This window comes from Rana temporaria, chromosome 3, assembly GCF_905171775.1.
Source record: "Rana temporaria chromosome 3, aRanTem1.1, whole genome shotgun sequence".
NCBI lineage: Eukaryota > Metazoa > Chordata > Amphibia > Anura > Ranidae > Rana > Rana temporaria.
The window spans coordinates 224435070-224723427 of record NC_053491.1 but is presented as its reverse complement, the minus strand read 5'-3'; the positions used below and the strand labels follow the sequence as shown (position 1 = coordinate 224723427).

The 288358-nt window shown below is 43.5% G+C and overlaps 4 protein-coding genes across 10 annotated transcripts; all 4 read left to right on the top strand.

Annotated features, from left to right (window-relative positions):
• The first annotated feature begins 64211 nt into the window (after window positions 1-64211).
• On the top strand, window positions 64212-92637 carry LOC120932161 (C-terminal-binding protein 2). 4 transcript variants are annotated; one of them, XM_040344349.1, is made up of 11 exons: window positions 64212-64313; window positions 64974-65044; window positions 79943-80009; window positions 82808-82962; window positions 84640-84784; window positions 84869-85075; window positions 85224-85438; window positions 87966-88096; window positions 88191-88318; window positions 88429-88549; window positions 91585-92636. In XM_040344349.1, exons 1-11 carry the CDS (start codon window positions 64235-64237, stop codon window positions 91745-91747), a joined length of 1482 nt encoding a protein of 493 aa, XP_040200283.1. In that variant the 5' UTR covers window positions 64212-64234; the 3' UTR covers window positions 91748-92636. The 4 variants fall into 4 exon arrangements, with proteins under 4 accessions (XP_040200283.1, XP_040200284.1, XP_040200286.1 ...); XM_040344350.1 differs by lacking the exon at window positions 64974-65044 and having other exon boundaries at window positions 64233-64313; window positions 79940-80009; window positions 91585-92637; XM_040344352.1 differs by lacking the exon at window positions 64974-65044 and having other exon boundaries at window positions 64250-64313; window positions 91585-92637.
• On the top strand, window positions 64230-74281 carry LOC120932160 (protein BANP-like). 4 transcript variants are annotated; one of them, XM_040344346.1, is made up of 3 exons: window positions 64295-64313; window positions 64974-65044; window positions 72412-74281. In XM_040344346.1, the coding sequence occupies exon 3, from the start codon at window positions 72546-72548 to the stop codon at window positions 74052-74054; it is 1509 nt and encodes a 502-aa protein (XP_040200280.1). In that variant the 5' UTR covers window positions 64295-64313; window positions 64974-65044; window positions 72412-72545; the 3' UTR covers window positions 74055-74281. The 4 variants fall into 4 exon arrangements, with proteins under 4 accessions (XP_040200282.1, XP_040200281.1, XP_040200280.1 ...); XM_040344345.1 differs by having other exon boundaries at window positions 72406-74281; XM_040344348.1 differs by lacking the exon at window positions 64974-65044 and having other exon boundaries at window positions 64230-64313.
• Window positions 92638-116676: 24039 nt separating the features above from the next.
• KDM3B (lysine demethylase 3B) lies at window positions 116677-185609 on the top strand. Its single transcript, XM_040344344.1, has 24 exons — window positions 116677-117034; window positions 121220-121387; window positions 125274-125387; window positions 125472-125580; window positions 127087-127211; window positions 129025-129099; window positions 138805-139347; window positions 143599-144790; window positions 145474-145675; window positions 147084-147298; window positions 148302-148454; window positions 152604-152708; window positions 154160-154287; window positions 157326-157590; window positions 162417-162658; window positions 175383-175646; window positions 175759-175930; window positions 177296-177386; window positions 178259-178389; window positions 180159-180278; window positions 180441-180580; window positions 180749-180925; window positions 181371-181505; window positions 184442-185609. The coding sequence occupies exons 1-24, from the start codon at window positions 116867-116869 to the stop codon at window positions 184520-184522; spliced, it is 5115 nt and encodes a 1704-aa protein (XP_040200278.1). The 5' UTR covers window positions 116677-116866; the 3' UTR covers window positions 184523-185609.
• Window positions 185610-203309: 17700 nt separating this feature from the next.
• Window positions 203310-251515, top strand: REEP2 (receptor accessory protein 2). Its single transcript, XM_040344343.1, has 8 exons — window positions 203310-203464; window positions 227405-227477; window positions 233471-233547; window positions 236036-236156; window positions 239308-239421; window positions 243302-243449; window positions 246426-246586; window positions 248831-251515. The coding sequence occupies exons 1-8, from the start codon at window positions 203433-203435 to the stop codon at window positions 248903-248905; spliced, it is 801 nt and encodes a 266-aa protein (XP_040200277.1). The 5' UTR covers window positions 203310-203432; the 3' UTR covers window positions 248906-251515.
• The last annotated feature ends 36843 nt before the right edge of the window (window positions 251516-288358 follow it).

Here is a 288358-nt window from a genome sequence, read left to right as displayed (position 1 = left end):
GTACACCCCTAAGTGAAAATCTTCAAATTGGGTCAAATTAGCCATTTTCCCTTCCCGGTGTCATGTGACTCGTTAGTGTTACAAGGTCTCCGGTGTGAATGGGGAGCAGGTGTGTTAAATTTTGTGTTTTCGCTCTCACTCTCTCATACTGGTCACTGGTAGTTCAACATGGCAATTCATGGCAAATAACTCTGAGGATCTGAAAAAAATAATTGTTGCTCTACATAAAGATGTCTCAGGCTATAAGAAGATTGCCAAGACCCTGAAACTGAGCTGCAGCACGGTGGACAAAACTCAGAACAGGCCTCGCCATGGTCAACTAAAGAGGTTGAGTGCACAGCGTCATATCCAGAGGTTGTCTTTGGGAAATAGACATATGAGTGCTGCCAGCATTGCAGCAGAGGTTGAAGGGGTGGGGGGGTCAGTACTCAGACCATACACTGCATCAAATTGGTCTGCATGGCTGTCATCCCAGAAGGAAGCCTCTTCTAAAGATGATGCACAAGAAAGCCTGCAGTTTGCTGAAGACAAGCAGACTAAGGACATGGATTACTGCAACCATGTCCTGTGGTCTGATGAGACCAAGATAAACCTATTTGGTTCAGATGGTGTCAAGCTTATGTGGCGGCAACCAGGTGAGAAGTACAAAGACAAGTGTGTCTTGCCTACATTTAAGCAGGTTCTGCTTGTCCTACGCAGCTAATATGTTGTGTTACAAGAGTCTAGAGTGAAATTGAGCAAAAGTGAATGGTTGGGCACCCCCTGGAGCACAAGATCCAAATGTAGGTGTGAAGGGCCAGGAGCTTGTCTGGAGGGAAGGTTGTATCTAAAATCAGGCTGAGATGCTCTAAGCTAGCCATTCTCAACCAGTGTTTTGTGGAACCCTGGGGTTCTCCCAGAGATTGCTTAGGGTTCCTTTAGCTGTGGCTGATTGACCTCCCATCTGATGGTTTCTGCATAGTTCTATGTCCAATGCCACTTGGCAGTGCTAGCAGAAGGACACCATTGATCTTTTAGCTGTCTAGAGTGGCATTCCAACCACCACTGCAAAGAGGGTACTCTTTCCATTGGTCACCAATGTGAGGAGGGCACTCTTCTCACTGACCACTACTGTAAGGGAGGCATTCTGACCACCACTGTAAGGGGTCATTCTTTCCATTGACCACCACTGTAAGGGGTAATTTTTCCCCACTGACGTCTAATTAGTTATTTTTTTACAGGGCTTCCCTGACACATGAAAATAGTTTTAAAGGTTCCTCTGGGGTAAAAAGGTTGAGAAAAGCTGTAAAGGCTGTGGTAGGTCATTATCAGCAATGGCCTCTGGAGAATTAACATCCATCTGAACCTCTGCAGAGTCTGCAAAGTTTGATGGACATTGGCTGGCAAGCCATCAGGGCACAGAACCTTTTAGACACCAGGGTCTAGAATGTTGTTTCTCTGAACTAAAAGAGTTCTGGTCCTTATCTCCATCTGTGCAACAGCACTGGTGAACGGAGTGAACCACAACTGCAGTAGCAAGGACTTCAATGCCCTTCTTTATGTGAGAATTCAGTATTAAGTCCCAGGCGTCACTCCACAGAAACAGGAGTTTGGGGGTTCTCTACATCATCTCTCTCTCTCACATAAAGAAAGGCGTTGAGCTACTAAGGATGGGCGCATTACAGCATGCGACCAGAGCTTGGCGTTTAAAATTATAACATGCAATCTATAGTTTCCAATGCACCTCTATATGCAAGTGATTATCAGTAAGGGACCCCAGGCATCACTCCACGTTAACAGGAGTTTGGGGGTTCTCTACATCATATCACTTAAGCATATAGTGATGCATTAGGCCACTAGGGGAGTTGGTATGGAAATACCATCAAGCCCTAGCATAGAAAAATTAGAGCGAACATGTTCAGCAAGCCAGGGCAAGGCACATAAGCAATTCACACTTATGTCAAGCTCGTAGTAATTTTGAGTTGTAGAGACAACTAATAGTTGCATATGAAAGGCAATTTATAGTTCAGGTACTTTGAGAGTACATGTAGTAAGTAGAAGTTGTAGGAACAACTAAGGCCGCGTACACACGGTCGGTCCAAACCCATGAAAACGGCCTGAAGTCCAGTTTCATCGGTCCAAACCGACCGTGTGTACGGCCCATCGGTCCGTTGTCCTTCGGTCAAAAATTTTAGAACTTGCTTTAAAATCGAACCGATGGACCGCTGCCCGATAGGTCCAAACGATGGTTAGTACACAAAAGCATCGGTTCAAAACCCGCGCATGCTCAGAATCAAGTCGACGCATGCTTGGAAGCATTGAACTTCGTTTTTTTCAGCACGTCGTGTGTTTTACGTCACCGCGTTCTGACACGATCAATTTTTGAACTGATGGTGTGTATGCACATCAGACCATCAGGCCACTTCAGTGGTGAACCGATGAAAACCGTCCGTCGGACCATTCTCATCGGTTTGGATCGACCGTGTGTACGCGGACTAATGGTTGCATATGAGGGGCAAATATAGCTCAGGTAGTTTGAGTGTACATGTAGTAAATAGAAGTTATAGGTACGACTAATAGTTGCATATGAGAGGCAAATATAGCTCAGGTAGTTTGAGTGTAGATGTTCCTTTAAGATATCCCTTAGCAAACAGTCATAAGCACAACAGTCTATCCCAAGTAGTATGTTATTAGCCACAAGTCACAATGAATAATAACAATTGTTTTAGGTGGAAAGTAAGCAGATCTTTCTATAGCACTACAAGTGCCACAATGGCTACTTTTCCGTTTGCAAGGGCTTCAGTGTAGAAAATAGGGATTCCGAGATGTTGGGTGTTCAGCAAGGAAGGCCTCAAAGGTTGTCCCCAGCAATGGCTCTCTGTTGCAGTAGATGTAAACAGCACTAAAATAGTAGTTGCAGGCTGGAGCGGTGTTGCAGCATGGGGAGCAATGACACCAATATGAGTAGCATGGCCGAGCTACGGCTGACAATGATAGAACAGTGTGCAGAAGGCACACCGCTCTGTTTAAAGATAGGGGTCAGGTGCAGTGCATCAGCACTGATTTGCAAAAGGAGCGTTGAATGCTGCGGCGCACTTCCACGCTGGAACGCATGCAGTGCTGGGCGATGAAGTCATTGCGCGGTCGCCGTAATGCGCTCCAGCGGGGAGCGTATAACAAGGAGAAGAGGGCGCCCGTTACAGACAGTACCCCCTATTAAGGGATACCCTCCTGGGGATCTTAGTAGGCAAAGGTTTAAGAGGATATGTAGAATGAAATTGACTACATAATTCGGGTGCATGCACTTCCTCTGAGTCTTCCCAAGAATATTCTTGTATACCATAATCCTTCCATCTAATTAAATATTGTAGACATCCTATTCTTTTTCTAGAGTCTAGAATACGTTCAACCTCATAATGTTCTTCACCCTCAACTAGGATGGGAGGTGCAGGAGGAGGACTCCTTCCATTAAACTGGTTAGGTCGATAGGGTTTGAGAAGAGACACATGAAATGAGGGATGAATCATGAGTTCCGGAGGGAGATAAAGTTGCATGGTATTTTGGTTAATGACTTTAGAAATTGGAAATGGACCAAGAAATTGTTTGGCGAGTTTTCTCGCTAGTAGATGCAAATGTAGGTTTTTTGTAGAGAGCCATAATTGATCGCCAATTTTGTAAGATGGTGCAAGTCTATGCCTAAGATCATTATAGACTTTTTGACGATCTTGTGCACGTTTGAGATTTAGTTTCAAAACTTGTAATACGGATGAAAGAGTAGACCAATAATCATTCGTTGAAGGTACGTTTGTAAGTAATGAAGACTCTGGTAGAATATTAGGATGAAACCCATAGTTTGCATAAAAGGGGGAATAATGAGTAGAAGAACTAGTTGAATTATTGTAAGAGAATTCAGCGAGAGGGAGAAGGGTGGACCAGTTATCTTGAAGATGGGTACAATAACATCTGAGAAATTGTTCAAGACACTGGTTTACTCTTTCTGTCTGTCCATTTGTTTTAGGATGATATCCACTGGAATATCTATGGTCTATTTGGAGAATATGACACAAGGCTTTCCAGAATTTCGATACAAACTGAGAACCTCTGTCAGAAACTAGACTTGAAGGAACACAATGTAATTTAATAACATGATCCAGTAAGGTTTGCGCTGTTTATTTGGGAGAAGGCAGTTTCTTAAGAGGGATGAAAAGAGCCATCTTAGTACGCATATCGACTGTTACCATGATGGTGTTATATTCATTAGAAGGAGGCAATTCAACAATGAAATCCAAAGACAATGCTTCCCAAGGTTTTGTAGGAATAGGTAGAGACATCAACAATCCATAAGGTGGTCTTCTTTCATGTTTAGATCTTATACAGACCTCACAGGTCAAAACGTAATCTTTTATGGTGTTAGTCATGTTAGGCCACCAGAAATAACGTTGGATGAGATCAGTGTTTTTTTCTATTCCAGGATAACCAGCTAGGGGAGCATCATGTAGAACCTTTATTATATGGATAATAATAGAAGGAGGAACAAACAGTTGAGTATGCTTGTAAAAGAACACTTCTTCATCTTGCGTTAGACCATGAGGGATAGTAGTATCTTGCATTTTCAAACTTTGTTTAAGTAACTGTTTTAGATTGAGATTAGCAAGTATACACTTATGAGGAGGTATAAGAAAGGATGGAGGAGAAAGTTCTTCAACAGGTTCTGAAAGTCTAGAGAGAGAATCTGCTTTTGTATTTTTTGCGCCAGGCCTGTAGGTAATCAAAAAGTCAAATCTATCATAGAAGAGACTCCATCGCAGTTGTTTAGAAAAGATGGTTTTGTTGGATTTGAGGTATTGTAGATTTCGATGATCAGTATAAATCATTATGGGATGTAACGATCCTTCTAATAAATGTCGCCAGTTTTCCAAGGCGCATTTAATTGCGAGCAATTCTTTTTCACCAATAGGATAAGTACATTCAGCTGTATTCAAAGTTTTTGGGAGAAAAGCAACAGGATGAAGTGGTGAATCAGGAGCAGAACACTGAGAAAGGATTTCGCCTAAAGCGCATTGTGATGCATCAACTTCCAATACAAAATAATAATTAGGATTGGGAAGTTGCAGGATTGGAGCTGTAGTAAAACGATGTTTTAATTGTTGAAAGGCATTTTGGGCAGCATTTGACCAGGTAAATTTTACCAATGAGCTGGTAAGAAAAGTACCGTATTTATCGGCGTATACCGCGCACTATTTTGCCCTGAAAATCAGGGCAAAATCGTGGGTGCGCGATATACGCCGATACCCGCTTTCCCGCCATGAGTTTGAATACTGCGCCCGCATATAGCGAGCGCAGTACACTCGTGAATCTTCGGCCAGTCTCGGCGCCTCTCGTACTGACGTCCTGACGTCCTGAGCGTACAGGACGTCAGTGCGAGAGGCGCCCGAGCCTGCCCGAAGATTCACGAGTGTACTGCGCTCGCTATATGCGGGCGCAGTATTCAAAGTCGTGGCGGGAAACGAGCGGGAGGACGCCGCCGAAGGACGCCGGACCCGCCGAAGATGGACACCGGACCCGCCGAAGATGGACACCGGACCCGCCGAAGATGGACACCGGACCCGCCGAAGATGGACGCCCGACCCGCCGAAGATGGACGCCCGACCCGCCGAAGACGGACGCCGGACCCGCCGAAGAGGACACCCGACGAGGCCGCAGAAGGACGCCGGACCCGACGAGGCCGCAGATGGACGCCACGCAAGACATCAAAACTGTAAGTACAAAACAACAAAAAATCTTTTTTTCCCACAGGATTGGGGGCCACTTTGGGGGTGCGCGGTATACGCCAGAGCGCGTTATACCGCGATAAATACGGTAAGTGGTTTCCCCAATAAGGAGAATTGTTTTATGAACTTCCTATAGAAGTTAGCGAAACCCAAAAAACTCTGTACAGCCTTTCTACAAGTAGGTGTAGGCCAATCCAAGATGCAAGTCACTTTGGACTGATCCATCTGTATTCCTTTTGGAGAAATTACAAAGCCAAGAAAGGAGATAGTAGCTTGATCAAAGACACATTTCTCAAGTTTGGCGTGTAAGGAATGAGCTCTGAGTCTTCCAAGTACCCATCTGACATGTTTTCGATGTTGCATCAAGTCATTTAGTAAATGAGTAAATGAGTATATCATCCAACTACACATATGTTGAGAAGGTCTCTGAAAATATCATTCACAAAGCTTTAGAAAGTTGCTGGAGCATTACACAATTCAAAAGGCATGACAGTATATTCGAAGAGTCCATAACGTGTGCGGAAAGCGGTCTTCCATTCATCACCTGATTTAATACGAATCAAGTTATAAGCTCCTCTTAGATCAAGTTTGGTAAATATGCTAGAAGCATGTAGTCTTTCGATCAATTCAGGTATAAGTGGAAGAGGATAGCGATTTTTCACTGTGACTTTATTCAAGGCTCGATAGTCTATGATAGGTCTGAGGCTACCATCTTTGTTTGTAACAAAAAACATACCAGCACTGGCAGGAAAAGTAGGTTTAATGAAACCCTTTTTTAAATTATCCTGTAGATATTTCTTTAAATGTTGAAGTTCAGGTTGAGAAAGAGAATAGATTCTACCCGTAGGTATAGGGGTACCTGGCAGTAAATCAATGGGACAGTCATATATCCAATGAGGAGGCAATGTCTCCGCATTCTTCTCACTGAAAACATCAGAAAATTCAAGGTAGTGGAATAGTATCTCTTTAAGGGCTAGATGAAGCAGTGGAGCAACTTAATAACACGTCTTTTCACAATATGGTGAATGTAGAAGTACAGTTGCTTGATCCCAGAGAAAAGTAGGCATATGCTGTTTAAACCAAGGTAAACCCAAAACAACAGGGAATAGTGGAGATGGAATAACATCATAGGTCAAAAATTCAGTATGATTATCTCCGCAAGTAGTCAATAAAGGTTGAGTTTGATACAATATAGGTCCAGAAGCAGAAGTTGTTCCATCAATAAAACTCACAGAAAGAGGGGACGACTTCTTCAAGTGTGGAATTTTTTGTGAAGAAACAAGGGCTCAAAAAAATTAATTTTTTAGGCATAGGGGCAGATGTAATTGGACTTGATTGACGTTCAGCTCATCTCTCTCTTAACCTACAATCTATGGTGATCGAACGTTGCATGATGTCATTAAGAGTAGGAGGGAGATCTGCTCGAGCCAACTCATCCTTAAGTGCTTCGGAAAGGCCAAGGCGAAATTGATTATGCAATGTGACATCATTCCACTCAGTTTCAATAGCCCACCTCTGGAATTCCGCAATGAAATTCTCAACTGGTCGTCCACCTTGTTTGAGATTCCTAATCGCATGTTCAGCAGTGAGTTGTTTATTGAAGTCATCATATAGCAAAGACATAGTTGCTAGAAATTGTTGACAGGAATTTAGGATTGGATCCTCTTTTTCTAGGTAAGTATTTGCCCAAGCACGGGGTTTACTATTTAAATAACATATAAGGGTGAGCACCTGAATCCTATCATTTGGAAAAGTGCGAGGACGGAGTTCAAACATTAATCTACACGCATTAATTAAATCCCAAGTGACATTGGACATAGAACAATGCAGAAACCATCAGATAGAAGGTCAATCAGCCACGGCTAAAGGAACCCCAAGCAATCTCTGGTTGAGAATGGCTAGCTTAGAGCATCTCAGCCTGATTTCAGATACAAACTTCCCTCCAGACAAGCTCCTGGCCCTTTACTCCTACATTTGGATCTTGTGCTCCAGGGGATGCCCAACCATTCCCTTTTTCCAATTTCACTCCAGACTATTGCAAATTAAAGCGGGATTCCACCCGCAATTATTATTTTTTTTAAAGTCAGCAGCTACTAACAGTGTAGCTGCTGACATTTACTAAGGACACTTACCTTGTCCTACGTGCCCGCGCTGATGGCCCCCCCCGATGCCGATCCCACGATCGATGCAGGTCCCGCGCCGCCATTCACACTAGGGGAAACAGGCAGTGAAGCCTTACGGCTTCACTGCCCATTTCCTACTACGCCTGTGTGAGTCTCGTGCCGGCTTGTGAATGGGCGGCTGCTCTCTGAGAACACACACAGTTCCCAGAAAGCAGCGCGCCCCATTCACTAGGAGAAGAAGAAGAAAACATTCCGCGGTGCCGAAGAGGCAGATTACGGACTTCCGCATAGCAACAGGTATTTCGGGTGAGTATAATTTTTTTTTTTTTTCACTTTTATTTTATTTTATTTTTTTAATACTTTTGGCCAAATGTTGTTTTCCTGGGTGGAACTCCGCTTTAACATATTGGCTGTGTAGGACAAGCAGAACCAGGTACCCTAATACAGTGGATTTCCAGTCTTACACTGGAATTGGGGAATTCCTTTCTTCTGGTGTTTTAGAGGTGCTCAGTATGATCATGTACTTGTTGGGCTTGGGAGGAGTCCTGGAGACCCTCTCCTTACAGGGGAATTGGTGACTTGTGGAAGCCCAGCTCTAGATCAGCATCTTGGAAAAAAGTGAAATTCAGTCAGACACGATGGCTGTGGCTTGCATCATCTATCAAGGAATCCACGTAGCTCAAACAGAAGTGGATCTCATTTAAGCTTGGGCGGAAGTCCACATCTCAGCCTTGTCCACAGTGCACATATGAGCCATATAAAAGCTTGGAATTGTTGAAGCCCAAGTCCTAAGGGACAGGACTCTCTAGAACACGGTTGTCAGGAACGAGTATGGAAATCGAGATGCTAAGAGGGCTCCCCTTGCGGCTGAGTGCAGCGCGACCCTGGAGTTGGGAACAGGAAGCGCGGTGCCCACAGAAGCATGGTAGGCCAGGTGGTTGCTTGCAGTCTGATGAGCTCAGCCATTGAGGGATGCTGAGGCAGGCAGAACTGAACTTGTAGTATTTAAATGAACAGAGATACCAGAAGCCAGGCCGGGGGTCAAACACAGGTAGGTCAGTCCAGAGCATATACAGGGGCGAGCCAAGGTCATACACGAGCAGGGTCCAGGTACAAGCCGCGGGTCAAGCCGGGTGGTCAGGAAGCAGAGTCAAGAAGCAGGCCGAGGGTCAAACATAGGAGATCAGGAAGCAAGGTTAAGGCAAGCCGGGTCACAACTGATAAGCACGGATCAGGAGACAAGGTCAAGGTACACAGGAGACTGAAGAGATTATCCAGCAATGAGCAGCTCCAGCAGCAAGCTTAAATAGACCAGGAAGTTGGTCATGTGATCTGTTCAGGTTACAAGGAGGAAGTACCGCCCACCTTAGTCACCATGGCGGCCATGATTGTCTTGGGTGGAATTGCCAGTCCTTCTTCGGCCATTTCCCTGACATTGGTGCTCCTTGCAGTCCTAAAAGCTAGGAAATCAACCTTTTGCAAAGTCTACCATCATACCTGGAATGCCTAGTTTTCCTGCTGTGGGGCTAGGAAATTCTACCCCAGCAAGTGCTCTATTGGTTGAATCATCTATTTCCTGTATCTGGTCTGAAACAGTGTTTGGACATAAGGACCATCAAAGGTCAAATTTCAGCCCAAGAAGCTTTTTTTTCTATAGACCACTTGCACCTCAGTAAAAGTCTTTATGCAGTGCGCCACTCACATTTTTCCCCAGTATGTTTCCCATTGACTCTGTAAGACCCCAAATTGTTTTTATCAGTTCTTAAGAAACATCCGTGCAAACTTGGGGATATCCCACTGTCTTCCCCTGCTCACGAGATTCCCTTTATTGGGACTGTCACCTCTGCGAGACATGTCTCAGTTAGTGGGCTTATCCTGTAAGGAACCTTTCTAGTGTTACACAGGAATGAGATTGTCTTGCCTTGTAAGGCCTCTATTCTTCCCAGGGGTGCTTCCCTCCTTATGTCCTGCTCCAAAGCATTCCAAGTAGATTTTTCTTCACTTTCTTGAAGTGGAACGCACTCTTTGACTTTTCCTCTTACCTATGGTTTCTTTTAAACAATACAATTCGCTGGTCATTCCTGAGTGTCCATAGAGTGGTTTGTCAAGTGGGTTAGACACGTGATCATCCGAGCCTACAGTTTGACGGATAAAGTTCCTCCCTTTTTCAAAATAAAAGCTCACCTTTTCAATAAGATACACTATGCTGTCTTGGGGCTCCAGTGTTTAAAAAAAAAAAAAAAAAAACTCTGGCCAGTTTTTAAATAGTTTCCTAAGTTTTACCACCACCATCACCAAAGCCTGCCTCAAAAACTCTCACTGAAGCAATTAGCCACTTTCTGCCCTGTCTGGGATGCTCCAAAACATTATACTTCTGCATTCCACACTCGAGCATGGCCAGCGCAATCTCTCTTCCCTAAATCAGCAACGTAAGTGTAATGCTGGGAGTGAGCATGTAATGTTTAGAGCATCCTGAAACTTGGGCAGGATGTAGCCAATCACTTCAATTGTGGCAGGCTTTTGGGGTTAGCACTAAAACTAAGGGCCTCTTCACACTAGCTGCCATAGGACTGCATTAGGTGACTATTCCAGCGCAGTCCCACCATAAAACAAGTACTGGCAGCACACAACACCTCCTGCATGCAGCACACAACATCTCCAATGGCCACGCTGCACGCCCCCGCGGGTGCGCACCGGCTTGTTATCCTGCTGGACGTCATATGACGCCCAGTCAGGATAACAGAACCACTATTTACAGTACCATTCCTAGTGCTATATCAGTAATATAAGGGAAGGGGTAGGTATAATGTGAGATCATTGCCCAAATATGGCCACTGATGTCACTGCCATCCCCGCCCCTTTGTTTACGTGGGCAGGGAATCCCAGCAATGTGCTGTAACGTCAGCAATTAATAGGGACCAGTGACAGCAGAAATCTGCCCTTGAATAATACGGTAGGAATACCACTTCCCACTTCTGTATATTAGGCTTGGCTCCCCCAAATAGGCAAAAGTTCATGTGTTTGTCTGAACACCCAAACTGTCAGCTCCCTAATGACTAGTCATTTGCATGCCTTTTTTTGGCAAATATTAGTTTAGTTCCTCTTTAACCTCCACAACAACAGAATTTAACTGGTGATGCTTCATTACCAAAGCACCTTGTTTCTGTAAAGGTTTGTAAATATCCATGTGAGTGCACATTCCATGCATTTTCAAAAAATACTTTAAAACCCCATTTTAATGGGATTCACAATTCACAGAGGATGTATTCAGCACAAAATGAATTGCGCCCCCCCCATTACCCACAAAGTAGATTTTATATAGTATATTGCATTCATTATTTATTATTCCTCAATCAGATGACAAATACTTCTAGAATAACAACTAAGGGTCTACAGGCATCTCTTGCACTCGATTTGTGTTTATGATTCTGCTCTATTAAAAAAAAATAACAAAGATATTTTAATTTGAGGTTACAGTGAAAGAACCTTCGAAGAAAAACCCAATATGGCCTTTTGCAAGCCAGCTGGTCAACACCACTGGAATATAGTGAACTGCCCATGAATGTAAATAGCATTGTTAGGGGGGGGGAGGGGGGATACGACATACCAAAGCCTCAGTCCAGCTTTGAAACATGGTGGGTAGATTTCAAGGGCGTTAGGGTAATTTTCTGCCTCGGGGCATGGACATCTTGCAATACTTATGAGACCAATTCACTTAAAGTTGTATCAGGGAATTTTTCCACTGGGCGTTTTTCTAGGATCTGAAACTTAAAGTGAACCATCATTCCTCAGGACAGACTGAAACAACTGAAGTTTTTGTTCACTGATCGTTGACTTGTGAGTTTTTTTAGTTTAACAGTTCATACTTCAAAATGATTTCTGTAAAATTGGGTAGGGTGGCTCTGGACCTTGGGCGTACAGGGTACACCCAAAAAAAAACTCCAATCCCAAATGAACCCTGTGCTGCCAGTACATAGAAGAGTCAGACTGTGTCTCTCCCACACAAAGCAGCAGCCCAGCTATGCAGCTGTTCGTAAAGAAGTGAAAAGGCTGCGTTATGCCTTTAAATCATACAATTCATAGAAATCTAACTTTTCAAAAGCTCAAGCATATCATACAAAATAAATTTACAAATGCAAATATATAATAGACATAGGGGGAGATTTTCTGGTGTACACAGAATCTGATGCAGCTGTGCATCGTAACCAATCAGCTTCTACTGTAGGTTTTATTGTTAAAGCTTAATTAACAACTTGCCGACAAGCCGCACAGTTTTACTGAGGCAACATGGCTCGGCTGGGTGAAACGACGTTATGTTACGTTGCTTCGCCCTGTTGCCACTAGGGGTGCATGCGCTGCAGGAGGCACGCGAGTGAGCCCGCTGCTCACCCCAGGTGCCGTTGCGAGTGCCCAGCGGGCGCGATTACCATCGGGGGATACGCGATCGCTCGTGACAGAGCGAGAACCAGGAGCTGTGTGTGTAAACTTTGCAAAGTCGCAACATGATCATCGGTACATACATTCACAAAATTATATCAGGTGGATGTAGGTCAGCAAATGGATGCCGCCATTGGGCACATAGATCCTCATGCCTGATGGTGGTTTTTGCTTATTTTTTGTGTCTCCCTCCCCTCAGATGGCATTGCTTTGGGACATCCCATATAGTAATTACTAAAGTGCTCTGTGTCTCATGATGTACGATAAAGAAAATAGGATTTTTATAACAGCTTACCTGTAAAATCCCTTTCTTTGAAGTACATCACGGGACACATAGGTCCCTCCCCTCTTATTGGGATATTTATATTTTGCTGTAGCACTACCCCCGTAGGGGCTGCTGCTTAGATTTGGTCCTGCACGTTACCTCAACACTTGTCGTCTAGGGGAAGAAAGTTTGAAAGAACTCCAAGGTCCACACAAGATGTAAAACCTCTAACTGTCAGGTTTTATTCTTTTGCTCAAAACATGTGAAGAAGGTAGAAGGATGAAGGGGGAAGGAAAGGTTCAGGTACACGGTACAGATCACTGGGGAAAAACCCCTAAACTCCAAAGTGATTCACCACTCCCTCTTGAGTGGGTATTGCTCACCCCTCTCACCTGGCCTAGCAGCCAGAATGATGCACGAACCAGTGCGATAACAGTCTCTGCCCAAGACTGATTGGGAACAAATTGAACAGTCCGGAATCTTCTGCCACAGAATGTAATACCTGAACTTCCAGCCGTACAGTTAAAAAGCCTTTAAGCCGACCCGGCGAACTGTAGGACAACTTGAGTAATGGATCCCTCCTTAATAAGGTCACAAGGCCTATCCCGAGACATAAGCCTTCCGCTTGGTCTCCTCCAGGGCAGGTCCTCCCCTGGTTTCCTTCATTAAGCGTAGCTTCCTCCACTTAGATGGACAGCTTGGGATCCCCCTTGATGCGTAGGTCCCAGTCAGCATAACTGGGCCTACTAGTAGAGATGCAGCCTCAGGCCAACGTGGTCCCGAGGCTGGATATCACACAACACATACCTCGTGGCAGGAGGGCCACGAGGCAAAGGACCCCCAAAATATGGCGTCTGCCCCTTAAGTATACCTTCCCGGCATGCACAGCGGGGCACCACTCCCACTGGGCTGTTCCCGAGGAAAGATACTAAATGATCTATGGCTTGCCCGTGTTCCAATACTGGCCTGCTGGGGTATCGCCACCTACAGGCAACAGTGGGAAAATACTATCAGGCACAGCCACTGCCAGGACAGAGGCTAATTTAGTAAAGATTATCGGCTTAGACACCCACTAAATTTAACATAGCGCCCAGCCATTTGGGAGCAGGGCGCTACATTGCTTCGCTACAAAAACTGAGGTACTCTTGGTATGGGAGGGGTTATATAGTGGGGACTTCCTGTCTTGATTATGCCAGTGTCCATCACCTGAAGGTGGGCGTAATAACCCATATAGTAATTACTATAATGCTCTGTGTCCCGTGATGTACTTTGAAGAAAAGGATTTTACAGGTAAGCTGTTATAAAAATCGTATTATTTAAAGCTCCTATAGTTAAGTCCAAATGTCCCATGAAAAAGGTGCACTGTGTAATTTGAAATAATCCTCCACCGATATCCATTTAAAATCTCCTCCTGTGACTTGTACTTCACCAACCTAATAAATATAAACTCTTACCAGCAGGGCTTTTTTTCAGGGGGAACTTGGTGGAACTCAGTTCCACCACCTTTGGCTCAGACCCTTTGGTGCCTGCTCACCACAATCACTTGTTAACACAGAAGTCTGGTTTCTGTGTTTACAAGTGACAGCTCTGCGCTCTGTGTATAACCCCCCCTGAACTCTGCACTCTGTATGTAATGCAATTCTGGTATTTAATGCCCCTTTAAGACCCTTCTACTGTTTGTGAAATCTGAACGGGGTCGTGGTTGAGTTCCTGCACCTATTTTCTGAGAAAAAAAGCTCTGCTTACCAGAAGTGAACCACACAGAAAACTTAGGTCACTCTGCGTTTTTTAATAGATGAACCATCACATGGGCTGTAAAGGGTATTAGCCGTCCACACATCTACTGTAACTTCTCATAAAGTATATAATATCATGTAACATGCAAAGAGAAGAGCACTCCACATGGTGCAAAATGGAATACAGGCACAATCTCCTCACAGTCCCGTCTTTCCACAGCAGGCGTGGTGACATCAGGGTATTTGATGCAAGCTGTTTCCCATGTTTATGTATTTTTTATTGCTATTGACTGGAGCAGTGTGTGAGGGACGTGTTGGACCACTTGATCTTGGCCACTGCTTTGTGCGAGAGAACTGCAGCACAGGGTATTTTAAAGTTCTTTTTGGATTTTACAAATATTTTTTTTGTGAAAAGGTGAACTAACGTTCACCTTTTCACACAAAAAATATTTGTAAAATCCAAAACAACCCAAAAAAAAAAAAAATTTAAAAGATACTTACCCTTTACTTGTGTTCCAGCTTTCTTTCCTAGGCGTCATCAAAATCAGCTTCCTCAAGGTTTCCCAAGATAGCTTTGGATCCCATATCTTATCAAAATGCACTATTGCCCTTTGTAGGAGTGTTTTCTCATATGATCCGGGATCCTCAGTTTTCCTAGGAGGCAGCAGTAAGAAAATAACCTAAAGTGTATGTAAACTGTAACAACAAACTTCTCATTCTTGCTCCATTTTGGACTGTTTGAAAGTGTTTTGTTATATCTGTTTGATAAGTGCGGAAAAAAACCCAGTTGATTTTTCCAGAAATGAGGGGTTATGGAAATGAGATTGAGGGGGAGAGGTCTGTTATTTTTGTAACCCATCAGAAATGAAATAGGAAGGGTAGACACCATGGGGTTGATTTAATAAACTGGAGAGTGTCAAATCTGGTGCAGCTGTGCATAGTAGCCAATCAGCTTCTAACTTTAGCTTGTTCATTTAAAGCGGTTGTAAACCGCATAAACATTTATTTTTATTTTTTTCAAACCTGCAAGGCAAAAGGCATAATCAGCTAGTATGCACCGCATACTGGCTGATTATGAAATACTTACCTCGGAACGAGGTGAAGAACACTTACCTGGTACAAGCCGAGCGAGATGTCATCTTGCTCCGGCGTGTCTTCCGGGTATCGCCGCTCCATCGCTGTGATTGGCTGGAGCGGTGATGACGTCACTCCCGCGCGTGCGCGGGAGATTTAAATTCGGCAAGGTCCGGCGGCTGCCGGTCCTTTCGCCGTGGATTCCCCCCTGCCCATGCGCCGCTGCAATCAGCGCCGCATTGCGAGGGGAATATCTCCTAAACCGTACAGGTTTAGGATATATTCTTTATACCTACAGGTAAGCCTTATTATAGGCTTACCTGTAGGTAAAAGTGAAAAAAGTGGGTTTACAACCACTTTAAGGTTTGACAAAAAATAAAATAAAATGGAAGCTGATTGGTTTCTATGCAGAGCTGCACCATATTTTTCACTCTCCAATTTTATTAAATCATCCCCATCATGTGTTTGGAATTTGGAGCCAAAACCTATACTGTGTTGTCATCAGTGTTGCTCATCTTCCTTTAAAAAAGTAATTAGTTACAGTTACAAATTATTTGTCCAAAAAAGTAATTGAGTTAGGCTGGGTTCACACTACGGTTTTCCCGTCCGTCAGCCGCATACGATTTCAGTATTGAAAACGTACGGGCCCGGACGGGAAAACGTATAGATAGAGAATGCATTGCAAATCGTATGCACTCAGATGCATCCGGGTGCGTACGATTTGCTGGCAAAACGTTTTTTAAACGTACCCAAAACCGTGTTCAACCACGGTTTTGCGGTCGTTTTTAAAACAGTATGGCAACCGCATACGTTTTCCTTTAACATTAATGTCAATGGAAAACGCACATGTGTGCGGTTCCATACGTTCCCGTCCGTTTCAGCCGCATACGTTTTTTCATATAAATCGTATGCGGCTGACGGACGGGAAAACCGTAGTGTGAACCCAGCCTTAGTGACTCAGTTACTACATTGGCAAAGTAATTAGTTACTCAGCAAAGTAACTGACTTTTTTTTTGCCGGCGTATGACGACCCCCTAATTTTCCAGCTAAAATTTTGGTTTTGGGATATTAGTGGAGGTTCACCCAAAAAATAAATTTTTAACATTACATTCAGCCGAGTTGTCATAATGACAATTGGCTGAATGTAATCGCATACTGCGCGTCACGAGTTGCCGAAAGAAGCCGAACGTCGGTGCGCAGGCGCCGTATAGAGCCGCACCGACGTTCGGCTTCTTTCGGCAACTCGTGGCGCGCTGTATGCGACGGTCGGAAGCCTGTCAATCAGATAGGAACGCCCAGAAGACATACCCGGAAGCGGCTGTGAAAATACGGTATGTACGGGGATAAGATTAAAAAAACTGCCGATTGTCATTATGACAACTCGGCTTAATGTAATGTTAAAAACATTTTTTTGGGTGAACCCCTGCTTTAACTGCTTAAAAAGCCGCGCCTCCTCCTCAGGCTGTATCAGGACCGTGATAGGCGGAACAGTTCCGCCTATCACGGATGTCCTCTCGTCCGAGGCCGAGGCTGAGGATGAGAAGGCATCCGTGATAGGCTGAACACTAAACAGAGGCTCTGCTGGGAAAATTAGTGTTCCGCCTATCACAGACGGAACAGTCAGAGGGGGAGGCGCGCTTTTTTAATAATGGATGGCCGACGGCGATGCTGAGTGACAGGTAGGTGTAATTACGGTAACGCCGCCCAAGTAATGGGAACGGCGTTGCCGTGAGGGGAAGAGTAATCTGGTAGATTACTCGTTACCCTCAAAAGGGGCATCGTTAGGTAACAGTGTTTATTTTAACTCCGTTACTTACAACACTGGTTGTCATGTCAATGAGATGGTAGGAGCACACTATATTTCTTGCACATCTACAGTTATTCTTCTGTACTTGCAGTGTGTTTAAAGGGTTAAAACTTTGGGAAGTGTGCATGTATTGCAGAGATGTACCAGATATGTTTTCCTGGCACATGATGGCAGCATACACTGGGTTGTGGCTCTGCCCCCCACAACCTGATAGAACTGGTTAACAATAAGTTCTCAGCTAGGCCCGAGCATTCTCCTTTTTGTCTTCACCTGATTGGGACTGGATGTATTATATACTACCCCATACAGCATTCGCCTCAGCCAGGTTCAGCCTTTCCTGGGTGGAAGTCAGAGAAGTAACGGACTTAATCAAAGTACTGCTGCTTCAGCTCTGCAAGCTCCCCAAAGGACAGATAGTTCCTCCTGAAAATGAGGAAATTAAAGGGGAATCTGGATTTGAACTTTCTCTGGTGGAACCATTCAAGGTCAGTCAAAGAAGCCACCGGTTGGCAGGAGGAGGAGGAAGCACCACGCAAAGTCAGAAGATATTTTCCCAACTTTTAAATACCCATTGAAAGAACCCAGGGAAAACTCTCTAGTCACAGCTGCAGTGGTTGACGCACTTTGATGCGCTTAGTCAGGCACGTCACTCTTCCCATGGAAGACGCGGTAGTATTCCTGAGTGTGTTAGACCGCAAAATGGATTCCGAAAGGAAGCAAGTATATACTTCAGCAGGAGGCGCCTGCAGCCTGGCCATTGCATTGGTGGCAGTTGGGAAGGTTGGACATCCAACGTTGAGAAGCTTTTAGTCGAAGGAGCAGACCAGGAGAAGATACATTCAGCCTTGCAAGTACTTAAGCTGGCAGGAGACTTTGTTGTGGAAGTATCCGCAGACATAATTACCTTGTCCGCAAGAGCAATGCTGTCTTCCATCATAGCCAGAACAGCTCTATGGCTAAAACCTTGGGCAGCAGACACTGCATCAAAGTCTAATTGGTGTAAAATCCCCTATGATGGCGTCAAACTTATTCGGCCCTAAGCTGGACTCAGCCATTTCCAAAGTAAAGTAAGAGAGGCCAGATCCTACAGGTCAGGTAGGGAATTCAAGAGGAATTGAAAGAAGGAACAATCTTCTCTATTAAGCCTCCAGAAATCCAAGTCCTCTTCAGGGGTTGACCAACTAAAATCTTTTTGAGCCTGTGGTGGTAGGGCGCCAGGCTCAGACACTATACACAGGTGTAGGTAGAACATTTGTTACATCCTTAGGTGATGTCCACTGTTTCATTTGGCCATTGAGGGTGGTTCAAGGGGAAACCCCCAAGCAATCATTTCCGATCAACCAGGCTTCCCTCAGATCAGAGGAGAAGGAAGATAATGGTCAAATACATTATTGACCTTCTTCCGAAACACTCAATCTTGGATGTGCCAATATCTCAGAAGGGCAGAGGATTCTACTAGGGGACTGGATGATGTCTGTAGACTTATGCAAAGCATATCTCCACGTGCCAATTGATCCCACTTTTTAGAGGTACTTGCGCTTCTCCATTAAACACCAGCACTTTTTGTTTTTTAGTCTACCTTTTGGGACTTCTACGGCCCCCAGGTTTCTCCAGAATGAAGGTTTTTCTTCCAGTTATCCTGCTCATGAGGAAGACGGGGCTGGAGGTGCCCATTATTTGGATGACATCCTTCTGCTTGCCAGCAACAGGGATATTCTATTGCAACATCTGAGACTTCTAATCTACACCCTTGAGACCTTTGGGTAGATAATAAGCTGGAAGAAGAACTTACACCCTACACAAAGGATGGTCTTTCTGGGCACATTACTGGACACACAAGCCAACAGGGTCCAACCTCCAAGGGAGAAGATAGGCCCTTTAATCCACAGAGTAAAAACAGCATGTTGGCAGTAACTCTGCCAGTCCAATCCTGTTTCAGCATCCTAGGGTCATTGAACGCCACGTTCCCTATGATGCAATGGGCCCAATGGCACACAAGAACTTTCCAGAGTTAATTTCTTGTGCAATGGGATGGAATATTAACTTATCAATGCACCAATCAATCATCACCCCCTACACAGAGTGAAAAGATCTATTTGTTGATGGACTCAGGTCCGCAACCTTCTGAAACATTGCCGATTGTTCCCAAGCACCCAGTGGTAGTTACTTTGGATGCTAGTCTGAAGGATAAGTTGCACATTACCAACAACAGGCAGCCTAGAAGAGCTGGGCATTCAACCCCAGGTGATAGTTTTGAATATCCTGGAATTCAGAGCAGCTATGCAAGCCCTACTATCTTTTGGTCCTGCTTTGAAGGGAAAGAGGGTACGTCTGATTCAAGCCTGATTCATTTTTATGAAGGTCAGTCGATCGACCAAGTCGGTGGAGAGGCGCACCCTGTGATCGGTTACAAAGCCTCCAGCAGCACTGAATGTGCGTTCTGAAAGAACGCTGGATGCAGGACAAGCCAGTAGCTCAATTGCGTACTGTGCAAGCTCTGACCAGTGATCCATCCTCAAGACCCAGTAAGCCAGAGGATTTTCGGTGGGAAAGGTGTCCAAGTCTGATCTTGCCCCTAGGTATTCCCGCACCATGTAAAACAGACGCTGGCGATGGTTGCTGGAACCGGTCATACCTTGGGGCTGCAGACTAAAAAATTGTCTGAACGCATCGGTCAGACGGCCACCTTCTCCACCGCTCCTTCTGTGACTGACCGAAGCCTCAGCAACACGTTGTCCAGGACCTGGATTTTGTAACCCCCCAGTCTCTGGTAACGTGTTGCACAGATCTTTCTGCAAGGCCTCCTGAAGATGTTTCATCTTCTGCTCCCTCTGCGCTGGCAAGATAATGTCCGCAACCTTATTCTTGTAATGTGGATCAAGGAGAGTTGCCAGCCAGTAATGATCCCTCTCCTTGATGGCACGAATACGAGGATCCTTCCGCAGGCTTTGCAGGATCAGGGAGGCCATACAACGTAGGTTTGCTGAGGCATTCGGTGCGGAGTCCTCTGGGTCACTGAGGACGGCAGGATCCGCAGCCACCTCATCCCAGCCAGGTACAAGTCCATGGGTTCCTTGGGACTGTAATTGATCCCTTGAGGACTGCTACTGATGCTGAGTGCTAGGCTCCACCTCCATGCTGACACAATCCTCCTCCTCCTCCTCCTCTTCCTGTGTGATAGGCGGGCAAGCAGGAACACTGTCTGGATAAAGGGGGCCTTGAGAGGTAAGGAAGTCCTCATCTTCCTCCCTCTGTTCTGCCTCAAGGGCCCTGTCCATTATTCCATGCAGCGTGTGCTCCAACATGTGAATAAGAGGGACAGTCTCACTGATGCATGCACTGTCACTGCTCACCATCCTTGTGGCCTCCTCAAATGGTGATAGGACAGTGCATGCATCCCTGATCATGGCCCACTGGCGTGGGGAAAAAAATTAAGCTCCCCTGACCCAGTTCTGCTGCCATATGAGAAAAAGTGGCGTTTGGGAACTTGCCACTGAGGTACTGCACATTCCACAAACTCACGGAAGGGGGCAGAATCTACCAACTGAAAAGGCAGCAGTTGAAGTGCTAGCAATTTAGCTAAGCTAGCATTCAACCGCTGGGCATGTGGATGGCTGGGGGAGAACTTCTTTCGGTGCTGGGGCAGGGAAATTTGCCTGGTACAATCTGCCATTGGTGTACCGATAGTAGATTGCCCACATGTACTAGGCTGTGACACACCTAATTCTACACCTTCAGTCCTATCAGTGCAGGCTTCAGAGAGGACTGAGGGTATAGTGGGGTTGGAGATCCCAGCTGATGAGGGGCAAGGGGAGGTCCACTTTGTTCTTTGGTGTGGGTCTTTGAGGTACGCTTGCCAATGAACTGCATGACAGGTCGACATATGTCTGGTCAAGCATGTGGTGCCCAAGCGGGTGATGTTTTGGCCACGCGAGATACGCTTGAGACTAGGGTTGTCCAGATACCGATACCAGTATCGGTATCGGGACCGATACCGAGTATTTGCGGGAGTACTCGTACTCGCGCAAATACCCCCGATACCTAAATAGAATACTTCCCCCCCCTTTCCCCCCCTCCGCTGCCGCCACATCGCGCCGCCGCATCGAGGGACATGGCTAGAGGGACATTGCTGCATATGTGAGGGACATGGCTAGAGGGACATTGCTGCATATGTGAGGGACATGGCTGCATATGTGAGGGACATGGCTAGAGGGACATGGCTGCATATGTGAGGGACATGGCTAGAGGGACATTGCTGCATATGTGAGGGACATGGCTAGAGGGACATTGCTGCATATGTGAGGGACATGGCTAGAGGGACATTGCTGCATATGTGAGGGACATGGCTAGAGGGACATTGCTGCATATGTGAGGGACATGGCTGCATATGTGAGGGACATGGCTAGAGGGACATGGCTGCATATGTGGGGGACATGGCTGCATATGGGGGGGACATGGCTGCATTTGCGGACACATTTAAAAAAAGTATCGGTATTCGGTATCGGCGACTACTTGAAAAAAAGTATCGGTACTTGTACTCGGTCCTAAAAAAGTGGTATCGGGACAACCCTAATATTAATAGTAAAAAGGTCAGGTCTGAGCGTGTAGGCCCTTTACAATATAATCTAGAGTGGGTGACTGGGGACAAAGAGAAGGCTAATTTATTAAATACTTTCTTCAGATCTATGTATACAAACAGGGCCGGATTAACAATGGGGCTGATGGAGCTGCAGCTCCAGGCCCCTTTCTCAAGATAGGCCCATTTGCCCAAAAAAAAAAAAAAATTTTTTTTTTTGTTTTTTTTTTTAAGATTTTTTTTTTTTTTTTAAGATCGAATTTGGGGGGTTGTAGCTCGATGACCAGAGGTCACAGAAACCCCACATTTGGGGGTAGGCATGGGAAGACCTACCCCACAACTGGTTAAAATATGGGACGGCTATCATTTATGGTTCCAGAGATACGGGCCTGCTTGCACAGCCGGTCAGAAGCTACATTCAGAGCGGCCAATATAAATACAAGCTGACACACTACAGCAGACTGATAGGATCACAGTGCTTATAATAATTATTTGTATATTACTCATGGTAATTAACCCCTTGCCACCCAGGCCAATTCTGACACTTCTCTACTACATGTAAAAATCATCATTTGTTTTTTGCTAGAAAATTACTCTATGGTGGTCTTTGCACTTTTTATGTTGCAGGGTACAGAGCTGCACGATTCTGGCTAAAATGAGAATTGCAATTTTTTTGCTTAGAAGATAGATCACGATTTTCTCACGATTGTTGCGGCGTAACATCATCTTTCACATTAAAACAAAAAAAAAAAAAAAAAATGGGCTAACTTCACTGTTTTGTTTTTATGGTTTTTATTATTCATTGAAGTGGGAACATGCAGTGTGACATAAAATATGGCAGCAATAGCCATTGTATTCCCTAGAGTCTCTGCTAAAATATATATAATGTTTGGCGGTTCCAAGTAATTTTCTAGCAAATAATATTGCTTTTTAACTTAAGAAACAAGTGTTGGACTTTAAGTGGTTAAATTTAGTTACAATGTTAGTTACAATGTTTCATTTTGTTTACAAACTTCGCAGACTGCCCAGACGTTTTCTTTACACACAGAAGTGTATCCCTTTGATCTAAGAAGGAAGTGTTAGTTACAATGTTTCCTGTTAAAAACTTGGCAGACTGCCCAGATATTTTCTTTTGACAGCTGAAAGTCTCTCCACTTGTTATATGAAAGAATCATCAAACTCTGCATTGGAGATCGTCAGGGGGGTTGAATCGAGATCACGATTTTTTTAACGATTAATTGTGCAGCTCTAGCACGGTATTTGCGCAGCAATTTTTCAAACATGTTTTTTTGGAAAAAAATGTTTCATTCATTAAAAAAACAGTTAGTTAGTTAAGTTAGCACAATTTTTTTTGGTATCCTAAGCGATGCTTTACATTTTTTTAGGTTACATGTTTAGAGTTACAGAGGAGGTCTAGTACTAGAATTATTGTTATGTATGTAACCTGTGTGTATCTGGCTCTGATACTACCAGTGCCTACCCAGCCACTGACTAGTATCTCTCCCCAGCCTGTCCCCACACACCCTCTCACCTGCTGACCTGTGGATGGGGGAATCACTCCTGCAGTGTTATTGTGTTCTGCCAGTGCGTACAATGATCAGTGTTGCTAACTTTAGCTGGCAGCACTGATTGTTTTAAGAAAAAAAAAACAGGCTGGTTGTACTCAAGTTGATTAATAGATTGACTTGTGTAAAACCAGCTAGCCCATACATAGATCGACTATGGCTGGTCTCTGCATAATTGGCGTAATTTCAATCCATGTATGACCCGCTTAACCACTACTCAGTCGCTAAATATCCTTCCACTCCTGTACATAGTGCTCACTGTCATACTCTCCACACTCCTCTCCTGTACATAGTGCCCACTGTCATACCCTATACACTCCTCTCCTGTACATAATGCCCACTGTCATACCCTCCACACTCCTCTCCTATACATAGTACCCACTGTAATACCCTACACACTCCTCTCCTGTACATAGTGCCCACTGTCATACCCTCCACACTCCTCTCCTATACATAGCGCCCACTGTCATACCCTTCACACTCCTCTCCTGTACATAGTGCCTGCTGTCATACACTTCTCTCCTGTACATAGTGCTCACTGTCATACTCTCCATACTCCTCTCCTGTACATAGTGCCCACTGTCATACTCTCCACACTTCTCTCCTATACATAGTACCCACTGTCATACCCTACACACTCCTCTCCTGTACATAGTGCCCACTGTCATACCCTCCACACTCCTCTCCTATACATAGCGCCCACTGTCATACCCTTCACACTCCTCTCCTGTACATAGTGCCTGCTGTCATACACTTCTCTCCTGTACTTAGTGCCCACTGTCGCACCCTCCACACTCCTCTCCTGTACATACTGCTCACTGTCATACCCTCCACACTCCTCTCCTATACATAGTGCCCACTGTCATACCCTCCACACTCCTCTCCTATACATAGTGTTCACTGTCATACCCTCCACACTCCTCTCCTATACATAGAGCCCACTATCATACCGTCTACATTCCTCTCCTGTACATACTGCCCACTGTCATACCCTCCACACTCCTCTCCTGTACATACTGCCCCATCATACCCTCCACACTTCTCTCTGGTACGTACTACCCTCTGTCATACCCCCCTCACTCTTCCTGTACATACTGCCCATTGTCATACCCTTCACACTCCTCTCCTGTACATAGTGCTTTTTTCCGTACCCTTTGTACTCCTCTCCTGTACATAGTGCCCACTGTTAGACCCTCCACATTCCTCTCCCTCACCTGCACATACTTCCCACTTATATACCGTCCATACTCCTCCCCTATGTCGCTTACCCACAAAAACAGTTCTTTAAAATTATACTGAATATCCTCAATGTTACCAGCTCTAGAATGGACACACTTTTGTTAGTTCAACTAAAGGAAATCTCAGTTCTCATATTTGTTCTGCCCCATTATAAGTACTCATTTAATTTTGTGATTACTACTATGATGTATAGAGGAACATCGGGGATCTCAGCTACTCTAAATATAGCACTTATATAAAAAAGTGGCCCTGAAAATATTTTTTAAATGTTGGCAACTGTGCACTTAGGCACTGCCCAAGGGCCACCGTCCACTGGGTCAGTAGGGGGCCCCATGAGAGGCTCCTGGGATCCTGTGATAATAAAGCGGTAGTAAACTTTCCAGACATTACTACTTTTTAGAGGCCCTGGGGTAGGTTATGCCACAATGTACAAGTATGCACAGCATATTAGCACATTAGTGTACACTTACATTTTCAGACTGAGCCCTCCAGTGCTGCGCTGTGATGAATCAGGCGGGGCCTGGACACTTCCATCTTCACCCGGTCTTCCTTCTGGGTTCTGTGCCTTGCCTTGGCTGGGCTGCGTTCATGTCATTCCCACGCATTTATTTAGTATTTATTACACCCCATTCACACCTCCGCGACAAAACGCCCGACGCTGGCCGCTCGTGCCGCTGGAGGGGAGAATTCCCATTGCTGTCTATGAGATGGTTCACATCTCATAGACGCCGTACACCTGCGGCATGAAAAAAAGTCCCAGACCCTTTTTTTCAGGCGGCTTTGGCGTTCGGCCATACAAAGCAATAGGAAGGATTTGTAAAAAAAAAGTTACACTATTCGCGGCAAAATACGCCACGTACGCAGCGTTACTTGTCGCGGAGGTGTGAATGCAGCCTAAAAGGCCCCACCAAAATCCTCAGAACCAGGCCCATGATGTTCTTAATCTGGCCCTGTATACAAAGGAGCATGGAGGATCTCATGTCCATAATGGGGGTGGTAGTGACAAAGCCCCAAGTGATACACAATGGCTCAAAAGTGATATGGTCCAGAAATAATTAGACAGAATAAAGGTGGATAAAACACTTGTGCCTGATGGCATCCACCTATGGATCCTAAAAGAATTGAGCTCTGTCATTTCAAAGCCATTGTATCTAGTTTTTAGGGACTCGTTAATGACAGGAATAGTACCACTGGATTGGCGCATGGCCAATGTAGTGCCTATATTTAAAATGGGAACAAAGTCTTTACCAAGTAACTATAGACCTGTTAGTTTAACTTCAATAGCTGGGAAGTTACTGGAGAGATTAATAAAAGACCACATAGAAGAGTTCTTGCTGGAAAAAAACTATTTAAGCAACAGACAGCATGGATTCATGAAAGACAGAAGTTGTCAGACACACCTGATTTCTTTTTATGAAGAGGTAAGTATAACCTTGGACATAGGCGTGGCAGTGGACGTGGTATACTTGGATTTTGCAAAAGCGTTCGATACAGTTCCCCACACACGGCTCATGTGTAAGGTAAAGTCTACAGGATTGGAAATATCTATTTGTAAATGGATAGAAAACTGGCTAAAAGACAGAATTCAGAGAGTAGTGGTTAATGATTCTTACTCTGAATGGTCTAAGGTTATCAGTGGTGTTCCCCAAGGTTCAGTGTTGGGACCCTTACTTTTTTTAATATCTTTATAAATGATATTGGGTCTGAGATCAAAAGTAAAATTTCTGTCTTTGCAGATGACACCAAGTTATGCAGTGGAATAACGTCTTTACAGGATGTCGCCAATTTACAAGCCGACCTCAATGCTCTGTCTAATTGGGCGACTAAGTGGCTGATGAGGTTTAATGTTGATAAATGTAAAGTTATGCACTTGGGGGCTAAGAATATGCATGCATCATACATGCTAGGGGGAGTACAACCGGAGGGATCCGTAGTGGAGAAGGATCTGGGGGTTTTGGTAGATCATTAGCTCAATAATATCATGCAATGCCAAGCTGCAGTTTCCAAAGCGAGCAAAGTCCTTTCTTGTATTAAAGCGGGAGTTCACCCGGAAAAAAAATTTAAACATTAGATTGGGCCTAATTACGGGAAGCAGAATCGGGTGTTTTGTTTAAAATCAATGCAGTACTTACCGTTTTAGAGATAGATGTTCGCCGCTTCCGGGTATGGTCTTCGGGACTGGGCGTTCCTATTTGATTGACAGCCTTCCAACGGTCGCATACAGCGTGTCACGAGTTGCCGAACGTCGGTGCGGCTCTATACGGCACCTGCGCACCGACGTTCGGCTACTTTTGGAAACTGGTGACGCGCTGTATGCGACGGTCGGAAGGCTGTCAATCAAATAGGAATGCCCAGTCCCGCAGCCCATACCCGGAAGCCACTGAGAACATCTATCTCTAAAACGGTAAGTACTCCATTGATTTTAAACAAAACACCCGATTCTGCTTCCCGTAATTAGGCCCAATCTAATGTTAAAAATAGATTTTTTTGGGTGAACCTCCACTTTAAGAGAGGTATGGACTCCAGAGAGAGAGATATAATTTTGTCCCTGTACATATGCAGTTCAGTTTTGGGCTCCAGTTCTCAAGAAGGATATTGGGGAACTGGAGAAAGTGCAGAGAAGGGCAACCAAACTGATAAGAGGCATGGAGGAGCTCATCTGTGAGGAAAGATTAGAGGAACTGAATTTATTCACTCTTGAGAAGAGCAGATTAAGAGGGGGATATAATCAACATGTATAAATATATAAGGGGTCCATATAGTGAACTTGGTGTTGAGTTATTTACTTTAAGGTCAACACTGAGGACAAGGGGGGCACTCTTTACGTCTAGAACAGGTGTTGGCAACCCGCGGCTCCGGAGCTGCATGCGGCTCTTTTGAACCTTTGCCGCGGCTCCGGGGCACCTTTTGAGGGTAACGCTTAATCTACCAGATTACTCTTACCCTCGTGGTAACGCCGTTCCTATTACTTGGGTGGCGTTACCGCAATTACTTCTACCGCGTGGCGTGCGGGGGGGGGCAGGGGGCGTCATGTGACTGGCCACAGAGCTGGCCTGTCTGCTCGCGGCCCGGGTGGCGCTGGCGCATGCACGCGCCTGGAGTCTCTCGCCCGCCTCAGCCTGTCACGACTCGAGAGCTCTCAGCTCAGCCACGAGATATCCCCCGCGGAGACTCCGCTCCGGATCAAAGACTGTGGCCCTGCGACAAGTGACACAGATAGCAGGCAGCGCAGGTGAGGACCGGCATCATGTGTGGATTGGAAGTGTCTGGCACTGGGGGGGGGGGGAAGCGTCCTAGTCTAGGGCTGGGGGCTGGGGCCAGCCTGGGCATGTGGAGGTGGAATCTTATCTGATATTGACAATATCAGATAAGATTCCACCTCCACATGCCCAGCAAATGCAATACTGTACAATATCAATTAGATCAGATAAGATTCCACCTCCACATGCCCAGCAAATGCAATACATTACAATATCATATATTGTACAGTATTGCATTTGCTGGGCATGTGGAGGTGGAATCTTATCTGATATTGTACAGTATTGCATTTGCTGGGCATGTGGAGGTGGAATCGTATCTGATATTGTACAGTATTGCATTTGCTGGGCATGTGGAGGTGGAATCTTATCTGATATTGTACAGTATTGCATTTGCTGGGCATGTGGAGGTGGAATCTTATCTGATATTGACAATATCAGATAAGATTCCACCTCCACATGCCCAGCAAATGCAATACTGTACAATATCGGATAAGATTCCACCTCCACATGCCCAGCAAATGCAATACTGTACAATATCAATTATATCAGATAAGATTCCACCTCCACATGCCCAGCAAATGCAATACTGTACAACATCATTAAGGTAAGAAACAATATATGCAGTGTTATATTTGTTTTAAATGTCGCAATGGTTTTGCAGCTCCCAGTTTTCTTTTCCTTCGGAAATGGGTCCAAGTGGCTCTTTATGTCTTAAAAGTTGCAGACCCCTGGTCTAGAGGAAAAGAGATTTCACCTCCAAATACGGAAAGGTTTCTTCACAGTAAGGGCTGTGAAAATGTAAAATAGACTCCCTGCAGAGGTGGTTCTGGCCAGCTCAGTAAAGTGCTTTAAGAAAGGCCTGGATACTTTCCTAAATGTACATAATATAACTGGGTACTAACATTTATAGGTAAAGTTGATCCGGGAAATATCTGATTGCCTCATGGGGGATCAGGAAGGAATTTTTTCCCCTGCTGTAGCAAATTGAATCATGCTTTGCTGTTTTTTTTTTGCCTTCCTCTGGATCAACTGTGGGTATAGAATTGGGTATATGTGATTGTATGATATTATTATTTTATTTCTTATGGTTGAACTTTATGGACTTGTCTATTTTCAACCTGACTAACTACGTAACTATGTAACATCATGATAAATTACAAATTTACAGTATTATTCCTATCTATCTAGTCTGCCCCATTCTCTGACAGTCTTGATAGAAGATCAACTGGACCTGAAAAACTAACAAAACAAACACACACAATTCTATGCCTAAATCATCTACATTACCGAGGCAGAGCAAAACTGCACCTTCTGCAAAGATGGAGCTTTCCTTTTCCTCCTAAGGAATATTCAAAGTTTAAGTGCTAGGCTTAAAAGAAAGTCTTTCTCTAGCATTACTGACCACTGCCCACTGCTGGCAGAAATTGCAATTCACAAGTGCTGTACAAAACAAAATAACACTGTGGGTTCCGGCAAGGTAGGGTTTTTTTCCTGGTCATCATCGGTAGTGATTGAGTAGACCCCGTGATCCTTTTCCAGGCCTTTTCGATAACCACCCGATCCATATAAATGTGTCGGCCATAGCTCCAGGACTGCTGAAATCCCTCAAAACGGTAAGCCATTATAAAAGAAAAACAGACATTCCGGGACAGCTTTGGCACTTTCCTGATACCATTTCTCACGGTTCTCCTCAATCTCCTTCATGGTGGCTTCTGGCACATAAGATCGTCCCGAGATACCAGCCTCTTGCTTGGTCGTCTCCAAGATAGGTCCTTCATCAAGCGGCTTCCTCCCTCCAGGACGGACACCACAGGATCACCTTGAAACCCGTAGACCCAGTCTGACTACTGGGCCTACTCATCAGATCACAACCCCGGACCAACGTGGTCCCATAGCCAGGATTGCAGGATCACGCACCCACGAGGTGGTGGGACGACAGACCAAGGATCGACGACCCCCGTCCAATGGCGTCTGTTCCTTAAGTACTCCTCCCCAGCATGCACAGCTGGACGATCAACCCCCACTGATTGGCTGCCGAGGGGAGACACACAATAACACCCTGACATAGCTGCTGCCACCCTTGGCCTAGGCCCCAGGCGAACAATGGTGGTCACTCTCAGCACAGCCACGGCTGAAACAAAAGCCAAAATTAGCCAAAATTATATGTGTCTGAGTTAACTAACACTCAGACTCCCTTCTAAATTTAAAGCAGCACCAGCCCAACAGGAGCAGGCCGCTACATATATATTTATATATATACTTATATAAAATTCCAAACATGTAGTGTCAGTCCTGCCTACTTCATTTCTGATGGATTACAAAGCACACAGACCTTTTGTTATCTCCTTAACCCCTCACAGGCAGAGAGCATGGGAAGTTATCAGCTTACACATTTTCTGGCAAAATCAACAGGTATTTTTTGCACTTATCAAACAAATAAAACAAAACATGTTCAACTTTGTACTTAGCAGACTCAAAGAGAGCAAATAATCACTTAAACTGGTTTTAAATACACTTTAAGAAGTTGGGTAATGCAATGTGACATTGATCTGAAATACGGGAGTAAGTCAACAACATAGTAGTTACAATAGAATAGAATTTCTTATTTTAGAATGTTCAACTTACATTTCTGACTTGAATACCAGTAACCTATGTTGCAGTGGTCATGTCATGCTAATTTATTCAAACTCATACATTTGACAGCATTGACCAGTTTCCTAGAAAGACCAGTGCCAGGTCATGCAGTACAATCCTCAGAAAAGGTGACAATGGAGCTTAGGGTGACTGCAAAGAGCCTGCAGCAAAATCCTGCATTTGGTATCAGTTAACTAGGGAGGCCAATTGCATATGAACTTTTTATGGGTACCTTGCAAGATAGGTTGTTAGAAGCAGAACACATTGGTTCACTTTATCTTTGGGGAAGATATAGGCTTACTGGCCTGTTCATGGAAGTCTTTCCTCGGGACAGAACAGACTCTGCTTGATCATTTCTGATGGATTTGTGAATTGTAATATATGTCCTAGTAAAGCATAAGAGAAGCACCTTTGATGAATTCCGTTGCTCTAGCCACTTCATCATAGCCTCTAAAAAATAACCTCTGCCCTAATTTACTCAAACCTCTGAGAATTATGCTGGCTTAGTTAGTTCTATTCTTCCTGTGGTATTAATACCGGCCATGGTGATCCAATAAAGAGTCAGCTGCCCAGTATTTAACCACTTAAGGACCAAGCCTCTTTTTCAGATATGTTGTTTACAAGTTAAAAACAATTTTTTTTTGCTAGAAAATTACTTCGAAACCCCAAACATTATACATTTTTTTCTAATACTATAGAGCAGTGATATGCAATTAGCGGACCTCCAGCGGTTGCAAAACTACAAGTCCCATCATGCCTCTGCCTCTGGGTTCATGCTTGTGGATGTCTGAGTCTTGCTTTGCCTCATGGGAATTGTAGTTCTGAAACAGCTGTAGGTCCGCTAATTGCATATCCCTGCTCTAGAGAATAAAATGGCGGTCATTGCAATACTTTATGTCACACCGTATTTGCGCAGCGGTCTTGCAAGCACACTTTTTTTGAAAAGAAAAAAAAAAAAGACAACAGTAAAGTTAACCCATTTTTTTTTATATTGTGAAAGATAATGTTACGCTGAGTAAATTGATACCCAACATGTCACGCTTCAAAATTGCGCCCGCTCGTGGAATGGCGACAAACTTTTACCCTTTAAAATCTCCATAGGCGACGTTTAAAAAATTCTACAGGTTGCATGTTTTGAGTTACAGAGGAGGTCTAGGGCTAGAATTATTGCTCTCACTCTAACGATCGCGGCGATACCTCACATGTGTGGTTTGAACATCATTTTCATATGCGGCGCTGCTCGCGTATGCGTTCGCTTTTGCGTGCAAGCTCGTCGGGACGGGGCGCTTTAACCACTTAAGACCCGGACCATTATGCAGGTAAAGGACCTGGCCCCTTTTTGCGATTCGGCACTGTGTCGCTTTAACTGACAATTGCGCGGTCGTGCGACGTGGCTCCCAAACAAAATTGGCGTCCTTTTTTTCCCACAACTAGAGCTTTCTTTTGGTAGTATTTGATTATGTCTGCGGTTTTTATTTTTTGCGCTATAAACAAAAATAGAGCGACAATTTTGAAAATATTTTCTACTTTTTGCTATAATAAATATCCCCAAAAAATATATAAAAAATAAATTTTTTTCCTCAGTTTAGGCCGATACGTATTCTTCTACTTATTTTTGGTAAAAAAAATTGCAATAAGCGTTTATTGATTGGTTTGCGCAAAAGTTATAGCATTTACAACCATTTACAAAATAGGGGATAGTTTTATAGCATTTTTATTAATATTTTTTTTTTTTTTTACTAGTAATGGCGGCGATCAGTGATTTTTTTCGTGACTGCGACATTATGTCGTACACATCGGACACTTTTGACACATTTTTGGGACCATTGTCATTTTCACAGCGAAAAGTGCTATAAAAATGAACTGATTACTGTAAAAATGACACTGGCAGTGAATGAGTTAACCAGGAGGGGGCGCTGTAGGGGTTAAGTATGCCCTAAGGGAGTGTTCTTACTGTGGGGGGCGTGGCTGTGCGTGTGACCTCACTGATCGTCGTTCCCTAACACAGGGAACAGACGATCAGTGACAGCCACAATAGGAAGAACGGGGAAAGGTTTGTTTACACTTACCTCTCCCCGTTTTTCAGCTCTGTGACCCGATCATGGGAAACCGGAGGGTGATCGGGGGCCGCGGGTGCGGTCACAAAGAACAGGACCAGGTCGTGAACGTGACGCCGTTGGGCACGCTCGCGACCCACAGCTGGGATCTCAAAGGCGACGTACAGGTACGTGCCTGTGCCCATCCGTGCCCTTCTGCCGACGTATATCGGCGTGAAGGGGTCCTTAAGTAGTTAAAAAAAATGTTTTTCTTATTTATTTTACGTTCTTTTATTTATTTTGACTCTGTTTTATTAAAAAAGAAAAAATTTGGGTCACTTTTATTCCTATTATAAGGCATGTAAACATCACCGTTATCGGAAACCGGACCCCCGCCTGAAGAGATGGATACCTGGGTTATGGCAGCTAGTTTGACCGGAGGATGTGTACTTAGGTACATTGCCGTAGGAAACCAAGGACGTCTTGGCCAGTATGGTAGAACCGTTATTACTGTGGTTTCTATCATGATCCTCGCTAGGAGTTTTGGGATGAGAGGCCACGGAGGGAAGACATAGGCCAGACTGCAAGCCCAGAGAGCCGAGAGAGCATCTACTGGTTCCGCCTGGGGATGCGGGAGCCTCGAGATGAACCTTGAAAGTTTGGTATTGCATGCTATCGCAAATAAGTCCAGCTCAGGGAGTCCCCACTGGTTCACTATCCAGTTGAAAATTCTTGGGTGCAGAGACCATTTGTTGGCATCTACGAACTTGCGAGATAGGAGGTTGGCTCTTGAATTGAGATGACCGGGCAGATAGACTGCCCTTAGGTCCTTTAGATTTCTTTCCACCCAAAGGATTATAGGTTCCACCTCCCTCAGTAGGGACCTGCTGTGCGCCCTTGTCGGTGTATATAAGATACAGCGGCTCTGTTATCCATCCGTAGAAGAACTGGTTTCCCTGTGATCTCGAATTCTAGGGCTAGTAATGCATGGTAGGCTGCCTGGATCTCCAAGATATTTAAGACCAGGCCTGTCGCGTGAAAGGACCATCTCCCCTGCACTGAGATTTGATTGCAGTGTGCTCCCCAGCCTGCTGAACTGGCATCGGTGGTAATTGTGATGCAATTGACATGCCCCAACGGACGTGACTTCATCAGCGTGTGCTTCTTCATCCACCAACGAACATTTCTGAGCATCAGGGTCATCAGGCGTATGGGTTGAGATAGATATCGTTTGTTCCACTGTCTCAAGAATTCCAGTTGGAAATATCTCAAATGCCAATGGGCCCAAGGGACCATGGGGATACATGACAACATCCGGCCTGTCAGGCTCAGACCGTTTGAATAATAGATGTCACCTTCTGAGGCGGAAGGGATACTGTACCATGCTCTGTTTTGAACAGTGCGCCCAGATAAATAATTTCCTGGGTTGGAGAAAGGTGACTCTTCTCCTGGTCTACCTTCCATCCAAATTCCACTAGTGTTGTCAGAAGAGCTTCCCTGTGTTCCACTAACTGGGCTGGATCCTTCACTAGAAGAAGAAGGCCATCCAGGTAATGGTATACCCGAAGCCCTCGCTCCCTTAGAGGGGCTATGGTGGCAATCAGGGTCTTTGTGGAGGCTCTCAGCGATGTGCCGAGGCCGAACAGGAGACTGTGAAATTGAAGATGTACCTGGCCTACTGCAAACCTCAACTATTTTGGAAAGGAGGGAGTATAGGTATATGCAGGTAAGCATTCCGTAAGTCTATTGATAGTATCCAGTCCATGGGTTGGATTACCCGAGTGATTGTTTGTAGCGACTCCATCTTGAATCTCTCTAGGAAGATGTAGCGATTTGGCCTTTTCAGGCCTATGACAGGTCTCCAACCCCCGTTCTTTTTGGGAACCAGAAACAGGGTGGAGTAAAAACCTGAAAATCTCTCTGATGGAGGTACGGGAACTACCGCCTGCTGTTCCTGTAAAGAGAGAAGATACTGCTGTAGTGCCTCTGCTTTTTTGAGGGGACTTTGACACCCTCGTTGGAGAGAAAAGTCTTTGGGTGTTTTGTCTAGAAACGTCCAAAGTGCCCGTAATTGACAGTGGAAATTATCCAAGGATCCTTGCACTTTTGCTCCCAGATCTTTGAGTGTTGGAGCCTGGCTCCCACATTGATCGCTTGGGATGGCTCAGAGTCAGAATGACTTAGCAGGATCCTGTGGAGCAGGCCCGGTGCTTCTCCAGTTTTGTCTAGAGCCTTTTTGAAAAAGACTTGAAGCGCCTGGGTCGCCTGTCTTGGGGTAACAGGCCCGACTTTCTGCCAGTGACGCGAGAGATGGCTTTATCTAATTTCTCCCCAAACAGAGTTTTTCCATCAAACGGTATTTTGCACTAATTCTGTTTAGATGCAAATATCTGCCGACCATGGTTTTAGCCACAAGGCCCATTTGGCCATTACTAAGTGGAGCATTGACCTTGCGGAGCATCGAATGGAGTCAATAGCGGCCTCCCCAATGAAGTCTGCTGAGAGTTTTAACTCATCTAAGGCTTTGATAATGTCCACTTTCGGGATATCCTATTGGATTGCCACCTCTATATTTTCCGTCCATACGCATAGTGCGTTGGATACTGATGTCAGTGCTATCGCAGGTTTACAGGCATTGCCCGCCATCTGGTAAGCTTTCTTTAGGTCAAGATCCATTCTTCTGTCGAGCGGATCTTCGAGCGAAGTTGAGTCTTCCATGGGCAGTGTAGCGTTCTTTGCTAATGTCACCACGGCTGCATCCACTACTGGAGGGCCCTCAAGCATTGCGGAGTCGGCATCTGAGAGAGGGTATAGCTTTCCCAGGCGATTGAGGGAGAATCTTTTCTCCAGCTTACTCCATTCTTCTTCAGACATACCCTTAATCTCATTCATGAGAGAGAAAAAGGAAACCTGGCGTTTAAGAAAGGGGAAGTACTCTTTAGACTTCTTGACCGCTGTTTCGGTCTCCTCCCAGCCGATTGCTTGCTTTACTACCTGCACATAGGGCTGGACCATGGAAAAAGCCAACCCAGAAACCTCTAGGTCATCAGAGGAGTCCCCTGAGACGTCATTCCCTTCCTGCTTAGAGGAAGAAGCTGGCGTTGGTCGCGAAACTCCACATGTGGACGACCCGGGAATGGCCTCCTCAGCCGGCAGCTCCTGAGAAGGAGACGCTGCTTGTTGCTGTGGCATTGTGGCTACTAATTCTGCAAAGGAATCTTTTATTGGTTTCATGAGGAGGTCCGCCACTTGCAAGCCCTCTGACTCTCTGTCATCTGCATAGTCCCTTAGACAATCTGGACAGATCAGTTTATGTGGAAGTAGGGTGGCTCCACGGGCCTGACACTTTGGAGATCTTGGTCTCGGGGGGCGTGAGTGACGGCGCTTTTTGGCCGACGATTTCCTGCCACTCCTATGGTCTCCCCGCCTGGAAGACCTATCTCTGCTAGGACTTGAGTCAGAGGCTTCATCTCGCCTTGAGGTCTTCTTAGACGTCTTCTGGCATACAGGACTGTAATACATACAACTATCAGCCCTAGCGCACTCTTTATTTTTTTTTATCGAGCATTAAATTACCTGGACGTTGGTCCTTACCTTACTTAAGTGTAGAGTAGGATCTTGTATGGATGGCGAATGGCTCATATTCAGCGGCTTAGCAGAGGAAGCAGCTAAGGAAAGGAATAAGAAAGGGTTAACAGTCATGCCCCAACCTAGATAAACGGGACCACCTCTCCGTGATTATTATTGTTGTTTTTTTTTTTTTTTTACTAAATGGAACATAAAAGAGCATTTTATATATATATTATTATTATTTTTTGTGCCCCTTTGCGCATGAGCAAATAAACAATTTTATTAATTATATATGGTTTTAAAACATTTTACATTTTTATTTATTTTTTACCTGAAAGACACAGGTATTTTCCCTGGAGCCTTCAGAAAAAGGGATAATTCCTGGGCAGCCTCAGCCATCCTACTGAGGCAGCCAGGAAGATAAAGGGGAACTAGGTGGAAGAGGAATGCTCCTGGGTTGGAGAAAGGTGACTCTTCTCCTGGTCTACCTTCCATCCAAATTCCACTAGTGTTTTCAGAAGAGCATGACAACTCTGGCGGTGTAACGGCGCGTAATTCAAATTGGCGATTAGGGGGCGTGTTTCATTTAAATGAAGCGCGTCCTTGCGCCGAATGAACTGCACATGCGCCATCCCTAAATTTCCCGCCGTGCATTGCACTAAATGACGTCGCTAGGACGTCATTTTTTTTAACATAGACGTGAATTACGTCCATCCCGATTCACGGACGACTTACGCAAAAAAAAAAAAAATTCAAATGAAACGCGGGAACGACGGCCATACTTAACATGGCAAGTCTAACTATGCGCCGCAAAACACCAGCTTTAACTATACGCCGGAAAAAGCTGACTAGAGACGACGTAAAAGAATGCGACGGCCGCGCGTACGTTCGTGGATCGTCGGAAATAGCTAATTTGCATACCCGACGCGGAAAACGACGCAAACTCCACCCAGCGGACGCCGAAGTATTGCATCTAAGATTCGAAGGCGTACGCCTGTCGGATCTAACCCAGATGCCGTTGTATCTTGGTTTGAGGATTCAAACTAAAGATACGACGCAGAAAATTTGACGCCGGCGTACTCTCTCTGTGGATCTGCCCCATAGGCTTTGGTTCAGAGTGTAATTCAGTATGTCGAAAGGATTTCGCTCCTGGTGCAGTTTGAACCCGATAGGGGCACCAGGAGATTATAAGTATCCTTATTTCTATTGAGTTAGCTTATATAAGGAGTCCTTTCTCTTTCTTACATCAATATATATATATTTTTTAAATTGTTTAACTTTTAATACTCACATATTTTATTACAATGTATGATCTATAATTTTTTTTTTTCTCTCCTTCTCAAATCTGAAGGGGGGGGATTTTCTATCTCCCTCTCTCTGTAAGGCCCCGTACACACGAGAGGATCCATCCGCTGGAATTGATCCGCGGACCGGCTCCAGCGGATAGATCCCCTGGTGTGTACGATCCAGCGGATCTATTTCCGCAGATTTTTATCCCCTTCGATGGATTTCAAGCAGATAAAAATTTGAAGACATGCTTTCAAATCTATCCGCTTGAATCCATCCCAACGGATTGATCCGCTGGTCTGTACAGACTCACCGGATCAATCCGTCCGAATGGATCCCCCGCATGCGTCGTAATGATTCGACGCATGCGTGGAATTCCTTATATGACAGCGGCGCGACACGTCATCGCGATGGGATTTCGGCGCGGATTCCGATCCTATGGTGAGTACACTCCATCGGATCCAAATCCGCAGAAATCCTCGAGAAGATTTATCCGCGGAAACGGTCCGTTGGACCGTATCCGCGGATAAATCCTCTCGTGTGTACTAGGCCTTAGTCTTTTTTAGTTCCTGCTGACATTTACTAGATTATGTCCATATTGATATGTATTGTGATTTATTGTAATTATTTTTTTTTTTTCTGAAAATAAAATAATTTGAAAGAAAAATAAAATAAAAAGGAAACTATTACAGCCACCACATCTAAGGATTGGTAAGCTGCAATATAATAAACGCTTGTGTTTAGGTTAATTACCGCTTTAGGCTCCATTCACACCAATGCGTTTTTCATGCTTTTTGCAGAAATACAGGACATTATTTAACATGGGTTCCTATTGAACATGTTCACATTAATGCATGTTTGTGCCTCTGCATTTTTGGAAAGGGTCAGGGACTTTTTAAATTCAAAACAGGGCTTTTTTTGGGGGTTAAATAGATTTCTATGGAGAAGCTGCAGAAAAGCATGTAGTGCGTTTTTACGATTTGCGTTTTGAGTTTTTAACCACAGGGGGCCATATTCTGAGTAAATATCCGCCTGCTTCGCTTAGGGCACTTACACTCCGCTGTCCCAACTTACTGGAGCAGGTGTTGTATTCCCCAACCACTTGCTCCATAAGTTGGGACAGCGGAGTGTAAGTGTCCCGGCGTAGCCTGGCGGATCTCCAAGGGGGCGGCTTCTATTCAAATGAAGCGCGCCCCCGATACAAAAGAACTGGGCATGCGCCGGGCTGCAAAAAGCCCAGTGCGCATGCTCCAGTTCTCGGCGGAAAACGTCAATGACGCCGACGTGTGCGTCATTGACGTAAAGTCGTATTCAAGAACGACTTACGTAAACGACGTATCCGACGAAAAAACACGACGGGGACCCGACGCCATCCGTAACATGGCCTACGCGAGACTTGCGGAAACTTACCCCTCATATAGCAGGGGTAAGTTTCCGCTTACGCAAACGACGTTAGCGACGGTTACGCGACGCGAACTCGTTCGTGAATCGGCGTAGAAGGATCATTTGCATACGCAAATGACTCCTTCACTTAAATGCCATCTAGCGGCGGCCGGCGTCATTGCATTTAAAATCCGCCAGTGTAAGTGACATACAGATGGCGGATCTTAAGTGTATCTATGCAAAAATGATTCTGAGAATCAGGAGCATAGATACACGGGTCAAAAAAGGGAGTTACGATGGAGTATCCTGAGTTACTCCATCGTAACTTTACTCAGAATATGGCCCAGGGTACTTATACCTTCCTGCCCAGACCAATTTTCATCTTTCAGTACTCTTGCATTGTGAATGCCAATTACTCAGTCATGTACCCAAACGGAAAAAAAATTCACACAGAGCTTTCTTTTGGTGGTATTTAATCACCACTGGGCTTTTTATTTTTTTGCAAGATAAGTAAAAAATTAGCGAAAAGTTTGTAAATAAAAAAAAAAATTATATAAAATTTAGCAAATAAGTAATTTTTGTTCATAAATTTGGGACAAAATTTATACTGCTACATATCTTTGGTAAAAATAATGCAAATTAGTGTATAATATTTTAGTCTGTGTAAAAATTATACAGTCTACAATCTATGGTACCAATCATTAAAAATTGAAAAATCTAATTTCTTGAGGACAGTACAAATACCCCCAAATTACCCCTTTCTAAAAAGTAGACAGTACAAAGGAAAATTTATATGAAATACTTACCGTAATTTTCCTTTCCTGATGGACTCCATGGCAGCCTACGTGTGGGTTAATCCCGCCTCTCATACCTCATAGGACCCTACTCCCATAAAGCTTTGCTTCTCCTAATAGACTGTGTTCCGTAATATAGCCTCCAGCAAAGGGGAGGGAACTCCTGCTGCCATGGAGTCCATCAGGAAAGGAAAATAACGGTAAATATTTCTTATAAATTTTCCTTTTTCCTGACAGACTCCATGGCAGCCTACGTGTGGGAAATAATTAGCCATACACACCCGGGTGGGCAATTGCTGGTTAAAGAAAAGTTTTAATTGACATTGTCAACAGATAGAACATGTAAACCAAAATTAACCGACGATAAAGAAGCCGGTTCTACGCAGTAGTGCGTCATAAACGTATTTAATGATGACCAAGAGGCCGCTCTACAGATTACTTCCGGAGACACGTGCCGGGCAGCCGCCCACGACGTGGCCACGCCCCGAGTAGAATGGGCGTTTACCGCTTCCGGGGGGAGCCAAACCTTTCGCTTTATAAGCCCCTTGGATGGCCTGTACAATCCATGCTGAAATAGTTCTAGAGGAAGCACGCATTCCCTTGTTCTTCCCGTGAAAGGAGACAAATAGGTGATCGAATTGCCGAAAAGGTGCTGTAGCTTCCAGATACTGTTTCAATACATTCCCAACATCCAAAGGATGAACATCAGAGTCCTCAGAAGAACGAAAGATGGGAAGGACGATCTCCTGGTTCTCATGGAAGACCGATGTCACTTTTTTTTTTTTTTTTTTTTTTTAAATTGTTTTTATTCAGATTTTCAAACAATACAACAAAAAGACATTAGACAAATACACAGCTCATATGCATATACCATGAATCAATTTGCATGTCATCATAGATTTCGTCCATGTGCTACACTTGACAGATGAATATCGGCAGGGGGGGGGGGGGGGGTAAAGAGCGCCCCCCAACCCCTATCATACTCCCTCGACGTGCCGGTGCACCAGTCGGCACATTAGTAGAAGGGCATTGTCTAGGCCCCTAGAGCAAGCACGTCAGTCACCTCAGGTATTCAGCCAGCAGTTTCAGATTCAGCCAGCCAGGCTCGCCATATCTTGTCGTATTTCTGGGGGCACCCTCGATTAATGTATGTGTCCTTATACAGGGGAAGGCTGGTGTTCACTAGGCGTCTCCACTGCACCAGGGAGGGGGGTGTAGGCTTCTTCCAATGCATGGCAATGTTTTTTCGGGCATAAAAAAGCAGTAGGCTGATCAATGTGCGTTTAGCAGAGGACTGAACTACATTCTCAACAATACCCAGGAGACACACCTCCATTGCTAATGGCAGCTGAACTGCCGCAATCTTATTGACCGTGTTCAGTATCTCTTCCCAGTACTGTTTTACTGCGGGGCATCGCCAAAAAATGTGGGAGAAGTCACCTGGGGAGGCACTACATCTCCAGCATTCCGGGGGATGAGCAGGGTTCATTTTGTGAAGTCTATACGGGGTGAAATAAGCTCTGTGGACAATCTTAAACTGTACTAGTCTGTCACGGATGGAGACCAGAGCACGGAAGGGGAGATCCCACACATCGTCCTAGTCATCAGCATCCAACGTGGGAATATCGCTCTGCCACCTGGACCGCAGCCCATCCAGAGGAGGAAGAGACACAAAGATCAGGTAAGAGTACAGGCGCGAAGTAGGCTTCGCCTCACAGCAGAACCTAAGTGTTCTCTCCAACTCCGACTGGGCCACGATGCAGGACGACAGCGGGAACTGTGCCGCAAACGCATGCGCCACCTGGTGGTATCGGAAGAGATAGTGCGGGGGCAAATTAAATGTTGATTCAAGCTCTGCGAAAGGTATTAGTTTGTTTTGCGAGACGATGTGCGAAACCAATTTGATACCGCACCGCGACCACGCAACGGGATCTAGAAGTTTATAGAAATGGGCTAGGGTTGGATTCCCCCAAATGGGGGCATTGGGAGAGACCTCAGTGGGTTTGCACTTCTCGATGGCCAGTCCCGTCTTCCACACCCGGATAGTGGTAAGCATGGAAGGGGTCAAGGGGTACGGCGCGCGGGGGCCACGGAACAGCAAAAACTGGAGGGCCTCCAGCGAACCGACCACCGAGGCCTCTAGGGCAGTAGAGGTGTTAGTCCCATCCGGTCGTAGCCACCAGGCCGCGGTCACCAATTGAGTTGCTAGGAAGTATTTGTGACAGTCGGGGAACGCCATTCCCCCCTGCGTTCGCGGCCTCATCAGAGTCGCAAGTTTGTATCTGGGTGGAGAGGGGCCCCAGATAAAGGAGGAGAAAATCTGGTTCAGTTTACTGAAAAAGGATTTAGGTATCCACTGCGGGGAATGGCGGAAGAGGTATATCAGCTTGGGAACTATCTTCATCTTAATGAGGTTTACCCTCCCCCATACTGACAGCGGAAGATTACTCCATGCCTTAAGCCTGGACTGGGCTTCTAGCAGGACCGGGGACAGATTTAGCGATATGTAATCAGAAGCCGAAGCAGAGACCTGTACACCCAGGTATTTAAAGGAGCTAACCCAGCACAGAGGGCTATTAGGTTGGGAGGTAGATCTGGCCGCCTGGTCAATCGGGAAAAGCAGCGACTTGGACCAATTCACCCTGAGTCCAGTGACCATGGCGAATGTGTCCAGCACGGTCAATGCACCCTGCAGCGACGGACCCGCGTCATTCAGGAACAGTAACATGTCATCCGCGTACAGGGCCACCCTCTCCTCCAGCAAGCCGACACGAAGACCTCTAATAAGCGGTGAGGAGCGTAGAGCTTCCGCCACCGGTTCAATGGCAAGGGCAAATAGGGCCGGAGAGAGAGGACAACCCTGTCGCGTTCCCCGGAAGAGCCTGAAGGGGGCTGATAAGCCACCACCCAGGCGCACCGAGGAGGTGGGGGCCCTGTAGATCACCTGAAGCCATTTGATAAACAGTAGCGGAAAACCCATCCTACGCAAGGTTTCCCATAAGAAGGGCCACTCGACAGTGTCGAATGCCTTTTCGACGTCTAGTGAGGCCACAGTCCTCGTCCCTATATTAATGTGTTGAGTGTGTATGTTGGTGAAAAGTCTCCTGAGGTTAACGTCCGTGGACCTTCGGGGCATAAAACCAGTCTGGTCCGAGTCTATCACCGTGGGCAGCATGGGGTATAGCCGAAGGGCGAGGAGTTTAGTCAGGATTTTGAAGTCTGTATTGAGCAGGGCAATAGGTCTGTATGAGGCACAGGTAGTTGGATCTTTGGGAGGCTTATAGATCAATGTCAAGTGGGCGTGGTACATGGAAGCGGGGAGACTGCCGTCCGTCATGGATGATGTATATAGCTGAGCCAACAAGGGGGCCAAAAGGCCCACATGTGCTCGGTAAAAATCTAACGGGAGTCCATCCGGCCCAGGCGCCTTGCCCGGTGGGAAGGATTGGATGGCCTTCTGCACCTCCAGAGCTGTGAATGGTTGAACCAAAGCCTCCCTCTCCTCATCCGATAACCAGCCTAGCGCTAATGAGTCCATCAAAGTAGTCAGTGTCTCAGGTCGAAAGTCAGCGGGCAGTCCAGAGGAGTATAAAGTCCTGTAAAATTCGCTAAAGGTCTGGAGAATCTCCTGGGGAGAGGACACGTTGCCACCCCCAGGCGTTCGAAGGAGAGAGATTGTCGTAAGGGGGTGATCATGCTGGGCCATCATGGCCAACAGGCGGCCATTCCGGTCCCCCTGCTCAAAAGCACGTTGTTTGTTTTTGTGGAGCTCGAGGCGAGTTGCCTCTGCCACATGTAGATGTAGGTCTCTTTGGGCCGCCATCATTTGATCGAAGTGGTCCGTGGTGGGGTCCAAGTTGTACCTGTCGGTGTTGTCAGTAATTAATTGCTCTAGTTCTCGAGTCTGAGCTGAATGTTGTTTCTTAACACTAGCTATAGAGGAAATGTATTGCCCTCTGGTGTAGGCCTTAAACGCGTCCCACACAACTTCTGGAGAGGCAGTACCTGTGTTACGTTCCCAAAATTCAGTTAGCAAGGGGGGCATGGCGTCAGTTATGTCTGGATGAGTGACCCATTGCGCGCCCAACCGCCAAAGCGCAGCGCTGCGCAGTGCCGGAGAGCGGAGCACTACCACCAAGGGGCTGTGGTCCGACAGACCGCTCGGAAGATAGTCCGCCCCCAACACATCCGCTAACAGTGCGGGGTTGGAGAAGGCCAGGTCTATCCGGGATGCGGTCTTGTAGGAGGTCGAGAAGCACGAGTAGGCCCTCACCCCAGGGTGCTTCCACCTCCAGACCTCCTCCAAACCCACCGCCTGAGCCCAGGCAGGTAGGTCCGTACATCGATGCTTAGATGGCGTCGGTCTATCCAGGTCATGGGACAGAATGGCGTTGAAGTCTCCCATCACCAACACCTTTCCAGGGCAGAAGGGCGTAATCTTGTCCACAACCTCATATAACAAGTCTGGTGAGAAGGGAGGGGGGATGTATAGGTTTACAATAATATACCTCTGTGCCCAAAGCGTGAAGACCAGTATCACATATTTACCTTGGGGGTCCAGCCGGACCTCCTCAATCACACAAGGGAAATTTTTGTGAATAAGGATTGACACCCCCCTGGCATACGTGGAGTAGGTAGCATGTAATGCCCTTTGTACCCAAGGTTTCTTTAGAGTCAGGATCTTGCTGCCCATGAGGTGGGTTTCTTGGAGTAAGATAAGCTGGGGCGAGTGAGCCTTTAAATATTGGAAGAGGGTGGAGCGCTTAAATTTAGAGTTGAGGCCTCTAACATTCCAGGAAAGAATGGTAAAGGAATCAGGTGAGCGGTCAGCCATCTGGTAAAGGGGGCAGGAAGTAGGGGGGATGACCAACTGGACATACCCCGGCGCACCCCAGGAGCAGCAAGATCCCAAGCACACAGTATTGTATACCATAAACATTTGAACATGACATATTTAGAAAACAATAGCAGGCATAGAGCTGAGCGAATACAAACAACATTAAACAAAACCAAATACCCAGGCACTGAGTACCTATCCTACTATGTCCCGGCTCCCTAACAACGGTCAGGAGGGCGGGAATAGTTTTACCCCAAAAACAGATATTAAACAGTGTAACTAAGCCCCTAAAAACTGGGGGCTCTACACAGTAGACGCCAGGTCGTCCACATCGGTACTCGGACAGCTGGCGTTTCAGCGACCACCGGTCAGAGTCCAAGTTCCGGCTAGCAAAGGGGGACATGATGGAGAAAAAAAGGAAAACAGAGACATAAACAAAATGGGGGAGACCAAAAAACACAGGGGAGGGGGGGGGGCGGCAGTCCTGGAGTGCCGACACACTTGCAGGTCGGGGTGGCGTGCATCCTAGTTCGTGGACTGAGCATCACACCTCCTACCAACTGTAGAGGGGACCGATTCCCGGTCAGAGCGAAGCATAGTGGCCGGTGCCTAGGGCCGACTGAGAGGGAAAAACAAATAAAACGATAAAGGCCGAGGGGCAAGTGCACCGGCATGTGGGGGGGCAGAAGGAAAATTCCGGATCATGGGCCAGATATCAGGCAACTTCAAAGGGAACATGACGTTTCTGCACACCCAGCAGTGAAGGGGGAGAGGAGGGGGGCAAGGCAGCGGCTACCACAGCTGGTACCCAGCAGCTAAGGGACAGACAAGGATTTCTCATGGAGTAAAAGTAAACATGGCAGTTCTGTGGGGAGCGCCAGCCCGGGCGCCGTGCCAGTGGGCCAAACTGGGAGAGGCGGGTGGCCCGCATGGAGTAAACTTGGTAAAAGACAGTGTAAAAAAAACGGGGGAGGTACTTGCCATAGGGTGAGGGCCCTCACCGGCTCTCCAGCCACGCCATAGCCGCCCCCGGGTCCATGAAGAAGCGGGTACGGTCGCCGTCAATCACACGTAGCTTGCTGGGATAGAGTAGGCTAAATTTGAGACCTTGACCCCGCAGGCATCTTCTCACCTCAGTAAAGGAGCGGCGTTGGTGCTGTACTTCTGGGGAGTAGTCGGGGAAGAGCATGATCCTTGCTCCATTGTAGAGGAGATCCCGTTTTTCCCTGGCGGCAGCAAGGATTCGATCCCTATCCCTGTAATTGAGCAGCCGAAGTAGGAAAGGCCGAGGAGGGGCTCCAGGGATCGGAGGCTTCGGGGGGACCCTGTGGGCCCTCTCAACCACAAACGTGGGCGGCATGGGAGGCAGGCCCAAGAGGGAGATCAGGAAGGCTTCGGTAAATTCTGCAGGCCTGAGGCCCTCCGCCTTCTCAGGAAGGCCCAGGACCCTGACATTATTCCTCCTGAGGCGATTTTCGGTGTCAATGGATTTCTCCTGTAGGGCTTTGACCTGGATTTGCAGTGCATGTAGGTCCCTGGAATCTGCCCTTGTAGAGTCCTCCAGCTGCGATATGCGGCCCTCCGCCTCCACGAACCGGGCCCTAAATTTGTCCATGTCGTGGCGGATAAGACTGACATCCGCCACTAAGTGGTCAATCTTGACCATCACCGAGTCCCGACCCTCCTTGATGGCCGCCAGGAGCTCGGCATGCGATGCGGCGTGGGATGCAGGTGGATCGAGGGAGGCTGGAGCGCTGCCCGACATCTCCTGTGCTGGGAGCCTCGTGGGCAAGATGGCCGCCGCGACCCTGTCACCGATCCCGGTGGAGGAACGGAGCTTGCCCGGAGATAACGGAGGAGCCCTCGGGGTGCCGGGAGCCTTCTTTCGCCCCAGGGTGTCAGAGAGGTGGTTGCTGGAAGCAGGAATCGGCGCTGGAAACAAGGCAGGATTCTGGTAGGAGCGGAGCTCAGTCAGCACACGTCTGCTCCTGTTCACATCCCGGCCACGCCCCCTCAGACCGATGTCACTTTAGGTTTATGACCTAGCATAGGGATCAAAACCACACGATCTGGAAAGAACGTAAGGAAAGGTTCCTTACATCCCAATGAGCCAATTTTTGAAACCATCTTAGCTGAAGTCATGGCTACGAGGAAGACCACTTTGAGGGAAAGATCTTTGATTGACTGCTGGTCCGATTCCTGAATGTTTGAGAAAAAGTCCAAGACTAGAGGAAGATACCATTTGGAGAATCTCGGTTTTCTTAGAGGTCTCAGTCGCATAGCTCCTCTGAAAAATTGTCTAACAAGAGTGTGAGTAGCCCAGGATATCCCTGTGAATGCGGAGATAGCTGAAACTTGGACTCTTAATGAGCTAACGGATAGAGGTAGATCAAGACCCGTCTGAAGAAAACCTAGAATGTCTTGAATTCTGGGATTACTAGGAGAACCGTCCATATAAGAGGTATAGTCTGAGAATTTTGACCATATCCTTTGGTAGATTCTGTTAGTACTTGGTCTTCTAGCGTTGAATAGGGTGGAGATGGCTCCGCTTGAACATCCTAACGCTTCCAACCTTCCCCTTTCAAGAACCAGGCCATCAGATGTAGATGGGTTGGACATGGATGAGGAGTCGATCCTTGCAACAGGAGATCTGGTCTGGATGGGAGAGGAACTGGATCCCGGAAGCTCAACTGAAACAGCAATGGGAACCACGGCCTGTTGGGCCAGTATGGAACTATTGCCACTATCTCGACTTCCTCCCACCTGAGTCTCGATAGGAACCTGAGGATGACTGGAATTGGAGGGAAGGCATAAGCCCTGCGGAACCTCCACTGATCCGTCAGAGCATAAACCCCGAAGGCCTGGGGACAGCGGCATCTGGTGTAATACTTCTCCAGTTTGAAATTGCATGGGGATGCAAACAGATCTACTTCTGGTGAAAAATCCAGTGACAGGATCCAATTGAAAACCTCGCTGTGGAGAGACCACTCGTTGTTGTCGAGAGATGTTCTCGAGAGGAAATCTGCCTGTAGATTCTGAGATCCGGGGAGATATACAGCTGTCAGATCCTTCAAGTGTGTCTGCGCCCAAGACATAATTGGATTCACCTCTTTCAGTAGAGACAGACTGCGAGTGCCACCCTGTCTCTTGATGTACGATACCGCTGACGTATTGTCCATCCTTAGGAGGACTGAAGATCCTTTTATCAGGTGAAGGAAGGCTTGTAGGGAACAAAAGGCTGCGCAAAGTTCCAAGACATTGGATATGACCTTCTGGGACGGAAAGTCCCACTTCCCTTGGGCTACTTCCTTCAGGCAGAGAGCCCCCCAACCTGTGTTGCTGGCATCCGACGTGATCGTGATCCAAGACACAGGGGCTAGAGAATGGCAATTGAGGAGGTTTTTCCTTAGTAGCCACCAAGGAAGACTTTCCCGCATGTGTGATGTTATCCGAATCATTTGGTCTTGTGATCTCAGATTACACTGCTGGAGAAAACCCTTCTGGAAGGGCCGCATCTTCCACTGTGCCCATCTCAACATAGGAGTTGTGGAGACCATGGTGCCTATTATGTTAAGGCATTGTGAGGCTTTTAGAAAAGGAGACTCTAGAGCACAACAGATCCTGTCGCGAACAACTGGGATTTTCTCCAGGGGCAATGAGATGGTACTCAGAGATGTATTGAATTGGGCCCCCGAGAAAGATCAGAGATTGTGTCGGTACTAGGTGACTCTTCTCCTTGTTTAGTAGCCAACCAAACTCGGTCAGAGTGGATATGACCAGATCCCGATGCGTCAATATTTGCTCCTTGTTTTGCGATAGCAGCAGCAGGTCGTCCAAGTAGTGGTGTAGACGAACGCCTCTGGTTCTGATCAGGGCCACAACGGCCAGTAAGAGCTTCGAGAATACCCGTGGTGATGTCGTGAGCCCGAATGGGAGGCAAGTAAACTGGAGGTGAATACTGCCTACTGCAAACCGAAGATACTTCTGGAACTCGGCAGCTATAGGAACATGAAAGTAGGCGTCTTTCAGGTCTATGGCCACAAGCCAGTCGCCTGGCTGAACTGCTTGACGGATCGTTAGTAGCGACTCCATTTTGAATTTTTCCTTCTTGATAAAGGTGTTTAGATGTGTCAGATCTATCACTGGTCTCCAAGAACCTGCCTTTTTTTGGACCAGAAAAAGGGGTGAATACATCCCCTGGAACCTCTCGGCTGCTGGGACGTGTATAGCAGCTCCTTGAGCCACGAGGGAGCTCGTGTATGACAGGAGGACTTGTCTTTTTTCCTCTGAACATGGCATTGTTGTGTGAATGACCTGAAGAATAGGGGGATCTGTAAATGTCCAAGAATGACCTGTAGATACCGTCTTGACAGACCAGAAATCTTTTATTGAGGTTGCCCAGACACGCTTGAATTGAAAGAGACGAGCCCCGACTCTTTCCGTCTGGGCCGGCTCTACATCAAAAGGATTTAGGGGCGTCACGACCGCCAGAAGAAGGGCTTTTTGCCGGTTTCTGACCAGAGGGCTGGTTTCTTCTCCAGTTCCTCCTGAAATCACGTCCAGGCCTGTACCGACGAGCCTCCTTTGCCCGATCTTGATCCTGCCTAGAAAAGAATTTCTTCTGTCCATACGGATGACGATCCTGGGGAAGGAACCCTGACTTACCCCCTGTGGCTCGGGAAATGGCGCTATCCAATTTATTCCCAAACAGGGAAAGACCCAAAAAGGGTATCTTGCACCATGCCTGTTTAGAGGCAGGGTCAGCCACCCAAGGGCGTAGCCACAGGGCACTCTTGGCCGTAACGGAGGAGAGCATGACCCGAGACACCAGGCGAATAAGATAAAGAGAGGCCTCCCCCAAAAACACTGAAGCCATCTTTAGTTCTTGGACTGGGATGCTTCTGGCTAAGTCTTCAGAGACGCAGGACAACACAGAATCCATCTCACCTGTCCAGGCCTCCATTGCTTTTGACAGTGCTGCTAGAGCTAAGGCTGGTTTACACGCCATGCCAGCTGTAATGTAAAAACGCTTTAGATCAGTGTCTATTTTTCTCTCCAGACCATCCTTGAAGGAAACGGTGTCTTCCAGAGGGAGAGTAACATGTCTCACCAGTCTCATCAATGCTGCATCCACTAGAGGGGCTGACTCTAAATGCCTCACCTCCTCACTCTTAAAAGGGTACATTTTATCAATTTTAGATAGTAAAGAATTTTTCTTATCTGAGCCGGACCACTCCTCTGTAATGACTTCTCCAAGCTCACCAAGAAGGGGAAAGTTAGGGCGGTCTTTCTTAAGTTGCTTGAAATACTTCCTTTGCTTGGAAGGTGCTTCTACTGGATCTTCCCACTTTAAAGCGTCCTTAACTGCTTTTACCAAGGTTGGGACCAAAGAAAAATCAAAGCCTTCCGCATAGTTAACACTTTCCTCCTCGCTATCTGAAGACATACTTGGGGAGCGGTTACGCTGAGAGGGCCCCGGAACCTCGGGGCTGTCCTGAACAAGGACTGGGGATGGTTCGACAGGAGGGACAACTGCTTGAATAGAGTCAGAGCCATTCAAAGATTCTTGGACTACTCTTCTGACCAGGGCTTCCACCTGCTGGTCTTCACCTCCTCTCTCCCTTACAGCACGGGAATAACATGGCTCACAGAGAGATTTTCCTTCTGGGACCTGAGCCCTACATCCCCAACAAGATTTCCTTCCAGAGTGACTTGTATGGCGGTGAGAATGGTGACCCGATGTGGATCTAGATCCATCTCTATGATGTTTAGATGATGATCTAGAGCTTCTAGACAGACCTAGAAGGGCTGAGAACAAAAGGAATAAAAATACTATTTTAGACCGGCCAAAACCCATAGAAAACAGGCAGAGGGAAAAATAAATTCCATCCTACCTGCAGCGTAAGGTTTGGCCACAGGGGGGCGGTGACACATCCATGGCAGAGAGGTATACAATACTGAAACAGAGCAGTGAAAAAATGGTAAGGCAATGAGAACCAGCACAGATATAAGCAAAACACAAAGGCAGTGAACCAGCACTGTCTCTTACCTTAGGACCAACGAGTAGCACCTAGTATACACTGCTCCAGGATTGTGCCACCAAATAGCTGTATCTGACAGCTATTTAAACTTGCCGCCACGCTCTGAAGTCACCGCGCTCGGCCGTGCGCGTCACGCACTTGCGCAGTGTCCGGCTTCACCCCCGCAGGCCTCACACGCATGCGCGATCGCGGCCAACTGGACGGAACTGCGCGTGTGCAACCAAGCCTCGTTCGGGGAACGAGACCGGCGCATGCGCAACACCATCTGAAGGCAATGCGTTCCATGCGGCCATAGCTACACCAGAAACGACAGACAACACACATAAACTGACTGCCAATAAGTAAGTAAAAATGTACATTACCGCCACGGAATCCCACGATCCCGCCTGGAGCTAGTGGCCACCGCTGCCCATACTGTGTAGACTGGGTTACTTTGGAAACGAGGCCTCCTGCTAATAGCCAGGATGTATGGCCAATTTCTACTGCTTACCTGCCAGTGGCAGGTTAGTAAGCACCATAGACATACTGCAGACGTCCATCTTGCTAATAGCCAAGATTTTATGGACTTAAAGACATAACAGAAATACTCTGTATAATTACCAGGACTTTCGGACCGAGGGACACACTTCTTTTCAGGTAAAAACAACCTAGGTCCTAGGAGGAGGACAAAAAAGGAACACAGTCTATTAGGAGAAGCAAAGCTTTATGGGAGTAGGGTCCTATGAGGTATGAGAGGCGGGATTAACCCACACGTAGGCTGCCATGGAGTCTGTCAGGAAAAGGTATTTAGTAAGAGGCACAGGGCTCGAGTCCTGCGGGAACGCGTGGGAACAGCGTCCCTGCACTTTTTTCACAGCAGGAACGCCGTTCCCTTTGCAGGACTAGAGCAGCCGAGCCTTCACTAAGAGGCGATGCCCAGCATCGCCGCATAGTGAAGGACGGCGTCATCCCCTCCCTCAGTCCTCCTCCTCCAGCAGCCGCTATACTATACAAGACCGCACCTTATTCCACTGTGTGGATGGCTGCCCTGGTGCCGCTGCTATTACATGTAATAGCAGAGCACAGCTGGCCGCCCCCCCCATCCTCTAAGCCAGGGGTGTCCAAAAAATTTTCAAAGAGGGCCAGATTTGATGAAGTGAACATGCGTAAGGGCCGACCATTTTGCCTGACATTCTTTGAACCATTAAAATTAAATGCAAATTACCGTATTTATCGGCGTATACCGCGCACTTTTTTGCCCTGAAAATCAGGGCAAAATCGTGGGTGCGCGATATACGCCGATACCCGCTTTCCCGCGCCTGAACACTGCACCGGCATATACCGAGTGCAGTACACTTGTGTATAGTCGGGCAGGCTCGGCTCCTCTCGCGCTCACGTCCTGGACGTACAGGACGTGAGCGCAAGAGTAGCCGAGCCTGCCCGACTATACACGAGTGTACTGTGCTCGGTATATGCCGGCGCAGTATTCAAACTCGGCGTGGGAAAGTGGGGATCGAGCGGGGAGGACGCCGCAGAAGGACGCCGGACCCAACGAAGAGGACACCCGAAGCCACAGACGGACGCCGGACCCGACGAGGCCGCCGATGGACGCCGCGCAAGACACCAAAACTGTAAGTACTAAAATGTTTTTTTACAGGGGTGCACGCTATACGCCGGAGCGCGCAATACCCCGATAAATAGGGTAACTAATACTCTGCCCAACAGGAATTCTCTTGCCTTTTTAGCTGTGTGTGGTCAAGATTCTAAGGATGAGCTTGGGCGTGTTATTTGGATATACAGTATTTATCGGCGTATAACACACACCTTCACTGTAAGAGGGAAGTTTCAGGAAAAAATAAATACAATTTAAATAAAGAATTATGAAGCAAAATTAGGGTCATTGCCCATCAATGCAGCCTAATCAGTGCTATCTGCAGCCTCACCATTGCCATGAATGCAGCCTCTGAATGCAGACTCACCATTGCCATGAATACAGCCTCACCATTGCCATGAATGCAGCCTCACAAGTACCATGAATGCAGTTTCACCATTTACATGAATGCAGCCTCTGAATGCATGATGCTCGGGGATTAGTTGGGGGCTACAAAAGAGATATATATCCAAATTACCAGAGGGGCCACATTAAACCGGAACGCGGGCCGCAATTGGCCCCCGGTCCGGACTTTGGACATGCCTGCTCTAAGCGCCCCCCCCCCTTTGCTGCTGCCAACAGCGTGAAGGCGGAGACCCCATGATGGAAGAGGTATCGCTATACACTGAGAGAAAGTAAATGCCAGCGCGACTAATCCCATCTACACCTGCCTATGTCTAACCCCCTCCTTACCACCCCTGCCTGTGTCTAACCCCCTCCCTACCACCCCTACCTGTGTCTAACCACCCTACCACCCCTGGCTGTGCTAACCCCCCACCACCCCTGGCTGTGTCTAACACCCCTACCACCCCTGGCTGTGTCTAACCCCCTACCACCCCTGGCTGTGTCTAACCCTCTACCACCCCTGGCTGTGTCTAACCCCTCTACCAGTTGTTGAGCGTGGGGGGGGGGGGCCGAAGGGGGAATGCCTCTCACCTGTGCACACAGAATGTCTCCTCCCTCAGCAATCATTGACGCGGCGCTACGGTTCCTCCTCCAGGACTACTGCCCATTTAGCTCCGCCCGCCTCTCCTCTGACATTCAGCTCCGCCCAGCTCCTCCAACAGGACTGCCCAATCAGCTCCGCTCGCCTCCTCCTACACTAGTACTGCCCATTCAACTACGCTCGCCTCCTCCTACACTAGGACTGCCCAATCAGCTCTGCTCGCCTCCTCCTACACTAGTACTGCCCAATCAGCTCCACTCGCCTCCTCCTACACTAGTACTGCCCAATCAGCTACGTTTGCTTGTTGAGCGGGGGGGGGGTTTGCTTGCAGTTGTTGAGCTGTTGAGCTTGGATCTTCAGTGCGGGAAATTTAACCCTTTCGCGGGACTGCAGGAATATGCAGTCAGTGTGGGAAAATCCTGCAGAATCTGTGCTTGTTGGGAGGTATGCCCATACCACCCATGCCTGTGTCTAAACCCCCCCCACCACCGCTGCCTGTGTCTAACCCCCACCACCGCCGCCTCTGTCTGAACCCCACCATCACTGTTGCATGTAAATCTGACTTACTGATGAATTGAATTTGGGTTTTAATTGTAATGATATAAAATAATTAATGTGGGGGCTTTTTGGTGGGCAAGATTTTTTTTTGGAGGGGGGCAGCACTTCATTCCTGGGCCCAGGCAGCACAATGTCTTGGGCCGGCCCTGATATATATACACACACACACTTTTTTTGTATTTTTGAGGTGGGGAATCTTAGGTGAGTTCCCACAATTTTTTTCCCAGGACTTGACCCCTGAAGAGGCATGGCAATTTTTTTCAAGTTGTAATTTTTATCCCACAATTCTTGGGAAAAGGAAGAAATTATTATTTGTTTATTTCTTTTTTTTTTTACACACAATTGTCATAATAACAAGTTATTTCTCACACACAGCATATGCATACTTCCAATTACACCCCAAAATACATTCTGCTCCTCCTCCTAAGTATGGCAATACCACATGTGTGAGACTTTTACACAGCCTGGCCTTATACAGAGGCCCAACATGCAGGGAGAAAAATCAGGCTTCTAGGAGCATAAATTACACATCTCATTTCCAAACTATCTATCACACTTTTGAAGGCCCTGGAGTAACAGGACAATAGAATTACCCACAAAATTACCCCATTTTGGAAAGAAAACACCCTGACGTATATTCTTTGAGGCATTATGAATCTTTTGAAAAAAAATTGGGGAAAATGTGAAAAAAAAAATGAAAACTTATTTTTTTTACTCAAAGTTGGCAATTCATAAGATATTTCTAACACATAGCATGTACATAGAAAAAAATTACACCCCCAAAAACATTCTGCTACTCGTTTTGAGTATGGCGATACCACATGTGTGAAACTTTTACACAGCTTTTACACAGCCTGGCCACATACAGAGGCCCAACATGCAGGGAGCACCATCAGGTGTTCTAGGAGCATAAATTACACATCTAATTTCATTCCTACCTAATACACTTTTTAAGGTCCTGGAGCACCAGGATAGTGAAATTACCACAAAATGGCCCCATTTTGGAAAGCAAACGCCCCAACGTATATTCTATGAGGAGAAAAAATGTAGTGCTGAAGTGACATAAAGACAAAAATTTCTCTAAATAAAGACAAATTGGTAGTCGCTGTACTGAAACAGTGATAAAGTGACAAATCACAAACAGTGATAGGGTGAATGAATAAACAAGTGCTATAAGCAGACACAACCCAAAATACTGTAGCAAGGAAAGTCCATCAAAAAACTTGTGAGTGAATGAATGAACGATAGAATGACCACGTGGATCCTCAAAGGCAAACAATCATTTCTTTAAATTCAATGAAGATATGAATGCGCTTACCAGAAGGTGTGGATCTGAATGTCAGCGACAACAGATCAATAAGGCATGAACACTCTCAGGGCACAATCTGCTCGGCTTTCTCGAACTGGATCAACAGGTGACTAGAGTTGAGCGGACACCTGGATGTTCGGGTTCGGACCCGAACCCGGACTTTGAAAAAAAAGTTCGGGTTCGGGACCGAACCCGAACCCGGACTTTGACCCGAACCCCATTGAAGTCAATGGGGACCCGGACTTTTGACTACAAAAATGTCTCTAAAAAACTAAGGGAAAGGGCAAGAGGCGGTGTGGATAGGGAAATAACTCAAAATAACATAAAAAAAATAAAAATTAAAAATATAATGATTTTGACCTTGGAGGACGAGGTCCATACAGTTTTGTTCAAAATTATTCAACCCCCCAATGCTGTAAAGGGTTTTAGGGAATTTAGGTACTTGACAGAAACACAGTATATCACAGGTGGGGTGGCAGGTGTACTGTTGTTGAAATACGCAGTCACCTTTAGTGCTGACTGCCCCTACAGAACAAATATTTCAGCAAACTGTGCCTGCCTGCTAAGGTACTTGACAGAAACACAGTATATCACAGGTGGGGTGGCAGGTGTACTGTTGTTGAAATACTCAGTCACCTTTAGTGCTGACTGCCCCTACAGAACAAATATTTCAGCAAACTGTGCCTGCCTGCTAAGGAACTTGACAGAAACACAGTATATCACAGGTGGGGTGGCAGGTGTACTGTTGTTGAAATACTCAGTCACCTTTAGTGCTGACTGCCCCTACAGAACAAATATTTCAGCAAACTGTGCCTGCCTGCTAAGGAACTTGACAGAAACACAGTATATCACAGGTGGGGTGGCAGGTGTACTGTTGTTGAAATACTCAGTCACCTTTAGTGCTGACTGTCTGTCAGGGACTCACCTCTCAATCCCGGAATCCTTCCAGAGGGTTAAATCAGCGGCGCGCAATTGCACATCGTCGTGTGCCTGTGGTGCGCGCGCGTGCGTTAACGGCACGCGCGCGTGCACGGCGGGAGCGCGCGCAGCGGGGCGCGCGCGTGCGCGCTGACTCCTTGGCGCCAAAACGGCTTTAAATGGACACTGACAGCTCCAGCACATTGCTGTCTGATCTACAGTCTCTGAACGCTGTTACCCTGAAGAAACCTGATTATCTGCTATTACCTATTGACCCGGCTTGTTTGACCTTCCGCACCTCTCCGATCCTGACCTCGGCTGCTATCGACCTACCTCTGATTGATCCACTGTTGCCTGACCTATCTGCCTGTACAACGACTACTCTCCTGCTTACCCCATCTGAATACCTGAACTCTCTAATGTGATCCGGCTTGTTTGACCCTGCTTCCGTCTGCTGTCTATTAACCAGCTTGCCTTCTCAGTTATTGCTGTGAATCTTCTGTCAGTGTCACGGACCCTACTTCCGGTTTCAGCTCCAGTCTACACTTCCAGCAGTGGTCTGCATCTACTCATCTATCCAGCCAGCCGGCACTCCTACCCCGCCAGGCTTCTGAGTCTGCTGTTCCATATCCAGCAGCTCGCAAGCCGGAGTTGTAAGAGAGGCCTACTCCTACCACCGGGCTCTGGTTACCAGGTACGTGATACATAACACTGTCCCTACAGAACAAATATTTCAGCAAACTGTGCCTGCCTGCTAAGGTACTTGACAGAAACACAGTATATCACAGGTGCACAGGTGCTGTGGCAGGTGTACTGTTGTTGAAATATTCAGAAATAAGATGATGCAGATATCAAATTAATAAAGTGTGCCTCTTGATATTTCTGGATCAGTAGAACAGCATAGACCTAACACTTTCCCTCAGAACAATCAGGATTCAGGAACCTTCCCCTCACATAAGTGCAGCAGTGACAACGAGCCAGATACAATAAGATGATGCAGATATCAAATTAATAAAGTGTGCCTCTTGATATTTCTGGATCAGTAGAACAGCATAGACCTAACACTTTCCCTCAGAAGAACAATCAGGAACCTTTCTCTAATGCTACGTTTCCACTGAGCGGATCGGTTCGGCACGGTTCGGTACGGTACGCTATTTTGGGTGTTTCCATTATGAAAGCGTGCCATAAAACCGAACCGTACCGCACCATTCAGGGTCCTGCTTCTCATGTGGGTCCATAGAAAATGGAACGGTACGGTTAGGGCGGAGCTACTGGCGTCACACAGTACTTTCCACTGATTGGTGGTCAGAAAACATCAATGCTGACGTCAAAGCAAAGCGCCAAACAATCACCACGTCGCCTTATTAGTCCATATAAAGGAGAAGGATGCCAGCAAACAACAGCAGGGTCTGGTTATCTGAGGAACTATCTACGTTCTTAGCAATCATCGGCGATGGCGTTATTCAGAGTGAGCTTGATGGATCAGTGAGAAATGAAAAGGTCTATAAAGATATTTCTCAGCGGATGGCAGCCGAGGGATTTGAACGGACGTCGGGCCAGTGTAGGGCAAAGCTTAAAAAGCTTAAAGCACAATATAAAAAAATTAAGGACGCCAACAGCCGTAGTGGAAACTGTCCAACTGCTTGGAGGTGGTACGACGCCATGGACGCCATTTACGGTCATCGGCCAGCAAACCAAGGCAGGGAGGGAGGTCTGGACTCTGCAACTGTAATTCTCGAATCTATGGTAGACCCCTTTGGTAAGTTTTTTTTTTTTTAAAACTTGGCATAGGATATCGCTCTGCTTACCATTTAAAATATAATATCTAACCATATGTTTATTTTCAGAAACAGTTGATGGACTCTCCACTGATGCATCAAACTTATCAGAAGATGGACCTTCAATGTCTTTCAGCAGCAACAGCAGCAGTATTTCCTCAAGCCAACCACAGAGTAGCCAACCACAGAGTAGCCAACCACAGAGTAGCCAACTACAGAGTACTCCCAATGCACCAAGGCACAATGGTAAGACATGATGATAATAAAGTAATTTTTAACTGCATTTTCTTAAACTAAAACAGCAGTGGGGCAGATGTGCAGGAGGTACAGTGTTGGAATAGATAAGAAGGGGGAGATCAGCTGTGGGGGAGATGTGCATGAGGTACAGTGGTGGAAGGGGGGGACCAGCTGTGGGGGAGATGTGCAGGAGGTACAGTGGTTGAATAGATGAGGAGGGGGAGATCAGCTGTGGGGGAGATGTGCATGAGGTACAGTGGTGGAAGAGATGAGAAGGGGGGGATTAGCAGGAGGTACAGTGGTAGAAGAGATGAGAAGGGGGTTCAGCAGTGAGCAGTGCTGTGTATTGGTGTAGCAGATGAGCGGGGGGAACAGAGGTGTGGCAGTGAATCAGTGTGGTACAGTCTAGTGGGGCAGATGAGAAAGGAGCTTACAGTATTGGTTTGGCAGATGTTACCAAAAGCAATATTTAGGTCTTTTGTATATTACAGGTGAAAGGAGAAGGTTCCAGTTGGATCTGCGCACAGTTATGGAGGATATGCGGGCAGCAGAAGAAAGGCAGCTGGAAAGAATGGATAACCTTTCTGAGAGGCGGTTTCAAGCACTACGTCAGGATGCACAGGAAGCTATGCGCCAGGAGGCAGAAATTGCCCGGCAGCAGATGGAGCAGTTGGCTACCTTCAACCAGGCCTTCCTCGGTGTCCTTGGTCAGCTTGTTCAAGTGATTGGAGCCAATCGTCAACCCAGGTCACCACCCAGACATTAGTGCCTTTCATGCAGCACAGGACCTGTACCCATGTTTACGTTTAAAAATAAAGTGGGTTTTAAAGGTTAGATTTTTTTTTTAATAGGCTCCTTTGAGCCATCAGCGATCACACAAGATTGGACACATTTGCTCCTTGCTGCACATGGCTTTCTTTGTGCTGCTGCTCTGATTCCCTTCTGCCTCCTTTGCGTTATCACCCCCCTTGGACGGTGGAGCCTGGATTTCAACAAAGGGCACCCCCGATCGCTTAATTTCTTCTCATTTTTGCATTGTAGATGTAATTGCGAATATACTTGGCATTTTTGGTTTACCTTTTCCTTTAATTTCCTTTTTAGATGTTTTTTTTCTTGGTCTGAATTTCTCACTTCCTGTTCCTTCTCAGTAAACCTGACAACATCATCTGAGCTGTGTTTAGTCAGTCAGCACAGCTTATTGAACAGCTTACTAAGGAGGAACAGGAAGTGAGAAATTCATACAAAGAAAACAAAAAAAAAACATTTATTGGTAGTGAAATTGAAGAAAAAAACTACAATGCAATAGCTTAGGGATATGCAATTAGTGGATATCCAACTGTTTCAGAACTACGATTCCCATGTGGCATAGCAAGACTCTGACAGTCACAAGCATGACACCCAGAGGCAAAAGCATGATGGGACTTGTAGTTCTGCAAAACAGCTGGATTTCCGCTAATTGCGTATCCCTGCACTAGCTTAATAAAAAACAAACCTTTACAAGCTCTTTATTGTAAACAATGTTTCTACATTTTTTTTTCTTGGTCTGAATTTCTCACTTCCTGTTCCTTCTCAGTAAACCTGACAACATCATCTGAGCTGTGTTTAGTCAGTCAGCACAGCTTATTGAACAGCTTACTAAGGAGGAACAGGAAGTGAGAAATTCATACAAAGAAAACAAAAAAAAAACATTTATTGGTAGTGAAATTGAAGAAAAAAACTACAATGCAATAGCTTAGGGATATGCAATTAGTGGATATCCAACTGTTTCAGAACTACGATTCCCATGTGGCATAGCAAGACTCTGACAGTCACAAGCATGACACCCAGAGGCAAAAGCATGATGGGACTTGTAGTTCTGCAAAACAGCTGGATTTCCGCTAATTGCGTATCCCTGCACTAGCTTAATAAAAAACAAACCTTTACAAGCTCTTTATTGTAAACAATATTTCTACATTATCAAAATTTTGCTTTTACAAAATATGTATGAAGATGATTTTTTTTGTGGAATAAAAAACAAGAACGACTTCTCTGAGTATGTCTGATTTTATTTAGCATTTAGCAAAAAGTAATTAAAGATTTTAATTATTCACGGTAACAACGTTAACGTTAAGGTGCCTCATCAGAGCCTGACGTATTTCGCTGCACTCTTCTTCCATATCCTGTGCTGCTATTACTGGTACTGGCTCTTCTGGAGATGTATTCCAATCCTGGTCAAAGTCTTCTCCATGGCTTTCACAAAGATTGTGAAGAGTACAGCACGTTAGGACCATGGATTTTGTAAGTTGAATGTCACTGTCATTCCTCTTCATAAGACACCTCCATCTACCCTTTAGTCTTCCAAACGCATTTTCCACTACAACACGTGCCCTGGATGTTTTCTTGTTGTAGATTTGCTGCTCTGTTGTTAGGCGCCCATTGTCAGAAAATGGTTTCAGGAGCCAATTTTGTAAAGGATAGGCAGAGTCCCCAAGCACATAATAGCCAACATTCACCCCACAAATGTTCTTAGTGCTAACAGGATACAGGCCTCCCTGGCCAACCCAATCCCAAAATGTTGACAATCGGAGAACCCGAGCATCATGCAAACTCCCAGGCTTTCCTACATTCACATTCCAGAATAGTCCCTTGCCATCCACTACTCCCTGGAGGACGATGGAATGCCAGCCTTTTCGGTTGAAGTAGTCAGTGTGGTATTCTTGTGGTGCTATTATTGGTATGTGTGAGCCATCAATAGCACCAACACACTGTGGAAGGCCCCACCTGTTCTCAAAGTACTCAGCCATGTCTTTGAGCTTTTCCCTGTTAGGAAAATGAACAATTTCAGGAGCTAGCAATGTGCACACAGCCTTACAGAAGTCCTGCACACACCGGCACACTGATGATTTGCTGACACCAAAAAGATGACCTATACTCCTATATTCACTGTTGGTAGCCAGCTTCCACAGTGCAATGGCAATTCTTTTCCTTACAGGCAAACAGGCTCTGAAGTTGGTGCTTTTCTTTTCCATCACTGGACGTAGCTTGGCACAAAGGAATGAGAAGGTTTCCTCTGACATCCTTAAATTCTGCACCCACTGTCTGTGGGTGAATCCTGGGACGGTCACATTCCACCACTCATTGGCACGAGGGAATGCCCAAATCACTGGTCGGCGGCGCTGCTTTGCCAAAAGGAGAAGCATCTGTAAAAAATGCAGTGTGTCAGTGTGTATAGGTCAGTGTGTGTGTGTGTGTGTGTGTGTGTGTCTCAGTGTGTGTGTGTGTATAGGTCAGTGTGTGTCAGTGTGTGTGTGTCAGTGTGTGTATAGGTCAGTGTGTGTGTGTGTGTCAGTGTGTGTATAGGTCAGTGTGTGTGTCTGTGTGTCAGTGTGTGTATAGGTCAGTGTGTGTCAGTGTGTGTGTGTATAGGTCAGTGTGTGTCAGTCAGTGTGTGTATAGGTCAGTGTGTGTGTGTGTGTGTGTCAGTGTGTGTATAGGTCAGTGTGTGTCAGTGTGTGTGTGTATAGGTCAGTGTGTGTCAGTGTGTGTATAGGTCAGTGTGTGTGTGTGTGTGTCAGTGTGTGTATAGGTCAGTGTGTGTGTGTGTGTCAGTGTGTGTGTATAGGTCAGTGTGTGTGTCTGTGTGTCAGTGTGTGTATAGGTCAGTGTGTGTCAGTGTGTGTGTGTATAGGTCAGTGTGTGTCAGTGTGTGTGTGTCAGTGTGTGTATAGGTCAGTGTGTGTCAGTGTGTGTGTGTCAGTGTGTGTATAGGTCAGTGTGTGTGTGTGTGTCAGTGTGTGTATAGGTCAGTGTGTGTGTCTGTGTGTCAGTGTGTGTATAGGTCAGTGTGTGTCAGTCAGTGTGTGTATAGGTCAGTGTGTGTGTGTGTGTGTGTGTCAGTGTGTGTATAGGTCAGTGTGTGTCAGTGTGTGTGTGTATAGGTCAGTGTGTGTCAGTGTGTGTATAGGTCAGTGTGTGTGTGTGTGTCAGTGTGTGTATAGGTCAGTGTGTGTGTGTGTGTCAGTGTGTGTGTATAGGTCAGTGTGTGTGTGTGTGTCAGTGTGTGTGTATAGGTCAGTGTGTGTGTGTGTGTCAGTGTGTGTGTATAGGTCAGTGTGTGTGTCAGTGTGTGTATAGGTCAGTGTGTGTGTCTGTGTGTCAGTGTGTGTATAGGTCAGTGTGTGTCAGTGTGTGTGTGTATAGGTCAGTGTGTGTCAGTGTGTGTGTGTATAGGTCAGTGTGTGTCAGTGTGTGTGTGTATAGGTCAGTGTGTGTCAGTGTGTGTGTAGGTCAGTGTGTGTTTCAGTGTGTCAGTGTATGTGTGTGTGTGTGTGTTTCAGGTAAGTCAGTCAGTTGTGCTTACCCTATAGCGCTGCCGTCTTTGTCTTAGCAGCACAAATGTATACTTCTCCTCCCGGCTACACATCCAAGCTAAAAGTTTTCTTCTCTTTTCGGCTGTGTTTCTCATTGCTGCTCGCAACCTTCTCTCATACAGTGCGGTATGAATTTTGCCTATAAAGAACCAAAAGGCTAGCAGAGAAAAGACGAGCTGCTGAATGACCTCCATTGTTGTTGTTGTTGTTTGGCTGACGCTGAGTGACGCTGCATCACGTTTCTCGTCGCACTAGTGTGACATCATGAGAGGCATTTTTTCTAAAACCTGTATGGCCCTGGCGGTCCGATTTGCAGTGGAAACGCTCACCAGAATAGACCGGACCATTCAAACCCGTTCCATTCTAAACGACCCGAACCGATCCGCTCAGTGGAAACGTAGCATAACATAAGTGAAATCCAGCCAGATACACCTAACTTTCTCTATGCAGCAGATTCCACCAGCCTTTCCCTATCTACAGTGAAGCAGAGTGACGATCTGTGCTGTGTGCCTCTATCTAATATAGAGGCACGTCACATGATGGGTCACATGCTGCACTGGCCAATCACAGCCATGCCATAAGTAGGCATGGCTGTGATCAGTTCCCAGTCACAGTTGTAACACGAATGGCGATTGGCTGCCGTGCAGCGCGCCGAAACATACCCGAACACCGAACCCGAACCCGGACTTTTTCCAACTATTCGGGTTCGGGTGCGGGTTCGGGATAAACCCAAAGTCCGTACCGAACCCGAACTTTACAGTATTGAAATAAAACCGCAGGTATACATAAAAGTGATCACAATGATAAAAAGGGGCAATATGAGAAGTGGTGAAAACCAAGCCCTATGCGTTTCGTCCTAGAGGGACTTCAACTGGGCACCATGGGGTTCCACCCATTTTGGATTATCCGGGACTCCATTCCAGGACATCGTGCAGCTTTGGCCCTCCACTGAAGATTCATCTCACCTGTTGATCCAGTTCGAGGAAGCCGAGCAGATTGTGCCCTGAGAGTGTTCATGCCTTATTGATCTATGTCGCTGACATTCAGATCCACACCTTCTGGTAAGCGCATTCATATCTTCATTGAATTTAAAGAAATGATTGTTTGCCTTTGAGGATCCATGTGGTCATTCCATCGTTCATTCATTCATTCACTCACAAGTTTTTTGATGGACTTTCCTTGCTATTTTGGGTTGTGTCTGCTTATAGCACTTGTTTATTCATTCACCCTATCACTGTTTGTGATTTGTCACTTTATCACTGTTTCAGTACAGTGACTACCAATTTGTCTTTATTTAGAGAAATGTTTGTCTTTATGTCACTTCAGCGCTACATTTTTTTCTCCACATTACTGTTCAATATTTGTCACATTGTAGAGTAGCTGCTTTAATTTTGCTAAAAAAAAGAAAAAGTCCCTAAATATAGATTAGTAGACACGATAACTTTTATGCAAACCAATCAATGTATGCTAATTGAGATTCTTTTTTACCAAAAATATGGAGTAGAATTCATATTGGCCTAAATTGGTAAGGAAATTAATTTTTTTATTTTATTGGGTATGTTTTATAACAGAAAGTAAAAAAAAAAAAAAAAATATATATATATATATATATATATATATATATATATACACATTTATATTTTTAATTGTTGCTTTTTTTTGTTTATAGTGCAAAAAAAAAACCTGCAGATGTGATCAAATACAACTAAAAGAAAGCTCTATTTGTGGGAAAAAAGGACATCAATTTTCTTTGGGTACAGTGTCGCACGACCGTGCAGTTAAAGTAACGCAGCACAGTATCGCAAAAAAGGGCCAGGTCATTAAAGAGGTTAAAACCTTCTGGGGCTGAAGTGGTTAAAGCGAAACTTCAGTCATTTTTTCACCTTTCCATCTATTATATCTTCTTCTCTTGCTGTTTTAACTTTGGATAGTAAAACATTTTTTTGATTACAAATTATGTGAGCTGACTGCAATACAACCTCTAGTCTCTTGGCGGTGCTAGCAGTGGACGAGCTGTATTTCTTGATTCTGAGCTGTAGACGGCGCTGTGCGCTCATAGACCGGCACAGAGCCACTCTTAACACTAGTGACCTCGATGGTACTCCCAGCAGGCACTTCCTGTTTCCTGTGTGAGCAGCTGGTGAGAGCGCGACGGGTCCGGTGGGGAGGAGAAGGTGAGGAGGCGCGGGATAGGGGCGGAGGGAGCTGGGGGACCGGGGAGATGGCGGCGGGGCGGTCATAAGGACGCGCCTTCGGTGTGTGGCTCTAGAAAGGGCAGGGAACCCTCACACGTTCTCTTCTGTCCGTTTGTGGTGTCCTCTCATTGTAGTGACTTTCTCAGAGTGGAGGAGCAGCGCTGAGCTCCGGGCACATCTGCCGCCCCCAGCCATGCATCCCTATGGCATTGTTTGTGAGCTGCACTGTTTGGCTTATTTGTGGTAGCCGGGCAGCAGCGCTGTGTAATACGCAGCGTCCTTAGCAGGGCAGCCGTAGCCCGGGGGCTGATGGGGTGTGTTCAGTCTGATCTGCACAGGGTAACACTTGTAGGCTGTCTCATATAAAAAGCCATCAGAGTTTCCCCTCTACGTTGAGTGGGTGCTGCTCATACATTCAGAGCTCTGCCATCCATAAGCTGCTCTGACAAATACAAAGGCAATCCTGTACTGTGCATGGGGTATGTTTATATTATAGGGCTGGGAAGCACTGCTACCCTGGAAGGTGGGGCACCACTGATCTCTAGGAGTCTTATGTCTAATTACACCGCAACCATTCTCACTCCCAGATACCCTAATTGTATTCTGTTTCCTTTCATGTCTCACCAACGTGTTCCGTAGCCGTTTACATCGGTCTCCAAACGCTTTACATCAGCCCAGCCAATCACAGCCACGGATGTGCTTATGTTAAGGTAGATCTCCGACCAAACATTTTATTTTTTCTAGTTTTAAACAGACTGGGGAGGGAGTAGAATGTTGGTCGGTTTTATTTCTGCGACCTCACTGGGGACAGTTACTCTTCACCATTGTCACCTTGACAGAGAGTGAGAGCAATTCCAAAAGTCGTCTTATGTCTCCAGAATGAAAGGCGTGGGCAGATCTTACAGTGTATAATACCTGTTTATTTAAAGTGATATTAAAGCCTTGTTTTTTTAACAAACAAGTTATACTTGCCTGCTCTGTGCAGTGGTCATGCCAAGATCCTTCTCTTCTCGGGTCCCTTGCCAGCCAGTGCCAGCAGCTAGCTATGGGGGCACCCCCCCCCCCCGATAGCAAGCTGCTGGTACTGCCTGGCAAGGGACCTTGTTTTAAAAAAAAAAAAAACACTAAGCTTTAATAACAGGTATTATATGCTGTAAGGTCTGCCCATGCCTTGCCCAAGCGGAGCCCAATCTGACACGACGCTGTGCCTCGGCCCTGCCCCCCTCACTCCTCATTGGCTCACTGACTTTGACAGCAGTGGGAGCCAATGGTGCCCGCTGCTGTCTCGGCCAATGAGAGAGTGAGTCCCCAGACAGCCGAGGCTCTTGTGCAACTTTGCTGGATCGAGATGGGGCTCAGGTAAGTATTAGGGGGGCTGCTGCATACAGAAGTTTTTTTTTGTTTTTATCTTGCTACATAAAAAAAAAAAAAAATTCGGCCTTTTAGAACCACTTTAACCACTTAACGCCCGCCGCACGCCTATTTACGTCCACAGAATGGCACGTACAGGCAGATGGGCCCCCGCTGCGGGCGGCTTACCTCGGGGAGCGATCCGGGACGACGGCGCGGCTATTTGTTTATAGCCGCTCCGTCGCGATCACTCCCCGGAGCTGAAGAACGGGGAGAGCCGTATGTAAACACGGCTTCCCCGTGCTTCACTGTGGCGGCGTATCGATTGAGTGATCCCTTTTATAGGGAGACTCGATCGATGACGTCAGTCCTACAGCCACACCCCCCCCTACAGTTGTAAACACACACTAGGTGAACACTAAATCCTACAGCGCCCCCAAAAATAGGTAGAAGAATACGTATCGGCCTAAACTGAGGAAAATAAATGTTTATATATGTTTTTGGGGGATATTTATTATAGCAAAAAGTAAAAAATATTGAATTTTTTTCAAAATTGTCGCTCTATTTTTGTTTATAGTGCAAAAAATAAAAACCACAGAGGTGATCAAATACCACCAAAAGAAAGCTCTATTTGTGGGGGAAAAAGGACGCCAATTTTGTTTGGGAGCCACGTCGCACGACCGCGCAATTGTCTGTTAAAGCGACGCAGTGCCGAATCGCAAAACCTGGCCTGGGCATTTAGCTGCCTAAATGTCCGGGGCTTAAGTGGTTAAAAGCTGTCAGAAAAAGTGTTTTCTTATTCCTTTGAGATTGGTGCTCCCTTCCTGAAGGGAGGCAGACAGCAATAAGAAACTGACACCAGCTGTATGGCGTTCTTAATCATTTGCCTAACACACACGTTAAAGTCTGCCTTTTTATATTTATATATTTTTAGCTACAAAATTACTTGGAACCCCCGCACATATAGTTTCTGAAAGTAAAGGCCCTGGAGAATAAAATGGTGCTTGTTGCAACTTTTTATGTGTCGCAATATTTGCACAGCTAGTTATCAAATACAGATTATCAGGAACAAATACTTTAATACATTCTAGTGCACACCAACACAATATAATACCTGATTTGTTTGTCAAAATAAAAGATGATGATATGCCAAATAAATGGATACCAAAATGTGCTTTCAAATTGTGCACACCTGTGGAATGTTGACAAATAATTTTACATAAAATTATCCTTAGGCAGTGCTTTAATGCCTTTACCGGTTAGCAGTTTACTGTTGAACAAGAGGTCTGGCACTAGAATTATTGCTCTTACTCTGGGGCCATCACAATTTACATATTTGTGTGGGACATATTTGCACAGGGCAACATGAGTGCTTTAAAAAAAATGTATTTACATTTTCTTTTTCTTTTTTTACACTTTAAAAATAAAAAAATGTATTCAACTTTTTTTTCCATATCGCAAGAAGTGAACAGCAACCTTTGTGATGGCGAACCTTGGCACCCCAGATGTTTTGGAACTACATTTCCCATGATGCTCTAGTACAGTGGTCATCAACCTTGTCCTGCAGGGCCCACTAACAGGCCAGGTTTGCAAGATAACTGAAATACATCACAGCTGATATCATTTGTTCCTCAGTGATTGCAGTATTCTAGACTGCATCTCCCCAAGGTAATACATAAAACCTGGCCTGTTAGTGGGTTCTGAGGACAGGGTTGATGACCACTGCTCTAGTACACTGCAAAGTGCATGAGTATCATGGGAAATATAGTTCCAAAACATTTGGGGTGCAAAGGTTCGCCATTACTGGCATAGGCAGTGCAAAGATCTGAGGTCTATTAGACCAAGCCTGGTAACGGCTGGTAAACATCTGAAACCAGAAGTGATGAAGACCCTGTCACTTGTGGTGTCTTACTTCACAGAAGAATCAAAGGGCGCCAGGCGGTGGGAGGGGCTGGAGCAGTGATCCTGGTATAATCCCTCCCTGATGAGAAAATTTCCCCCTCTGTTTGTCTCAGGGACAATGATCATAAATCTAAAGTGTGGAAAAATCCAAAATGTTGGTGTTGTTCCCACAACAATAGGTGAGGGTACATCTTCCAGTGGAGACCCCTGTTCCAAGGACAGCCACCTAAGAGAGAATTTCTTCTAACTTTCTGTTACAGCTTGGGGACAGGAAGTGAAGTGGGAGTTTGACCAATAGTAATTTTTCCAAAATGTAAAAAAAAGTTCCAGCCATACATACACACACCTTGATCTATATTCTAGCTTTGCGGTGTGCTCTTTAACCACTTCCTGTCCGTCATATAGCAGAATGACGGCCGCAAAGTGGTTAAGTTATGCTGACTGGGTGTCATATGATGTCCAGCAGGATAAGCCATGTGCGGCCAGGTCAGTTGTGCAATGTGTCTATGAGGTAGGCTCTTTACCATGTGATCAGCTGTGTCCATTCACAGCTGGTCACATCGCAACCAGGAAGTGCTGCTTATCCTCTATTTGCACTGACAGGACGTGAATAGAGTAGAGCTGACCAGTGGCTCTACTGACACGGGGGTCTGCATATTGACTATCGGTGCAGACCCACCAGGGATGCCGTCGTTGCCCATCGGTAGTGCCGCCTATCAGTACCTCATCCTCAGTACTGCCTATCAGTGCAGTCTCATCAGTGCCTGTCAGTGAAGGGATAAAATGTACTTATTTACAACATTTTATAACATTTTTGGTCTTTTTATTTGTTTAGCAAAAAAAAACCCCAGTGGTGATCAAATACCACCCAAATAAAGCTTTGTTTGTGGGGGGGGGGAAAAATGATAAAAATTTTGTTTCGGTACAGAATGACCGCACAATTGTCATTCAAAATGCAACAGCTCTGAAAATTGGCCTGAGCAGAAAGGGGGTGGAAGCCCAGTACTGAAGTGGTTAATATTGTGTTGATGGTAGTTGAGCCACACATATGAGCACTGAAATGACCTTTTGCTGCTAATACGTTATTTTTGTCATGTAGATTTCACAAAACGGAGCGCACAGACCCTAGTGTGATTTGACATTTTTATTAGAAAGCACAATTAAAATCATAATCCAATGCACTTACAAAGGCAAATCTTGCTTGGAGCTCATCGGTTATCCTAAATCTAACCAAGAACCCCCATATGTCTCCCTGAATGTGCTGTGGGTAGCCAAAGGATGATCCGCCCATGCAGCTCTCCTGGAATTGCCATGTTGGGATGTCACTTATTTTAGTATAATATATCAAGAGGTTTTTCCAGCATTATGTGTATGTCTGGGCCCTTTCACAAGGGCGGACCATGCACTTTTTTGCTATTTGGCACTGTGCTACTTTAACTGGTATGTGCGCAATCATTCAATGGTGTACCCAAACAAAATTTATATCATTTGTTTTAGGGTTGTCCAGATACCGATACCAGTATCGGTATCGGGACCGATACCGAGTATTTGCGGGAGTACTCGTACTCGCGCAAATACCCCCGATACCTAAATAGAATACTTTCCCCCCCCTTTCCCCCCCCGCCGCTGCATCGCGCCGCCGCATCGAGGGACATGGCTAGAGGGACATTGCTGCATATGTGAGGGACATGGCTAGAGGGACATGGCTGCATATGTGAGGGACATGGCTAGAGGGACATGGCTGCATATGTGGGGGACATGGCTGCATATGGGGGGGGACATGGCTGCATTTGGGGACACATTTAAAAAAAGTATCGGTATTCGGTATCGGCGACTACTTGAAAAAAAGTATCGGTACTTGTACTCGGATCTAAAAAAGTGGTATCGGGACAACCCTAATTTGTTTCACACAGAGATCTTTCTTTTGCTAGTATTTGATCACCACTGTTATTATTTGAATTTGTTTGTGATTTAAACAAAAAGACTGAAATTTGATATAGCCAATAAAAAAAATCTTCATACATTGAGGCCAAAATGTATTCTGCTACATGTCTTTTGATAAAAAAAAAAAAAAAAAAGAAATCCCAATAGGTGAATATTGATCGGTTTGCATTATAGCGCCTACAAACACCTATTTTTTGTGTGTGTGTGTGTGTGTGTGTGTTATATATATTTTTTTAAAAATACTAATGGGACTGCGATGGTCTGACAAATAATCTGACACTGACGCTGGGTGGAGCTGACTGACAGTGGCATTAATACAGTGATCAGTGATAATAATTTTCACTGTACTAATGACACAAAATGTGTGCCTAACTATGTGTAAAGTGTGCTGCTTTTAATTACTAGATCTTTAGGTTTCTCATTCCTGCTTTGCAGGGGTGGGAGAGAGATTGTTCTCTCTGTACAGAGCTCTGTGTTGATTGTCAACACAGAGCTGTAATTGTTGTACACAGCCATTCAGCAGGTCTCTGGAGTAAATCATTGGCCCGAACTTGCTGACAGGCTTCTGCTGTGTACAATCGCAGTGCGTGCCAACAGGGGGGGGGGGTGCGCGCAAGTGTGCATCTTAAACCTAGGTGCAGGCTGCACTTTGGGAATGGTCCCGCAGTCTTCTGGGACCTGTGATGTGTCCCAGAAGGCTGTGGACGAAAGAGGGAGATGAACTTCCTCTCGGATCGCCTAGGAGGTGATCTGGGGCAAAGTGGGAGCAGGTACCTGCTCCCACTCCCCCCCCCCCCCCCCCCCCCCCCCAGATCAACTAGGCGTCATCACAGGTCTCAGAAAAAGTGGCAATTGTTAGAGGTGGGAAAGGAAGCAGACAAAGGGAATAAAAGAGTTAATTGTACTGGAGGTCTGTGCGCTCTTTGTGTTTTGTTTTCATAGTGTCTGGTACCCAGAGAGCTGCAGTGACAGCAACTTTTTTTATTTGAATTTACTTGTGTGGCTGGACTGTATTAAGGAGCCATGGACTAGATTGTAGCAGGTCTTGTTGGATGCCAATTAGCAAAATTACTAGATATATGGTGTTTTATATTGTTGTCATGGAGGTTTGTCATTCACAGTACATCAGGACAGCATCTTTTATGTTTGAGCAGCAGTGCACATGATAATCCTCATTGTAGTTTTTTATAAAAAAAGTGTGTGTGTGTGTGTGTGTGTGTGTGTGTGTGTGTGTGTGTGTGTGTGTGTATATATATATATATATATATATATATATATATATATATACGCACACACACAATGTATATGTGTCAGGACTGGCATGAATTATTTGGGGACCATCTGTGTTTCACAGATCACACGTGTGTGTGTGTTTTTTTTTTTTTTTTTTAAATATTTAAAAAAAAAAGTGGCCTGATAGTTTATCTTTTGATGTGTATTCCTGGTTACTACCATAACCTTTCACCAAAGAACAGCACAAATTAAAATTCTCCTGCTTCTGATGATCGCAGCGATACCACATATATGTATGTTGGTTGTTTATTTGTAGTACAGCCCAAAAATAATAGTGCACCTTTTTTTTTAATGCTATTAGCTAAGGGGGTTAAGAGTAGGACTGAAGGCAAATGTATATTTTTACATTTTGGATAGAGTAAGAGAGGGTTTTAGCCCCTGTCAGTCAGAACCCCAACCCCCCCTGTCTGATAGGGGGGAGCCTACACTTCCTGTCCCAAAGTCAAAGAGGAAATCCATTGGGGCACCCCAGGTCACCAGAATTAGTGTCTCCATTGAAAGATTTCCCCTCGATTTACCTTTCTGGGGACAACCCAAAATTTGGGTTTTACTTTCAATGATAAATCATATGTAACACCTCTGCGATTTAGTGTACATTAAACAAGTCCAGAATGTGTGAAATGAATCTAGCTTTGTAGGAAAGCAGCACAGTGTTTGAATACAGCAACACCCAAAACATGATATGAAACTTTAATTAGGTGTGCTAACCCTTTTTAAATTTGAAACCAGGCAAACTAATGCTAATAAATATATAAGTGAGCAGTAACTGGTATAAAAATCTCATAAACACATTGGGGGGTTATTTACTAAAGGCAAATCCACTTTGCACTACAAATGCAAAGTGCACTTGGAATTGCAGTCGCTGTAGATCCGAGGAGGGACATGCAAGGGAAAAAAAACAGCTTTTTAGCTTGCACGTGATTGGATAATAAAATCAGCAGAGCTTCCCCTCATTTCAGATCTACCCCTCAGATTTTACAGCGACTGCACTTCCAAGTGCACTTTCACTGCAATTTCAAGTGCACTTTGCAAATAAGTAAATAACCCACATTCGGTGCATTGTAACTCATACAAATTGCGGCAGACTTGAAATGTTTAGTGCAATATTATAAAGTGACCGTGCAATGAATGATGAGAAAACAACTGAAAATGTAATGTTGTAAAGCAAGGATAAGAAATAGAGATCTGTTAGTAAAAGCAGCACACTTTACACACATTACAAATTGTTAGGCAGACATTTGACCCATTGATTGCCCTAGATGTTAACCTCTTTCCAGCCAGTGTCATTAGTACAGTTACAGTGAGTAGTATTACCGATCACTGTATTAATATCACTGGTGATGTCCGTTTCTCCCAGTGTCAGATTGTCCGCCACACTAATGCAGTCCCACTATAAGTCACAGATCATCACCATTAGCAGTATAAAAATAAATAAAACTTCCCGTATCTATACCATAGTTCTCAGACATGTAGCAGAATACAACATTTTTAAGAAATTTGATTGTTTGAATTTTTTTGATTGGATATGTTTTATAGCAGAAAGTATAAAATATATTTTTTTCTCAAAATTTTCGTTCTTGAGTATCAGCGGCAGCGAGGAGAGGCCTGGATTCTCTTGTGAGGAAGGACGTCATTATCACCCATCAAAACACCACGAGAACTTGCAGAGCTCACACGGATGATTCATCACATTGAATTTGCAAAGAATTTGGGCAGTTATCAATGATGTCAGACGAGGAACTGACAGAAGTGGTTCAAATAACAGTTGATGATTTACACGGTGATCACCCTGTCATGTTAGAAAATCATGAAGTAACAGAAGACGACATGCCGCCTTCACTGAAACGGCAGAGGATAGAAATCAACTGTGAGGACCCATCTATAAAGTCTTTCCTGTTCTCGATCAATGAAACCATCTGTCTAAGGTTGGATAACATCGAGTCCAGGCTGCAGGTTCTGGAGGCCACTTGTAATTCATTAGAGGAGAAACTGGATATCATCTTGACCAAAAATTCAAACCCCATCCAAGTACCCATGGTGGCAGGCTCCCCACTTGGAGCCACTCAGACCTGGAACAAAGTGCGATGTGTTGTTCCTCAGACAACTGTAATCCTGAATAATGAAAGACAAAACTCTGTAGTGGCCAAGCTGCAGAGTCAGGAGGATTCAGTTAACAAGATAACAGAAAGTCTGGAAAATATACTTAATGCGGTCCCTGGACGAAGACATAACACAATCGTGGTGAAGGTACCAGGCCCAGATGAAAGTCATGAGGATAATGACAGTGGATCAGAAGCCAGTGATACACTGTCCAACTCTGGACACACCAACATGGGGAACAATGTTACCATGATCACTCTAAACTGTGAAGAGGATTACCCCAATGGCACATGGCTCGGTGATGAAAACAACCCTGAAACGCGAGTGAGATGTCCAATCACAGCAACTAACATGCTGCACATCGGCACCAACTGCCGGACGGCAGAGAAGATGGCCCTTACTCTACTTGATTACCTCTTTCACCGTGAGGTGCAGGCTGTCTCTAACCTATCGGGACAAGGAAAACACGGCAAGAAACAGCTGGATCCATTGATGATCTATGGCATAAGATGTCATATATTCTATAAGTTCCGAATCACAGAGTCTGACTGGTACCGGATAAAACAGAGCATTGACTCAAAGTGCCGCACAGCTTGGCGCAGGAAGCAGAGAGGACAGAGCTTGACTGTAAAAAGTTTCTCACGCAGAACCCCCTCAGAAACTTCATACAACACAGCTGATGGTGTACAGAATACAGTTTCATCTTCCAGTGACCTGCAGGAGACATCACCTCAGGCACTGCACTATGCTTTGGCCAATGCTCAGCAGGTGCAAATCCACCAGATTGGGGAAGATGGTCAGGTCCAGGTGGGACACCTGCATATTGCACAGGTACCGCAGGGAGAGCAGGTGCAAATCACTCAAGACAGTGAGGGCAATCTGCAGATTCATCAAGTCCATGTGGGTCAGGATGGCCAGGTTCTTCAAGGAGCACAACTCATCGCTGTTACCTCTGACCCATCATCTGGTGAAGTTAATGGCTCCCCAATACAGGCCAATGACATCCAGGTCCAGTACGTTCAGCTCGCCCCTGTCAATGAACCATCGGAAACCGATCAGGTCGTAGAACCTTTACAGTCCGCTCTTCAGCAGGAGATGCATATTGAGCATGAATCAATCCAGATCCAATAATTTCTGCATCTGAGCATGTTGGGAGCCTGTGTGTGCCAGTCGTTATTAGCATGAATGGCTCAGGAACTGCACACACATAGACACTCGCCAGTGGAACCCACTGAGCAGACCTCATTGTGAATATCTCAAAGGACCAGACTGCAATAGAAGCAACTAGCTGTGAAGAATTCATTCAGTTGTTTGTACTCTCTAATCTACTATTTTTATATCCTCTGCTGTTTGTCTCTAAAAAAAAAAATGTTTTCTTTAAAAGTGATGTTTTCTGTTAATATAGATCTTTGGTTTGCAGAAAAAGATATTAAACAATCCAAGTAACATTCGCTAACTGTTCTGCATGTGTGAAAAAAATTAATGGGCCAATAAACCAAAACTGCTTAAAAAAAAAAGTTTTTTTTTTTTTTTCATTTATATCATAAAACCTAAAAAAACAGTGGTGATCAAATACCACCAAAAGAAAGCTTTGTGTGGGGGAAAAAAGATATACATTTTTAGTTTGGGTACAGTGTTGCGTGACTGCTCAATTACTAGTTAGTGTAGCACAGTGTTAAATAGCAAAGAATTGCCTGGTCATGAAGGGAGTAAAATGTTGCAGAAGTCAAGTAGTTAAAGTGTAAAACTTCATTTTAGGTTGAGTGGAAAAAGATTAGAACAGGTTTGGTTTTTATTGTTGTCATCCTCTGTAGTTGCCCTGTTTACCATTGTTGTCAAAAGTGAAAGTAAAAGAAAATCCCAAATTTTGGGTTGACAGGAGAACTCTAATAGAGGGGAAATCTTCCAATGGGGACACCCCAGGGTTCCCTCATTTTGGAGGCATGTCTTTTAATAAAATATATATAAACACTTTTTAAAAGAAGTATGATAATTTTTTTTTTTTGTAGAATCATACTTGCCTAGCTCTGACCCCTCTGCTGCTCTGTCCCCCCCCACCCCACACTCACTGGAGCGCTGGACTGTGGAAGGGGCAGGAGCGGCTGGCTCAGGCTCTCAGTGGCTCGCTAAGAGGCTGAGCCGGGTGTCGGTTCAGGCATGTGGGCGGATCCTGACATATGGTTGCATTCTTTTCCAAGCCTGGGCCGCCTCTGTGATGTCAGCAGACTTCAGCCCCGCTGTTTGCTAAAAACAGGTCACAGGAGTGCAGAACGAATTGCACTCCTGTGATTTCCAGAAGTACAGCCAAACAAGCTTTGTTGACTGTACTTCTCTTTTTTAAGGTTTAGTTTAATTGGCTGTTGTGCATTTCATGTGGCTTCATTTAAATCACAGCCTCAGAATAAGCATGCCCTTTTCTAATCCACATGGTAGTATCAGCTCAGTGACTCAAAGTCCTGCAGCCAGGGAAATATCATTTTCAAAGGGTCAGCAGTGGCAGTCTCTAAATTACGGTTTATACAGGTTTCCATTATAGTCAGAAATACAAATGAGGATATTGTAAATTAAGAATTGCATATAGTTTGACTCTCAGGTAGTCACTGGTCTCAGAATGGATTAAGATGGATAATTGTGGTGTAGTCCATTTTAGCAATGGTGTGCTGCCTGCACTAGAGTGTTGTGCAGTTTCAGGTGTAAACAAATATTTGTAAACATGCCAAGAATAAGTAGTTTTCAAATCAAAAAAATGTTTTGCTGAAATAACTGTTTACAGGGTATAGAGACATAAAAGTTAACTGATTCCTTTTAAAAATGATTACAAATAGATAATCAATCCTATAATGTGCCTGCAGGGCAGTTTCACTTTTAAACTGGTTTCATGTTCCTGTGAACTAGAGAGACACACAGAACAAAAACAAACAAATCCAGGACAGTGTTTTGTTTTTAAAATGAATCTGATTGGTTCTGTTAAGTTTTAGACACACAGTAATGACAGCTTAGACCACCGTGAGAAAGCTCCCAGTACTGTGGTTATAAGGAGCCAGACAAGCAGGAAGTGTGGAGATCACAGCAGAATTGCAGCAACTTCAAAGCAAAAACGAACAATGAGGACATGAAACCAGTACTGCGGTAAGGTAAAGGAAGCTATTTAGCTAAAAAAAAAAATTCCTTTAGTGACCCTTTAACCGTAGTGTCCACCAGAAACACCGGATTGCGTTTCCCATCACCTGGCCGCTTTGAGTGGCTGGGGGATCATGTAATTGCTATCCGATCACAAAGTATAGACAACTGTTTCACTGATAACAGCTGTGATTGACCCACAGCTGTCACATAGTATCTGTGGCCAAACACAGCACCCTGTAATCACAGAAGGCAAGCTGTCATGAATGGAAACCCATTATGACGGTTCAAATGATTGCCGTTATCATTCATCACTGTAACAGTAATCGCAGTATAAAGAAGTTTTAAATCAATAAATATTTTACTTGTAAGTTCTAACCAGCAGGGCCCCCCTGATTCCTCCTGTATTGTGACTGTACAGTTTGCCCTAACATTGTAAAGCGCTGCGCAAACTGTTGGTGCTATATAAATCATGTACAATAATTGTGGAAAACAAATCTTTATTTTTCAAAAAATGTGTGATAAATTGCAGCTCCAAAAAACTCACTGGGCCACTTATTAAATACCCCAGATTGCCTACTTTCCAAAAAGGGGTAATTTGGGGGTATTTGTACTGTCCTGATATTTTAGTGCCTCAAGTAATGAGGCTGTCAGTATATCGGAATTATGTACACAATTTTCGTGTGTGTGTCTATAGCCTCATAGTTGGTAGACTCTATAACTTTCCCACAGACTAAAACACATCAATTGGTGTTTTCTTCCAAAGAAATGTGTAACGAAATACAATTTTGCCTACATTTATGAAGGAAGATTGTTTCTTTGCAAAATTTTGTAACGGAGAAGAAACATTTTATATAGCAAAAAAATGTAAAACAAAATGGTGATTGCATAAATTTTAGTTGGGGTACAGTGTTGCATGACCGTGCAGTTGGCAGCTAAAGTAGCACAGTGCTGAATATCAAAACTTTGTTCATGAAGGTGGTGAAACCTTCCGGAGGTCAAGTGGTTAATGAATTTCTCCAGGAAATAAAAAGGAACTGCAGTCTGCTCACATAATTTGTAATAAAAACATCTTTGCCATTCTGAAACTTCCCTCCAACCACTGTGCATATTTTTATACATGCATACACACTGTGATTCTGTACTTGCCAAATATGCTGCCGAAACCTCCCTCCACTAAGCCTGGCTGCAACCATTTTAACTGGGCAGCTGAAGCCGTCACCTGTTCACTTCCTGGATTTACAGACACACACACCTCAAGATCTGCAGCTCTCATTGACCCTCTTATGACTCGCCTCCCTCCCCCTTCCTGGAAAACACTAACGAAGAGAGAGTTGTGCATGATGTCATAAGACAGGAATAGAGCGACGCCACTCTGAGTGTAGCATTCAGGTTAAAAACATCCAGTCATATTAAACTCAAATTTGAGTAGAAATAAGCAGGCATGTGTGTAATAAATCTGCGGGAATCCCTTCCGTCCAGCTAGGCAAGGGTGATCAGCTGCACCGATGGCTTCCAAGGCTTGAGGAGATCAGCACAGCAAGCACATCAGCCATGACGGACAGGGGGCAAGGTAGAGCTCGCATTCGCAGCATGCATGCTCCTTCATCAGGCATGTCATCGTAAGCCTAGGCTTTTTATCAGACAGGAAGTGTGCTGTATTAGGTATTTACTGGCAGAAAAAAAAAATGTTTTACTATCCAAAGTTAACAAGGGCAGAAGATTTAATAGAATGGAAAGTTGAAAAAATGACTGAAGGTTCGCTTTAAACTCCTTTTTCCGGTGCGGGTTTTCAGTGATTTACAGCTTCCAGTTTATTAATATCCACCAGAGAGCCCTGGTGGGACAGGAGACTCATATGGGGAGTTGCTGCCATGGATACCAATTAAGATATGTATTTACCAAATTCTAAAATGTCAGTTTTCAGTGAAATGTCCTTTTTAAGTTAATTAAGACATGACAGATGTGCCCACTGTTGTCTGTGAGTACAAGATTACAATACAATGTTTTTCAGATTTTGGTTTCTTGATTCTTCTCGGTGTTCCTTCACAACAAAACATTTTAACTATAATAATCCACAGCAAATAACACTGACAAGCTATTGCACTTGCTTTAATGCTTCAGTCTATCACCCCTTTTAGATCAACAAAACTGTAGAAAATGCTTTTCCTATCAAACCTTATCCTGCATCCCTTATAAAAAATAGTTGAACAATTATGAGTTTTGCTACTTCTAGAAAGCCTATTTTTAATAGACTGATCCTAAGGATACATATTCTTGTAATTTGACTGGATTCAGATTTGTGCAGCATGTTGCACGTATGTTCTATGCATAACAGTTACACACAGTAATGTACAAACATGGTTCACTGAACCATCGATTTTGATAGAGCGTAGTGTAAATGCAATGTATGTACATATTTCAACCATGTAAGTGTTTACTGTAATTTAGCTTTTTTGTTTGATCATTTTTTATTCTCTCATATATTGAGTGGGCAGGATAAAAAACAAATCCATTTACCAATGGCCATACGAGTGTCTGTGTATGACTCTTGTGTATATTTTCATTGCTGCATATGGCATCCAGAGGATGATTAGAAAAGCATAATATCCTTATGTGCTGATTTTGTCATATGCAGAAGCATTTTATATACTCACCTAGACAAATCTTTAAAGGTGTTGCTAAAATTGGGGTTCTTAGCCTGGTCCGCGATATGAACTATTCACGTTTAAACAATATTTAAAATGTCTGTCAGTAAAGATTATATGTTCTTTATTTGTGAATGAAAACAGACAGTTTTGCAGATAAGGGTCTCAAAGGACATTGCAAGCTGCTGGACGACATGGTTGTTATTCTGAGCATACCTGTCAATTAAGCCAGGTGTTCAAAATTGTTGTCCCTGCGGGGAACAAATGGCTTTGGGGATATTAAGCAGCTGCCTGCTAGATTTCTGAACAGTTGCTTATACAGTTTCTTGCACATTTTAAAGTAAGTCATCTTTAGTATTTGTGGCTTATATATCATTCATTTCAATTGGTTACATTAATTTAGCCTCTATCATTGCCCTCTTTAAAGTGTTGGTTAAAACCAAGAAAAAGAAAAACCATATACTGTTCCCTTAAAGCATGTTATACAGCACAGTGCTTGTGTTGTCATTTGGCCCTCTGTATACCTTTTTAAAAAACCTGGCTGATCCTGCCTGGCTATACCCTCCCTTCTGCAAACTGACCACAATAATTATGGCTGCTGAGCCTCTAACACCGTGGTCAGTTTGTGTGATTCCATCATCCGCAGCCTGCTCTCTGCAGCGCTCCAGTGTCTGTCCTCCCCTTCCCCCCCACTACTGCTGTTCTCATCTTCTAATAATGTGTCTTATCCCCTCTGTACCATTATAACGTGTGCCTGTGTAATGTAAAAAAATCAGCCGATCTGTACCTCTATAAACATGGCTCCCGGTGCTGAGCTGATTGTCGGTGCTCTCTCTCCCCCCTCCTCCACTGCTGACGTCAGCGGGGGGGCTCGACCCTGCCCACTGCATCTGTGAGTCGGAGAGAAGAGAGAATAGAGAGGAGAGGAATTAGCTGAGCTAAGCTTAGATCGGTGTATTTTTATTTTTAATTTTTTTCTTACGTTACACAGGCACTGGGACACATGTTATAATGGTACGTAATGTATATAAGACAATTTATTAGAAGTGGATTAACCACTTTAATGGTTAGACTTATAGCATTGGGTGGATAATTCAGTTCAATCTGGGTGGCTTTTTAAGACATGCAGTACAGGAAATTTCAACTGGATCCTGGTTATTTGCCATAGCTTAGATTTATTTAAACTTATCCTGTTGATGATAAACTTCTTGCACTTGATAGTTAATTTTATTATTTTTCTATTTCTAGTAGGTTTCTAAGAACCGAACCATGGACAAACACAAAGTGAAGAGACAACGTCTGGACCGTATCTGTGATGGTTAGAAAATATAATCTTATAATTTTGTTGTCTTTTGGTATTCTGTTAACTAGGCTTTTGATAGAAAATTTGGAGACCCCTGTTTTTTTGGATAGAATCATATTCCATTATTTAACATATAACTAAAGGCAAAACCTTTCTTTAGTTTTGGACAGAGTGGAGAGGGATTAGAACTCCTGTCAATTTGTATCACTGTCTGTTGCCCTGTTGGGGAGATTCACCCTTTCTATGTGTCCTGTTTATCATTAAAAGTAAAAGCAAATGCCACATTTTGGGTTGCTCCCAGAAACGTAATAGAGGGGACATCTTTCAATGTGGACACTAGTTCTGGTGACTAGAGGGTCCCCAAGGGATTCCCTCAATTTGCAGGGATTTCCTCTCACTCACTCCTAAGTGCATTGGAATCGCAGCAAAACATGTGAAGCATTTGTGATGTTTGCCATTAATTCTTAATGGCACCCTAAACCCGGTGCGATTTTTCCACAATTGTCGAGCGGCAAAAATCGCAACACAAAATGCTCCTGACTCTTTGCTTCATTGGAGCGTTTTTTGGAGCGGAGGGAGGCCCATTTAAATTTAAATGAATAACCCAATCATGACTAAGCCCATTTCTGACATTTGGTGTTTACAAGTTTAAAATCCATATTTTTTGCTAGAATCTAGAGAATAAAATGGTGATTGTTGCAATATTTTATGTCGCACGGTATTTGTGCAGCTGTGTTTTAAACGCAACTTTTTGGGAAAAGGACACTTTCATGAATAAAAAAAAAAAAAAAAGAAACGGTAACGTTAGCCCATTTTTTTTTTTGTATAATTTGAAAGATGGTATGCCGAGTAAATAGATGCCAAACATGTCACACTTTATAATTGCATGAAGTCGTGGAATGGCAACAAACTTCGGTACCAAAAAATTTCCATAGGCGACGCTTTAAATTTTTTTTGTTTTTTATGGTTACCAGATTAGAGTTGGAGAAGGTCTAGTGCTAGAATTTTTGCTCTCGCTCTGACGATCGTGGCAATATCTTCATATGTGTGATTTGTACCCCGTTTACATTTCCAGGCACGACTTCCGTATGCGTTTTCTTTGCTGTGCGAGCTTGCGGGAACGGGGGCACTTCAAAACATTTTTTTTCTTTTTATATTATTATTTTATTTGATCACTTTTATTGCTGTCACAACAAGGAATGTAAACATCCGTTGTGACAGTAATAGGTGGTGACAGGTACTCTTTATGAAGAGATCGGGAGTCTAAAAGACCCCCAATCCCTCCTTTGCACTTCAAAGTATTCAGATCGCCGAAACCGGTGATTCTGAATGCTGTATACTTTTTAAATCCGGCGCCATTGGCAGCCGAGTAAACCGGAAGTGACTTTGTGACGTTGCTTCCGTGTTTACAGTCAGGAGATTGGAACAAAGCCGTTTACGGCTTCGTTCCAGTCTGTGGCTAGGTGCCGGAAGAGACGCATCGTTGATCGGGTCTCCCGGTGGGACGGGAGGCCCGGTCAGAGCGGCAGGAGGGGGATGTGCCCTCCGGGATAACATCTGAGCGGCTTTTATCACCGGAAATCCGATCGCCTGCTCTAAACAACGGTACCGGGATGATTCCTGCAGCTGCGGGCATCATCCCGGTATAACCCCCGATCTTTCACATGGGATGTACTAAAGTGTACGCCCGTGGAGGTTTGTTTACCTGCATGGGGTTACATGGGTGTTCCGTGCTTCTCTATGCCAGGGTGCACGGGCAGAAGCCATCTGATGACATGCAGGTGCACGGCCCTGAACGTGTGAGTTGAGGGACACGAAACAACACAGATGTCAGATTGAGATTGAGAGTAGCGGCTGTGTCCATGCAGCTGCCTCGTCCCATTTTTAACATCAGTGGGACTGCCTGCACAGGGATGCACAGAACACCTGTATATCCCCAAGCAGGTAAACACAGCCCTCCATGAGCATGCACTTCAGTACTTCCCATGTATCTACACTTGAACACTTGCTGCTTTCTGGGATGTTGCCTTTGCTGAGCAAATCTAGAATGCAGACATCTTTTCACAGTTTCACTAAATGCGATTGGGCTGCTGTCTTTGGTCCTGGATTAATTGGCCTTCAACAAGAATGATGGTACTGTAGGCTTCTATTTCTTGGTTCCCTTTAGCTGTCACTTTTGCAGGATTTTCTGGAATATTCCTCCTTTTATCTTGTCCTAGCTTTGCAAGTGTATAAGAAGTCATGGTAAGAGCAGCCATTGCCTTTATAATGGAGGGGGTCTTCCATTTTTTATTTTTTTTTGCCCTTTACGGAAAAACAACTATACCCCTGTAGCTATAGTTTCTCCCTATGTACTGGAAAAGATTTTATGGTAAATTTTAAAAATGTTTTAATTTATACCTAACAATATTTTGAACAAGCTAAATACGAAGTAAAGCGATGGAATAACATCAAGACTACATTGCTTCTTTGTAAAATAACCACACTCTTGGATCCACTACCACAATGGAATGATTTCCTTATCTTCCGGTTTCCATGTAGCTGGTAATCGGTTATACACAGTAGCTTTATCTCAACTAACATTTGATTTCATGAATGTGGATTTTAATATAGAATTTCTATGTTTTATAATAAAAGTATTTTTGTACAAATTGTCTGGTTGTGCTTAAAAAGTCTAAGCCTCTTCAAATTTTTTTTTTTCCCCCTTACAACATCAAGACTTTGTCAACATTATTTTTGTGTTTTCACTCTAAAGATATTACTGTAATGCAGGTAGTCTTGCTGTATATTTATTATTATTTTGCCTTTTGTAGGTATCCGACCACCAATCCTTAATGGTCCTATGCCAGTCCGTCCTTTGGTGGCTCTTTTGGATGGAAGAGACTGCACAGTTGAAATGCCTATATTAAAGGATGTGGCTACAGTGGCATTCTGTGATGCTCAATCTACACAAGAAATTCATGAGAAAGTAATTTTTTTTTTTTTTCTCTCTTCAGTTCTTTAAAATTTCTCTTACTGATGGAATAAAAACCTTCCTGGTTTCACTGGTTTTGGTGCCTTTCTGTTAGAATTAAAGGGGTTGTAAAGGTTTAAGTTCTTCTTCTCTTTTGTTATTCATATAAAAAAAAAAAACACATACTTGCCTCCACTGTGCAGTTCGTTTTGCACAGAGAGACCCCGAACAGTCTTCTGTGGTCCCTCGGTGGCTCCTCCCCAGGAGAAGCGCTGCCCCCGGGGGCTTACCTTGCGGGCGTGCTCCCGAGGCCATCGTTTGCGTCCATAGACACTAATGCACCCATCCATCGGCTGCCACGTCATTGGTTTTGATTGACAGCAGTGGGAGCCAATGGCTGCTCTGCTATCAATCTATCCAATCAAGAGCTGAGAACCCTCGTTATGGGAAACTCCATGGCTCAGATAAGTAAAACGGGGGGGGCTCAGGGACCGGTGACTGCCAGGTGTTTTCACCTTAATGTATAAGATGCATTAAGGTGAAAAAAACGCAAGCCCTTATGACTGCTTTAAGACACAGCAAGACTATGTTAAGACATGCAAATGGCAACAAAGTTAGGTGTTTTACATGCTGCGGTAACAATGTTTCAGGCCCGTGGCAAAATCTATTCATATTGTGACCAGCTGTCGATAAGCCCACCAAATAGGGACGTGCCGCATACGCCCCTCAATTGCTTGTAAAGCACATGGTTGCAGTGCGTTTTTAAAAAAAATAGGGCTAAATCGCCTCTGAAAGGTAATCCGAATGAAGATCGCTCTACAGAGGAGCAATGGATTTAGCATGTCTAAATACAGCCTATATGTTTTTAAATCCTATATATTTTTATTTTATTTTTTTAAGACATTCTGTGTGCAGTGGATTTACAATATCTTTCCCTAACCATTTTAAAGCCATTCACATTGTTAGAATTTTGTGTTCAAGAAAATGTTTCCAACTTGCTCCTTCAAGTTTTTTTCATTACTACGAAGAAAAACAAAGTTATATGACCAGCTTAAAGTGAGGTACACACTATAAGAAAATCAGGTGAATGTTCATCCGATTTTTTTTTTTTTCTTTTATTGATGTTTCATAGCAAATCGGAACCGATAAACGAAGATTTGTTTGAAAATTCTCATACGACAAAGGCTTTTTTTTTTTTTGCTTTTGACCATGCTCAGTCTTTTCAGATTTTTTTCAGATTTTTCTTGTATGAAAATAGTACACATTAAACGAAAATCGTTTGTTCTGTGCCCCATACGAGAAAAATGTTGGAGTTTGTCCTTTTTTTTTTTTTTTTTTTTATTCGAAAATTTGGAATCGGCTGTCGTAAGTTGTGTACACACTATACGAAAATCGCTTGAAAATTCTTTGGACTAAAAATGTTCGCCCGATTTTTCTTATAGTGTGTACGAGCCGTTACTCTCTCATTGGGGTTTCAGACTTGCACTTTAACTAGGCTGCATCTTCTGTGACTTCAGCCGTTCTACTGTTCTTACAGAGCATTTAAATCATAGCCCACATCCCAATAGCTGTTTATGCTGGCTATATGAGCTTCTCATCACTAGGATAATGACAAACGAATGTAATTATCCATGCTTTGATGTTTTGTTTTCTATAACCAGTGTTTTCTTCGCCATGATTTATTTTGTATAGGTATTAAGTGAAGCTGTGGGAGCCCTGATGTATCACACAATTACCCTATCTCGAGAAGACTTGGAGAAATTCAAGGCCCTGCGTATCATCATAAGGATTGGCAGTGGATATGACAATATTGATATTAAATCTGCAGCTGAATTAGGTAAATTGGAAGTATTTGTTATTTTTCCTTGCATAGTCGTATAAGACTAATATTTCTGATTATGGCATATTTATTTTTTCTTAGGGATTGCAGTTTGCAATGTTCCCTCGTCGTCAGTAGAGGAGACGGCTGATTCAACCCTCTGCCACATTCTGAACCTGTATCGAAGGGTCACATGGCTGCACCAAGCTATGAGGGAGGGGAACCGAGCATCCAGTGTGGAACAAATAAGAGAGGTGGCTGGCGGGGCTGCCAGAATCCGCGGGGAGACTTTAGGAATCATTGGACTTGGTAAAACTTGGTCTAATAAACACAGACTTCAACATTAATACCCATCTAATTGATTAGGATAGTCGGCAATGTTTACATTTTATATTATTTTGGTTTGTACAGTGGGGCATTTATCATAAATAATTACTTTTTTATGGCCTATTTGTAGGTCGGGTTGGACAAGCTGTTGCTCTGCGAGCAAAAGCCTTTGGATTTACCGTCATATTTTATGATCCCTATCTTTCGGATGGAGTAGAGCGCTCTCTAGGTCTTCAGAGAATGGGAACTCTTCAAGAACTGCTAATGCATAGTGACTGCATTACACTTCACTGCAGTCTGAATGAGCACAACCATCACCTCATTAATGATTTCACCATAAAGCAGGTATGCCACCTTTTTGGACAGCTTTTAAGGTTTATGTATATGCTTGTGAAAGGCACAATGCTTGAAATATGTGACATTTAAGAGATTTCCATGTTTTGCATAATTTGCAATTTGGTACTGGAGATTTCAGAATTCAAAACTGGTGCAGTGGTTTCTCTAAAATAGAAAAGCTGTACAATGTCATATATGTTTAATCCATTTTTATTGGTTTTTGCAAAGTGCAACAGTGTGGTACATACAGAACATTCCAGTACAATATAGGACAAGCAGAGAAAGCTCATGAAAAAAAAGAAAACAAACAGGGCAAAATGAAGAGTCAACACAGCCTATCTTGGGAGGTAACAAAACAGGCCACCAAGCACAGAAACATATAAAAATGTCACAATGATGGCCACAACCAGTGTAACCAACTGCAATTTTTACATACATAGTGGGTGTAATAAAAGAGTCTTTGTACATGGACACGAAAGAGGTCTCCTAGAAGGGAGTGTTAGAGATATGGTCTAGTCAAGGTAAGCCCATAACCTTTCACAAGATCAGGGAGACCATCCTGTCTGTAGACTCCGTCATATCAATATGAAAGGTATTGTGGAAATGAGTAGATGTGTAAAGATAGAAATTGACAATATGGATAGAAGGAGGAAAAAAGGGGGGGAGGGCAGAGGGAATTCAGAGCCGCCCCAAAAGCTTATGAACTACAGTCCAACATTGGGTCTCCGGTTACCTATCCCCAGAAAGCCTGTCAGTTAAAGGAGGCAAAGTCGGAGGAGTACCTGAAGTAAGTCTATACGGTCCATGTTAAATTATTGGTTTCTAACTTGCCGTTTTCCCAGGAGACCATCTGCTCTGAGTGGCACAATGTCATATTTAAATGGTTTCTTTTTTACAGTCAGATATCCTATGGCTTCTGGACATCCTGCAGTAATTGTTTACATTTTGAACACCATAGAAGCAATTGGCACGTTCTGAATCTTTTATAATTATAATCCTCATCTAAACTAGACATTTTTTATGATGTATCCTGTAGCTATGAGTATATCAAAAAGGAGTAATCTAATAAAATGCAATAGGGAAATCTATTAAAAGCAAATTAAAGATTAGCAACGTGTTACTCCTTTTTTGTCTGTGTTATATAATACAACTGTCTTCCTTGAGGCTTGTTTACATTGAGCGGTGAAAACCACAAGACAGAATTGAAACTTGCCCTTCAGTGCATAATGGGGGGAATGGCAGACGCAAAGTCTTTGGGCAGTGAAACATTACAAAGTGAAAGTGCACTAAACCATCGCAACATTTCATATTTTAAATTTAGGAACAGTGGAAGTTGAAATCCTTTTTTTCTGTTCTCGGATGCTGCGTTTTGTCCTTTTTGATTTAGTCTGGCAATCTTGACCATTGTCGGCAAGATCATGGAAAATAATTCCTTGCAAATCTAAAACGCCTTTTCAACTACCACTGATATATACACGCGTACAAAAATGTTAGTCTATTTGTGTGTCTGTGCTTTTTTTTTTTTTTACAAATTTTTATTTAGCAAGGTAGCAGTTTCCAATATATCCATGCAATAATAAAAAAAAATGAACTACAGCCATAGATGGAAAATACAACTATAAACCTCTGGTAGTCTTAACTGCTAAACAGTATAGTAAATCGGGGTCCGTAACCTGTATAGGCTAAGTGAGGTAAAGCAATTCACTATAGCAGCCAAAAATGGGTCCAGTCTGTGGAAGGGTGTGATCAAGGCCTAAAACAGAAAGGTCTTGAGACCGGAAATGGGCACCATTCAATAGAAACAAAATGGTTGCAATGAGGGCAGATAAAATGCCTATTCACGGCAGAGAAAGAACTGTTCTGACTTCTTCCTCTCTTTTTATAAAAAACAAATCCTAAGTGAAACAGGAAAAAACAAAAAAATAAAAGATTTTTGCTTGTCAAATGGTTTAACCAATGTTGGTAAAAAATCCCTTGGATCTCTTTAAAGGGGTGGTTCCCCCTAAAACAAATTTCTAACAATACATTCGTAAGACCCGTTACACTGCGGGTAGGCTGGCTTTTGTTTTGTTTTTTTTAGTACATACCTCGATATCGCCGTTTCGTCCCTTGGCGGTGGGCGTTCCTAGTTGATTGACGTTCCTCCGACGGGCGCATACTGCGCGTCACGACTTTCTGACAGAAGCCGAACGTCATTGCGCAGGCGCCGTATAGAGTCGGCTCTATACGGCGCCTGCGCAGCGACGTTCGGCTTCTTTCGGAAAGTCGTGACGTCACGTATGTGCCCGTCGGAGGAACGTCAATCAACTAGGAACGCCCACCGCCAAGGGACGAAACGGCGATATCGAGGTATGTACTAAAAAAACAAAACAAAAGCCAGCCTACCCGCAGTGTAACGGGTCTTACGAATGTATTGTTAGAAATTTGTTTTAGGGGGAAACCACCCCTTTAATAAAAGAAATATGGAGTTCTGTGCTTGGTCAATAATTGTGTTGTGCTCTGTTCTTACTTTTTTTTTTTTTTACATTTTACACAGATGAGGCAGGGATGCTTCTTGGTAAACACAGCTCGTGGAGGACTTGTGGATGAGAAAGCGCTAGCTCAGGCTTTAAAAGATGGCCGAATTCGTGGTGCTGCACTGGATGTCCATGAGTCTGAACCTTTTAGGTGTGTATTTTGTATTCTAAGCTGATATATTTAATATTTCACTCTGATAAATGATGGCAAAGCATTACTATTCTTATTCAATGTCCACCTTTAGCTTTTCTCAGGGACCTTTGAAAGATGCCCCTAATTTGATCTGTACCCCACATACTGCTTGGTACAGTGAGCACGCTTCAATTGAAGCAAGAGAAGAGGCAGCTAAAGAAGTTCGTAGAGCCATTGCAGGTATATATATACAAATAAAACATAATTGTGTTCTAAAATATGCAGCATTGGTTAATATTTATTGTACTTTATTGTCTTTGAGCATGTGCTTTGATTTTCCTTTTTTGCAGGTCCAATTCCAGATTGCTTAAGAAATTGTGTAAATAAGGAGTATTTGATGGCAGCTGCACAGTGGTCAGGAATGGAGTCTGTTCATCCAGAGCTAAATGGGGCAGCAGCAGCAGGATATAGGCAAGTGGAATTCAAGTAGTTATCTGGAAATTATAAATTAACGTAGTTACTACTCCTGTGTGTTATTATAATCAAATCATGCAAGCTTCAATTGAAAGCGTATAATATGAATCCATTCTTTTTAAGCAGATTTTTTTCCTATTCTGAGGGTCATCATACATGTTAAAATCGGCCTGTACAATCAACTTTAGGTTTACCATAATAATGTAATATATAAGGGCTTTCCTAAAGTGTCCAATCAGGCAGGGCTTTGAGCTACATAGTCCATGGTAGATGTAAAGGAGATTGTACAATCAGATTGTAATCTGTGTGGTGAACTTTAGTTGTCATGTTTAGATTTCTTATCAATTAAAAGGTTACTAGCATATGATAAACTGATGAAACCTGAACATTAGAACTTGTATGGTAAACTGTAAAAATAATTTCACTCTGGTGATATGAATTTGTTTTAACCACTTGCTGACTGAACACTGTAGTTTTACTGCTACAGTGTGGGCCGGCTGCGCAGAATCACATGTATATTCATGATTCTGCATTTCCAGTTACACGGTTGACCTTTTGATTACCCCAGATGTTAACCCCTTCCAAGCCAGTGTCATTAGTACAGTGTCAGTGCATATTATTCGCACTGATCACTGTATTAGTGTCATTGGCAGTCAGTTCTCACAAAGTGTTGGTGTCAGATTGCCCCCAGTCTCGCCATAAGTTGATGATCACTGCTATTACTAGAAAAACACAAAAATAGTCCGGTATATATGCTATCGCTTTCATGCAAACCAATCAGTATACACGAATTAGGATTTTTACCAAAGACATGTAGCAGAATACACTTTGGCCTATATGAACAGTATCTCACAAAAGTGAGTACACCCCTCACATTTTTGTAAATATTTTATTCTATCTTTTCATGTGACAACACTGAAGAAATGACACTTTGCTACAATGTAAAGTAGTGAGTGCACAGCTTGTATAACAATGTAAATTTGCTGTCCCCTCAAAATAATTCAACACACAGCCATTAGTGTCTAAACCGCTGGCAACAAAAGTGAAAATATCCACATTGGGCCCAAAGCGTCAATATTTTGTGTGGCCACCATTATTTTCCAGCACTGCTTTAACCCTCTTGGGCATGGAGTTCACCATAGCTTCACAGGTTGCCACTGGAGTCCTCTTCCACTCCTCCAGGCTTGGCCAGTCCACCACCTTTACCCTCAGCTTAGCAAAACAGTGGTTGTCTTGGAGGTGAGTTTAGGGTCGCTATCATGTTGGAATACTGCCCTGCGGCCCAGTCTTTGAAGGAATGGGATCATGCTCTGCTTCAATATGTCACAGTACATGTTGGCATTCATGGTTCCCTCAATAAACTGTAGCTCCCCATTGCTGACAGCACTCATGTAGCCCCAGACAACACTCCCACCACCATGCTTGACTGTAGGCAAGACATACATGTCTTTGTACTCCTCGACTGGTTGCTGCCACACATGCTTGGCACTATCTGAACCAAACAAGTTTATCTTGGTCTCATCAGACAACAGGACATGGTTCCAGTAATCCATGTCCTTTTAGACTGTTTTGGCTTTCTTGTGTATCATCTTTAGAAGAGGCTTCCTTCTGGGACAACAGCCATGCAGACCAATTTGATGCAATTGTGCGGCGTATGGTCTGGGCACTGACATGCTGACCCCCACCCCTTCAACCTCTGCAGCAATGCTGGCAGCACTCGTACATCTATTTCCCAAAGTCAACCTCTGCATAGGACGCTGAGCATGTGCACTCAACTTTTTTGGACGACCATTTTGAGTGGAACCTGTCCTGTCAAACTGCTGTATGGTCTTGGCCACTGTGCTGCATCTCAGTTTCAGGGTCTTGATAATTTTCTTATATCCTAGGCCATCTTTATGTAGAGCAACAATTCTTTTTTTCAGATCCTCAGAGTTCTTTGCCATGAGGTGCCATGTTGAACTTTCAGTGACCAGTATGAGAGAGTGAGAGTGATGACACCAAATTTAACACACCTGCTCCGCATTTACACCTGAGACCTTGTATCACTAGCGAGTCGCATGACACCGGGGAGGGAAAATGGCTAATTGGGCCCAATTTGGATATTTTCACTTGGGAGTGTACTCACTTTTGCCAGTGGTTTAGACATTAATGGCTGTGTGTTGCGTTATTTTGAGGGGACAGCAAATTTACACTGTTATACAAACTGTACACTCACTTTACATTGTAGCAAAGTGTAAAAACTGCGCTAAACAACAAAAATTATAAATCCTCAATGAAGATCAAGGCAGCAATTTTGATGAGAGAAACACAAAACATAATGGAAAATTAAGCTGCGCCAATAAAAGCTGGCAACCAAATGCTAGCATTAAATGTCAAGGAAAAAGTCCCGTTTAAATCCCAGATCTAAATGAATGGATATGGTAGTAGATGCAAAAAAAGTCCCAAATATGTAAGATCAGAGCCCACAGACAGGACAAACAGCACCGCTGTGACTTGGACTTCTGTGAAGAAACCGCCACCGTATGGAAAGCCGCTTACCGGAACCAACAGGCAAATGAGCATTGAGCATAAATTCCATCCACGGGTTGAAACAGAAAGCAGGGATTCAATGGGCAGACGTCCGATGGTGAGCTTAGAAATTCATAGATGCAAGGTCCCGGTTCATATATGCAGAGAAGAGACAGACCATAGTGTAATACCGTATAAAAGGTTTAATAAAAATAAAAGTATTGTACTTACAAACAAATGTGTTTTAAAAGCAAAATGCCGGCCGGCACTATAGGAGCCCTTCCTCCTCACGCTGAGCGCGGTGACGTCAGTGTACGCCGTCTCAGACGCGTTTCGTCATCAATAGACGTTCTCAATGGGGATGGTGTGGTCCCCTAATGATCCTGATGTTGGCAAGTTGTTGCTAGTGTGACATGCACCTTAGGCATTACTATTGACTATTTTTTAAGAATGTTTGCTACTGCTGTGGATTTTCTAGTAGCATAGTTGCAGCTTCTTTCTCATGTTGCTATCTCTCATTGCAGGTTTCCCCCAGGAGTTGTTGGAGTAGCTGCTTCGGGACACCCAGCTGCAGTGGAAGCGCTGGTGGCTGCCTCACACCCATTAATCCCCACTGTTTCTCACACTCCATCACCTGGACAGACCACCAAACCTGACCCAGACAGAGAGATTCCTACTGACCAGTAGCAATACTGCGCCTAGTTGGGTCTCCTTTTTGTTTATTTTGTTATGCTTTTTGTTTTTCCTTTTTTTTTTTTTAAACTACCACTCCCATATTTGTGCTCTGTTTCCCCCTCAGTGTAGTTTGGGGGTCAAGGGCAGGAATCCAGGTTTTTTCAGCAGCTTTACCCGGTTGATGGAATCAGGCTGCAAGCCCTGAGGTGTATCATCTCTCCTCACACCGGAAAGGAGAATGTTCTTACCAATGTCTGGAAACCTTTAGATAATGCCTTTCAACAGATCTATTTTTTAACTGATTTCGTTTTAAGTGAAATATGATACGGGTGGGTTGTGCTTCTGTGTGCTGGGGTATGCTGATCTCTTCTGCTTCCTCTAGTACAAGACATGCCCGGTTGTCTCAGGGAGCTGAGGCATCACCAAATTTTTTTATTAGTAGTAGGTGTCTGCATGTTAACCCCCTTAGTGCTGGAGGATCTGTAATGTGTTCTTTTATAGTCTGTTGCTCTCCTCTTTACCCAAGGGTTTACTAAGGCAGGGGGGATGTTTATATCATCTGTTTTATAAGAGAATTAATCTTCATCAAGGATTCATGTGAAATGATTTAAATGATTTGCAAAGTTTCTACATTGGGTTCTAATAGTTCATCTCTGTGTAGAAGGAAAACAGTAACTGGATAGCAATTGGTGTTTTAATTGCACACCAGCTGAAAGTCTTATTTTTTATTTTTTTTAAATGCTGAGCATGGGCATTCATTCAGTTATTCTTCACCATTAAATCTTTTTGATGTACTGAGAGTTTAACAGCATTGTTTCAGGATTTTTCATACTCCATATAATATGTAGAGGTATAATTTCACAGCTGCAAAGGCATTTTATTAAAGAAAATCATCGCTGAAGGTAGGGTGTCATCAGTGTAATGTAGTTTTTTTTTTTTTTTTTTGCACATCTTAACATTTTTAGTTATCACAGGATACTAATGAGTTAATATGCAAAGCATTTATTTGATTTTGTATATTTGGCTATATGGATGTAGCTGCTCTTTCCTCTAGCCTAGGGGTCTCCAAACCTTTCAAAGGGCCAGTGTACTGTCCTTCAGTCTTTAGGAGGGCCGGATTGTTGCCAGCAATTTCCTTGGCCCATCTGAGAATAAACATGGCTTTAGGGTTGGTGGTCGGTAGGAGGTGGAGTAGTGCCCCATCATTGGTATTAGTGGGAGGAATAGTGGCAGGAATGGTGCCCCCAACATTGGTATCAGTGGAAGGAAGGGTACCCCATTATTTGTATCGGTGGGCGGAAGGGTACCCCATCATTGGTATCGGTGGGAGGAAGGGTATACCCCATCATTGGTATTTGTGGGAGGAATAGCGCCCCATCATTGCTATCGATGGAAAAAGCAGTGCCCCGTTGTCAGTGGGAGGAATAGTGCACCAAGGGCTGGGTAAAGGCTAGCAAAGGACCACATCTGGCCCTCGAGCTGCAGTTTGGAGACCCCTGCTCTAGCCCATACTCGTCTAGCTGTGTAAAGTTGGCACTGGGAGTCCTGCTGGAGAAACAAACTGTGCCACTGACGGTACTATGACTTGGGGCCTTTTGTTAGGCTAGGGTTACACAGACAATAAACTGATAAGTTCTAAGTATATTTAAACACTAACATTGAATTCCCCTTTTTTGCTTCCTTTTGGTCTGGTAAATGTACAGTTGAATTTTTTTTTTTTTAAGATCTGTTTAAGAAGTTCAAAAAATACCTGCTGATCCTGTCAGAAAGCCAATTCTGTCCTGTGCACTCTTCAGGGTTAACAAATGTTATCAGGAAGTGCTAGGACCACATATCGCCTCCGCCCTATGTTATGTAGGGGGAGGGTGTTTTGTAGTCCTAACGCACTTTCTTTCCTAGGATGGGGATGCTAATCGACCATGGGTACATTATAGTTTTTTTTTCCCCCCCTAGCCCCAGGAAGTGAGTTAATGGCCATAAGAGAAAAACAATACAGCCACCACATTTAAAAACTAGCTAGCCAGAATATATTATATTTGTTCTTGGTTTCGGATAAGCTTGTTGGTAGTTCCTTTAATTTGTAGCACACTGAAATCAATGTGATGCTAATGAGGTAACTGATAATAAAGGGCTTTATTTCCATTGTAGCCCTAGCCTTGGGGTCCTCGCATACTATTGTGCTGCCTTAATGCAACAGACCTGAATAGTGTGAATGGACCTTTAAGCCTCATACACATTAGTAGTATTTTTGTTTGTTTTTTCCATTCAGCCCAGCAGGACTAAATTGAGTGGGGACTCTGACAGCTCAGGAGGAGCCACTGTGCTAACTATCCAACCTTGTTACAGCAATTACTCTTGCTGTTCTGTTGTGTTCTGACAGGGGGTTCCCCCCACCAAGCCACTCATTGGGAGGTGATCAGCAGAGCTTTTTCGGTCATGCCCCTTCGACAGAAGCCAGCCAAACGGCCGCGCACACACAGGCTGAATGTTGGTCGGTTTCTATCGAACTGGCCGATGCCGCTTAACATTCGGCCCGTGTGTACTAGGCTTTAATGTCCTGGGCATGTAAATAGGTTGGATGTGTGTGAACAATTCTGAAGGGAAGACCATGAAATAGAAATGTTCTATTATTTTTGTTTCACTGGGATTAATGGTAGAGTTGAATTCCCTTGTTACTGAAGATATATTTATTTTAGTTTTTTTTTTTTTTTTTTTTTTTTTTTTTTTTACTAAAAATGTTCTGTTTTTATATTTGTAATCGTGTGTTAAGACCTAAATGGGTTGTTCCCCAGCCATTGGTTTATTGACCAAGTGTGGCTCCTCAATTTCTCTCAAATGCTAGTCTACAATTCAGAAGCAAGAAGGCATTATATGATTTTATATAATTTAATTAAAAATATTTAACACCAGTTCTGTTTTGTAAAAGTAGTTGGCAGAAAAATGTGTATTTAAATGGTTTATACTACTCTCTGTGGAACGAATAAAACGTAAATGATCTAACTATACAAGCACCTGTTATGAATGTTCACCAAACTGACCAGAATTCTTAGTTACTTGGATACATGGTTGGTTTTCAGCACCTTTTGATCTGCCATGAAATATGCATACAGTGTGCTTGTCATAGGGTTATAGAGACCGCAGAAGGAGAGGGTCTGTTTTTGAATTGGATTTGGCCATGGCTTGGAAGCAGATTTTGTTGTGCTAGTTCATTCTGTGGATTTCTAGGTGCTCTGCTTGTTTCTTCAGCAGGCTTCTATCCAAGTTGTGTGTAATGGAGCTTTTGTACTTGCAGATATAAATTCATATTTTAGCAATACGCATCTGGGTAATCTATGAGGTAAAGCTGCGAAAACCACCAAAGAATACCTTTTTAAAGTGTACATGCCTAAAGTTTACTTTTTCACAGGTAAATTAAATACAAACCTATTGTTATATAATTTCATAACAACTAAATCCCACATATAGCACTCCTGCATTGCCAGTCACCGAGCTGCCTGCTTTTACATAATGGATTTACAAATCTTTTAATACCATCTTCATACAAGGTAGATGGTTCATAATGGTCTTCATCTAAAAATGATTCTTGTTTGAAAAAAATAGGGTTCATTTTACACCGTGGAACTACAGGCGTGCATGTGCGTGCGTGCGCGCCAAAGGGGGTACAAGAAAAACTGTCAGTTTCTTTCTGTTGCTTGCTCTGCTTAAAACAAAAAAAGATTTGGCAGATGTTCCACCGTAAATGATAGTACAGAAAAAAGTACCTTGACAAAAGTTAAAATGGCGTGAAATAATTACAGAGATTACTAACTGTAACCACGTACATTTCAGAAGAATCAGATGTAAGGGCTTGTGTTGATGGGCATATGCAGTGTGCTTTTAGATGCATTCCCCCTGCATTTTAGATTAGTTTGAGATACTTCTAAGATCATTCAGAGTTTAATGACCGGTGTATTTGACCTTCTGTTTACCACCTTTTAGCTGCTTTTGCATTTTCAGTGATTCAAATCATAAGTGAAGCAGTTGTGAAGTGAACAAAATCCTCCAAACTAAGCCTTTAGAATGTCTCAGCTTCCATATGTCCCATAGTCTGTTGTAGCTTTTGAAGTCCTCACTTGCATCATGCTGTCTTTTTTCTCCAGCCAGGAAAAGGAGAGGCAGTTATGCTAGGTACCACAACACAGAAAATCCCCTTTCCTGAAGCTTACTTGACCACTAGAGCCAAAGGCTTCAGTATCTGGGGTCGCCTTCTCCACAGAGTCTTGGCGTTGATTGGATGAATTTATGGCAGCGCAGCCATTGGCTCGCTCTGCTGTCAATCAAATTCAATGATGCGACTGCCAGGGGGTGGGAACGAGACATACACTGTGTTCTATGGACGCAGAGTGTATAAGACAGGAGCATGCCTGCAAGGTAACTCCCTTGGGAGAGAGCTTCCCGAGGGGGTTGGCTATTGCCGGGAGGAGACTAGACAGCCTCTGAGGGACCCCCAGAAGAGGACGATTGGGGCCACTCTGTGCAAAATGAACTGCACAGTGGCGGCAAGTATGTTAATTTTTTTTTTTTTTTTAAATAACAAACATAAGCTTTACAACCCCTTTAATGCCACCATTACGAATAATTTATGTGTCATTCACACGGCTGTAAACACTTTACTGATGTTATCACACTTGTGTTTTGTAGGAGAAAAGTCACTGCGTAATGATCAGTAGAATACTTTCTTATAGATGCATTTAAACACGTAAAGAAGCTTATGCGTACATAATTTATCATCTTCTTTGTTTAGACCTAATTTACACACATACAAATGCATCTACATGCATTTATACGCCTAAGTGCGTAAAGTGCATGTTCTTCGTCGTCTTTTTTTTTTTTGTTAAGAACCCGAATGCTTGTATATGCTGTGTGAATGTAGCCTAAGACCCCTTTCACACAGGCGCACCATTCAGGTCCGCCTGTCGGGTTTTTTTTGGCGGACCTGAACGGCCGCTCCATGATTGTCTATGGAGCGTCGAATGTCAGCGTTGACATGTCCGCTGACACCCGATCCGATCTGCTAAAATCAGATGGATTGTGATACGTCGCCATCCGTCCTGGTGGATCGGATGAGATCTGATGAAAACGGACAAGCTGTCCTGTTTCGTCCGCTCTCTCCATAGCAAGCAGAGGCGCTCGACAAGCCCCTCCCTGCTCATTGAGCAGAGGGGGACCTGTCATCCGCCGGCTCAGCGGAGATCAACGGAGAGATCTCCCGCTGAGCTGGCGGGCACCACTGACCGATCCGTCCCCGTGTGGAAGGGGCCTTGCAATGCAAAATGTAATGTTACATTGTAACGTTATCGACAATTTTTTGGGAAACCTGCTACTTTTTCTAATTTGATGTTTCTATCAATTTATGCCCAAGCACTATGAGCCAGAACTAATGTGGTGGGTCTATGGGGATAGGCTGCAGAACACAAATCTTTTATTTGTAAAGTTTTTCTACATAAAAAGCTTTGTGAATCATGCACATATATTTAAAATACCCCATGCTTTCACAGACTTTGAGATACTGACCAATTTATTTATTATGCAGTAGGATGCAAGCGGTTAAATCTTTTACTGCGGTATGTTTCGTTATATTTATTGATGGGGGGGGAAAAAAAAGCATAAAGCTATGGAACCCGTCCCTTTTTTCCTTTTTATTTTTTTATTTTTTTTTTAATGGCTTTATATCCTTTTCTGCTCGGCTGCATGTATGTTAACAAAGATATTTCTTCTAGTTCTTAGTTAATGGTTTGTTATTACATTTTGTGTTTTTGGGGCTATGGCATTTTAAAATGAGCTTGTGTGAGGTAATTCTGATTCTTGGTAGATATAGTGGTTCTTTTTACTTAAAAAAAAGGACAGACATATTTTACATGATGTACTAAAAAACAAAAAAAAACAAAAAAACATTTATAGAGTGCGTTTCCTATTCAAGTACTTTTTTTTTTTTTTTGTAAATTATTAACCTGTATGGAAGACACATTTGTGTGTTGAAAAAACATTGTCAATTGTGTTACTATGTACTTGGTATACCAGCCTATATTTTCTAGATAATTAATTGAAAAACCAAAAGTGCTTGTGTGCCTCCAGTATTTTGTGGATATATTTAAATAGTTTGCCTTTCAGTATGTTATGATCAGTGTGTATTGGGTATTGTCAAGCCTTGGCAGCTTGCTACTCTTTGAACTATACATGACATGATATACTGATGGTAATATGCATAAGGGTAAAAAAATAAATAAAATCTAGTTTGGTATAATTTAAAAGTAATCTACATACATGATGCCTTCTAGACCGTCTAATATCTTTTAATACTATTTTCTAGAAAGGTAGAGTTTTTTTTTTTTTTTTTTTTTTTAGCTGTGTAATGCATTAGTTGACAGTGCAGTATATGAATATTTTCTAATTTTATCACACATTGTTTTCATTTTTAACAAACTCTAAACTTTCCCCAAGTAATCCACTCAGATTGTATTGGTAATATGTATGTATGTATGTTGGACACACAGGGGTTAATTTACTAAGACTGGAGAGTGCAAAATCTGGTGCAGGTGTACATGGTAGCCAATCGGCTTCCAGGTTGTTTATTTTTTTTAACAAACAGAACTTAGAAGCTGATTGGTTTGCATGCATAGATGCACCAGATTTTGCGCACTCCAAGTTAAGTAAATCAACACCATAGGGACAATAGTTTTGCCATAAATGAACTTTTGCTACTGGTGGTTCATAGTAGATAACCCAAACCTGAGATGTAAATTCATATTTTGTTAAAGGATGAACATTCAATTTTAAATACAGTCTAGGTGCATCAAAACAAAAATGTGCATTATTTCAGTTTCTTTTTTATTAGAAAGCAAATTCTGGTGCAGCTGTGCATGGCAATCGGCTTTTAACTTCAGCTTGTTCATTTAAAGTGGAAGGTTCAACATAAAATTAAAATCTCTAAGTCTACTTTCTGTTCAATTTTTTTTATTAAAGAAAATCCGAGTACAACAACAAGTAATCTTGGTTGGAACCATAAAACGCATCTCACGGTACATCTTGGATGAGGTTAATGTGATCATAACAGAACCCTCTAAACATAGACAGCGTTCATTATCACGAAACACAGTACTGTATGGTGGTGGTAACAACTGCAAACACATTATTAAGTATCAGAGAATGTGTATAGTAAGGAGGGGAATAGCTCCAATCCAATAACAGTGTAAATCATAAACTTATACTCTGCGGGTCAGGGGAATCTAAGACTAACCTATCTAGCCCTGTAAAGCAAAAATCGCTATACATAGCTTTTCTGAAGCTGATTCGGTCTGGTCTACAGCGTCAGAAGTTCTGTGCAGGAGGACATCCAACAACAGCTGGGAAGTGACAACATCCATAGTTACTATGAGGCTTCCATTGTCGACTGCCTCTTCTGCACACTCCAACACATAGAAACTGACAGCTCGGCGTGGGGCCGGACCAGATCGGTTTCAGAAAAAGTTTCAGGGCTAGATAGGTTAGTCTTAGGCCTCGTACACACGATCACATTTTCCATGGACAAAGCCTCCGAATTTTGTCCGAAGGGCAAGGAACTTGTATTGCATACAAACGGCAAATAATTATTGGCCACCAAACACAAAACGACATGGTTTTTCAGGTCTGTAGCAACTTCTGCTAATGTTGTGTTATGGTTAGCATTGCTTCTGAGCATGCGTGTTTGTACTTTGGATTTTTTTTTTTAGACGGACTGTACACACGATTGGAATAATCCGACAACACACATTTTTTGTCGGAAATTTTTAAAGCATACTATTCCACATTTTGTTGGCAGAAAGTCCGACAACATTTGTCTGATCATACAAATGGTCGGATTTTCCGACAACAGTCTGTCATAACGCAATTCCCATTGGAAAATCTGATCAGGTGTACGGGCCTTTAGATTGCGTATGAAAGAAAGTTTTAAAAATTTTTGTTTAAGTCTGAACTTCTACTTCAAGTGTTGACAAAAAAAACAACCTGGAAGCTGATAGGTTTCTATGCAGAGCTGCACCAGATTTTGCACTCTCCATGTATAGTAAATAAACCCCTTTTGCTGTCTGTGGACTCTATGCAGTGGTCTGAGACTCCCCCTGCTGCATTAAAGCTAGAGCTCCCAATCAGACCGAAGCATGGGCTTTGCCGATTGCAGGGCTAGACGTATGAGTCGACAAGGTGCATGTAGGACCCTGGCAAAGGAGCACTGCTTCCACAAAAAGAGCATGGGTCCTCCTTTGCAGTATGCTAGCAGACTGGCTTTTCTCTTTGGGCTTTGGCTGCTTTCTAAAGAAAATAAACACTTTAGACTTTGTACACCAACTGTTTTGATAAATCCACAGTATAATGTATTTTAGCTGATTTTAAATCGAAAGTTCAATTGGGCTTTAGAAAGGAATCCCATTGCATCTACTTCCTATCCTATAGTTCTCACAACTCTAACGCCTGGTACACACCATGAGATTTTCGGACAAATGATTGTCTTTTTTTTTTTTGTATGCTAGTCTCATATTGAAAATGAAGAGGTTACTAAAGTTACAAAAATTCTCGTACGACAATAAAAATGTGAAAGTGATGTAATGCACTGTATTTTCGTGCGACAACTGTAATTGCTCGATCTGGTATCGTACAACAAAAAATGTTGTGCTTGTCCCATCAGATAATTTTGCATGAATTAACGTAATCGGCTCTTGAAAGCTGTGTACTAATCAGACTATCGTACGGTCGCTTGGAAAGCGGGATTTTTCATCCAATTTTCTGATCGTGCGTACAGGCCATAAGATTAGATTAGACATTGTTCCAAATGTCACATTAAATAATGTAAGTTTGTAGTGCGATTGTACAGTGCAGCCATAAAATCCACTTGCTCTTCATAGACACCATTGTATCTCAGTGGTTTGCTTTATGTCCACCCAGCGGTGTTGGCAAAAGTGGGAGGAAGGAATGCGTGATTGCATATTTTAGCCTGGCAGTTCCCTGTTTGTTTTTTTCTTTTGGTTGAAACATTTCAGCAAGTTATATGTAAATTTTGTTAGTCTGATATCATCATGTTTAGATTTTCTGATGTCGGTTCAAGTGTTTGCAGGTGTGCTAAATCTAAATGAACAATTGGCTCTTATAAGCAAAGTAACCTAGTATGCAGCCGAAAATCTGAGAATTCCCTACCCCACTCTTTAGTGAAGAGTTGGGTTCTTCTAACAATGCAGAGCACAATATAAACAAGTTAGAGAAAAAGGTTGGTGCAGTTTGGTAGTGCGGATGTAATCATTTCTAACTGGGATGTCTGGGAAGCAACTCACCAAAGTCTTAAGGTTTTTTTTTTTTTTTTCCTTTTGTTTTTTCCGACAGCCTCCCAGCACACAGAAAATAATCTCCTCGTGAATCCTGTGATATAACATGTATTTTATCCGCTCTCCTTTAAAAGGAGCCTTTTTTTATACTGTTTTAAAACCAGCTTCATAAATCAGCTCAATACAAGACTTTGCGCGTCTCAGTACGACATGCACATAGCAGGTTTCTTTTTCTCCCATTCAAGGTTTTTGTGGATGACTAGGGGTTCATAAGTCCTGGTTACTGCAAAAAAAGCTTGTGTAGATAAGCAGAGGGCCCTTGTGATAATCTGTGAATACAGGCCATGCATTTAATATTTGGCTAATAGCTTTAATTATGTGCATTATGGTAATTAATTGGTTTGTTTCTCCCTATTTATGTGGGATTCTGTAATTTTTAATTTTCCCCAGAACTTCACATCTGATATGGGATTGATTATGAGGGTGAAAAAACGCCCCTCAAAAAGACGACTCCTTCCTGGAGCTATGACTAGTTTTCCTGTATAGGTGATGTCCCAATCTGCATGTAGAGGATATTAGAACGTATGTTTCCCTGTACAGTGGCCCTACATCTGCAATGGGTGATCTTGTATTAACCCCGCATGGACTGAGCTGAGATGTGACCCTGTGTCCTAAAGGTGCAGTGTTTTGTGGTCAATCTTGTGTTGGTTTGTTACAGGTTATGCACAGCTGACCAGCTTTTTATAAATTACTCGGAGTGTCAGAAATATATTTTTGTAGACGATGAACAATATGCCTTTTTCAGCTGGATAGCTAAAACTGTGAAACATTGAAAAGCTGTCTGTAAACAAGTGTTCTGTATTTTCATTGTTTTTTTTTTTTTTTCCTTTTTTTTTTTTTTAATTCGTCTGACTGCAAATACTTTAATTTTTCACTTATAGTACTTAGAAAATGATTTGTTAGAGGATAGTTTTGTCTCCTAATCATTTCTCTATAATATTTTAATAAAGTCCTACAACCAATTTTTTGTCTGGAAGATGATTCTTTGTAAAAATGTTACACTATGTAATAAAGGGAACCTCCTAGGTTAGCAATATGGAAGCTGCTGTAGATGGCTTGGGTTTTCAACGTCCTGGGTTTGTTGCACTGACCTGGAACAAGCATTCAACCCTGGAGTTCAGACTTTTTAGTCTTCATTTGCTGCCTACTTTCTCAGGTTGGTGTTTCCTTAAAGCCTTACTCTAGGTTTTAGTAAACTCCAAATGTTTTGTTTGTACTAAAATAATGTAAAGCCTTGCAAGCTACCATGTTCACTGTGCCTTCTAGTACTGAAAAAGCAAAGTTTCATATGTAACCAGCTGCTGACACCGTTAATGGTCCCATATAAATGTGCAAAATAAATTCAAAGCAAAAAATTGTGTCGTGCTATATTCTACATTCAAATCAAGTCAAAACATGTGTGCATAACCGTAGTAAAAAAAAAAAAAATATATATATATATATATATATATATATATATATATATATATATATATATATATATATATATATATATATACTCACACACACTATCTCACAAAAGTGAGTACTCCCCTCACACTTCCTTTGACAGCACTAAAGAAATTACTCTTCACTACAATGTAGTGAATGTACAGCTTGTATTATAGTGTAAATTTGCTGTTCCCTCAAAATAACTTGACACACAGCCATTAATGTCTAAACCGCTGGCAACAATGGGTACACCCCTAAGTAAAAAAATGGGGCGCAGGTGTGTTTTTATTTTTGGTGTTTTCACTCACTTTCTCATACTGGTCACTGGAAGCTTAAAGCGGTTGTAAACCTTAAATTTGCACTTTTACCTACAGGTAAGCCTATAACAAGGCTTACCTGTAGGTAAAAAGAATATCTCCTAAACCTGTACGGTTTAGGAGATATTCCCCTCGCAATGCGGGCGGCGCATGCGCAGGGGGGATCCACGGCGGAAGATCCGGCAGCCGCCGGACCTTGCCGATTTTTAAATCTCCCGCGCGCATGCGCGGGAGTGACGTCATCGCCGCTCCAGCCAATCACAGCGCTGGAGCGGCGCCGCTCCAGCCAATCACAGCGCTGGAGCGGCGATACCCGGAAGACACGCCGGAGCAAGATGACATCTCGCTCGGCGTGAACCAGGTAAGTGTTGTTCACCTCGTTTTTAGGTAAGTATTTCATAATCAGCTATTATGCGGTGCATACTAGCTGATTATGCATTTTGCCTTGCAGGTAAAAAAAAAAAAAAAATTATATATGCGGTTTACAACCGCTTTAACATGGCAAAGAACTTGTTCTACATAAAGATGACCTAGGCTAGAAGAAGATTGCCAAGACCCTGAAACTGAGCTGTAGCATAGCATAGCCAAGACCATACAGGACAGGTTACACACAGAACCGGCTTCGCCATGGTCGACCAAAGAAGCTGAATACACATGCTCTGCGTCATATTCAGAGGTTGTCTTTGGGAAATGGACGTATGAGTGCTGCCAGCATTGCTGCAGGGGTTGAAGGGTTCAGCCTGTCAGTGCTCAGACCATACGCCGCACACTGCATCAAATTGGTCTGCATCGCTTTCATCCCAGAAGGAAGCCTCTTCTATAGATGATTCACAAGAAAGTCTGCAAACAGTTTGCTGAAGACAAGCAGACTAAGGACATGGATTACTGGAACTATGTCCTGTGGTCTGATAAGACTAAGATAAACTTATTTGGGGTCAGATGGGGTCGAGCATGTGTTGTGGCAACTGCCTACAGTCGAGCATGGTGGTGGGAGTGTCATGGTCTGGGATTGCATGTGTGCTGCCGGCACTGGGGGAGCTGCAGTTCATTGAGGGAACCATGAATGCCAACATGTACTGTGGACATACTGAAGCAGAGCATGATAAACCCCCCCCCCCTTCTGAGACTGGGCTGCAGGGCAATATTCTAACATAACTCCAAACACACCTCCAAGACAACCCCTGCCTTGCTAAATAAGCTGAGGGTAAAGGTGATGGACTGACCAAGAATGTCTCCAGACCTAAACCCTATTAAGCATCGGAAAGGTGGAGGAGTGCAAGGTCTGTAACATCCACCAGCTCTGTGATGTCATCATGGTGGAGTGGAAGAAAACTCCAGTGGCAACCTGTGAATCTCTGGTGAACTCCATGCCCAAGAGGGTTAGGGCAGTGCTGGAAAATAATGGTGGCCACACAAAATTGATGCTTTGGGCCCAATTTGGAAATTTTCACTTGGGGGTTTTACTCACTTTTGTTGCCAGTGGTTTAGACATGGCTGTGTATTGAGCACGAGTTGTGACACACTGAATATACCGTATTTGGAGCAAATTGTAATTAAGAAGCTCACTAAGGACATTCGATGGACATGGAATTTATAGTACTCAGTAGGGTTGCACCGATACGATACTGGTATCGGTGCCGATACTAAGCATTTGCAAGAGTATCGGTACTCCCCAACACCCCCAATACTTGCCTGAGGTCCACCAGATCCCCCCCCCCCCGATTGACTGAAACACATCAGCAGTGCCATTGGCGGCTGCTGCTGTCAGTCAGACAATCGGGAGAGGGGGCGGGGCTGGGGCTCTGTGTCTGAATGGACACAGGGAGTTGTGGCTTGGGTGCCCTCAGAGGGGAGGGGCCAGACTTTTGGGTGAATATTCTGTTGACTGATGAGCCAAAAGTTGAACTTTTTGGATGCTGTTACCTCTGGCATAAAACTAACACAGCATTTCATAAAACAAACATCATACCAACAGTCAAAAGTGGTGGTGGTGTGATGGTCTGGGATTTCTGCGCTCTACCTGAAAATCCTAAAGGAGAATGTTCAGCCATCAGTTTGTGACCTCAAGCGTACTTGGGTTATGCAGCAGGGGATTTAGAGGGCAGATTTGAACAGGTTTTTTTTCCCCTTAACCGCTTTAAGACCGGCCACCATCATTTGACGGTGGCATAATGGCTCTCCTGCGTGAATCACTGTAGTTGTACGGCGGCTCATGCAGGCGCGTGGGTCGGGAGGATTCTATGTCCTCTGGTGGCCCGCGATTGCCTTGTACACAGGCAGATCGGGGAAATGCAAACAAGGCATTTCTTCGTTCTGACAGGTGACATGACAGGGGGAGAAATGACTGATCGCATTTTCATACAATGTATGAACAGCAATCTGTCATTTCCCTTAACCGGTCCCACCCCCCCTTCAGTTAGAACACACCCAGGGAACATAATTAACCCCTTCCTCGTCCCCTAGTTTTATACAGTAATCAATGCATTTTTATAGCACTGATCGCTATAAAAATGCAAATGAACCCAAAATTGTGTCCGCCATAAGGTTGCAGTACCGATAAAAAAATCGCAGATCGCCGCCATTACTAGTAAAAAAAATCCCCTATTTTGTAGACGCTATAACTTTTGCGCAAACCAATCGATAAACGCTTATTGTGATTTTTTTTTTTTTTTTTTTTTACAAAAAATATGTAGAAGAATACGTATCGGCCTAAACTGAGGAAACAAATCTTTTTTTATATATTTTGGGGGGATATTTATTACAGCAAAAAGTACAAAATATTCATTTTTTTTTCAAAATTGTCGCTCTATTTTTGTTTATAGCGCAAAAAATTTAAACCGCAGAGGTGATCAAATACCACCAAAATAAAGCTCTATTTGTGGGAAAAAGAACGCCAATTTTGTTTGGGAGCCAAGTTGCACGACCGCGCAATTGTCAGTTAAAGTGACGGTGTCGAATCGCAAAAAGTGGCCTGGTCATTAACCAGCAAAATGGCCCGGGGCTGAAGTGGTTAAGGGGGGTAAAACCTTCCGGGGATGAAGTGGTTAGAAAATTAAATCATTTAAAAACTGCATTTTGTACTTATTTGGGTTATCTCTGTGTACCATTAGTACAGTATTTGTTAGATGATCTAAATTTTATTTAAGTGTGACAATTATGCAAAATAAATAAAAGATCAGGGGCAAATACTTGTTCACAGTACTAAAGTTTGTATAGCACAGACCCTGCATGTGTTAATGAAGAAAATGGTTAGTTTGGACCACCTTGATCCAAACTTTCTTTTTAAAGTTCACCAAACACATGGAGTTGGGCTTTAATAGCCTGAGGATGACAGTTCTGGGGCCTGCATCTATTCAAAAAATCACAGGGGTGACTAAAAAAGGAGAATGGATAACGTTAAATGTTTTCTGTTGCAAACAGCATGGATGTTAGTCCATACTGCTGCCTGCATTTTACATTTTTTTTTTTTTTTTCTATTGAAGCATGGTCCAATCTGCTATTGTAAAGTACAGTGCTGTGTCAGATACTGTAATGTAAATATAAACTTTTAAATGCTCTTTATCCAGATAGGCATATCTCCAGGATATGTACCTCAATTGCATCTAAAAGGGAATAGCGGAAAAAAAACCTGACATTAGCATACAGAGATACACACATTCCAAGATCTAATCAAGTATTACAGCATTTACTCACTAAAGCTATTAAAAGTTTACATATGTATGCAAGATCAAGCTACTTCAAACTCAAAACCAGATGGCTGTAGTGTAACTACATTTTTTATTAGTATCATGTTGCAGCTCTGATTTTTCTCTTTGCACATTTTCCCTTTAAATGGCCAGTAAATGTGAATGTTAAGAAAATCCCGTTCCTTTTAGGCTCCATGCACGCTAGCAGTTTTTAGGTGCCCAGAAGCTATTATCAGCCTTTTTCCTGCTCCTAAAGTGTCCATGCACACAATTTTTTGCTAAAAATAGGATTTTTGTACTCACCGTAAAATCCTTTTCTCTGAAGTTCATTTACGGACGCAGCACTTTAATCTTTACCTTAGGGTTATATCGCCACCTTCAGGAGAGGACTAGGCAGAACATGTTAAAAACAGCAAAACTGCTCAGGACCGCCCAGGGGGTGGTCCTACTGGCTATAACCCCTCACACTGCATCCAGCAGCTCAGTTCGTCAAAAAGCAGTACAAACAGAAAAGGAGGGTTGGGTGCTGTGTCCGTCAATGAACTTCAGAAAAAACTTTACGGTGAATACAAAAATCCTATTTTCTCTTTCATTCGTGGACGGACACAGCACTTTAATCTTGACCTTAGGGATGTCCCCAAGCAGTGTAACAAAAAAAAACGAGGGGTGGGAACAGCAACAAAAAAACTCCACCCATAACAACCAGAGCTCCTCAACGGAGGAGTTGCAACCTTAAATAACCGCTTGAAAAACCTTGCGGCCGAAGGAAGCATCCGCAGATGCGCTTACTTTGTAAAATTTAGTGAAAGTGTGAACGGACGACCAGGTCGCCGCCTTACACACCTGGGAAACTGACGCTTGATGTCAGAAAGCCCAGGAGGCACCAATTGCCCTGGTCGAATGTGCCGTGACAGGAAAGGGAGGCGCCCGCCCCTTTAAGGCATAAGCCTGGATTACGATCTGTTTAATCCACCGAGAAATGGTGGCCGACGAGCCCGGCCCTTCTTCGGACCAGCTACCGACACAAACACTGAATCTGACCTCCGAAACGTAGCCGTAGCAGACAGATACACCCTCAGAGCCCTGACCACGTCCAAGGAATGCAACGCAACCTCTCTAGGATGCGACGTCCGAAAACACAAGGATGGAAGCACAATGTCCTCAATTAAATTAAACGGAGAAACAACTTTCGAGAGAAACGAAGGCTGCGGGCATAGCACCGCCTTATCCTTGTGGAGGATCAAGTAGGGAGACTTGCAAGACAAGGCCTCCAATTCAGAAACACTCCTAGCAGATGTAATCGCCACTAGAAACGCTACTTTCTGAGAGAGTGTCAATAGGGGGATTTCCCTAATGTTCTCAAGTGGCGGTTTCTAAAGCACCAAGAGCACCAGATTTAAATCCCACGGAGGCAGCGGTGGCCGAACTGGAGGGGCCACATGTCGAACCCCTTGTACAAATGTACCCACCAATGAATGAGCTGTCAGGGGCCACTGAAAAAAGACAGCCAAGGCAGAAATCTACCCCTTAATGGTGCTTAAGGCAAGCTTTTGATCCACTCCCCGGTGCAAAAATAGCAGGATCTTGGAAACCAAATATGTACGCGGACACCACCCCATCTCCTCACACATAGAGATGTAGGCCTTCCATGTGCGATAATAAATCTTCAGAGAAGATGACTTTCACGCCCTCAGCAGACCGATAGGCCTCGGTCCCTTAGCACCTGACCTTCAACAGCCATGCCGTTAAAGCCAGCGACTGTAAAGCAGGATGAAGTATAGGACCTTGCGACAGAAGGTCCTCTCGCATCGGCAGCCGCCAAGGAACATCTGCCACCATCCGAACTATGTCAGTGTACCAGGGACGCCAAGGCCAATCTGGGGCAATTAGAATCACCGGAATCCCTTTAGTCTCCACTCTGCGAAGCAGACGAGGGAGAAGTTTTAGTGTGGGGGGGGGGAGCATAAATCAGCCGATAATGCCCCCATGGAGCTACCAACGCATCTGCCGTGTCCGTCCAGGGATCTTTGGACCTGGCCACCGCAGGATGTGAGCGACCTCCAAAGCTGCAGCCGAGCTCCTCGTTCCTTCTTGATGGTTGACATACGCCACTGCCGTGGCGTTGTCCGACTGGTTCCTGACTGGGCGTCCATGCAGCCTACGTGACCGTGTGGAGAGGCACCACCTAATCGCCCAAAGTTCTAGCGCATTGATCGGCAGGCGGGATTGAACGCACCAAACACCCCCCCCCCCCCCAACTGGTCAGGCTGGCGCCATTGTGATCACCATCCAACTAAAAAGAAGGGAATGACCTCCTGGGCTGAAAGGCCGGAGACTTCAGCCACCAGACCAGGAAATCCCTGACTAGGTGGCTCACCTGAATCTGGCAATCTAGAGACAACAGAGACTTGTCCCATTTGGACAGGATCTCCTTTTGCAAGACTCGAATGTGAAATTGAGCATACAGCACTGCCTCGAAAGTGGCCACCATGAGACCCAGGACTCGCATGCAAAAGCGAAGTGACGACCACTTGTGGGATGCCAACAGCTTCATCTCAGCCTGAAGAGTCTGTAGCTTGTCCGAAGGGAGAAAAACTACTCTCGTCTCTGAGGAGTCCAGAATAAAACCTAGGTACTCCAGGTGTTGAGTCGGCACCAACACTGACTTCTGGAGGTTCAGTACCCACATACTCCTCTAATTCTGAGGCGGAAGCTGCTCTCAAAAGAAGGTCGTCCAGGTAGCCCACGATTGCGATTCCTCACTGTCTTAGCAAAGCCAGAATCTGGGCAAGCACCTTGGTGAAAACCCTTGGAGCCGACGCCAGGCCAAAGGGGAGAGCTACAAATTGGTAGTGCTCGTCCCCGATCGCAAAGCACAGAAACTCCTGATGCCTGACGCATATGGGGACATGCAAGTAAGAGTCCTTGATGTCCAAGGACGCCAGAAAATCCCCCGGATGGAGTGCAGCGACCACAGAGCCACCATGCTCAGAGTTTTCCCCAGAAGTCGGTGGGCGCGTTTTTTTTACCCCCCTTGTGACCGCACGCCGCTTCCACCCTGGCAACAAAGGACTCCAGGACTGCCGACAAAGCGTCCATAGGCACCACAGATGCAAGGAAACCGGTTGCCACCACAGGGATGTCTGCGGAAGAAGCGCCAGCTTTTGACGCCATGCTGACCCATCCCCGCCTGACACCCGTTAGGGACCGCAGGCCAGGTACACCAAAAGTCAACCCTCCTAGCTGCCACAGACTGAGGAGACCCCCGCAGGACTCACCACCCCGGCCCAGGTACTGCGCTGTGCTGTGCCGTACCGTACGCTCTCCCTCACAAGGTGTTCTGTGCATTTTGCACCGTTCCAGAGGGATAACATGCGCTAGTGGCAAAAACAAACTGACACTACAAGAAAGTGGCCCCCGGCCGCCTCAGCAAGAAAAAAACAGAGGGCTCTGGAAAGATGGCCGACGAACTTCATGACTAAGGCTACAGAAAAATGGCTGCCGTACTTCCTGACTAACACTTCAGGAAAATGGCCACCAAAACTTCCTGACTAAAATCCAGGAAACTGGCGCAGCCACGCTGACCCTCCGCACGGTGGTCTCACACAATGTGCACACCAGAACACCCCACTATGCCCAAATATAGGGAAGGGAACAGCAGACCCCAAACACCCAGCGCAGCCCCCTCGCCGGACACTGAGCCCCCCGGGATACCCTTGTTCAGTGGCCCAAGCATGGGGAGGAGGGAAGGGATGGGGAGAGAAGAAGAGGAGATTGCGAGACTCCCAATTCGACCTCCCAGGCAATGCCCAGCTGCTCTGTCCTGCAGAGGCAGGTGGAACCATACTTACCCCTCCCGTGAGGACTGCTGGATGAATTCCGCAGACAGACCCATCACCCGAGCGGTACGGGGTGGCTGTCGGCCATGGCACACAGTGCCATGGACAGCAGTAGTCTGGTGATATGTGTGCCCCGGAGCATATAGCTCGCCGGCTGCCGCTGGATCAGACGGGGCCTGTCGTGGCCGACCTAGCGCATAGCTAAGGCCTGCTCACGCTCGATGGTGGTGCTAGGGAGACTACCAGGATCTATATTATCTAGCTTGTCACCCAGCTCGGCTGTTGATAGTAAATCACAGGAATCAAAAAGCAGAAAAAATAAAAAATCTCCAGGACCAATGGTCCCCACCGGGAGCTAGGTCCTTCTCCTACACTAGGCAGAAAAAAACTGAGCTACTGGATGCAGTGTGAGGGGTTATAGCCAGTAGGACCCCCACCTGGGCGGTACTGAGCAGTTTTGCTGTTTTTGTGTGTATGTATGTATGTATGTATGTATGTATGTATGTATGTATGTATGTAAATATATATATATATATGTATGTATGTAAATATATATATATATATATATATATATATATATATATATATATATATATATACACACACAAACACGTGCACACACACGTGCTTTCCACCTTAAGATGCTCATGTCTCTCCCTGTGCTGTACACATGGAGTCGCTGTTTTTTAATTTTCTGTGGAAATATATATAAAGGTAGCTGAACATCGCAGGTTTACGATGGTGACCACAGCATTACATGGTCGTACAGTTTGCATTGGCAAATCTGGGCGTAGTTCAACTCATTGTTTTGCAAAAAAAAAAAAGGCTGTAAATACACCTTGCTGATAGGTGTACCAGGTTTGATTCTACTAAAATAAAGAAATATTTAACATTTGTATTATTATTTTTTTTACATAGGAATATGCACAACAACAAATTTGGGTTTAGATATACTTTAAATTGTTTTCAGCAAAAATGTGGGGCTGCCATTGTTGCCCACCTGAAAATGTTAGTCCATGGATGTTGAGCCTTTAGCTCATGGGTGTCAACCTGTGGCCCTTAAGCTGTTGCAGAACTACAAGTACTATCATCATGCCTCTCTGCCTTTGGGAGTCATGCTTGTTTAACTGACAGCCTTGCAATGCCTTATGGGATTTGTAGTTCCGCACCAGCTGAAGGGCCACAGGTTAAGCACCCATGCTCCAGCTTCAATACTTTGAATCACTGCCCTGGAGCAAGTTTGCTTATCAATAAAGACCTAAAGAATTCCGAATCAACATCATTCTGGTTTGGTGACTCCGTTTTAAAGTGGAAAAGAGGAAGGGTAGGGGCAAAAGAATAGTTGCTGAAGCTAGACTTGGGGGCATGCCCACCAAGTCTAGCTTCAGCAACTATTCTTTTTCCCCTACCCTTCCTCTTTTCCACATTAACTTGGATGATGGTACGTTGTTAAAACGATTACTTACTTCTTATATGAGGCTATACTCCAATTTTGTTCAGTTTTAACCACTTCCCGACGGCCGTACGACTATATACGGCCGCCGGGTGGCTCTGAATCTCTGGGAGGCCGTGTTTTTACGGCCGCCCCTTTTCGCGTTCCCCGCGCGCGCTCCCGAGCGCGCAGCGGGGAACTGCTGTGCTGGCCGTGTCCCTTGGACACAGCCAGTCACAGATCGCCGTGAACGGCCAATCGGAGCGGCCGTTTCCTAGGCGATCTGTGCGGCCAATGAGAGATGATCTCATATGTTTACATATGAGATCATCTCTCATTCCCGGCTCTCGCAGACAGCGGTGCTGTCAGGGGAGAGAGGAGACGGGTCTGTGTCTCTTGTACATAGAGACACAGATCGGTCACCCCCCCCAGTCACCCCCCCTCCCCCACAGTTAGAACACTAATTAGGATACACATTTAACCCCTTCCTCACCCCCTAGTGTTAACCCCTTCCCTGCCAGTCACATTTATACAGTAATTAGTGCATATTTATAGCACTGATTGCAGTATAAATGTGAATGGCGCCAAAAATGTGTCAAAAGTGTCCGATGTGTCCGCCATAACGTCGCAGTCCCAATAAAAATCGCAGATCGCCGCCATTTCTAGTAAAAAAAAAATTTATACAGTAATTAGTGCATATTTATAGCACTGATTGCAGTATAAATGTGAATGGCGCCAAAAACGTGTCAAAAGTGTCCGATGTGTCCGCCATAACGTCGCAGTCCCAATAAAAATCGCAGATCGCCGCCATTTCTAGTAAAAAAAAAATTTATACAGTAATTAGTGCATATTTATAGAACTGATTGCAGTATAAATGTGAATGGCGCCAAAAACGTGTCAAAAGTGTCCGATGTGTCCGCCATAACGTCGCAGTCCCAATAAAAATCGCAGATCGCCGCCATTTCTAGTAAAAAAAAAAAAATAATAATAATAATTCTGTCCCTTATTTTGTAGGCGCTATAACTTTTGCGCAAACCAGTCGCTTATTGCGATTTTTTTTTTTTTTTTTTACTAAAAATATGTAGAATACGTATCGGCCTAGACTGAGGATAAAAAAAAAAAACGTAAAAAAAAAAAAAATGAGCTATTTATTATAGCAACAAGTAAAAATATTTTTTTTTTTTTCAAAATTGTCGCTCTATTTTTGTTTATAGCGCAAAAAATAAAAACCGCAGAGGTGATCAAATACCACCAAAAGAAAGCTCTATTTGTGGGGAAAAAAGGACGTTAATTTTGTTTTCGAGCCACGTCGCACGACCGCGCAATTGTCAGTTAAAGCGACGCAGTGCCGAATCGCAAAAAGTCCTCTGGTCAGGAAGGGGTTTAAGTGCCCAGTATGGAAGTGGTTAAAGTGGTTGTAAATGCTCAAGCTTTTTATTTATTTTTTTAACCTTCATGCATTCAAAAAACAATACTTAAGCCCAAGCCCCATCTAGATCCAGCACAAGAGCAGTGGTTCTGCCAGGTCCCTTCCTCCTCATTGGCTGAGCCAGCAGCTGCAGCCATTGGCTCCCTCTACTGTCAATCGCAGCCAGTGATCCAATTAGGAGGGGGCGGGGCCGAGCCATGCTCTGTGTGTGAATGGAGACATAGAGCAGTGGCTCAGGCCCCTATAGCAAGCTGCTTGTTATGGGAACACTCAGCAGGAAAGGGGGGCTAGGATTGATGGCGAAGGCCCGAGAAGAGTGGGATTGGGGCTGCTCTCTGGTAAACCACTGCACAGAACAGGTAAGTATTACATTTTTGTTGTTTAAAAAAAATTAAAATAAATCTGCATTTGTAGAATAAAAGAGCAAAAATGCCAGCCTCTAAAGTTTTTCTTGAGGCCCCCTTCACACTGATGCACCTACCCACACTCAATCGAGAACATGATTACCTGTCTAGCCCAGGTGGCAGAACATTATTCCCTTTCTATATTCATATACTATTTAAAAAGTCATGATCTGGATATGCGTGATCATCACCTCTTCAGTGGGGGCCAGGACAGGTAAGCACAAGTCCTTTCCTTTAGGACAGGGGACTCCACGTAGGTCAAGTGTGGCCCTTTGCTTGCTTTTATCTGGCCCTTTTCTTTCTACTAACAAAGACAGGACACGAACAATGGGGTACTATTCCTCTCACTGACACCAGAAATGGGGAACTAATTCGCCCACTGACACCAATGATGTAATTTGTTTTACTTCCACTGAGTACCAAGCCTATAGCATTGTTTACTCCCACTGATGCCAGTGCACAAAGCAAGGTCTATAAAGATATGGATGAGTGAGTTTGGGGTGGAGGAACTTGACTGGTCTGCACAGAGTCCTGACTTCAACCCGATAGAACAACTTTGGGATGAATTAGAGCGGAGACTGTAAACCAGGCCTTCTTTTCCACATCAGTGCCTGACCTCACAAATGTGCTTCTGGAAGAATGGTCAAACATTCCCATAGATACACTTCTTAACCTTGTGGACAGCCTTTCCAGAAGAGTTGAAGCTGTTAAAGCTGAAAAGGGGGGGGGCAACTCAATTTTAAACCCTAAGGACTAAAAGCCTCATACACATGATCGGCTTTTTTGCGGACAAAGCATAGGACTTTTGTCCAAAGGGCGTTGGCTAGGAACATGTATTGCATACAAACGGCAAAGAATTAAGACGGCTCAATTCACTTCAGTTGAAATTCTAATGTCGGGCGACTTCAAGTCGGATCCCAAGTCACCCCTGTGTGAACCGGCTCTAAGGGTAATATTATTATTTTTTAAATAAAACAAACATGCCATACTTACCTGTGCTGTGTAAGTATCAGTCACAACTAGGGCTGCAGGGGGGTGAAAGTGCCCAGTATTGAGGTGGTTAAGGTGTTTACGGTACATAGCATATAGACACACAAATGGCATTCATGTATTGAAGAATTTTATTATAAAAGTACAAAAACATGAAAAGGTAAAAACATTCACATCAAATTTTGTATGGTACACAACAAGCATAGGTGCAAAAGATACCACTCAACATGTTTCGCTCAGTGAGCTTCCTCAGAAGTTTTGGTACAGTGCATGGTATACCAGGTTGCCAAAGCGTGAAGTATGGATTTGATTGAGAAGATTGAAACAATCCTAAGTAGCATCCGAGGGCCCCACCTGCGTATTCCAATCCATATGGCCACAGGAGGACAGGAATTTACATATCCCTCCAAAAAGGCCAAAGATAGAATCAAATGATCTCTCCTGCTAATTGAAGATAGAGCTCCACAACAAGTTTGAAAAAATATTTAATCTGGGATATGAAGGAATCACAGCCAAGAACGTCCTGGGATGAGTGTTAGTGGTCCCGGTTGTGCACAAGCACACAGGCTCATCAAATTGGACCGGACAATCAATGTGGCAAAGGGTGGGAGAGATTTTCCCTCTCCCTCTCTCGAGATGCCTACGACAGAGGCTCTCTGCTCTGTTCCTCTGGAGTGCCTGGCTATGGAGGGAGCAGCTGGCTCAGTCTCCCAGCAGCTTGCTCAGAGGCTGAGACAGCTGCCAGTCCAGGTATCTGGGTGGATCCTGACATTAAAGAGTTTGGGCTGGCTGAGTAAAGGCAGCAGACGTTGGCACGCTGTTGGCTAAACATTGGTCCCAGGAGTGAAAAATGAAGTGCATTCCTGTGACTCACAGGACAAGTAGGGCCAAAACAAGTTTTGGCCCTAATTTTCCTTTAAGAAGGAATCTTCACCCAATGAATACCAATGTAAAGATGGCATTTATGCTAACTGCCAATGTAGCAGGGAAATTAGAGCGGTCCTATGTATCTAGGGACTTTACCCTGACCACCAATGGAATGGTTTATGGTTGTGGGATTAGGAGTGCCTAGTATTGGCCTATGATTTGTGTTATAGTCTTTATCAGTAGTTTTACTCCCAAGTTTCGGTAATGTGGCCACATTCTTCAGGGCTTATCTGAAATTTAATTGTTTGATCTTGACTACGACCACTAAAAAGTTGGGCTTGAGGCTACGACGAGCCAGATTCTCAGCATTTGCTGCCTGCAGTGTGTGGGGGCAAACCTAAACTTTGCACAGGGGCCCATTGATGACTTTTAAATGCCCCAAGACAGGAGACTTCAACATCAGGTCATAAGGGGTGTGTGGCCCCTCTGAATTGAATCACTTTCTACTTCCTGTTCTCTATCAGTCCCCTAATTCTCAGAAGAATGATTTAGCCTTCTTAACATTCTACAAAGCATTGACAATGCCCACTCTCTCCATGGGGTTGATTTCCTAAAACTTGAGAGTGCCAACTCTGGGGCAGCTGTGCATAGAAACCAATCAGCTTTCATTGTCAGAGCTTAGTTGAACAAGCTGAAGTTAGAAGCTGATTGGTTACCATGCACAGCTGCACCAGATTTTGTATTTGCCAGTTTTAGTAAATAACCCCACACCATGTGTCATTTTATGTGTGATTATAGTAACAAACACACCTTTTGTATGTCACTTTTAGATATATTATTGAGCTATCTCTACTTTGGGCATTTGAGGCTACAAATATGTTTTAAGGAAATCAATTGGATGTAAATTGTTCCTTCATCCTGCCGTCATCAGTCAACCAATAACAACCTCCATCTCTCTGTCTAAACATGGCTTCCGTACGCTTACGTCAACCAATCGCATTTTTTCAATGGGTGGAATGACCTGCAGTGAACACTCCGAACCACAAGGGGCGCTGTGGGTTACGCACACGTTTTACTCACACCCGCAGTTGCACTCTGTAATTTTTTGGGATCCCTTACACCAGGGGGCGCTCATCATCATTAAACGCCACCTGAAGTGAACACAACGAAGGGGTGTTTGGTGTATTGTTCTAGCCGCGCTTCTCCTCCTCGCCAAGCGGGGCGCTGTCCACGCCTCACACCACACTCCCAGCCGCAGGGCGGCGTTGTTGTGTAACGCGTTGTGTCCGCGGGTTGCTGCAGAGATTGAGGCCTGGCTCCGTGATAGCTCGGTGTACAGTGTGAACGATGGCGGCCCCGGTATCTCCAGTAGGGAAGCGGCTGAGGCTTCTGTTTGACGAGAGCTCCGCCGGACGGCAGGGAGTCCCGGGCGAACCGTCTATCCCGCTGGGGAAGCGGGCCTGGGAAGGCGGAACCGTGCGGGGCCTGAAGGGAGCGGCGCCCGAGGAGCTGGCGGTAAGTGGCCACTCCGTAGCCGGGGACGCGGGGAAGTTTAGTCGGGGAGTGTCCCGTCTAGGCCTCGAGTCCGGCCCCAATCCGGTGCTGGTTGCCCCTCCCCCACCACCACACACCGTGTAAACATACCGCCTCAAATCCGGCCCCAATCCGGTGCTGGCGGCCCCTCCCCCCCACCCCGTGTAAACAGAGCGCACGGTGCGCCGTACACATCAATGTGGGGGGAGAGGAGGGTGAATGCCGCCAGATCCCTAGGAAGGGCCATTTCACAACTCCTCACCCCCCCATAGTAAAGTCCACTATATATATATATATATATATATATATATATATATATAATGTATCACAGGTATGCGCCTCTCCCCCATGACTGCCACAGTCCCTCATCACATCTCGCCATCCCATGAGGCTGCACTCTCCCAACTTTTCACACACCAGTCTTTTAAGGTCATTGTTAAAGTGACAAACTTATTAAAAAAAAATATATATATATATATATATATTCATGCAAATACTGGTAAAGCAGAATTTGTATTTATTTCATGTACTTGTATAGCGCTGCCAATTTATGCATAAACCCCAAAGTAAACATTTTATGAATGTGTTAGAAAACTTATACAGCCATCACATCTAAGAATTGGTAATATAATAATATTGCAGCTTGTCAATTCTTAGATGTGATGGCTGTATACGTTTTTTTTTTTTTCTATTTTCATCTTGTGATCTAGCCAGTAAGTTTATTTTTTTTAAAAGCACAAACTTTCCAACAAAAATGTATCAGTTTTATAGGGATGAGACAAACCATTTTAAAAGTGGTTGTAAAGACTCAAGATTTTTCACCCCCCACTACTTGCCTGAGCCCCATCGCGCTACAAAGATGTCCACAAGGAATAAATTATTCTGGCCACTGAAATAAACGCCCAAACACTTGACGTGAATAAATGCGGTACACACTTTTACAAATGTCAGGCATTTTTTTTACCAAAACGCTGCTGCCAGGAGAAGGCTTTTAGGAGAGTGTAAAAAAAAAAAAAAAATAGTCAGTGTGCATAAGGCAAGAAAAAAGTTAACAGTGTAATGCATTGCTGCACCACCACCAGTAGGGCACATACTGTGTACCTGATGCTGTGAATGGGCCCTTAATAAAATATATAGGGCCAGATCCACAAAGGTATTTTGCCGGCGTAATTTTAAATTTCCCGCGTCGTATCTTTGTTTTGAATCCTCAAAACAAGATACGACGGCATCTCGGCTTGATCTGACAGGCGTACGTCTTAGTACGCCGTCGGATCTAAGCTGCAATTTTTCGGTGGCCGCTAGGTAGCGTTTCCGTCGAATTCCGCGTCAAGTATGCAAATGAGCTAGTTACGGCGATCCACGAACGTACGTCCGGCGCATTTGTTTTTACGTCGTTTGCGTTCGGCTTTTTCCGGGGTATAGTTAAAGCTACTGTTATGAGGCGTACTCAATGTTAAGTATGGCCGTCGTTCCCGCGTCCAATTTTGAATTTTTTACGTTGTTTGCGTAAGTCGTTCGCGAATAGGAATTTGCGTAGAATGACGTCACCATCGTAAGCATTGGCTGGTTCCGGTTTAATTTCGAGCATGCGCACTGGGATACCCCCACGGACGGCGCATGCGCAGTTAAAAAAAACGTAGTTTACGTCGGGTCTCGACGTATTTACATAAAACACGCCCCGTTACATCCATTTGAATTCCGCGCCCTTACGCCGCCAGAGATACACTATGCCGCCGTAACTTACGGCGCAAATTCTTTGAGGATTCGAAATAAAATAAAAAAGTTACGGCGGCGTAGTGTATCTTAGATACGCTGCTCCCGGCGCAGAGGTACGTGGATCTGGCCCATAGTTTTTCACATAAATTATCTGTTTAAGCCCCACTGAACACCCAAACTCCTGGCAGGATAATGCTGCTTAAAAAAAAATGCACCAAAAGCTGTGTATAACACATGTGTTTAGGTGTCTATCGTTTGAACATTAATGCATTTTACTGGTCAGAATACTAAATTTGGCTATTGGAATGCATTAACGCTCAAACGCTAGACGTGACTAGTGTTTTTTCTGCTCTTTAGATTTTCTCCTGAGTGTGCCTTTTGGGGGGGAATATCTATAAATAAGTCCTAATATTTTATACTTTATGCATTACCTGTTTGCAGTGACATTTCTCATTTAAAGTCCCACTATTCTTTTCCTCGGTTTTTACATGGTTATTAGGAATGGAGGTTTGTCACTGAGGCTGTGCCGGGTTATATCTCTTTTCGGAAAAAAAATGGGACACATATGTAAAAAATAAACCTAACCGGGATTATGACCATCACTTACTCACTTACTAACTTTTGCCTTTAGTTCTACTTCAATGCCAGTGAGAAGCTGACAGTTCTTTAGGAGCAAAACCCCTTTTTATAATGGTAAAATTACGACAGAATAAGCATAAACGCACGTGAAGTAAATTCAGCAGTGAATTAAAAATGAAAATAAATGCAAATAACAAACAGGAATTATTTGCCAAAATATTATGCCTGTTTGAATTGCTGCTATGGTCACAGGTCTAAAATCTATTTGTATCTAGCTATTGCAAATTGAATGCCTGTGCTGTTTGAAAGTTGCCACTACTTGCCTCCCTCGTAGGAAATGCTAGCTGTTTGCTTGTCCAATAACGTCAACACTTGTGCATCTCAAGTTCTGATATAGATGACTACATACTTGTTTAGGATTAGTTACTCCTGAAAACAGAACTCTGTAGCCCACCCGCTCTATAAAAATGAGAAAAAGCCCTTCCTCCCTGCCGAGTGGGTGGGTCATCCCTTGGGTACCCGTGTTGCTGCTTGGGTGACTTGCCATTGGCTTTCCAGAAGACAGCATCAGCAGGCTGATATCACCATTAGGAGACCGGTTAGAAGCCCAGATTTTCGTTGCAGATATGCTAATTATTTGTACAGGCACATTGGGCTACTTAAAGAGGGTCTTATAAGCCTGTACCTTTTGATATGCTGGTCTATAATAGTGTCTTATCTCCTCAGACAATTCTCTGCACTTTTTCTGGTCCGTGTTCATTATGCACACGATAATTCCAACCAAAGCTGACTGATTACAAATTGAAGGCATGCATGATACTAATAACAAAAAACAGTTTGCAAAGGCACTATAATTCAATTATTTATAATCTTCTAAACTAGGGCACCATCAAATGTGTCCAGACCATCAGAGGGTCCTTTCACACGGGCGGATCCCGTGATGATCCACCCCGTCAACATTTGCTTGCTCAGCGGGGATCGCTCCGTTGATCCCCGCTGAGCCGGCGGATGACAGGGCGGTCCCCTTACACTGTGCAGGGACCGCCCTGTCAGATTGCCGCTCTCCCCTTTTGGGGGGGATCGGATGAACACGGACTGTTTGTCCATGTTCACCCGATCCGCTCTGCAGACGGATGGAAAAATAGGATTTTCCTCCATCTGCAGAATCGGAGGATTACGGACACTGATGAGATCGGGTGTCAGCGGATGAATTCAGAGCAACACTCTGACAGCCACAAGCATGACACCCAGATGATGGGACTTGTAGTTTTGCAACAGCTGGAGGTCCGCTAATTGCATATCCCTGATCTAGAGTTTTTGAACTGGGGCAGGCAGTAAAAGCTGTTGGCAAGGCAGAGGTATTGTACAGAGCTATTATGCAGGAAGCAGCCCCATTTTTTTTTTATTGTACGCAAATATACGTAACACATACATACTAAATTTACAATTCAGATTGACCCTGCAGCTATCCCCCGCTGGCTCTAAGCCCAAGAACTGAGCGATCGCATGACTGACGTTTCCAGCGCTCACTGTAGCACCAGCCAGGAGAGGGGGCAGATGCAATTGGTTTTGGCTCTTAGCTGAGAGCTAGAGCTTAGCAGTCAGTCATCTGGGTGGATCCTGCAATATGGTTGCAGTCCTTTTTAGAGCCTGGAGTGACTGTGGCATCAGCCGACAGTAGGCTATAGGCCTCTGTTGGCTGATTCAGGAATGTAAAAGTAAGTGTAATCCTGTGACCCAGATGAGAAGTAGGACTATAAAAGCTTTGGCCATGTTTATTTTTAACACAGAACTTTGCAAGTTGTGTTTTTTTTTTTTTATAATATTTATAGTAATAGTTTGCATGTACTAATAGAAAGTTATTTCTTTCAGGTATATGTGGAGTTTGACCAGAAAAGTTCTAGAAGACCTTCGTGGGTACAAGTTCATGGAGCAGATGTCTTGGTAATCTTATTGGAAGGACCACTAGTTTGGTCTCCAAGAAAGGAACCTATAATTGTCCAAGGGAGCCGTATTTGCCCCACTCATTGGCCTGCTTTGGTAAGTAATGGTCATTAGAAGCTGTAGGATTCTGGATAAAATGAGAATAACAATTATTTTGCATTGAATAAAGATCATGATTCCCGGCGTAACATCTTTCAATCTTTCACATTATACAAAAAACTAACTTTACCATTTCGCATAATTTTTATTATTGGCATGGGTTACACCCCCCCCCCCCCCCCAAATTTGCCTTTAAAAGACCGCTGCGCAAATACAGTGTGACACGAAATAGTGCAACGACCGCCATTTTATTCTCTAGGGCAGGGATATGCAATTAGCGGACCTCCAGCTGTTGCAAAACTACAAGTCCCATCATGCCTCTGCCTCTGGGTGTCATGCTTGTGGCTGTCAGGGTCTTGCTATGCCTCATGGGAATTGTAGTTGTGCAACAGCTGGAGGTCCGCTAATTGCATATCCCTGCTCTAGGGTATCTGTTAAAAAGTATATGTAATTCTCTAGAAAAAAATACAGATTTTTAACTTGTAAGCAACACGTGTCAGAAAAAGGCTTAGTCTTTAAGTGGTTAAACTGCCCTCATTTACAGATCGAAGTTCATCCCTTTGATCTAAAAGAACCAGATTACATTATTTATTTTTATCTCTGCACTGAGCAATGTTGTCATAAACTTAGGCTGCCTTTTTTTTTTTTTTGTGACGGCTGTCAGCTATTAGCAGAGAATGGCTCTGCACTAAATCGTGGAAATGCCAGATCAGGATCGTGAGGGGGTTGGAATCAAGGTTGCAATTTTTTTAATGTTTAATCGTAAAGCGCTTATAGAAGCCACTCAAAATAACTGCCAACTAGATTCTTTTTTTTTTCTTTTTCATTTACTTCTGTTATATAAATAAACACTCAAGAAAATCCTAGCATCTGTTTTATTGCACCACAGGACAGAAACTTAGGGAATATCTCCGCAACAAAACAGAAGTTTTAATTCTTCTTTACACTCTCCAACCCCCAAAAAATAGTTAATGCTAAAATGAGGGGATCCAAAAAAGGTACGCACGGAATGGGATGCACAAGAATGGGGTTTTTGCGTGTTCAGAATGCAGAAGATGCAGTGACCCAGATCCTAATCGTGTTCCTGTGGCTGTGTAGTAGACGGCATCAGGAAATGCAGCAAATGCGTGTTGTGCATGTTTTCAGCAGATATGGCGGGGGGGGGGGGGGGGGGGAGTGCATCAGTCAGGAGCTGTGTATGTTGTCAACATGAGACTGTCTGTCTGGATGGGGGAAAAAAAGCCAAATATAAAATTGAGCAGTCATTTATGGCGATAACATCTTGGCGATAAGTACAAAGAGAAGTAATACAATAAAATGAATAACTCTGTTCATGGTTTCGTATTGTGTGCTAAGCACTGCTGGTTGTCAATTAACAGCTGTGTGCAAATACCTGTGGCCACCGACAACCTGTCATTGCAGTGTACGAGTTCGGCAGCTGCAGCTTTCCGCACATAGCTATCAATCCCAGCCACAACATTCCTGTCGCTTGGCTCTGCAGTGTGGCTAAATGCCTGTGCAAATGGCGCCCAATACTGTTTTAAACTCAACGGCCTGTAGTTGCCAGTGCTTTTCTTACTAACCTTCTTGTAGACAGGTACAATATTAGCTGTCTGTCAGTCATGGGGAACTTCCTCTGTTAAAATAGAATGGATACAAAAATAAGTTAATGGTCCAACAACTATACATTAATGATCTTTTAGTACTCTGGGATGAATATCTTCTGAACCCATTGCTTCATTAGGCTTTAAGCAAGCCAGTTCATCTGCTGCCTCTAGAAACCCTGAAAATTAACCTTTACTTCTACAGTCAATATGATCCCCAATTTATTTTATTTTTTTTTTGTGTCATGTCTGAGAAGACTTAAAGTAATTGTTTTAATTAGCCACTCTAACGTTCGACGATGCGTCACGCGAGTGGTGTGTCAGTGGTTTACATACTTGTGCGCACCCGGGGTGTGCTTTTAAGCATGTGTGTGGAGCAACGGGGGCTACAGCAATTTTTAAAAACATATATATATATTTTTTTTAAACCTTTTTTTTTTTTTTTTTGGTTTTCTACTGATTGCTACCACTAATGGGGTTAATAAACCTCCATGTGATGGCATTGGACTGGTGACTGGTACTCTTTTTTTGGAGACATTAGGGGTCTTTTAGCGTTTTTTCCCTACCCTTCACACCATCTAACCAGATCATCACGATTAGATGTTTCCCCTGGCTGTGTACGAACCTGGAAATGGGTGATCTGAAACGGGAAGTGACTAAATCATCATCGCGTTGGATTTCATTGTTTCAGTGTGAGATCGAGGCATGGATTTGCCTCTCTCTCGCATTGCTCTCCCCCTGAAGCCATTAGTTGTGGGCACAGGCTCCTGGTAAGAGCCACAGATTGCAGGAAAGAGTTTCCCCATCAACACGGATAGTGCTGAAAGGAATCGGCAATTGTCTTTTCCCGGCAGGGGCGGGAGAATCCATCCCGGCCAGGAGAAGACAGTCATTAAAATTGCAGGCTGGTTGTTTCCAAGTTGATCAATCAACTTGGTACTTTCAGCCTGCCCATTAACAGTTCAAATCTTGGCCGGTTCAGTAGAAATTCGATTCAGTTTCAAACCATGTATGGCTGCCCCATAGTTTTCAGCCAAGGAAGCTGCCATCTTGGCCTCTGTTTAATCTTCAACTGCCATGATACTGCACATGTGATCAGTTTTGACACCAGCCATTGGTTGGTTTGACAGTTTGGTTGAGAGCACATCCAATGTAAAAGTTAAATTCACAACATGAAACTGTCTGTGGGTTTAAATCTTTATCAAACCAAAGACATCAGTGATCACTGAATGGAATGAGTGGAAACATGGTTGATTTTGAAAAAAAGATGTATGTGAGGAGCAGATTTACAAAATGCTGGAAGGTTTTTTTCTACTGCTGAAGCAATGATGTAAATTGGTTTGCCACCTCTGACAGATTCATTTATAGCATCCAAATGTTTATGACTGTCGGTCACAAAGTTATTTATTGTGATGTGGATTGAAGTACAAAGAATCGGAAAATGAGAGTCAGTACATGGGTTTACATTAGGGTTGTCCCGATACCACTTTTTTAGGACCGAGTACAAGTACCGATACTTTTTTTTCATGTACACGCCGATACCGAATACCGACACTTTTTTTTAAATGCAGCCATGTGTCCCCAAATGCAGCCATGTGTCCCCAAATGCAGCCATGTCCCTAATGCAGCCTTGTGTCCCCTAAGACAAAGCCAAGTCAATCCCCCCCCCTCCCCCCGCTGCTGCCGACATCTAGTTACTATGCGCTGGGGGAACACAACAGCTGTCATTTGCATTTGAATAGCTGTGTGTTCCCCCGCCGCGCTGTCATGTATAGCCCCTCCCCCTAGTCCAGAAACTTTGATAGACAGGTCACCCGTCCGACGTGCCCGGGCAAGGGGGAGGGGCTATACATGACGGCGGGGGAACACACAGCTATTCAAATGCAAATGACAGCTGTTGTGTTCCCCCAGCGCATAGTAACTAGATGTCGGCGGGGGGAGGGGGGGGGATTGACTTGGCTTTGTCTAAGGCGGCAGCAGCTCTCCTCTCCCCCATACGAGGACTGCTCTGCTCTCCGCCCCCTCTCCACCCGAACTCCACCCCCACTCCACCCCCTCTCCACCCGCACTCGGGGGAAAAAAAAAAAAAACGTATTCTACCAGGCATCGGAAGTATTTGCGCGAGTACAAGTACTAGCGCAAATACTCCGTATCGGTACCGATACTAGTATCGGTATCGGGACAACCCTAGTTTACATAGTATATCTTTATAAAGGCTTTATCAATTATGGAATGTTGTGAAGTAAAATTCTAACACAAGCTGTTTTTTAATATTGCAGACATTCACAACTTTGGTGGATAAGTTGGGCCTGGGAACACTGGTCCCTATAGAGTTCCTCCTAGAAGAAATATTGCATTTTCTTCCAGATGCCAGTACACTTCGTCTTTACCAGGTAACTCCTTTTACAGTGAGAAGCAATATTCTTAAAAGAAGTCTCTGTGAAAAATAATGACATTGTTCTTATTCCATTTTACAGCAGATGGGAGTAGACAGCCACAAAATGGTTTTGAAAGAACAGCCTTTTTTAAGGGATGCTGTAACTGATGTGATCAATTCAAGAAAAATCCAGGAGATCATTTTACGAGGTTAGTTTCCCTTTTATTTATAAATAAATCAAATCTGTAATCTTAAATTTAAAAGCAAACCTTTTTATTATAATGCTGCTTATGAATTCTTAGATGTGATGCATGCATTTTTTTTTCTGGCAATTCATCCAGCAAGTCTGTTTTTCAAAAGAACAAACTCTTTTTTTCTAGATGTATTAGTTTACAGTTATGGGACAAACCATTTAACACCGTCAGGGGTGCTTACAATGATCTGCTTTTATTTATGTAAAACCTTTATCCCAAATGGATAAAAACAGTATCTTGTAACTGAATAAAAAGTGTGAGCTGGCTTAATCCGTTAGTGTTTTTAAATCTGCTAGTATATCCGCCACTCCCCCAGACTAACAATGCTGTGGCCCCTTTTCTCATTCATTCAGAGTGGGGCCACTCTAATACAGGAGGGGTGTTACTGGCCAGATCACCAGCTGAAAGCAAAGGGGGCAAAGCCTAAAAAAAAAAACATGCGCAGAAACGCAGATGGGTCTTTGCCATAACCCATAGACCTGGCAGAGAAACACCTTGTGCTGGGTCTCGATTCAAGATGGCAATATAGAGAGCTTTGCCTGCAAGTAAGACAATGCTCGGCTCTATCAACTAATGGGACAAGTGTTGAAGGGGTGGTTCCCCCTAAAACAAATTTCTAACAATACATTCGGAAGACTGCTTACACTGCGGGTAGGCTGGCTTTTTTTTTTTCCCGTACATACCTCGATCATATCGCATATCGCCGTTTCATCCCTCGGCTTCCGGGTATGAGTCTTGCTGGACCTAGTTGATTGACGTTCCTCCGACCGGCGCATACTGCGCATCACGACTTTCCGACAGAAGCCGAACGTCATTGCGCAGGCGCCGTATAGAGTCGGCTCTATACGGCGCCTGCGCAGCGACGTTCAGCTTCTTTCGGAAAGTCGTGACGTCAAGTACGCGTCGGTCGGAGGAACGTCAATCAACTAGGAACGCCCACCGCCACAAGACTCATACCCGGAAGTCGAGGGATGAAACGGCGATATCGAGGTATGTACGAAAAAAAAAAAAAAAAAAAAGCCAGCCTACCCGCAGTGTAAGCAGTCTTCCAAATGTATTGTTAGACATTTGTTTTAAGGGGGAACCACCGCTTTAAGGATATAAAATGTAATTTTGATAGGTAGGGTTGAGTTCCTGTTTGACAAAAGCCTGTGTTTCTCAGCCTTCATGTACCACCTTCTGCATATAAAGCACTACCTGCCTAGGGTCCTCTTGCAACCCCTCAACAATTTCTGTGCAATTCAAAGTTCTGAAACATGGCATTTACATGGGGCTGGAAGTATTGCTGTTTTAACTTTATGAAATGCATGATCATCTTGAAGTTTTTTGTGACTGCTTTCTTGTCTTAAATGGACTGTATGGTTTAAAGGAATCCTACAATAATAGGTCCCCCGTTTATAGTAGTTATTTGAAATAAGATATATTTACTGGAGTAACAGTATGTTTATTTCCATTGTCTAGGAATTTGCAGTATTCAAGGTCAGGAGGTTAAAGTGTTCAGGCCAGATGAAGATGAAGATTGGATTTATGGACTTGTGACCCATCAAGATCCCATCAGCCGAACAATAAATGTAACAATGAGCGTGGTATGTATACTTTTCCAAATATAATCTAATTTTAACATTCTCTTTAAAAACTGTGCACTCAAACAATCAACAGTTTTTTTTTATTTCTGTATGCTTTCTTTGCAATGCATTAATAACCCTGTCACGACCACGATAATTTCATACATTTATGACCACTGTAAAATCTGCCATTTTGTAGCTAGTCGATTCAGAGGCCAATAACTTTATTTTAGTTTACACAAGAAATAATTCATTCAATTCACCCACCCTTGTTTAAAGGCTACATTCACCGCTAACTTCCCCCAAAAGGATGTACCCGAGTGTCCTCTGGTTGAAGGGGTTATACCAGGATGATGCCTGCCGCTACTGGCATCATCCCAGTATTTTTTATTTTCAGCCCGTGATTCTCTAAAATGTAAAAGCTATCCTAGTGACTGGTTAGCCGCTGGATTGCTTTAACAGGCAGCGGGAGAGGGGGGTCTCCCGCTTTCACCTTCCACAGTTCTGTCAGGCTATCTCGTCCTACCCGAATGTTTAGCCAGCGGTTGTGCTGGCTTTTCATAGAGGGGTTCAGAGACCCGCACACTCCTGATCATCTCTATGGTATTAGAAACCAGAAGCGGCCTGTATATGCTACTTCTGGTTTTAGTGTTTTGTTTACAAGCTATTGCTAGCTTGTACAAGCATCGGATCAGACGGGTCTTGGTCTAAACTGATGCTGTTAAGGTCAGAGGAGACATCTGGGGTCTAATAGACCCCAGATGTCTCAGTAAAGAGGACCTGTCACTGCTATTGTTGTCACAAGGGATGTTTACATTCCTTGTGACAGCAATAAAAGTGATGACAAAATAAAAAGATTAAGGAGACTTTAAAGCAGGGGTTCACCCTATAAACCCAAAAAAAAAAAAAATGTTTTGTTCTACCATAAAATCAGGCATTGTAGCGCGAGCTACAGTATGCCTGTCCCGATTTTTTTTTTTTCCCGTACTCACCGTTTACTCGTACATCGAAGATACCGACTCCCCTCGGGGAATGGGCGTGCCTATGGAGACGGAGGATGATTGACGGCCGGCTCTGGCGCGTCACGCTTCTCCGGAAATAGCCAAAATAGGCTTGGCTCTTCACGGCGCCTGCGGATAGCCTGTGCGCAGGCGCCGTGAAGAGCCGAGACCTACTCTGGCTGTCTTCGGGGAGAGTGACGTGCCAGGGCCGGCTGTCAAACATCCGCCCTCTCCATAGGCACGCCCATTCCCCGCGGGAGCCGAAATCTTTCATGTACAAGTACACAGTGAGTACGGGGGTATAAAAATCGGGACAGGCATACTGTAGCTCGCGCTACAATGCCTGTCTCGATGGTAAAATCATGTCAGTGAGGGTGAACTACCGCTTTAAACGCGAGGGGCGGCTCTTTAAGAGCCCCCATCCCGCCCCGTACTTGTTCCCAAAGGCAATCGCACACGTTGATCCCACGCGCATATGTAAACACTGCCGTTTTAAAATTTGCACGGCTGTGTTGGGCTGTGCAGGAATCTGTGAATGAAAAAACGAAAAGTCCTCTCTGCATCTAAGGGTTACATTTTCTGATGGCTCAGTGGGAAAAAAAATGCACATTTATTTTTTGAAAAAGTTAAACTTGCCTTGAGGTGTGCAATATTTTCATTAACTAAAAATCAAAGGTAAACCTGGACCCCAGGCAGACAAAGATAAAAATTCATGCAGCTGTGTATTTATTTTTAATGCATCTAGTAGACGTATCTCTGCTCCTAGTAGACGTATCTCTGCTCATGTTCATATATTGCTGTTATGTTGACACAAATTTTTTTTATATTCACAGGGAGGTGAGACTGTGATGATTGATCCAAAATTGGTACACGTGGTGCTAGTCGACGAATCAGTCTTGGAACCTGAGGTATTTACTTTGTTTGCAAAAAAAAAAAACTTTTTTTATTTAAAATTTAATTAGCGCAGTGTTTTTTTTTTTTTTAAAGCTTCATACAAATCAATTTTTTAAAGCAAATGTTTATTTTTTTGCAATAACATGGTGTAGGTGGTGTTTAAGTTTACTGACCATAGCTTTCACTTTGTTCACACTGTAAAGAGATTTTGAGAAGGTTCTGCCAATCACAACCTGTGATTGGCAGAACCCTCCCGCCTGTTTCTATGTTGTGTATGTGCTGGGACTGGGATCAATCAACCTCTTATATCCTGCCTCCCATAGTGTTTAGAAATATGAGGACATGGAGGAGGAGAAGATAAGGAGAGGGGGTGTCTTGTATCACTGTGTGTCTGCACAGATGTCTGACACTGTAGACCTATGGGGCTGCACAGAGAATGAACTAAAGAACAAATGAACAGCTTAGAATGGAACTTAAACTGGAGCGTGCTCAGTAGATGTCAATGGCTGGTCTTTAAAATCTTGGGCTGCAGCAGGGATATGGACAATGAACACATTTTTGAATTCTGTTTTTCTGAAGCCAGTCTGTGGTTCATTTACTTTGCTTGGGGTTATTGTCCTGCTGCATTGCCCAACTTCTACTAAGCTTCAGTTGGTAGACAGCCACCCTGACATTATCTTGTAGGATATTTTGGTAAGCTTAGGTAGAGTGGTCCAGGCCCTGTGGCAGTAAAACAAGCCCAAATCCTAATGTTCCCACCACCATATTTAACTGTGATCAAAATTGGAGGGGCTAGAGGTCACAGGCCTCGGGACTTTAAAGGTGTAATGTATAAGAAAGTCAAGTCACTGATACATTACTATAAACCTAAAAATGCTTTATTACAAAAATTAGTTTTAAAAGACATCCGACAGCTTTGTATTCAAATCAAAAGTCAATTGTTCCCTTTTATAGTATACTGAACAGATGATACACATCTCTCAACATGTTTCACTCAGCAGAGCTTCCACAGGAGATTATACTGTGGCGTCTGTCATACTGTGGGTAACAAAGCGAAATGAATACTCATGTTTACAATTAACCACTTAATCACTGCCCCATAGCCAAATTACGGCTACAAGGCGGTTCCTTAACTCTGGGAGGACGTCCTCCCAGAATCGCGCACATGGGAGTGTCCGTGACCGCCGTGGCCAGAGGACCAGGCGCATCACGGATTGTGGTAAATTGCCGCTGATAGCGGCCGTTTACCACGTGATCGCTCCGTCCAATGACGGAGCGATCACATGTAAACCGGCGTCATTTAATGACGCCGGTTCCTCCCTCCTCTCTCTGTACCGATCGGTACTGTGTGAGAGGAGAGAGCGGGTGTCAGCAGCACTGTGGGCTGGATCTGTGACTATTGCAGTCACAAATCCAGCCATCTCTGCAATACACCCTGCGCAGTACTCTGCAATACCTACAATTTTCAGATATTGCCACCATAGCTTGTGGACGCTATAACTTTCACAAAGACCAAATAATATTCACCAATTTGTACTTATTTTTACCAAAGACATGTAGCAGTATAAATTGTGGCCAAAATTTATGAAGAAAAATTTACAAATTTGCTAAATTTTATAACAGAAACAAAGAAAAATTCATTTTTTTTTTTTTTTTACAGAATTTTCAGTCTTTTTTTTTTTCTTTTATAGCGCAAAAAATAAAAAACCCAACAGTGATTAAATACCACCAAAAGAAAGCTCCATTTGTATGATAAAAGGACAAAAATTTCATTTGGGTACAATGTTGTATCTCTGAGTAATTGTCATTCAAAATGTGAGCACCGAAAGCTGGTTAAAGACATACACATACAGATTGGCATAAATATCCATACATTATGCAAATATATGAAAAAAATCAAATTAAGGACATAGAAGCATAGTTTGAGAGTTTGAAAGCGTATGGATATAAAGGCTGTGAACCTTACCAAGGCTGCTCGTTGTATAGCAAATCGCTCCAGATTAAAAGAAGGTTTCATATATGCACAGACAGAAACATCCCGCCTTCCCAGTACCATTCCTTACATGACTTGCAGAAGAGGGCATAAGGGTTGTGTGAGTGCCGTTTGCCTATTAAAGAGAAACAACACGACAGCTAAATATTAAAAAGAAAAATGGTTAAAAGGAATATCTTTTTTAATATTTGGCATTTCCCTTTTAATAGGCAAACGGCACTCGCACAACCCTTATGCCCTCTTCTGCAAGTCATGTAAGGATTGGTACTGGGGAGGCTGGATCATGCGTAGAATTTTTGTGCGTCGGAATTGGCTACAGACAATCGGAATTTCCGACAGGAGCTTTTGTTGTTGGAAAAATTGAGAACCAGCTCTCAAACATTTGTTGTCGGAAATTCTGACAGCAAATGTACGATGGAGCATACACACGGTCGGATTTTCCGACAAGCTCACGTTGAACATTTGTTGACCGTGTGTACGAGGCATAAGATGGCAGCTCTTTTGGCCTGTTTAGTTCCACTTTATCGGCTTTCTGACCGCCCCACGTACATTTACTGAGGCAGGGCTGCCAGTCTGTGCAAAATCATGTGACCGTACGTGATTCCGTGCACGTGGTTAAGGGGGCACGATGGCTGCCGTGACCCACTGACCGTTCACAGGAGAGACAGATCGCCCATCTGCCTGTGTAAACAAACAGCGGATCTGTCAGGGAGGGAAAGGAAGTTCTCCTGTTTCAGCCAAGCTGAATCACGGGTCTTTTCCTTTAGTGTGACACTGCCCCACTCAGCTAGTAAGCACCTCCCTAGGGAACATTTAACCCTTTGATCGCCCCTGGTGTTAAAGAGGAGTTCCACCCAAATTTGGAACTTCCTCTTAACCCACTCCTCTCCCCCTTACATGCCACATTTGGCATGTAATTTTTTTGGGGGGGGAGTGGGGGCTTCAGCACGAGTGGGACTTCCTGTCCCACTTCCTCCTTCCTGTAGGCGACTAAGCTTAATCGCCTTCAGGAAGTGGCTGCTGTAGGCGATCGCCTAGGACACGTCACAGGTCCTAGGCGATCTCCTGGCCAATTACACAGCGCGGCGCCGGGCTGCGCCGCTCGCGCAGTGCCGCTCGCGCATGCGCAGTGGGTGCCCGGCCGTGAAGCCGAAAGCTGTCACGGCCGGGTGCCCACACTGAAAATGAAGACGCCGGCCGGGGAGGGGGGGAGAGGAGCGGAGCCCCGGCCGGCGTGTCGCTGGAGCAGGTAAGTGCCTGTTTATTAAAAGCCAGCAGCTACACTTTTTGTTGCTGCTGACTTTTAATAAACATACAAATGGCTGGAACTCCCCTTTAACCCCTTCCCTGCCAGTGCCATTTATAAAGTAATCTGTGCAATTATAGCACCGATCACTGTATTGGTGTCACTCAGTGTTAGATTTGTCCACCACAATGACGCAGTTCCGCTAAAAAGTTCAGATCACCGCCATTACCAGTAAAAAAAAGTCCCTAAATCTATCCTTTAGTTTGGTTTGTGCAAAAGTTATTGCATCTACAATCAATATACGCTTATTTGGTATTTCTTTACCAAAAATATGTAGAGGAATACATATTGGCCTAAATTGAGACATTTTGGCGTATCTATACAATGGCGTATCTGTCCGGCCCGCATCTCCGATACGTTACGCCGCTCTAACTTTGGGCGCGAGTTCTTTATTCAGAAAGAACTTGCGCCCTTAGTTACGGCGGCGTAACGTATGTGTTGCGGCGTAAGGCTGCGTAATTCAAATGTGGAAGGGGGGGCGTGTTTTATGTTAATGTGTGATGACCTTACGTGATTGACGTTTTTTACGGATGGTGCATGCGCCGTCCGTGTACATATCCCAGTGTGCATTGCTCTAAATGACGTCGCAAGGACATCATTGGTTTCGACGTGATCGTAAATTACGTCCAGCCGTATTAGTGAACGACTTACGCAAACATCGTAAAATTTCAAAACTCGGCGCGGGAACGACGGCCATACTTAACATTAGCTACCACTCATATAGCAGGGGTAACTATACGCCGGAAAAAGCAGAACGCAAACGACGTAAAAAAAAAGCACCGGGCGTTCGTTCGTTTCTGAATCGGCGTAAATCCTCATTTGCATATTCCTCGCGTAAAAATCCGGAAGCGCCACCTAGCGGCCAGCTTGGAATTGCAGCCCAAGATCCGACGGTGTAAAACACTTACACCTTGCGGATCTTGGGGATATCTATGCGTAACTGATTCTCTGAATCAGTCGCATAGATACGACCGTCGGAACTCAGAGATACGACGGCGTATCAGGAGATACGCCGTCGTATCTCTTTCTGAATCCGGCCCTTTTTATTTATTTTTTGGGATAAGTATTATAGCAGAAAGCAAAAAATATAAAAAGCATAGAGGCAATCGCATGCCACCAAAAGAAAGCTCTATTTGTGGGAAAAAAAGAACATCAATTTTATTTGGGTACAGCATTGCACGGCAGCGCAATTGTCAGTTAAAGCGACGCAGTGCCCCATCGCAAAAAATGGCCTGGTCAGAAAATGGGCAAAACCTTCCGGAGCTGAAGTTGTATCTATAAAACCAAAAATGCAACATGCTGCAGCTTTCTTGTCCTTGGTATGGTGGCTGCGTTGGCTTTTGTTTTCTTCAAGCCTCTTTTTGTTTTTTCTCACCTGGTAATTCTGCAAATAACACACTTCCTATCGCTGGGTGGCCACATTACCCCCTCCACAGTATTTATGGGGGAAGGGATGGCTGTCACCCTAGGCTTCTACCTTGATGTGGACTACAAACATGTCCTTATCTCTATTAACCACTTAAGCCCCGGACCAATATGCAGCCTAAAGACCCAAGGTGTTTTTACAGTTCGGGACTGCGTCGCTTTAACAGACAATTGCGCGGTCGTGCGACGTGGCTCCCAAACAAAATTGGCGTCCTTTTTTCCCCACAAATAGAGCTTTCTTTTGGTGGTATTTGATCACATCTGCGGTTTTTAGTTTTTGCGCTATAAACAAAAATAGAGCGACAATTTTTTGAAAAAAATGCAATATTTTTTACTTTTTGCTGTAATAAATATCCCCAAAAAACATATATAAAAATATTTTTTTTCCTCAGTTTAGGCCGATACGTATTCTTCTACCTATTTTTAGTAAAAAAAATCGCAATAAGCGTTTATCGATTGGTTTGCGCAAAATTTATAGTGTTTACAAAATAGGGGATAGTTTTATTGCATTTTTATTAATTTTTTTTTTTTTACTACTAATGGCGGCGATCAGCAATTTTTTTCGTGACTGCGACATTATGGCGGACACTTCGGACAATTTTGACACATTTTTGGGACCATTGTCATTTTCACAGCAAAAAATGCATTTAAATTGCATTCTTTATTGTGAAAATGACAGTTGCAGTTTGGGAGTTAACCACAGGTGGCGCTGTAGGAGTTAGGGTGCACCTAGTATGTGTTTACAACTGTTTGGGGGTGTGGCTGTAGGAATGACGTCATCGATCGTGTCTTCCCTATAAAGGGAATGACGCGATCGATGCGCCGCCATAGTGAAGGACGGGGAAGCCGTGTTTACACACGGCTCTCCCCGTTCTTCAGCTCCGGGGAGCGATCGCGACGGAGCGGCTATAAACAAATAGCCGCGCCGTGGTCCCGGATCGCTCCCCGAGCGGACCCGACCTCCGCATGTAGCGGGGGGGGGTCCCGATCGGACCCCCCACCCGCTAATAGGCGAGGACGTACGTGTACGCCCATGTGCCTGTACGTGCCATATTGTGGACGTATATGTACATGCGGGGGTCGGGAACTGGTTAAATAGGGGCAGGGCAATGTGTAGTTTACGGAAGATCGCTGGGAAAGAAGATAACTTTTGGTGCAGCTCACAGGAAGTGAGACAGAAAACTTTTCTGGCAGGGTCAACAGCTTTTTCTGTACTTGTTAAATGTTTTGTTTGGAGAACATTAAAACGAATACAACCATCATATCTAGGTCTGTACACTGCAGTGCATTGGATTTGAAAATCCTTTAATATACAGGTCAGCAGCAAGTTAGACACAGCATAACGTCGCAAACATATTCTGAATACACACTGTATGTATTACACTTTGAACTAGCGTAAGCCTACATTTAGTTGTTTGGATTACCTCTGATTTTGTGGTTTAGCAGTGTTTATTTAGGGAGTGAACATCATTACAACTGTAGTGTAAACATTGTCTATATTTTTATTGGCGCGCATAGCCTTTGTGTTTTATTTGCTTGCGCCTGCTCGGCATTCCTTCCAGTGGTAATATTCCCTTAAGGCTGGGTTCACACTGCTGCAATATCGGACATCGCATGTGATTTTCACCTCACTGCTGTGCAAATCACATGCGATGTCTGTGCATTCAGACCAAAGTTGTGCAGGACCCTTTTTTGGGTCTGCACCAGAATCTGACCACCCATGTGATCAGATTCCTGTCCGAATTGACAGTAAGCACTGTGATATGCGAACCGATCTGGGGGTGTCATTAACTTTGTATTGACACCTGCAGCGATTCGCATAGGGCAGTGTGAACTGCCTACGAGTTGTATGTGATGCGGGACCCCATACTGGATTCGCACGGTTCTCGCATCTCAGCAGTGTGAACCCAGCCTAAATCGTATCCTTTTTTTTTTTAACCACTTGAATACCATGTTTTTGTTGCAACATAAACACGGAAATCTTCTCATCAACTTCAGAAATGATTTAATGTTCTAAAGAAATGGTACTAAATCACACTTGTGAGCTGTGGGAGACACTTAATATGTATTCACTCAAAAGCAGTCTACAATGCTAGTAGCTTTCTCCAGTCGTTCAGCGGTGTACAATTGGGAAACACTGCTAAGAGGACTCGAAGACCCCATTCACACATGAGCATTTTGTAGCTTGAAGCCTGAAGCTACAAAACGCTTGAGGGGAAAAAATCAATTATTCTCTATGGAGATGGTTCACATCTACACTCAAACGCCAGAAGCTCCAAAACGCCTGAAGCTCAAACAAGTTCTGGGACTTTTTTTTAATGGCAGATTTGGGCATTTTTCCTTTTTTTTACATTGGTGACCTTTTGACCTGTACAAAATCGCGGCAAAACGTGGTGAAATTGCGTGACTTTCTGCCTGAAAATACTATGCTCAGGTGTGAATGGGGCCTGACAAGTGAGCTTATTGCTCCAAATTGACCAAGAAGAATGTGGTACACAGATGTACTCGGATATCTGGTGAACGAGCCTTGTCTTCTTCAAAATAGACCAGACCTACTGACTCGGGCCCCCTGTTCTATCCTGATTTTAAGGCAGCCCATAATGAGTCTTGGTTAAACGAAAAAACAATGACTCAATTCCTCCTTCTGCACACTCGAGGTGGATGGGAAAATTCTCCTCGAGGAGCTGTTGTATTCTGACTGCAGGAAAACTTCGCCGCCATCAGAATACACTAATCAAGTAGCAAAAATCTGACAGAGGGGATGTACAGAAGTCGGCAGATCAGTTTCTGGACAAGCACCCTGCCCGTACATGGATCAAAATTTGTTCGGTCCTTGCAGCTAAATTTCGATACATGTATGGCAGTCTTGAGTTGTTGGCTTGTGCCATTAAACCCAGACTGAAAAATTCTCATTACGTGCATACTCGCAAAACCAGTAGCATGTGTTTTTAGCTTTTTCTTACATCTTCTCTATGTCCCTACTGCAGCCTAAGATTGTGTAGACCAGCTGGTGTCCTCTACTGCGCAAGTTTAAGTTCCCGTCTAAGCTCTGTATTTCCTTCCTTTTTTTTTTTTCTTTTCTGTGCAGCCCATATGACTATAGAGTCACACATGTGAGTGTATACACAGTGATAAATGACAGTTCCCTCCCTTTTACTCCCCTATGTCCTCATATGGGGTGGGATATAGTATGCCGATTGATTTACAATCATTAACCGCTTTAAGACCAGCAAGAGTTTGACGACGCATAATGGCAGGCGCTCGCGGGCCAGGAGGACTCGATGTCCACTGGCAGCCCGCAATTGACTTGCGCATAGGCAGAATGGGGAAATGTAAACAAGGCTGGTCCCAAAAAAGTGTCAAGTGTCCACTCTGTCCGCCGCAATGTCACAGTCCGATTTAAAAATGTTACAGATCACCGCCATCACTAGTGAAAAATAAATAAAAAATAAAAATTATTTAAAATGCCATAAATCTATTACCTATTTTTGCAGAGGCGATCAAATACCACCGAAATAAAGCTCTATTGGGGAGGGGGGGATTTGTTTTGGTAAAGCAGCGCTGAATCGCAAAAAAATGCTCTGGACATTAAGGGGGTAAATCCTTCCGGAGCTGAAGAAATTTGCAGAAAAGCTTAATTTTTATATAAATTTGTATTAAATATTTTTAATACGGATATAATAATGTAATTGCTAATACCTGTAAATAAAAAAATAGACTTGAAAATGGATGCTATCTGAACAAAATGAAAGCGAGTGTGAATGATTTTTTCACTCTGCCTACACTATATTAATGCACAGAAAAATGCACATCTAAATATTTAGTATGGTTAATTTTTTGTTTATTTTTTCTAAATTTATTTGAATTGCACTTCTGAATTTTTTTTTGTCATGTAACAGGACCAATCAGGGCTGGCCTTGATAATTCTTTGGTCTTGGTTCAGACTAATTTGTGCCTTTCCCCCAGAGTAAATCTTACATCAAAGATACAGGAATGAGGTGATTCTCATTGCATCAAACTGGCCCATAGGAATCTGATACACAGACATACTCCGACTTCTAGCAGGCAACCCCTGGCGTCTTCCCAACAGGCTGGATCTGCTGTCTCAGGACCCTCTATTCCTTCCTAATTCTCAGTCTCTGTTGGAATGGCTGTCGAAGCCCAAGTCTTAAGAGATAGAGGGGTCTCTGTCTGTTTTTACCTTGCTGAAAGCAAGAAAAGCCACTTCCAGAAAGATGTACTATTGTACCTGGAAATCCTTCTTTGCTTGGTGTGAACACAGGCTATTCAGTCCCAGAGATTATGCTGTGTTTCACATTCTGAGGTGTCTCCAAACGCGTTGCCTTTGTCCAATCACGTGGCCTTTGTCCAATCACGTGAAGCTATGAGCTTGTAACCCAGGGACTATGAATGCACAGCCTGTGTCCTGTACTGCAGTGGTCATCAACCCTGTCCTCAGGGCCCACTAACAGGCCAGGTTTGCTAGATAACTGAAATACATCACAGGTGATATAATTTGCTGCTCAGTGATTGCAGTATTATAGACTGCATCTCCCCAAGGTAATACATAAAACTGGGCCTGTTGGTGGGCCCTGAGGGACAGGGTTGATGACCACTGCTCTACTGTACTCCAAGATGAATAGGGGGAATCAACAAAGGGTGGCACAGGCACATCAGATCCTGCTCCCAATTAACATAGGGGGATCAAGCACCAGACAGGACGTAAGGAGCTGCTTGTTTTTGGCTGTGAGACCCCCCCCCCCCCCCTTTTCTATTTTCCTCCTGAAATAGAAACTGGCATAGATAGACCTGAATCAAGTCTGTCTGCTTTGTTATCGTGGTTCACACCATTCACGTCAGTTTCCTGCTCCATTGCAATGGCAAAGGAAACTTTGTTAATTCCCCCTTAATGTTTCTAACATTTTGCTGTGCTCCATTTTTATGAAGAAATTGTGTAATTAGAATGAAAAGTAGCTAACACATGAACTGTTGCAGGATACACTCGTAAAGGTAAAAGCATCAAAATCGAAGAAGAAAAAAGAAACTGCAGATGGGAGGGATGGCCGACGTAGAAAAAACCCAGACCCAGAAGGTGATTTTTCTGCAAAGAAACAAAAAGCTGAGAAGAAAGATTCAGACAGCACTGGTGGCGATTCTATGGAGGTCAGTCAAGGATCCTGGAAAGGAAGTGGCACATCTGATCCCACAGCAGATTCAAGATCAAAACTATTGCATTTTGTTCCACAAATAAATCCTAATATTCGTTTTGCAACTTACACCAAAGAGAATGGGCGCACTTTAGTTGTGCAAGATCAGCCTGTTGCTGATGGGACCGCGTTTCCATCATTTAGTGTCATTGCAAGTCAAACTTCACTGCGGTCTGAATCTGTGAGGTCTGGAAGCAAAGGTGACAATGTTGAAAGCACAACTGAGGCAGTGACTTCTGCTGGAGTAAGTCCAACCACAGTACGGATTTCTGACGTTCTTTCCAATGTGACAACAGAAGAAAATAACAAGTCTGGCTGGGCCATTGGAGAGGTAATTTGGTGCATAGTCTTCTATGGTGGTGTACATTGTTAAAACCAACATAAAATTGGCATTACAGCTGATTATACAATTCTTATTCTTACTGGCACAAAGTAGAAATCCTAGATCTTGTATGCCCTGATTCCAAATATTTATAGAAATTCAATATTGCATATCCAAGTATAAGCTGCTGCAGAGCCCAGTATTGCAGTAGACCTTTTGTATTGCACTTTGCAAAAGAACAGGTTCACTTTTAATCCAAGATCATTCCCCGCACAAAATAGTCTTGGTCATAAAGGGATTATAGAGGGGAAAATGTCCTTTACATTATTCAGACTAGAGATGCACCAAAATTTTGACTGCCAAAGTGTTTTTGGCATGCGGTCGAAAGAAAAAAAGCTACCGATAATGGCACCGAAAAGGTGTTGGTCTGCCCCAGGTGCCACACATTGTGGGGGCGTCATTCTGGCGTTCCCCTGTCGGAGTCCTCCGCTCCCCTCCCGCTCCTTGTGAGTGTCATGGGGGGGCGATCTCCCGCTTTGTTACGGATCTTCGGAAGCCCCTGTAACAAGATCAGGCTTCTGTGATAGACAGCACACTAATCCAATGCTGGGAAATTGAATGGGTGTAACGTGTATCATAAGAGCTGGTCTAGGAGGCGGGACTTTGTTACAGCGGCCAACCAGCCAGGCAAATCAAATTCAATTTGGGGGATCGCCGCTGTGTGATCCAGGCACTGGTGAGGCTGCATCTGATGAGCACATGGATCCCTTGCATCATGTCTGCAGTCTCTGACCATTGCATGCATCATGTCTGCTAGAGGTGAACCGTATGGAAATTTTGCTAATACTATTGGTAAACTGCAGACTGCATTTTCTTGAGATTAATTAAAAAGTTAGATAGAAATACAATTGCTGGTATATAAAAAAAGAAATATATATTTTTTAAAAACTGTCATTTATAGTTTAGGTTTCGGCACCAAAATTTCCATTCAGTGCATCTTTCAGAATGAATGTCAATTTGTATAAGGCAGAGCTCAATCACAAATGAGGATTGAGGAGGAAGCGGTGCAATCTTAGCAGGAGGTATAATAGAGATTGCAGCACATGATCTACTCTGTTGATTTGTTTCCCCCTTAGTGTAATGGTCTTAAAGGGTCACTAAAGGAATTTTTTTTTTTTTAGCTAAATAGCTTCCTTTACCTTACTGCAGTCCTGGTTTCATGTCCTCATTGCTCGTTTTTGCTCTGATGTTGCTGTACTACTACTCTGTTCTGGACACTTCCTGGTTGTCTGGCTCCTTATGAAAAAAGTAATGGGAGAGTTTAGTTTTGTTTTCCTAGCCATGACTCTCTATGGCACTGTCCAGCACAGAGGCATAAAAATAACATGCAAAGACTAAACTACTTTCAGTTTCATTTTTGCATCTAAGAGGCACATTATATGATTGATTTTTATCTATTAATTGTTTTTAAAAGGAATCAGTTAACTATTATGGGGGTAATCCACAAAAGGGATACGCCGGCGTATCTACTGATACGCCGTCGTATCCCTGTTTCTATCTATGGAACTGATCCACAGAATCAGTTTATCATACATAGGCAGAAGATCCGACATGTGTAATTGAATTACACTGTCGGATCTTAAGGATGCAATTCTAGGCCGGCCGCTAGGTGGCGAGGCCATTGCGGCCGGCCTAGAATATGCAAATGAACACTTACGGCGATCCACGAACGTTCCGGCGGGCCCGTCGCGCTAAATCTACGTCGTTTACATCGAGTTACGCCGCGTAAAAATAGGGCTGAGTCCTATTTGACTAAGCCCTATTAAGTATGGCCGTCGTTCCCGCGTCAAAATTTTCAACTCTACGTCGTTTGCGTAAGACGTTCGTGAATGGCGCTGGACGCCATTTACGTTAACGTCTAAGCAAATGACGTCGGAGCGACGTCAGTTAGCGCAATGCACGTCGGGTAAGTTACCCGACGGAGCATGCGCAGTACGTCCGGCGCGGGAGCGCGCCTAATTTAAATGGGACTCGCCCCATTAGATTTGGCACGCCTTGCGCCGGACGGATTTGAGTTACACCGCCGCAAATTTCCAGGTAAGTGTGTTGTGGATCGATACCTAACTTAAGAAATTTGCGGCAGTGTAACTTAAATCACTTAAGTTATGTTGCGCTGCGGGGCTGTGGATTTGGCCCTATGTCTCTATACCCTGTAAACAGTCATTTCAGCAAAAACATCTTTTCCTTTAGTGATCCTGCATGGTGCACACAGATTTTTTTTTATTTTTTTTTCGGATGATTTTTCGGCCTGTGTACCCAGCTTTACACGAGTGATCTTTTCTTAGACCGACCATTATCTAATTTCTGTGAGCTGTCCAAGGTTATTATGCAACTGTCTAAAAGTCCATTTTTTTTTTTTTATGAATCCTTATCTGTGGTGAGAATAACATTTAAAGGCCGCCTTTTGCAAAAAATAAATGCATATATATTTGCAGAAAACAATTGTGCATTTATTATATTTTGCAAATGAGCTTGCAATGCACACACGATTAGTGGATCAGGGGTACAGTTCAAGGCTCTTGCACGCTTTTTCAAAGCCCTCTGTCCACAGCGAGGCACAGACAGCTAGAGAGCTGGAAGAAGCGTTAGTGAACTGTGTGGCAATCACAGCAGTTGCGTGCCATTGGCAAGTCCATGTAACATGTGGAAGACTTGTAGTTTATTCATTCACATATCTCTGCAAATGAATAATGTAGCTGTGGCACAATGTTACATGTTACACCCTACATTTTTTGTGAACATGCTTTTCAAGGGGAAGTTAGTCTTTCATTTCACGTGGCTACCTGATTTTATGTTGTTGGCCAGATTTGTTGTCTGCTCACAGCTTTGCTTGTAAATCTTGCTCACTGGAGGTCATGTGTAATCTGCTAGTTTGATATATTTCCCCTTGATTTGCATTCCTCTATCACATTCCAGGAATTCTCATCCATTTGGCTCACACAACAAAAAATATAGACACATTTTTGATTCTTTTAGATTTCATGTTAATACAGGTTTCACAAAGACATAGTAGGAAAGATTTAGATATTAATATTGTTGAAGTGCCCTTTCATCACTGGTACTCTTTAAAAGTGGAACTAGAAACATTGCTGGCAGGTAGGCTTGTATTGAAGAAAATACTCTGTCTCTTCTGCAATAAAATCTCTGGCTGCCACCAATGTTGCTTTTGAATGTACACTGAACCGCATATGTGCAGCTCAGTGTGCATTCTTGATATGCCGGGTTGACAACTGCTGTGCACATGTGTGGGAGCCATCCCTGGACTGGCCAATCAAGATGGCTAGGAAAGCAAAACGCAGAAGAGCAGGTAAACATGTTGACGGCAGACATGTATAGCTGGAGGGGGGAATTTTGGTGGGGAAGTCTCTGCAAATATGCTTTTCTGCTTTTAAAGCCCATCTTCAGCCAGGGGTTCTTTTTGAACAGGATAGATATTGGAACTTCTGCCAGGATTTTATGGCTGCCTATGACCTCTTTGGAAACACTGAGAAGAAAGTAGACAAAGAGTCTCCCCAGTGTGGGCAAAGACATCAATAAAAACATGACGGAGGTTCTGACCCTTCCCAACTCTAAAGTTTTTGAAGGAAAAAAAAAATGCATAAAAGCTGTTTTAGCTGTAGTTGGACTAGAACAGGGATATGCAATTAGCGGACCTCCAGCTGTTGCAGAACTACAAGTCCCATGAGACATAGCAAGACTCTGACAGCCACAAGCATGACACCCAGAGGCAGAGGCAGGATGGGACTTGTAGTTTTACAACAGCTGGAGGTCCGCTAATTGCATATCCCTGGACTAGAACATTGCTTTTTTTTTTTTTTTTTTTTTTTTTTAGGACATGTGCAAGTATATTATGGACTTGCTGTTTCTTACACAAATGTCCTGGCAAAGGTGGATGAACCCTGGAAAGAATTTTTATGTAAATAATATTTTAAAAAGTTGCCAAAAGTTGTGAAAAGTACACAGATCAAAATGCAATAAAGCTGGCCATACTGCAATAGTCTTGTATGAAAATTGCCCTTTTTGAAAAGAAAAAAACTAAACATTCTGACCGTGAATGTGGTTTTTGTTTGCGATAGAGTGTTCTGATTTTTCTACAAATGTTTAAACTATTATCTCTAACCATGTATGGCAAGCGGAAATGTTTCATTTGAGAGATTCAGCTGTATGTCAATACAATCTTCTTTTTCTTTTTCCCCTCAGAGTTTCAAAAAGCCTGTGCCAGTAAGTAGTGGCTTTGGGATGTCGGTCCACCCGTTAACTTTTGGAGAGGGTCGAAATACATCGAATGGTACAGTGCAAGGTACCAGTTCAGCTGGATTCCAATTTGGGTCAAGTTTACAAGAAGATTCAAAAGATACAGACTTATCTAAAAACCTGTTTTTTCAGTGTATGTCCCAAAATGTCCCACCCAGCAATTATTTTACTGCTATATCGGAGAGTCCTGTAGAAGAGTCTTTAAACAAGGACCCATTTAAACAAAGTAAGGAAGGTCTCTCGTCAACCCTTTTTAAGCCCAAGCCTCTCATTCCTTCAGAAACTAAAGCAAATGCAAAATTGCCTTTTTCTGATTCTATGCCAAAACTTACGCCAGCATTTCCCGGCAAAGTGCCCGCTGCAAAGCCACCTGAGACTCATGAAAATCTCTTTCTGCAGCCTCCAAAGCTATCTCGTGAGGATCCATCAAATCCATTTTTAGCCTTTTCAAATACAAAAGATGTTTCACCATTTGGCTTCTCAAACCAGCCAGTTCAAAGTTCGTTATCTGGTACACCTACATCTTTACTCTGGCAAGATAAGCATAAAGCTGATGACCCTGGTGCGCTAATGAAAAATAAACCTCTGTTTCTTTCCACTGAGCCTTTAAAAATGCTGCCTATTCCTTCTACCCCATCAGTTAACGAATCTCTTCAAAGCTCTGCCTTTTTGGGAAATGGGAGGTCAAATTCTCCAGCAAGTAGCTTGAATCAGCCTATTGAGATGCCAACATTGTCATCAAGTCCAACTGAAGACAAACCTGCAATAGGATCTGGGCAGTTGGACAATCCATTGCTAAGAACTTTTACTGCTCTGTCAAGTAGACTACAACCTGGTGTAGTTTTTTCCTCAGAATTCTCTCATGATGGGAAAGCAGCTTTTGAGTCTGTTAACAGATTCACTCTAGATGAGCGAAGCAGAACATCAAAGCAAGATTCTGATTCCAGCACTAATAGTGACTTGAGTGACCTGAGCGATTCAGAGGAGCAGTTGAATTCTAGAGTTGGCTTTAAAGGGATCCCAGAACATCTTGTTGGCAGGCTAGGACCTAATGGAGAGCACGGTGTTGACTTGCTTTTGGGAAAAGGAATTATAAAAAAAGTGGGGAGAGGAAGGCCGAGAACTACTCCACTCAAAGGTAAGATGGGCAAGTAGCAGAATATAATACTGAAAAATTAAGTGTACATCAGCGGTCCCCAACCTTTTTGGCACTAGGGACCAGTTCCATGGCAACCAATTTTCCCGGCGGATGGGATATTCAAGAGTCTGTCCTCAGCCCCCATTCACACCACAGCCCCCCCCTTTAACAGTGTCCTCAGTTCCCCTTCATATCACAGCCCCCCCTTTACAGTGCCCCTTTACATTAATTACATTTAATTCATAAAGGACTGCTCTGTCAAGGGAACTGCAATGTAAAGGGAAACTGTAATGATTGCAGTGCACTTTACATTACAGAGCCCCTAGCAGTCATAGCCTCCATGTCCCTGCAGTCTTTCCCTGCCCAAAATGCTTATTGCAGCTCTCCATTCCGATCTGCAGCCCCCCTGCCCTGCTGATAGGGTGACATTGTTGCCTGGGTGGGTGGAGGAGCCAGGAGCACACACACGGACATGGCCGCACAGCAGGAGGTGAGCGGCATCCACAGTCTATGACAGACATGTGTGGATTGCGATCGCTGCTCGCCTCCCGCTGCGCGCCCTGGTCGTCAACAGGCCAGGGGTTGGGGACCCCTGGTGTACATGCTTGAGTTTACCCTCTTTAAGGGTTACGTAATTTTAAAAATGTAATTGGTCTAATAGTTTTTTTATTTATTTTTTACAGTAGGGCAGTCAATTTTAAAAGATATGAGTAAAGTAAGAAAGTTGAAGCAGTCAGGTGAACCTTTTCTTCAAGACGGATCTTGCATCAATGTCGCTCCACATTTGCACAAGTGTCGTGAGTGCAGATTAGAGCGGTATCGGAAATTTAAAGAACAAGATCAGGATGATTCCACTGTGGCTTGTAGATTCTTTCACTTCCGGAGGTATTTTTTATTAACTTGGTGTATGTTTTTAGACAGTAGGGGCTTGTGTTAGGGCAAGGTAAATTCTGGTTTCCAAGATATCTTTATCAATAAGTTCACCCACACAAAAACAGGCTGCCTTTCGCATTTTTGCATCATATGACTTTCCTTTCTAATAATGTGTAGAACAAGGCAAGCAGTGTGCACAGTGTGGTGGCTCACCCATCTAGTATGGGAACTCTTAATGTGCACTACTGTGCCTGACCACTGTAGGGCATTGTGGTTATTATACACAGTGGAGACGTGAGTAAAACTTGTGTCTACTGTATGACCACTGCAGGAGGGGGTGGCGACTGCACATGTCGAAAGCTGCATTGTCGCTTGCTCCTTGTTTGTGGAAATATTTGGTGTGTGCAATATGGTATTTAGAGGTACACTGTCATTAATCTGCAATAGGGAAACCAGAAAAAAAAATTCAGTAGGAAATGTGCAATCCCCTCCCCTCAAGATGAAAATGATCAAAAAAGGAAACTTTTAATTAGCTGAGGTTTGGCCTTTAAAACAGCACACCGCTACAATAAAATGCTTATATGTGAATGGTTACCTGCCAAAATAATTTTTAATTAGTTTTTAGCCAGTCTTGTGATCTGGACATCAGTTCATTTAAAATGAGGGTGACCGGATTTTGTCTGGTTTCATTGCTGTCCTGTCACCTGGAAAATTTCCCCAACTGTAAAGCACAGCTATAAAAACTTGACAATTGTGCTAACTTTTTACTAAAATACATTTATTTCTTTATCCCCATTTCAGGGATTTCCTCTGGTTTCTTTTTCTGCTGAGATACTGTTAATAGGAATAGTACAGCTACTTTTACACTGAGGCAGTTTTCATGCATTTTAGCGCTTGAAATATCCTCCAAAAAGCGCCTGAAAACTGCCTTCCATTCTGTGCAGTGTGTGCTTTCAAACTGGGACGGTGCACTTGCGGGACATTAGGAAAAGTCCTGCAAGCAGCATCTTTGTGGTGGGTTGGGAGAGCTGAATTAAGTGTTTCCAACCTGCCCCTGCCCATTGCACTGAATGGGCAGCGCTTTGATAGCACTGCAAAACTGGACTGTTTACCCCCCCCCTTTTTTTTTTGGGGTAAAAACTGGCTGTAATATGCCACGGTTATCTTGTTTAGAGTTTTTTTTTTTGGCCTTGCCATATATTATAATATGACATTAATTTAGTCAACTGTAGGTGATCTCCTTCAAAACCTGAAGCAAATGCCTATCTTTTGACATGGTATCATGCTTTATTTTTCTATCGCACAATTCATAGGTAGTGTGTGTGTGTGTGTGTGTGTGTGTGTGTGTGTGCTTTGAGGTCTTTAATTTGTATTAAGTGGGTTACCTACTTGCTTTGTGACATATTTCTTCCTTGTTTAGGCTGGTTTTCACACGGAAAGGAATTCTTCGTGTTGAAGGCTTTCTGAGTCCCCAGCAAAGTGATTCAGAAGCAATGCGGCTTTGGGTTCCCTCCTCTGTTCCTGCTGAAGGCATTGACTTGGAGACCTCAAAATATATTCTAGCTAATGTTGGAGATCAGTTTTGTCAGTTAGTCATGTCAGAGAAGGAAGCCATGATGATGGTGGAGCCACAACGTAAGTTGATTTCTGTTTTAAATACTTTTATCTGTGTATATAATCGGTGCTTGTTGAAATGCAAAGAAAAAAATAAATCCTGCTATTCATTTCTGATCGCACAGACATTTTTCAATTTTTTTTAATTACTAATGTAGACAAATGAATACAGAATTCATCTGTCAGCCCAATCTAGAAGCCAGGAGCACATGCCTATGATTATGATATACAGAAAAGGCAATAAAAATTTTGAATGGCAAAATTTTCTGACGCTCCTGAATTTTTTTCCAGCTGTCTCCAAAGATATTGGCGTATATAGGTAATATTCTATGTATAGATGAACAGTTTATAAGCACATCCCTTGTCAGTTGGTAGTTCGATTATCATGTTAATCCTCTTAGAACTTCAGCCAAAAAGTTTGCTTAAAGATCACATCATAAAGTTTAAAGTGGAAATAAAATCTCCAATGACAAAACTTAACCAGCAGGCTTTTTATTGCAGTAGAGATCTGCCTGCTCGCAGTTGTCTTTAGAATGGATCACGGCTCCAGGTGAGACTGGGAAATCAATCCCACTGCAGGGCACCTCACAGGTGCTGGCCTGGTTTGCCACAGAGCTGATCCAGGCTCCCCAGGGATGCAGACACAATCTCAGGATCCACCCCAATACTGACCAGCAGCTGGCCCAGTCTCTCATTGCACTGCTGATAGTTAGCCGCTTCCACCCCTTCACAGCCCAGCGCTCCAATGAGTGCTGGAGGGGAAAAGCAGAGAGCAGTGACTGTCACCGCTCTCTGCTCTGTGAAGACCGAGAACTGAGCGATTAGTGGTCATGTGGTTGCTCAATTCTTGTGTTAGACGGAGGACAGCTGCAGCATTGGACCGATGCTGCAGCCACATAGGTGAGTATGAATGTTTTTAGATCCTGCATTTCCCATTAAAATACCTATACTTTTTTTATTCCGGCACATGCACACGTACTGTATCTGACTTTTGACAATTCTTTTTATTTTTTTTCCTGTACAGAAAAGGTAGCCTGGAAACGAGCGGTCAGAGGTGTTAGGGAAATGTGCGATGTCTGCGAGACAACACTTTTCAACATTCATTGGGTGTGTCGCAAATGTGGATTTGGAGTCTGTCTTGATTGCTATAGACTGAGAAAGAACAGGCCTCGTAGAGGTAAGAGTCAGTATATCTAAACGCATTGTTTTGGGACAGAATACTGAATGGTTAAGATGAAAATCTTTTTCAAAATGTGCTATTAAACGTTCATACTGTATTTTACAGGCATTTTATTTATATTCTTCTCCATATTTACAAGCAAACCAAACTGGTCTAGCAAAATTCCATGCCAGGGACATTTGAGCAGTTGCAGCAATAATTCTCGTAGAAATTATGTAAATGGCTCACTGAAACGGAAACGCTTCTAATCAGAACGCTCTTCCAGACAGCAGCAGTCTCAACTTCAAACCCTTTTGCAACGCCAAGATGACCTCAAGAACATGCATTGAAGGTGCAACCTGATATTCGGAGGCCTTATAAAAGGGGTTAGATCCGATTGGACTTTCTGTTTCGGGAGACTGTTGCTACATTGAGATACCATAACCTTAGAGTTCCTCATCACCTGTGCCGCCACAAAGCAACTTGCCAATAGACCCTGATCGGACCACCCTAAACTGTGCAAATCTATGGTTCATACTAATCCTCTTCACAGTTAAATGAGAAGCGCATCTTTAATTTTGGGCAAAGCCTTTTATCTTATTGAAATGGAAAATTAAATTTCATTAATTTCTATGCTATACTGTCCTGTTATTATGCGTAGAAATGGACAGTACACAAAAGGTGCGCTATGGTATGCGTTTTTCCGCACAACACTGCTTAACTCCTGGGTGACACAGAAAAGTTGTTTTCTGTGTGCTTTTAGGGTGAATACTGTTGCTCAGGCGCAGGAAAACGTAACCCAACCCACCTACTGTGGACAAGCCCCACAAGGTAAAAATATGACAAACATCTCTCTCCTATCTGTCTCTCTAAAATAAAACACTCCTACAACCCTCTTTGCCCTAAATGTTGCATGAATTATGTAATGCAAGGAATCTTGAAAAAGTGCTAAAATGTATTGGTGCTGTTTCAGACCCAGGTGGTCTATTCATAAAATCAAATACACAATGTCTTGTCAACATATGGTATGCAATTATTTTGATCATAAAAATGTTGTGTATAAATTCTATGTGAAAGACCCATGTCTTTCCACTTCAAGACCGTTTTTTCTGATGCAAGTATAAATGTTATACAGTAGCCTCAAAATCCAGCGGCCCCAGCTATTCACAGCCAGCGATTACCTGCAGTGATCTTTGCTGGATGCACTTTGTGTCCATCCGGCAGTGATCACCACAGCTGTTTGCTGGCTGTGCAGAGAGCCACGCATAGCTGCGGCCGCAGCCGACCTGTCATTCTAGTAAACTAAGTTGGCGGTTGCACCTGTCTGCTGAGAGAATGCAGCCTAACAATATAAATGGATTATTTGATACAATTTTAGGAAGCATGCCAGTACCAATACACGAGATGTTTCATCATATTGTGTCCATACTATAGTCAACATTACAGATTACTTGCATATTGTGGTGCCAACATATGAGCTCAAAGTTTGATATACCTAAATAATAGTAAGTAATAAAAGCCCAGATGTTTAGCCATTAACAAAGTGTCCTGTTTCGAGTTTAGGCCCATTAGGTAAGGTGTGTTTTTTTTTTTATTTCATTTCAATCAATATATTTTCAAAAGGTACACATACCATATCTGAAGGGATATACCCTCACCCCTCTCTCAAAATGACCTAGTTCCAACATATTCCTTAATGACAAACTTTTTCTTGAAAGCAATTCTATGTCATCTATACACAAAATATTGAACAATGGGATCACTGGTGAGGATTTGCCAGTGTTTAGCAAACCCTTGGTGAAAAATCTGCCCAGTTACAAAATGGTGGATCAGGAGGATTTTAGGGATTTCTTATAACATGCCACCTTGAAAAAGCAAAAGATCTCGAAGGCTATTTTTGCTCCATTTTTTATTTTTAATTTTTTTTAGGTTGAAGTATCTTCTGCCTAAGAACGTTGCTTTAGTAATCTCAATTGGAAATTGTTAGCTTCCTGCTCCTCTTTCCTCATCCTTAGTGCATATTTTGTCCCACCGTGAGTGTGTAACACGGTGTTACCAGGGCTTGGCTTTCTAAATAAATTTGGTCTCCTTGCCTCATGAGAACATAATGTAAGAAAATATGCACTATTACAGTACTGTAAAATGTTATTTATAATGCATATCCTTTATCAAAATTCAGGCTAAGGCCAAAAATGTGTTACTCAATCTGAATTTATAAGGTGAAAGGTTCACTACCTCAAACTTTCGTTGATCTATTACATTTCTTGGTTACAAACTATTCCATACTGCACAAATGTGTTGCTGGATTTCCCACTTGTTTTCATTCCTTGCACTTGTGCATCAGAGTTCCCTCTTAAAAAAAAGGTATAGGGAATTTAGAGATTGTCCCTTGGTGATTTCGTTTTTTTTGTTCTTTTTTTGTCAAGGTTGTTGTTTTTGACCCATGCCTACAATTATATACAATATGTTAACTACTTAAGCTCTCTGGACAAACATAGTACATCCAGAAAGTGAAGGATTAAACATAAGCTTATGGCTGAAATGGCGTTCATGAGCTTGTGCTTGCTCTTTTTAGAGGGCTCATGTGTGTAAAGTAAAAGTTATCTGTGACATTATAACAACCCGATCGCTTGTAGAATGCAAGCGGTGTGGTCCACAACCTCCCCCTTCATGGTTACCGCACTCTCCTGCTCTTCCTGGGTAGCCAGGGACCACATCAAGGGGTTTCGGGATGGCGAGCAGGGTGAGACAGAAACATCCATTCCTTGTTCTCTGCAGTAAATGAAGCTGGAAGAGCTTGGCTGTCAGTCACCACTCTCTGCTCTGCCCCTCTAATGCTTACTGAAGCACCGGGCAGGAGATGGGGTGGGAGCAGCTGGCTCAGGCTCTCAGTGGCACACTGAAAAGCTGAGCCAGCTTTCCTGTAAGGCTTCTAGGTGGATCGTTACATTTGTCAGAATTTTTCCATAGTCTGAAGGGGCTCTGTGCCGTGATTCTGGATCTTTGATTCCTCCTCTTTGCACCCCTATGTAGCACCGATCCCATTGGGGAATATGTGAGGGCACGCACCCAGTCTTAAAAATACATATGGGCATCCTAACGCTGGCTGCACTCGCATGCATAAGAATCCCAGGATCCAACGTTACTGGAGTCTGGCCCCCTGTGCTTTTTGATTGGAAGTGGCTTTGGAGCTCCTTTTTCCACTGTCCCCACATCTGTTTTGATGGCTGCTAATCTGCACCAAAAAAAGCCAACCGCCAACACCCAACCGATGCAGATGAAATCCATGAGTCTGCACCTCTTAAGTAAACAAAGGAGCGGGGTCACCCGGTGACATCATTGACCATATATGACTACATTCAATAATTGGTCAATGATGTCGTATGAGGCAGGGTCACCTTGGTCAAGTTCTGTGTCCAGCGAAATTATACACATCAGTTAAGGCATCCAGCAAAGTTGTATGCATCAATTGGTCCAGCCAATTAAGTAATGCGTGTTGATCATGGCATCCAGCCATGTCTGCGTCAATCATTGGGTTCTGCAAAGCTGTCCACATCAATCACGGCATCCAGCAAAGTCATCCTTGTCAATTATGGCATCCAGCGACATTGTTCACGTCAATCATATTGTCCAGCGAAGTCATCCATGTCAATTGCGGTGTCTAGTGAATTTGTCTGTCATGGAGCAAAGTCCTCTGTATCAATCGCGGCACCCAGCGAAGTAATCTGTGTCATTAATGGTGTCCAGCAAAGTCTTCTATATCCATTGCAACGTCCTGCGCACTCGTCCATGTAAATTAAACAGCATCCAGCCAAGTTGCCTACATTTGATAGATTTTGAAGTATAAGTTCACCTTCCTAAAATAATAAAAATAAAAGCATATATTTTTGGGCGGTACTTTGAGCCTGTAAAGCATTGCACCTGCGATCAACTTGTCAGTGTGTCTGTCTGCTGAGCTAGCACACTGTCAGTATATCGCTTATGATGATAGACCATAAACACCTGTTATCCTTTTATCAAAAGTACACATTTAATGCTGTAAAGTCTGAACTTGTTGCTGCTACAGTCACATTCTGTGCAATTCCATTGTGTTATTTTTATTTTTTTAAGATATAGTTGAAAGTACACTTGTCCTGAACTCTTATTTTGCTATAATCACTTTTTTAGAAGACGAGGTGGCTGATGAAGAAGTATTTTCCTGGCTGAAATGTGCTAAAGGACAGTCTCATGAACCTGAAAACCTTATGCCAACGCAAATTATCCCTGGCACTGGTAAGATTGGTATAGAAATGCATTTAATAACCCTATGTGCGATTAGGGCCTCTTGTACTCGGAAGTAAAAAAAAATCACCATGATTTTAACCCCTTGAGCCAGCGCCTGCTAGCCCTGTAAGAGCGTTAGAATCCTGGTAGACTGGGCTTATGGTCATGTGACCACACCATGATTGGCTGTCACTGCGGTCACATGACCGGAAAGCTCCCAATGGCAATAGGAGCTTTTAGTTGGCCACCGGTAACTGCTGGGAGTGAACAGGGCTCGCACTCTCGGCACTGCTGTATTGCACACGAATAGTACAGAGCCATAGGATAAAAATAGAAAGCATTGGAGTGCAGTAATGTAAATATGCATGTATTCACATGAATTTGTTTGTATATTGCAACACTGGTAACTAGAAGACGATGAAAAAAGTCCTAAGCATGTATACGCATATGCACATTACCACAAAGGTTTTTACAGAACATTGTATTCAGGAGCTTCTGTCAGTAAGATCCTAAGTATAAACACCAGTAAATTCTTACACTTGTGTGATAGAGGCCTAAGGCTTTCCTTGCCTTAGAATAGTATAAAATACAGCATCTTAAATTGGGTGTAAGACCTTACAACACACTTTTTGCTACAGGTAAGCCTATAATGAGGCTTACCTGTAGCTGACTGAATATCTAAACGGTTTAGGAGATATCCCCTGTATTTGCAGATGTAATCGGCATTCAAGCGATGGCACGTACGTTGCCGTTGCTTTCAGTGAGTGTGCCATTACGTCATCGTGGCTCCAGACAATCGCAGCGCTGGTGCTGTGTTGGGCACCGCAGAGGGATCTTTGATCACAGGTGAGTATTGCATAATGAGCTAGTATGCTATGCATACTAGCTCATTATGTCTTTATCTTGCAGGTGTTGTTTTTTTTTTCTAAGTGGGTTTACAACCACTTTAAGTTGGTTTCAGCAGCTGCATTGGGAAGATGGAAATTACTAAACTGTATGTAAACCCTCGCCTTTTAAAACAACCCATTCAGTTTAAACCGAAATGTAAGGCAAAACATTTATGTATAGGTATTTAAAAAACAAACAAACAAAAAAAGATAAACACTTTTACACCCCCCCCCCCCCTTTTTCTTTATGTCATCACATTCCCTCTGTTCTTGGCTACATAAGAGCTGGGGGAGGAGAAACGGAAGCACAATTTTCACAGGGAATGGCTGTGCAGGGGATGTGTGAGGTGTTCCCTCATGCCTAGCATGGTCAGTTTTTAATAGGAAAGCGGAGGGACTGTGACAGGAATACCATGGATTTCCCACAAAGGAAGCAATACAAAGAGAACAGAATAATTTTTGTATACAAGTACATAGTACAGCAGGTGCATATCGGCAATCTGAAATGTTGGATTTACATCTTTAAGGTGGCTTTTACTGTGATGTTTGATTTATTTTTGTTTTTACTTGCAGCTCTTTACAACATTGGGGATCTGGTCCATGCTGCAAGGGGGAAATGGGGTATTAAAGCAAACTGTCCATGTATTAGCAGACACAACAAATCGGTTTTAAGACCGGCAGTCACTAATGGCATTACCCAGGTATGTATATTTATCTATATACATTTATACTCTGCAGCAGCGATTCATCTTATTGTTTTTTTTCTTTCTTTATACTTTTTAAACCATATTTTTATTTTTTTTGTGTTGTCTATTACCTATCTTGACTGTCTTGACAGCGAGCAAGGGAAAATCTCCCCAATGAGGCTATTAATACCTGACGGATGTTCTTGCGTTTCCAAATTTTATCTCTAGAAGTATAAAGTTTTGATGGTGTTCATACCTCCCCCTTTTTTTTTTTTTTTTTTTTAAGATATTTTTTTAAGATATTTTTATTAGGTTTAAGACAAGACTTCATACCTCTAATGAATCAACTAGACTTTATACTAATGAAATGTTAGCACAAATACTGCACATAACTGAAAGTTGTTCGATAGGAAGCCTCACTTTTTACTGCTGTTTTGTAGCTAGCACAAAATGTTGCACCCATCCAGAAATTGCATGAACTGTTGATGCTTGGAGGAATGGCAATAAATATATATGTCAGGTAATGACACCAATTTTTTAGCACTGTCCTAATCTGATCCAACAGCATGGCACAGTGCTAAGCATAAATGAGTACACCCCAATAGATTTGTCAGAAAACCCTTTACTTTCCTTTTTAGAATCCAACATTTTCTATGGAACATTATACTACAAAATACTCCCACAAATGGGGAACATTGATTGCAACAAAGATTTGTTAATTTGCTCACACAAATTGTTTTTCCTAATTAATTAATTCAAGACCATGTTGCAAAAATACACCCCAACAAAAGTGTTAGCCTAGGTTCACACTGACGGCAGGATTTAAATTGTGTGAGTTCAGCTGAACCCAGAAACATGTCAGTCCGACTTTGGGGGTGATTTTCAGAGAATTCAACTACAGGGGAGTCTAATTATTCCTTAAACGGGTGTCAAGCAGATGGTTGATTATAAAAGGACGTTACTTGACAAAGAAAACCCCTTCTCATGTTATGCTGTCAGCAATGGCACCACATGGAAGAGAAATGTCATGGGGCCTGAGAAAGAGAAAATTACCTTGCACAAGAAAGGTGAAGGCTACAAGTAGATCAGCAAAGCGTTGCTTATCAGTCCAAATACTGTAGCAAAAGTGATATCAAATTTTAACAAAGATGGCACTGCAACAATCTCACAGACGTCCACGGAAGTCGACACCTCAACAGTTGCCTCTTCTGATGAAAAGGGTTGAAGAAAATTGCCATGCAAGTTCAGTGCAGTTAGCTAAAGTAGAAAGCCAAACTGGGGTGACTTTTTTTTCCCCTTGACACAATACGGCAAACACTGCAGAGGAATGGCATGCATGGGTGTTCTCCACGAAGGAATCCTCTCTTAAATCCCATGCATAAAAAAGCCTGCCTAGAATTTTCCAGGGCCCATGCTGAAAAAGACCACCACTGTACCCTGGAGTGATGAGACCAAGATAAATGTTTTTGGAACTGATGGCTTCGCAAAGGAGAGGCGTACAAAGAAAAATGCATGGTGCCTACATTTAAACATGGTGGTGGGAGTTTCCTTCTGTGTGGCTGCATGAGTGCTGCTTAATGTTGGGGAGCTGCCTTACATTGATGGTATCGTGAATTTACAGATGTACTCCTCTATATTGAAAGAGAAGATGCTACCGTCACTCAATTACCTTGGTCGTTGTGCACTTTTCCAACATGACAATGATCCAAAACACACATCTAAGGTCACTGTTGCATTTCTGAAGAACAGAGTGAAAGTCATTCAGTGGCCAAGTATGTCTCCTGATCAGAACCCAATCGAACACCTATAAAGAATTTTGTAGACAAGTTGAGCATCACTCTCCATCCAGCATCCAGGCTGAAAGATGTCATTCTTGAAGAATGGAAAAAGATAGATGTTGCAATATGTTGCCAGCTTCTTCATTCCATGCCTAGAAGACTTGGTGCTGTCATTACAAATCATGGAGGTCATACAAAATACTAAATGTAGTAGTCTTTTGTAACCCATGTCTATGTATTATTAACCTTATTTTTAGGGTTGTCCCGATACCACTTTTTTTTTAGGACCGATACCTTTTTTTCATGTACTCGCAGATACCGATTACCGATACTTTTATTTATTTATTTTTTTTTTTTTTTAATGTGTCCCCAAATGCAGCCTTGTTCCCAAATGCAGGCCATGTGTCCCCAAATGCAGCTTTGTCCGAAAATGCAGCCATGTCCCCAAAGAGAAAGCCAAACCCTCTTTTTCCCGCCACCATCTAGTTGATCAGCGCGGGGAACATAACTGCTTTCATTTGAATAGTTGCGTGTTCCCGGCCCCGCGTCGGCATATATAGCCACAACCCCCGCTTGTCCGGGCACTTTGATAGACAGATCACCCGTCCAATCCTGGGATGGGTGATCTGTCTATCAAAGTACCCGGACAATGGAGAGGCCCTATATATGACGAGGTGGCTGGGAACACACAGCTATTCAAATGAAAGCTGTTATGTTCCCCGCGCTGATCAACTTGACGGCAGGGGGAGCTTGGCTTTCTCTTTGGGGACTAGACGGCGGCAGCAGTTCTCCTTCATTAGTGACATACCCGAGGACTGCTCTGCTCTCCAACCGCTCTCTGGAAAAAAATATATCGGTGAAGCATCGGGAGCATTTGCGCGAGTACAAGTACTCTCCCAAATGCTCAGTATCTGTCCCGATACTAGTATCGGTATCGGGACAACCCTACTTATTTTCATGTAATGGAGCTAAACAAATGTTCTATAAAACTCAGTTTTGTCAAACTTTTGGAAATTGTTCTAGTGTTCATTGAGATATAAAAATCTTACTTTTTAAAAGGGGTGTACTCATTTATGCTGATCACTGTAAATCAGAGTTACCCTTAAATGGGTTTTGCATATTCCTAAATTACATTCAGAGATGTCTAGCTAATTTATTTTTAATCTGTGATTTTATGTCCTTAACTTTTTATTACATTTTTTTTTCTTCTTCTTTTGATTAAGCAAACATGCTAGCTAAGTATTGTGACTTATCTGCTTATTCTCTATCTACTAGCTTCCAAGTCTAAATCCTTCTCCAGCATGTGAGGGTACACTTCCATCTACTCCTATAGAGTGTAGTGACAGCATCAAGATGGAAGAGGATTCAAAATCAGAAACTGCTGACATGGTTTTGGAGGACTCAAAGACTGAACCAAATATTAATCAGGGCGGTGCAGAGAATAAAGCCAACAAACAGCAGTGCCCAGAAACTACACCGTCATCTGCCTTGCACTGGCTGGCTGACCTAGCAGCACAGAAAGCAAAAGAGGAGACAAAAGGTGATGACTTTGATATTTTTTTTTTTTTTTTTACCTTTTTGTTTTTTGCTCTTGCTTGACATCACATCTGACTATTTGACACAGAGTATATATACTGATCAACCCTAACATTATGACCAGCCACTATATTTCATCTAGGCAAGAACTCCACTAGACTTGTAAAGGTATGCCGTGGTATCTTGCACCAAGCCATCAGTAGCAGATCCTTTAGGTCCTGTAAGTTGCGATTGTGAGACCTGCTTGGATCAGGCTTGTTTTTCCAGCACATCCCACAGAGGCTCAATTGGATTAATATTTGGAGACCAAGTCAACACACGTGTTCCTCAAACCGTTATTGAATTCATCAGACCAGGCCTCTTCCACTACTCCGTGGTCCAGTTCTGATGCTCACGTGCCCATGATAGGTGCTTTTGACTGTAGACATGGGTCAGCATGAGTATCCTGACCAGTCTGCGGCTACACAGCCCCATACACAACAAACTTCATTGTACTGTGTGACGTGTTTTGATACCTTTCTAAAGAAACCAGCATTAACCTTTTTTTGCAGTTTGATATGCAGTAGCTTTTCTATTTGATCAGACTACATGTGAATCAGTGAGCCTTGGCCACCCAGGATCCTGTCACCAGTTCACTGCTTTTCCTTCCTAGACTAGAAACATCCCACAAGAGTTGCCATTTTGGAGTTGCTCTGACCTAGTCGTCTCTCCATTACAATTTGACCCTTGTTAGTCGCTTACATCCTTAGGCTTGCCCATTTTTTAGGGACAACATGTTTACTTGCTGCCTAATATATCACATCCACAAATATGTTTTTTCTATTGTGATTTGACTTGTTTTTTTATTTTTATTTATTTATATATATATATATATATATATATATATATATATATATATATATATATATACACACACCTTGGTGGTTAACGTTTACCTTTTTGGGGCTAGTTTATGGAAATGTAGCAAGTACTTTTGGGTGAGGGCTGTTTCAGACAGCCATTGAATTCTAAAGCAGCCTTAAAGCATATTAACACCTATTCAATTTTTGGATGTGTTGGTCAGACATTCATGTTGTCGGGCAACATTTCTCAAACACCCTGTGAGAGGTGTTTTATTTTGTACAAGGCTAAAATGGGAAATTATAATTTTTGACGCTTTGCAACCACGCCTTAAATGACTGTAAATGTCATAGGCTTGTTTACAGTGTGGTCCAATAGAAGTAAATGGAGGCAGTTGCAAAGTGTCAATGCATGACAAACTCTGCAGGCAGCATTTTTTTTGGCCTGGCTGCAACGTGAGGCAATGCTAATGCTGCAATGTGAACGCCTCCATCCGCTCCCTATTTTACCAATTTCGAGTGCCATTGGTAGGCATTTGGGAAGAATAAAATAATGGTAATTGCAATACTTTTTGTCACACTGTATTTGCGCAGCGATCTTACAAGCGCACTTTATTTGAAAAAAATGTACCTTTTTAATAAAAAAATAAGACAGTAAAGTTAGCCCAATTTTTTTTTATATTGTGAAAGATAAATTTACAAGTAAATTGATACCCAACATGTCACGCTTCAAAATTGTACTGCTCGTGGAATGGTGTCAAACTTTTACCCTTTAAAAATCTCCATAGGCGACGTTTAAAAAATTCTACAGATTGCATGTTTTGCGTTAGAGGAAGTTTAGGGCTGGAATTATTGCTCTCGCTCTAACGATCACGGCGATACCTCACGTGGGGTTTGAACACAGTTTTCATATGCGGGCACTACTCGCGTATGTGTTCGCTTCTGCGTGCGAGCTTGTCGGGACGGGGCGCTTAAAAAAATCAAATTTTACTTGATTTTATTTGATTTTTACACTGTTTTAAAAAATAAATGGGTCATTTTTATTCTTATTACAATGAATGTAAACATCTCTTGTAATAGAAAAAAGCATGACAGGTCCTCTTAAATTTGAGATCTGGGGTCAAAAAGACCACAGATCTCATATTTAGACTAAAATGCAATAACATTAAAAATTGTCATTTGAAAAAAATGACAAAAATAAAATTGAAAGTAAATAAATAAAATGACGTTGCTTCCGCATTGCTATGGTATGAAGACGGGTGGGGGCCATCCATACCCAGCCACGGATAGGACCCGATTGCCTCCGCCGCTACCGACGGCTCCGGTAAGCGGTGGAAGGTGCGGCAGGGGGGCCCCTCTCCCGCCGCCGATAATTATGATCTCGCAGCTAATCTGCCGCAGAGACCACCATTATCCGGACCACTGCCTGAAGAGATGGATACCTTGGTTGTGGCAGCAGCTGCTGCCATTACGGAGATATCCCTCTTCAAAGTCAGGACGTATATAGTTGTGCGGCAGTCCTTAAGTGGTTAAGTTCAAATGGTTTTTCTTGACTGCATGTTACCTGTGTTGTAAATTGGCTGTCAAAATCGTGACGGAGTGTGTCTTCAAGTAGAATTCTAGTCACTGCGGGTTAGAGCGGGAGGCTGACTGGTGGGCTTGATTTCTAGATTGCTTTCTATACATGTGAAACAGATGGTTCTATACATGTGAAACGGATGGGCTTATCTATGCTGTAGTGGTAGGGGGGGGCTATACTTGATCCTTCTTTGACCATCCCCTTGATGGGGGTGGGATGCCCGCTGGGGATTGTGGCTAGTTATTGAGTTGGATGTTGTATACTTGCCATTGCTTATTTGGATCAACAAATTGAGTACCTGACTCTTTTTGCTGGTGCTATTGCCTGGAGTGGTGGTGGACTGAGTTTTGGGGTTATGGGAGGGAGGGGGGTGGGATTGGGGTTGGGTGGTATGTTTAAGTAGGCAGTTACCTATGTTAGGTAAGTTGTCAATGTTACGACCATGTTGGTCGTGAGAGACCTGGTATTGTGCCACGGAACTCTCCCTTTTCTATGTTTGTATGTCTTGTTGCAAATATTTCAATAAAAATAATTAAAAAAACAAAAAACAAAGTAGAATTCTAGTCTAAACCCAGGGCTGTCTTTACGGCAGGGCAAAGGGGGAAGCTGCCCCAGTTGTAGGGACCAAAGCAGCTGCCCCATACTTGCCAACTGTCCTGGTTTATATTCCCATGTCCCTTGAAGTTTTAGTTCCACGCTGTGTCCAGATATCTCACTGGTGAGGTGTTGCTACCAATGCTGCCCTGCCCTATTGCTGTGTACAGATGACTCACCTGCAGACCCTGTCAGTATTGATATGTAAATAGTGGCATTAATATGCAAATAGAGGCAGCATTCATATGTATACCATCACCTCTGCTGAAAATTGCCCACTGAGGAGGTAAAGGGGAATGCTTGAAAGTCCTGCTTGCAACTGTGGTCATTAATTCTATCATCGGCATGTTCTGCAAAGGGAGGGAGGGGGTGCAGAGGTAGGCATAGAAGGAATTAGTTTGGTGGGGTGCACAGGTGAGCAACGAGGGGAGGTATGTAGTGTTAAATAGGAGGGGGTGGAGGGGGGGGGGGTGGAATGAAGTGGATGGGAGAGGTTTTAGGATGCAAAGGTGTACTGACAGGGTGGATAAAGATGTAAGTTGCGTATAGGGCAGCCTATTCCTTTCAGTGGGCTGCTCTATGCGCTAGAAATGCGAGGGGGGGGGGGGGGTCATCCTTAACCCTCTTTCTCACACACACCAAATTTTGGCGCACACATTCTCAGCTGCGTGAGGATGTCCTTGGCAAGTAAGGGCACTGCTGTGTTTATGCTGAGGAACACCACATTTCTGTGGTGTCAGGACAGTCATTTTTTTTCCATGCGTTCTTGGCGCACACAAATGTGAACGTAGGCTAAATGTCTGTTACATTGGTGGGCAGTGTAAATCTTCTCATTACATTGGGGCTTGGTGTAGAATCCTTTAATTCGCACTAGGGGCAGTGTGAATGTCCCCCTTACGTTGGTGGTCATTGTAAATCCCTCCTTACATTGATGGTTACTGTGAATGCTCCTATTACATTAGTGGTCAGTGTAAATCCCCCTTACATTGGTGACACTGTAAAAACTTTATATTGGTAGTTTGTAAAAAAAAATCATGACTTGCATTTGTGGTCAATTGGTGGTCGTAAATTTCCAATTAAAATGGTGGAGAGTGTAAACCTCCCCTTACATTGGTGGCCAGTGTAAAATTCCCCGACCATCTTTGAAGCATTTATGCCACGCTTTTTTGTGCTGCACTCCATTGCATTATCCCCCAAATCATCCAGATATTTTTTTTATAGAGGAATGCTCAAGTTTAATGCAAAATTGGATGCAAATTCATTGCTCTACACGTTCAGTCATTTTGAAAGTGAAGGGCACACAGTACACATGTCCACTCTGCGGTGTCTAACGTACCCACTGACTAGTACAGTGAAGTCGTCATTGCTTATGCATGCACATTCCAGTCCACTCTAGTTATTTTCAGACCGCTCAAGCGGAAGCTGCAGGAGAGAGTGATCAATGGCTGCTAAAGCTTGGCTTGGTGACATTTAACTATAAACTCGGATGACCCAGCTATTGTCGACACTCCCTCCTCTCCCCTGCAGCTGCCGCTGACTCACATGGGGAATCCAGATCACATGACCAGAGTGAACTGAAAATCGTCAAGTTTCTACCTTTCTCTTACACGACTTAGTCGGCACAGATGTTGGGAGGGAGAATTTTTAAGAATGGTAAAGTTTTTAGCCTGAAATTCTACATTCATGTACCTTTTGAAGAGAAAAATCAAGGTCTTGCATGCAACCAGAACTTAGGATCCAGGGTCATTCACAAAACCAATTTGAACATTTGTCTGTCAGAGCATATTTAACTAATAATGAAATGTCATTGTTTTTCAGACCCCAGTTCTGTGAAGACCGTGCCACCTAATGAGTGTTCTGTGAGTTTGGAATCTCCTAATTCCAGTGTGAAGAGTTCTACTTCCCCAAAACTTTTCAATAGCCTTTTATTAGGCCCAGCTGCCTCCAACACAAAATCAGAAGGTTCCAGTTTAAGAGACCTTCTCCACTCTGGCCCTGGAAAGTTATCACAAGGAGCAACAGAAGGAGGGGTACCATTTCCACCTGTGTTTAATTCTACAGTGAGTAGTACACCTTATTTCTATATAACGTTACCGATAAACGTCTAATTGTACTTGGGGGGGAATTGGTATTTTATCGATAGATTAACCCCTTCACGTCTAAGGGTTAAACAAATCCTTTTTTTTTTTTTTTATACTTTATTTTAATATTTTTTCCCTCCTTTTTTTATTTTTTCCACAAAGATAATCATAGTACATTTTTACAAATAAGCCATCTTATGCATACATTCTACTTATTTTACTCTTAAACACTTTAATTTCTCCCATCTCATATTTCTACTTTATCTTTAAACTTATATCATTTTAATTATATCTTTGTGACTTGGCTATCCCTCTAGCCTGTCCACTACATACTCCCCTCCCCCCAAGAAAGAAATAAACCGAGAATGTCGGTTTAATCTTTTAATAGTTAAACAGCGAAAAAAAACGACGACAAAAATAAATAATCATTTTGGTTCCTCCCTCCGCCCTCTCTCCTCGGCTCACCCCACGCGCTCCCTGTATGCGACATAGGGAGCCCAAATCTGTTGATACTTGTCTTCCTGCTCTTTCATACACATAGTAAGGTTTTCCATTAATTGGACTTCTGATAATTTGCCATCCATTGTGCTTTGCTTGGAGACGCATTGCTTTTCTAGAGCGCTGGAATACATGCTTTTGCCGTAGAAAGTAAATGTCTCAGCAATGAATTTTTATATTTTTCCATCAAAAGAGGGATGTCAAAAAGCAGGAAGGCAGCTGGATTATTTCCAAATTATCTCTCTATTGTTTCTAAAACCATTTCCCCAAAATTCTTTATTTCTGCACATTAACAAAAAAAGGTGTATCATATTGCCAACAGTTCCTTGACAACGCCAACAAGAGATTCGATACCTGTGTGTGTGTATGTATGTGTATATATATATGTGTGTGTGTGTATGTGTGTGTGTATGTATATATATATATATATATATATATATATATATATATATATATATATATATATATATATATATATATATATATATATATACACACGATTCAATACTTCTGGGGTTCTATACCACATGCTCAAAATCTTAACTTCCTTCTTGATACCTAGTTGCTATTAACACCTTATGCGTAAACCTAAATATCTTATTTTTTTTGTGCTTCTGAAAAAGTGACTCCCATCTCCCTCTCCCATGCTTGTATGAAACCAAGGTTCTATGGGGCCTTCAACTCAATCACCATGGTATACAATATCGATATTGCATGTCTAGCTGACTCTCCTTTTAGGCATACGTTTTCGAATTTAGAAGAGGTAGCTATTTCTCTCATTTGCCTAGATATTGATCTGAGAAATGCATTTAACTGCATTCTCCTAAAAGGATCCAGACTTTCTCCAAACTCACAGTCCAACTCTTCTCTAGACATTACTTGATTGTCAACTGTGAAATGTATAAGTCTACTTTTGCCCTGTCGTTTTAAAATCATAAAACTTTTGTCCTTTAGACCCATTTCACACTCTGAGTTACCCAGGATAGGAGTTATCGGGTTCAACTGCGCCGATATCTTAAATTTTTTAAATGTCCTTTTAACTACACTAAGTGTCGCGCCCACTGTCGGATGTTGCTTTTTTGCTTGCGGTATAGTCGTACTTGTTAGCCAAATTAACCCCTCCAGGGGTACCTCCACTATTGCTTGTTCCATGGTTTCTCTTTGAGGTGCGCACCAATCCAGCACTCTTGCTAGATGTATTGCCTCATAATAACCCTCTGGGTCCAGGAACCCTACACCGCCTTTTTCTTTTGGTAAGGTCAAAATATCTCTACAAATTCTGGCAGGTTTTCCAGCCCATACAAACCTTGCCAGTCTTGCTCTCAACTCCTCTCTCAAGTATCCCACCGGGATCTTAATAGGTAAGGTCTGTAATAAATACAGCAATCTTGGCATTACATTCATTTTGATATTGATTCTGCCAAACCACGTAAACACCTCCTTGTCCCATTTCTGTAGATCTAATTTATTCTGTCGTACCAAGGGCACAAAGTTAAGTTCAAATAGACTAAATAGGATATTGGGTATTTTTGTCCCGAGGTAACCTATATGGGAGTAAGTCCATCTAAACGCAAAAAAGTTAGATAGCTGCTGTTGCAATGCTATACTCGTCTCAACCCCCATTGCTTCCGATTTATTATAGTTGACCTTAAAATTGCACAATCTCCCGCACTTCTCCATCTCAGTCATTAATGACGGCAAAGACAGTGCTGGGAGGGTTATAAAGAACAGAAGGTAATCTGCAAATTCAGCCAGTTTATGTTCCCTTCCCTTTAATCTGATGCCCCTAATATCTGGATTGGCCCTTATAGTCCTTAGAAATGGCTCCATTGTCAAAATAAAGATAATGGGAGATAATGGACAGCCCTGTCATGTTCCATTCTCAATAGAAAAGGGCTCTGAGAGTACCTCGTTTATCTTAATTCTAGCTTTTGGAAAGGAGTATAAACTCATGACCCAGTTCTGCATCTTCAGCCCTATGTGTTGTATGGTCGCCCTCAAGAATGACCAGTTGGTTTCGGCAAGGGATAGGTTGATACATTTTAAATTTCTGCACAAAATCTATTATACCCCAGCGAGACTTTCTGCTTTGTTTCCCTCGGCTACCTCTGAGTGCTGGCGGTGCTCCTTCGCACCGGCTGATGCCAAGCGCATCTTTTGGGAATGCCCGCTAATAAAAGTATTTTGGGAGGGGGTGGTTTCTTGCCTGAAGGATATTCTGCAGGTGCCTGTCCCGCTGTCGGTGCAGGTGTGCCTTCTGGGCTTAGTGGAGGAAGTGGTCCCCTCCAGGGCCCAGAGAACGTTGCTGAATATATTACTATTCTATGGGAGGAAGGCCATACTACTTAAGTGGAAATCACCTGCCCCACCGGGTATAGCGTTTTGGAAGAGCTTGGTGAACTCGATGATGCCCTTCTACAAGGCGACCTATCTCTCAAGGGGGTGCGAATTTTTTTTTAATAAGGTCTGGCGGGCCTGGTTTAATGCAGATGCCACTGCTGGTTAGAAGGGAGGGATGAACGGAGAGCCTCACTTTTGAATTACCTACTGTACACGTGAAACGAGTGGGCACACTTATGAGACAATGGTGGGGGGAGGGCAGTGCGGATCCCCGCCAGGGCCATTCCCATGGCGGGGGGGGGGGTACAGGTTGGGGCGTATAGTTAATAACCAATGAGTTGTGTAATGTATATCTGCCATTAACTGTGTATACTGCCAGGGTATACGTACCTGACTTTCAATTCTCCTGGCACTAATATCGGAGGTGGTGGTGGACTGAGTTACGGGGCTAAGGGAGGGAGGGGGGGGGATAGGGGTTGGGAGGCATGTATTTCTTTTGAAGGCAGCTACCTATGTTAGGTAAGGTGTCAATGTTACGACCATGTTGGTCGCGAGAGACATGGTGTTGTGCCGTGATACTCTCTTTTTTGTGTTTGTCTGTCATGTTAAAAAATTTCAATAAAAATAATTTTACAAAAAAAAAGAATGACCAGTTAACTCTATCGAAAGCTTTTTCTGCATCTGTGGATACTAAAACTAATGTTTTTTGATGATATTGAGCGTGGTGTATGGCACTTATGACCCTTTGCGTATTTTCCCTACCTTCCCTTTCTGGCGTAAATCCTACCTGATCAGAGTGTATTAAAGTGGGTATATACGGTAATAATCTAGTTGAAAGTATTTTCGTGAGAATCTTTAGGTCTACATTTAACAGTGAGATTGGACGGTAACTTGAACATTGAGCCGGATCTTTCCCCTCTTTGTGTATCACTGTTAAATGGGCCAACAATATTTCTACTGGTATTGTTTGACCTTCTCGTACTGAGTTAAAAGCCTACCCAAACCTTGGTGTCAATTTATCTGCAAAAGTTTTATAATATAACAGGGTGAATCCATCCAGGCCCGGTGCTTTCCCTGGTTTTAATGTTTTCAAGGCCTCCAAAAATTCCTCAATGGTAAATGGGCCGTCTGTCTTCTGCTTCTTAGGCATTTCCGAGGCTGCTATACATGCCCTAGCCTCTTCTACATTGCATACCCTCGCACTCTGATCTCGCGCCCCCAATTGGTATAGGCCTACATAGTAGTCTCGGGAACACCTTCGCAATTGCCTGTGATGAGTTTACCAATGTGTCTCCCTGCGTTTTAATACGTTCTATGTAGTTTCGCATCCTCGTCGCTTTCAATGCATTAGCCATCATCCTGCTAGGCTTATTTCCGAACTCATAAAAAGTTTGTCTGCCCTGGGTCATTGCTGCTTTTGCTTTATCTGTTAGCCAGGCATTCAGTTCAAGCAAGTTAATTCCTCCTCTCTCTGAAGTGTCTGCGATTTCTTATGTAAAGTCTCTAGCCTCCTGATATCCCCGAGCAAAGATTCTAATTGGGCCCCCTGTTGTCGTTTTCTACGTGCTCCTGCTGATATAAGTATGCCTCTAATATAGCATTTATGTGTTTCCCATACGCAAAATGGTGACACTTACCCTGATTTATTTGTTAAGAAAAACAACTCTAATTCCTGTGCTAGCTGTGTCTCGCATTCTGGCTCTTTCAAGAGGGTTTCATTAATCCTCCACTGCCATTCTCGGGTGACGGGTTCCCCCCATTCTATAACGCAGTTAGATGGTGCATGGTCTGAAATCATAAATGAATCTATGGATGTCCTAATGCATTGCAGCGCACTTTGAGATACAAAAACATAGTCTATCCTAGAATATGTTTTGTGTTTAGCTGAAAAAAGGTATAATCTCTATCGCGCATATGTAGAGTTCTCCAACTATCCCTTACTTGCAGCTCCTGCAGCATTCTTTTTGCTTTTCATAGTTTTATATAAGACAGATTGGAGGTTCCCCTTGAGGCATCTAAAGTTGGATCTAGTGCCATATTTATATCTGCTCCCATCAACAAAATTCCCTCCTTATTTTGGTGTATTACATTAATATGTCTCCAAAACTGCTACTTGGCCCTCGTTGGGCAGATATATATTCACCAGAGTAACTTTTTGATCATATATTAAGCCCTTTACAACCAGTAACCGCCCCTCCTCATCTGTGATTGTCTTTATTTATTTCCATGGTATCTGACTTGACATCATAATTGCTACTACTTTTGCGTTTGAGGTCTGTGATGGATGCACTATGATACACAATGGGATATCTATAGTTTCCCAACTTTGGATATTTTTTTTTTAAATGTGTCTCTTGGAGAAATATAATATGCGATCCGAGTCTCCTAAGTTCCATATATAACTTGCTACATTTTTCTGGTAAGTTCAAACCTTTCACGTTATATGATGTCAGTTATTTTAGTCATCTCCCTTCTCCTTTATATAAAAAAAAAAGTTGGAACTATTAATGGCAAACACAGCAAGATAAACTCGAAGGAGTTTGTCATATAAAGACGATCTCCTTCTCCTTTACCCTCCAGTGGTCTGGCTTCTCCCTGTGACCACGGACGATATCAAAAAATTTGTCCGTACGTTTACGGGAGGTCCCTCCACTCGTGGGTCTACCAGATCTCGCACGGACAAAACGGCCAGCAAAAAAAAAAAGAAAAAACGGGGAGAAAATAAATCAATAAATCAAAAGGAATTCGAAAATACGCCTCCGACTTCCCTCCCTTTGGAGGAAAGGCGTATTAAGTGGGGGAGTTGGTTATGTGCACATGGAAGTAGCGGCCCCGCTCTTTATACCCTTATTCCTCGCTCGTGTCACCCTTCCCCCTCCCCCTCGAAGCCCCCCCTTCCATTTCCTTGAAATCAATATATATTTTTATGATTTTCCTGTATACCTTAACTGAGATTATTTTTTTATTTATTTTTTCTCTTCTACTCCCCTTATCCCCTCCTTCCCCCTTCATACCAGTTTTCCATACTGCCAACGCAGGGCCTAAACTCTAATTATACATATAGCTTACACATTTGTTACCAAATAACACACTTAAGTTATTCAAATATTCTCATAAAATGTACGTAAAAGAAAAAAAAAAACATAAAAGAACAAGACCATCATAATATGTAAGCTCATCCTATAACAGCTTTTATGTACAACGTTCGTACTCTAAACAGAACAAAACAAAATTAATATCTCGTATTCCTTGTATACCCTACCCTGTCCTCCCTCTCCTCTCCCCACCTCCACCCCTTTTTCTAATGGGTTTCTTCACTGCGTCGTCATTGGATGGGGGCTCATTTCTAATTGCCTAAACCATTCCCCTTCCATAGGACCAGGTAAGGGCAATTGCACTCCCCCCCTGCAACCATCCCTCTTCCCCCTCTATTCCCCATCTCTGCCCTCTCTACCCCCCCCCCCCCCCAGGTTCTACCTAGTGAACTATGTATTCCCCATACTCCCTATGTGCTCAAAGGGGCCTTGACCCTCCTGTCTTGGTGTCTTTCCCCTTCCATGCCCAATCTCTAATATTAACCATTAGACCCCTTTCACACTGGGGCGTTTTTCGGGCGTTTTTTAGGCGCTTTGGCGTTTAAAAAAAGCCTGTAAAGCGCCTGAAAGAAGCCTCATCTGCAATCCCAATGTGAAAGCCCAAGTGCTTTCAGAGGCCTTTCACACTGCCAGCGCCCGAAAAACGCTGGTAAAGCGCTGCTAAGACCCCTTTCACACTGAGGCGCTTTTCAGGCGCTTTGGCGTTAAAAAAAGCTTCCTCAATGGGAAGGGGGCTTTAGGAGCGGTGTATTAACCGCTCCTAAAGCGCTGCAAAGAAGCTGCATGCAGGACTTTTTTTGACGCCCTGCCAGCTCAGCGCCTCAGTGTGAAAGCACTCAGGCTTTCACATTGGGATTGCAGATGCAGCTTCTTTCAGGCGCTTTTTTTTAACGCTAAGACCACTTTCACACTGGGGTGTTTTTCAGGCGCTTTAGTGTGAAAGCACTCGAGCTTTCACATTGGGATTGCAGATGCAGCTTCTTTCAGGCGTTTTACAGGCGCTTTTTTTAACGCTAAAGCGCTTGAAAAATGCCCCAGTGTGCAAGGGCCCTTAGTCTAAGTATGTGTATTCCACTTTATAAGGGGGTAGTATCAGACTACCCTACTGTGCCAAGCATAACCAAGAAAAAAAGAAATACAAAAATGTTTTTAAAAACTCACATCTATACCCCCCCCCAAAAAAAAACACAACCATATTGTCATAAGTGGTGAAGTACCTATACATAAATATAACACCCATACCCCCCCCCCCCCCCCCCCCACCAATCACCCATCCTCTACCTTCCCTTACACCCTCTTAAATGGGCGATAGGGTCTTATTCAACAAATGTTCTTCCTGCATTACTGATTCGCCCCACAGTAAACTGGGACCTTCCTCTGACTTATTCTTTCAGTCCTTTTCTTCTATTCCCTATCTTCCTTGGTTAGGGTTGTTATGTGGGCGTGGCGTATATTCTATCTGTTCTGGTAATCCTAGACAATTTGGGGACTTCGAGCGCCCCCCCCCCAAAAAAAAAAAATGTAAAGAGTTCAGGAAGCTGCTCTGGTTCCCGCAAATTAAAGCTCCGTCCTTCCTTTATCACAAGCACAGTCAGAGGGTGTCCCCATCTATATGTACCGCCTTTCAGTAATATATAGTCCAAGATCGGTTTTGGCATTAGTCTCCTCATTTTCGTTTGTCTACACAGATCCGGAAAAAATTGTATTCGCCCCCCTCATACATATTACAGCCTGCCATGCTGCTCTAAGAATATCTTCTTTCACCCCAAAAAAAACGTATCCTACATAAAACATCTTGTGGATTACTTTGGGTACGATTCACTGTGGTGGGCACTTTATGCACACGGTCTATCTCAATATGAGTCCTCCTTCTTTTTTTTTTTTTTTCTTTTTTTTTTTCGATTCAAAATATCCATCACCATGGTTCTTGGTTCTGGACCATCAATATTCTCTGACACCCATTTAAGACGGATGTTATTTCGCCTGCTCCTTTTTTAGCTTTCTTCCGATTGGAGCTGTAGCATAATTAACTGCTGTGTTTGTGTATAAACCTTATCTTACAGCATCCTAAGACGCATATCTGTTGTGCTTTGCTCATTTTCCACTTTGCACAGCCTATCTTCCTCCCGCCCTATTTGAGTTTGGACCTCCTCAATCTCCCCCCTCTTGTATATCTTTCCTGGTAGGTAATGCCTGTATTAGCTGAAAAAGTTTTGATGTCTATTTCTCCTTTCATGTTCAGTTTGCTCAGATTGCTGGCTATCGTATACATTTGTCAGGCATACCTGTATGTCATGTTCCAAAATCTTTTGAGTCTTTGTGGGGGGGGTCCGCTGAGCCTGCTCTATATTCTCATTCATAGCGTCGGACTCTCCTTCTGTCTCCCAGGCTACTCCACTCCGCAGTTGCTGCACACGCTGGGGGAGGGAAATCGCCTGTGCTGACACTTCGGGCAGTGCTTCTCGAATCAAAGCACCCCTGTCTCCTCCCGTACTTCTCCTCACCTCCTGGCATGGGTACTGTCGGGCGTCCTGTCTCCCCGACGCATATAGCGGGTAGGGTAAGCGTGGGCTGGTGTGTACCGCGCACCTGAGACAATCCCACTCTTCCCCCTCCTTTGCATGAACGGTGATACACTGTAATAGCGGAGGTGGCGGGGCCGGTGGTGGTAGAATTAGCTGACCAAGTCCAAGCCGCTGTATGAGCACATACCCCAGCAAACGGAGGCCCCGTTTTTGTTAATTTCCTTCACTGAGCTTCAGGCAGGTTTAATCCCCCATGTATTTAAGTTCCCTTAAAAACACATGCATATAGGGGGAGTCATACGTTTAAGATATCTATTAAACGCCCGGTGAATATTCAGCTCCTGTGAACCTGAGGATTGTGTACAAAAAGTACCTTGCGGTAATATGCTCTTTTTAAATGCAATCGTACAAGTCAATCAAATCAGGCAGTTCATTAAAACCCTCCAATATCATTTAGGAGATTATTTGTCCTTCAAAAGCTAGGCTGCAGCTTTTATTTTTACTATAATTTAGGCAGAGATGGTAAGATGGACTTATAATTTGTAATTCACCTTACCCCCTCCACGATTTTAGTCCTTCATGGCTCTTCCCCCCCAGCCTCCTTTCTTGGTCCTGCCGCTTAACAATGGGGTTCCACGCCTGTGAAAACTGTCCCCCGACCACTACAGGAGACCCTCAGCACGAGTCCCAAAGACTCCACTTCCCAGGTGTCCAGTTCGGTCTCGGCGTCAGATGTCTTGTGGCTCACTGGAGGCTGTCCAATTTTTGTCTCCTGGCGACGAGCTCCAACCTCCGTCTTACCCCCCTTTCTCAGGTCGCAGCTTCGCTTCCCCTCACGAGACTCGGCGCTCACCAGCCAGGGGTCATAACCAGGGTACCCGACCAACGGCAGCCCGTACCAAAAGGTAACCGCTTTAGGGAAGAGCAGTCCTGATATCCCCGCTCTGTATGGGTGCTAGCTGTCCAAGCGGCAATACGAGCAGCTGAATACGCGGCTCCTCCTAACATCCAATGGGGGGTCTCAGGGTTTCTCTGTTTTTTTTTTTTTTTTGCTCTTCCAGGCGAACTCCTATACGGAACGCTACACTCTCAGCGCCGTCGGAGCCTGCTCACTCCATCACGCAGCTGCCACTCCCCCCAGAAAACGGAAGTCCGCTTTGGTCCAAACTAGGGTTAAACAAATCTTAATGCCTAAGCGCAACTTTGACATGTGTTAGTAAAACTGTACATCTTTGTGCATCCAGGTGGACTGTAAACCGCATTTTGCTTTTTTTTTTTTTTTAGGGACAAATTGGGCTTTAAAATAGTAACGGGTATCTCCTGGATTATTTTTTTTTTTTTATATATATTTATTAAATGAAAACTTTTTTTTTTTTTTACATTTTTACTGTATATTTCTTGCTACCGCCATAACCTGCCACCAAATAACAACCCACATTTAATTCTCCTGCTCTTGAGGTTTGCAGCAATACCTCAAATGTGTATGTACGTACACGTAGTACATCCCAAAAACAAGTGCGCATTTTGCTTTTTATTTTATTCTTCTTTTTTTTTTTTTTTTTGCTCTACCTAAAACACACTGACACTGAATAAAAATACTGGCCCTGACCCAAACTCTAACCCTGGTATTTACCTAGATCAAACCTTGATCTAGGTATATGTGTAATGTATGTGTGTATATATAATTCTATTTATTTACACACTGCTCCCTCTCCCGTTCTCCCCTTGCAGAGGGAAAAAATGTATCTCTCTCCCCCATTCACATAGAGAGAGAACATAGGGGCGGGCCTTACAGTGCTTGATCACTGTAATAGACAATCAGAGGCTATCATAGCGATCAGGTGACTCCGGAATGGGGAGTTCTGGGTCCCGATCATTAGACCCCAGTCTCTTTGCTGGGAGTGTGCCATGCGGCGCGCTTCCAGCACAAAGCTAGTTATGCAAATATTGCAGCCCCACGGAATGAAGCCCATTCCAGTGGGGCAGCATGTTTGTGTTAGGTCGGCAGGTAAGGGTTAAAGCTAGGGTTTTCCCGATACCGATACTAGTATCGGTATCGGGACCGATTCCGAGTATTTGCGGGAGTACTCGTACTCCCGCAAATACCCCCGATACCGAAATAGAATACTTGCCGCCGCATCCCGCCGCCGTTACGTCGCATCCTGCCGAATCTGCGCTGCTGCCGACTGTTTAACACGCGCAGGGAGTGTAATGATTGGCGGCGCGCAGCGTACAGACACTCCCCCTTGCTCGGGTGAACTGTCCAATCCCGAGCAAGGGGGAGTGTCTGTACGCAGCGCGGCACAAATCATTACACTACCCGCGCGTGTTAAACAGTCGGCAGGAGCGGATGCAGGTAAGGGGGATATGGGGGGAGACAATGGCTGGATATGGGAGACAATGGCTGGATATGGGAGACAATGGCTGGATATGGGAGACAATGGCTGGATATGGGAGACAATGGCTGGATATGGGAGACAATGGCTGGATATGGGGGAAGACAATGGCTGGATATGGGGGACAGTGGCTGCATATGGGGGGAGACAGTGGCTGGATAATGGGGGGAGACAGTGGCTGGATAATGGGGGGAGACAATGGCTGGATATGGTGGGAGACATTGCTGCATGGGGGGAGACAGTGGCTGGATAATGGGGGGAGAGAATGGTTGCATATGGGGGGAGACAATACCTGGATATGGGGGACATGGCTGGATAATGGCGGGAGACAGTGGATGGATAATGGGGGGAGACAGTGGCTGGATAATGGGGGGAGACAGTGGCTGGATAATGGGGGGAGACAGTGGCTGGATAATGGGGGGAGACAGTGGCTGGATAATGGGGGGAGACAATGGTTGCATATGGGGGGAGACAATGGCTGGATATGGGGGACATGGCTGCATATGGGGGGAGACAAAGGCTGGATAATGGGGGGAGACAGTGGCTGGATAATGGGGGGAGACAATGGCTGCATCTGTGGGGGGACATGGCTGCATATGGAGACACATTTAAAAAAAAGTATCGGTATTCGGTATCGGCGACTACTAAAAAAAAAGTATCGGTACTCGTACTCAGTCCTAAAAAAGTGGTATCGGGACAACCCTAGTTAAAGCAATAGTTAAAGGGAATGCAAACCCATATGCGCACATATATCTGCAGTGTTTTCTTATGTCTCTCCAAAGCACTGAGTCTAGTGGCTTTCTCCTGCTCTGTTCTTCTGTTGTCAGCATGATAACTTCTGACAAGTTCTCTGTCAACTGTGATTAAAATTAGGCTGACATTTGTGTAAGGGTGGGTGCTATAAACAGATTGGCAGAGATCTGGTCTGTTCACAGCACGTCTCTGCCTATGTGGAAAGAGAGTGTGTACCTTTCCTCGAATCGGCTGTCTCAGTGTATGGGAAAAAAGACATCGGTGAATCAGGAAGAGAAAATTCTAACCGGACGTTCACTTTCTAAATGGTAGATAAAGGTGAAGACCGCAGATATACATGTACGATTGATGTAGGGAGATTTGTTTAATCTCTTTGTATCATCTGAGGCTGTTCATTTCACTGGGTATATGTGAGGGTTTCCAACTACTTTAACTTTTGATGGGGAAAAGAAAATGGCCCCTTGCAGGTTAATGTCATGTGCTAGTAGGCACATAATGTGCTAGTGAATGGACAGCACTCAAGTGTGCCGCCCATTCCCGGACGTAGTGCGCATGTGCCAGTAAAATCTGCTGCTATAAATTATATCTCCAAAATGGTGCACGTTTAGGAGACATTCGCTTACCTACAGGTAAGCTTTGTTGAAGGCATACCTGTAGGTACAAGTAAACCAGTGGACTTTTTACTACAGCTTTAAACAAACTTCTTGGTGTGTCGGTTGCCTGCTTCCAATCTGTGCACTGTGGTTCCATTTGCTGACCTCTATTTTCTACAGTGCTCTGTAGTGACATTGGTGCCTGTAGGAGGAATCATAGGCCATATTAGGGGAAACGGGCATTCAACGCCCCAGGAATTGTCAGTTGATGAAGAGTCTTTGTCATTAAGCTTCAGTGGGCAAATTTGGTGTGATTTTATATAAATAATGTAAGGAAATAAAAATGGAGCATAATGATGTGTGTGTATTGTGGGAATCTTGAAACAACTAAACTTTATTTGTGGTTTCCACTCAGCTGCAGTATCATTGGAATGGCCATTTGTATTGCAATTTATAACTATAATTTCTCGTACTAATGCAACTAAATCATTTAAATCTTTCAGGCAAAGGGGAAATCTAGCTTGCCTAACTTCCTGGACCACATTATAGCTTCTGTGGTAGAGAACAAAAAGACATCCGATGCCAGCAAAAGAGCCAGTAGCTCAGCAGAAAGCCTGAAGGAGGGAAAGGAAATGGTGATGGGTCTAAATGTTCTAGATCCACACACCTCACATTCCTGGCTCTGTGATGGAAGACTGCTCTGTCTTCATGACCCTAGCAACAAAAATAACTGGAAAATCTTTAGGGAATGTTGGAAACAAGGCCAGGTGAGAACTTCTTTTTTTTTTTTTTTTTTTAATACTTACAATTATCCGCTTACACAGCCAGCGTAATGGAGATTTAAAATGAATTTAAACTCTTGTATTTTTTCTCTCTTAGCCTGTGTTAGTCTCTGGGGTGCAGAAGAAACTTAAGTCTGAGTTATGGAAGCCTGAGGCTTTTAGCCTGGAATTTGGAGATCAAGATGTAGACCTGGTGAATTGTCGAAACTGTGCCATTATTTCAGATGTAAAAGTGCGAGATTTTTGGGATGGTTTTGAAGTTCTTGAAAGTAAGTCCAGGATTTGCTTCCATCTTGGTTGAAAAGAATAAAACATGATGTAATGTTGTACTAACTGTTTATTGCTGTTCCTTTACAATATGTGGGAAAACAGCCAATCACTAAGCAGATGTTTATAGCGAATACATTTTTAATCCGATGCGACTTGTGGAAAAGTCTTGGGTCTTTATTTTTTTCATTGATTTTAATGCTGGACGTTTTTTATAACTTTTCAAAACATGATATTTTGCACTAGACGAAAAATCGTTTGAAAATCTGTCTTTGGACAGTTCGTTCGTTTATCGTCTAGTTAATGGGCACACTTCAAAAAAATCGGTTGTGACGTGTTTGAGCCAAAAAAAAATCAAAGGAAACGTTTGGAAACCTTTGGCCGAACGGACGATAAATTGAAAGGTTAATGTATTTCTCTACCGAACAGTTTGCAAATGGGCTTATGTAACAAAACAAAAAATGATTGTCAGTCTAACGATTTATCAATCAAATTTCGGTCAATACATGATGGCAAAATCCTTTGCTCTCACAACCATGTGGTTTTTTTTTTTTTTTTTTTTTTTTTTTTTTTTTTTTTCAAAAACTCGTTTTTCCAACAGGCGTATGGCTAGCATAAGATCGGGCCATTTGCATGCACTGTAATTAGTACAATGGTGATGTTTTCACTGGCTTGTAATAACAATTATGAAGAACACTTCACACAACTGAGCATTTGACATTGATGAAGTAAGAGCTCAACCACACTTGCAACAGCCCTTGTCACCCCTCTGAAAAGCGATCCATAGTGGATTACTTTTCAAATAGTGAGAGATGTGGCTGAAAGGTCATATGTTGCCTGCTTATCACCCGACACCACAACAGCTTGCAGTTGCAGGGTAGTCCCATTCACTTGGGTCATTTTTGGTAGCAGTGCTGCCTGCCAAATGCAACATGTGGTATAATGTGTACATCCCATCCAATCCCTGTTCCAGCTTATTGGGGGCAGCCAAAGGACCATAAAACCACAACTTGATTTTTACCACCGCTTTAAATCATTCACTCCCAGACTTACAATGCTCCTGTCCAAATCTGCCCCATCATACGGAGTAGTGTTTGTATTAAATTTACCCGGTGAAAATAGAGGGGGGAGCCTAAAATAGAAAACGAATGCAGCCGCTGCATCTAATAATTTTTAAGCTGCAATATATTTAAGTTTTTAGCTTTGGGTTTAATACTGCTTTCACTGTGAAAGGGAGAGAGAGCTTTATTTTTGTTTATATTTTATTAAAAACACCTAATGTTGTAGTAAAAATGCTTATAATGTTGCAATGATTTTGAAATCTCTACCTTTACAAGTACAACATGTAACAATAAATATTTTGGCAGAGAGATTACGAGCAGATGATGGGTCGCCTATGGTTCTTAAACTGAAGGATTGGCCACCAGGGGAAGACTTTAGAGACATGATGCCTACAAGGTAAAATGTGTTCCCGCTCAACCAGTACATATACTGTATAAGTGTACTTTTTTTTTTGTCTGGGGGGGAAAAAAAAACACTTTTATCTGTCATTAAATACAAGTCTACTTTTTTTTTTTTATTATTATTCGGTAATACTCAATACAAAAAAAAATAAAACATTTTTTTTATACTCTTGCCTGGAACACTGTCTGGTATGCTAGCTAGCTATTCTCTTTATGATGTCAGATGAATCTGATGAATAGAGGTATTCAGAGTATAACTGGACAGACTTCAGCACTAATGCAGTCAGTTGTACAATATAACTTGGACCTTGGTATGCAAAAGACTTTAACCCTTTCTGACATTGTCTGTAATTGTAACTGCGTTTAGCTTGTGAAGGGCTTTCTATGGCCATCCTATAGTTTTACTTTGTGCTCAACAATGGGTCATGCGTTTTGTATGTTTAGCATTTTCCTGAGAACTGATGAGTGCCCTAAATAGTGATTATCAACCACAATCCTCAAGTACCTCCAACAGGCCATGTTTTGGGAAATTCCCTTGGATAAAATGGCTCTGATCAATACCATGTCATTGATATATTAATGTAAAGTAAAAAAGTAAAAAAAAAACACTGAAAACATGGCCGTTGGGGGTATTTGAGGACTGAGGTTGAGAGCCACTGCCCTAAAGCAACCAATCATTCAGATTCTGTAATTTTTAGGTACAGATTTCAACTTCACCAGTTATCTGCATACGCAGTTCTTATTCAAGAAATGGATAAGTGAGGCCTAGTGGTTTAAAACAAAGGGATTGTCCAGCTTGCTTTATGTCTTCACTGTTGAAATGCTTTCATGCGGCTGACATTTTACATTATTTCAACTTTCTTTTAGATTTGAAGATCTGATGGAGAACCTTCCTTTGCCAGAATATACAAAAAGAGATGGGAGGCTTAATTTGGCTTCTAGGTTGCCCAGCTATTTTGTCCGACCAGATCTGGGACCTAAAATGTACAATGCCTATGGTATGCTTTAGTTGTGACTTAATTTACATACTCTACATTGCTTTCAGAAACTACAAATCCGTGTGTGTGTGTGTGTGTGTGTGTGTGTGTGTGTGTGTGTGTGTGTGTGTGTGTGTGTTGTTGTTTTTTTTTTTTTTTTTTTTTTTTTTTTGCTATGTTATTTTTACAATATGCTGATATTTTGAAAGTATTTGCAGTTACGTTTCTACTTGTAATAACTGGAGACATATGGGACTGAGTTAAAAATTAAGTGTTGCGATTGTGCATCTAGAAGATAATATGCAGTGTGAGATCAGATACGTTTTTTTTAGATTTTATCCATGTATCTTTGTACTGCCTTAGGGGTAGGGGCACATGATCTATTCAAACCTTCCCTATTTTCTAGGTTAGTGCTGGCAAATGCTTCCCCTGTACTGCTACAACACTGGTTGACCTTTTTATTAGGTGCATTATCCTGAGGTTTGCCACATTAACCACTTAACCCCCGGACCATATTGCTGGTCAAAGACCAGAGCTCTTTTTGCGATTCGGCACTGCGTTGCTTTAACTGACATTTGCGCAGTCGTGCGACGTGACTCCCAAACAAAATTGGCGTCCTTTTTTCTCCACAAATAGAGCTTTCTTTTGGTGGTATGTGATCACCCCTTTCGGTTTTTAGTTTTTGCGCTATAAACAAAAATAGAGCGACAATTTTGAAAAAAATGAATATTTTTGACTTTTTGCTATAATAAAATCCCCCAAAAATATATATAAAAAAACACATTTTTTTTCCTCAGTTTAGGCCGATATGTATTCTTCTACATATTTTTCATAAAAAAAATCGCAATAAGCGTTTGGTTTGCACAAAAGTTATAGCGTTTACAAAATAGGGGGTATTTTTATGGCATTTTTATTAATATATATATATATATATATTTATTTATTTATTTTTTTACTAGTAATGGCGGCGATCAGCGTTTTTTTTTTTTTTCCGGTACTGCGACATTATGGCGGACACTTCGGACACTTTTGACACATTTTTGGGACCATTGGCATTTTTATAGCGATCAGTGCTATAAAAATGCATTGGATTACTATAAAAATGCCACTGGCAGTGAAGGGGTTAACACTAGGGGGCCGGGGAAGGGGTTAAGTATATTCCCTGGGTGTTTTCTAACTGTAGGGGGGGTGGACTGACATGGGGAAATGACTGATCTTCTGTTCATACATTGTATGAACAGAAGATCAGCACTTCTCTCCCTGACAGGACCGGGAGCTGTGTGTTTACACACACAGCTCCCGGTCCTCGCTCTGTAACGAACGAACGCGTGTCCCCGGCGGCGATCGCGCCCGCCGGGCACGGGAGTCGGGGGCGCGCACCTCCAGCAGCGCGCGCGCCCCCCTATTGGCTGCTGGGCGAGGTGATGTAGAGCTACGTGCTCGCGCCCAGCAGAGCCGACCTGCCGCCGTATAACTGCGGCTGGTCGGCAAGCAGTTAATGGAGTCTTATCAGATACAGTACAGTTTTCTCGCAAACTTTATGCTTGAAAGCAACTTTTTCCCTCAGAACACCCAGGAATGTGGATATTGTCCACGCTTATGGGACATTTAAAAATGCTGGTAATTAGTAAGCAGTAATACTGTAGTTATTTTGATATGATTAGTAATCTAAAGATCAACAAATGTGGCAACTGGTGGTCTGGCAATTTTTCTTAGCTATGTTGTAAGATGAGTTAATGTAGTGGATGTTTAAATATGATATTAACTGGTTGATTCTGCTTTTGGTTAAGGCTTAATAACTGCTGAAGATAGGAGGGTTGGTACAACAAACTTGCATTTGGATGTCTCTGACGCAGTAAACGTCATGGTTTATGTTGGCATCCCAAAAGGAGAAAGTGCCCATGATGAAGGTAAGACTATGTTTAAGACAAACCACAGTTTGTGCACTGCTTGTATTGCTTGCTATTAGACCAGCTGATAATTCAGTATGACAGTGCTGCATGTGTTTTAAGCACAGACATTTTGTATTCTAGTAAAGCTGTAATGTTTAAATAACCACATTGACATTTCAGAGGTACTTAGGACCATAGACGAGGGAGATGCTGATGAAGTAACAAAAAAGCGTATTTATGAAGGAAAAGAAAAGCCTGGAGCTTTATGGCATATTTATGCTGCCAAAGATGCAGAGAAAATACGGGAACTGCTTAGAAAGGTACTGCATATTACCATTTAGGGCCAGTTCACATGCAGTCCAGTTGTTTGTTTTTTTCCATGGAAAGTTTGTTTTGGTGTGAACTTGACCTAATGCATCTCTCAAGTTAAACACGTACTGCTAGCTTAATCCCAATGCCATTTTATTTTTTATTTTTACCTTCTGTAGTTTGGGGATGAACAAGGTCAAGAGAATCCACCAGACCATGACCCAATACATGATCAGAGTTGGTATTTGGATCAGGCGTTGCGTAAACGTCTCTACGATGAACATGGTGTACAAGGCTGGGCAATTGTGCAGTTCCTTGGCGATGCGGTCTTCATTCCTGCTGGAGCCCCACATCAGGTACCAAGGCTTGGCTTATGCTTTAGGGTCAACTTAAACATTATTAGCCAGACATGCACTAATAAAGCAACAGTCGCAATATACTTTTTAACGTAAATCTGTCACAAACCTAATCAGTTTGAGCTGAGCACCAATGATAATATGCGTAATTTCAGAAAGAGTGCAGTAAATTCCATCCCCCCCACCCCCCCCCCCCCCCCCCCCCCCCCCGAATACCTGAAAAAAGTTATATAGCAGCAGGTGTCTTGACCTTACTTGGTGCAAGCTTTTGGGTGTGGTTCAGAATATTTATGCCAGAGGATCAGGCTGGCGGCTGGCAACTAGCGTTGTCATAAAGATGTCCGCAAAGGTATCCCAAATCCTCTTAGGTTGGCTTTTCTTTCGTGGAAAAACAGACGCTCTGTGTTCTAGAAGGTAATACTTTTTTTTTTCTTTTTTACCAAAGGTACACAATTTATACAGCTGTATAAAAGTTGCCGAAGACTTTGTTTCTCCAGAGCATGTAAAACATTGCTTCCGCCTAACACAGGAATTTAGGCACCTGTCAAATACCCACACCAACCATGAAGACAAGCTACAGGTAGAGTATTCGCTGTGCTTTTTCTTACAAGCTTACCTTTCTTGATTTGTTTGCTCATTGAAGTAAAATCAACATTTCTCACATTTTGGGGTTATTTTTCTGTTTTCCTCCTTTGGTAAACCGCTGCAGAATTGAAAAAAAAAATCTGTAAGACAATTGCATTATGTGCTAGTATGCATCGCATACTGGCACACTATGAAATGCTTACTTTAGAATGAACCCCTTCAAGCGGCGCACTGGCACCGATGAGAGAGCCGACATCTTTCTTCCCAGTTCAAGGGCTCCGGCACTGTGAGCCCTCGGTTTCAGCAGGGTATGCCGGACCTTCAGAGCACATGCGCCGATGGTGGCTGTATCCAGGGTGAATATCTCCTAAATGATGCAAGTTTTTAGTAGATATTATTTTTACCTACAGGCAAGCCCTATTATAGGCTTACCTGTAGGTAAAAATCACAAAGTGGGCTTTGCTACTGCTTTAATTGGGGTTCTGCTGTTACTTTTGGCCTTGTTCTCAAACTTTGAGATTCACTGCTATAAACATACCACACTGACTTCTATTTTTCCCTTTTAATGTCACACCGGATACCCGGAAAGTCCGGAGATATTGTGGTGGCTTTAATACTTCACACCATTTGCTTGAGCCTAAGCAAGTGTGAGTACTGGCGCCCTGGGCTTCTCAGTCTATTGTATGCTCAAGTAATACAAGCTCAAGCATACATTTTTTGACTGATCTGAAAACAGATGTATGGGCTCACATACACTGCTACACACAACTTTGTAATCCATAGCTGCATACGACTGCAGAAATATTTGCGCCCACAGCCTCGAGTATGGACCGAATTTAAGGGTGTGTGTTAAACGTTTGTGCCAACGATTAAACGCATTTAGTGTAAACTATTGACCCTGAATACTGCAACGGCTAAGCATCCTTGCATCCAAGGTAGCTAGGCATCAGGAGCCACCCGTGTCCTAATTTGCACTGCATAAATGTAAACATTACATGTGTATTGACAGGATTTGATATGGACTCATATGGCTGTCTGAATGAGGCCATATAATGCTTTTTAATGTGAGAGTCATGGAGGTAGCCAGTAAGGATGTGCTCTGGCGTGTTTGCATAGTACACGTGCAGAGCCCACCAGGAAGTGTGCACGGCGCTGCGCTAATCACAGCCAGGGAGACATTGTCCCGATGCTCGGATGCAGAGATCGGGAAATGTCTCCCTGGCTGTGATTAGCGCATCGCCGTGCTGACTTCCTGGCGGGCTGTGTACTATGCGAAAACGCCAGAGCTCATCCTTGGTAGCCAGCCCAAACCGCCCCGTTTTACCAAAGTCTTGCTTTCCCTCAGGGATTCTGGGATATTTTCCTCTGCCATTTCCCACTTGGTAGGTGCAAGGAACACCATAGATGCAGGATGCTTAACTCTACCTACACTGTTCTCTTCTAAGTGAAATGGACAGACTGTGTTTCACATGCTTCACAAATTGCAGAACCCTCACATCAGGGAAAAAGCGTGTAGATGAGGAGGACATAGAAAGTATAAAACAAACAAGGGAAAAGGAACTTTAGAGGTGCCCAGATATTGCCTCAAGAAAACACAAACCATTATTTATAAAACCATAAAAGTTTTATTCAATACAAAATGATAACATTTCCTTAAAATCAACAAAAAGGCTCAGTTGTATTACCTCATTGTTATACCCCTTCCCTGCTCCAAAAACGGCATCTTCTAAACATTTGTAGATATTGTAATAGTTGTACATATACAGCTCCGCAGATTACAAAGAGGCAGTATAGACTAGTGTGTCCACCAGGTTCCGATGCGTTTCGCTAAAAACATCTTCAGGGGAACATGATCCAGTCTATAAATGACATGCATTAAGAAATTGTGCTGTACCCTGCTCAATCAGTATCCCCTACCCCCACAAAATTGTGGGTGTAGACCAGAAAAGGAGAAAACGAATGCACAGTGAAAAGCAAACTGATTGGCGAAAGAGCCCACCAGCAAAAGCCTTTTTTTGTTGTATCATACCAGTAAAAGAACCACACAACTGCCCAGTTCAGCAGATTATTCAGTATATGTGGTAAGAGGTGAAATTGCCCAGACCAAGTAAATAACCGAGGTTGCTGCCAAACTCCCTATATATCGCGCTAAGATACAAGGATAAAGGGCAGCCCAGTTTTGGTGGTATATTTGATATATAAGTGAAGAGCCAGCAACTCCAAAGTCCTTGATGCAAAAATGTATTGCCTACATCTAAGCTTTAAAAAGCAAACGCTGATGCGTTTCGACGTGAGCCTTAGTCATAGCTATGACTAAGACTCGTGCCGAAACCCGTCAGCTGTTTGCTTTTTAATGCTCATATGTAGCCAATAAATGTTTGCATCAATAACTTTGGGGTTGCTGCCTCTTCTCTTTTATATATTTGCTGTGGGAAGACACACTGAGCCTTGGCACCTGTGCTGCAGACTGCACACCAGGATCTGATTACTTCTGTTGAGAGAGCTGCATTTTTTATCTTTCCACTGGTTTGGTGGTATGCAGGCATTGCAGCATAAATCACAAGCCAGTAAAATATCTACCAATGTTTAGGAGGTGCAGTTTTGGTACCCGGGAAGTGGTATAACAATGAGGGAATTAAACAGACTTTTTTTTTTTGTATTGAATAAAACATGTTGTTTTTGCAATAATTGTGTTTTCTTGTGATAATATCTGGCATCTCTAAATATCAATTTTCTCATCTATCTTTTTGTGTTTTGCAATTTCCATGATTGGGATGGGATGTTTCAGCTCCAATGTGTACAAAAAACAGAAAAAGTAGTAGTAGAGAAGAATTTGCTTAAAAACATATAATGCTTGTATTCCATTGATCTGTCCATGATGCTTATAATGTAGTGTTTTGTTTGCTCATTTAGTTTTCACTTTCATTCCAGGTGAAAAACATTATCTATCATGCAGTGAAAGATGCTGTCGGAACATTAAGAGCTCAAGAATCAAAGTTGGCTCGATCATAGACTACACTTTTTTTTTTTTTAGCTCTGAAGAATACTGTGACAAAAGCTTTTTGTCATTTTGGATTGTGATTTCTCACTTGCTTTGATAGAGGTGACTGTCTTAAAGTATGGATTCATTAAAATTCACCCAGGTTTTCTATATAGCCTCATATCTGAGGTAATGTGGACTGTGTTTCACTTATGCACTTAACTGAATCGTTTTTTGCACTGGACAGCTGTGCTTCTAGTACAATTCAGAGCTGGGGACATACAGGAGCACATTTGGATTGTTGTGTACGATTCTCCGGACGTTGAAGAATCCTCCAACCTGAGTTTTAGATCGACTAACATAGTTAATGTTACAGAAGAAAATATGTTACACCCAGTTGTCTAACACAATGGATAAGTTTAACTTTGTCCCTGTAGGTTTTGCAATACCGATTAAGTTGTTTAAACCATTTTAAACAGCATAGTTCAATATGCTAGTTCTAAATACAAAGGAGGGGTGCTGAATTTATGCTTTTACTTGGGAAAAGTGGGTTGCACATATGTATTTATTAAGAAAAATAGGTTTGTAGTAAAATTACTCTTTCATGAAACAAGACCTTTTTAGACCTTTTAACAAATCCACCTGTTTTCCTGTGTTACAAAAAAGGCACATTCAATTTAGTCTTCCTTTCAGATTGACCTTTTCTCTGTAGATTTTATTCATTCAAGAGGGCAAGAATTGTTGAAGGTCAATTATCTCCAAAACAGTCCAGAACAAGTGGTAATGCTTACAGCCACTATTGGGCATTTTGGCACAGCAAACGAGTGCAAAGTGCATGAAACACAGGGTTTCTTTGTGAACCTAACTTGTAATAAGCTGGACTGGACAGTGATGTTTCACATTTCAGAGCTTTCCATACTGACCTCTGGAAAGGTGAGCATTTCTTCATCTGTAAAGTTGTGCCACTTTGCAGGTGTGTTTATAAAAATATATATATATTCAGTTACAATTTTTTTTAGTGTTATACTGTAGAACACTTTAATATAATTTCATGTACCTTGATTTTGTGAAGGGCTGATTTAGGGTTTCCATGTTCTTATTAAAGTACAATAAATCTCTCTTGAGTTTTTATATTTTAACACACAGCACTATCAATTACATATTTTGGCCACAAGTCCCAGTCCAAGCCAATTCTGACATTTCTGTCACACATATAAAAATCATAAATTTTATATACTCTATTACCAAATGCATTGGGACACCTGCCTTTTACACACATGAACTTTAATGGCATCTTAGTCTATAGCAGTGGTCTCCAAACTGCGGCCAGATGTGGCCCTTTGTTTGCTTTTATCTGGCCCTTGGGGCACTATTTTCATCCACTGATACCAACAATGGGACATATTTCCCCCCCACTGACACCAATGAAGGGGCAGAATTCCTCCAAAAGATGGGGCACAATTCCTCCCAATGACACCAAAGATGGAGCCAAATTTCTCCCAATGACACCAAAGATGGGGCGCAATTCCTCCCAATGACGCCAAAGATGGGGCGCAATTCCTCCCAATGACGCCAAAGTTGGGGCGCAATTCCTCCCAATGACGCCAAAGATGGGGCGCAATTCCTCCCAATGACGCCAAAGATGGGGCGCAATTCCTCCCAATGACGCCAAAGATGGGGCGCAATTCCTCCCAATGACGCCAAAGATGGGGCGCAATTCCTCCCAATGACGCCAAAGATGGGGCGCAATTCCTCCCAATGACGCCAAAGATGGGGCGCAATTCCTCCCAATGACTCCAAAGATGGGGCGCAATTCCTCCCAATGACGCCAAAGATGGGGCGCAATTCCTCCCAATGACGCCAAAGATGGGGCGCAATTCCTCCCAATGACGCCAAAGATGGGGCGCAATTCCTCCCACTGGCGCCAAAGATGCGGCGCAATTCCTCCCACTGACACCAAAGATGCAGCACTGTTTATTCCCACTGACGTTGGGACCTTTTCAACTGTCAATGGCCATAGTCCGGCCCCTCTTAAGTCTGAAGGACAGTAAGTTGGCCCTTTGTTTAGGAAGTTTGGAGACCCCTGGTCTATAGGATTCAATATTGAGTTGGCCTACCCTTTGCAGCTTCTGGGAAGGTTGTCCACAAGGTTTAGGTGTGTCTGACCATTCTTCCAGAAACGCATTTGTGAGGTCAGGCACTGATGTTAATTCCAAAGGTGTTCTATCGGGTTGAGATCAGGACTCTGCAGGCCAGTCAACTTCCTCCACCCCAAACTTGCTCATCCATACCAAAAGTATTAGGCCACCCATACAAATCTTTGGTGGAGGGGGGGGGATTATGGTGTGGGGTTGTTTTTCAGGGGTTGGGCTTGGCCCCTTAGTTCCAGTGAAGGGAAATCTTAAGACATCAGCATTTGGATAATTTGATGCTCCCGAATTCGTGGGAACACTTTGGGGGTGGTCTCTTCCTGTTCCAACATGACTGCGCACCAAGCAAGGTCCATAGAGACATGGATGAGCGAGTTTGGGGTGGAGGAACTTGACTGGCCTGCACAGAGTCCTGGCCTCAAGCAGAAACCCTGCATAATAAAATAGTGGTGGTTGCAATTTCTTATGTCGCACAATATTTGTGCAGCGGTTTGTCAAGCGCAAATTTTCAGGAAAGAATACTCTTTAGTTTTAGTGAACACACTAAAATACCCGATTTTTTTTTTTTTTTGGTAAAGCATAAAAGATGTTATGTCGAGTAAATGGATACCTAACTTGTCATGCTTTAGAATTGCCTGAACCTGTGGATTGGTGCCAAGCTACTGTACCAAAAAAAAAAAAAAAAAAACACTCACAGCAGACACTTTAAAAGCCTTTACAGTTTACCAGTTCAGAATTGCAGAGGAAGTCTGGTGTTCAAATTCTTGCTCTGATGTTTGGGGTGATACATCACCATTTAGATATGCGTGTGGGACCTACATGCGTGTTCACATTGCATGGGGTCGCTTAAAATGAATTACATTTTTTTTCTTTTAGATTTTTTTTTTTTTATATAATATATATTTTTTTTCTGTACACTGTACCTTTTCTATTTTTATCAGCTTATTGCTGTTACAAGGGATGAACAATGTCACTTGTTATAGCACGACCATAAAAGGCCCTCTTTATGGTGGGAAATGGAGTCTTTTAGACTGTGAACCCAGAAGCTGATGCTGCTCGCTTCCTAACCAGGTTTCCCAATGGGATGGGAATGCCATGCAGAGGTGGGGGAACCTCTTCCGCCACCCGTAAAAGTGATCCAGCAGCTGTATAGCCACTAGGATCCCTTTTACATAAGAGAATTGCCAGCTGAAAAAAATAAATACATACCAGGATTACTATTATAGCTGCAATCATAATTCAGGTATAACCTCTTCAATCTCTGCCGTTTTACAAATGCCAAATGGTCAGGAACTGGTTAATGAAGAAAATAAACCCCGTTTGTAAAACAAACACACCAGGGTAAGAATCCTCACCTTCAAAAAGACGAGAATTAAAAGTTTGTCATGTGCCTGAAAACACAGATCCTTATATTTGTCTCAGCTTTGTGAACTCAGTGTGCAGAGGTTTCATAGGATTTTTAGTGTTAAAAAGATTCTACGCCCACAAGAATAGTTTAAGACCTGTTCCTGCAACCCTTACTTGGTAATGGTACATTCAGAAATAGAGCTTGTCAGTAAGGCCTCTGGATGCCATGATGAAGCTGGCAACACCTTAAACATTGTCAAGGATCAGGGTAGAAGCTGTTGAGCAAAGCAATAATATGAAAAAACAATAAGAAAACCATGACCTCAATAAAGACATTCAGAACAGAGTTTCTCACCTTTTGCACTAGTCGGCAAGCGTATTACTTGGATAACTCCAACCTAGTCTATAAGTCTATCCAACACTAGTTCCACCGGACTTAAGCCTGGGGTATCTAGCCAGGAGCCCCAGTTTGTCACATATATAGGGATGTCCCCTGTGTTGGTAAATGTATTTTTCTAACCGAACAGTTTCCCTCATGAATTTTAGTCTTCCTTTGAGAAGGGGGGGTCAGTAGACTTCTAATTTCTAAGTATTACCCTTTGGGCTTGAAAACGCGCTCTAGCTACCACCTCTGTCGTGGGAGCCTGTATTTGAAAGTAGTCTAAAATGCCCAAGAGGCATGGTTTATGGCCAAGTGGTATGGAGGTTTGAAACGCCATATTGATGGTGGTCATGAACAGATGCATTTTTTTTTATTATATTGTACATTACAAGCACACAGGGTCTTAAAACATGTGTTATGTAGATGATTGGACACTGGCAAATGTAGCTGAAATGACAGTCCTGGCATAACCCATCCCACTCTCAGCCTCAGTTTTTTGGGCTAGTGTCCTTTAGATTACTTTTCTATTTTTGTCATTAGGACGCTTTATACTTGCTGCTGCATAGCCACTGCTTCCACCTTTCTATTTCAGTTTTCTGCACCTTATTGAACATACCCAACCCCACTAGAAAGATCTGGGATGGGCTTGTAATGTTGCTCCAGTTACTGGATCATGCATTTGGAGCGAACTTAAGCACATACTGCAACACAATGAGTTTGCCTCAGGGAGCTGTCCAAGGCCGTGATTTAACTGCCAATGAATTCCTGTTCCTGAAGACCCCTAGGGGAGGGGATATGCCCACCATGAGGGCGAAGACCTGTATGGGATTTAGTCCCTCATATCCATTCTCAGCAAATGGGACTGCTAGACTGGCACGGTAAGTTGGGGCTGAGGGGTTAATATTGAGCTGTCTTGTACAGTGATTGGCCTCATCCTAAAAACATGTTTGTTCCAGCCAAGTGATTTTCTCCTTGGTATCCTATTGAAACGTGGTTCCTAAAGAGAGGGGCAGTCCCTATTGTAGACACAGCCATTTCCAGCCTTAAAGTGGTTGTAAACCTTTACATATACCCAGTGAAGTGGCTGGCCTCAGGTGATACAAGGGATTAAACAAATACATTGTATGTATTTTATCTGTGTTTTCTCTTCTCTACATCCATCCAAAGTGCAGCATTTTTTAAACTTTTTTTATGAGCTTTTAGAAAATGAAGAGCCAAAATTGCACACTGCGGAGCTCAGTGAGGAGAGCTGATTGGAGGGAAGGGACACCCCCTTCACATAGCATAAAGGAGCATGGCTGAGGCTGTTGATCATTGGATGTGTGTTTGAGGTCTTTTCCCCCCTCACCTTTTTTTTCCTCTTGGTGTCAGGAAAACTTGTCAGAAGTATTTCATGCTGAGAGCAAAGCAGCAGATGTAAATTACACTTAGGGATCCTAACTAAGACAAGTATACACTATAGAAAAATATGCTTTCTTTATATTTAATGTCTGAGGTTTACAACCAGTTTATCAAAACTGGTTTTTAAGGATCCTGTGGATAATAGGTTAGAAGCCCTCCTTAAGGCATTGTTCTCTTTGGCTAGTTCTGCTATTCAGCCTGCTGTCATGATCATGTCTGCCTTTCAGACCATAGCTTCCTGGTCCAAAAACAAGGCTTGGGACCCTGAGTTCATTATGACTGGGTCCATCTATTGTCTATCACCTGGAGCTTTTGCCGGTCGCATTGCACTACTGTGTTTATGAATTGGCTGATGGGATCAGCCAAATATGCAGGATGAGCTGCCTTTCAGCATTTGATACATTTATAAGGAGGTGACTACTTGGACACCTACATCAGGGAAGTCACAGGAGGTAAGAGTGCTCTCTCCAGAAGAAGACAAAAACTTGTGCAGGCAAGCCTATGGTTACTGTGAGAGGCCTTACATTTATTTTAGGCCTACAAGTTAAATTTCAGACCTGGCTCACGTTTCTGCTGCAGGTTCAGGAACAAGCACCCTTCACAATGAGGGATATGCCACCACTTGTCAGAGTGGGGGCAGCTATCTGCCTCTGTGGTCATCTTGGACACCTTGGGGCAGAAAGCTATATCTAGGGGCTCCAATGGCAGGTGGATCTCTGTACTGCTCTTCAGCAGCTCCTGCAGGGAGTTAATGCACCTGTCCCAGAAAGAAAATTAACAGGTTCATAAATTCTGTATGAAATCTGTCAGATCGGTCAATCAGAGGAACCTTCTGGCCTTTGTGAATCTTAAGGATGCCTACTTGCACATTCCCATCTTCGCTCTACATGAATGCTACTTGCGTTTTGCTGTGGGCATGTAACATTTTAGTTTTTTGCTTTTACTTTGGCATTTCCATAGCACCGCTGGTCTTCACCAAGGTGTTTGCTCTTATCCCAGCTCTGCTGCGCTCTCAGGATATATCCATTGTGGGGTACCTGGATGATTTTCTGCTGAATGAACAGTTAGTCCAGACCTTGTCAGCCAATGTCTAATCGGCGGACAGCGCAAGTCCTGCAGGAGTTCAGATGGATAAAACATTTGCAGAAGTCAGCGCTGGACCAGACCCACCACCAAGTATTTAGACCTGATTCTGGCCACTGCCCTCTCCAGGGTCTTTCTTCCTCTGGCCCTCCTCCCATGTTCAGACCCTACACTTCAGGAGATGCCCCACTGTTCAATTTTGCATTAGGGTCTTGGGCCTAATGGTAGCCTTCTTTAAGGCAGTATGGACAATTTTTCACTCTGGACTAGTAATAAGCTTGAGTATGAAATACTCCCAAGGTCATTATCGCTCCAAACCATTAGAACTCAACATTCTAACTGCATGGGACAAGCAAGCTCAATCTTTGGATCATCCCATTTATCTGACAAACAAAACCAGGCTTGCCCTAGTGTGATGGATTTCCAATCCAACACTGGAATTAGTCTCATTTCCCGATGTAAGACCGACGCCAGCCTGTTGGGTGGGGCGGAGTCCTGGATACCTTCTCTGTACAGAGGATCTGGTCATTGGCAGAAGCCCAACTTCCAATCAACCTCTTTTAACAATTTAGTTGTCCCTGCACCTTTTGGACCTCTTGACATTGAGGTCTTCCAATCAGGATTCAGTCAGACATGGCCACTGCTGTGGCATACATTAGCTATCAGGAGGACACCAAGAGTCATGCAGCTCAAAGAGAACTAAAACTCATTCTAGCTTAGACGAAGCTCTACTTTCTGGCCCTGTCTTCAGTACACATTCCAGTTGGGCTGGAATGTGGGCCAGGTGGGCTTTCTCCTCCGTCAGCATCTTGTTCCAGGGGAATTTTCTCTTTACCTACAGGTGTTTTGAGACCTCTGTTGCAGGTGGGGGATGCCAGCCGTGAGCCTTCTTTTGTCCAGGTTCAATGACAAACTAGACAGGTTTGTCAGCAGACCCAGGGCTCCTTGAACCTTTGCAGAAGATCCCATTATGACTCTGTGGGGTCAATAAAACATGATCCACACCTTTTCCCCACTAAAGCTTTTTCCTTGTCTGCTTCACAAGAGTCAGAGGGGAGGGGCCTTTCCTGTGATCCTTATTGTACTGAACTAGCCCAGGAAGAAATGGTATTCAGATAAACTGAGACTCCTGGCTGGTTCTCAGGTGATCGTCCAGATCTTCTGTCCCAGGGGCAATTCCACCATCCTGCTTCTCAGCCACTGACTTTAATAGCCTTTCCGTTAAAGTCCAGGTCCTGAGACACATGGGACTTATGAGATTGTCATCTCTAAACTCCTGAAAAGTAGCAAATAATCTATTCACAAAGTCTGATACTATACCTGGAAGGCCTATACCTATAGTTAGGCTAGGAATTGCCATTCCAGGAAGTTCTCCGTGGGTTGACTCCATCCAATCCAGAATACCATACATGAAAGTGTGAGTCTTTTTAAAAGTGTCAAAAAAACATCACATTTTGACCTAAGCCATTAGTTTCAGACAATTTCTGTAATTCCTGAGGGTCCCCTTAGGGGACATCCTGCCTCTCGTTCCACTATTGGTAGGTGGATTAGACAAACCATCAATCATTTGATCTTATAATCTGAAAGATAAGATCCTCCCTTTCCTGTTAGTGCACCAATTGCCAGACCTGTCAGTACTCTGTGGCCTTTTCAACATCAGGCACCTCTTTCATAAATTTGCAAGACTGGCATTTAGTCCTTCTGTTCACACATTTGGTAAATGTTACTGGGTGGGTGTTCAGGCTTCTTCTGATGCCAGTTTTGGGCGGAAGCTGCTTTCTGAATTTTGTTAACTAGGCCTGTTGGCGTTTGCTGTCAAATTCTAGGCTATTAAATGTGATCTGATCATTATGGCAGTTAATCCTCTGCTCATAGAGCATTTGAAACTCATGATTTCAGCTTTGAACCATAGTGTGGGGACACTGTTGGTCTCCTGCCTCATCTCCTGTATGAGTCTCTTGTCAGTAAACATAAAAAGGACCTTTTGGCAAAAATTATGGGCTGCAAAGCCTGCCTGCAAAAAAGCGCTTGCTCTACGTGTCCTTGGGACCATGTTTTTCCAGGGCTGTCCTAGATGCCCTTATCAAGGATGTCACTGGTTGTTAAAGTACCCATATTCCTCAGAAAATCTTGGACTTTCAAGAACAACAAACTCAGATAGATCTCCTGCAGCATGATGCCCCCACTCTCTAAAGTTGGGGCATGTATTGGCCTTTGCTGATATTTAGACAACCTGCATCTCTGAAGCTTGGATTCTGGAAGTGCATTTCAGAGGACACAAGCTAGTTTCACTTCCAGTTCCCTCCCTGGTCCATTACAACCTGCCTGGGTCATTGCAGAATCTCAATGGAGGCTGGTTTTCTGGGGCAGGGTATCATTGCCCCAGTCCCTATGGCAGAACAGTTCTAGGGATTCTACTCCAACCTGGTTCAGTTCCTAGATCTAAAGAAGGCATCCAGCCCATCTTTGATTCTCAGGGCCATAAATGTCTACAAATGGGCCCAAAAATTCCACATGGAATCCACCAGATCTGTCATAACTTCCTTCCATCAGGGAGGCCCTTTCTGACCTTAGTAGATCTTAAGGACACATACCTGCATGTCCCCAGTGCTTTAGAGATTATTTTGCTTTGCTATGGGTTTTCTGCACTCCCAGTTTGTGGCCCTGCCATTCAGCCTTTTGAATCTGAGGTCTTCTGCACCTCCAGGTTTTTACTAAGGGTGTTCTCATTGTGGAATATCTAGACAATCATCTGCTGAAACAGTCAGCATAGCGTCTGGCAAACAAAGTAGGGCCCTGCTTGTCCAAACCCTGCACAGGTTCGACTGGGTCCTCAACTTCTAGAAATCAGCACTAGAACTGATTTATCGCTTGCGATAACTAGGTCTCATTCTAGACACAGCACAAGACAGAGCAACACTGGACCTCATTGCTGAAGAGTCCTTGGATCCAAAGGTAGTCACACAATGCCACAATGGTGGCATACATCAACCATATGCAAAGGACCAGACATGTCTTGCTGCTGCACAAGAGAAGTAGAATGAATGCTAGCTTGGAAAAAACATCATATTCCAGGCTTTTACAACATTTACAGCCCAGCCATGGACTGTTAACCATAAGACTATTTACTGGGTCCAGGTGAGGAAGTCTTAACAACTGGAGGTGTTCCATGACCTGTCAAGAGACTTTTACCCCTGGAAGTTCTGTCAGACAAATTCTTTCCTTTTTACAAATGGGCCTGGGCCAGTATTTGGCTCTTTGCACCATTAAGGCTGAGTTCACATATAAGCATGCAACGGCTCACAGCAGGAGTCCGGTGCATCCTCGTTCACTGCTTCCAGTATAATTTCTGCGGACATATGTGAACCAGCTCCATAGAGATCCGGTCACAATCTCCTGTTGTGCAAGTTGGATGCAGAGAAAACATTTGTGCAGGGTGTCACTTGGATGTCTCCCCCTGTTCACTCCTGTTGGTTCAGAATTAGATTTTCTAGGCATATAAAAACACCTTGAATCCATCAATGGTTTTCCCTTTTTCTACCCTCACTCGCAAGGTTGCATTCCTTGTTGTCGCCACTTCTGTGAGGAGAGAGAACTAGCGGCCTTATGTTCTGGCCTTACAGAAGGACAAGGTGGTCATTCTTACCTGAGATAATTTTGGCCTTTCACTTCAGTCAGGACATCAATCTATCATCCCTCTGTCTAGCTCCCGTTCATTAGAAGATTTCCCTCCCTTGCCCGTAACGCTGCGTACACGCGATAGGAAATTCCGACAAGAAAACCGTGGATTTTTTTGCGACGGAATGTTGGCTCAAACTTGTGTTGCATACACACGGTCACACAAACTTCCAACCGTCAAGAACGCGTGATGTACAACACTACAACGAGCCGAGAAAAATGAAGTTCAATGATTTTGAGCATGCGTCAAATTTATTCGAGCATGCGTGTTTTTTTTGCGCGTCGGAATTGCATACAGACGATCGAAAATTCCGACAAGAACTTTTACCGTTGGAAAAATTGAGAACCAGCTCTCATAATTTTTGCTGTCGGAAACTCGGACAGAAAAAGTGCGATGGAGCCTACACACGGTCGGAATTTCCGACCAAAAGCTCACATGGAACTTTTCTTGTCGGAAATTTCCGACCGTGTGTACGCGGCATAAGAGTGTATCTGGCAGCTATGGCTTCCTTCAGAAATACTTTTTCTGTCTCATTTCCGATGGTCATCGTAAGGGAGATTTTCTAATTCTACCATTTCTCGATGTCTCAGACATACCATCATTCAAGCTTATATGATAGCTTACAGTGGAATTCCTGCCTGACTGTTTTTAAAAATGTCCCCTCTCCTTTCCTGCTACCTATGATTGTACCATATGTAAAAAAGATATGTACTGTATACTTAATTTTTTTCAGCTTTGGATAGTAAAACATTTTTTTTCTGACAGTAAATACCTTATACCAGTGGTCATCAACCCTGTCCTACAGGGCCCACTAACAGGCCAGGTTTGCAAGATAACTGAAATACATCACAGGTGATATCATTTGCTGCTCAGTGATTGCAGTATTCTAGACTGCATCTCCCCATGGTAATACATAAAACCTGGCCTGTTAGTGGGCCCTGTAGGGCAGGGTTGATGACCACTGCCTTATACAGCCCACTTCCTGTTTCTTGCCTGGTAAAAAGCTTAGGTTTATGATATCATACACAGCTCTCTCTCTTGTGAGAGTCTGCCAGGGAAGGAGGGTGAGCCATAAGAGGGCCAATGAGTACTGCAGAGCTGGCGGTGTGCCTCTGTGTAAATCCAGGAAGTGAACAGGCAGCAGCTTTAGCTACCCACAGTTAAAATGGCTGCAGCCATATGCAGTGGATAGGGATTGCTGCAGCATATTTGGCAAGTACAGAATCCCAATATATATAAAATATGCAAAGTGGTTGGAGGGAAGCTTCAGAATGGCAAAGATGTTTTTATTACAAATTATGTGAGTAGACTGCAGTTCCTCTTTAAGGTAATGTCCTATAAAAAGCCTGCATGTAAATAGAATGGAGACAAAAGTTTCCTGGCTGCAGCCTGGAATACTCCAAACCCCAGAAAAATCAGTAAGCCTAGAACTTTAGCACTTCTCCATTCAAGTAAGTGCTTTAACTTGCAGCTATACTGTAATATTGGAAGAATGGGGAATTCTGGCAGGGTCAATGAAAATGTTTGCACTCTTGCCTTTTATAGATTTGTAATGCACAATAGCTGTATTCCTACCTGTATTTTCATTATCCGTTAGTCAGGGGGGAAAAAATATTCCTACTGCACACTGGTATGATCAACCAGGCTGCTCGGGCAGCTGGAGGAGAGTGGATTGGAGCAGTGTGAAGGATGGAGTGTCAGGCCACTGCTTGTGTGTGAAAGCAGCAATCCAACTCTCTAGCATTCTGCTAGTGCAGAGAATGTTAACCATTTTTGCAAGACCTAGTATGGAAAAAAAATACACAGAACATGCTTATTACTATATTTGCAATCTGACTACATTACAGTAATAAATATGGAGGTTTCAAGTAGGCTGTAATGGCTCGCACCATTAGTGGGCTGCAGCAACAGCCGATTTTCGTGCGGCAATCAAATTTGAGGAAATTTGTTGGAAATTTTTTGAAAAACAAACGATTTTCTAATCAATGATGGAAGAATCGTGCTAGAAATGTAATAGAAAAAGGAATGCACATGAGTGCAAGAAATTAACATTCCCGGAAAGAAAAGAAGATTCCCGGCCACAAAACTTATTTTCTGTAGCAACATGAGGTGAAATTGAAGGTTTGGTCGGCCGAATTTCGAAAATCAATGGTGGCATCATCGGACACCAAAAAAATGAACTTTCTGATTTTGAAAAGAAAGTTCATTTGAAATTCGACCGTGTATGGCCTGCTTTATACTGGTCACTGTCCATGGTCACCATGGATCAACACTTCTGTCCAAAGGTTTATTTTATTGAGAGATCACATCACAGAAATAGGTGCAACGCTTCAGAGCCGCGCATGGCCCCTTCTTGATCACATACCCGATGGATAGGCCCCATACGCAGCTCCAAAGCAGTGCACCTACCTCTGTGATATGATCTCTCATAAAAGAAACCTTTGGACGGAAGTGTTGATCCATGGTGTGCTCGTGAATATGTTCACTTGAAGTTCAACATGGCACCTCATGGCAAAGAGCTCTCTGAGGATCTGAAAAAAAAAAGAATCGTTCCTCTACATAAAGATGGCCTAGACCAGGGGTGGGCAAACTTTTTGACTCGAGGGCCGCAATGGGTTCATATATTGGACCCGGGGGCCGGACCAAGAGTAGATGGACGGTGTGTATGTGTGAATTAAAATACATTTAAATTTGTAACATTAAATGTTTAGATTAATTTAAGGTAGAAAAGAATAAAAATAGTTATTTTACAAAACTTTTATGCAATGTATTTCTTTCATAAAATAGTAACTTCAATTTTAGTGGGAACAGTGTTGTTGGTCTCCCTTTTTTGTTAACTGATGGGTATCAGGGTACATTACACAGGGGTAATATAACTGAGGAGGGCTATCGGAGACATAATACAGGAGTGAGGGGTAATATATAAGTTATATTACCCCCGTATATTGTCTGCTAGTAGCTTAGCCCTCCTCAGTTACATTACCCAGCCTACATGTACCCTGATGGCATACCCCTTCCTAGTTATGAACCCCCTGTTAATTTACCCTGCCTGATACAAGTTATTTTATTCAATCTGTTATTCACTTCATAATGCCTCCTCAATGTACCATAAAGGCCCCTGTATAGTGCTCCAGTCAGAGCCGCCACTGTACAGAGTTCAGGCTGAGACCTGAGTGAATAACTAGTTAACTTACAGAGTTCCAGACTGTGGTCTTCTCTCTCTTCTTTCCAAAGGCAATCTGCTGCCAGGAGAGTGGTGGTGGCGAGACTGCCGCACGCCGCATGCATCGCTCCTCACTAGCAGGCGCGCGGAAAGGCAGTTGACGTCATCTGACGTGATGTCAACTCCCTGCCTGCGCCTGCACGTACGGCTTAATCCGTACGGCCCTGCCCCCCCCCCCCACTAGCTGCCGGCCAGCCCAGCCACTACCATTCCGTTAGCTAGCGCTCCACGGGCCAGATTAAAAGGTCCACCGGGCCATATACGGCCCGCGGGCCGTAGTTTGCCCATTCCTGGCCTAGACTATAAGAAGATTGCCAAGACCCTGAAACTGAGCTGCAGCACGGTGGCCAAGACCATACAGCAGTTTAACAGGACAGGTTCCACTCAGCATAGGCCTTGTCATGGTCAACCAAAGAATTTGAGTGCACATACTCAGCATAATATCCAGAGGTTGTCTTTGGCAAATAGAAGTCTGAGTGCTGCCAGCATTGCTGCAGATTAGGGATGAGCTTCGTATTAGTGTCGAACTCACGTTCAACGCGAACATCGTATGTTCGATCGTTCGTCGAATTACGAACATTTGGGCCATTCGCACCAAATTCAAATGGCGTGTCTCGGCCCATATTTCACTGCTGCATTGCAGTGCCTTGCTGGCTGATGATTGGCCAAGTATGCACTATGACCCGCATGCTTGGCCAATCACAGCGTGCACAAAAACTGTGAGCCATAATTGGCCAAAGCCAGGGTGGCTTTGGCCAATTATGGCTCAGGGGGTTTAGTACACGCCACACACTATATAATGCTGCCTGGAAGTCGGCTTTGTGTAGTGTGTTGGCGGTTTACAGAGAGAGAGAGAGAGTGTAATTTTTTGGAGTTAGATAGAGCAGGCATGCAGGCTAGTCAGAGTTACAGTGTGTAGAGGATATATATGCATCCCAGGTGTTGTGTATATATATTTATACACTGTATTGAGTTTAGATAGATCCGCTCTTCCTAAAGCTACGTCAATAGATTTGCTGGTGTTTCTCATATTAATTCCTAAAGGCAGTAGAGCTGCACGATTCTGAGAAAATGAGAATCACAAAGAATCTTAGAATGAAGATCACGATTCTCAAAAAAATGCATGGTGCTTTTGTTAGCATGCATTTTTGTGATTTTAATTTTTTATTTTATTTACACACACTATATATATATATATATATATATATATATATATATATATATATATATATACCGTATTTATCGGCGTATACCGCGCACTTTTTTGCCCTGAAAATCAGGGCAAAATCGTGGGTGTGCGATATACGTCGATAGCCATTTTCCCGCGCCGAGTTTGAATACTGCGCCGACATATACCGAGCGCAGTACACTCGTGTATAGTCGGCCAGTCTCGGCTCCTCTCGCGCTGACGTCCTGGATGTACACATGCAGCACTTTAACATTGTTTTACATTGAATTCACCAAATGTAAAAGTGGAACTAATTCAGGCTCTTGGCGCAGAGAGAAAAACTGGCGTAGACAGATTTTGCAAAAGTGTCTCTCGTGCATTCTAAACGTGGTGCAGCATGAGCCCAATTTAAGTACAAGTTCTAGACAGGTACATGAATTTCACACATTCTTCACCACATTTAGAGTGCATGAGAGACAACTTCACAAAATCTGTCTGAGCCAGTCTTTATGAATTCCAGGGATAGTGTAAGACGGCATACAAGCGTATCATCCATGGCTGCAGTGTATGAAATTCTAGAGCAGTGGCGGCCCGTCCATTAGGGGGCGCAGCCCCCCTGATCCTTGTGCCTGGCCCCTAATATACATGCAGGGCACTAGATGCATGGATTTCAATGGATTGTTTTTTTTTTAAAACCACATGATTAGAGCCTAAGGCTCTAATTGGCTTTAAAAAAAAGGGTGGGCTCGAGGCGCAGTGTGTGACACTTGTGTGACCATAGTGAATTAAACACTTTAGCCCTGGAAGGATTTACCCCCTTAATGACCTGGCCATTTTTTGCGATATGAAACTGCGTCGCTTTAACTGACAATTGCACGGACGTGTGGCGCTGTACCCAAACAAAATTGATGTCCTTTCCCACCACACATAAAGCTTTCTTTTACTGGTGTTTGATCACCTCTGTGTTTTTTTTTTTTTTGCACTATAAACAAAAAAAGATTGACCATTTTGAAAAAAACAACAAAAAAAATTATGTTTTTTACTTTCTGCTATAATACATAGCTAAAAATAATAATAATAATAATAATAATAATAATAATACAAAATAAAGTATTCTCCTACATATTTTTGGTAAAAAAAATCCCAATCCCAGCGTCTACAAAATAGAGGATAGATTTAGGGACCTTTATTAATTTTTTATTGTTTTTACTGGTAATGGCATCAATCTGCGATTTTTAGTGGGACTGTGACATAGCGACAGACATATCTGAGCCTAAGTGACATTTTTGTTGGGTACCAGTGACACCAATACAGTGATCAGTATTAAAAAATGCACTGATCAATGTATAAATAGAACTGACAGGGAAGGGGTTAACACTTGGGGGCGGTCAAGTGTTTAACTGTGTTCCCTGGGTGTGTTCTAAGGCTGCGTTTTATTTTGTAAACGCTATAAATTTTGCGCAAACCAACCGATAAACGCTTATTGCGATTTTTTTTACCAAAAGTAGGTAGAAGAATACATATCGGCCTAAACTGAGAAAAAGTAAAAAATATTGAATTTTCTTCAAAATTTACGCTCTATTTTTGTTTATAGCGCAAAAAATAAAAACCGCAGAGGTGATCAAATACCACCAAAAGAAAGCTCTATTTGTGGGAAAAAAAGTACGCAAATTTTGTTTGGGAGCTACGTCGCATGACCGCGCAATTGTCAGTTAAAGCGACGCAGTGCCGAATCGCAAAAAGGGGCAAGGTCCTTTAGCTGCATTTTGGTCCGGGTCTTAAGTGGTTAAGAAGCGCCTGTAAAGTGCTTCAGAAGCGTCACAACACGGACAGATTTAACCCTTTTTTTCGGCTGCTAGTGGGGGTTAAAAGCACCCTGCTAGTGGCCGAAAAGTGCTGCTAAAACAACGGTAAAGCGCTTCTAAAATGAGCGGCGCTTTACTACCAACATGCCCACGGCTACAGTGTGAAAGTAGCCTATCTGTGTGGGGACAGGGCTTACTGGAACAACACAGAGATTGTTGTTCCTGATTACTAGGAACAGCAGATCTCCATGTTATCCCCTGTAAGAACGGGGATTTGCCTTGTTTACAAGATCCCCGTTCTGCCTCTCTACTGCGATCGTGGGTGGCTGTCAGACATCGAGTCCACTGGACCCGCGCGCTCCCCCAGCATGCAGCGGGCATGCGAATGCCCACACTATCACATGCACAGACCAACGTACAGGTATGTCGGTTTGTGCAGTCGTGCCGATTTGCCACAGTATATCTTCGGAAGGCAGTAAGCAAGTGGTTAATATTCGCTAATGTCTTCCTGCTTCTTCTCCCAGGCCAATCAAGAAGCAGGTCCTGAGACCCTGATTGGCCCGGAGCCGTAGGACCCACTTCCTGTTCGGTCGGGAGGAGACACAATGCCTGTTCGGCTGGAAGGAGAAGCAACGGCCTCGTCAAGCTGGAGCGAGGAGCAGCATAATGCCTACTAAGGTAAGGCCGCTGATCGTCGCTGTCCGTCTCCCACAGGGGGGGGGGGGCACTGATCGCCGCTGTCCGTCCATCATTTTTTATTTATTTATTTATTTTAATCCAGTGGGCTGAACAAAAAAAAGAACTTAGGAGCTCACTGTACTAAATATGCAATGTTAGTACAGCGATCTCACCCTGACAGGGGGACTGTACACAGCGGTCAGCACTCTCAGCCGTTGGCTGCCAGCACTAATCAGATGCCAGTTTTACAGCATGCCCATCCGACAGAAGATGGCCATTGGACCGGCTTCTGTCGGACACGCAGATGTACACATGGGCTAATTTCTGGTGAACCACCAAATATTGCGTGTACCAGGCTTTAGGGTTAACCACTTAAGGACCGCCTAACGCGATATACGTCGGCAGAATGGCAGGGCTGGGCACAGGCACGTACGTCCCCTTTAAGTGCCCAGCCGTGGGTCGTGCGCACGCCCGCGACCCAGTCTGGGGCTCCGTAACCACGGCCACATGACCCGATCGCCGCCGGTGTCCCCCGATCGGTCGCAGGAGCAGAAGAACGGGGAGAGGTGAGTGTAAACACAGCTTCCCCGTTCTTCACAGCGGCGCTGTCATTGATCGTCTGTTCCCTGATATAGGGAAAGATGATCAATGACGTCACAAGTCCAGCCCCGCCCCCCTACAGTTTGAAACACATATGAAGTCACACATAACCCCTACAGCGCCCCCTGTGTTTAACTCCCAAACTGCAACTGTCATTTTCACAATAAACAATGCATTTTAAATGCATTTTTTGCTGTGAAAATGACAATGGTCCCAAAAATGTGTCAAAATTGTCCGAAGTGTCCGCCATAATGTCGCAGTCACAAAAAAAATCGCTGATCGCAGCCATTAGTGGTAAAAAAAAAAATATTAATAAAAATGCAATAAAACTATTCCCTATTTTGTAAACGCTCTAAATTTTGCGCAAACCAATCGATAAACGCTTATTGTGATTTTTTACCAAAAATAGGTAGAAGAATACGTATCGGCCTAAACTGAGGGAAAAAAAACGTTTTTTTTATATATTTTTGGGGGATATTTATTATAGCAAAAAGTAAAAAATATTATTTTTTTTTCAAAAATGTCACTTTATTTTTGTTTATAGCGCAAAAAATAAAAACCGCAGAGGTGATCAAATACTGCCAAAAGAAAGCTCTATTTGTGGGGAAAAAAGGACGCCAATTTTGTTTGGGAGCCACGTCGCACGACCGCGCAATTGTCAGTTAAAGTGATGCAGTGCCGAGGATGGATGGCCGCACTCCAAAAACCGTACAGGTTGTCTTTTATTAAATGAACAGCAAATACATCACCAGATCACAACGACAGGAACAGGGAACAGCCGACGTTTCGCACAAAATCAGTCTTTATTCATGGATAATGAATCAGTGCCGAATCGCAAGGTCCTTTAGCTGCATAATGGTCCGGGTCTTAAGTGGTTAAACAGGTGGTGAAATATCGCCTCCTCACCAAAAGTCCTCTGAAGAGTGATCCACTGTGTGTCGCTCTTCGGGGAAGCTAGCAAGGGTAGAAGGAGCCCTAACATGTGCTTTGATTAGAGAGGTGAGATTGTGAAGTCTTAGTAAAGCCCCCACTGTGTAGCCATGCTGTCCTCAGTATAGAAGAGGCGCAGCATGTGTTGTTATGAGAGTTAAGCAGAAGATGTGTCTACTAACCAGGGAACGTGAGAGACCGGCAGCCATGTATCTGGGATCTCCTCCCTGCTCTCTCTCCATGGACTGCGGCTCCTGTCACAACTAGTGCATGCAGGCGTGCTGTCAGCGCTCTCCTCCAATCACAGCGCTGGTCCTCGCTGCTCGGCCAGCTAGTGGCAGCATCCGTTTTTTTCTTGTCCTCCGACAACAAGTAGCTCATCCCAGCATCGCCTTTAAGGCTGGGCCACGCCTCCCAGATTGGTGCAGCAGAGACAGTGCCTGGACGGGTGTATCGGGTGTGGGAATTCCATCACCTTCCTCCCCTGCCCATCAGGATGGTGTCCTGGATCATCTCCAGACTGGTGGTGTGAGTATGGCAGAGGGGGCATGCTGCATGTGTGTGACATGTCACCCTGGGCCCCTCCATCCCAGGCTACATGGAAGGATGGGGGGGCCCAGGGTGACATGTCACACGTCAGGTGATGGGCACCAGGCTGCCTAGGGATGTAAACAAATAGATCGGGCCTTCTTCTTATGGAATCGTGCCACTAGGGCAAGGCTGGGACATCCAGGGACACAGCCCCAGGTCAAGCTCTGCACTGTACACATGGCTGCAATCAGGGGACATGGTGATGATGTCATACCTGATAATGAGAATTAAAAATCCTTATACCTAATTAGAGGACCCCCCGGGGTGCCCGTGTTTTCAATAATTAGTGATCCAGTAAACCATTTTTCTGAGCTTCATATTAAATGACATTGCTGCGCCCCTGTCTATGCTGGCATCATTACCAGGAGGCCATCACACTAGATCTGATGTGTTTACTGTTGCCGGGTTACTTAGAATGATTTTTGATTAGTTGCCATGGGTTACCTAATTTAGTGCATGATTATTTCCCTTTGCTCTGCCCTCTATAGCAGTGGTCCTCAACCCTGTCCTCAGGGCCCACTAACAGGCCAGGTTTGCAAGATAACTGAAATACATCACAGGTGATATAATTTGCTGCTCAGTGATTGCAGTATTCTAGACTGCATCTCCCCAAGGTAATACATAAAACCTGGCCTGTTAGTGGGCCCTGAGGACAGGGTTGATGACCACTCTATAGCAGTGTTTCTCAACTCCAGTCCTCAAGGTGCCCCAACAGGTCATGTTTTCAGGCTTTCCATTACTTTGCACAGGTGATTTGATCAGTTTCACTGCCTTAGTAATTACCACAGCCGGTTCATCTGAGGGAAATCCTGAAAACATGACCTGTTGGGGCGCCTTGAGGACGACAGTTGAGAAACACTGCTCTATAGGAAAATGAGATTGGAATTGTTGCCAATAGAAAGCTAGAATCATATGGGAGAATCCTGATTGGTTGTTATAGGTCATCTTCTTATTTTGATGTTTGTTTTAATTGAAGTGGAACTAAACTCGCCGATCTGTTTTCAAGGCATGCCATCAATAACTGTCATGGTTGCCAACGTGCTTATGTCTGCTTCCAACCAAACTGCCAAACCATCAAATGGCTGGTGTCATAACTGATCATATGGGCAGCATCATGACAACTGCAGATCAAACACAGGCTAAGGCTGCATTCACACCTAGGCGTAGGCGATTTGCGGCGTTTTTTACCGCGATTTGCGGCAACAAATTGCATAGTTTTTTACCGCGGTTTGCCGCGACAAAACACAGCGTTTTTAACTGCGGTTCTGTATAGGTCATTGTCGGGTATGGAGAACGCCGAAGCCGCCCGATATGCCGCGACAAAAAAGGGTCCGGGACTTGTTTGAGCTTCAGGCGTTTCGGCGTTCGGCGTGGAGATGTGAACCATCTCCATAGAGAATCATGTTATTTCTCCCCTCCAGCGTATTGTAGCGTCGCGCTTCAGGCGTTTCGTCGCCTAGGTGTGAATGCAGCCTAAAGGCCCGTACACACTATTGAAAAATACCGCTTTCGACGCGATCATACAATAATCGGATCGTTAGTACAGAGCTTTCGAGAGCCGATCACGACAGTTCATCCAACATTATTCGATTGGACAAGCACGAAAATTTTCCTCGGACGATCCCAGATCGTACGATTTTCATTTAGTCAGTATAGTTGTTGTCCAAAAATACAATACAACACATGACATCACTTCCGTTTTTTTTTCTGACGTTACGAGAATTTTCGTGATTTTAGTAGCCAATCCAATTTCTACTTGCTAAAAAAAGCGAAGGGCTTTCACACTGAGGCGATGCGCTGGCGGGAGAGAAAAAAAATCTCCTGCCAGCAGCATCTTTGGAGCGGTGAGAGGAGCGGTGTGTATACCGCTCCTCCACCGCTCCTTCTCATTGAAAACAATGGGAAACCACGGCAATACCGCCCGCAATGCGCCTCTGAAGAGGCACACTGTGGGCGGTATTAACCCTTTTTCGGCAGCTTTACCCATAACAACCTGATTAAAAAATATGTTCTTTAGCAAGGAACATACATTCCACATTAATAATTGTGCTACCAAAATGAGTGTGCGCTGTAAATTGCCTCCAGCATTGCTCCTATTTCTTCTTGCTGGAGGCTGCCATTTTGCTGAAGCCCAGAGCCCCTGAACAGCAGTAAATCATAAAGCAGAACTAAACCTATCGATTTAATGGTTTCAAAAAGCAGTTACATTCCTGGAATGCTGAGATTGTTAGCTGTCACATTTGCTTGTGTCCTCAACCAAGCTGTCAAACCATCAAATTGCTGGTGTCATAACTGATCACATGTGCAGCACCATGGCAGTTGCAGATCAAACAGAAGCAGCTTCCTTGGCTGTAAAGGATAGAAGGGTTTAATTCTGCTTTAATGCTGGCCATACACTATACAAAAAATCGGCCAAACCCATTTTTGAAAAACGATCATTCGGCCGTGAGTGCAAACGATGGTGTCATCATGTAATGACCGAAAAATCTTTCAGTGGACATACATTAACCACTTCCCGACCTCCTCATGTACATTTACGTCAGCAGAATGGCACGGACAGGCACATGTACGTACCTGTACGTCCTCTGCTAGATGTGGGTGGGGGGTCCGATCGGGACCCCCCCGGTACATGCGGAGGTCGGGTCCGCTCGGGGAGCGATCCGGGACCACGGCGCGGCTATTTGTTTATAGCCGCTCCGTCGCGATCGCTCCCCGAAGCTGAAGAACGGGGAGAGCCGTGTGTAAACACGGCTTCCCCGTGCTTCACTGTGGCGGCACATCAATCGGGTGATTCCCTTTATAGGGAAGACCCGATCGATGATGTCATTCCTACAGCCACACCCCCCTACACTAGTAAACACACACTAGGTGATCCCTAAATGTTACAGCGCCCCCTGTGTTTAACTCCCAAACTGCAACTGTCATTTTCACAATAAAGAATGCAATTTAAATGCATTTTTTGCTGTGAAAATGACAATGGTCCCAAAAATGTGTCAAAATTGTCCGAAGTGTCCGCCATAATGTCGCAGTCACGAAAAAAATCGCTGATCGCCGCCATTAGTAGTAAAAAAAATAAAAATGCAAAAAAACTATCCCCTATTTTGTAAACGCTATAAATTTTGCGCAAACCAACCGATAAACGATTATTGCGATTTTTTTTTTTTACCAAAAATAGGTAGAAGAATACGTATCGGCCTAAACTGAGGAAAAAAAAATTATATATGTTTTTGGGGGATATTTATTACAGCAAAAAGTAAAAAATATTGCATTTTTTTTCAAAATTGTCGCTCTATTTTTGTTTATAGCGCAAAAAATAAAAACCGCAGAGGTGATCAAATACCACCAAAAGAAAGCTCTATTTGTGGGGAAAAAAGGACGCCAATTTTGTTTGGGAGCCACGTCGCACGACCGCGCAATTGTCTGTTAAAGCGACGCAGTCCCGAACTGTAAAAACCCCTTGGGTCTTTAGGCAGCAATATGGTCCGGGGCTTAAGTGGTTAATACATTTCTTTTTTTTTTTTCATATATTTAGCGCAGACAGTTCGAACGGGAAATACATTAACCTTTCAATTTATCGTTCAGCAGAAAACCTCCAAACCTGTCCTTAGTTTTTTCGGTTCTAAAACGCGCCAATTATTATGGATTTTTGTGCCCATTTACTGGCCAAAATTTTTGTGCCCATTTACTGGCCAAAAAACGAACAAACTGTCTAAATGATTGAATTTCGGCCAATCTTTAGTATGATGTATGGCCAGCATGAGGCTCCGTTCACATCTCCGCGTTCCGAGTCGTCGGTGGAATCGTCGCGATTCTGTCCGCAATTGCTGCAAACCACGGGACGCCCGTGCGTTCCTGGCGCGTTGCCCGTCGTTTTCAATAGCGCCACAATTTTCCCGCGATTTGTCAGGCGATAGTCGAGGTAAAAACGAGCAAACAGAATCACGGGACGCCTGTCGCCCAAAAGAAGTACATAACTTATTTTAGGTGAAGGGTACTCTGCAATTCTATTACATGAAGCCGCACAGATGTCTTCAAAGTCTCACCCACACGTGGCTTTGAAATGGTGCGATTTTTAGATGAAGTCGCACATTTTCAAAGCCGCATTCAATGTGAACAAGGGCATAAAATAATTTCCAGGTCTTGGGGGGGGACCTTATCAAAACAAATTCATTGGCGGTCAATGGCAAAAACAGCCCTTACATCAGTGGTCAATAGAAAGAATTTGCCTCCTGCAGTGGTGGTCAGAATGCCACAACTAAATTGTGATTGGTGTCATGCTACTGGCTTTGCCAAGTGGTGTTGGTCTTGGAACTATGCAGGCACCATCAGAATAAAAGGTCAATCTTTACAGCTCCAGGAACCTCTAGCAACCTCTGGAGAAACCACTGAACCCGGGTTTAAAATGGCTGATTTATAGTGATGCTATCACAAACTTAAAGTGCTTGTAAACCTCAGACATAAAATCTGAACAAAGCATATCAGTGTAATTTGTGTCTGCTGCGTTCCTCTGCTATCAGCATGAATCACTTCCATAGGCGTGCGCACAGGTTGTGCAGGATGTGCCTGGGCACACCCTAATCACCCCATGTGCATTAGCATTATCCAGAGGCAGCACCAGGTGGGTGGCAGTGGCCAATGCAGCACCAGGTGGGTGGTTGGGGTGGCATCTGGAGTTTGAACAGATGTGGAGATGTGAAGACTGCAAATAAACCAGTACAATTTATGTAGGAGGATTTGTTTTATCTCTGCGTATCTCCTGAGGCCAGTCACGTCACTGGGTATATGTAAGGGTTTACAACCACTTTATGGGATAGCAGACGGGAATAACCTTACCCTTCAACAACTAAGTAAACAATAAATAAATAAATAAGAGACAAAAACTACTGCTGGATTTTTAAAGGCCGCGGTTTATTTAATATTGGTTTCAAAATATTGTGATAATTAATATCAACAGCGTGTAAATAAATAATAATCAATATAAAGCTTTTAAAGCTAACCTTGCCATTACAGCTCAGGTTGCCAACACAATTCCCCAGCTAGAAACAACGGTGCCCAACTTTATAGCAGATAACTTTCCTGGATAAATTAATATGAGCATAGCTAGTCCCCCTTTGCTTTTACAGTATTTTTTTTTTTTTTTTTTTTTTTAAACACTTTATTATATATATATAAATTTTTTTTTTTTTTTTTTTTTTTTTTGCAAAGGTGACACTACCACATACAAATAACCGCGACAAGGTAATTTTTTGACAAAAAAAAGGGGGGGGGAGGGGGGGGAAGAACACCACAGCTCCAAGTCTTCTGAGGCGAATGAGCCTGGACTGGACGGAACCCGCTTTAAATAGCCCAGAACGGGCTATAATCCAACAGGTTCCGACCAGTTTAAACTAGATCTTCCCGGGCTTTCTGACCAGAAGCCCAGGAGGGTCATTCAAAGTTCAAAAAAGCCCGCCAGGTTCCCTCAGAGAGAGGTCACCTGGAGGGCAAGTTACTAAATTTAAACTGACCCTTCCCGGGCAAACTACTCAGCCCAGGAAAGGTCACCCAGAGGCCACTGGCCATTCTCCTCACAGGAGGAAGGGGGGAGAACAAACCCCCCCCCCTTCCCCAGGAAGAACCACTGTTCCCCGTCGCTCTCCCATGGAGAAAAGGGGGGTAAAATTGCCCCCTTTTCTTGTCATGGGATAGCAGACGGGAATAACCTTACCCTTCAACAACTAAGTAAACAATAAATAAATAAATAAGAGACAAAAACTACTGCTGGATTTTTAAAGGCCGCGGTTTATTTAATATTGGTTTCAAAATATTGTGATAATTAATATCAACAGCGTGTAAATAAATAATAATCAATATAAAGCTTTTAAAGCTAACCTTGCCATTACAGCTCAGGTTGCCAACACAATTCCCCACAAGGCGGGTGGTTCTCAAAACCACCAGCCACAGACCCCAATACCGCGGCCCATTCCACACAGGAGCCTAAGTCTGCATTAAATATGTCTAAGCCTATATCAGAAAGATGTACTCCGTCGGATCTGTATAGACCCGGAATGCCTCCTTCCAGCTCCGTGTGCCTAAAGGAAAAAATTCCTACCTCTACCAGAAGCTTTGACACTGCCCTATTTACTCTCTTCCTGATCTTTTCTACAGGACGCATGGAAGGAGGGGAAAGCCATACCAGTCTTTGTATTATTTCTGAGAAAATACTGACACATTTTGGAAATATGGTTCTAATTTTCTGTAAATCATCTCTGATAGAGAAAATTATATCCAAAGTCTTGCGTTTGCCAAGGTCATTTCCCCCAAGATGAATAATTAGCGTGTCAGGTGGGGGGAAACGAAGACAAAGCTGGGACAATTCTACACATAACTCTGACCATACCATGCCCCTCTTACCACTCCAAAAAATCTTATGTTTATTACAATCTAAGCCCAAATTAACCGAATAATTTCTGTGTTTTGCTCTATGTTGCGCCCAGTGCACAAACGAGTGACCGACGATCCAAATGATCCGAGGGTTTTCTGAAAAATTAAAAAGAGTTATTAGGACGGACGTATAACAAATAACTATCCGATCTCCACCTGCCTATTTTTTTAATTTTGTTAACCTCCAAACCTAATCTGGCTGCTTCAGTTGCTGCCCCAATCCTAAAGGAGTGAGATGACAGCTGAAGGTGATCCAACTTTAAAAACTTTAAACATTTTTTAAAGACACTAACAAATTGAAACTTTGTTAGGGGCAATCCTGACTCATGCAAAAAGAATTTTGAATTCCCAGCCGGTCTAATCTTAGAATACTTTTTTACCAGCAGAACTGGGCATATGTTAGAGTTATCCCAAGAATCTAAATGTAGCCAACTACCTCTTCCTAATTGATCAGTTTTTGACCTCCCAATTAGGATCTCAACAGATCTCTCTGTGATAATGACATCTGATGCTCTGATAGCAACTAGTTCGGAAACTCTCAGTGCTGCAAAGAACATAAAGGAAAAAACAGCTTGGAACAGAACAGACTCAAATGAAGAAAAACAGATTCTATCTGTTACCGAGCACAAATCACTTAAAACCTTTGGGGTTATGGGCTTACGTGAATCAGCTGAGAAATTTGCTCTTTTATACCCCTTCAACGCCTGCTTAATCGAAAAGTACTGCATCAGAGAAGGAAGATTATTTAGCTTCAGAAAAAATGAAATTCCAGAGAGGGTTCTCTGTACATAAGACCAAGAATACTGTTTCTGGAATAAAAAACTTAAAAAACGTAAAGCTAAATTTTCAGAAGAAGCCTCAGCCTGCTCATGTACAGATTCCAGAAAACTTAAATAAAGCTCCCAGGCTGACAGATATCCCGCCCAGGTTGATGGGGCCACTGAGTTAGCTATGTATTCTGCTATGGGCCTTACACCAGATCCCATAAATTGTGAGGGCATGTCGATCCCACCCGATCCGCCTCTGGAAATAGCTGGAAAAACCGGTCCATCTGCAGACGAGATAAAGAATCCGCCAGGTCATTGTCCTTCCCTGCTACATGAACAGCCTTGAGCCAGATATTTAGACTCAAACACTTGAAAACCAAATATCTCAAAAGGACAATGACCGGCGGAGACTTGGATGTTAAACAGTTGATAGCATAAACGACACCCTTATTATCTGTTCTTATTAAAATCCTTTTCCCACTGAAAAAGGAACCCCAAATCTCCAGGGCTACCACTATTGGAAATAGTTCCAACAGAACTATATTCTTCACATAACCTTTTATTTTCCAATCCTGGTGCCAAAGATCCGCACACCAGTGGGTCTGCCAGATTGCAGCAAAACCCACCGATCCTGCAGAGTCAGTAAAAAGAAAAAATTCCCTGTCTAGAATGAAGTCCCCCTGCCAAACAGCTCGACCATTAAAATGCATGAGAAATTGCAGCCAGACTAAGAGGTCTTCCCTCATGTCGTGAGAAACACGCACATGAGAGAAGGGGGACTTCAGACCAGAGATTGACATGTAAAGTCTTCTAGAAAAAATCTTCCCGACTGGCATAATCCTAGTGGCGAAGGCTAACATACCTAATAAAGACTGCATATCTTTTAAAATAACCTTTTTTTTTCGAATTAATGACAATAATAATCGATTAAGCTTATCTATTTTTTCATCAGGAAGTCTAAATTCCATTAATTCTGTATCAATATTGATACCCAGGAATTCTAGAGACGTGGCTGGCCAGACTGTTTTTTCCAGAGCTAATGGCACCCCAAAATTAGTACAAATTTTAAAGAATGTGTCCAACAGCTTGGAGCAAACCATTGAATCTGGGGGGCCTAAGAATAAGAAATCATCAAGATAGTGGACTATCAGTTCCGAACCTGATTCAAAATTGACTGACCACTCCAGAAATGACGAAAAAGATTCGAAATAAAAGCAGGACAGGGAACAACCCATGGGCAAACATTTGTCAAAATAAAATTTCCCTCTGAAGTAAAAACCTAACGAATTAAAACAACTTGGATTTATCGGGAGCAAACGGAAGGCAGACTTAATGTCGGCCTTAGCCAACAAAGCCCCCCTTCCTAAACCTCTTAACTTTTTAAGGGCATCTTCAAATGAAGCATATGAGACTGAAGATAACCCCTCATCAATCTGATCGTTAAGCGATTGTCCTTTAGGAAAAGACAAATGATGTATCATCCTAAAGGAACCTTTGTCTTTTTTAGGGACAACACCTAACGGGGAAATTCTGAAATTTCTGAAAGGAGGAGCAGAAAAAGGACCCTCCACTCTTCCCTCCATAATTTCCGTCTCAATTTTTTTTTGAACTATCTCTGGAAACTTATCAACTGATTTAAGATTATTTACTAACAAGCAACCTTGACCGGAATAACTTGGGAGCGTAAAACCATCTCTAAAACCCTCAATGAGGAGCTGAGCCTTCAACCGGTCTGGGTACCGACTGAGCCATGGGTACATATTTCGCAGAATCACTGGGGTTACTGCTTTTGTAAATACTTGACTGCTGATTGGCTGTAGACATTTTTTTAAAGCATTTGGCGACTGAATGACCCCCTGCGCAAAAGGCGCACTCATGTCTGTATTTACATGAGTTAGGCCATCTGCACTGGCTGTCATTGTAGTTAAAACAAATCCCTTTTCTGTAACCGGAATTGCTTGTACCACTGGATTGAATATTGACGTTTGACTTATTAAAGGCTGGTCTTTGGGGGAGAAAGAGATTCAACCAAAGACCTACGTCCTTTACTCCCCATTTTAGAGAAGGATGTACTGACAGTTTTTGACGAAAGGCTTCGTCGTAATTAAACCAGGAGATACCGCCAAAATTTTTATAAGCCTCTAGGATTATATCCAGATGCTGAAATAAACCAGCGCTTTTTTCCGGGAACTTTTCACATAAAGTCCCCGAAAAAATGCAGAAGGCCTGTAACCAGTTGTTAAAATTTTTGGAGACAGGCCTTCTTCTTTCTTCTTCATCTTTTTTATCTGACTTGACAACAAATTCTTTTGCAGATGGTAACAAAGATAATATGTCTATGAACTCCCCCCGCCATATCCTTTCCTTTATTGAATTGGATAAATGGAAACCCAGCGGAGAGATTTCACATGACATAGTCTCCTTTAAGCAAGTTTCAGGTAAATTTTGGGATCTAGCTGAAAGAAAATCAGGGTTAACATTAGTTTGTGAAATTTGATCGCAGTTAGGTAAAACGCCACTAGATGGCGACCATACGCTAATAGCAGAAGGCTCACTAGCTGCAGTACCCTGTGCGGCCTGAGGATTCGCCTTCAGTTCCCTAGCAACCTGTGACAACAAATCAGCAAGATTACACAACAGAGTGTTAGTAGGTTCGTTCATACCTGGTCTATCCGAAGGACCCAGGGTAGCAGCAGGCACTAGGACATTCTGCGCTGTTCCGGCATCAGTAGCAGGAGCTGCCATAGAACTGGAGGCAGCCCCCGTCGTCCTCTGAGGTGACATCTGTGGTGCTGGCGATGGCTGTGAGGAAGCCCATCTGCCTGATGATCTTCCTCCTCTGGCGCTGCCTCTTCCTCCCGTTGCCGGTTCACCAACCGGAGACCCGGAATTCCTGTATGGGAAGAAATTTGAAATTCCCGCGGCCCCCCCCCCTGGCTCTGCCTCTAGCTCCGCCCCTGGCCCTGCCTCCGGAACTCGTGTTAAGGTCCTCAGAAGGACCCGCTCTCTGAGAATTGGCTGCACGGGGAGGGGAGGGGGAGTATACCCTGCGCGGAGTGCGCGTTCTTTTGGCCGGCTCCGGAGCACGAACGGGGGTGCCGCTTCTTCTTTGCCGCCGGACCGGAACCTCGACCTCCATCCTCGGCCTGGCTTCTTCTTGGTTCTCGGCGGGATCCCGGACCTCCAGCGAGCGCCGCTCCGTATCGGCGACGGACGAACCGGAACCTCCGCTGACCGTTGCGGCTCCCACCGGAGCCTCTTGACTCGAAGGTAGGTCCAGACACCGGCGGATCCAATCCTCTCCTCCGTCCTCTCCCGCTCTCTCAATCAGCCGACGAAGCAGGCTCATTCTTCCGGCCTCAGAAGACGCTGTTTGCTCAAAGAAGAACACCACAGCTCCAAGTCTTCTGAGGCGAATGAGCCTGGACTGGACGGAACCCGCTTTAAATAGCCCAGAACGGGCTATAATCCAACAGGTTCCGACCAGTTTAAACTAGATCTTCCCGGGCTTTCTGACCAGAAGCCCAGGAGGGTCATTCAAAGTTCAAAAAAGCCCGCCAGGTTCCCTCAGAGAGAGGTCACCTGGAGGGCAAGTTACTAAATTTAAACTGACCCTTCCCGGGCAAACTACTCAGCCCAGGAAAGGTCACCCAGAGGCCACTGGCCATTCTCCTCACAGGAGGAAGGGGGGAGAACAAACCCCCCCCCCCTTCCCCAGGAAGAACCACTGTTCCCCGTCGCTCTCCCATGGAGAAAAGGGGGGTAAAATTGCCCCCTTTTCTTGTCATTTCTTTAAACTCACATTCCCCATATAACTGTCTGGGCAAAGGAGTAGATACTCACCTTTCCACAGCTTTTACTATTGAACCCTATTCCATTGAAAACAATTAGCCGCCTCAAATTTGTGCAGAAATCAACACACCCAGGACTGTCCATCCCCTGGTCCCTTACTGCATTCATTGGTTCTTCCTGCAAGCTCCATGTCACTACTGGGTCCTGTATTGTTCTTTTTTTCCCCAGTGACATTTCTTTGGGGGAATTTAATTATTGTGACAGGGACACTTTAAATGTAGGTTTGGGTTCAAGTTTTTATTTTATGCTGAAAAGAGATATGATAAAACATACAGCGCATTCACTGTATATAATGTGACATTATTATTATTATTATTACCGTTGCTGTGCAAGTTTCTTCCTGCCTTGCTGATTTACATTGGGGTAGATTCAGGTAGCCTTGCCCATTTTTTACGGAGGCGCAGCGCACCGTTTTGCCGCTGCGCCTCCGTAAATTTCCTGCGCTACGCTTGATTCACGGAGCAGTAGCTCCGTAGGGGGCGTGGATCATTTAAATTAGGCACGTTCCCGCGCCGAGCGTAGTGCGCATGCTCCGTCGGGAAACTTTCCCGACGTGCATTGCGGTAAATGACGTCGCAAGGACGTCATTTGCTTCAAAGTGAACGTGAATGGCGTCCAGCGCCATTCACGATTCACTTACGCAAACAAAACAAACGCGGGAACGACGGGTATACGTAGCATTGGCTGCCCCTGCTAATAGCAGGGGCAGCCTTACGCAAAAACCGACGTACGCAAATGACGTAAACTGCGTACGCAGGGCTCGCGTAGGGTTGTGAATCGGCGTTAGTATGCAATTTGCATACTCTACGCTGACCACTACGGGAACGCCCCCCTAGCGGCCATCGTAAGAATGCAGCCTACGATATGACTGGCATAAGAGCCTTATGCTAGTCATATCTTAGGCTGCAGTCGGCGTAACGAGGTTCCTGAATCAGGAGCATTCGAAACGCCGGCGCAAGTAAGCAATTGCGCTGCGTAACTATGGTAACGCAGACGCAATTGCTTTTTGAATCTGGGCCATTGATTTCATTCAGCACTGATATGTGATGACATGCGTTTTGTGATAAACACCAAAGCAGGTCACTGCTAAAGCACATAACACAGTAGTGCAGTGATGTACAGTGCATCCTAGGGCACCACAGGTCACCACAGGTCACTGCAGTGCAATCTTACTGCGCTTTTATACAAAGACATGGTATAGTTAAAGTGTATGAAATATATTGCAGATTACCATTTCTTATATGTGGTGGCTGCCTTTGTATTTTTTTAATACTTTTTTTTCTTGTATTTACACCTGGGGATCCAAGCCAATAGCACACTTCCTGTTGCTGTGAGGGGGGAAATTAAAGCCTGGTTCACACCTATGCAGGTTGCAGTTTGCATATTTCCAGGTGCATTTTGCATTTTTCAATACATGTTTTTGATCTATTGAAGTCTCTGGAACCAAAAAACAGAAAAAAAGTCCCTGGCCTTTTCCATAAAATGCACAGATGTGAACAAAACCCATAGAAAACCATGTTAAATGGACTGTAGCGTGTTTCTGCAAAACTGAAAAAGCACAAAAAAATGCATAGTTGCGAACTAGGCCCAAGGCTGGATTCACACCCAGGCATTTTTAGTGCTTTTTGTATTTTGCAGATTTGCACTACAGTCCATTTACCATGGTTTCCTATGGAACACGTTCTGTAGTGCAAATCTGCAAAAAGCACTAACAATGCATAGGTGTGAATCCAGCCTAAGGCCCCTTTCACATTGAGGCGTTTTTCATGCGGTACAGCGCTAAAAATAGCGCTGCTATACCGCATGAAAAATCATGCCCTGCAGGCTTCAATGTGAAAGCCCTAAGGCTTTCATACTGAAGCGGTGCGGTAGCAGGAACGCTACAAAAGTCCTGCTAGCCGCATCTTTACTGCGGTATAGGAGCGGTGTGTTCACCGCTCCTATATCGCGCCTTCCCATTGAAATCAATGGGAAACCGCGGTATTAACCCTTTTTCGGCCCGCTAGCGGGGGTTAAAACCTCACCGCTAGCACCCGAATATCGCGGTAAATACGACGGTATAGCGGCGCTACAAATAGCGCGGCTATACCGTCACCGCGGCTCCACGCCTCAATGTGAAAGAGGTCGAAGGCTCAATTCACACTAATGCGTTTTTTGGTGCATTTTGCAGAAAAGCAGGGAAATTTTTTAACATGGGTTCCTATGGAACATGTTCACATCAATGCTTTTTTGTGCCTCTGCGTTTTTGGAAAGGGTCGGGACTTTTTTCCCTGCAAAAAGCAGCGTTTTGCATGTAATAGAATTCAAAGTACCGCGTTTTTACTGCGATTTTGCCACGATTTGCGTTTTGTTTTTTTTTAACCTGTTTATAGCTGTTTGTTAAAGGAAATTTTTAAAAAATTTAAATTGCTGGCTAGAAAAAAAAAACACGCAAATCGCGGTAAAAACGCAGCAAGCACCGCAAAAAGAACTGCAAAAACGCTGAAAAGCAACATGCATAAGTGTGAATCCAGCCTAAAAAGGCCTAAAATAATGTGAACCAGGCCTAAAATAATGTGAAGCAGTCCTAAAATAATGTGAAGCAGTCCTAAAATAATGTGAACCAGGCCTAAAATAATGTGAACCAGGCCTAAAATAATGTGAAGCAGTCCTAAAATAATGTGAACCAGGCCTAAAATAATGTGAACCAGGCCTAAAATATTGGAAACCAGGCCTAAAAATGCAGAGGTGTGAACCAGGCCTAAAATAATGTGAAGCAGGCCTAAAAATGCAGAGGGGTGAGCCAGGCCTTACTATAAAGCTAGAGCACACAGATAGGTAGATTCACAGAAAGTTACGCTGGCGTATCAGTAGATACGCCGTCGTAACTCTAAATCTACGCCGTCGCAAATTTAAGCTTATTCTGGAAACCAGATATGCTTAAATTAGGCTAAGATACGAGCGGCGCAAGTTTCCTACGCCGTCGTATCTTAGGGTGCATATTTACGCTGGCCGCTAGGTGGCGCCTCCGTTGAGTTCGGCGTAGAATATGCAAATGACTAGATACGCCGATTCACAAACGTACGCTTGCCCGTCGCAGTAAAGATACACCGTTTATGTAAGGCGATTCCCAGAGTAAAGTTAGTTGAACAAATAGTTGGCCTAGTCAATGTTAAGTATGGCCGTCGTTCCCGCGTCGAAATTTGAAACATTTACATCGTTTGCGTAAGTCGCCCGTGAATGGGGCTGAACGTCATTTACGTTCACGTCGAAACCAATACGTCCTTGCGGCGTACTTTGGAGCAATGCACACTGGGATATGTACACGGACGGGTCACCACCCATTTACATAAAACACGCCCCCCTCATCCTCATTTGAATTAGGCGCGCTTACGCCTGCCCCATTTACACTACTCCGCCGTAATTTAGGAGGCAAGTGCTTTGTGAATACAGCACTTGCCTCTCTGACTTACGGTGGCGTAGCGTATATGCGATACGCTACGCCGCCTGAAAGATGCGGCAATCTACCTGAATCCAGCTAAGAATCTGGTGCAGCTGTGCATGGTAGCCAATCGGCTTCTAAAGCCGGCCCTACTAAAAAAATAATTTTCTTTTCTAAAATCGTAACTAAGAACTTTCCTTAGAATATCGCACCATTAGTGGGCTGCAGCAACGGCCGATTTTGTGCGGCCATCACATTTTGAGTGATTTTTTTGAAAAACAAACAAATTTCTAATTAATGATGGAAGTATCGTGCGAGAAATATAATCGAAAATGAAATGCTCATGAGCTGTGGCCTGGAAAGAAAAGAAGATTCCCGGCCATGAAAATACTTTTTGGTATCAACATGAGGTGAAATTGAAAGCTTGGTTGGTCGAATTTTAAAATCAATTGGGCACCATCGGATTATAAAACGCACCAAATTTCAGATTTTTAAAGGAAAATTAGTTTGGAATTCGATCATGTATGCCTGCATAACTTTGACAAAAAACCCTGAAAGCTAATTGGTTTATTTGCAGAGCTGCACCAGATTTTGCACTTTCCAGTTATAGTAAATCCCCCCCCCCCCCTTTGTGTCTACACCTAGGCTCCTTTCACACGGGTGGTCCCATAAGATCCAACTGTCAGTTTTTCAGGTGGATTTGAATTGAAGCTCCATGTTAATCTGAGGGAAGGTAGATGTAAACAAAAGTGCATGCATTTATATTTAATTACCTAAAAGCCCATCTAGGTTCTAAAAATATTGGAAAAGGTTTAAAACATTTTCCATTTTTTTTTCCAGACGTAATTCACATGGGTTTACTGATTCATACACCCATGCAAGGGGCGCTCATTACCATGTGGGATGCACAGGTGTTCCATGAAGCCACATGCAGGCAGCCTTTTAAAATCAATGACAGGCTGACAGTTGCACGGATCTCCCAAGTACATCCCAGAATGTACATCGATGCGGGACTAATGCATAAATCAGGACACAGATAGATTGCATTCCAGTGGCGGCCGCTCATAAGGGGCGCAAGGGCACCGGCCCCTAATCTCCATGTGGGGCATCAGACGCATGGATTTCAATTGGGATTTCAATTTTCCTTTTTTTAAATTGTATTTGAAGCACATGATTAGAGCCTGATGCTCTAATTGGCTTCAAAAAAGGTGGGCTCGGGGCGCAGTGCACTGTGCCCCCCGAGCCCATCTACTTGAGTGACATTAGCGAATTAATACTCGCCAATGTCTTCCTGCTTCTCCTCCCAGCCGATTGGCTGGGAGTCCTAGGACCCGATTGGCTGGGAGTCCTAGGACCCGATTGGCTGGGAGTCCTAGGACCCGATTGGCTGGGAGTCCTAGGACCCGATTGGCTGGGAGTCCTAGGACCCGATTGGCTGGGAGTCCTAGGACCCGATTGGCCGGGAGGAGAAGCGACTGCCGGTGTTGTGTCGAATTATGTCCGCCCTATACTGCGCAGTGCTTGCACACTACGGAGCCGCCGAAAGTCTCCGAACATGAACAGCTGTACACGGCGCCTGCGCACAGCAGACGACTTTGTGCCACCTGCTCCCGCACGCTACCGATGCTCGTGCAACTCTACAAGGGGCGGATATATTGTTGATTAAAGCATGTGAGGGGTGGATGCCTACAGAAGAGGCCGTATTTTATAATAATAGCCAGAGCTGATAAGTTGGGGGTGGATTTCTCAATAAACTACACGTGTTTGCAGGGCGTGTTTACACAAATGAAGGGCGGGTTTTTCAATGTTGATGGGCGGGTTTGAGAAATCCACTTTGAACTACAGGTGCCTGAACACTCCTATGTGAACGGCTTCTATTTCATTATATGGCATTTTGTTTCCTGAATGTTTTGGAGCTTTGGGCTCCAAGGTATAAAATTCTCAGGTGTGAATGGTGCCTTGGAGTGTCCACATAGGGGTATTTAAGTGTTTTCCTGGAGTTCAGGCAAGAATCGTACAAACCACACCACTGGAAGCTATCTTGGGGCTTTCTAGATGCTTCTGGATGCATTTTTTCTAATGCACTGGAAATTTGGGGCATGCATAATTAAAACGGTGTTCCAGCCATCGGATCGGGTACTGGGCCGCCATTCCAACTCGGGCCCCGTACACACGGTCGGACCAAACCGATGAGAATGAACCGAAGTTCAGTTTCATTGGACTAAACCGACCGTGTGTATAGGCCATCGGTCTGTTTTACTTCGGTCCAAAATTTTAAAACGTGCTTCAAAACCGAACCGATGGACCGCTGCCCCATCGGACCAAACCGATGGTTAGTACAGAAAAGCATCGGTTCAAAACCCGCGCATGCTCAGAATCAAGTCGACGCATGCTGGGAAGCATTGAACTTCGTTTTATACAGCACGTCATGTGTTTTACGTCACCGCGTTCTGACCCGATCGGATTTTGGACTAGCAGGTGTGTACACATATCAGGCCGTACGGCCACTTTAGAGGTGAACCGATGAAAACGGTCCGACGGACCAGTCACATCGGTTTGGTCCGACCGTGTGTACAAGGCCTAAGGGAAAGCGGCAGTGGAGACTTGCGGCTTCACTGCTGGTTTTCTATTGTGCATGCACAAGTCGCGCGCCGCTTTGTGAATGGCCAGCTTGTCTTCTGGGGGACACACAGGTCCCAGAAGACGAGGGAGCTCGCCACAGAAGAGGACGTAAGGTATTGGGCCACAGCCCGGCTGGATCGGAAGTACACTCGGCACTTCCAAAAAGGTATGTTAGAAAAAAAAAATGTAATATCCAAAAACGAGGGGTTGAGAGGTGGCCTTTTGTTTAAGACCACCTCTCAAAAATGGGTGGAACTCCGCTTTAAGATGGCCATATCATTTTTTTTTTTCCAGTTACTGATTTTTCCTATATTAGACCCAAATTACATCATATCACGGCCATAAATCACTCCCAAATCCTGTCAGCCTTTGATCATGGCATTCAGAAATTCATGTACAATGTACCGGAATCTCAACCTTATCAATATGTTAGGCTGGCCATACATTATACAATTTTCTTGTTCAATTTCTTTTTTGATTTATGTAGTGCACGTGCCTGTCTGATTGCATACAAATTGAAAGTAAGTATTTAGGTTTGACCTCATGTTATATGGTTTTGGTGAATCTAAAGGAAAATTGTATAATGTGTGGCCAGCCTTAGCCTGATGGTACAGGTTCAAGAATGAAATTGTGAAAATAACGCTGTCTAATATGCTTAAACACGTATCTATCCTGGATTAATAATCTGCTTTGCTGGGTAAATAGAATTTGCTGGGTTGAACACAGCTGATTTTACATTTGTTGGATTTATCAATACAAGCTGTCCAGAAAAATCAACTGTTCTTCCAAATTCGAAATAAGGACCCAGACAGATTTGTCTAGTAAATGCCTCTAGATTGACGTATCAGGAATACATTATACAGTAGTAGAATAATAGATACTGATTTTTTTGTGTGAACGGTAGCATTTAATATCTTTAGTTTTATATTTATGCACTCATAAATATCAATTTTTATCGTTTTTTCCTGCATTAGTAAATGCTGTATTCATCCAGTTTTACTTCCCCTGTATGTATTATACATACAGTATAAAGGAGTTAATCTGACGTGTTAAAAGCGTTTGTCTAGTCAGCAGAATTATTTGCTCTATCCGGGAAGCTAATCTATTTATTTTTTCAGTGACAGAAGATCGACAAAAGCTGACACCTCCTTGACATGCTTTTTATTAAAGTGGACCTGAATTTAAAAAGTGAAGATGTGCCATGTTATAAGGAACTTCATTTTCCCTAAGCAATATCCTGAAAGATTTTATCTTTCATCCTAAATTCCTCATAAAAATTAGCAGTGCACTTCTGTCCCCACAGCTTCATAGTCATATATGTTGTATGAGAGGCACTGCTGCCTGGAACTGCTAGTCTCATGGGATTTGGTGATGTCACTACTATGCTGCTCATTGTTCTCCTTGCTGAAGTGAAATCTGTACCTGAGGACCTGCACTGTGCAACTCCCTGCTTCTACTTTATTCATTGTGTGGCTATGTGCATTGTATACCACTCCATAGTTGTGCTACCTCTTAAAGCGGAGGTTCACCCAAATAACATCTATATCAGACCAACTTCTTTATACTTCTAACGCTTTACATACCATATAATCTATATTTGCAATCTGGCTTCCGGGTACTTCTCCCCGCGGGAGTAGGCGTTTCTATGCTGAGGAGGAATGTCCTCTGGGAGGTCGCCCAGATGATTGACGTCCTTTCAGAAAAAGTAGGCGAGTCACGGCGTTTCCGAAAGACACCGAACATGAAGAAGCTCTATACGGCGCCTGCGCAGTCAGCTCTACGTGGCTCCTAGTCGGTGCTCAGGCGCCGTATAGAGCCGACTTGCAGCTCTACATATTCGGCTTCTTTCGGAAACGCCGTGACTCGCCTACGCAATACGGGGGGGGGGGGGCCTTATCTGCCAGGGGGAACTTTTTCTGAAAGGACGTCAATCATCCCTGAGGACGTTCCTCAGCATAGAAACACCTACTCCCGCGGGGAGAAGTAGCCGGAAGCCATATTGCAAATATAGATTATACGGTACGTACAGCGTAAAAAAAAAAAAATGCGGACTGTACATGTTAGAAGTATAAGGAAGTTGGTCTGATATAGATGTTATTTGGGTGAACCTCCGCTTTAAATATTCCCCTACTAGTTATCAGATCTGTAGTCATCAGGGGGCAAATCTGACATGAGCCTTGCTCCTCTATTGAGATGGCCATTACACATAGACACAGTGCAGGCAATAAAAGTCAGTAAAACTGGGTAAAGAATAGCTCCAGTAAGCCCAAGTCAATGCTGGTGACTAGTCCTTTGCCTTCTGGCTTTCCTTTTTTGGCACAATTTCCACAGTTCATGTCCTCTTTAAAGCTGACCTCCTCTTTTATATAAAACACTGCAAAGCACAGACTGACTGAATTGTCACGTGCAGTTCAGTATTAGGCCCAGTTTTGCCAACCGTCAGTATTTTTCTCCTGCCTGTAAATATCAGTGACAGAAAAAAGTTAACAGTTAAAAATATGGCTGTGATGCTCGGTGAGCTGGCCGAGACCATACGCGTGCCTGCTACAGTGTGTTCGGGCGGAGCATGTCCTGTGATGTTGTGGTGCAAGGGAGCCGAGTGGAGCGGCCAGAGATGAGTGTGTGGGTCCGCGGGAGAGGGACCCTCAGGGTTCTTTGGACTGAAGGGACCACCTGGCGTAGAGAGAGACTGTCACTGCGACTCATGAGGGAACGTGTCGTGTCGGTGAGGTGTCATCATTAACTGTGCTGCTGTACACTGCTGTCAGTGTCACTGTGAGAGTCAATTCTAATTTCTTACCCTCCTGAATCCTGTCCCTGAGCTACTTATTATATATAAAAAAAAAAAAATAAGAAATATGTTTTTTTGCCTTAATATCTTACCTTAACCACTTGCCGACCGCCCACCGTCGTTATACGTCCTCACTTTAGAGATGAATATCTCGGTAACGGTAGCAGCTGCTGCCACAATCGAGATATTCATCTCTTCTGTGGGCGGCCGTGTTAACGATAATGGCGGTCTCCGCGGCAAATTCGCAGCGAGATCGCCGTTATCGGTGGCGGGAGAGGGGCCCCCCCCCTCCCGCCGCTCTCCCGCGCCCTCCGCCGCTTACCGGAGCTGTCGGTAGCGGCGGAGGAGATCGTGACCATCCGGCAGCTGAGCGGGGACGAGACTGAAGGAAAAATCTCCTTCGCCCGTCCCCATAGCTCCGCTGGGCGGAAGTGACGTCAAAACGTCAGTCCCGCCCAGCGTCTTAAAGAAACATTTTTTTTTTTTTGTCATTTGAAAAAATGACATTTCCAAATTTTTTTTTTTTTTTTTGCATTTAAGCCCAAATATGAGATCTGGGGTCTTTTTGACCCCAGATCTCATATTTAAGAGGACCTGTCATGCTTTTTTTTTTTCAGTGTTAAAAATTCTAAAATAAATAAAAATAAATGCGAAAAGCAAAAAAATATTTTTTTAAAGCGCCCCGTCCCGACGAGCTCGCGCGTAGAATCGAACGTATATGCGAGTAGCGCCGACATATGAAAACGGTATTCAAACCACACAAGTGAGGTATCGCCGCGATCGTTAGAGCGAGAGCATTAATTTTAGCCTTAGGCCTACTCTGTAACTCAAAAAATGCAACCTGTAGAATTTTTTAAACGTCGCCTATCAAGATTTTTAAGGGTAAAAGTTTGACGCCATGCCACGAGCGGGCGCAATTTTTAAGCGTGACATGTTGGGTATCATTTTACTCGGCGTAACATTATCTTTCACAATATATAAAAAAATTGGGCCAAATTTATTGTTGTCTTATTTTTTCATTTAAAAAAGTGAATTTTTTCCAAAAAAAGTGCGCTTGTAAGACCGCTGCACAAATACGGTGTGACAAAAAGTATTGCAATGACTTCCATTTTATTCTCTAGGGTGTTAGAAAAAAAAATATATAATGTTTGGGGGTTTTAAGTAATTTTCTAGCAAAAAAAAATGGTTTTGTCTCGTAAACACCGACTCTGAAAAACAGGCCCGGGGCTAAAGTGGTTAAATCACTTTGCTAATTGCATATTGTACTTGTTTGTAGCCTGAATTCTGAAATTTGTACTTAAACTGTAACTTTGTAACTTTTGAAAATGCCAGTAAAAACTTGATGTCTTGTCAGTAAATTTCAATCTGGTAGGTTGGCAACACTGATTAGGCACACTGGACGTTTTGCTAACACTCTCCCTCCTTTCCTTTTGGCAGGAGTGCTTTTGCATAAAAAAAAGCTTGACACTTGAGTAATAATTTGTTTCTGCCCAATGAAATGAGTTAATGCTCAAGTACAAAACCTAGCGCTTAGGCATGTTTAGACGCACTTACATGTGTTTAGGCACGTCAGGTTTTTTTTTGTTGCTGCTCCTGAATGCACTGGCTTTGTTTTTGTTTCCTGCCTCTAAATTCCTCTAATCACTTATGTGTTTATAAGCAGGAAAAAAACGCACCTAGGAGCAGCAGAAAAAATGTCCTGTCTGCATGAGGTCTTGTACCATAGTACAGTGGCGGCTGGTGGGTTTCTTGTTGGGGGGGGGCAGCAAATAACCACCAACCCCCCCCCCCAGCGTGGCACTAACAACTACACCCCCCCCCCCCATGCGTGCATCTGCCGGTTGGACCAGCACTTACCTGGATAGATAGATCCAGATAGATGGGGGTGTCGCCCAGCGCAGCGGGGTGCGGGCAGCGGCTGCAGGCTGGCAGGTGCGGGGTCTGGGCAGCAGCTCCAGGCTAGCGGGTGTGGGGTCCGGGCAGCAGCTCCAGGCCGGCGGGCTTCCTCTCTGGCTCCAGTGGCTTCCTCCCTGGCGCCATGTCAGGCATGTAATAGGATCGCCTGATGTTTTGGCCAATCGGCAAACTGGTCTCACACCTGCTGCCTGATTAGCGGGGAGAATATTGAATATTGAAAATGTATTCGCTGTCGTCACACAACTGGGTGGGATCGGGACACAGTGCTCTGCCCCCCTATTTTGAGGCCTATTATAGTCTCTGGCCCGGATTCAGATAGAGATATGACGGCGTATCTCCTGATACGCTATTGTATCTCTGAGTTCCGTCCGTCGTATCTATACGCCTGATTCATAGAATCAGGTTCCACATAGATCTCCCTAAGATCCGACAGGTGTAAGTGACTTACACCGTCGGATCTTAGGCTGCAATTCCAGGCCGGCCGCAAGGAATGTGCAAAAGAGGAGTTCCGCCGATTCAGAAACGAACGCCCGCCCGGCGCTTTTTTTTACGTCGTTTGCGTTCGGCTTTTTCCGGCAGATAGTTACCCCTGCTATATGCGGCATATCCTATGTTAAGTATGGCCGTAGTTCCCGGGTCAAATTTTGAATTTTGTACGCCGTTTGCGTAAGTCGGTCGCGAATACGGATGGACGTAATTTACGTTCACGTCGAAACCAATGACGTCCTAGCGACGTCATTTGGAGCAATGCACGCTGGGAAATTTAGCCGGCGGCGCATGCGCAGTACGATCGGCGCGGGGACGCGCCTGATTTAAATAGTAAACTCCCCCTAGCCGCGGAATTTGAATTCCGCCGGGGGATTTACGATCCGCCGGCGCAACTTTAAAGGCAAGTGCTTTCTGAATACAGCACTTGCCTCAAAAACTTGCGGATCGTAAATCAGATAGATTACGCGGATCTAAAGATCCGCTAATCTATCTGAATCTAGCCCCCTGGCTGTAATTTTGTGCTTCAAAAAACAGGCCGCCACTGCCATAGTAGAAATTGTATTGCTGAGATTTCACTTGAATCATAATGTGTGTATATATGATAACAATCTAGCAAATAACTAAACAATAACCATCGAAAAAAACGGAAAGGATACAATGATGCAATCAATAATAATATCGGGAGTTTACTCTAAATGTCTCTCTCAAAGCAACTAAATACAGATTGGGATCCACAACCTTGCAGCTGTCTCTGAACTGGGAAATCCTTTATATACACTTTTATATAAAAAGAGAGAGCACCACCATAGTGTAAGATCCTCAGTAAAACTTTTATTACTGTATCGTATTCACAAACAAAAAAACAAACTTGATTTAAATGCATATTTTTATAGATTACATGTGATTATGTGTTTATATCTATTTTTTTGTGCGTACAATACAATAATAAATTAAAGTTTTATTGAGGATCTTCCACTCTTCCGGTGCACTGTCCTTCTTTTTTTTACATTGCAATCTAGCAATTTTATAGTGCAAACCATCTGGTGTTGCATGCCAGTCTTGGACCTTGCCCCACTCTTACATGCTCGGAACAACCATGGACAACTTCCTCCATCCTTCATATTGCAGGGCTTGGTTCCTGACTGACCTTTTCCCTGGTCTAAGCACTGTCTCATGGGAGAATGGGGGGATATGGCGTGGGAACAAGTCCAGCTGTATGCATATAGTGACTTACTGAAAGTATATACAGTATTTGGAAAGAATTGGGGGGCAGCAGTGGCAGATCAGGCAAATGGGGTACAGTGAGACCAGACTATTTTTGTTGCCTGTTGTACAGAGTATGTGTTTGTCAGTGCAGAATACAGATTTAACTTTACATACAACATATCTAGTCTTGTTAGTTCAGCAGGTATGATGGATTTTCTATTCGTAAACATTTACTTTTCCAGGTTCTAATTTTTTTTATTTTATTTTTTACAGTGAAAGGTGATTATGTGTTCAGGGACTATGAATTATATGTGTGAGGATTGTTACCATTACACTGTTTAATTTTCATAGTATTTATTTAAAGTCATTCTATTTATTTTATTTCGTAGACTGGTGTTCGGTACTTTATATCCAGCATATTCATCATACAAAGCTGTGAAGACAAAAAATGTGAAAGAATATGTAAGTTGCAATCAATATTACTTAGTTTTTCTTTCTCTCTTTCTCTCTTTCTTTCTCTCTCATATTCTCTCTCTCATTCTCTCTCTCTCTCTCATTCTCTCTCTCTCTCATTCTCTCTCTCTCATTCTCTCTCTCTCATTCTCTCTCTCTCTCTCATTCTCTCTCTCTCTCATTTTCTCTCTCTCATTCTCTCTCTCTCATTCTCTCTCTCTCATTCTCTCTCATTCTCTCTCTCTCATTCTCATTCTCTCTCTCTCATTCTCTCTCTCTCTCTCTCTCTCTCTCTCTCTCTCTCATTCTCTCTCTCTCTCATTTTCTCTCTCTCATTCTCTCTCTCTCATTCTCTCTCTCTCATTCTCTCTCATTCTCTCTCTCTCATTCTCATTCTCTCTCTCTCATTCTCTCTCTCTCTCTCATTCTCTCTCTCTCATTCTCTCTCTCTCTCTCTCTCTCATTCTCTCTCTCTCATTCTCTCTCTCTCATTCTCTCTCTCTCATTCTCTCTCTCTCATTCTCTCTCTCTCATTCTCTCTCTCTCATTCTCTCTCTCTCATTCTCTCTCTCTCTCTCTCTCATTCTCTCTCTCTCTCTCTCTCTCTCATTCTCTCTCTCTCTCTCATTCTCTCTCTCTCTCTCTCATTCTCTCTCTCTCATTCTCTCTCTCTCTCATTCTCTCTCTCATTCTCTCTCTCTCATTCTCTCTCTCTCATTCTCATTCTCTCTCTCTCATTCTCATTCTCTCTCATTCTCTCTCTCTCTCATTCTCTCTCTCTCTCTCTCATTCTCTCTCTCTCTCTCTCTCTCTCTCATTCTCTCTCTCTCTCATTCTCTCTCTCTCTCTCTCTCTCATTCTCTCTCTCTCTCATTCTCTCTCTCTCTCATTCTCTCTCTCTCTCATTCTCTCTCTCTCTCATTCTCTCTCTCTCATTCTCTCTCTCATTCTCATTCTCTCTCTCTCTCTCTCTCTCTCTCTCTCATTCTCTCTCTCATTCTCATTCTCTCTCTCTCTCTCTCTCTCTCTCTCTCTCATTCTCTCTCTCTCTCATTCTCTCTCTCTCTCATTCTCTCTCTCTCTCCTCCTCTCTCCCCCCTCCCTCCCTCTTTCTTTCTCTCTTTCTCTTTTTTTAATGCCACCATTATTTTCCAGCACTGCATTAACCCTCTTGGGTATGGAGTTCACCAGAGCTTCACAGGTTGCCACTCAATCCATTTTGCACTCCTGTGACACGTTTTTAGCTCTGAAGTCCGCTCTGTGCTGAGGTCACTGGAATCAGTCCAGGCACCGTGTCATCACGACAATGAAGTCTGGATCCACCAGGGGCTTGGACTGATGCCTGTCTCAGCCTCTCAGCGAGCCACTGAGAGCCTGAGCCAGCTGCTCCCCGCCCCTCCACAGCACAGCACTCCAGTGAGCGAGGAGGATTAAAGTAGGAGAGCTTCTTACTGACAGGCAGCAGCCCGCTGCTCAGGGCTCAGTGTAGAAGCGCTGGGGGACAGATGCAGCATCAGTCCGATGTTGCATCCACCTAGGTAACTATGGTATGATGGGGAAAAAAAAAAAAAAAACAACAACATACTTCTCTTTAAAGTACCTAGAGAACTCCAAGGAAGGAGTTCCTTGTTACATCACTGCCCATATATGGAGTTATACCTTAGATTCCTTCCCCAGAGTTTCTTGGGCACATAGAAATGTGCCAATGATTGGAGCTTCATTGATGCTTAAAGTGGAAGTCCAGTTAAACACTAACTATACTGAAACCTGCTTTCGCTCCCGTTCTACGCCTATTCTAACTACCCTGTAAAACAAAGATATGTATACTTACCTATTCTGAAGATGCTCTGGTCACATGATCGGTTCCCAGTGCCGGCTTAAGTGAAGAGGGGGGACAGCCAACAACAGATGCTCCATAGTAAGCCTATGGTTGACGTATTTGCCCGGGCTCTGCAGCTGTTATCGGCAATATTTCCTTTTTTTTTTGCTGAAGCTGACGCTGGAGAGATCATGTGACTGGACCGAAGCACCCTCAGTATTGGGTATAGACATCTTTCCTTTACAGGGTAGTTAGAATAGGGCTAAGAATGGAGGTGAGAGGATAGGATTCAATTCGATTCTCACTTTATACTGAGCTCTACCAGATAAGATGACACCTTTGGACATTGATAGAACCTGAAAGGAAATTATTAGTTAATAATAATGAATAAGGGCCCTTTCACACGGTCGGACCGTTCAGGTCCGCCTGTCAGTTTTGACGGCGGACCTGAATGGCCACTCCATGCAATCCTATGGAGCGTTGGATGTCAGCGGAGACATGTCCGCTGACATCCGACCCGAACATGCCAAAATCGGACAGATGGCGATACGTCCCCATCCGTCCGTGGCGGATCGGGTGAGATCTTATGAAAACGGATATGCTCTCCGTTTTCATCACATCTCTCCATAGGAAACGGCGGCGCTGCACAAGCCCCTCCCCGCTCAGTGAGCAGAGAGGGACTTGTCATCCGCCGGCTCAGCAGAGATCAACGGAGAGACCTCCCGCTGAGCTGGTGGGAGCTGGCGGATTCCGTAGCGACAGAGTCCGCCTGGTGTGGAAGAGGCCTAAAAGATTAATAAACAAGTAGGTGTTTTATTTCCATTTACCTACTTACCCTGACGCAAGTGAACTGGTTAGTTGTCTGTTAAGAGCAGTTCCCCAGGGAACGGCCAATCACCTACTTGCCCCCCATGGGCCGTCCTGGGCACCAGGATGTCTGAAGAATCTGTCAGCATCGGGTGCCAGTGCTTTGGAAGTGGGACTTTTGGCATTTGGCCGAGTCGTGCATGCTAAATTCTCCATTACTAAAAGATACCAGACTGGTTAGTTCTAGGTAGGAGGTAGCATGCTGTTTTTTTCTGTATTTTTATTTGTTTATATTGGCATGATCTACTGTAATTTTATATGTGGCAATATGTCTCAAAGGTGTGAAATATTATACCTATACACCTGTTACAGGCACAAATGGAAAAGAAAAAGCCCAGATAAAGCGTTTCACATACCTAACATATTTTTGCATTATATTTAAAGAGTTGTGTTTCAGGCTTTAACACTAAATGGATTACTAAGTCTCCCATGTATTGTAGAAAAAATATGATAAAGGAGTAAAACAAACCACATGTACCATACATTTATATCAAGGTAGTACTTTAGTAGCACCTTAAAGTGGAAGTCCAGGCTAAAACTAAAATCCCTGCATTTATAGCCACCAACATTCTAACACTAACCTCTCTCTAGTCCTGAAAAAAAAAATCTGTATACCGTGTTTCCCCGAAAATAAGCCCGGGTCTTATATTAATTTTGGCAACAAAAGACACAGTAGGGCTTATTTTTGGGGTAGGTCTTACCATGTAATGTGCTCTCCTCTCTTCCCCTCTCTCGACCTGCCTGTTAGGAATCCCCAGTGTGAACTTAGTTAAAATGCTTGTAAAATCTTGTAATCCACTCTATTACTGTAGTATATAATGTACAATGTGTGTATTTCCGTAATATAATTGTGCCAAATACCTTCCTTATAGCACTGCTCTGCGCTTTTGTGACCTGCCGGAGCTCTCTTCCCTGCATTTATGTTACAGAAACACACACATTGTACATTGTGTACTACTGTAATAGAGTGGGTTATAGCATTTTAAACTAGGGCTTATTTTCGGGGTAGGGCTTATATTGCAGTCCTCCTGGAAAATTACGCTAGGTCTTATTTTAGGGGTAGGTTTTATTTTCAGGGAAACAGGGTACATACCTTTTCTGAAGCCGATCTCCAGCGTTGGAAGCTCTGCAGAGGACACGGCCGACAACGGCTGTGAAAAATGAATGGGAAGTGACATCACCCATAGAGTTACTATGAGGCTTCCGTTGACAGACGTGTCCTCTGACCCGCCTACACAGCGAAGCTGCGGCTGACGGCTCAGCATGGGATCAGACCTTCCGCCGCTGGAGATCGGGGCTGAGCGGCTTCCAAAAAGGTATGCATACTGATTTTTTCTATTCAGAGCTAGAGAGGTTAGTGTCTATAGATGCAGGGATTGTAGTTTTAGCATGGACTTCCACTTTAAAGCAAACCTGTATACATAAAAAAATTACCAGTCTACCCGGTCTGAGAGCTAGCCACTCCAAACTCCACTGATGCTCCTGCATTGATACCAGCAATCACACAACAGTGCTGAGATCTGACAATTGGTCGTCTAGAGCCCAAGCACTACATTTGGGGAAACAGAAGTATAGAGTATAGAGTAAGAATTGTGAAAGCTACAACAAAATGTCTCCCTCACGCACACTGCCATGTAATATTGTAAGCTCCTCTTAGTAAAAAATGGCTTCAGCTTGGTCTCCTACCCATGGGAGAACATGTTTTGCCCAGTAAGAGCTTAATCGTAGAGGCCTCTACAATTAAGCCCCTACTGGGCGAAACATGCAAAAGAGGTTTTTCCATGTGTAGGAAACCAAGCTGAAGACATTTTTTACTAAGAGGAGCTCACTTTATGCCTTGGCAGTGTGTGGACAAGTGCCATTTTGTTTTAGTCCTCAATATGCCTGACTAGCAAGTATTTAAATCGACCAGCACCTGCAAACACTATGACCTGCCAGCTGGGATAACAGATTGGGCCATTTGAGAGGTATCTATGTTATTTGGTCTTTGGTCTACAGAGTTGTGAGAGCATCTTAAAGTGGAGTTCCAGGCTGTACAAAATAAAATTAAAAGTCTGCAGCTACAAATACTGTAGCTTCTAACTTCCCGCAATGTCGGCACCCCAAGATGATTCGTCTATCGGCTTTGGGTGCAGGCGGTGTCATTGCAACTAAGTAGGCTTCACTGCCGATTTCCTGCTGCGCTTGCTGAGTGGTCCTGTTGTCTTCACACACAGGTCCCAGAAGGCAGCGGGGGGGGGGGGCGCAAATCACTTGGGGAAATTACGTACCTCGCCACAGTGGGGTACGTAGGAAGTGAGGAGAATAACAATAGAAATCAAGGTAAAACAAACAGAAAAAAATAAAAAGATAGCTAATACATTTTTAGCATGCATTAATTGTCATTTTTAGGATGCATTAATTGTCATTTTTAGGATGCATTAATTGAATAGATGATGCAAAGTCTAATGTGGGTGGAACTCCGCTTTTGGTAAATGTAAGCATCAAAGAGAATTTTTTATGACAGGTTTGCTTTAAAGCGGAGTTCCGGCCACAATTTCACTTTTTAAATATAAATACCCCTGTAATACACAAGCTTAATGTATTCTAGTAAAGTTAGTCTGTAAACTAAGGTCCGTTTTGTTAGGTTGTTACAGCATTTAGACACTTTATAAAATAGAAATTGACTGGGGCCATCTTAAGTGTGGGCATCATGAAGCCAGACTGTATGACTTGCTGGATTTCAGTATTGCAGATCTCGCACATGCTCAGTGCTGCTCAAGCACCTGTGCTGTCCAAGTCACATGATTCTTTGAGACTGGGGAGTGCACAGACTCCTGGAAAGTTACACCCACTACATTCCCAGGAGTCTGTGCGGTGTAGGTTAGGAAGCATTAAGCACCTAGGTGCAGGAAGTGGGAAGATTAACTATTCTGCCTAGCAACAACACTTTGAAGGCATCTAAAAAAAAAATTTTTTTTCATAAAGGACTAATGACATTTTTTTTTAAAACTACTGATGTAATGTTATATTTATGGGTGGAACTCCACTTTAAGTATATGTGTATGCAGACATAAAAGACCCCATCTATTTCAGATATGTTTGCATTTAAAACAATAATATAATGTATGTGCCTCAATCTGTCTTTACATTTACCTCATGTAATCATAGAAGCGGTGCACAACATTCAGCTTGAGGAATGTGAGAGGAGCCAAGTAGTCCTTACTACACTCCACAGTTCTGGGAATTAAATAAAAAAAATAATAATAATATTTGAATCTCATGGAAATGTGAATTATTTATATCTGGAAACTGACCGACAATGTATGTTTTACAGGTAAAATGGATGATGTATTGGATTGTATTTGCCTTTTTCACGACGGCAGAAACGTTAACTGATATTATCCTTTCTTGGTAAGTACCTGAATGCTTAGTAATTATTCATGGATTATCAGATCAATAAATGCATGTACAAGTATACTGTGTTTAATATTACAGTATTTATGATGGATCATTTATTAGCACAAAGCCACTCTGTCAGATCAACTAACTGGCTTCCATTAAACTTTCCAAGTCATCTATTATTGTATTTTATGGGAATTAAGCAAATCAATTGGATACATCATCTTGGCAGACAAATATTCTGTTGGTAGTTAGAGAAGTGCATTAATTTCCAGACAATAATGACAAATACTGTATGCGTGTGTGTGTATATATAATATATATATATATATATATACACACTGTGTGTGTGTGTATATGTATATGTATATGTATGTATGTGTGTGTGTGTGTGTGTGTGTGTGTGTGTGTGTGTGTATATATATATATATATATATATATATATATATATATATATATATATATATATATATATATATATATACACACAATATACTGTATGTGTAATAGAAATTGTTTTTTAAACACCTTATTTTCCTCTTGAGAATGTCACAGGCAGTCTTTAAATAGTTACAGTATTGATGTCAATCCAGGCATGAACCCACGCATTACACCAAAAGGTGATAACTGGCTTTTCACTTGTGCAGGGTGTGAGACCTGTACAGTGCTGCAGTCAGCCATAACCAGCACTGTTGTTACAGCATTAATGTGACTTTTAGCACTTTGAAGCTGCATTTTATAGCATTCATGTTGGTAAAATTAGGCTTGCCTTTGACAGGCTATACATTGGGCTTATATAACTTAAAGGAATTGCCACATTTTGATAAATCCTGACATTTAGTCAGACTTAAAGTTGTTCTAAATTTTTTTTTTTTACTTTTATTCCTTTCTCTGTAAATGTCCCACCACTTGTTGTGCCCATCCCCCTAAACACTTACCTGACTCCTCCAGTGACACAGCTTTATCCCGCCTTCAGCAGTGCCACTCCCCTTTCCTGGTCTCACAAGAGACACTAATGCCCCGTACACACGACCGGGTTTTCCAATTTAAAAAATGTGAGGAGAGCTTATCTAATCCCGACCGTGTGTATGCTCCTCACAGTTTTTCCGATGTTTTTTCGATGGGGAAAACTGCCCAAAAAACGCTGGACAAAAAAAAAGAACCTGTTCTTCTTTTTTTTTTTCCGCCGGATTCCCAGGCGGACTTTTCCCCCTAGCAATTTTTGGCAGTTTTCCTATGGGAAAAACTCAGATGCCCCAGTATGTGTCCCTTGTGAGGGGCCCCAGTCTGTGCCCCCCCCCTGTGAAGGGGTCTCAGTCTGTGCCCCCTGTGAAGAGGCCTCGGTCTGTGCCTCCCTTGAGGGGCCTCAGTGGTGCCCCCTGTGCGGGGCCTTAGTCGACATCTCCTGTGTGAATCTTGGGCAGGGGGGTCTCGAGTTCATTGATAGACACAGCACCCACCCCTCTAAGGAGTTTTGATGCTTTTGACACTGCTTGTTACTAAACTGAAGGTCTATAGCAGAGAGAGGGGTATATATCACTTAGGACTGCCCATAGGCGTAGCCAAGTCTTTTTTCTGCCTAGTGTCTTACTCCTGTTGGGGGCGATATAACCCTATGGTTCTGAAGCGCTGTGTCTGTCAATGAACTCAGAGAAACAGATTTTCCGGTAAGTCAAAAATCCTATTTTTATTTTGGAACAATACATACTGTATGTTATAATTTATTGTTCTGTTGAGCGCTAAGATTTTTTTTTTAATGCAGCAGCTGGGGTAAGGAAAAGTGTCTTATACAGCACAGAGTGGGGAATAATTTAAATAGGCCTTAATATCGCTTTAACTCTGAGCTGCAGTTATACATTAATTAATAAAACACCATTCAATTCAGATATATATTAATTAAAAATGATTACTATAGGGAAAGAGTTAGCCGGGCTATAGACAGTGTGAGTTGCTTTCCTACAACCACGGGTTGCAGGAAACAAATGTGCACGATTCCCCTATCAGCAGAGACCGTGCTGATAGAGGAATTCCTCCTGCTGAGACATTGTATTATTATTAGGACAGCGATTATTGCTAGTGGCTATAGCAGACTGTAGCGAGAATCGCAGGTAAATCTGGCAGACTGGCTGTACCATATCAATCGATTTGGTACATTCAGCCTGCCCATACATACACGGTACGAATCTCAGCTGGTTCCTGCTGAACTGGCCGTCATTCGAACCGTCTATGGCCGGCCTTACTTCTAGCAGCATGTGATATTTGAATGACCTATGTAAGTTAATAAAAAAGTTATGCCAGTTTTGCATTACTTTAAGTACAGCCCTCCTATATATAGAGGTAGTGTATAAGGAATAAAATTAATTATTTGTTTGACAAGTACACGCTATTGGTGTCAAACTGTTTTTTTTTTCCATCTTGTTTTACTTTTGTGTCTTTTGTAAAGCATGTTCTTACTGTAGCTAACTTTAGTCTTTATTTCTTCCTTTTCTTTTTCTTTCAGGTTTCCTTTTTATTTTGAGTTAAAGATCGCTTTTGTTATTTGGCTTCTATCGCCTTATACTAAAGGCTCTAGTGTGCTGTATAGGAAATTTGTCCATCCAACACTTTCTAGTAAGGAGAAGGTAGGTCTCGAAGTTCCCAAAGACGCACTATAAAGTCTTAAGGAAAGCTTTCTTAAAATAGTTAGGCTGGGTTCACACTTATGTGAATTGGATGCAGGTTTCCCCACATCCAATTCGCATGACAGGAGAGTTTGACCGCCTCTCGGTTCACACATCTACGGGGCGGTCACGGAGTGCGTTGCACAGGGGGTCCTGTGCGTCTTTGGCTCCGTTTTCAGATCTGCATTCAGGCATATAAAGAGGAGTGCGCACTTGTGACGCCACCTTGTGTCAATAATTTGCACACTTTAACGTTTAAGACATGGTGTTTCCCATTGTAATGCTGAATATTGCTATTTTAATTGTAATGTTTACAGGCGGTGCCCGGGTTACAAACAATATAGGGTCTGCAGGTTTGTTCTTAGGTTGAATCTGTTTGTACGTTGGAACAGGTACATTTTTTAAGTGTAGCTCCAGCCCAAAAATGTTTTTTTAAGCTTTTTGGATAACATAGGGAAGGGTTAACGCCCCTGTAACATTTGTTTTGCTGTCTGTGCCCCTGTTCAGGAGATTTCACCTCACTTTCTGTGACAATTGGATTTTGAAATTTTGGGTTGTGGAAACAAGGATTGGTGATAAAGCATCAGTGGAGGTACCTTTTTCCCATAATAACTCTTAGGCCCCGTACACACGACCGGTTTTCTCGGCAGAATCCAGCAAGAAACTCGATGGGAGACGTATTCTGCCGAGAAAACTGGTCGTGTGTACACTTTTCGCCGAGAAACCCGTCGGGAAACTCGTCGAGCCAAATAGAGAGCATGTTCTCTATTTCCTTGTTGGACAATGGGAAAATTTGGCTCGACGAGTTTTCTGACAGCCGAACAAGGAACTCGACGAGCAAAACGATGTGTTTTGCCCGTTGAGTTTCTCGGTCCTGTGTACAGGGCATTACAGGAGTGAGTTTCCCTTCCTAGGGGTAGATTTTCTCTCACTTCCTGTTTCCTCCCTACGTTTGTAAGTAGGAGTCGTTTGTAAGTCGGGTGTTTATAACTAGGGGACCGCCTGTACATACAGGACTTGCTTGCCTGTCATCTGTCCCCAGTGTTGATTGGAGCAGGGAGCTTATGCTGCTGCCAAAGGTGAGAAACTTATTGCTGCTTGGATGGGGCCACATAACACAATGCATTCCTTGCCCCATGGTATAGATAGCACCGTTTGTCCATGTTTTTTTTCTTTCCTAATATCAATGAATTGCTTGTTTGAAGCTTGTTTTCTGTTAACCAAATACAGTTGGTAAAGCTTATCTCCAGCCATACCTTGCATAGTTTTACAGGCTTCTCCCCTATACTGACAATGCTTACTCTAAATTCACTTGACACTGTGAGCTTCTCACATTGTGCATTATAAGCTACAGCATGTCAGGTAGAGCCTGCCTCATGTTCCTGATATCTCCCTATCATTCATTGGATTTCAGTCATTTCAATAATGGAAACTCAGCATCACATGTGGACCTTGCTTAGGTAGGTCTGCATTCAAATACCGTCTGTCTAGAAACGCCCATACTCCAAACTAACATCCGCCTGTCATAGCATTTTGATATTTGCTTAACCCCTGACCACTGCTTGCATTAGAACTGAGGGCTTGTGGGAGAAGTACAGAGGCAGGGTGCAGTGATGTTTTCAGAATGCTATGTACAGCACCCTGTGGGTCCCCTCCCAACCATGATCTGCCTGCATTGCATAAAGAAGTAAAAGGGATCAGGTCATTGGGTCTAAAAAAAGGGATGTAATGAAAACACAACATTTTATTTCAAAATGTAAGCCACACGTTGATGAAGAAGGGAGAGATTTACCAGGGAAGGCAAAAGAAAACTTCAGCTTTAAAAACCAAATATCAAATTTTCATGCATATGGCTTCTTCAAAAAAGCCTTCTGATCGGAACAGAGAGGCATGAGGTCAAAGCCAAGAGGCCGGGTCCCTGGCCTTTGGCCTGGATTTGATGGTATCTGCCCTAGTCAGTTGTTCGGGAGAGAACCCTTGCTCCTCCTTTTACCGGGAGGGGCGGGTAGTATTTCCCGAATGTAATTAGGTGGGAGAGTTGGGGGTTGTGGGTAGTAGCCTGCTTAGGTGGGCTCTCCCCGACCTCTTCTCCTACCTTCCTGGCTGGGAAGGGTGCTGCCGGTCCGGACTGGGGGTCAGGGACCGTTGAAAAGCCTGTGGAGATAGTGCCCCTGGAGTGGCAGTCTAGGGGTGCCATACATTGCACGAGTGTTGAGGGGCACTCATCGTGTGGCACCTTAGGTCACATCTCCACACACACACTTTTTGACACCTGCCTCTAGGGCCGAGCCTTTTGGCTAGGACCAGAGGAATTTTTGTTCCTGGCCGGAGGGCCGGCCATCGTATTGCATGGTGGCCACTTTCCACTCACCTTTCCACCTTCCTTTTCCCCCACTTTCTTTTTTATCTTACCCCCCGTTTGTCACGTTTTGTCTTTTTTTTCTTTTGTTTGGTGCACAGCACTTTTAGTGTGGCGAGTAGGGAGCTGGTCCTCGGGCCTGCTCTGAAAGTCTTGGGAGTGGGTGGACATGGCCTTCTGGCTTAGTTCGCCTGCTCTCATGGGGTCTCCCTTCGGGGGAGCCTCACCGAGGACGGTTCTGTTTTGGCAGTCCCTCCGAGGATGTTGGGTCCTTGTGGCTTCGGCTGCATGGACCACAGATTACTCTTTTCCCTGCCAGGAGCCTAACGCCCCGGGGGATCAGAGCTAGGTCCTTTTCGGAGGACCATTTGACGATGCACCCGTCACAGTTTTTTGTGTTTAACTCTTTATGTGTGTGCACATTTTTTCCTGCACCGGGTGAAGTTTTTGGGTTGTGTTTTGCACGCCACAGGCTTTTTAAAAAAAAAAAATAATGGCTTCTTCAAAAAACCATAAGAGAACGGACGACCATACCAACTTCTGATAGCAATATCAGATTCAGCATTGCAGGTTAGAAAATGGGTGTGTGTAATAGCTGCAAACTGCTGTTCCTGGAAATAAGACCGTCTTCATTGCCAGTCTTTCTGGTACTTTCATAAATATATAGCAAACATCCAGATATGATATGTGAAAGGACTAGCATTTATAGAGCTGTAAGTCAAATGTTAAATGCCTGTTTTTATGGCCTTACAGGAAATTGATGAGTACATTGCTCAGGCGAGGGACAAGAGCTATGAAACTATGATGCGTGTTGGTAAAAGAGGCTTGAACATTGCTGCTAATGCTGCTGTCACTGCTGCTACCAAGGTAATGATACGGTCACGTCAGTATTATGCTATTCTGAAAGTTATAATGGCACGTAAACATTTTATTTTCCTGCAAATAAATCATCCGTCTAGCTGTATGTGTTACTCTTCTCTAACCTTGGTATAGCCTCCAAATTGCAGTTTTTTATCTGACACTGCAGAACGGGTTTAGATAGTTGGATTTTGCTCCATGTGTATCAGATGTCCTCTGACAATGTGATCAGTCACGCTGTAAACATAGTTTAACAATATTATCTTCCACCCTGTAGCTCAGTAAGACACTGATTCTTTGCTGTTCTAAGAAATAAGATTACATTTTTATTTCTTTAATAGGGATGAGCTCTGACATATTTGGATCCTAATCCGATCTCACCTTAGCGAACCCACCAGCAAGCTGTCACCTTTACTGGGCTTGCAGCGGAACATATACAAGGGGTGCATATGCACATGCAGCTGCAGGGCAAGAGAGGCCTTGCTCACTTTATTTTTGCACACCTTGGGTTAAAAGAAAAGCAGGGCAGTGTAGTGCAAGAAGGTGGGAGATCTAAAATGGTCCTAATATACCAGGCATGTCCAAAGTCTGGCCCGTGGGCCAATTGCGCTCCGTGTTTTTATACGGCCCCAATGGTAGTTTGGATATATATCTTTTGTGGCCCCCAACGAATCCCCAAGCACGCGCTGCGCTCGGGGATATGTTGGGGGGGGGCCACGGAAACATATATACCGTATTCATTGTTCGGAGGGGGCGGGACGAGTACCGCCAGATTACATACTGCAGAATCTCCTGTTTACTCTTTGGCCTTTGTAATAGGAAGTCCTGTCTCCTTGGTTGGCATTGGACGACTGTTCTGTCTATCATAGGAGGCGGGACTTTGTATTAAAGAGGCTGCTGAGTAAGCAGGAGATTCTTCTGTATGTAATCTGTTGGTGTTCGTTCCGCCCCCCTCCCTGTCCACTCCGTGGCTGCAGATGGGCCTGGATCAGGCTGCATTCATGGCACTTGTGAGGCTGCATTCATGTCAATGGTGAGGCTGCATTCATGTCAGTGGTGAGGCTGCATTCATGGCAATAGTGAGGCTGCATTCATGGCACTTTTGTGAGGCTGCATTCATGGCACTTTTGTGAGGCTGCATTCATGGCACTTTTGTGAGGCTGCATTCATGGCACTTTTGTGAGGCTGCATTCATGGCACTTTTGTGAGGCTGCATTCATGGCACTTTTGTGAGGCTGCATTCATGGCAATGGTGAGGCTGCATTCATGGCAATGGTAAGGCTGCAGATTGGCACTGATTGGGCTGCATTGATTGGACACTGACCCTTAGACCCTTATTTTGCTTCACAGTTCTTTATTTAAGAGGGAAGTTTCAGGAATTGTTTTTAATTTCAAAGTGAAGGTGCGTGTTATACTTCGATAAATACAGTATATCCAGATGTAGCACCCTGGTGTTTAGGCAGGGTTGCTAACAAATTTAGTTTGTCAGGTAGTAATTGTCCTGGCTAATTGTTGGGCGATCCACTGATTTTCTGGAATTGCTGCACTTTTCTCTTCTGTCACTAGGTGACATTAGATAGACAAGGGCATAACCATGACAGATTATAAATGAATGGGTTGTCTCAGCCAAGGGGCAAAGATTTCTTTAAGCCCCTTGGCCTTCTGGGAGAGACTATTTATTTTGGTAGTGTCAGGTGATCGGGGCTCTGTGCCACCTGGATGGCTGTCTGGGTGGACGTGTGTTGTGCTGCCCTGGGCTGCTAGGCCGGAAGCCTGAGGCCTATCCCAGCGACTTCTTGCTGCTAGGCTGCCTGAGGCCTATCCAGGAGCAGGAGAAGCAGCGTAGGGTTATGACTGCAGGATTGGAGTCCAACTGAGTTGAGAAGGTTCAGTCATACTGTGAACCGGTTGTGGTTGGAGGTAGAGGGGAAGCTGTTGCCACTAAGGGACCAACTACCTTGGTACAGCTGTGGAAGAGCTCAGGGGATCCAGTGACAATTTGGATCATTAAAGCGGATGTGCGCTCAAAAAAAAAATATTAAAAGCCAGCAGCTACAAATACTGCAGCTGCTGACTTTTAATATTAGGACACTTACCTGTCCTGGAGTCCAGCGGCGTCCGCAGCAGAGGACGAGCGATCGCTCGTCACCCTGCTGCTCCCCCCTCCATCCACGATGAGGGAACCAGGAAGTGAAGCGCTGCCCGGTTCCCTACGGCGCATGCGTGAGTCGTGCTGCGCCCGCCGATTGGCTCACACGCTGTGTGCTGGGAGCCGAGTGTTCCCAGCACACAACGGGGGACAGACGGGAAGTCAGGAAAAACCCGTCTTTTGCCCGAGACGTGTGGCCGGAAGTGGGTGCAAATACCTGTCTAAAGACAGGTATCTGCACCCCCCTCCCCCCTGAAAGGTGTCAAATGTGACACCGGAGGGGGGAGGGTGCCGATCAGCGCGACTTCACTTTAGGGTGGAGATCCGCTTTAAGTCTAGTGAGAGATTGGGAGCTCAGTGAATGAAGATCTACAGTGGGATACTGTGAGATAAGTAAAAGGTCTGTTCTGTGTTACCAAGAGTTTTGTACAACTACCGTTAGTGACTGTTACAAGATTAGTTGCCATAGGAGACAGCGGTCTACATATACAGACGTGTTATGCGGCTGGAGGCCTTCCACTGTATAGCTGTCTACATATAGAAGTCTCAGAGTCTGCCAATTATCATTGCATCTACTCAAGGGTGTCCTGGCCCTAACCCTTTCTCCCCCAGCTCTGTTAAGAGACAATAAATCTCTTGTTCGCATCCAGAAGTGACTGGCGCCCATCATTTCTTTTTGCATCATACCAACCATGCCTGGTAACCCACTTTACAAGGAAGGATGTCGGCTCTCTCTAAATCTGGAGGTCTCCATTAGGCCTCTGGGGGCCTGGGACCTTGCTACACAAATAACACGCCCAAGCTCATCCTTAGACTCTTCACCACACACAGCCACAAAGGCAAGAAAATTCTTGCTGGGCAGTTTATTAGTTAATTTGCATTTGATTTTAATAGTTCAAAGAATGTCAGGCAAAATGGTTGGCCCTCATGTATGTTCACTTCATCAAATCTGGCCCTCTTTGAAAAAAGTTTGGACACCCCTGACATATACAGTTGAAAACTTGCAGTGATTATTTAAGAGAAAAAAGGTGAGCTCAGGTTTATTTGAATATTTATCCATAGCCACCTGAACGGGCCAATCAGGAAGCTGTCACCTGTACTGGGCCCGCAGCGGCACTTATGCAAGGGGCGTGTATACATGCGGCTGTGGGGCAAGAGATACCTCATTCACTTATTAATGGCCCAGTACAGTGACGACTTCCTGACGGGCTTGCTCATGTTGATGTCGACTAGGATCCAAACATTCCTAAGCTCATCCCTAATCTCTAATAGTGTTAAGCATTCCTGCCAGGGGAATTTCACAAGATCACATACACCAGTCATTGGTATGATGTAGACGGCCTCATTTATATCTGATCCTATTAAATTTGTATTAATTGGATGGTGTGCATTTCTTTTATTTTATTTTTGCACACCTTGGGTTAAAAAGAAGGCAGGGCAGGGTAGTGTGAGGAGGTGGGAGATCTAAAATGGTCCACATATATAGTTGAAAACTTACAGTGATTATTTAAGAGAAAAAAGGGAATGATTGTGTTTCACTCCCTTTGTGTTGAGATCATATACTTATTTAAGTTTCTAGGTGACCCCATAGAACAGAAGAGCAAAAAAGTTATTAAATGAAAAAAATTCCAGGTACATTTTCGTGTCATATGCTCATTTAATGTGTTCTTTCTCAGTTCATGGCCAGATATGTTATGCACATTATGAAGGCGTAGCTGCTCACTGTGTCTTCTCTCTCAGGGTCAAGGAGTGTTGTCAGAGAAGTTACGAAGTTTCAGCATGCAGGATTTAACTCTCATACAAGAAGACGACGCAGTGCATCTGCAGAGTCCTGAGCCTCGGCTACGCAGTGCTTCCAGTGGGCTGGTGGAAAACATTGTAGATCCAGGTAGAGACATATTAATGTTGCAGGCCCCATCAAAACTCTTCACATTGTCACATTCCATAGCCTTCCTTGGCACTTCTGACTTGATGGAGGCATCCTCTTTGAATTACCGTTAGGATAGCATGGCAGCATTGTGCTGTAACTGCAGTTTGCACAACTCATCGTTTAGGGCAGTTTTGCAATGTAAATGGTGCCACTGTGCATAAGGTCTTGAAGTAGATTTAAAGGCAATTTTTTTTTACATTTTATAACTCCGTCAGGATTTGTCTTGACAGCTGAGATTTCCATTAGTTTTCTGGACCTTCTGAATCTAGGGGTAGTTACGCTAGATTAACATTGCTTGGTTGTGTTCTTTCATTTACTGGAAAAGTAGCAGAACACAAAACAAGTGCTGCTGCTGTGATGGTGGCTTGCCTGTTGTAGGTGTGTGTCTTTCCCAATCACTTTATTAACAGGTACAGTGGTAGGGGTCTATTTTTAGGCTAAATTTTACATTTATATACTATGGCCCAGATTCACAGAGAGCAAGGCGCACATTACGCCGCCGTAGAGCAAACACTGTACGCTACGCCAACGTAGCGCGGAGAGGCAAGCATTGCATTCAGCAAGCCAGTGCTCCCAACGCTGCACCAGCGTGGCGTGGGTTTCGAAGGCGCACGCCGGCGTAGGTGGAAGTGGGTGTGACCCCATGCAAATTATGGGCTGAGCGCCAGCCAGGTATGTATCACGAACTGCGCATGTGCCATGACCTGGACGCATGCACAGCACCCCCCTGCGCCTGCTCACAATCACGTCGGCACACCTGCCCAAGCTACACTGGATCACTGCGTACGCCGTGAACATAATGTACGCCCAGCCAGACACACGTCCAACGCACAATACGCCGGCTTGTGTTCCCTGGTGCAGACCTGTGCATGTCTGTTGCCGGGTTGCACCTCATTTATGGGGAATAACTTTACGCCGGACGTACAACTTACGCGCATCTGGTGTAGCATGCGCCGGGCACATGCACGTTCGTGAATCTGCGTATTTCCTTCATTTGCATGTTTGAATGGCTAATCAATGGGAGCAGCACCATGCGCCCAGCCCATATGTGCGCCCACCCTACGCCGGCATGTGCAAGCTACGTCGGCGGGGTGTAGCCTGTTTTCTGTTGGTCTGCCGCACACATACGCCGGCGCACATTTGCACTTACGTCAGCGTAAGTGCTTTGTGAATCTGGGCCTATAACTATTACATAATACTCTGTACAGTTGCCAGATGTAAGCAAAAAAAATAATCTAACACAGGTTCTAGTGTAGTAAAAAAATAGAAAAATCACTAAGAATCAGCATAAGTATGGTATGTTTTTAAAAATAGATAAAAACTGACGTAACTAGCTGAATTTTTTAAAAAATGTATCATTAATAAACCTCCTCTAACCAGTAAACGACTACTAAAATACAGGTAAAGGTAGAAGTTGCCATTTCTCTCATTTGAGTTTATACAGCTGGATATATTGGCTAATTTGGATAAACATAGCTAGTAGATTTTAATAGTATCCCAATCTGGTTAGAAAATAGCCTTGCCTTACACTAATGCTGCGTACACACGATCAGATTTTCCGATGAAAAAAGTCAGATGGACTTGTTTCATCGGAAATTCCGATTTGTGTGTGGGCCCCATCGGAGTAAAAAAATAGAACATGTTTTAAATTCTTCTGATGGGAAATTCCAATCGTCTGTGTGGAATTCCATTGGAGAAAAATACACGCATGCTCAGAATCAAGTCGACGCATGCTCTGAAGCATTGAACTTAATTTTTCTCGGCGCGTCGTAGTGTTTTACGTCACTGCGTTTTGGACGGTCAGAATTTAGTCTAACAGTGTGTATGCAAGACAGCTTGAACGGAATTCCGATGAAAAAATCCATCGGATACTCTGATCGTGTGTTTACACCGTGGCGTTCAGGATCGCGGGCAGAATTGCGGTAATTCTGCCCGTGATCCCGAATCACTGCAGAACGTGGGTCGTGTTTGCGATCCCCGGTTACTTTCTATGGCACCCAAATTGTGGCACGATTTTGCCGCAATTGTCGCCCGATGAATCGGGGGGGAAAATCTCCAGAACAAAATCGCATGGCGCCTGTCGCCCAAAAGAAGTTCCAGAGCTTACACCCGTTTTCCGAAACGCCATGGTGTGGAACAGAAGCCTATGAAAGTGCATATAGCAGCTGTGTGCAAAGTTCAGCATCTTAAACAATCAGCATTATTCTTAGTAATTTGATTTAATAATCTGAAATTTGATTGGTTGATGAGCAATACTGTATGTTGCTTTTTAGGTTTAAATCTTTCTTAATAAATGCATTAAGAGATTACATGGGCTCTTTTATATCTGCCTTTACTTAAAATATTATCTTACATATGCCAATAACATAATAAGGTCATCTATCCTTTCTTCCCATTTCCAGCACTCTCTATTCTATTGCAGTCATTTTTTGGCATTTGCCATTTACAGCTGCCCATATATTGTGCACAGTCATGATCTCACAGATGGTACAGTGACGTAAGTCAGAAATAAATGATTTCTCTGTTTCTTATTTTGTAAATTAGTTTTTGTGTAGTTATGTATCTAATTCACCATTGGCCTTTAAATATTGAATTTAGAGGCCGGTGACTTTCATTTGTAACTTCCTTCATTTCCATTTAGTGTCCCAGATAGTCATTGCAGCTACATAATATGTTGCCCTTTACAATTTTTCTTGATTACCGATTAGTGTATTATCAATAGTCCCATTCTAAATAAGGCATCAAAGAACAACGGTAATTTGCAAAGTGCAGTAAATTAAAATTAAAAATCCAAAATTCGTTAATTGATGTGATCACAATTTGAATATTTGTTTTGGGCTACCACACTGTATTGGATATTGGTCATTGCGCATCACACTATAAAATGGAATAAGTAGAAACGGCACCTAATTCATAATTTTTTCTGTTGTATAGCTTCTACTACTTGTCCAGCATCTGAAGACCAAAGGCATAGTGTAAAGTCAGATGGGGAACAGTCTGAAGTCAAAACTGAACAGTCTGATGAAGATGCCACTGAAAAAGTTCCCAAACGGACAGCAAGTGTCAAGACTGTAAAAAAGGTTACAAAAGTGGAGGTATGTTTTTTTATACCTAAAACTTTCCCAACACATTTTTAGAAATGAAGGTCAAGTCGGTGGCTAAGGGCTACAGATGCACATGTAAAACTCAGAGTATACCAGCTTGGGGGCAAGTCAGGAAGGTGATCAAGTTTCCAGTTGTCATTCTCATGCTCTAACTATCAAAGTTTCTCCACATTTTGGTGACCTCCCGTGAAATACAGTAGAAGCACTAGGAGTAAGGTTGGTTACAGGACCAACAATGCAGTTTTGGTGCATCTCCATAAAAAATAAGATTTCCGCATGTATTGCGAATAATCCTATTTATCTGTGAGCTCCTAATTCTGTCTGTCCTAATTAGGACCACCTAATACAATACACCACTGTGCTGTCATGCCTGAATCTGTAAAACATTTTAAGAGAATACTGGAGGCTTATCACAACAGTAGTCCAAGGAGATGGTAGGATCTTTGAAAATGAACGATTATGAGATCAGTTGCTTCTGGAGCTTGGATCATGGCACTGTTGAGTTACCGTGGGACTGTGCAGAATAGAGTAAAATGCCGAAGGGGTTGGTTAGTGTTAGGAATTAGTTAAAGGTGTTGTAAAGGTAAAAAAATGTTTTCCCTAAATAGCTTCCTTTACCTTAGTGCAGTCCTCCTTCACGTACCTCATCCTTCGATTTTGCTTTTAAATGTCCTTCTTTCTTCTGAGAAATCCTCACTTCCTGTTCTTCTGTCTGTAACTACACACTGTAATGGGAGGCTTTCTCCCTGGTGTGGAGAAAACCTCTTGAGGGGGCAAGCAGGAGTGTCACTCTCTACTTTGCAGATAGAGAAAGGAGCTGTGTGCCTTTTTAAATTAAATAAGACAGTAGACAACCACAAGAAGTTATTTTTGGATATATTAGGATAGAAAAAAAAAGGTCAGGTATGTTCAGGAGGAAGAGGGAGGATGATGGGGAAGGGCAAACGCAAGATTGGAAAAAAAGGAGGTATAACATAACCATCACACTATAGTTTCAGGGCCTCCTTCCCGTCTCTGCTTGGGAAGAGCTTTGTAAATGGTGTAGATTTCCTAACCACTTGCCGACCTTCTCATAATTATAATGCAATTATACTGCGAGCAGGCAGCAGCTGCTGGCTCAGCAATGTACCAGTACATTGCTGAGCACATGTACACTGGGGCACATAGTGGCACAAACCTGTGACCGTTGTGTCCTCTGGATAGGTAATGGAAAATTGTGGAAAAAAACAAACAGTTTATTTAATTTCTTAATTTTCCCAAAAATAAAAATGATACCCTGTATAAGATGCTAAACAACGAACTTTGGATGACTTGTTTTATTTCTGTTCGCAACTGTTCTTTTGTGTTATGTCTGACATGACTGGCTCTTATCCGGTTGTTGATGTGCGATTAGAAGCAGTACCTGTGCTGGAGGGGGTTGGAGACATTGGTATGATGGGGGATGGAACAAGAGGTATGCTGCGAGAAAGGGGGGGGGGGATGGGATTGAAAGCATAGATGTGCTGGATTGTGGCGGGGGGGGGGGGGTAATTGGTGGCATAGGTCTGAATCATACCTATGCCTCCAATTCCACCCCCCTCTCCCCCCAATCCATCATACCTATACCTCAAATCCACCCCCTTCCCCCCTAATCCATGATACCAATACCTCCAATTCCACCCCTCTCCACCCAATCTATCATACCTATACCTTCAATTCCACCCCCTCTATTCTAATCCATCAATGGGCAGGGCATTTTGGGAGCGCTATATACAGCACTCCCACACCACCCCAAAGATGCTGCTTGCAGGTCTTTTTCTAACGTCCTGCAAGTGCACGGCCCGGGTGTGAGGGCACCCATTGCAGAGAATAGGAGGCAGTTTTAGGAGGCAAGCGGTAGTAAACCACAGGTAAAAAAAACCCAATAAATTCCCTGCAAGCAAATGTCAAAATGTGCTAGTATGTATCACATTATGGGGGACTTACCTTAAAACGAAGCCTTCCAACAACATTCTTTCCCCACTAAGAGGGCTTCCATTTTCACCCAGTCTTCCTTTCAGGTTTGCAGCCTCCAGCTACATGAGTGGCTTTAACTTCAGGGTTTTAGCACCTCAACGACTAGTCTGAAGGAGCCCTAACTGATAACAAAAAAATTAAAAAATGTGTGCTACCCGTTTCTTGGAATTTGTCCAGCCTTTTGGTACCTATTAATATGTTGTGTGTCTTCATATGCCTCTAACATCGGCCTTGTTTCAGCCACAGAACAAGAATGTCAAGGTTCGCCCCAAGAAGAAAACAACTGGAACCACTGTGCCTGGAGAATCAGCATGAAGCCTTATCCTTCCGTTCAGAATATAACTTACCCGCTGCTCACCTGAAGCTCCTTGGAAGACTATTGTGCTACAATCGTGACAAGTACCACTAGTCAATGGATCACTCCTCGTCTGGGGGTCAGTACTTGCAGAAAAACGTGTGATAATACAAATATATAGGCAAATATTCTACTGGGCCGCACTGCCTTGTGGAACGTGTTTAAAGTTTTTCATGCACACTGACTTTTAAATCAAACAGAAAACTCTATAACAGTAAGAAGGGGATTGAAAGATGAAGAGAGGCTAACTTCTTTTGTGTCTGATATGCCTGGACTGATGCTGAGTTACCGTCAACCAGCTCCGTGTTAGACTGAATCTAGGTGCTCAGTCCTCTGCTAATGGTTTTAGTTTACAGTGGCCTCACTAGTGCAAATAATATGTACTTACCTTTTTATTTATATGATGACAGCCAATGTTGTTTATTTTCCTAATTTCACTTATCCTGATTCTACTGTAAAGCTTGTAGTGCACTCAAAGATTGTAGTATAGGTGGGACTTGGTGACTGCAATGCACTTTGGCAGCTATTTCCACTATATAATAGTACACAGTAATGCTTACTATATAGTTTCACATGAGCTGGCTTATGGATTATTTAATATGCCAGAGTGTATTACATAGGGACAATATATAATAAGAACATGGGCTGTACTGCCACTATGGCAGATATTTTAGAATAATATAATTAAAAGGGAGATTTGAGTTTGGAGTGATCCATAATGAAGGTAAGTGAGATGAGTCACGTGATCACAATGTAATATTCTGGTTAGATTTATGTCAAAATCACTGGAGTACTTGGACTACCTCTACCAGTTAGAGACTTCTTATATTGCTACATTGCAGACAATTCTTTTTTTCTTGTTGGAAATGAAAAGAATGTAAAGTGGTACAGTACACTTATCTCTGACGTTGCAAGTCTATGATGAGGACTAGCAAGATGAGGGAGAATGCAAAACTGACCTGTTTTTGACCGACGTCTGACATTGAAAGGGAGATTGGATCTAGATCCATGTTCAAATACTTCACCAACATATATAGCTACGTTTTGCCATTGATCCATACAATTATAATATGACAGATGTCACTGTATTATGTCGAGGGGGAAATCAGCTACATCTTTGATTTATATAACAGTAGACTAATCTAAACCAAAAAGCAGGATATTTGCACACTGCTTATTTTTTCATACTCACCAACTTAAAGTCCTTTTTCCACTTCTAATGTGATGACTTCAAGCCCTCCAGCAAGGGTAGGTTAAATCAGATCTAGGAGGCCAATTCTGCAACACCACAAGCTACTTATCTCATAATGAATACAGTAAAGCCGGATACACACTACAGTTTTTTTTTTTTTTCTTGCGACCCCGTGGGTTGCCCAAAAAAAAAAAAAAGCTGACAGCCAATGCTGAGCTGGGACGGCCCCCTGGCCAGAACACTCTGATCAGCGCTCTCTGCCATTGGCTGAAAGCACTGATTGGGCGTCATCGGCTGCTTTTCCAGCATGCATGTCCGACAGAAGCCGGCCGAACAGACCGACACAGGCAGAATGTTGGCTGGTATTTTTTGTACCGGAAAATGTCTCCTGACATTCTGCCCGTGTGTACAGGGCTTAAAGTGGTTGTGACATAGTATGTTTCTCAGGTGGATCTGTTCGCGTAGGGAAGTTAATGGCTGGTAACTATTGGATATGTGGCTGGGAATGTAGGAAAGCTTCAAACAGAATGAAAAGTAAGCTTAAAGGTACACTCCAAACAAAAGGAATTGTAAACGCATACTTGTTAATTCAGTTTTTCATCTAGGCATTACTGTCATACATCAGACTACCCCACTCTCTTTCTTTGGTATCTGAGAAGTCCTGCTTCTTATGGAGGCGATTCATTTCCAAACGCACTCACTGCAGGCTCCTTCTTATATCACACACTAAAAACCTGATAAAAAAAGTTCAGCACTGTAAGCTTTCCACAGCCATGAGTTATTCAGACCTGCCCTGGAAGACTTAAAGCAATCGGGGACACATAAAGCAGAGCAAGAGAGGAGGTTACACCGCACGGTCTACTTCTAGTGCCCCTGTGAGGTGGTCTCTGGATTGTAGCTGCAGTGCAATACACAGAGCTCAGATTAAAGTAAATTGACAACATTTTCTAATTTTGTCAGCGTCTCCAGGAGAATAAATGATGCATGGAATTGCTCTTTAGGTTTTAGCACAGTATTCCCAATCTAGCATTTCGCACAATTTAGATACTGCGCCTTAAACAGCCTGAAAGTCTTTAATTTGCTCTTCTATGACATAACACTATCATCAGGATTTAATGATCACCGGGCAGCAGCACATTCTTTTTCTGTATAGTTACAATGTGATCAATTTTTAAAATGATTGCAAGATAACCGTTTGTTTCAGTATTCATATATTAATTACAAAGCAGTGTACAGTGGGCCGGAGAGTGAAAAACACTCATTGAGTTATTAATCTAAGGGACGTTTTCTCAACAAAAAACCCAGCAAGTTATATAGGCCCCTTACAATTGTCAGGCTTATTACCTGGCAGCACTTGCCTCTAATTATAAACCCCTGCCTTTATTTTTTTTCCAATACTTTTTTTTATTTCGTCTAAACAAGTCATTACTAAAAAGGCCTTTTATTATAAGCCTCCAATATACTTTGGGAGACTTGCAGAAATAATTAGTACAATGCTGTATATAAAAGTCAAGTTAAACATAAAATCTCAACAACATTTATCACTCTATGGAAGACTTTGAAAGTACCAATGATGAAGAAATGTATTAGCCCACAACTAAATTTTTTTTTTTTATATGTCTTCATGTAATTTTTTTTTTTTTTACAAAGCTTCATAAATATATATATATATATATATATATATATATATATATATATATATATATATATATATATATATATATATATACACATACATACACACACACACACACACACACATTATATATATTTATATATATATATATATACCACAATAAAACTTTTGCCATATGACATCAAACATCATATGTACAAGTCCAAGTTCAAATTGATGTCTATTCTAACACCTTGATTGACGCATTTTATGGTGTTGTCCTGCCTCTTCAGGATTGGGTTGCACTCCTTTTCTCGTTTCTTTATTTCATTCGAGCTAAACCTAGTTTAGGCTTTAAACGTGGTCCCTGTACATTCCCTGTTTCACAGGCATGTGCTATAGGGATCCTATTTGACAGATAAAAAAAAAAACTTTTGGGACACAGTGCCTGTTTAAATTGTACTGTATATGATTTGCACCTCTTATAACTTGGTCTTGGTGACAACAGGCTATAAAAATAGCTAATAAAACCAACTATTATTTTATATATACAGTATATCTATCTAGATAGATAGATAATGACTGATAATAGTTACTTGAATTACTCTGTGAAATAATAATAATGACTTAATTAATAATTATTATTATTATTATTTTATTATGCTGTGAAAAGCCTTAAAGTGGAAGTAAACCCTCCTATTGTTTTCAGCCAAGGAAGCTGCCACCTTGGCCTCTGTTTAATCTCCAACTGCCATAATGCAGCACATGTGATCAGTTAAGACACCAGCTATTGGATAGTTTGACAGTTTGGTTGAGCGCACAACCAATGACAGTGCCACATTTCCGGCATATTTTAGCAGGAAATGTAACTGTTGTATGGATGGGTTTACTTCCGCTTTAATACACCAGGAGTACGTCTTACCATCCGTACACTTACAAGCCACATGCTGACATTAAAGATAGTACAGGTAACAATTGATTTGCAATAGTTATACAGTTGCAATACAGGACTTCCAATCATTTTTCCTGGGCTTGGGCAGACAGGAAATGAAGTAGATGTTTAGATTTAATTGCTTCCCGTTGTGTCACAAAGAGAGAAAGAGGTAGAAAATCTTCACAGCAGCGATAAAAGCCCTAGGCCCCTTTCACACTGGGGCATGAGGTGCGGTGGTGGTAAAGCGGCGCTTTTGCATCGGAATTACGGAGGTATTCGCCCGTTAGTGGTGCGGTTTTACCACCAATAGCGGCCGAAAAAGGGTTGATACCGCCCGCAATGCGCCTCTGCAGAGGTGTTATAGCCGCGGTTTCCCATTGATTTCAATGGGAAGAAGCGGTGGAGGAGCGGTAAACACCGCTCCAAAGATGTAGCTAGCCTCGGGCTTTCACACTGCAGAAACGGAAGCCGCTGTTTCAGGTTGGTTTGCAGGCGTTATTTTTAGCACAATAGCGCCTGCAAACCACCCCAGTGTGAAAGGGGCCTTACAGAGGTTATATCTAATTATAAAACATGGAATTCTTCTTTTTTATTGGATTTTGTAGAACACATAAGGGGCCTATTTAATAACAAAGTGCCATAAACAGCAGTGTGCAGTAACCTATAACAGCCTATCGCACAATAACTTTACATCCTAACTTATAAATGCGGACTTCTGGTTGATGCTGTAGGTTAGGTTTTCGCATACCGTGGCTTTGCATTATCTTGTTAAACTAATCCATGAAAAAAAAGCTGGTCTCTGAAAATGTACTGTGAATATCCTTGTGTTTACAGAAAACATATATAGATAATCTGCACAAACAATCACAATTTTACTTTTTCCTGACTGATCGGTTGTCAATCGTTTTTTCTGCTCTGTGGTTTTTAGCAAAGGGAACAAATTTAACTTTGATTAGAGAAGTTTGGTTTAATCTGTGAAAGATTATGGGGAGATAACAGGTTTGATCACTACTGATATTAGATATGATTTGCACTTTTGATTGTATTAAATCCTTTTTACTTTTGTATTTATTTTAATGTATATTTTGAATTATTTTAGGTGGTCTTTGGGTTGTTAGTACTCTTTTTTTTAACCACCAGTAGAACTAAACTGAATTTTTTTTCTTAAATACATTTATATTCTGTAGTTTGTAAATTACATTACATTGCATTATTTTTATTATTATTATTATTGTGTACACTGAAATGTATGGTGTGTAATAACATTTCCAGCCAATATAACAAAATCCAGTGTTACATGGGATTTAGTGGAGACTATGCCCAGCATGTTGGCACTTAAAACTTGGATACATAAGAATACTAGATGGAGGTTGGTATTCATGATTACAGCAAGACATCCCATTAACGTATTTGTGGATGTAAATTCAATGGCACACATTAAATAGGAGCTTATTTAAAGCTGAACTCTAGGTAGACACACAAGACACAAATCAATGCAGCTCTATATTTATTAATACATCATTAGGAATATATTTACAAGCAGTGTTAGTAACTGTCTCTTTGCAATCTCACCTAAGGCAGAACTCAGACTGGGTGAGAGTTAAGCAGTACAAGCCAATCAAGTTGTGTTGTAATGCTCATGTGCTAACAAAGAGCATACTAAAAGAATGAGAGAGCAGAGTGACAAAGAAATTAACTAATTTGTCTTCTGTTTCTTCTTCACTGTCCAAACACAGACTGGGGGACTTAAAGTGTTACTAAACCCACAACAGTAAAATCAGTCTGTATATTATTATTTAAGGTACTTATATATTGCTGTCAATTTACGCAGCGCTTTACATATACATTGTACATTCAGATCGGTCCCTACCCCCCGAGGAGCTTACAATCCAAGGTCCCTAACTCATATTCATATACTAGGGCCAATTTAGACAGAAGCCAATTAACCTACCAGCATGTCTTGAAGTGTAGGAGGAAACCCACACAGGCACAGGGAGAACATGCAAACTCCAGGTAGGTAGTGTTGTGGTTGGAATTCGAACCAGTGACCCTTTTTACTGCTAGGTGAGAGTGCTACCCACTACACCACTGTGCCGCCCCATATGCAGTAAAGTATGTTTGTTATACTCACTGTGGAACCTAAGGGGTTAATCCTCTGCATTGTGTAAAAAGGCTGTCCTCTCTGTTCTTCCATAGTCTCCAATTGACCTGCTGATAGAACAGAGGCAAGGGGACAAGCTGCACATGCTCAGTTTGGTTTGTATTTCTAGAGAGTTTTTTATTTATTAATTGGGAGAGTGCATGTGATCAGCACAGGGCCAACCAGCACTGTCCAGACAGAAGGTCAGGGACCTTCAGCCTTATTGAAAAGTCATAGTGGAAAGAAAACTCCTCCTAGAAGCTTTAACCAAACACGGATAGAAGTCACAAGACTGCTATATACTGCTGGTGAAAAAAGTATTTAGCAGTTTATATTTACTGAAATAATTGCATCTGTGTACTGTGGGAGACCAGATATAGTGCATTCAGGTTCCTGGGTTAAGTAACACTTTAACTGTAGTAGAGTAAAGTCGGGTCTCCTGTCCTGTCAGACAAGGCTAGGCTGTGTGGCAGAGCTGTGTAAATCTTAATACTGAATGGACATAAATACAAATGCTTTGACAGGTGAAACGGCTTATTTACATATATTGATCTGTGTACTTGTATGCCTGGAGTTCAGCTTTAATGCTCGGGTTAAGAGTATAAACTATTTGAGTTTGAGGTTCTTAATTAAGGATGAGCTCCGGCGTGTTCGCATTGAACACGTGCGGAGTCCGCCAGGAAGTCGGCACCCGCGCTGCGCTAATCAAAGCCAGGCAGACATTTCCCGATGCTCGGCTGCAGAGATCGGGAAATGTCTGCCTGGCTGTGATTAGCGCAGCGCGGGTGCCAACTTCCTGGCGCGCTCCGCACGTGTTTAATGCGAACACGCCGGAGCTCATCCTTATTCTTAATCAATTCCATTGCAAGTCATTGCAATACTTTTATAAAGCCACTGCTAGCTATGTGTATTATACAGAGTTTGGGGATTTTTCATTTTAAGAGGAAATCGGCAAAATTGTATATTTAAAAAAAAAATTGCCTACCAAATGTGAGATGGGTATTATGCATTTGAAGGACAACTGTACCTTTTGGTACAAGTTTTGATTCAAGGCATGCCCCCACCACACTGCATCCAACATAGAAAAATATACCTTCATCCTTGATCCAGCAATCTTCACGTTGTGAACCTGCCCAAAGCCTCCCAACTTTCCTCCAGAAAGGGCATTTACTGGGTCCTCTTCATCCTTGTGTCGCAGCTCAATTCAATCCTATGGACAGAGCTGTACTGGTCAGGACCGCTGGAGGCCACAATGAGTATGTCTCTCCAAAGAAGGAATGGGGCTGTGGCACACATTCACAGGATAAGAAGGACCCATTGGGGACACTTTCTTAAGCAAGGCTCTACAGGGCCACACAGTGAAGATTGCTGGATCAAGTATAAAGGTAAGCCCTGTACACACGATCGGTCCATCCGATGAGTACGGTCTGATGGACCGTTTTCATCGGTTAACCGGTGAAGCTGACTGATGGTCAGTCGTGCCTACACACCATCGGTTAAAAAATCGATCGTGTCAGAACGTGGTGACGTAAAACACAACGACGTGCTGAACAAAAAGTTCAATGCTTCCAAGCATGCGTCGACTTGATTCTGAGCATGCGTGGGTTTTTAACCTATGGACGTGCCTACAAACGATAGTTTATTTTCTATCGGTAAGGTATCCATCGGTTAAATTTAAAACAAGATTGTTTTTTTTTAACCTATGGATAAATAACCTATGGGGCCCACAAACGATCGGTTTGGTCCGATGAAAACGGTCCATCAGACCGTTCTCATCGGTTTGACCGATCGCGTGTACGCGGCAGTAGGCTTTTTTTTTTTGTGTGGGCTTGGTGGTTGGGGGGCATGCTTTTACCAAAGGTACAATTTTCCTCTAAAGTAAACCTAAGAGAAATAAAGGGGCTGCTGTTGCTCATCTCTACCTGACCATGCTAGTTTCCTGGCTGTTTTACTGATCTTCCGGTTTTAATTCCAGCTAGCATTTTCAACAATGGAAGCCATCATATTTCTCTTATCATAGGTTTCTTGATTGCTGATGTGTTTTGCACACAATGTCCTTGCAGCATTAGCAGAGTGCAGTTGATCAGTACTAGTAAGCTGTTACTTGATTGTTGAATTACTGCTAAGTCTGGCTTTTCTTGTTCCCAACCTAAATGCTGACCATTCCCGGGAGCAATGGGTTTTAGCCCCCGTTCACACCGGTGCGAATTGTCATGCAATTCGACCAAATGGCACGATAAGCTGCACCCTATTGTCGGCGGTGGAACAGTTCAAATCGGTGCGACCTTGACTTTGGGGTGGCGCACCGATTTGGGGGAAAAAAGGTTCCTGTGCTATTTTTGGTGATTTTAAGTGCTGCGTAGTAGGGCCTTTATTAGAGCTGCATGATTCTGGCCAAAATGAGAATCGCAATTTTTTTGCTTAGAATAAAGATCACAATTCTCGCGGGGTTAAATCTTTCAGACTATACAAAAAAATTGGGCTAACTTTCCTGGTTATTTTTTTCTATTATTCATTAAAGTCATTTTTTTTTTACAAAAAATTGCATTTGAAAGACCAAATACAGTGCAACATAAAATATTGCAACAACCACCATTTTATTCTCTAGGGTCTCTACAAAAAAAAATATGTTTGGGGGTTCTAAGTAATTTTCTAGCAAAAAAAAAATGATTTTAACTTGAAACCAACCAATGTCAGAAAAAGGTTTAGGGCCAGATCCACGTAGATCGGCGCATCTTTGAGCGGGCGTAACGTATCCTATTTACGTTACGCCTCCGCAACTTAGATGGGCAAGTGCAGTATTCTCAAAGCACTTGCTCCGTAAGTTGCGGCGGCGTAACGTAAATATGCCGGCGTAAGCCCGCCTAATTCAAATGTGGAACAGGGGGGCGTGTTTTATGAAAATGTTATGTGACCCAACGTGATTGACGTTTTTTTTGCCGTCCGTGGGGGTATCCCAGTGCGCATGCTCGAAATTAGCCAATGTTTACGACGTGAACGTCATTCTACGCAAAGCCCTATTCGCGAACGACTTACGCAAACAACGTAAAATTTTCAAAATTCTACGCAGGAACGACGTCCATACTTAACATAGGATACGCCTCATAGAGCAGGAGTAACTATACGCCGAAAAAAGCCTTACGGAAACTACGTAAAAAAATGTGCCGGTCGGACGTACGTTTCTGAATCGGCGTATCTAGCTCATTTGCATATTCCTCACGTAAATCTATGGAAGCGCCACCTAGCGGCCAGCGTAAATATGCAGCCTAAGATACGAAGGTGTAAAACACTTACGCCGGTCGTATCTGGAGATACGCCGTTGTATCTTCTATCTGATTCTACCCCATTGTGTTTAAGTGGTTAAACTTTCCTCATTTACACACCAAAGTTCATTCCTTTGATGTAAAGGACAAATTGTTACAATGTTTATACTTAGTTCCACTGCTAAAGAATGTTGTGATGCTTGGCAGACTGGGTTTTTTTCCCCCTTTTTTCTTTTGAAGTGGCTTAAGCAGAGCAGAGAAAATTCTCTGCATAGAAAGATCGGGAAATACTTTGTCAAGATCGCAACGGGGAAAAAAATCGCGATAACGATTCTTGACGATTAATAGTGGAGCTCTAGCCTTTATATATTTTCTTAATAAGATCATTATTAGGAGCAAATGAGAGAGAGTTTTACAAGAAAAAAATATGTACAGCACGCTATATACACAACATTGTAATTTCATTGCTAGTAAAGAACAAAGTAAAAAAAAAAAGGAACTTAAGATCCACTCTGTAAATCTTCCATGTTATATGAATGCTGCTAGAACACTTGAAGAATCTCTTTCCACTCTCTCACAAAATGTAAATTCCAGCTGGAACTACTTTTGGGCCCACCGGTCCATAGGACTTGCTTGTGCTGATGGTTCTGCAGACTATGTTGGCATCACACACTATAACTGAATGTTCGGAAACTTTTTGAGCCCTGCAGGGAATACTTTGTAATAACATGCACACTTCGAGTAATCATAAAAATTTGCATTTCATCGTATACTGGATTTTTTATATTATTTGACTTTTTTTCCGAATCATTTTGGATGTTTAAAAATATAGTTGCACTGGCAGTTATGCCATTTTGAGATTGTAAATGTTACTTTGATATTTCAGGGCTGACCCCCTTCCTATATCACTTAAAGTATTTCCTTTTGTGACTCACAAAAGCACCACAGTGAATGTGTTCTCTCCAGCACCAACAAAATGTTTGCAGTATTTCTTTTGGTTGTCATTGCATTGACAGTAAAGGCGAACCAGCAAGGTGATTCCGCAGTATGACACGTATTGAAGGAGTGGGGGGTTATAACTGGTAGAAGTATGGCTGCTCTCATAGGATATGAACACAAAGCTCTCAATGCACTGATGTTACTGTGAAAATGATACTTTGTGATTCTGATAAAATCTTTGTATAAAATACTTAATGAAAGTGCTCATACAGAATGCATTGTGAACCATGATAACCGAAACAAAAATGAGGAATGTAACAATAAAATATGGAACTACGGGACTGCTTAAGTGCCTTTCTTTGACTTTACATATGTTACATTATATACACCTGTTAATATCATATATTTTTTATCTCAAGCTGATCTTTTTTTCTTGGAAAGAAATTGAGAAAAAAAAAAATTTCAAGCGGAGTTCCAGCCTTTTATTGTTTATTAAAAGTCAGCAGCTACAAAAAGTGTAGCTGCTGACTTTTAATAAACAGACACTAACCTGTTCCACGATCCAGCGACGTGGCCGCCCGGAGCTCCGCTCCTCTCCCCTCTCCACCGGTGCCTCCATCCACAGTGTGGGCACCCGGCCGTGACAGCTTTCGGCTTCACGGCCGGGCACTCACTGTGCATGCACGAGTAGCGCTGTGCTCTAGGAGTGGACAGGCGATCTCTTGGGACCTGTCACGTGTCCCAGGAGATCACCTAGAGGGAGGGGCCGCCTAAGGCGAGAGGAGGAGTCGCCTAGGCGGTCCCTGGGTGTAAGTAGGAAGTGGGACAGGAAGTCCCACTCCTACCGAAGCCCCCACTCCCCCCCCCCCCCCCCAAAAAAAATGACATGCGGCATGTAAGGGGGTGAGGAGTGCTTAAAGCGGAAGTTCCACTTTTGGGTGGAACTCCACTTTAATATACATTTAGCTGGCTTGTATAGGACCCAGGTATTATTTACAAGTCATGCCTACCATGTAACCCACTTCCACACTGGGGGCCAGATCCACGTAGATCGGCGTAATTTTAAATGGGCGTAGCGTATCGTAGTAACCAGGGCTGTGGAGTCGGAGTCGGGGGAAATTTTGGGTACCTGGAGTCGAAGTCGGCAAACAATGCACCGACTCCGACTCCGACTCCTACTAAATTTAGATGGGACATTTAAACTTGCTTTTTTTTTTTTATTCCAAATTCACAAAAAGTTATAATTAATGACTTCTCTACTGTAAGAATAAAGACCAATGCATGCAGTGCATTCCATAGTGTTGTGTTGTGTTCTGCTTTTACAGGGAACGCAGCGTCCATGTGTAACCTAGCCTCTCACTGATAAGGGATTAAATAAATATGTTTTTTGCAGGACTAGAGAGTGAGACACTTGTATAAGTGAAGGGAATGGAGGGCCAATAGTTCAAGACTGAAGCTGTAAACCATTGGAAAAACTGCTGTCATTTAGCTAAGGCTATAAAAACTTGTAAACTCTGATTGTTGGCTTAAACTTTAAACATGACTATGGGATTCTCCTAGGAAAATCATGTTTTAGAATAAATGCCCCTTCCTGGATCCTCCCACTGCCCTATCTTCAGCAGCAGATAAGCACACAAAGGAGAAAGCAGCAGCCCAACTACCTCTCTGCTAGAAGAGCTTAGAAGAACTTGGTGGAACAGCTTCTTGGATTCAACTGTACAATACAGTAGACTATTGGCTTCCCAGCCAGTAGTCCTGTGGTAGGTTGCGTTTCTTTCCCTCAAGGAATGTATAAAATACATTCGCATATTAATACAGAGGAGTCGGGGAGTCGGAGTCGGAAGTACATAAAACTGAGGAGTCGGAGTCGGAACATTTATCTACCGACTCCACAGCCCTGGTAGTAACGCTATCCCGCCGCAACTTTGAGAGGCAAGTGCTGTATTCACAAAGCACTTGCCTCTAAAGTTACGGCGGCGTAGCGTAAATCTGCAGCGTTAGGGTGCGGAATTCAAATGACAAAGATGTGGGCGTGTTTTATGTTAATTCAACTTGACCCCCGCGTAAATCACGTTTCTTTTGAACACGGCATGCGCCGTCCGTGGGGGTATCCCAGTGCGCATGCTCGAAATCACGTCGCAAATAGTCAATGCTTTTGACGTGAACGTAATTTACGCAAAGCCCTATTCGCAAACGTTTTACGCAAACGGCGTACACGACGAAAAATTTGACGCTGGCCCGACGTCCATACTTAACATTGCGTACGCCTCATAGACCCAGGGGTAACGTTATGCCGAAAAAAGCCTTACGTAAATGACGTAAAAAAATGCGCCGGGCGGACGTACGTTTGAGGATCGGCGTATCTAGCTAATTTGCATACTCTACGCGGATATCAACAGAAGCGCCACCTAGCGGCCAGCGTAAATATACACCTAAGATCCGACGGTGTACTAAGACGTACGTCAGTCGGATCTAGCCCCCATTCAGTCGTATCTTGTTTTGTGGATACAAAACAAAGATACAACGGAGCATCCTAGAAGTTACGCGGCGTATCAATAGATACGCCGACGTAACTTCTTTGTGGATCTGGCCCCTAGTCTCTGTTTAAGAGAAATATAATAAAGATAGCAAATATTGTCCAAATTGTGTAGTTGAAGAGCGAATCTATGGATCTCCTTGAAGGATGGTTTTTGGTTGGTATCAATGGCAGATTTGGTTATCAAAGTGTCTCTGTGTAAGAATAATCTTGCGATCCCTACATTACTGCACAAGTTCAAACACTTATTTACGGTGCAGATAGATAGATACAGATGAGATTAACCTTTGCCATACCCTAAATTCTCTCATGGTCCATAATATGCAGCTGGGGGTCAACGAGTGAACTCCTTTTACTATCTACCTAACTGGTGGCAAGAGGATATTGGAGAAGAATTCTGCAAATACCAGTCAGGCAGGAAGTGAATGAAGGATTACCTGACACCTGATTACCTGAAGGAGTGCAGTGCTCAGGAGTTTATCATAAACAGACCAGCATAGAGAGTGCAATGGTCAGGGTCTTATACAGTCTGGTGTAAAGTGTTCCCAGAGTTTTGCAGAGTTGAATATAGCTAAACAGACGCAACTAACGCTGCTTTTATGCAGTAACATGTAAACCCAAGAAAAATTGGCCTGGAAAGTAAACAAAGTTTATACTTCTCATATAGTTTCTGCTGTGCTTAAAAAAGCTAAACACAAGCGCGCCAATGTGCAAAAGGTCTTAAGAGAAAGCCTTGCCGAAAAAAGGCAAGTTATTCTAAAATACAGGCCTTATTAACATAAAAAAAAAAAAAAAAACCTATACTGTATATCCCGAAAATAAATGATAATCCCAAAATACAAAACTCATGAAACAAAAGCCCATTTTTAAGGGAAGGCTCACAGTATAAAAAAGAAGGAATTGTGACGTACGTGAATGTTTAAACGTTCTGTATACAGCTTGACATACAGAGTCCAGTGGACGGTTAAAGTAGCCTATTTGAGCCATGTCAGTCGATAAATGCACTAGGTATAGAACATCAATCTACATAAGATCACATATAAAATACAAATAAGAGCTATAATGTTACGAACAGCAGAACACGTGCATAACACCCAGCCTGAAACAAAAGTTGTACGAGCCAATCAAGAGACAATGCAGACTTCTGCGGGAGCAGAGGTTACAGTGTTTGCCTCCAGCGCCCACCTTGCAATCACTCTTTAGTGCTTTTACCCTTCAGTCGGATGGCCACTATTACATACTTTGTACAGGTACCTTGTCTGACTCTGGTTGCACACTGCAGAGTACTGAGTTCCATTATATCCATCACAATGCCGCCTCCCAGATATAGGAACTTGTTGGTGCCATGGGGGACCTGCATGCCATCCAACTAAATTTGCTTAGTTGATGTGTGAGCTAGCTCCCCCATACATCATTGCATGTGTGTCCTTCCTCCTGTCTCTCATGGACAGAGCTCCAAGGAACAACTTCCCCTCCCCTATATACCCTACTTCAGGAAGTTACTCAGGCTGATGCATCACCATCCACAGTTCAAGGGGTAGGGTTGTAAAGGAAAAAAAAATGCTTTTTCTAAATAGCTTCCTTTACCTTAGTGCAGTCCTCCTTCACTTACCTCATCCTTCCATTTTGCTTTTAAATGTCCTTATTTCTTCTGAGAAATCCTCACTTCCTGTTATTCTGTTTGTAACTACACACAGTAATGGGAGGCTTTCTTCCTGGTGTGGAGAAAGCCTCTTGAGGGGGCGACAGGAGGGTTCAGACGCTCTCTACTTTGCAGATGGAGAAAGGAGCTGTGTGTCAGTGGGTGTCCTGACACTAATGCTCACCCCCTCCCCCCTTAAGAGGCTTTCTCCACACCAGGGAGAAAGCCTCGCATTACTGTGTGGAGTTACAGACAGAAGAACAGGAAGTGAGGATTTCTCAGAAGAAATAAGGACATTTAAAAGCAAAATCGAAGGATGAGGTAAGTGAAGGAGGACTGCACTAAGGTAAAGGAAGCTATTTAGGGAAAATATTTTTACCTTTACAACCCCTTTAACCCGAAGTGACCAAAAATTAACCCATGCACTGCAGTACAGCATGCAGGCCCTGCCTACATCCCCCCTCAACGGAGTACCTATCTGATGCTTGGCCTGTTCATAATTAACTTGTTAAATACTTAATTGAGGCAGCCTACTTCAACTCATTCACAGACTCACAGCAAGCAGATCTGCTGGATGGGCTTTCTAGCCCAGCTATTGCACAGAAGCTGCAACAGTAAAAAAAAACACCTTGCCTACTTTAGCAACTAACAATTTGGGAAAAATGTGAAAACATTTTTTAGGCAATGGCTCAGCTCAAAAAAAGTGTTCAGAGGCGCAAAATGATTAACCAGGTGGGTGGAGGCATAGGGAGGATCCCCAAGGGGGACTTCCCAATAAGGAAAGAAGAGAAAAGGGGAGACATGGTGCATATGTATATATGTCATACCTGACCCCTAACCCCTAAGAGAGAAATGTCACACTGGCTTGTTTGTAGGGCATGGCAGGAAAATTTAGGAGGTAAGGAGAACACCAGCTGCCAGGCTATCCTGTCCCCAAGTGGTAGTAATAGTCAGTGCTAGCAATTATTATTATTATTATACAGAATTTATATAGCACCAACAGTTTGCACAGTGCTTTACAACATAAGGGCAGACAGTACACTTACAATACAATTCAATACAGGAGGAATCAGAGTGCCCTGCTCATTTATAATCAGTGTCTTCTTCCCGCAGGGAGGGCTTCCCCCGCCGGGAGAAGATATTTGCCGATTCCCTCGTCACCACTGTCTGTGTTGATGAGGAATCATGCAAATTTCTTTCCTGCAATTCGTGGCTGCAGGAAAGAAATTTGCACTGTGTATGGCCGGGCTAATATACTTATCTATCCAAAGACTATTACGCAATCTATCCAAAAACTAGTATACAATGCCTCAATCCGTGATTCCACAACAACCAACATACGGTGAAAAGGTAAGGAAGTAATTTCCTTAAATAGTAGAGGAGAGAATCTCAAGGAGCCTCTTGTACAAAGTCTTGTGGTTGATAGCCACCTCTGATTGCAGAAGTGTCAATAGTTTCTGAAATAAGTCAGCAGACATAGTGGCTGTGAATTCAGCCTTGGCCAAATAGGTCACGTTTAGCAGCATATATACATAGTGCTTCTTACTAAATTTGGTTTTGACTGAAGTTCACCATTAAATATAAACCACAGCAGATTAGAAGGTGTTGTATTTTCAGATTCATTGCTTTATTAGTGGATTTAATTACCTACAAAGAATATTTCCACACAAATCCCATGACGCTAATGAGATATTTTACGTATCTACCCAGTTGCATGTAAATTTTAATAATCTGTCATCAATCTCATTTTCATCCACTAGATGGCACAATAAAACCAGCTCAAATGTCATGACTTGTCTGTTATTTCTGAATTATTTTAAATCAGCAGATTCAACATTAAAGACCTCCTACTCTGCGAATCTAGTAACAGTAGAGTTAATACATTACAAGACAGTGTTCAAATATTGACTTAAGATATCTCATTACTAGCACTTGTGTAGTAAGTGTAAAACCTCTACACCTGTACCCCCCACTGTTGCTCGATAGAGATGCTCCATTTAGAAGCCTGACTCAACGATGTTTTAGCAGAGAAGCAAAGAAGTTTACTAAGTGCATCCCTTACCACCTGATAGAAATGTTCCCTTGTCTAATGAATGAACTTTACCCCTGGTTTACTGCTAGGAATTTACCTGTGGTCTACGGATGGAAACTTACCCCTAATCTACGGACATGAACTTAGCCCTTGTCTGCTGATGGGAACTTACTCCCTTTCTAGTGAGAGAAACTAATCTCTTGTCTACTGGTGGAAGCTTATACCTTGTCAACCGACAGAAAGTCATCCCTTGTATACTAAGAGAAATTCATCCCTTGCGTATTGATGGAAACCTATTCATTTGTATAGTGATGGAAAATCATCCCTTGTATACTGGCGAAAACTCTTCCCTTGTATATTGACGAAAACTCATCCCTTATATACTGATGGAAATTCTTCCTTTGTATATCGACGGAAATTCTTCCCTTCTATACCGACGAAAACTCTTCCCTTGTATAACGACGGAAACTCTTCCTTTGTATAACGACGGAAACTCTTCCCTTGTATAACGACAGAAACTCTTCCCTTGTATACCGATGTAAACTCTTCCATTGTATACCGATGGAAACTCTTCCATTGTATACCGATGGAAAATCTTCCCTTGTATACCGATGGAAACTCTTCCCTTGTATACCGATGGAAACTCTCCCCTTAGTATACCGATGGAAACTCTTCCCTTGTATACTGACGGAAACTCTCCCCTTGTATAACGACGGAAACTCTTCCCTTGTATACCGACGGAAACTCTTCCCTTGTATAACGAAGAAAACTCTTCCCTTGTATACTGACAGAAACTCTTCCCTTGTATATCGATGAAAACTCTTCCCTTGTATACCGACGGAAACTCTTCCCTTGTATACCGATGAAAACTCTTCCCTTGTATACAGATGAAAACTCTTCCCTTGTATACAGATGAAAACTCTTCCCTTGTATACAGATGAAAACTCTTCCCTTGTATACTGACAGAAACTCTTCCCTTGTATATCGATGAAAACTCTTCCCTTGTATATCGATGAAAACTCTTCCCTTGTATACCGACGGAAACTCTTCCCTTGTATACCGATGAAAACTCTTCCCTTGTATACAGATGAAAACTCTTCCCTTGTATACAGATGAAAACTCTTCCCTTGTATACTGACAGAAACTCTTCCCTTGTATACCGATGAAAACTCTTCCCTTGTATACCGACGGAAACTCTTCCCTTGTATACCGACGGAAACTCTTCCCTTGTATAACGAAGAAAACTCTTCCCTTGTATACCGATGGAAACTCTTCCCTTGTATACCGATGAAAACTCTTCCCTTGTATACCGATGAAAACTCTTCCCTTGTATACCGATGGAAACTCTTCCCTTGTATAACGAAGAAAACTCTTCCCTTGTATACTGACAGAAACTCTTCCCTTGTATACCGATGAAAACTCTTCCCTTGTATACCGACGAAAACTCTTCCCTTGTATACCGACGCAAACTCTTCCCTTGTATACTGATGAAAACTCTTCCCTTGTATACCGACGAAAACTCTTCCCTTGTATACTGACGAAAACTCTTCCCTTGTATACCGATGAAAACTCACCCCTTGTATACTGACGAAAACCCATCCCTTGCCTTCTGCCAGTTACCCATGCCTTGTATAGTTATAGAAACTCATCCCTTGTATACTGGGGAAAACCAATCCCTTGTCTACTAATGGAAACTCCTCTCTTGTCTACTGGTGGAAACTCATCCCTTCTCTATGGGTTTTCTAGGATTAAAGTGCACTTTTACTCAAATACAAGTGTGCGAACACAAAGTTAAAAGCTGTTTTGCTTGCAAGAAATCACAGAAAAAGGCCATGAAACCATTGTGTACATAGCTCCTTACATGTCTTGGTATTCACTAATCCAAATACACTCTCTATTTTATCACCAGTACCACTGGCACTGCTTCCAGCTATATTGGCAGCAGTATTCTGACCAATTTAATTAGAGGTCCACCTCCATCATCACTATTAAAGGAGTTGTAAAGGTACAATTTTTTTTCCAAAATAGCTTCCTTTACCTTAGTGCAGTCCTCCTTCACTTACCTCATCCTTTGATTTTGCTTTTAAATGTCCTTATTTCTTCTGAGAAATACTCACTTCCGGTTCTTCTGTCTGTAACTCCACACAGTAATTATTATGCAAGGCTTTCTCCCTGGTGTGGAGTGTCATGCTCGCCCCTCCCTTGGACTACAGGAGAGTCAGGACGCTCTCTGCGTTGCAGATAGAGAAAGGAGCTGTATGTTAGTGGGCGTCCTGACTCTCCTGTTGTCCAAGGGAGGGGGCGAGCAAGACACTCCACACTAGGGAGAAATCCTCACATTACTGTGTGTAGTTACAGACAGAAGAAAAGAAAGTGAGGATTTCTCAGAAGAAATAAGGACATTAAAAAGCAAAATCGAAGTATGAGGTAAGTGAAGGAGGACTGCACTAAGGTAAAGGAAGCTATTTAGGGGGAAAAAATGTTTTACCTTTACAACCCCCTTAAGTTCTCCCTTTAATGGGTTCTTAGGTCCTACTGGAAATCTGTAACATATCCGCCCTGCATCCATAATTGTCATATACTGTAGTTTGATGAGCACTATATACTGTAAGGCATGCTACTTATTTTTGTTCTCCAGTCAGTAGCACACTACAAACCTTGTCACATATTCACATAAACCATGTACTCTTTATAAGCCTACAGTGACAATCTGTAAAAAATAAAAAAAAATAAAGGAATTAGTCTTTATATATTAAAAATGTATTTGGCAAAGGCAAATGTCATAATTTTTGCAGCATACAAATCTTTCTTCATCGCTTATAACCATTCTAAATCTTCTATACAATAATTGTAATCACTGAGGATAGTTACTAAAAGTGCTCTGTATGCGTGTCAAATACTCCAAATTTTATATATTAGATAAATCTTGACTGTAGTTACCATAGTAACTGTCTAGGTTTGTCTTTCTTTTAGGTTTGATGTGAAATAACATGGATGTTGCTGTTTCTGCCACGAGTAATGCAATCTGCGTATGTGTTATTTTGCCTAGTTGTTTAATATAATACGAAAAGTTAATTTCTTTAATACATTCTAGTGAGGAACAATTTACTACTGCAGCTTCAAATAACAATGCTAATACATTATATCAATAGATACACTGTTCAGAGAAAATGCATATTAATGTTGGTTTATTGGCACCCCATACTGATGGAGAAGCCAGTGATAGTAACTGTGAAGGATGCTTCAGTGTAATTCTCCCTGCTTGGTTAATGCTGTGTTAGAGGTTATTTCATGTGTGACTCATCTCTCTGTTAATATGTTAAATAAGGCTAGCTTTTGAAAGGCCTTTAATTGTGTGATAACACTGTCTAAAACCTATTGATGCTCAGAGGTGTCAAGCGGCATGCGGAGACGAAACGTCTGCCTAGGAAACTCAGTGTGTGAAGGTGGTTTGTTTGATGTCATTAATGAAGGAATGTGCAGTGATTAGACATGATAATTATAGGCCGGTGCCGACCTGTCTAGAATGTTTAGTAATTAGCTTTAGTGCGTGATTAGGGGGGTGGAGATCTCATTGTTGCTTTAATACCTGGTACTGTATATAAAGCTGAGAAGAAACCATTAAAGTCTGTCTTGTTCCAGCAGTAAGCGTGACCCATGTGTGGCTTATTGGGTGACTCCAGGAATATCCCTCCTCGTGGAATATTGGGGTGATTTTCTTTATGGGGAGAAGGGAAGACTTTGACGGGGATATCATTCTAATACCGTCACAGTAACTACTGTCATTATGTTTTCATAAGCTTTGTATAGAAGCTTGGGGGCTCCGTAGTCCAGGAGCATATTTACATCTCTGTGCTTTAGGTATTCTTTGAATGAAATCTGTACTAAGAGAATCCAAAGGCTGTCATCTATGACCTCCTTGTGAAAATGCTAGTTACCTGGCTGTCTGTAGTCATAATTAGGCATGAGGGAACCTAGCCAGCGTTTGATTCTCCAAGGCTTCAGACAAATCTTGTTTGAAATTCAGCAAACCTGAACTTAGCAGGAAATCCTATTAGAGTCAAAAAGAGGGTAAATCTTGTTAGTACATTTTTGCATTTTTTTAGGCTTTGAAAACAACATAAAAAATACAGAAATCCTTTAAATAACATGCTCGGGGGGATGCCTTTAAGCTGTATGTGGTGTTTTGGATAAATTATATTTTTATGAAAATTCTCAGTGACAGTATACTCTGGCAGCACATATTTATCTGTGAAATAGATTTTTTATTTTATAGGTAGGTTTGCTTATATATAACAGCAGCACCCCAATAGGATTTATTTCAGATTGAAAAAAATTAATAATAAAATACAGGTAGTTTTAGCAGTGGCACTTGCCTTTTTTTTATCGAACGGTAATAAGCCTGCTTTGATCAGCAGACAGAAATTGACAAACTGTCCTGCTGCTGCCAAATTTCTATAAAACACTTATCCAAAATTAAGATACCCTAGATGGGACTTGTAGTTCCGTCTCATGGGACTTGCAGTTCCGCAACAGCTGGGGGGCCACAGGTTGAGCACCCATGATCGAGGCGCAGGGATCTCCAAACTATGGCCCTCAAGTTGTTGTGGAACCACAGGCATTGTAAAACTTTGACATTCACAGATATGACTGGGCATGATGGAAATTGTAGTTCTTGAACAACTGGAGGGCCATAGTTTGGAGACCCTGCCCTAGAATATGGGTGAGCAACCTGTGGCTCTCCAGCTGTTGCGGAACTACAAGTCCCATGAGGCATTGCAAGGCTGACAATTACGAGCATGTCTCCCAAAGGCAGAGGCATCATGGGACTTAAAGGGTCACTAAAGGAATTTTTTTTTTTTTTAGCTGAAATGACTGTTTACAGGGTATAGAGACATAATAGTTAACTGATTCCTTTTAAAAATTATTAAAAATAGATAAAAACCAATCATATAATGTGCGTGCAGTTTAGTTTCGTTTTTGCTGTTGTTTCCTGGTTCTCTGATGTACAGAGCCAGAGAGCCAATAGAGGGCAGTGATGGATTGTAAAACGAAACTGGATTGGTGCTGAGGAGTTTTAGACACACAGTAATCACACCATCTTGATTAGTGACCACAGTGAGAAATCTCCCAGTACTGTGGTTATCAGGAAACAGACAACCAGGAAGTGTCCAGAACAGAGAGGAATTACAGCAACATCAAAGCAAAAACGAACAATGAGGACATGAAACCAGGACTGCAGTAAGGTAAAGGAAGCTATTTAGCTAAAAAAAAAAAAAATCCTTTAGTGACCCTTTAAGTTTCACAACAGCTGGAGAGCCACAGGTTGAGCACTCATGCCCTAAATCAGTGGTCTCCAAACTGCGTTCCGTGGGCCAAATGTTGCCCTTTGCTTGCTTTAATCCGACCCCTAGGGCACTATTCCTCCCACTGATACAAGGCACTACTCCTCTCACTGACGCCATAGATGGGCATAATATGGTTAACAGGTGTATATCTAACTTGCTTTTATTTTATCTATGCAGATTGGGGGTGCAGTGAGTACGCATAGCTCGTAACTGTCTCTCATTTCGAGGGACTGTTTCTCATTCGGAACCAAATTCCTCTGTCCCTCTTTCCATCTCAATTGTCCCTCATTTAGATCTGGTCTATATAGTTGTATATAAAATGCACTATTTATCTATCAAATAGTGATCCCCAGTGCTAAACCTTTCATTCAATTTCTAAATTGCTGCATTTGTAAATTCCAAAAGCCAATATAAAGAAATAGAGTAGGGTTAAAAAAAAGCACATGTGGGTTTAACTATTTTTTTTGTACAATTCTCCTTTAAGGGGGTGTGTCCTATGCTACATACTTTTGCTAATAGGTGCCCCTTATTCCCATCTCAGAAAGTTGGCAGGTATGAATATGAGCGATGTAATGTGGCGGCTGCCCACTACACAGCCAGCTGCCCACTACACATGCGCGCGCCATGCTGCGCTTTGTGAATGGTCCCACAGCCATGTGGGACTGTGACGTGTGCCAGAAGACTGTGAGGAGGGAGGGTGAGAGGAGAACTTTTACTTGAATCGCCTAGGCAATTTGAGCAGTGGAAGAAGGTACCTATCAAAACTAGGTACCTGCTCCCCCCTCAAAAAAAAAAAAATGACATGTCAAATGTGGCAGAGGAGCGGGGGGAGGAGGATTTAGGGAGACATTTCCCCTTTTGGGTGTAATTCTGCTATAATAACTTTCTGAGAAAATAGAAAGTTTGTTTGCTCCACCTCAGCCATGACCCTTGGAGCCCCCATCACGTGTATGTGAGAAACCTACGGTAGATGGCACGTACACCATCCACAATCCCCCTAGGCAGTGCCTTGCTGTTATATCCTCATTACTGTAGAATTTAGATATTGTCCTAAACATTAGAATGAAGACAAATAGAAGAAAGTGATTAACCAAAAATATTTTCTGTCTGCCTATTACCTGATGTGCTTTTTTAATTTGGCAATCTACTGCATTTTTTTTCTTTATCAGATTGGTTGTTGGCATCTTTGGCAGGTGTGATGATGTAAAGCCTGGTGAAAATGACTTATAAGCATTCCCAAATTGTCACCAGTGCTAGGATTTTTGCTGTAACTGCTACAAACAATATACTATTCCAGGCTAACAGCTGGATTCAGAGAGAGCGCTGCATCTTTAAGGCGGCGTAGCGTATCGTATTTATGCTACGCCGCCGTAAGTTAGATAGGCAAGTACTGAATTTACAAAGCACTTGCCTCCTAACTTACGGCGGCGTAGCGTAAATGTGGCCGGCGTAAGCGCGCCTAATTCAAATGAGGATGGGGGGGGCGTGTTTTATGTAAATGATTGGTGACCCGTCGTGATTGACGTTTTTTACGAACGGCGCATGCGCCGTCCGTGTACATATCCCAGTGTGCATTGCTCCAAAGTACGCCGCAAGGACGTATTGGTTTCGACGTGAACGTAAATGACGTCCAGCCCCATTCACGGACGACTTACACAAACAACGTAAAATTTTCAAATTTCGACGCGGGAACGACGGCCATACTTTACATTGACTAGTCCAGCTATTTGTTCGACTAACTTTACGCTGGAAAACGCCTTACGTAAACGGTGTATCTTTACTGCGACGGGCGCACGTACGTTCATGAATCAGCGTATCTAGGCATTTACATATTCTACGCCGAACTCAACGGAAGCGCCACCTAGCGGCCAGCGGAAAAATTGCACCCTAAGATACGACGGCACAGGCCGTCGTATCTTAGATAGGTTTAAGTGTATCTCAGTTTGAGAATACACTTAAACTTACGACGGCGCAGATTCCGAGTTACGTCGGCGTATCTACTGATACGTCGGCGTAACTCTCTCGGAATCCAGCTATAAGTCTACCACTGCCCTGCCAGCCCAAAACTTTTCCCCCTAATGTCCACCCCTTCTTTCCCAAAAACCTCCTTACTTTAGGTCAAGTTGGTGCATGATTTGTGGATGGCCCCTGCCCCTGGGTGAGGTCTCCCTACCAAAGAACCTTGCTCCGTTCCACCCAACTTTGATGTACCTTCCCACCCAGAGGAGTCCCACTCCTTAAATTTTTGGAAACATGAAATACATTTGAAACCTAAAAAGAAGAATGGAACCCCGTATAATGAATGTGTCAGATGTACAGATCTGGGAGATAAGGGCAGAGGTATCAGCTCCAGAGTCCAGGAGAGATCAAGGAAATCGTTTGGTACCGTATTTATCGGCGTATAACACGCACAGGCGTATAACACTAAGCCAATAAATACAGTAATTTAACTCTAAAGCATCTCATAAAAAAAAAAAAAACTTGTCTCAGTTTTGGATGAAAGGATTTTTGAGTCAATTAACATTTTAATAAGAAAACTGGACTGCACACATGGGAATGCCACGCTATATACTTTGTGTTCCAGGCAGATATCGTTCTGGGGGGTAATAGCAGTCATTATTTTATTCGTACAAAAGCATGTTAACAAAAATATAGTAAAAAAGTATTACACGAAAGCTGTCATGGGATAAACATGCTGGCTGACATTGCTCTACTTCTGAAAATGCTAGATGCCTGGTTGTCATGCTAATCTTTTGCTTAAAACCCCTGAATTATTTATTTATTTATTTATTACAGGTACTTCTATAGTGCTATCTACTTGTATAATGTACATTTACATCAGTCCCTGCCCTTTAAGGAGCTTACAATTTAAAGCGGGGGTTCACCCTGTTAAAAAAAAAAAAAAATGTTTTTTTTTATTAGACCATTACATTCGGCATCGTAGCGCGAGCTACGGTATGCCGGTCTTACATTTTTTATCCCCGTACTCACTGTGCTATGGCTCATTGAAGATTCCGGGGAATGGGCGTTCCTATGGTGAGAGAAGGTGATTGACGGCCGGCCCTGGCACGTCACGCTTCTCCGGAAATAGTCGAAATAGGCTTGGCTATTCACGGCGCCTGCGCATAGCCTGTGCGCAGGCGCCGTGAAGAACCGAGACCTACTCCGGCTGTCTTCGGGGAGCGTGACGTGCCAGAGCCGGCCGTCAATCATCCTCCCTCTCCATAGGCACGCCCATTCCCCGCGGGAGTCGGATTCTTCAATGAGCGATAGCACAGTGAGTACGGGGATTAAAAATTTAAGACCGGCATACCGTAGCTCGCGCTACGATGCCGAATGTAATGGTCTAATGATGTGAAGGAGGGTGAACCACCGCTTTAAGGTCCCCAACTCACATATAAACATACCTTTTAGATTGTGAGCTCCATGAGCAGGGCCCTCCTGTTCCTTCTGCATTGAACTGTATTATAATTGTACTGTCTCCCTTTTAATTGTAAAGCACTGCGTAAACTGTTGGCACGATATAAATCCTGTATAATAATACGTACACATACTAGGAACAATTTAGACATGATCCAATTATCCTATCAGCCTATCTTTAGAGTGTGGGAGGCACAGGGGGGTAGATTCAGATAGATTAGCGGATCTTTAGATCCGAGTAATCTATCTGATTTACGATCCGCCGGCGCAAGTTTGAGAGGCTAGTGCTGTATTCAGAAAGCACTTACCTCAAAACTTGCAGCGGCGGCGTATCGTAAATCCCCCGGCGGAATTCAAATTCAAACTATCCGCCGTAAAAAGCCGAACGCAAACGACGTAAAAAAAAAGCGACGGGCGGGCGTTCGTTTCTGAATCGGCAGATCTCCTCATTTGCATATTCGTCGCAAGTAAAACAGGATTTCTGTCCCAAACGTCCTGCCTTACACCAAAAGAGCCTTTAAGCCGATCCGGCGGACTGTAAAACAAATTGAATAGTGGATCCCTTTTCTTTATCGAGGTCATCAGGCCTATCCCGAGACATTAGCTTTCCTTGCTTGGTCTCCTCCAGGGCAGGTCCTCCCCCGGTTTTCTTTCGTTGAGACCTTCCCCCACTTTAATGGACAGATTGGGATCCCTTCTAGGACCATAGGCCCCAGCCAGCATAGCTGGGCCTACATTATAAGAACACAGCCTCAGACCAACGTGGTCCCCGGGGCTGAAATCACTCACACGCACATCGCGCCAGGAGGGCCACGAGGCGAAGGACCCCGCAAAACGGCGTCTGCCCCTTAAGTATCCCTTTGCAGCATGCACAGATGGGCACCACTCCCACTTGGCTGCTGCCGAGAAGGGTCACTTAACACACCATGGTTCGCCCGAGTTCCAACATGGGCCTGAGGTGGTAACGCCACCTATAAGCAACAAGGGAAAACTTCTACCGGGCACAACCATAGCCAGAAGAGAGGCTAATTTACATGAAATTAGTAAAGTCTGAAACCAACTATTGGCTCAGACGCCCCCTAAATTTATAATAGCGCCCCAGTCATTGCGAGCCCAGCGCTACACCTGTACTTTTATTGAACCACTCAGCCAACCACAAGTACCTGTTTGCTTTGCTCAGTTCATGGTGTGGTAACCGGGCACTATAGCACTATAGCACTATAGCATTGTGTATAAGTCCTAGGGGCAACTGAGTACCAGTAGGCCTGCTTGCCTTATGGGAAAGGGGGCAGCTAAAGGTGAAGAACACAGGAGCCAGCTATAGTGTCTTACCACTTGCATTAGGTGTAAGCATGATACCAGTTGCAAATAAAGGAATCCAGGCTGAAAAAAGAAAACGAATGCAGCCTCTAGATCTAAGAACTGGTAAGCTGCAATGTTTTACATTTCGTTTTTTGGGTTTAGAATCCCAATAATTCTACATTAGACCTGATACTGTGGTAATACGAGCTCCAGCTATGAAGTGCCTACATTCTGTTTTTCTTCCGCTTCTTGCCTTAGCGTCAGTAGAACCTGCAATCTGCAGCTCATTAAGTGCGGTAATAAATAGATATGTTCCGTGCTGAAAGACACGTTATTGGAAATGATCTAAACTACCATTTCAAGTACAGAAACAAAAGCCAAAAAGGAACAGTGCATGCTGTACATGTAGTACAAGAGCATTACATTTTATTGCCCATTTAAACTGTTGAAGGCTTTGAATACTGGCTTCCAGGTTGTTTCTTTAAAATGTCAAAGCTTTTAGTAAAACATACTTTTAGCAAACCATTTCAGTGATTGTTTGATAAAAGTGGTTTCTTGTGTTTGTCCATTAAAATTTAGCATTTCTCTTTCTTTAGCGTGACATAATAAACTCTTTTCTTTACTAAATGAATCAGAAATAGGGCAGCATAGGTGCTTTTTTATAAGGCAGAACAAAACTGTAAAAAACACGGTTTGACCCTGAAGATACTTAGCCAGAGTCTTGCTCACCTGACTTTACTTCTGCTTTTCCATCTTTACCATGACTATTGCAAGACTAGCTCAAGGAAGACGGAAGCAATCCCTAATGCCGCACATCCATGCGGTGCTGTGATGGCGCTAAGAGGGGCAACCTAAGCCAGGCCACGCCTCCATTGCATTTCACTCCGCCCCCTCAATGCTTAATCACAGGGATGGAGATTCCAGGCGCGTGGGAGTATTTAAACAGCAATCACTCAATTATATAAAGGGCTGGCAGCAAGGCCGCTGATAGAAATCATGGGGCCCCGTACAGCCTACCTGACGGGGCCCCCTTCAGCTCCACCCCTGGCCCCGCCTTTAGCTCCACCCCTGGCCCCGCCTTGAAACTGTCTCTGCAGCACGTTACGGGATTGGCGGCATTGGTAGGCACCTGGAGCAGAGAACCGGGGGGGGGGGCGGGGCCCCCTACAACAGGGCCAGTTGTACTGGCTTATCAGCGGCCCTGGCTGGCAGGTGTGTGCAAAACACTGGTTCTTGTTATTTAGGTTGGACTTGATGGATTTGTGTCTTTTTTCAACCTCATAACTATGTAACTGGGAGTGAGAAAAATAAAATTAATTGTTTTTTTTTAATTAAAATTAAATTAAAAAGTAAAAATAATAATAAAAAATAAAAATAAAAAATATATTAAAATAAATTATATACTATTGCAAGACTACAGGACCTAGATTGACAGAGGCAGCTGATTAGAACCTCTACCTTACAGAGAACAGGTACTGCTGGTCTAAGAGGAAGACTTAGGGGCAGATCCTCAAAGAAATTACGTGGCGTATCTCTTGATACGCCGCGTAATTTCGAATTTTGCGCGTCGTATCTTTGTTCTGGTATCCACAAAACAAGATACGACGGCATCTGTGTTAGATCCGACAGGCGTACGTCTTCGTACGCCGTCGGATCTTAGATGCAATTTTTCGGCGTCCGCTGGGTGGCGTTCACGTCGTAATCCGCGTCGAGTATGCAAATGAGCTATTTCCGACGATCCACGAACGTACGACCGGCCGTCGCATTTTTTTCCGTTGTTTCCGTTCGGCTTTTTCCGGCGTATAATTAAAGCTGCTATATGGTGGCGTACTCAATGTTAAGTATGGCCGTCGTTCCCGCGTCTAATTTAAAAAATTTTACGTTGTTTGCGTAAGTTGTCCGTGAATGGGGCTGGACGCCATTTACATTCACGTTCTTGCGACGTCATTTGGAGCAATGCACCCTGGGAGTTTTTACGGACGGCGCATGCACAGTTCGTTCGGCGCGGGGACGCGCTTCATTTAAATGAAACACGCCCCCTACCCGCCGGATTTGAATTCCGCGCCTTTACGCCGCGATAGATATGCTACGCCGCCGTAACTTACGGCGCGAATTCGTTGAGGATTCAAACAAATGCAAAGTAAGTTACAGCGGCGTATCTTACATACGCTGTGCCCTGCGCCGATGTATGTGGATCTGCCCCTTACTGTATATTTATAGAGAATACTAGTATTAGGGAAAATTACAAATCTAGTCATTTTATTGGGAAACAGTGGTGAGCAAAATGCAGCAAGCTATAGCACACTACTCACAAATCATATTTATTGTTCTGAGTTCTGAATATTTTTTCCTGGCTAAAGCTGGAAGCATAATGATTGCTATGGTGTACTGAACATTATTACTGTTATAAATGAAAGTGGTTGTAAACCTCAGACATGAAAAATGAACAAAGCACACCTGTCTATAGTGTGTACTTGTCTCAATCCAGAGCACTAAGTGTCATTTCTGTCTGCTGCCTCATTCCTCTGCTTTCTGTATCACTTCTGACAAGTTTTTCTGCCTCCAAGTGAAAAAAGGTGACAGGGGAGGGCGCTCTGGCACACAGCCTGTGATTGCCAGCCTCAGCTCTATTTCTAGGAGCTGTGCAAAAGGGGGGTGTCCCTTCCCTCCAATCAGCTCTCGGAGCTCCCCTCACTGAGCTCAGCAGTGTGTAATCTCAATTCCCTGTCCTGTGCTTTCTGACAGCTCAGACAAGCTGTATATATTCTGCACTTTGAATGGCTGCAGAGAAGAGAGGGCTGTAAATATATACAGGTACAACTTGTGTAAGAGGGTTTATTTCATCTCTGTGTATCACCTGAGGTCAGTCACTTCACTGGGTGTATGTAAGAGTTTACAACCACTTTATTATAGTTTATAATGATATAAGATTATCGGTATAAAAAAAATCAAAGTGCCAAAGTGTTCTGCTTTATCCAATGACATACAGTATCTTCTTAGATCTCAGCTTGTCCAGACAGTATGGCCACTTGATAACTCAGCAGAAACCACAGAAGTTGAATCCAACATAGTTTTACTTTGGATGAGTACATAAAGGATGTTTTTCCAGTCTTTTGAAATCCAAGACCACAATGACTATCCTAAGCCGGCTCTCTGCAATGAAAGTCAAACTTAAAGTGCTACTAAACCCACAACAGTAAAATCAGTCTGGATATGCAGTAAAACATGCTTGTTATACTCATTGTGGAACCTAAGTAGTTAATCCTCCACATTATGTAAAAAGGCTGTTTGATCCTGTCTTCTCCTTTCCTCTCCTTCTATCACTGTCCCCAACCCATCTCCTTATAGAAAAGAGTCTTGGCGGCAAGCTGCACGTGCTCAGTTTGGTGTGTATTGCTAGAGATTTATTTTTCTTGGGAGAGTGCATGCGATCAGCACAGAGCCAAATAGCACTGTCCAGACAGAGGGTCACGGGTTCTGCAGCCTCATAGGACAGTCAGAGTAGAATGAAATCTCCTCCTACAAACTTTAACCAGTGCTCTGCTGGACATTGATAGAAGTCACAAGACTGCTCTAACTGCTGATGAGAAAGGGTATTAAGCAGTTTATATTTACTAAAATAATTGCATTTCTATGTTCTGTGTACTGTGGGAGACCAGATATAGTGAATGCAGGGTCCTGGGCTTAGTAACACTTTAACTGAGCATGAGGCCTCATGCACACAGAGCTTAAAAATCAATGATTATTCAGGTGTTTCTGCTTTTTTTTATGCCTGTAACACCTCTATTTTATCCTACTGTATGTGGCCATGTATATGTACCTGGGTACTCTGTGTACCCTGTTCACTGTTGAGCCCTGAGCAGAGTGCTGCCCTTGCTAATACCACTGAAATACCTCAGCCAGGTGACACCCTGGCGGTCACACAAAGGATAAACATGTACACACCGATGGGATAAATTATTAATTTGTATTAGTGTCACGGAAATGACAAAACAGGCAAAATAAACAATTGGTTAAGTCTTTCAATTGGAAAAACACCAACAAGAAAAGGCAAAATAACACCATACAGTACCACTTAAAGCCACTCCCACCAATCCTGCATGACTCAAGATTTAAACATGAGCTCCCAAACCGAGAAATTTTCCCCAAGTGAGCGGATGGGAAAGAAATAATAAACACCAGGCTAGCTCACTTGTGGGCTCTCAGTGAGAAGAGCCAGGGTTTAACTCTCAGAAATCTAGGCAAGTACATTCTAAGCTGATACCCCAAGCACATGAAGAATTATTCTGCCGGCTAGGAGGGGCCCGTACGTTGGTGCACAGTAGCGATGTAGTCTCTTTGAGGGAAACGGAGTTGCCCAAAGGAAGTTAAAATAGCAAATTAAGTTCTCCTTTAACCACTTAAGGACCAGACCAATATGCTGCTAAATGACCCAAGGGGTTTTTACAATTCGGCACTGCGTCGCTTTAACAGACAATTGCGCGGTCGTGCGACGTGGCTCCCAAACAAAATTGGCGTCCTTTTTTTCCCCACAAATAGAGCTTTCTTTTGGTGGGATTTGATCACCTCTGCGGTTTTTATTTTTTGCGCTATAAACAAAAATAGAGCGACAATTTTGAAAAAAATGCAATATTTTTTACTTTTTGCTATAATAAATATCCCCCAAAAACATATATATATATAAAAAAAAAAATTTCCTCAGTTTAGGCCGATACGTATTCTTCTACCTACTTTTGGTAAAAAAAAATCGCAATAAGCGTTTATCGATTGGTTTGCACAAAATTTATAGCGTTTACAAAATAGGGGATAGTTTTATATATTTTTTTTTTTTTACTACTAATGGCGGCGATCAGTGATTTTTTTCGTGACTGCGACATTATGGCGAACACTTCGGACAATTTTGACACATTTTTGGGACCATTGTCATTTTCACAGCAAAAAATGCATTTAAATTGCATTGTTTATTGTGAAAATGACAGTTGCAGTTTGGGAGTTAACCACAGGGGGCGCTGTAGGAGTTATGGTTCACCTAGTGTGTGTTTACAACTGTAGGGGGGTGTGGCTGTAGGACTGACGTCATCAATCGAGTCTCCCTATAAAAGGGATCACTCGATCGATACGCCGCCACAGTGAAGCACGGGGAAGCCGTGTTTACATACGGCTCTCCCCGTTCTTCAGCTACAGGGAGCGATCGCGACGGAGCGGCTATAAACAAATACCCCCGACCCACGTCTAGGCAGGGACGTACAGGTACGCCAATGTGCCTGTACGTGCCATTCTGCCGACGTACATATACATGCGGCGGTCTGGAAGTGGTTAATAAACACTGGTAGGGTGAAGAGTCACTTTAAAGATGTTGGATTGGGGAGCAGCAGGGTAAAGCTATGCCTTCCGTGTGGAGGGGGCCCCCTTTTTGTCCTCCTCTGGGGTGGCTGTGAAGGTGGTGACGACCCAGTCTGTCTGCCCACAGGTTCTGCTACCTGCCTCCTCAGGATGATCAGACTTCTCTGGCGGCTTGTGCAACGTCCCAACTCAGTCGATGCGGCCTGGGCCCGCATGGATCCACTCTTCCTTCTCTGCCACGTCTGGCCTCTAACACAGTCTCTTCCATCTACCCCTGTGTTCCCAGGCTTTTCCCTTTTTAAAGGCTTCCACTCCTTTGCCAATCCTCATGGGCAGTGTAGCTTCAGCTAATCTGGAGGAACGAATCCTGTTTACAGCATACAACTCCCAACGTTCCCAGCATTTCTGTATGAGTTGTATAATAACTATGGGCTGGATTCAGAAAGATCAGCGGATCTTTCTGCTGGCGTAACGTATCTCAGATACCGTAAATTTGGGCGCAAGTTCCGCATTCAGAACGAACTTGCGCCCTAAGTTACGGCGGCGTAACGTATGTGGGCCGGCGTAAGCCCGCCTAATTCAAATGGGGATGTTGTGGGCGTGTTTTATTTAAATTTAACATGACCCGGAGTATTTGACGTTTTTTGTGAACGGCGCATGCGCCGTTCGTGAAAAAATCCCAGTGCGCATGCTCGAAATTCCGCCGCAAATCGTCAATGCTTTAGACGTGAACGTAACTTACGTCCAGCCCTATTCGCGAACGACTTACGCAAACGACGTAAAAAATTCAAAATTCAACGCGGGAACGATGTCCATACTTAAAGTGGAGGTTCACCCTAAAAAAAAAATCTAACAATACATTGAGAAGACTGATTACACTGCGGGTATGCTGGGGTTTTTTTTTTTTTCGTACATACCTCGTTATCGCCGTTTCATCCCTCGGCTTCCGGGTATGATTCTTAATGATTCTTTCCCGACAGAAGCCGAACGTCATTGCACAGGCGCCGTATAGAGTTGGCTCTATACGGCGCCTGCGCACCGACGTTCGGCTTCTTTCAGCAACTCGTGGCGAGTAGTATGCGACGGTCAATCAGTTAGGAACGCCCAGTCCCGAAGAAGACATACCTGGAAGCGGCGGTGAAATAAGGTATGTATGGAAAAAAAACAAAAAAAAACAGCCGATTGTCATTAGGACAACTCGGCTGAATGTAATGTTAAAAATGTATTTTTGGGTGAACCCCCGCTTCAAAAATTGTCATTAGGACAACTCGGCTGAATGTAATGTTAAAAATGTATTTTTTGGGTGAACCTCCACTTTATGCTGCAGGGGGAACGCACAGGTTTTCTTCAAAGCAGAACTCAGTTTAAAATAATTAAATAAACTGGAGATAAACTGTATAGCCCATTAAAAAAAGAAAACAAAAACAGTCCTGACTGCAATATACAATTTAAATCCAGATATTTTTCCTGCAGTACCTTTTTCAGCCACTAGATGTACTCAGTCTGATGGCCTTGGAAACCCAGGTCATCGTTCACCCTCCTCAGCCTGTGAATGGACAGTGAAAGTAGAAGCAGTACAATCATGAGCTCTCTGTCACTCTGCTTTTTCCTCCTACCAGCATGCTTCTTATCAGCACATGAACCCACTGGTTATTTGTTCTGCTTCTTTGCACATGGACTGGAAACAGCTGATACCAGGGTAAAAACAGGTATTTAAACTTCTTGCATTTTAAAAATATGCTTATTGATGTATTAATTTGTGTCAATTATATCTGTCTAGATTTCAGCTTTAAAATATTTTTTTTTTTGCACACAAAAAAATGCACATGTACTGTAAATAGATTTGGCATCTAAACCTGCAAGACTCAAGCTACTTTGGTAAATGACAGAGACATATTTTAAGTGCAATACCTTATAACAAGCAATCGGCATCATCCTTGCTCTACCTGCTATAAACGGGAGGATGAAGCTGCGTAACTCATCGTGTCTGTTTTGCACAGTTTATTGTCCACATGGATGTTCCCAGCCATGTTAAGTGCAAAGCTTATGTTTTTCTCATTTTACTTGAGCTCCTGACAGGCAAGTGGAAATTCCTCACACTAATATCCTATCTCTCTCTGTGAATTTCGATTGGACTGGAATCCCATGCCTTTGAAATCCAGCCTGTTTTTATTTTGCAGCGTGGGTTTCCCTTGGGACGTGTTGCGTAGGTGGAAGTCTACCTCTCCCCGGCTGCCCAGAGGAGATCTTATTAATGTCAGAGATGTGCCATCCCCGCTCCCACACAAATCTCTAGCTAAAGAGGCGGGATCACCACTGCAGTAGCAAAGCGAGGATCCCCCATCCACGTCGATGATATAGAAGGAGGTGTCCCATCTCTGTGTGTATGTGTGTGTGGAGGAATACTGCATCTCTAGCTCATTTCACTTCATTTATTTCAACCTGCAGGGGGGGGGGGGAACACAAGAGGACGATGCGCTCTAAGCACAAGCGACTGCTTATTGGGTTAATTGCATAATTAGGACGTACATGTACATATAAGGGTATATTGCATATTATTTTTAGGAGCTGTCTGCATTTTAATTGGGTTTGTGGGAGGAAGAATGAGTCAGTGCAGATAAGGAAGAAGACATTTGAATGAAACACAGAAAAATAGATAAAAATAAGTAATCGGGTATGCTCAAAGAACAGCTATATGGTAACCTGAAAGCAGGGAAACACCACCAAATCTATCCTTCCTACCTAAAATCCTATATTTCTTGGGGTTCTACCAATTTCAGTTCAGTCATATTCTACATTCTATCAGTGCTCCAATTTTTTGGGGGGGCGCAAACGAAAAAAAAAAAAAAAAACAATTGCAGCCTCACTGGGCCCATCAATTATCACCACTGTGCCATCAAACACAGCCACTGTGCCATGCCATCAAACGCAACCACTGTGCCATGCCATCAAAACGCAACCACTGTGCCATCAAAACGCAACCACTGTGCCATCAAAACGCAACCACTGTGCCATGCCATCAAATGCAGTCACTGTGCCATGCCATCAAACACAGCCACTATGCCATCAATTGTCACCACTATGCCATGCCATCAATTGTCACCACTTTGCCATCAATTGTCACCACTGTGCCATCAATTGTCACCACTGTGCCATCAATTGTCACCACTGTGCCATGCCATCAATTGTTACCACTGTGCCATCAATTGTCACCACTGTGCCACCAATTGTCACCACTGTGCCATGCCATCAATTGTTACCACTGTGCCATCAATTGTCACCACTGTGCCACCAATTGTATATTGCATATTATTTTTAGGAGCTGTCTGCATTTTAATTGGGTTTGTGGGAGGAAGAATGAGTCAGTGCAGATAAGGAAGAAGACATTTGAATGAAACACAGAAAAATAGATAAAAATAAGTAATCGGGTATGCTCAAAGAAGGTTTCTATGGGAAAGTATAGTCTTGGAAAGTGACATTAGCATTACTTCAACAGGGACAAGTGATAAACGTACAAATGGGGTAATACAAGGGTTAGAGGCCACAATAGAGTGACATGGGAGTAAACATAGAAATCCCTTTTTTTTAGAGCAATGTATAATCTTTTTGATGTTTCTTTTAGATATACACACAGTTCCCCATAAACGTTTACTGTACAAAATGAGCTCCCCTGGCATGGACCATAGGGTGAGTACATGGATTGAAAACTGGCTACAAGGGCTACAGAGGGTGGTGATAAATGGGGAGTACTCGGAATGGTCAGGGGTGGGTAGTGGGGTCCCCCAGGGTTCTGTCCTGGGACCAATCCTGTTTAATTTGTTTATAAACGATCTGGAGAATGGGATAAACAGCTCAATCTCTGTATTTACAGACGATACTAAGCTAAGCAGGGCAATTACTTCTCTCCAGGATGTGGAAACATTGCAAAAAGATCCGGACAAATTAATGGGGTGGGCAACTACATGGCAAATGAGGTTCAATGTAGAAAAATGTAAAATAATGCATTTGGGTGGCAAAATTACAAATGTAACCTATACACTGGGGGGAGAACCTCTGGGGGAATCTAGGATGGAAAAGAACCTTTAGTAGATGATAGGCTCAGCAATGCTATACAATGCAAAGCTGCTGCTAACAAAGCAAACAGAATATTGGCATGCATTAAAAAGGGGATTAACTCCAGAGATAAAACTATAATTCTCCCACTCTACAAGACTCTGGTCTGGCCGCACCTGGAGTATGCTGTCCAGTTCTGGGCACCAGTCCTCAGGAAGGATGTACTGGAAATGGAGCGAGTACAAAGAAGGGCAACAAAGATAATTAAGGGTCTGGAGGATATTAGTTATGAGGAAAGGTTGTGAGCACTCAACTTATTCTCTCTGGAGAAGAGACGCTTGATAGGGGATGTCATTTCAATTTACAAATACTGTACTGGTGACCCAACAATAGGGATAAAACATTTTTGCGGAAGGGAGTTTAATAAGACACGTGGCCACTCATTTAAAATGAGAAGAAAAGAGGTTAAACTTTAAACTACATTAAGGGTTCTTTACTGTAAGATCGGCAATGATGTGGAATTCCCTTCCACAGGCGGTGGTCTCAGCAGGGGCATCGATGGTTTCAAGAAACTATTAGATAAGCACCTGAACGACCACAACATACAGGGATATACAATGTAATACTGACATATAATCACACACATAGGTTGATGGACTTGTGTCTTTTTTCAACCTCACCTACTATGTTATTATATTACCAAAAGTATTGGGACACCTGCCTTTACACACACATTAATTTTAATAGCATCCCAGTCTTACTCCGTTGGGTTCAATATTGAGTTGGCCTACCCTTTGCAGCTATAACAGCTTCAACTCTTCTGGAAAGGCTGTCCACAAGGTTTAGGAGTGCGTCTATGGCAGACATCGTAAGTCTCCCACGAATCGTCGGAGTCTCCCGCATTTGGCTGTGGGCTCATGGACACCCGTGAGTGCCAGGCGATCTCGTGGCTGGGCCTGTCACTCAGCTACAGACAGAAGACAGAGCAGCCCCAGCAGCCAAATGGAGTACGGGGGGGGTAATTGCACTGAGCCACTGAGAGCTCCTTCTAGTGGGTATTCTACACATCTTTATATTAACAAAAACATGATAAAGCACATTTGTAAAAATGTAAAATCCTATCAAAATTTCTTTTTCGAAAAAAGTCCCTTCAAATACAATACACATTATTAAAGCGGGAGTTCACCCAAATTTTTTTCTCCGCTTAGCTTCCTGCTCGTTCGGTCTAGGGGAATCGGCTATTTGTATTAAAATATGAGCAGTACTTACCCGTTTTCGAGCTGCATCTTCTTCCGTCGCTTCCGGGTATGGGTCTTCGGGAGCGGGCGTTCCTTCTTGATTGACAGCCTTCCGAGAGGCTTCCGACGGTCGCATCCATCGCGTCACTCGTAGCCGAAAGAAGCCGAACGTCGGTGCGGCTCTATACTGCGCCTGCGCACCGACGTTCGGCTTCTTTCGGAAAATCGTGACGCGATGGATGCGACCGTCGGAAGCCTCTCGGAAGACTGTCAATCAAAATAGGAACGCCCATTCCCGAAGCCCATACCCGGAAGCGACGGAGAGGATGCATCTCGTAAACGGGTAAGTACTGCACATATTTTAAAATAAATAGCCGATTCCCCTAGTAAAAACGAGCAGGAATCTAAGGGGGAAAAGTGCCCTCTAAGGGTGAACCCCCGCTTTAAACTGACTATACAGCACAAAGCTGCCAATCATATTCCAGCTCTCATTTTTCTAGCGCAGTTTAGAAAATAAAGGTAGGTCCAGCTGGTTGCTAAAGGTGATGAAAGTACTTTTCTGCAATATTGTATAGCAGCCCCTTAAACTCCAATGTAATGAACACATATTGCATAGTGTGTGGCTAATGCCTTTCAATGGAAGTGAACTTAGTTTGAAGGGTACTTATGATTCACATGTACGCCAGCTCACACTTATTATTTTTAACACGTCAATTACACAGATTATGTGACTTATTTAATACAGGTAAGTAAATAAAGGAACAAAGGAACAATAAAAAATTACCGGAGTAGGTTTTAGCTTTTATCTGCATTTAGCTCATTTAATGAGGACCTCACGTTATGCTGCTTATAGTATAAAGTGTACCTGTAATAAACACAAGCCAGAAACCAATGTAAGTCAAGGTGTGACCTTGCCACGCTGGTATCTATAGTGGAAACTACTCCTGCTATATTTACTGCTATTTGCCAAAGAAAAAATCGCTAGAAAGAGGATTTCAACTCTACCCCTATGCTATAATAGCTGGTCTAGAACTTTAGGGGAAAAAAATAAAAATACAAATGTTTAAAAAGGTACCCTTAATGACCAGTTTTTTGGTACGAATTAAAAATATCCATGGGTTTGACAATGTCCAAAAAAACTGTCTATAAATGAATCTGTCACAAACCTTGACAAATCAAACTGAGCACATGTTGAAAAAAGGCATCAGCAACCTAAGGCACCTAATGTAGCTCTTACACAATATCCAATAAAATTACCCTTTTGAGTGGGTCTCAAAGTTACCACATTCTGGGGTTCACCGAACTGTATCTTTTGACTCCTTGCACAATGCCAATTACTCTGCACTCCTATAACAGCTATATGGTAACCTGGAAGCAGGGAAACACCACCAAATCTATCCTTCCTACCTAAAATCCTATATTTCTTGGGGTCCTACCAATTTCAGTTCAGTCATATTCTACATTCTATACAACAGAAAATACTTAATTTGATCTAGTACTTACTTTCAAATGAGCCGCTTGATGTATTGGGTCCCCTGTTCCTGTGCCCATGACTTTTTGAACAGCACCACACACACGGACACACCTGGGTGAGCGGGGAATACAGAAGAGGGAGGCATGTGATTGGCCCCAAATAGCTGCTGGCTTTTAATAAACATACACTTACCTGCTCCACTGTCCAGCGACGCCCGGAGCTCCGCTCCTCTCCCCCCCTCTCCGCCGGCGCCTCCATTCTAACTGTGGGCACTCGGCCGTGACAGCTTTCGGCTTCACGGCCGGGCACTCACTGCGCATGTGCGAGCAGCGCTGCGCTCTGTGACTGGTCAGATGATCGCCTGGGACCTGTCACGTGTCCCAGGCGATCTCTTACAGGGAGGGGCCGCTGTAGGCGATATGACGTATCGCCTAAGCGGTCCCTGGGCGGAAGGAGGAAGTGGGAAAGGAAGTCCCACTACTCCTGAAACCTCCACTCCCCCCCCCCCCAAAAAAAATTACATGCCAAATGTGGGTGGAACTCAGACCCAGACCATTATGCAGCTTAAGGACCTTGCCTCGTTTTGCGATTCGGCACTACATCATTTTAACTGACAATTGCGCGGCCGTGCGACATGGCTCCCAAACAAAATTGGCGTCCTTTTTTTCCCACAAATAGAGCTTTCTTTTGGTGGTATTTGATCACCTCTGCGGTTTTTATTTTTTGCGCTATAAACAAAAAAAGAGCGACAATTTTGAAAAAAATTAAATATTTTTAACTTTTTGCTATAATAAATATCCCCCCAAAAAAATATAAACATTTTTTTCCCTCAGTTTAGGCCGATACGTATTCTTCTACATATTTTTGGTAAAAAAATCGCAATAAACGTTTATCGATTGGTTTGCGCAAAATTTATAGCGTTTACAAAATAGGGAATAGTTT

What these genes read in the sequence shown, in the direction of transcription:
- LOC120932161 (XM_040344349.1), top strand. Translation starts at nt 64,235, where the DNA reads ATGGTACTCCCAGCAGGCACTTCCTGTTTCCTGTGTGAGCAGCTGGTG. An exon ending in TTTAGGAATCATTGGACTTG is followed by an intron (nt 85,076 to 85,223) that starts GTAAAACTTGGT and finishes GCCTATTTGTAG; the next exon opens with GTCGGGTTGGACAAGCTGTT. An exon ending in CATGAGTCTGAACCTTTTAG is followed by an intron (nt 88,097 to 88,190) that starts GTGTGTATTTTG and finishes GTCCACCTTTAG; the next exon opens with CTTTTCTCAGGGACCTTTGA.
- LOC120932160 (XM_040344348.1), top strand. Translation starts at nt 72,546, where the DNA reads ATGATGTCAGACGAGGAACTGACAGAAGTGGTTCAAATAACAGTTGAT.
- KDM3B (XM_040344344.1), top strand. Translation starts at nt 116,867, where the DNA reads ATGGCGGCCCCGGTATCTCCAGTAGGGAAGCGGCTGAGGCTTCTGTTT. An exon ending in AGATTCTTTCACTTCCGGAG is followed by an intron (nt 145,676 to 147,083) that starts GTATTTTTTATT and finishes TTCCTTGTTTAG; the next exon opens with GCTGGTTTTCACACGGAAAG. An exon ending in CTGCTGGAGCCCCACATCAG is followed by an intron (nt 180,926 to 181,370) that starts GTACCAAGGCTT and finishes TTTTTACCAAAG; the next exon opens with GTACACAATTTATACAGCTG.
- REEP2 (XM_040344343.1), top strand. Translation starts at nt 203,433, where the DNA reads ATGGTGTCCTGGATCATCTCCAGACTGGTGGT. An exon ending in ACTGATATTATCCTTTCTTG is followed by an intron (nt 233,548 to 236,035) that starts GTAAGTACCTGA and finishes TTTTTCTTTCAG; the next exon opens with GTTTCCTTTTTATTTTGAGT. An exon ending in AAAAGGTTACAAAAGTGGAG is followed by an intron (nt 246,587 to 248,830) that starts GTATGTTTTTTT and finishes GCCTTGTTTCAG; the next exon opens with CCACAGAACAAGAATGTCAA.